The 288358-nt window shown below is 41.8% G+C and overlaps 2 protein-coding genes and 1 non-coding gene across 18 annotated transcripts; 2 read left to right on the forward strand and 1 right to left on the reverse strand.

The window, feature by feature from the left end:
* The first annotated feature begins 1857 nt into the window (after positions 1-1857).
* CCDC138 (coiled-coil domain containing 138) lies at positions 1858-149470 on the forward strand. Of its 11 annotated transcripts, none has more exons than XM_027622050.1 (15): positions 1858-2037; positions 3176-3233; positions 5084-5204; positions 7066-7193; positions 10512-10699; positions 17101-17259; positions 27742-27861; positions 40751-40828; positions 41142-41249; positions 50458-50622; positions 69902-70018; positions 94961-95153; positions 115573-115749; positions 146758-146896; positions 148980-149470. In XM_027622050.1, exons 1-15 carry the CDS (start codon positions 1945-1947, stop codon positions 149143-149145), a joined length of 2010 nt encoding a protein of 669 aa, XP_027477851.1. In that variant the 5' UTR covers positions 1858-1944; the 3' UTR covers positions 149146-149470. The 11 variants fall into 11 exon arrangements, with proteins under 11 accessions (XP_027477851.1, XP_027477852.1, XP_027477858.1 ...); XM_027622051.1 differs by having other exon boundaries at positions 10515-10699; XM_027622047.1 differs by having other exon boundaries at positions 1954-2037; positions 5084-5115.
* LOC113938756 lies at positions 105217-105320 on the forward strand. The gene has a single exon (XR_003524965.2). It is a non-coding gene; the product is annotated as a U6 spliceosomal RNA (small nuclear RNA).
* A 26052-nt stretch (positions 149471-175522) lies between the features above and the next one.
* Positions 175523-269537, reverse strand: EDAR (ectodysplasin A receptor). 6 transcript variants are annotated; one of them, XM_027622341.1, is made up of 12 exons: positions 247071-247120; positions 211330-211398; positions 210446-210568; positions 209506-209687; positions 201853-201938; positions 194414-194500; positions 192540-192665; positions 192345-192419; positions 191976-192048; positions 188695-188851; positions 187570-187630; positions 175523-178180 (listed from the first exon to the last, which is right to left on the reverse strand). In XM_027622341.1, exons 1-12 carry the CDS (start codon positions 247095-247097, stop codon positions 177858-177860), a joined length of 1389 nt encoding a protein of 462 aa, XP_027478142.1. In that variant the 5' UTR covers positions 247098-247120; the 3' UTR covers positions 175523-177857. The 6 variants fall into 6 exon arrangements, with proteins under 6 accessions (XP_027478142.1, XP_027478141.1, XP_027478140.1 ...); XM_027622340.1 differs by having other exon boundaries at positions 192540-192668; XM_027622339.1 differs by lacking the exon at positions 247071-247120 and adding an exon at positions 269312-269537 and having other exon boundaries at positions 192345-192668.
* Between the last annotated feature and the right edge of the window lie 18821 nt (positions 269538-288358).

Consider the following 288358-nt stretch of genomic DNA (forward strand, 5'->3'; position numbering starts at 1 on the left):
ATCATCTCATTTTGTTTAGTGAAAGGCAGTGGCGTTTATTCCGTTGTTTGGGGATTTGGAAATAGGTTATCATGTAGTACCTGTTCAACCACCAGATAGAGGGATGTCATGTGTGGGGTGTGTGAGTAATGAGTGGTGGAATACTATCACTAAATCCACTTGGCCACAAAGCCAGGTAACTGAAATAAGCCTATTGCAGTGTCTCATTTGAAATTACCTGAACCTTACAGAGAGAACCATGGACTACATATATGCACATTTAATATTAAGAATTGGCTTCTTTGGAGACCTATGTAATATAAGTTGATATAAAGTGTGCTGTAGTTTTTCAGCTGGGACAACTAACTGATGCCTTTGTCATAATTTTAGAATAAATTCCAAGTAAAGGCAAGTGTGCCTTAGATATTTTTTAGAGAAATCAGTTTACACTGTCTTCTATGCTGTCCTAAAGCATTAAGAAAAAAAAAAGCTAATGCTTGGACCAAAAATTTGATTAAATGACATGTAAACTTTTCCAGTATTAGTATTCCAAAGATGCTTAAGAGATGGCTTGGGGCGTTAGTGACGAAGACTTTGTGTCACATTTCAGGAAAGGACTTTGTGATTTTTCTTTGTTATTTGTTAATGTAGTATAAATCCACAATGACGTGTACTTTTCCCCCCCAACTGACTCCACTTTATATTGTCTAATTAGAAATCTGTTTAGAGTATAAAGAATTATTCGTACACTAATATTTGATGGCAAAGAATATTGCTATAATTTTCAGATAACTACTTTATTAAAATGATCTTCTAAAACTGGTATTTGAAGAATTTGAAAGATATTCCAGACAATCTAGGATTTATTCAGACATGCTGTTGAACATTCACAATTTAGAAAAGTAAAGGATTACACCAGTGTAATTGTCTAAATGGGAGAAACTAAGTGGTTATTAAGTTATTCCTTTCAATTAGTCTTGGTTTAATAGTGGATTTAGGTTGGTATACCATCCCAGTAAATATTGAGCAACTACAAATGCCTGGCCCTTTTCTAGGTATTGGGAAAAGCTATTAAAAAGTACATGCTTTTACATTCATTACATTCGTATAGGGAACTTACATTCTAATACTGCTTTTTAATATACATACGGAACCCAGGCTAATGGCAGGGGAAGTGGAGTAATCCTTTTCGAGAATACTGTGCTTTGCAGTACGATATATTCTTGATTTTTGCCTGTTTTTACAGTTAGCAAAGACCATTCCGATTAAAGAGCACTGTATTTTACGTGTATATAATACACGTAAGCTGTATTAGAGGCAAGGGGGGGTTGCCACCAGTTTGGACCATCCTCGTGACCATGTTTGTGGACGTAGCGTGTGCGCATTCCCACTTGCAGGTGAGGCACACAGGTTACGGTGAAGGTGGTGTTTTCCCGTGAAGCTGTGGGGGTGCCTGAGGCTACGGCTGAGCGTCCTCCCGTGAGGGGCCACGCCTGCCAAGGTGTAACTGCTGTGGACGATTGTACTTTTCGGCGCCTTGGACACGACTGAGGGAAACAAGTAGCAAAAAATTTTTAAGACAAAGATAAAACGCCATTTATCAGTCCAAATAACACAGTAGTAAAGGAATTAGTCATTAAATCGTTCGGCAGGAAAAACGCTTGTAACACGAAGTTTTTAACAGTAGAGAGAATGGGAAACTGAGGGACTCGCACCTTGGCGCGCTTCTCCCTTGCCTCTGCCTCTGGCTGCTCCCGGGCTCCACTTAAGCGGCCCCGCCCCCGCCCCCGCCTCCCGGTTAGGCTCGGCCTCCTTGCGCTTCGGTGTCGCTCTCGACCCCGAGGGGCGGGACGGGGCGTGCCGTGCGTCACGTCGCCGTTCCGTTGTGCGAGCTCCGCTCCTGCGTCCCCGTCGCCGTGTGTTTGAAAGCTGTTCACAGGGTGACAACGGTGGCCTCGGCGCGCTATGGAGCCGAGGCTAGTGAAGCCTCCCGGGCAGGATTTGGTAGTGGAACGTCTCAAAAGCCGCTACGGACTAGGGGGTAGCCGCTTCGCCGAGGTGAGGCCTCGCCCTTCACCTCGACCCGTCCCTGTGTCCGCGGGCGGGTTCCTGCAGGTGTGAAGCAGCCCGCCCGGCAGCTGCGCCCAAACCCTCGGAGCCGGGGTGCTCAGGGCACTCGGGCGGGGAGCCGCTCTCTGGGCCTCGAGCCGCTCGGCCGGCAACAGGGTTAGTGAAAGGTAGCCGGAGGAGAAGTCATTTGTGGCCGCAGATGCTCCCTATGTGGGAAAAACAAATTTTCTATCAGAAAAATTCCTTCACCATAAACTCTTTGAAGGTTTATGATATATCAGACATGGTGGTATGGTACTTTAATTTACAGTGACTCGTGTGGAGTTCAAAAAGCAATTTTAATTCCTTTAAAAACCTTCCTATTTGGAAACAATTCCAAACTTAAAGTTGCAAGAATAATACAAAACTCTTGAATAGTTCGTTTGGACTCACCAGTTGTTAACATTTTGCCACATTTGCTTTACTATTATCTTCCTAGTTTTGACTTTCCATACACACATTGTCCCCCTGAACTATTGAAGGGTAACTTGCAGGCACTGTGATACTACCCCCAAATATAAATACTTTAGTGTATTTTCTAGGAATAAGCATATTCTCTTATATACCCCCAGTAATAAATTAAGGAGACTTACCATTTATACAATAATATGTAATGTATAGTTCATTTTCAAATTTCACCAATTATCTCAATAATGTCCTTTGTAAAATTTTTTTTCCTGGTGCAGATACAATCTAAAAATGAGCATTGCATTTGGTTTTCGCTTCTGTTTTTTCTGGAACAGGTTCTTAAGTCTTTGCCTTCTATAATGTTGATATTTTTGAAGACTATAGGAACAGCTGAGTTTCTCTGGTGAATACACCTCATGATTAGATCGGTACTGGTTTTTTCCATTTTTGGCAGGAGTGATGTATGCGTTGCTCCTGTTCATTAGGAGACCTGTGATGTTGCTTTGTCCCATTATTGGTGCTTTTAACTTTTGACTACTTGGTTAAGGTAGTGTCTGTCAGATTTGTCCACTCTAAACTTTGTAATTATCCCTTGTACTTAATACATAATTTGTGGGGAACTCTTTTGAGACTAGGTTGATTATTAATATATAAATTAAATATGTCTTTTTTTTTTAAGTATGATTTTTCAAGTTTTGATCAGGCTAAATGGAAGAGAAGATTGCTAACCTCCCCAGGTAAGCTGATGGAGTATTTTCTATATTTGGGGGTTTTAACAAATTTAATTTGAGAAAAAACATTTTAAAAAAATGTTAGGCTTAAGACTAAGTGCATATATCTTGTGATACTAAGCTTTTTTCATTTGGGTAATGAACTAATAGTAATCAAGATTTTGGGGGCAGTAAATGTGTAAGATGTCTTTAAAATCAGATTGAATTTTTTGGTGTTTCAGTTAGAGCATTTTTGCCTTTAAAAATGTTAAAAATTAAACAGTATATGAGGTAAGGAAAACTGCTATTTTTTTAAGGCATAAACTTTTCCAAGTTACAGGGGTAATAAATTGTTGCACTGGAAGAATTTATCAAATGTACTTGGTAAAGATAATTATATTGTGAGATTGGGTGGGTAGGAACATTATGTGGTAATCTGGAACTAACATATATAGCTAATTAACCATTAGTCTTTTGATTTGTTGGTACTTCTTTAGTGATGTTTTTACTAGTAAGTATACTCATCGGATTTTGGGGTGACAGCAGAAACCGTATCTTTAAAAGTTTATCAGATGGTAGATTAGGGAATTTCATTTCTTTTCCAAGTTTATTTCATTTTGAAATTTTGTAAACACTCTTCCGAAACATTCCTTCAGTATGAAAAAAAACCCAGTTATTACTGAGTCTGGTATCTTAAAAATATCTTAAAATTATATTTTAGTTTTGAAATTTGCCCTAAAATTTCCAACTTTTTAAAATATAACTAAAAAGTATAGCTCATTTAATTTCTGATGGGGTAAAAATGCATGTTAGACAAGGGTGCGTACATTTCAATGACATGGATGGAACTATAGGGTATTATGCTAAGCGAAATAAGCCAGTCAAAGACAAATACCATATGATTTCACTCATATGTGGAATTTAAGAAACAAAACAAATGAACATAGGAGAAAGAAAGGAAAAATAAAATAAGATGAAATCAGAGAGGGAGACAAACCAGAGACTCTTAGTTCTGGGGAACAAACTGAGGGTTGCTGGAGGGGAGGTGAATGGGGGGAAGGTATAATTTGGTGATGGGCATTAAGGAGGGCACTTGATGTAATGAGCACTGAGTGTTATATGCAACTGACAAATCACTAAATTCTACCTCTGAAACTAATTTTTAAAAAATCAGATAATTCCAAAAAAGTTTTAAAAAATATTTCTAAATTTCTTATCAGAGAAGCTCTCTGCCTTTTATTCAATTTAGATATAGGCTAATAGTCTGTTAAATGTTTAGTGTTTAGGGTTGCCTGGGTGTTGCATTCAGTTAAGTGTCTGGGTTCAGGTCGGGATCTCAGGGTTGTGAGATCAAGCCCTGTGTTGGGCTCCCATGCTTAGTGCAGAGTCTGCTTGAGATTCTCTCTCTCCCTTTCTCTCTGCCCCTCCCATTTGTGCTCTCTCTCTCTATCTAATAAAAAAAAGTTTAGTGTTTAAAATTATAAAATAAATGTGGACTGATGAAATATAATGATTAGGTAGGAATAAGCCTGGATTCTGAATTTTAATCTTTCCATTTGCTGGTTCTGTTACTTGGATAACTTCATATAACTTCTCTGTCCTTAGACTTCACATCATTAGAATAGGGTTAAAGGCACCTATTCTACTTACTTCATAGTAAGCTAGTTGTTGCTAAGATTAAATAAGGAAATAAATGAAAGAGCATTTTGAAATCAGTAAAGTGGTATATAAATACAAGATTTGATGCCTGTTTTTGAAGTTTGCATTACAGAGACAGATAAGAAATCATTAGGTAACTTTGCTGCCTTACCTTTAGAAGCCTAGAATGAAATTAGTATCTGATTTTAGTAATCTGCTATTTTCTTTTTTGTTAACAGATGATTTGGATATCTTCTCATCTGGAGATAAAGTGGGTTCATCATTAAGATGTTATTCTGATGAAAGAAAGCATTGCACAACACCACTTTGTAGTTCATTCAAACACTTAAATGTGAATTGGTAAAGTACCTTGAATCCTTAGTATTGCTCTCCCTTGGGTATCTACAAAAACTGAGATTAAAGGGTGGATTGTTTATGTCTGCTTTTTTCTGAGACAAAGTACAAGCAGTCTGGAGCCTGCTGAATGGTTGAAGAGACTGATTTATTAATTTTTACTGAGACTCTCTGTGATAAAAGCATAAACCTAGCATTATGTTTGGTCGTATAATGGAAAGTTATTTTCACAGTATGAAAGATGAACAGTTATTTTTATGGTTATTCATCCAGGACCCAAATGAAGACCCTGCTCCCCCCCCCCTTTTTTTAAGGAGCTAGGATACAAATGAATGCAGGTTTGTTAGACAGTGATATTTAACTCAGTATCCATTGTGTGTCTCCGAGTGTGGTAAGCTATATTTTAGGCAGAGAGAGAGAGATTGAAGAAATCAGTCTAGGGAGATGCTAACTACAAATGTGCAGAGTGCTGGGCTGTGAGTGGGTGAAACCAATATAAAAACAGTGGAAGCTAAGGTGAAATAAAGTTCTGAATTAGATACAATTAAATGCCATAAATATGTGGCAGAAGGAGGTGCTATGGGTATCAAGAAGGGTAAACGTTTTGAAATAATGTTAAACGATAAAGATGTATACATATACAAAATGAAATGTTGAGATAATCATGGGGAGAAGAAAAGATAACTGTGCCAAAAATATATGTAAATTATTAATGTAATTGATATGTGGGAGCTTGAATTTTTTATATAATTGCTTCATTTTCTACTTAAATGATTTAATTCATGTAAGCACTTAGAACAGTGCTTAATACATAGAAAAGCATTCAAATGTGCTATTATCATTGTTATACTATTTCATTTGGCATTCACAAAGTAGCTTTGTTGATATGGATTTAAGATTTGGACATGAGGTAGTTTGAATATAGAGTAAGGAAAGTAAAAGTTGTTTTGAGATAATTATGAATTTCTGGAAATTATTTTCTTATATTTAACTAATAGTTTTATCATTTTTTGTTATAAATGATCGGGGTATAATTTCAAATTATAACTTGAAGCTTTTGAACTATGAAAGTTTTTGTAACATTAGGCAGTTTTTTTCATAATCTCTAGTTAATGATCTAGTCCGGCATAGTAGCCACAGGGCACAGGAGGCTATTGAGTACGTGAAATATAAGTAAGAAATAATATGCTGGATTTCAAAGATGGATAAAAGAATGCAAAATATCTTAATTTTTTAATGCTGATTATATATTAAAGTAATCTTTTAGATATACTGGGTTAAATATTGTTAAAATATTTAACGTTAAAATTTTGTGTCTTTATGTTTTTAATACAGCTACTAGAGAATTTTAAATTGCCTTATGTCTCTTGAATTATATTCCTTTGAGCAGCACTGCTCTAGAAATTTCAACTTTGAGATCATCTGTTTGGAGAGAACACCTGAGATTCTAGTTCTGCTTTACTTTTTACTAGTTAATGTCATGTGTCAGTTATTTAAATTCTTTAGGTTTCACTTTCTTCCTGTTAAATGTTAGTTCTTTTAACTAAAATTATAGCTAACAGGACCTGTTATATCTACCTCACAGAAGTATTAGGAATCAAAAGAAAGAGTTTGGCAGTTGTAGAGCATTATACAGGTATATGTCATTTTAAATTAAGACCATTGGATTATGTAGAAAGGTACCTGTGGTGACTTTTTATGATCAGTGACTTACTTTTCACATTTTGTTTTCCATTTTCAAAAATGTTTACTTGTTAAATTTTTTTCAATTGTTATGCTGTTAATATTTGAAAAGCAGTTTTATCTTTTTAAAATGCTGTAGAAAACTTCCAGAATGCTGTGATAGGTTTTTTTTTTTTTTTTAAAGCCTAGATGATGAACTGGATTCTTTTCAAGATTTGAAGCAACAAGAAAAACAAGAAGAGTTAATTGAGAATGATCATAGAATTAGTACCTCCAAAATAACCAAACAGTCTTTTAAAGACATAGAAAAAGGTAAAAGAGAATCATTTTAGAATAGTTACTTAAAAAGATGCTTTGTTTCAGGGCATCTGGCTGGCTCAGTAGGTAGAGCACATGACTCTTGATCTCAGGGTTATAAGTTTGAGCCCCACATTGGGTGTAGAGATTACTTAAAAATAAAATCTTTTTTTTTTTAAGTAGCTTTGTCAAGTAGAGCACATAAAGCTTATCCTATAGTAATAACACTGGCCCTCAGGTGTCTGTGTATTTCTGTGTTCTGCATTTTTGTGAGCCATGAGAGAGTAACTGTGCTTATTATTGACTAAAGGAGAAGAGAAAATAGACTTCATTATTTTCCAGTAGTATTCCTGTGCTCTCAAAATTATCAAAATAAGTTAGTAATCAATTGAATACTTTTTATAATTTCTGCATATTTTTTCATATCAGTATTTGTTTAGCAAGTCACTAAATACTGTGGTAGATTTGAGTAATCCTTTAATATTTTAAGACAGTACTCCAGATTACTTAAGGTGTAGCTTCTTCAGGCACTTCTTTAATTACTTTCTTTGCGTGTGGCTGCATGTCATAGTTTTGTCAGCATTTCAAGGAAAGAGGCAACCAGAAATGGCTTCCTCTTGGCTGCAAGACTTTGAGAACAGTGTTGCCCCTTGGATAGCCTTTGTGCATCTCTTCTGGGCATACATTGTCCACACACAACACACGCTCATTTCTCCCTTCCCACTCTCCTTCATCCTTTTCCTAGTCATCTCAGCATTTGAGGAAAGTGAAAAGAAATTCTTCCTGGACTTGTGTTTCTGGCTACATGGTGGATTTTCCCACTGAAAAACAATTGAAAATACAGGATAATGTAAAAAAAAAAAAAGTTGAATGTATTTAAGAGTTGACATAATTAAGGAATATTTAAGCTACGGATTGTGAGATGGGAACCTAGAGAGGCAAGCAAAGCAGTGAAAGTGTCTTTCACTTTAGGGGCACCTGGGTGGCTCAGTCCATTGGGCATCTGACTTTTAATTTTAGCTAGGGTTGTGATCTCAGGGTCCTGGGATTAAGCCCAGTATAGGGCTCTGTGCTCCACTGGAGTCACCTGGGATTCTTTCTCCCTCTCCCTCTCCCTCTGCCCCTCCTCCCCCTCCTGCACACAATAAATTAAATAAAGAAATAAAGAAATAAAATTTTCTAAAAAATGAAACTGTCTTTCACTTTAAGGGGATTTGCTGAACTGAGTGAAGTGAAATTTTTTTTTTTTTTAAGATTTATTCGTTTATTAGAGAGAGAGTGCGCCCGCTTGCATGCACATTTGGGGAAGGGGAAACAGAGGGAGAGGGAGAAAGAATCCGAAGTTGACTCCCTGTGGAGTGCAGAGCCGCACATGGGGCTTGATCTCACTACTCTGAGATCATGATCTATGCTGAAATCAAGAGTTGTTGCTTAACAGACTGAGCCACCCAGGCACCCTAAAACTTTCTTCTTTGTTAAAAATTCGTGTTATTTTTTATTTTGGCTCCCTAAGGTCTGTCCAAGATGGGGAATACAATAGGAGACCCTTTTCTTAAAGCTAGGGTTCCCAGGAAGGTTAATGCAAGTTAAAACCACTTTCAGTACCAAAAGAAAATAAATTCTGGTAATATAGTGAAGCAAGAGGAAATTGCTCATCCATTGCTTTTGGGAGAGTAAATTAATATGACCACTTGGGCAAGCAGTTTGATATCACTGGCACAGTTGAACCTGCACATGTCCCTTATGATCCAGCAATGTTGCTGTTAGTCATATACCCTGGAGAAACTCTTGAACATGTGTACCAGCAGCCACATGCAAGACTGTGGAGCACCTGTGTAGACAAAGAGCTCAAATACCCACCTGTAGTAGAATGTTGGCTTATAAAAATATAAAATAGGATAAAGTAGTGAAGATCTATGAACCTGATTCTGTCATTAATACAGGAACATATTTAAAGGAGGTTATAGAAATTACATAATTACATCATTATATAAATTACAGACATTATATAAGGTTTAAAACCAGGCAAAACAAGGTCTTAAATTTTTTTTTTTTACCCAGATACTAAAAACTTTAAAAAAATAAAGCAATGATTAATGCTATATTTGGGTTAGTGGTTAATTTGGTTTAGAGGAGAGAAGGGAATCTAATCGGGTTTCTGAGGTAACTTTACATTTATTTCTTGGTCTAGGCAGTTAATACATGAGTGTTTTCATGCACTTTTAAATCCATTTTGAGGAGCACCTGTGTGGCTCAGTTGTTAAGCGTCTGCCTTCGGCTCAGGTCGTGATCCCAGGGTCCTGGGATCGAGCCTCGCGTTGGGCTCCCTGCTCAGCGGGAAGCCTGCTTCTCCCTCTCCTTCTGCCCCTGCTTGTGTTCCCTCTCTCACTGTCTCTCTGTCAAATAAATAAAAATAAAAATCTTTAAAATCCATTTTGAAATAATTTCAGACTTACAGAAGAATTGCCGTAAGAGCATAGAGAATTTCTGTAAGGCCTTCACACAGATTTTCTAAATTTTAACATTTTACCACATTTGCTATGTAATTGTTTCTGCATATAATACTGATGACTTTTTAAAAAATTTTTTATTTAAATTCAGTTTAGTTAACATATAGTGTATTACTAGTTTCAGGGGTAGAATTTAGTGATTCATTGGTTGCCTGTAACACCCAATGCTCAATACATCAAGTGCCCTCCTTAATGCTCATCATTCAGTTATCCCTTTCCCTCACCCACATCCCCTCCAGCAACCCTCAGTTTGTTACCTAGAGTTAAGAGTCTCTTATGGTTTGCCTCCCTCTGTTTTTATCTTTATTTTTCCTTTCCTTCCCATATGTTCACCTGTTTTGTTTCTTAAATTCCACATAAGAGTGAAATCATATGGTATTTGTTTTTGACTGGCTTATTTCACTTAGCATAATACCCTATAGTTCCATCCATTTCATTGCAAATGGCAAGATTTCATTCTTTTTGTTGGCTGAGTAATATTCCACTATATTTATATACCACATCTTCTTTATCCACTCATCTGTAGATGGACATCTGGGCTCTTTCCACATTTTCGCTATTGTGGACATTGCGCCTGTAAACATTGAGGTATATGTGTCCCTTTGAATCACTATTTTTGTATCCTTTGGATAAATACCTAGTAGTGCAGTTGCTGGGTCATAGGGTAATTCTATTTTTAACTTTTTGAGGAACCTCCATACTGTTTTTAATACTGGATACTTTTAACAATACTTTTAATTCATATTTAAAGTAACTTCCTGAAGAGTACTCTGTCTGAGAATACTTAAAACTGTAATCATTTATAATTAAATTTCTTTTGTAGCAGTTGCCCAGCCAACTAATGTGACATCAAATTCAAGAAATTGGACTGAATGTTGTAGTAATGCAAGTGACTCCCCTCTGAGATGTGTCCGCTGTTCGACATCTAAAGCACCAAACAAGCAGAGAATACTTCCACATCAGATTAATCAGATCTATGATGAATTGTTTCAAATACATCAGAAACTGCGGGTAAGAACTAAAAACTGAATTGAGAATTCAGATATATTTATGTTCTCAGCACCAAACATATATAAAATTTGAATACAGAGTATTTCATTTTAATTATTTTAGCTAAGCATGTCGAGATAAAGTCAAAAGGGAACAAACACAAATTTATTACAGTTATTGAAGGGAAAAATTTATAGCTGATGGAAAAAATAAATGGTATTTTTAGGTACAGGCATATTTCTTAGATTTCAGACTGTTTTGTGTTTTGTGTTTATTTCTATCCCATCCTTGCTTAAGAACTAAAACAATCTGCTGGTAAAGTGTACTTTTTTTTTTTTTTAAGTTTGTTTTTTTTAGTAATCTCTACGCCCAACATGGGGCTCAAACTCACAACTCTGAGTCACATTCTCCTCCAACTGAGCCAGCCAAGTGCCCTTAAATTGTGCTTTTTGAAGTAGTGTTCCTGATTCATTGTTTTAAATACGTATACGTAAGATGTTCTCTTGTCAATTATCACCAAAGTTTGATTCAGAACATTGGTCTTTATCTTCTTTGGGATTTTTTTGTTTCTAAAGGATGTACTTCATGTATTTATCAAGTGTCCACTAAGTGGGAGTACAGAAGGGAGCAAAGGTATGTGTAATACCCAGTTCCAGACCAAAATTGTTCTAGTTGGAATTCTGCTATATTTGTACTAGGAAATAAACATTTTTTAAAAACCAATATCTTAAAAAAACCTCCAATATCTCATTTTGTCTGAATAATTCAGATTATAATTACCATAGCATTTCAGAAAAAGATTATTTTGGCCTAAAATCACTGGAGAACAGTTCAGGAAGAGACATAACTTGGTACTTGACTGGGGTAAAATTTAAAGAGAAGAGGAGTGGAAGGGCATTCCAGGTGGCAAGAGTTGGGGGTGGGAGGTCTTTGGAAAGGAGTGATTTGTCAGACTGAACTTAACCAGCCTGGGGAAAGAACACTCAGGCTGGCTACTACAGGTTTTTAAGCAAATGAGTGAAAAGTAATAGTGCATTGGGAAGATTTCTTTGCTAATACTTTATGAGATAAAAAAGAATAAGCAAAGTTGTAAAGATATATCATTTACTGCAAACACAATAAAGACAAATATTTTTTTGAAAATGAAGTGCAGTGGATTAATCTTGTTTAATCTGTAGTCAAATCTAACTTAAAAAATTTTTTTTCAGTCTTCTATTGTGTTGGTCATCATTAAGTATATACATTTTGTCAAATTTTGCAATTTCATTCAGCATATGTTTGAACACTTGTTAATATGCCTTTGCATGCTTAATGTTGAATATATAGAAGTAGATAAAATATATGTGGTTCTTGCCACACATGGCTTATTAGAATCAATTGTGAGTACCCATATAGTTACAATTTTATAAATTTAAGTGAATAATTCAGGTATAATATGAAACCTGATTAGGATAGATTGGTAAGGTTTTCTGAGAAAGTATCATTTAACTTATACCCTGGAGGAAGAGTAGGGGATTAGCCCTACTAGACTGTGATGGTCTAGTTAGAGAAGCCCCAGAAGCATGATGATATATTCATTCAAGGAAAATGTAGTAAGTAAATGAGGATTTTTAGAGCAGGGGAGTTGCTTAATCTAATGTATGCCTTTTTTTTTTTTTTTTAAGATTTTATTTATTTATTTATTTATTTATTTATTTGACAGACAGCAAGAGCAGGAACACAAGCAGAGGGGGAATGGGAGAGGGAAAAGCAGGCTTCCCGTGCAGCAGGGAGCCTGATGTGTGGGGCTCAATCCCAGGACCCTGGGATCATGACTGAGCCGAAGGCAGACTGAGCCATCCAGGTGCCCCAATCTAATGTATGTTTAAATCAGTGGGTTGGAGGGGCATAGGTGTGGAAGTTGGGAGACCGGGTAGGATATCCTACTGTAATAGTGCAGGTGAGAGGTGATGGTAACTTGGACTGGGTGGTGGCAGAGAAGTGGAATTGAATAGATTTGAGATTGCTTTTGGAGGTAAAATGGGCTAGGCTTGGTGTGATGAGTTCGATGTGGTATAAGGAGAATAGGTGTCTAGGATAATTTCCACATTTCTGGTTTGTACAACTTGGAAGAATGAATATAGGGGAGAAAGATCAAGATTTTAGTTTGGAATGGATTAGGTTTGAGAACTTTAATGGAGACCTAATGTAAGTAAATGTATCAGCTTGGCATTTAGAACATACGTCTTGGATGGGCATCTAAATTGGGAATCATTTACATATAGATATTTAAAGCTGTCACCAGTAGGTGAGATCTAGAGAGAGGGCAGAGTGTGAAGAGATGTGGTATCCTGATGGTGTCTTGGGTTAGGATAAGGGCCTTAGGGATAAAGAGAAGTGGATGGATTCTAAACATTTTTAAGAAATGGATCCAGTAGGTCTTGGAGATTGTTTTGATGTGGGAGGTGTACAGTAGGGTTTTACTCAAAGATGAAATGCAGGTTTATTCTTTTGGCTGTTGGATAAATGATTCTACTTTTTGCTGAGATAGGGAACAAAACTGGAGGGAGAGAAGATTGTTTTTTTGAAATTTATAACTTTAATTTTTGTGTAGGAAATAATTCCTTTATCATGAATATTATCTTTTCATTTGCAGTATTTTTCTAGGCAACACTGTTTTGGTTTTTAAAAGTTTATAAAATATTTATGACATACGGAAAAACATAGGTAATATTATAATATCAACTGTATACCCATTGCCAATATTTTGTAATGCTAACATTTTATTAGTAATTCTGTTTGATATTTTTAAAGGAAATGTTTCAGTTAGAGTTGAAACAGCCTTTCTCCATCCCATAACCTCTTCCTTTTTCCAAGGATTCAGCACTCCCTTGAAATTAGTGTGGATCCATTATGTCCTGTTTTAACACTTTTATATATTGATATATATGTATTGTTTTGAATGTTTTAAAATGTTACATAAGTAATGACATACTGTGAATTTCTTTTTGCAACTTCCTTGCTTCATTGTTATATTTTTGAGATTTATGTGTTTGGAAAATGTAGTTCTAGTTCATTCATTTTTACTTCCATGTAGCATTCTAACCTCTAAATAAACCACCATTTCTTTCTCTTTTTTTGGATTTTATTTATTTGAGAGAGAGAGAGTGCATGACAGGGGTGGGAGGGCAGAGGGGGAGGGCGAAGCATTCTCCCTCAGCAGGGAGCCTGATACAGGGCTTGATCCCAGGACCCTGGGATCATGACTTGAGCTGAAAGCAGACTCTTAACTGACTGAGCCACCCAGGCATCCTTATTTATTTATTTCTATATAAATATACAAGATGGAGTTTATATTTTACAAACAGCTCTGTTTAAGTGTCCTTAACCTATAAGAAGTAGTAGTAGCAGGTTGCTACCAAATTATTGTCCAGAGTTACTGTGTCTATTTACGTTCCCATCAGCAACATCCTGGAGTTGTCTTTCCCCCATAATATGATAGCTATCTCACTGATGTTGTAGTTTGCATTTTTTGCCTTTGAATGTTAAATCCATTAAGATGATTCTGAGTTTAGACAGTAATGATAAGACCATATTTTTAAGCAAACCAGGATAGTAATCTATAGGTGCATACCCAGGACTTTGAGCAAACAGACCAGTTTCTTTTATATCAAATCTGAATGTTGAAAGTATATGAGATGACAACCCTGTGTCCAGGAGTTAAGTTTCAATTCTCTAGAATTCTAGGGTTCTTTGTTAAACAATATAAGCATGATAGTAGAACTTTCTGGCTTTCATTATATATGCTGAGATAAGAGAATTCCAGCAAGTTTTTGTTAACAGTTGACCAGTGGTGGGGAATCTGTTAATGATTGCATTAGAATTCATTTCTTTCAAGGCTAGTATATCTGCCTCAGGAACTGCTGGCACTGAGACCAGTGAAGGCAGGTGTCTTGCTGCTTTTTCAGAGTAGAGGTTTGGTCTCATACAGAAAGCTTCCACATTCAGAAATGATGGTCAGAAGAAAGGTCTGCTGAATCTTTTCTTTTTTTTTTAGGTTTTTATTTTAATTCCAGTTAGTTAACATCGTGTTATATTAGTTTCAGGTGTACAATATAGTGATTCAACACTTTCATACATCTTGAACCATCTCCAAAAAAGGGAAGTGCAGGATCAAGGCTCTGGCAGATTCATTGTCTATTGGGTGCAGGATCAAGGCTCTGGCAGATTCATTGTCTATTGGGAAGAAGAGGTTCTTATAAGAAGAGGTTCTTTCTGGTTCATAGACAGAACTGTGTCCTCAATGTTGGAAGGGCCTCTTTTTAATTTTTTTAAAGTGTACAATTATTTTTAGAATATTTGAAGAGTGATGCTACCATCATCACAGCCAATTTTAGAGTATTTTCATTATCCCAATAAGAAACCCCTACTCATTAGATACCTCTCCTCATTAACCTCCCACCCCACCTATCTCCCCTCAGCCCTAGGCAACTATCAGTCTATTTTCTGGCTATAGATTAGCTTATTCTGGACTTTTCATATAAATAGAATCATATGTAGTGTGTGTGAAGTGTCTGGCTTCTCTCACTTAGCATGATATTTTCAAGGTTCATCCATGTTGCAGCATGTATCAGAATTTTATTCCTTTTTATAACTGAATACTCTATTATATAGATATACCACATTTTCCTTTTTTTCCATCAGTTGATGGACATGTGGTTTTCCACTTTTTGGCTATTATGACTAATGCTGCTATGAACACTCATGTTTAATTTTGTTTGGATATATACTTTCATTTCTTTTTGGTGTATATGAAGGAGTGGAATTGCTGGGTCATATGGTAGCTCTTTGTTTAACTTTGAGAAATTTTTAAGACCATTTTCCAATATGACTGCACCATTTTACATTCCCACCAATAGTGTACAAGGGTTCCAGTTCCTTCACATCACTGACAACATTTGTTGTCTGTCTTTTTGATTCTTGCCATCCTAGTGGGTGTGAAGTGACACCTCATTGTGGTTTTGACTTGCATGTCCCTGATGGCTAGTTGAATTGTTTGGACATGTTTATTTTGTGCTAGCTGAAAGCATACAGGTGAGGATATTCAGTAGTAAGTTTGGACTTGAGTTTGGAGCTTAGGAGAAAGAGCTGAGCAATTGTAGGTTGGGAGGAGTTAGCATATACATGGTAATTTAGCCGTTGAGTGGAGGGAAGTAAGCAGAGAGAATGAGAAGATGTGAAGGGACGTGACTTAAGCCCAAATCCTGAGGAACATTAGTAGTTAAATGACAGTAAAGGAAGCAGAGCCCGCAAAGGATGCTGAGAAGCTGTGGCCAGAGAGTGAGGTGGAAAACCAAAAGAATGTGGTGTCATGGAGTCCAATGAAAGATTATTTTAAGTTGGAAGAAAGGGCCTATCGTATAAAATGCTGTTGAGAGACTCAATAAAATTAGGACTGAAAGTGACTTTCAGATGTAGTAGGGGAATGTTGGCGGAGGCCAGATAGAAGTAAACTGAGGAGTGATTGGGAAATAAAGAGGGCTCAGCAGATGTAGACAAAGTGTTAAAAGAATTTTACGAAAGGGAGGCACTTAGTGGGTGTGGTCAAGAGCAACTCCATTTCAGATGCGATTGGAGATTTTAAAAATATTAGAGGGATTTCAGCACAGCAGTGTCCAAAGAATGTAGAAGGCAATGAGATCCTGAGTCTGCCTTTGTAATGGGAGGGAAGGAGAAACCTGTGTGTCTTGAGGGCAGGAGGTTGGTGTTTCCTTCTGCTGTCTTCTATTTTTCCTGTGAAGTTAGAGACAAGTCTGTCTGCACAGAATCATGTAGGAGGTGAGGTGTTCAAAATAAAGAATGGGGAAGGTTTGAAATATAGGCACTGTGGAGAGTAGGAGATAGAACCAACCATGAAAATAAAAAACACTTTCTGGACTGCACTGAGAATCTGGTAGAGGTTCCCTGAATTTACAATAGTACAACTTCTTCTGGTGTGTGTTTTCTCCATTGGTATCAAGCAGTGTGGCATTGGGGTTAGTGCTAATAATGCAGGGCTAGGGTCTTTTAGCCCAAGTGAAGGACAAGAAGGGTGGGGGGAGAGTATAGGGAAAAGAACAGACGGTGAAGTTGAAGTGGAGCATGGAATTGAAACTGGATAGGAGATTATTCCATATAGTACAGATGCATTTCGGACCCCAAATTCTCTAGAGTCCTCGTAGTGGAATCTCACTATGGTGTGACGTCATTTTGCAACAAGATAGAATTTCTGTGCAAGCATACTTGCTGTGGTAGTCTAGCTGTTACTGTAATCCAGGTTTTACTGATACACATGTAGTCCTAAACACCGTTTGATTAAGCTACAACCTCAGTAAATTAAATGTAATTTGTAGAATTTGTGAATGTACTTTCTAAAAACACTTGAATCTGACATTTTAATACAGTGTGAAACTGCAGCACAACAGGAGTTTGCTGAAGAACTTCAAAAGCGGGAACGTTTTTTAGTTGAAAGAGAACAACTACTTTTCAGACATGAAACTGCTTTGAGTAAAATTAAAGGTGTCGAAGAAGAGGTTCTTACAAGATTTCAGATTATAAAGGAGGTAACTATATAGCTTTTGATTTCAGAGTAATGTGATTTCTGTTTTTCTTAATTTAGATTAACTAGTTATTAGCATTTTGCCACACTTGCTTTTCTTCTTCTCTACTCCCCTTTCCCCCCACATAGTTTTACCTGGACCATTTGAAACTAACTTGGCAAAAATCATGACTCAGCACCCCTAAATACTTCTTTAGTATTATCAATGCTTAAGTTTAGGACTTTGTGTCTCCTAAGCATAAGGATATTTGCCACATCATTATCATATTAGGAAATTAATGCTAATTGAATAATTTAACTTAATATACTGTCTGCATTCACTTTCCCAATTGGGTCTTAAGATTTTAAGATTTTATTTATTTATTTGAGAGAGAGAAAGTGTGCGTGCAAGTGTGAGTGGGCAAGGGAGAGGCAGAGACTCTCAAGCTGACTCTCCGCTGAGCATGGAGCCCGCTGTAGCAATTGAGCTGAAACTGAGAGTCAGATTCTTAACCGACTGAGCCACCCAGGTGCCCCATTGTCCTGAAATCTTTTATTGCTTGTTTTATTTTCTGATCAAGTAACTAGATAGAATTCATGCATTGTACTTGATTTTTATATCTTTTTGGTTTCTTTGAATCTAGTGCAGTCAGCCATTTTTTGTGAGACTTTTCTTTGAAGATTCCAGGCCAGCAGTTTTATGGAGTATGTCATGTTCTGGATTTGCTTGATTGTTTCCTAAGGATTTTTTCAGGTTGAATATTTTTATCAAGGACATTATCTAGGTGGTAGGGTATACTTTGTTTCATATCAACAGATACATTACTATATGTGTAACTTACATAGAGTAAATTTCATTCTGTTTTGAAAAACGCATATAGTCTTATAATCATCACCATAATCCCAATAAAGAATAATTTTAGCACCCCAAAAGTTACCTTATACTCATTTGTAGTTATCCCTCCTTGCCCCTAGTACCCCCGCCCGCTGCTAGTAACCACTGACCTATTTTCTGTCCCTGTACTTCTGCCTTTTCCCAGAATGTCATGTAAATAGAATCATGATTTTTTTTTTTGTCTGTGATTTTCAGTAGCCATTTAATTATGAGGTATCTCCACATGCTTTTCTTTGAGTTTGTCCTGTTTGGGGTTCACTGAACATCTTGGCTTTGTAAAATAATGTCTTTCACCAAATTTGGGAAGTTTTCAACTAATATTTCTTCACTTATTTTTTATGTTTCAGTGCTTTCTCCTCCTACTGTGTCTCCAGTGATTCATATGTTAGGTCTTTTGCTGTTATACCACAGACTGCTGAGGCTTTGCTCCTTTTTCCTTATCTGTTTCTTCTGTGTTCTTCAGATCTGATAATGTCTATTATCTACCATTACGTTCATTGTTTCTTCTTTCATTTCCATGTTGCTACTGGGATCATCTAGTGAATTTTTTATTTCTCATATTTTAATGTTCTAAAATTGCTAATTATATTCTTTTAAAAATTATGTTTAATTTTCCTTATGAGAATTTTATCTTTCCATTTGCATTCATTTGTATTTACCTCAGGGAACATACATAAAAATTCAGCATCTGGATCATGTAAGGATTGGCATTTCTCTTGAGACTTAGTCACATTTTTCTGGTTCTTTGTATATTCAGTGACTTTTGGATTGTATTTGGGACCTTTTGGATATTGTACAGATTCTGGATCTGGTTATAATCCTCTGGAGACTATTTTTTTAAGTAGTCAGCCCAGTTGAGTTGTTTACTTATAAATTATAGTTGACATATATTATGTTAGTTTCAGATGTACAACATAGTGATTTGACATTTATATGCATTATGAAATGCTCACCATGTTAAACTAGTTACCATCTGTCACTGTATAATGCTATTACAATATTTTTTTTTTAAAGATTTTTTTATTTATTTGACAGAGAGAGACACAGCGAGAGAGGGAACACAAGCAGGGGGAGTGGGAGAGGGAGAAGCAGGCTTCCCGCCGAGCAGGGAGCCCGACATGAGGCTCGATCCCAGGACCCTGGGATCATGACCTGAGCCAAAGGCAGACGCTTAACCGACTGAGCCACCCAGGCACCCCGCTATTACAATATTATTGACTATGTTCTCTGTGCTATACTTTACATCCCTGACTTATTTTTTAACTGGAAATTTGTACCTTTTGACCACCTTCACCAGTTCTGCCCACCACCACCCACCTCCCTCCCATGGTGGCAGCTACACCAGTTCTTTCTTTTATGAGTCTGTTTCTGTTTTGTTTGTTCATTTGTTTTGTTTTTAGATTTCCCGTAAAAGTGAAGTCAGCAGTGATTGTCTTTCTCTGACTTATTTCACTTAGCATAATACCCTCAATATTCCTTCATGTTGTCACAAATGGCAAAATTTCATTCTCTTTTATGTCTGAGTAATATTTCACTGTGTGTTCGTACCACATCTTTATCCATTTATCTGTCAGTGGACACCTCGGTTTCCTCCATATCTTGGGTGTTGTGAATAATGCTACAGTGAACATAGGTGTGCATATATCTTTTGGAATTTGTGTTTTCATTTTCTTTAGGTAAATACCCAGAAGTGGAATTGCAGGATCATATGGTAGTTCTATTTTTAATTTTTTGAGAAACCTCCATGTGTTTTCCAGAGTGGCTGCACCAATTTATATTCCCACCAACAGTGCATGAGGTTTCCCTTTCTCCACATCCTTGCCAACACTTGTTATTTCTTGTGTTTTTGATACAAGCCATTCTGACTGTTGTAAAGTGATAGCTCGTGGTTTTGATTTGCATTTCCCTGATGATTAGTGAAGTTGAGCAATTTTTCATGTACCTTTTGGCCATCCGTATATCTTCCTTGGAAAAATATCTGTTCCGGTCCACTTCCCATTTTTTAATTGGATTGTTTATTTTGTTGTTGGTTGTATGAGTTCTTTATATATTTTGAATATTAACTGGTATCCAAATATATTTTGGATATATCATTTGCAAATATTTTCTCCTATTCAGTAGGCTGCTTTTTTGCTTTATTGATGGTTTCCTTCACTGTGCAAAAACTTTTTAGTTTGATGTAGATCGAATTGTGGTTTCTTTCTCCAATTGTTTATTTTTGGTTTTGTTGTCCTTCCTGAAGAGACAGTCCAAAAATCTATTTTTAAGACTGATGTCCAGGAGTTTTTTACCATTGTTTTATTTTAGGAGTTTTATGGTTTTAGGTCTTACATTTAGGTATTTAATTCATTCTGAGTTTATTTTTGTATATAGTATGAGAAAGTGGTCCAGTTTCTTTAGTATGTAGCTGTTCAGTTTTTTCAGCACCGTTTATTAAAGAGACTGTCTTTTCCCCATTGTATATTGTTTCCCCCTTTGTAGTAGATTACTTTACCGTATAAGCATGAGTTTATTTCTGGGCTCTCTGTTCTGTTCTGTTGATCTCCATGTCAGTTTTTGTGCCAGCACTATACTGTTTTGATAACTATAGCTTTGTGGTTAAGTTGGAAATCTGGGAGTATAATACCTCCAGGTTTGTTCTTCTTTCTCAAGGTTGCTTTGGCTATTTGGGGTCTTTTGTGGTTCAAACAAATTTTAGTATTATTTGTTCTAATTAAGTGAAAAATGCTGTTGGCATTTTTGGTAAGGATTGCATTGAATCTGTAGATTACTTCAGGTAGTATGGAAATTTTAACAGTATTATTTGTTCTAATCCATGAGCATGGTATATCTTCCCATTTATTTGTGACATCTTCAATTTCTTTATTAATTCTTTCTTCATTAATGCTTTATAGTTTTCAGAATACAGGTGTTTCACCTCCATGGTTAAATTACTTCCTAGGTATTTTTATTGGTTTTAATGCAATTGTAAATGAGATTGTTTTCTTAATTTCTCTTTCTGCTACTTTGGTGTTAGTATAGAAACAACTGATTTCTGTATATTAATTTTGTATCCTGTAACTTTATGAATTCATGTATTAGTTCTAATAGTTTTTGGTGAATTCTTTAGGGTTGACTATATATAATATGTTGTCATTTGCAAATAGTGACAAGTTTTACTTCTTCCTTCCCAACTTGGATGCCTTTTCTTTTTCCTCTCTAACCTGCTTTGGTTAGGTCTTCCAATGCTATGTTGAATAAAAGTGGTGAAAGTAGGCATTCTAGTCTTGTTTCTAATCTTAGAATAAAAGCTTTCAGCATTTCACCATTGAATATGATGTTAGCTGTAGCTTTCTCATATATGGCCTTTCTTATGTTGAAGTATGTTCCCTCTATACTCACTTTGTTAATAGTTTTAATCATGAATGGATGTTGCCTTTTGACAAACGTTTTTTCTGCATCTGTTGAGATGGTCATATGATTTTTATCCTTCATTTTGTTAATGTGCCGTATCACATTGATTTGCGAATATTGAACCATTCTTGCATCCCTGGAATATATCAGGGTCATGCTGGCCTCACCTCACAGAATGAATTTGTCCTTCCTCTTTTTTTTTTTTTTTAAAGATTTTATTTATTTGAGAGAGAAAGAATGAGACAGAGAGAGCATGAGAGGGGGGAGTGTCAGTGGGAGAAGCAGACTCCCGCTGAGCAGGGAGCCTGATGTGGGACTCGATCGTGGGACTCCAGGATCATGCCCTGAGCCAAAGGCAGTCGCTTAACCAACTGAGCCACCCAGGTGCCCCATTTGTCCTTCCTCTTAAATAATTTTGTAATAGTTGGGAGAAGGATAGGTATGAACTCTTCTTTGAATGTTTGGTAGAATTCACCTCTGAAGACATCTGTTTGTTGGGCATTTTTGATTACTAATTCAATTTCATTTCTAGTATTTGATCTGTTCAGATTTTCTGTTTCTTCCTGATTCAGTCTTGGAAGAGTGTATATTTCTAGGAATTTATCCATTTCTTCTAGGTCATACAAGTTTTTAGCATATAATTTTTACTAATAGTCTCTTATGAGTCTTTGTATTTCTGTTGTGTCAGTTGAAACTTCTCTTTAATTTTGGACTTTATTTTTTTGAGTCCTCACTTTTTTTCTTGGTGTACTTGGCTGTAGGTTTTTGTTCTTTTTAAATAACCTCATAATTTTGTTCATTTTTTCTATTCTAATTCTATTTTCTACCGGTTTTTAAAGTCTGTTTCATTTATTTCTGCTCTGATATTTATTTGTTCTTTCCTTCTGTGACCTTAGGCTTTGTTTGTTGTTCTTTTTCTAGTTCCTTTAGGAGTGAGGTTAGATTGTTTGAGATTTTTCTTGTTTCTTGAGGTCGGCCTGTAATACTGTAAATCTCCCTCTTAAAACTTCTTTTGCTGTGTCCCAAAGATTTTGGAATGATGTGTTTCCATATTCGTTTGTCTCAGGTATTTTTTGATTTCCTCTGTTTCTTTGTTGATCCACTGGTTATTTAGTAATATGTTGTTAAACCTCCATGTGTTTGTGTTTTTTCCATTTTTCTTGTAATTGATCTCTAGTTTCATGCCACTATGGTTGCAAAAGTATGTTTCCATGTGCACCTGAAAAGAATGTGTCTTCTGCTGTTTTTGGATAGAGTGCTCTGTATATATCTGTTAAGTCCATCTGATCTAATGTGTTGTTCAGAATCACTGTTTTCTTACTGACGTTCTGTCTCAATGATCTATCCATTGATGTAAGTGGGGTGACAAAGTCCCCAGCTGTTATTATATTTCTGTCAAATTCCCTTAATGTCTTTAGGTACTCCTATGTTGGGGGAATAGGTATTTACAATTGTTATTTCCTCGAGTTGGATTGATCCCTTTATCACTATGTAGTGCCCTTTTTTGTCTGTTACAGTCTTTGTTTTAAAGTCTGTTTTGTCTGATGTAGTATTACTACCCCAGCTTTTTTTTTTCATTTCCATTCATATGGAATATCTTCTTACATCTCTTCACTTTGTCTGTATGTGTCTTTAGTTTGAAGTTAGTCTCTTGACTGGGTTTTGTTTTTTAATCCATTCACTCACCTTGTCTTTTTATTGGAGCATTGAGTACATTTACAGGTATGTACTTATTGCAGTTTTGTTGTTTTCTGTTTGTTTTTATAGTGTTTCTCTCTACCTTTATTCTCTTGTTCTCTTCCTTTGTAGTTGGATAACTTTCCTTAGTGTTATATTTGGCTTCCTTTCTCTTTATTTTTTGTATATCTATTACAGGTTTTTTTTGGTAGTTATCATGAGGTTCAAATATAACACCCTATGTATATAGCACTCTATTTTAAATTGACAGTCACTTAGATTTGAACACATTCTAAAAGCAATACATTTTACTCCCTCCCATCCACATTGTATGTATTTGATGTTTTAATTTTGTGTATCCTTTAACTAAATACTGTAACTATAGTTGATTTTAATACTTTTGTTTTTTACCTTCATACTAGCTTTATAACTGATATACTACCTTTACTATATGTTTCCTTTTTCCAATGAAATGTTTTAATAATTTTTTTTACTTCTAGTTATGGCTCCTTTATTTCCATTTAAGGAAATTGCTTTAACATTTCTTGTGGGGTTTGTTTAGTGGTGATGAACTCCTTTAACTTTTGTTTGTTTTGGAAACCCTATCTCTTCTTCAGTTCTGAGTAATAGTCTTATAAAATTAACCTTAGTAATAACCTTGTGGGGTAGGGTATTCTTGTTTACAACCATGAAGGTTTTTTTAATTTAAGCACTTTGAATATATCATGTCCCTCCCTTCCAGCCTGTGAAAAATCAGCTGATAGTCTTATAAGTGTTCCCTTTCTTATTTATTTATTTATTTATTTATTTATTTATTTATTTATTTAAGAGAGAATGTGCACGCATATGTGTTGGGGGAGGAGTGGAGGGAGAGGAAGAGAGAATCTCAAGCAGACTCCCTGCTGAGTCCAGAGCCCAACATGGGGCTTGATCCCACGACCCTGAATTCATGACCTGGGCTGAAATCAAGAGTCGGACGCCCAACTCACTGAGCCACCCAGGTGCCCCTAAGTGTTCCCTTTCATATAACTAGTTGCTTTTTTCTTGCTTCTTTTAAGATTATCTTTTTAACTTTAATTTTTGATATTTTAATTATTATGATTCTTGCTATGGACCTCTTTGGGTTCATCTTGTTTTGGGCTCTCTCTACTTCCTGGACCTGGATGTCTGTTTCCTTCCCTAGGTTAGAGTAGTTTTTAACTGTTCTTCAAATAATTTTTCTACCTATTTCTTTCTCTCTTCTCCTTATGTACCCTTATAATGCAGTTGTTAGTATACTTGATGTTGTTCTAGAGGTCCCTTAACCTATTTTCATATTCTTTGCTGTTAAATTTGGATGATTTCCACTATCCTGTCTTCCAGATTGCTGATCTCTGTTCTTCTGCATCCTCTAATCTGCTGTTGATTATCTTTAGTGTATTTTTTAGTTCAGTTATTATATTCTTCATCCTTTATTGGTTCTTTTTTATATTTTCTGTCTCTGTTGAGGTTCTCACTGAGTTCATCCATTTTTCTCCCCAAAGTAGAATAACTTTATGACCATTACTTTGAATTCTTTATCAGGTTGATTGTTTATTTCTGTTTCATTTAGTTCTTTTCCTGAGATTTTTTTCTCGTTCTTTTGTTCATAACATACTCCTCTGTCTTCTCATTTTGTATGACTTTCTGTTTTTGTGTATTAGGTAAAACAGCTACGTCTCCTTGCATTGAAAGTATGGGCCTTCAGTAGAAGGTGATATGTGGGGCCCAGAAGTACAATCCCCTGGTCACCAAAGCCAAGTACTCCAGGGCTGTCCCCTGTGTGTGTGCCCTCCACTTGTGATTGGGGTACAATTCCTGCTGGTACAGTTGAGGACGGGGCTGTGCCCTGGGCCAGCATCTGGCTACAGTGCCTGGCCATGACTACTGCAGTTGCATTGGTGGTTGGGGGTGGTCAGCGTGCTGGCTGAGAGTCCCTCCTATGATTGCTGCCTGTGGGGGTGACTTGTGACCCTAGCTCCCCCTCCCTGGGACAAGAGTTTCTTTGAACGGTTGCCCATCCTGACTAAGGATGCCCACTGGGTGTGTCGGGGTGGGTGCTGCTGAGATTGCCTGCCAGGTGTAGTGGGTCAGGAGAGTTGCCTGCTTGGTTGGGTGGGAAGGGTGGGGTGGATCTAAAGGGGAATGCCAGCGTGAGGTGAGCAGTGCTGGCAAGGTAGACAGGGTGTTAAAACTGGCATCCACTGGCGTTGGAACAGCTAGGCTGAAGGAGGGCCCGAAAATGGCACCCCATGGCTTTTTCTCCTAGAGAAATTTCCTGTAGATCCCTGCTCCTCTGGCACATATGCTAAAATTAGTAGATATCCCTTATATATGGTGCAGGCACTTTTCACACTGCTGCCTGTATGGTGGGTCTTGAAGTGAGTGAGATTGTGTACAGACCCTTTCAGTGTGGAGTTTTGGTTTCTTACTAGCTTGCAGCTCTCCAGGAATTAAGTCATACTGATTTTTCAATGCTCCTGGATTTATGCCCTGCTGATTTTCAAAGCCAGATGTTATGGGGACTTGTCTTCCTAGTGCAGATCCCCAGGGCAAGGGTGGGAGTATGCCTCATATGGGGCTTGAACCCCAACACTCCTTAGGACCTCCATATCTGTGCTATCCCTCCTGCTTGTGGGTTGCTGTACCAGGGTTTGTTTCCTGACCAGATTGTATTTCTGCCTCTCCCATCCTTCTTGATGTCCCTGTTTCTTTGTATCTTTACCTGTGGAAGAGCTGTTCTGCTAGCCTTCAGGTTATTCTCAGAGGGGATTGTTCTCCATTAGTTGCAGCCTTGGTGTGTTCACAGGAAGAGGTGAGGTCAGGACCTTCCTACTCCATTTTCCCTACTCCATCCTAATTAGGTATAGGCTAAAATTCTTTCTCACCTTCTCAGTTCAGTTTTCAGAGCTTTTATGATGTTGCTTCATAGATGTCTTGTGCATGTGCCACTTAGGTTAGTCTGATACTCAGGCAGTGACATAAATCTTAGTTCAGTTCTCAAGACCTGTATTATGGTGCTCTCTGTCTTTCCCGTACTTACAGAATTGGGGGGTTAGTCTGAGACTTGGGTAGTATTTTTAAACTGAGCTCTGATCTCTCCATGTTTGCTCTGCTGCTTTTGTCTGCTGTGCTTAGGCGGTTTAGGATTTAGCCAGATTTCTATGAGTTTATGTACACCAGAATGAAAACATGTTCTTTCTGAGTCTATTCTCTCTTCTCTGAGATACTCCCCACATTCCTTGGCTCACAGGGGCGTTTTCCTGGCTTCCCTGGGTGGAAAGGTGGAGTTTCTCTCAGAGTTTTAGCAGCCTATACTTCAGCTGCACTTCAGTAGCCAGAGGCCTGTGTTGGGGCAAGACTACTAGAGAAAAGGAAAAACAAAAACCCTGGAAACTTCACCCTCTTGAGGGTTGCTTCTCCACATTTTCACTCTACAATTCCCTGCTTCTCTTTATTTTTTACAGTCCTTTAGGGTAGTCACTTTTTGTGTTTTGTCTAAGATTTTTAGTTGTAATCAGTAACAGAACTAGAGTGTAGTGGGCTAATTTTGCCATTCTGGAAATGGAACTCATATCCTATATTTTTAGGATTTGGAAAAATTTGGAGAATGAGAATATTAACCTAAGGTTTGAAATAACTATATTTGTGACTATATACTAAGTTATTTAAAGAATCATTTAATGTAATAATAAAATTACATAAAGCTAATGTTTTCACGATTGGATTTTTAAAAGGGCAGAAAAAGAAATGCTTGGATTCTCAAGAGGTTTCCCTCCTTGATTTATTCTTGAATTTTTTTCTCTTGAGATTTGTCTGTCTGTTATTCTTACTAACTGTAAAGATAACAGCCTTATTTTAATGGTACCTATATGATTACTTGGAAGAAAGAAATTAATTCAGTTTCTTGATTTCCTATAGAAACTTGCTTGTTTTAATACATTATAAATAAATTGAGAATAAAATGTGAAGTAAACTATACATATTTGCACTTTAAATCAAAATGTGTTATCTCATTTAAATGTAATCAGAGAGTTAAATGATTTGAATTATTTATAAAACTGATTAAGGAGAGTCAAATAGTTTGAGACTCAGAAATTTTGTTATGTTTTTAAATTTTTTGAGATGTAAACAATTTTAGCTACTTAATGAGAACAAGAAATTAGTTCTATCTATGGCTATTTCTTTTCAAGGGTAACTTAAATCTTAAATTTTAATTTATAAAGCTGTGAATAACTAACTAGTCTCTTGAAGAAGATCAGAAACCCTTCATTGTTTTATCATTCCATGATATGAAAGAAATTATTTCAGTGCATTCAGTGGATCTTTTTGAAGCAGAAAATAGTTGTTTTAATAGGAACTTAACAAATGCTTTTAATGCTTAGTTATTATGTTGGTTGATGATACAGTTTTTATAAACTATTTGCAGTATTAGTCATGTATGCTTAAATGCACTGGCTAAAGTCCTGATTCAAGGATGGAATCCTTACCTAATTTTTAGATCAGATCTTTTTTCCCTTCTAGCAACACAATGCAGAAATTGAACACTTAACTGAAGTTCTTAAGGAAAAAAATAAAGAAAGCAAGAGGCTAAGGTCCTCTTTCGATGCATTGAAAGAATTGAATGATAACTTAAAAAAGCAGGTAAGACCTATTTTAATAAATACTAGATTATAAGATTTTTAAAACATATCATCTATATTTAACAAATTATATATCGAAGTCTTAGAATATATTCTAGCTAGAGAAAATTTTGATTAACTTGATTTCCTATAATACTTCCAAATATAAATATGGTATTCTTAAGCTTTTGATCTCTCATCATCTGTTTTAGCATCCAGCTGAGAATATGTTTTTGCAGTTTAGAATTTTTAAAATATAAGAGCAATTACTAGATTTAAATGAGCAAAAAAAGAAACACCACATGATAATGTGGAGATTTTTACGCATTGATTTTAGCTAATACTTCTTTTAACTGCTGTTTTACACCACTGCTTATTTAACATTCATTTATTTTCTGGACATCTATTATATGCTAGGCACTGTACTAGCGTGAATATAGAGTGCTATCATACAGAGGGCTATCATATTGTACTGTGATTACATAAGTGATGTAATCTAGGTTACTGCTTAAGAATACTGAAGTTGTAAAGCAAATATTTTTGAGTTGTGTATCTTTTTTTTTTAACTTTTGCCAGTTTTTGACTGAAAGATGAGAAAGAATAGTTCAAGAGAGACAGGAGAATGATTATGTTTGTATTTGTGTAAGGAGAAGTAGATGAGCAGAAATTGGGGTAAACCCAGTCACTTCAAAAATGAAAGCTTTGGGCTGGAAGACTTCATGGATTCTAAAATGTAACTAAGCTCAGACTCTCAGAGATAATATGCATCCTGGAATTCTTTAGCTAGCTATATGTCTTCAGTTTCTGTTTTTGATGTTCTGTAGTCACTGCTTGTTACAACCTTTCTCATTGGCAGTGACAACTAGCTACAACATTTCTCATTTGATCTAAGTTCTTTGGCTTCCCTGAATTCATTTATGGCCTCCCACAGTAGGAGTATGGATGGCCTTCACTTACTGTTGTCTGGAAGCCTGCTTTATCCCTGGAGAGATTACTTTTTCCCATCACACTCTCAATCTAGTGTGCTCTCGCTCTCTCTTCTTTTTTAAGATTTTATTTATTTGAGAGAGAGAGTGATCAAGAGAGGAGAGAGCACAAGCCAGGGGAGGGACAGAGGGAGAAGGAGGAGCAGACTCCCCACTGAGCAGGGAGCCCGATGTGGAACTCGATCCCAGGACCCTGGGATCATGACCTGAGCTGAAGGCAGCCGCTTAACCCACTGAGCCACCAGACGCCCCCTCTCTCTTTTTAACTGAAGTATAGTTGGTTGACACAAAACATACTAGTTTCAGATGTACGATAATGATTTGACAATGTTATATGGTATACTGTGCTCAGCACAAGTGTAGGTACTATCTGTCACCATACAACTCTAGCACTCTTTTTTTTTTTTTAAAGATTTTATTTGACAGAGAGAGACACAGCGAGAGAAGGAACACAAACAGGGGGAATAGGAGAGGAAGAAGCAGGCCTCCTGCCAAGCGGGGAGCCTGATGCGGGGCTCAGTCCTAGGAACCCGGGATCACAACCTAAGCCAAAGACAGATGCTTAATGACTAAGCCACCCAGGTGCCCTGTAGCACTCTTTTTTTGAGAAGGGTTTCTTTAACTGCTAGCCAAAGAACACTGTTGCCCATACCTATCTCTTAAGGTTATGTATTTCTTAATTATTTTGTATGTGTTTGTATGGGTGTATGGTGAGTGGAGTGGATATGTGAATTATTAAGTGATTGACCTATTGATAATTGGATTTTTGATCTAGTGTGACCAAACTGAAAGAGCTTGGGAGAAATCCTTTGGTACCAGTTGGGAGAATGCTTTTTTATGGTTACTCTGTTTAGTGTAGATGAGGAGTCAGCAATTTTTTTCTTTAAGGATGAAATAGTAAATATTTTGGGCTCTGTGAGCCATGCAGTCTGTCATGACTCAACTCGGACATAATGCAAAAGTAGCTACAGGCAATAAGTAAGTGAATGAGCATGGCTGTATTCTAATAAGATGTTATTTATAGCAGTAAACAGTGTTCAGATTTGGTCCATGGGCTATAGTTGGCCAACTTTTGGCATGATGAATGATGTATATATACAGTTGACTCTTAAACACCATGGGTTTGAACTGTGTTCCACTTATATGAAGATTTTTTTTTTCGTTAGATGTGGTACCATGTTATAAAGGTATTCTCTCTTACGATTTTCTTTTTCATGTCAGAGTCTATCATCTTTTATATTTTTTTCTCATATATTCAGGAAAATTATTCTCCTATAGTAATCCTGGATATGACAAAGATCCAGCTGGGAATTAAATTTTCCCATCGCTTCTCAAGAGTATTTTCTGCTGATCTGGGTCACTTTGTACCCTTCCTCCTCCCCTCCTCGGCATCCACCCCTCTTCATTGTTTTTCTTTTCTGGAGTTCATTTTTTTTTTTCTTTCCTCTCTCTCTCTCTTTTTAGATTTAAATTCATTTAATTCACATTATTAGTTTCAGAGGTAGAGTTCAGTGATTAATCAGTCTCATATAATACCCAGTGCTCATTATATCATGTACCTTCTTTAATGTCTATCACCCAGTTACCTCATTGCCCCACCCCTCCCCTTCCAGCAACCCTCAGTTTCCTATGATTAAGAGTCTCATCGTTTGTCTCCCTCTCAGATTTCATCTTGGTTTATTTTTCCCTTCTTCTGCTATGATCCTCTGTTTTGTTTCTTAAATTACGTATGAGTGAGGGTGCCTGGGTGGCTCAGTTGGTTAAGCCACTGCCTTCGGCTCAGGTCATGATCCTGGAGTCCCGGGATCGAGTCCCACATCGGGCTTCCTGCTCAGCAGGGAGTCTGCTTCTCCCTCTGACCCTCTTCCCTCTCGTGCTTTCTATCTCTCATTCTCTCTCTCTCTGAAATAAATAAATAAAATCTTAAAAAAAAAAAGAACTCTCTACTTTAAAAAAAAAAATTACATATGAGTGAGATCATATGATAATTGTCTTTTTCTGATTAACTTATTCACTCAGCATAATACCCTCCAGTTCCATCCACGTCAATGTAAATGATAAGATTTCATCCTTTCCGATGGCTGCATAATATTCCATTATACCACATCTTCTTTATCCATTCATCTGTCAGTGGACATCTGGGCTATTTCCATAGTTTGCCTATTGTGGACACTGCTGCTATAAACATTGGGGTGCAGGTGCCCCTTCAGATCACTACATTTTGTATCTTTGGGGTAAATAGTTGGTGGTGCAATTGCTGGGTGGTAGGGTAGCTCTATTTTTAACTTTTTGAGGAACCTCCATACTGTTTTCCAGAGTGGCTGCACTAGCTTGCATTCCCACCAGCAGTGAAGAGGGGTCCCCTTTCTCTGCATCCTCACCAATATCCGTTGTTTCCTGACTTGTTCTTTTTAGCCATTCTGACTGGCATGGGTTGGTATCTCATTGTGGTTTTGATTTGTATTTCCCTGATGCCGAGTAATGTTGAGCCATTTTTTCATGTGTCTGATGGCCATTTATATGTCGTCTTTGGAGAAATGTCGGTTCATGTCTTCTGCCCATTTTTGACTGGATTATTTGTTTTTTGGGTGTTGAGTTTGGTAAGTTCTTTCTAGATCTTGGATACTAGCCCTTTATCTGATAATGCCATTTGCAAATGTCTTCTCCCATTCTGTCAGTTGTCTTTTGGTTTTGTTGACTATTTCCTTTGCTATGCAAAGGCTTTTTTATCTTTATGAAATTCCAGTAGTTCATTTTTCCTTTGTTTCCCTTGCCTTTGGAGATGTGTCTAGCAAGAAGTTGCTGTGGCCAAGGTCAAAAAGGTTATTGCCTGTGTTCTCCCCTAGGATTTTGATGGATTCCTGTCTTACATTTTTAGGTCTTTCATCCATTTTGAGTTTATTTTTGTGTATGCTGTAAGAAAGTGGTTCAGTTTCATTCTTCTGTATGTGGCTGTCCAATTTTCCCAACACACTGGTCCAGTGTGTCATTCATTTGTTGAAGGGGCTGTCTTCTCCATTGGATATTCCTTCCTGCTTTGTCAAAAATTAGTTGACTACGAGTTGAGGGTCCATTTCTGGGTTCTCTATTCTGTTCCATTGATTTGTGTGTCTGTTTTTATGCCAGTATCATACTGATGATAATTGCAACTTTGTAATGTAGCTTGAGGTCTGGAATTGGGATGCCACCAGCTTTGGTTTTCTTTTTCATTATTCCTTTGGCTGTTTGGGGTCTTTTCTGGTTCCATACAAATTGTAGGATTTTTTGTTTCACCTCTGTGAAAAAAGTTGATGGTATTTTGATAGGGATTGCATTGAATGTGTAGATTTCTATAGGTATCATAGACATTTTAACAATATTTGTTCTTCCAATCCATGAGCATGGAACATTTTTCCATTTCTTTATGTTGGCCTCAATTTCTTTCATAAGTGTTCTATAGTTTTCTGAGTACAGATCCTTTTCCTCTTTGGTTAGATTTATTCCTAGGTATCTTACGGTTTTTGGTGCAATTGTAAGTGGGATTGACTCCTTAATTTCTCTTTCTTCTGTCTCAATGTTAGTTTATAGAAATGCAACTGACTTCTGTACATTGATTTTATACCTGCCACATTTTTGAATTCTTGTATGAGTTCTAACAATCTTGGGTGGACTCTTTTGGCTTTTCCACGTAGAGTATAACATCATCTGTGAAGAGTGAGAGTTTGACTTCTTTGCCAATTTGGATGCCTTTTATTTCTTTTTGTTTGATTGCTGAGGCTAGGACTTCAAGTACTATGTTGAACAACAGTGGTGGACATCCCTACTGTGTTCCTGACCTGAGGGGAAAAGCTCTCTGTTTTTCCCCATTGAGAATGATATTGGCTGTGGGCTTTTTGTAGATGGCTTTTATGATATTGAGGTATGTTCCTTCTGTCAGTACACTGTGGAGAGTTTTAATCAAGAGAGGATGCTGTACTTTTTCAAATGCTTTTTCTCCATCTGTTGAGAGGATCATATGGTTGTTGTCCTTTGTTTTATTAATATCGTGTATCACATTGATTTGCAGACATTGAACAACCACCCTTGTAGCCCAGGAATAAATCCCACCTGGATGGTGAATAATCCTTTTAATGTACTGTTGGACCTTGTTGGCTGTTATCTTGGGGGAATTTTGGCATCCATGTTCATCAGGGATATTGGCCTGTAATTCTTTTTGGTGGGGTCTTTGTCTGGTTTTGAGATCAGGGTAATGCTGTCTCAGAACGAGCTTGGAAGTATTCCTTCCGTTTCTATTTTTTGAAACAGCTTCAGAAGCATAGATATAAATTCTTCTTTAAATGTTTGGTAGAATTCCCCTGGAAAGCCATCTGGCCCTGGATGCTTGTGTTTTGGGAGATTTTTGATTACTGCCTCAATTTCCTTGCTGGTTATGGGTCTGTTCAGGTTTTCTATTTCTTCCTGTTTCAGTTTTGGTAGTTTATACATTTCTAGGAATGCATCCATTTCTTCCAGATTGTCTAATTTGTTGGCATATAGTTGCTCATACTATGTTCTTATAATTTTTTGTGTTTCTTTGGTGTTGGTTGTGGTCTTTCCTTTCATTCATTATTTTACTTATTTGGGTCCTTTACTTTTCTTTTTGATGAATCTGACCAGGGGTTTATTGATCTTATTAATTCTTTTGAAGAACCAGCTCCTAGTTTCATTGCTCTGTTCTAGTGTTCTTTTGGTTTCTATTTCATTGATTTCCCCTCTAATCATTATTAATTCACTTCTCCTGCTGCATTTAGGCTTTCTTTGCTTTTCTTTCTTCTGTTCCTTAGGTGTAAGGTTAGGTTGTGTATTTGAGACTTTTCATTTCTTGAGAATGGCTTGTATTGCTATGTACTTCCCTCTTAGGACCACTTCTTAGGACTACCTTTGCTGCCTCCCAAACGTTTTGAACAGTTGTGTTTTCATTTCATTTGTTTCCATGAATTTTAATTCTTTAATTTCCTGGTTGACCCATTCATTCTTTAGTAGGATGCTCTTTAACCTCCATGTATTTGAATTTTTTCCAAATTTTCTCTCGTGATTGAGTTCAAGTTTCAAAGCATTGTGGTCTAAAAATATGCAGGGAATAATCCCAGTCTTTTCATACTGGTTGAGACCTGATTTGTGACTCCAAATGTGATCTCTTCTGGGGAATGTTCCATGTGCACTAGAGAGAAGAATATGTATTCTGTTGCTTTAGGATGGAATGATCTGAATATATCTGTTAAGTCCATCTGGTCCAGTGTGTCATTCAAAGCCCTTGTTTCCTTGTTGATCTTCTGCTTTTATGATCTGTCCATTGCAATGAGGGAAGTGCTAACGTCCCCAACTATTATTGTATTATTATCAATTTGTTTCTTTAATTTTGTTATTAACTGGTTTATATATTTGGCTGTTCCCAAGTTAGCAGCATAAGTATTTACAGTTGTTAGATCTTCTTGTTGGATAGACCCTTTAATTTTGATATAGTGTCCCTCTTAACCTTTTATTACAGTCTTTGTTTTAAACTCTAATTTGTCTGATATAAAGATTGCTACCCCAGCTTTCTTTTGATCCATTAGCATAATAAATGGTTCTTCACCCCCTCATTTTCAATCTGGAGGTGTCCTTGGATCTGAAATGAGTCTCTTGCAGATAGCATATCGATGGGTCTTGCTTTTTAAAGATTTTTTTTTAAGATTTTATATTTATTTGACAGGGTGCCTGGGTGGCTCAGTTGGTTAAGCGACTGTCTTCGACTCAGGTCATGATCCTGGAGTCCTGGGATCGAGTCCCGTGTCGGGCTCCCTGCTGAGCAGGGAGTCTGCTTCTCCCTCTGAACCTCCCCCTTCTCATGCTCTCTCTATCTCATTCTCTCTCTCAAATAAATAAATAAAAAAAATATTTTTAAAAAAAAGATTTTATATTTATGTGACAACACAAGCAGGGGGAGTGGCAGGCAGGAGAAAGAGAAGCAGGCTCCCCACTGAGCGGGGAGCCTGATGCAGGGCTTGATCTCAGGGTCCCAGGATGATGACCTGAGCTGAAGGCAGATGCTCACCCAACTGAGCCACCCAGGCTCCCTGGTCTTGCTTTTTTATCCAATCTGACACCTTATGTCTTTTGATTGGGACATTTAGCCCATTTACATTCAGAGTAACTACTGAAAGATTTGGATTTAGTTCTATTTTATTACCTATAAAGTCACCTGTTTCTGTATATTGTCTTGGTCCTTTCTGGTCTGTTACTTTTGGGCTCTCTCTTTGCTTCAAGGATCCCCTTTAATATTTCTTGCAGAGCTGGTTTAGTGATCACAAATTCTTTTAGTTTCTGTTTGTCCTGAAAGCTTTTTATCTCTTCTCTTTTGAATGACAGCCTTGCTAGTAAACTATTCTTGGCTGCATATTTTTCTCATTTAGCACCCTGAATATGTCTTGCCAGTCCTTTTTGGCTTGCCAGGTCTCTGTGGATAGGTCTGCTATCAATCTAATGTTTCTACCCTTGTAGGTTACTGACCTCTTGTCCTGAGCTGCTTTCAGGATTTTCTCTTTGTCTCTGAATTTGCAAGCTTCACTATTATTTTGAGGTGCTGACCTATTTTTCATGATTTTGAGGGGGGTTCTCTGTGCCTCCTGGACTTGATTGCCTGTTTCCTTTCCCAGATTAGGGTAGTTCTCAGGCATAATTTGCTCAAGTATATCTTCTTCCCCTTCCCCTTTCCTTTTTCTGTGATTTCAATTCTAATATTGTTTTGCGCTATGGTATCACTGATCTCTTGAATTCTCCCCTGGTGATCCAGTAGTTGTTTATCCCTCTTTTTCTCAGCTTCTTTATTCTCCATCATTTTGTCTTCTATATTACTAATTCTCTCTTCTGAGTCATTCATCCTAGCAGTTAGAGCCTCCATTTTTTTTTAAAGATTTTATTTATTTATTTGTCAGAGACAGAGAGATAGAACAACAGTGCAAGCAGGGGAACAGCAGTCAGAGGGAGAAGCAGTCTCCCCTCTGAGCAAGGAACCCAATTTGGGGCTCGATCCCAGGATCCTGGGATCATGACCTGAGCTGAAGGCAGATGCTAACAGACTGAGCCATCCAGGTATCCCTAAAGACTCCATTTTTGATTACATCTCATTAATAGCCTTTTTGATTTCAACTTGTTTAGATTTTAGTTCTTTTATTTCTCCTGACAGGGATTTTCTCGTCTTTTCTATGCTTTTTTCAAGGTCAGCTAGTATATTTATAATTGTTATTCTGAACTCTAGTTCCAGTATCATATATCCATACTGATTAGGTCGCTGGCAGTCAGAACTTCCTCTTGTTCTTTTGAGTTGAGTTTTTCCGTCTTGTTATTTTGTCCAGAGAAGAATAGATGAATGAGAGAACAAAATACTAAAATGTTAACAGTGACCCCAGATAAATATACACTAAGCAAATGAGAATAGCCCCAGAACCGAAAAAAACAAAAAAATTTAAGAAAAAATAAAAAATAAAAAAAATGAGAGAGAATATAATCAGACAGGTGAACAGAACAGGGCAATTCATTGGATCCTGTGTGTATTTTGGTCTGTTTGTTGGAAGACTAGATCCTGGAACACCTGGGTGTCTTAGTTGGTTAAGCATCTGCCTTTGGCTCAGGTCATGATCCCAGAGTCCTGGGATCAAGTCCCCCATCGGGCTCCTTGTTCAGCGAGGATCCTGCTTCTTCTCTGCTTGCTGCTCCCCCTGCTTGTCTTCTTTCTCTCCTTCTTTCCCTCTCTCTCCCTCTCTGACAAATAAATAAGTAAAGTCTTAAAAAAAAAACAAAAAACTAGGGCCCAAAATTGTAAAAAAAGGAAAACTTATGTATATACAAAAGTAAAATTAAATACAATGAAAGGATAGAATGTAACTGTAAAAATGAAAATTAAAAAAGACTTAAAGAGTTGATAAAATAAGAAATTGGTTGAAAAGGAAAGAGAAAAGAAATAGTAAATTTGGAAGACTAATCATGAGAAAAAAAACATGAATTCTATATACTGTTTTCCTCTAGTGCTGGAGTTTTGCAGTTCTTTGTGGTTGGTAAAGTTGGTCTTAGTTGGATGTTCTTGCTGATCTTCTTGGGGAGGGGACTGTTGCACTGATTCTCAGGTGTCTTTGCCCCAGGAGGAACTGCACCACCCCATGGCAGGGGTCAGGCTATGTAATTGGTCCCAGATTGCTCTATATGGCTTTTGTTCCCTGAAGGCTTTCCACGCGGCTTTAGAGATTGAGAATGGCAATGGCGGCCTCCCAATCTCCAGCCCTGGAACTAAAAGCCTGTGCCCCACCCCGCCCCCACTCCTCATTGTGCCCTTGGGGAAAAGCAGTCAGTCATTCCTGTGTCCGTGGTCTCCATCTGAATTCTGTGCTCACCTAGCCCATGACTGAGCATTTCTATTCAGTCATGTGACCCTGCTTGGAGTCTCCAAAGCCTGCAGACTCCTGTGGTGCGCACCCGCACCGTTCCTTCCCAGGAGGGAGGGTTGTTTGACTGCGTTTTTGCCATTTGCTGGTTCCCTGCTCAGAAAGTGGTTGCCCATCCCTTCTGCGGTTTGTGTTTTACGGCAACACTGTTCTGAAAGCCCACTCCTGGGCTTGCTGATGGCAGCCGGCTTTCCTGCTCCAATGCCTGGGAACTCTCATGCACTCAGGTACCCCTGTTCTTTCCGTGACCCCTGGGATCTTGAGAGCACACTGTCCCACCTAGGATTCTTCCCTGCTTGGCCACCTGAGTACCTTTCAGGCAGGGACATCCCATACCAGAGCAGACTTCTAGAAGTTCTGATTTTTCGCTCTACTACTATATTACTTTCTGGTAGCCGGCTTTCTGTGGCTCCCTACTCTCATGGCTTATCTTCCAATATGTTGCTTAGGATTCAGTTCACACCTCCTACCTTGCAGAGAGTGCTTGCTTTTCTATTTGTAGAATTGCAGCAATTCTTTCTTAGAGCTCTGGTTCAGTTCACAGAAGTTCAGAATGGTTTGATAGCTCTCTAGCTGAATTCCTGGGACCAGACAAAACTATGGTCTCCTATTCCTCTCCCATCTTGGAGTGTCTGTCCTTACAATTTTCCTAATAACATTTTGTTTTCTCTAGCCTACTTTATTATAAGAACGTTGTGTATGATACATACAACATTAAAAAATATGTATTAATTGGCTGTTTATATTATCATTGAGGCTCCTTGTCAACAGTAAGCTACTAGTAATGTGTTTTGGGGAATCAGAAGTTCTTTGTGGATTTTTTATTACCCAGGGGTTGGTGACTATCACCCCTGCATGGTTCAAAGCTCAACTGTGTTTCAAAATTGGTAAATAAAAAGGTAACTTATTTCTGTGACTGACTTGCATGGTAATTTATGGTAGCATTGGATATAAATAAGTCTGCAATATTATTATAATAATAAAACAATTCCCACTAAGTCTTGCCATCCTGAGGAGTCAAGGATTAATATTCAGGATTCATCAGGCTATAGAGTCCCTGTGAATACCGTAGGCTCTCATTTGAAAGGATCAGGGTTGCACCCTAGGAGGAGGCAAATTAGAGATATATGAAATCCTCCTCAAACTGAAATGTGGTCTTAACTGATATTAGTTCCTGTTTAGAATAAGGCGATCAGTCTCCATTTTGAGTATCTAGCAAAGGAAAGAATGAGCCCTCTCTGAAAGAAAATGTGTATAAAATTTATATATTTTCTTTGTCATTCTATAGAAAATTAATCATTATATTAAAAGACAGAATCACATGGATCACTGAATTCTACTCATGAAACCAATATTGCACTGTATGTTAATTAACTAGAATTTAAATAAAAATTATAAAAAGACAGAATCATATAACTTAATATAAAGAGAACAAAAATGCCCCAGGCAGTGTGAATATACCTGGCAGTGATCCAGATATTGGAGCTAGTAGGCAGTGATTTTAAAATAATGATTAATGTGTTCAAAAAAGTAGAAAAAAAGATTGAGAACTTCATTAGAGAAGCAAAATTTATAAAAAGGAATTAAAATGAAATTCTGAAACTAAAAAATACACGAATTGAATTTCAGAACTCCAGTGAATGGGTTTAATAGCAGATGAGATGCAGCAGAAGACAGGATTAATGAACTGGAAGATGATTTCCTAAAAGGTTTTGAGATAAAAACATTGAGTAGAGAAAGAATAAACAAATTTATGAAAGAGATACGTTTCGTTAAAATTTTTAACATGGGAGTTCAAAAAGAGATCATAGGGCAAAAACAAAATATTTGAAGAGAAATGGCCACGTATTATCCAAAACTTGTAAAAACAGTATGCCAACTTATAGATTCAAGAAACTATGTTAAGCCTAAACATGATAAATGTTAAGGAAAACCAAACATAGGAACATTGTTTTAAGACTGCTGAAAACATTAGATAAAGATAAAATTTTTAAAGTGATCAGAGAAAAATAAGACACTTTACTTTCAAAGAAGGAGCAGTAAGACTTATGACTATCTTTTAAGGAGGAAACATCATGTACCTTAAATATAAATAGAAAAAGTGAAAAAAACCCTCCTTCTTGTTGTATGTAGCCAGCATAACCTTGAAACTAAATGTGTCAAGATTTTTATAAGAAAAGAAAAATTCAAATCAGTTGCATGAATATAGGTGCAAAAAATTTAAATATTAATAAATTGAATCTAGCAATACATAAAAATAATATAGCTAAGTGGATTTAGTACAGGAATTACAAAGTTTATCATTTGGAAGTTATGGTTTATCATTTGAAAATTATGGTTTATCATTTGAAAACACATCTGATAAATGGAGAAAAATCATATTATTTCTATTGTTAATAAAATTCAGCACTAACTTATGATAGTAGTAATAAAAGAGAACTTAATTTTGATAAGGTATCTACAAAAATAACCCAACAACAAAATCATATTTAGGTTATTGTTTTCCCTCTGAAATCAGAAGAAAGAAGGGTGCTCACTCTTAACTGTTTCTCTTGAACTCTGTACTGAGAGTCCTAGTCAGTGCGATAGGGAAAAAAAATAGAAAATAAGGATTGGAAAGGAAGAAATAAGAATTATCTACTGATAACATGATTATGTAACTGTATATACAGGTATCCAAATGGATATACAGACAAGTTAGTAGAATAAAGCAAATGTAGGCAAATCCTTGGATGTAAGTTCAATATACAAAAATCAAGTGTATTTTTATATACCAGCTGTAATCAAATAGTGTTATTTATTGAAAGATCCCACAGATAATAGCATCAAAAAGCATTAGCTATCCAGGAATAAATTTAAAAGAAAGATGTATATAACACATACACTGAAAAGTACAAAACATTATTAAAAGAAAATAAATAAGACCTAAATAATTTGAAGGCTATGTTATGTTCATAGATATGAAGACTCAATATTTGTAAACATGTCAGTTCTTCCCAAATTTATATATTTAATCCAATTTCAATAATTCATTACACTGCATCCTTAATGATTTGTACACTTTCATGTACATACATAAAAAGTTCGATTAAAAGACATTTTCCATTAAAACATATATTTGTAAGATCTCAGGAGACTTGCAAATTTTTTATAGACTGAAGTAAACTTAGATACTATTAGTACTTTAGGGACAAATGATTTTAGCTATGATTTTTTTTTAATTAAATTTTTTATTTTTTTATTGAAGTATAATTGACGTACAATATCCTATTAGTTTCAGGTGTATATCATAGTGATTCACTATTTTTATACATTTCAAAATGATTTCCATGGTAAGTCTAATTACCATAAGCGATGATCTTCTTTAATTATGAATGCTACCTCTGTTTTGTTACATTGGTTATACAGACTAGATAAGGTCTTTACAAAATCTTTAGTATGAAATCAGCTTAAGTTTTATATTGAAATATTTAATGTTTTCTGATTTTAGTTAAATGAAGTAAGTGAAGAAAACAAGAAGATGGAGATTCAGGCTAAGAGAGTTCAAGCTCGTTTAGATAATTTACAGGTAAGTTGTCTGCTCTTTTGACACAAGGGATTTTTTTTTTTAAAGATTTTATTTATTTATTTGACAGAGAGAACACGAGAGAGGGAACACAAGCAGAGGGAGTGGGAGAGGGAGAAGCAAGCCTCCCGCTGAGCAGGGAGCCTGATGTAGGACTGGATCCCAGGACCCTGGGATCATGACCTGAGCTGAAGGCAGATGCCTAATGACTGAGCCACCCAGGCACCATGACACAAGTGAATTTTAAATGATTGCCTTTGGATTTTCCCACCTTTAATGCAATTGTATTTTAATTCATGGATATGTACTGTTGCAGAGGAAGTATGAGTTTATGACAATACAGAGATTGAAAGGAAATTCGCATGCTGCTAATGAAATGAAAAGTTTAAAACAGGATAAAGTACCAGTCTCAAAAACTCACAAGGTATGATATGATTGAAAATTTCTCCAATAGAAAATAAAGACATTTTTTCTTTGTTCTTGAATCTGTTTTTGGCAAATGTCATTTTGGTATGAAAGTATTCACTATAATAATTCCTTTACAGAGAAATATCTGTATAATATTTCTAATATGCTTTTATTTACAAAAGCAAAACAAAATATTTCAGCAGTGTTTCAGGCACAGACCTTAAGCTTAATAAGAGCTTTATTATTCATTGTGTTTTAAGATTCCACAAGCTTTCAGTGTTTTCTGTCAAGACTGCAATCCATGCCTGAAAGGGCTTTATTTATTTATTTTTTCCTAAGGAATTTTTTACTTTGAGGTGTAAATTACATACAGTAATGTAATGCAGAGATCGTTAAGTATATAGCTTAGTAGTTTTGACAAATGCCTATACTCATGTAACCTGCAACTAGATATAGAACATTTCCATCATCCTAGAAAGTTCCCTTATGTCCCTTCTCAGTTCGTCCCTGCAAGAAGTAGCTGTTAATCTGATTTCTATCACCATGAATTAATTTTGCCTATTTTAGAACTTCAGTCAGTGGGGTTGTATAGTATGCTCTCATCTGGGTAAGGCTTATTTTGCTTATCATAACATTGAGTGTATCAATAGTTTGTTCCTCTGTATTGTATTGCTCAGTAGTATTCTACTGTATGAATATATCACAATTTGTTTATCCATTCTTCTTTTAATAGACACTTGGGCGATTTCTACTTTTTGTCTATTATGAATAAAGCTGCTAAGAATGTTTGTGTACAAGGCTTTTAGTGGACAGATGTTTTCATTCCCCTTGGAAATACAAGCAAGACTGGAATTTCTGGGTCATAGATATTTGACTTTTTGTGAAACTGACAGTTTTCCGAAGCAGTTATACCATTTTATACTCCTACTAGCAAGGTTTGAATGTTGTGGTTACTCCAGACTATGCCAGCATTTGGGGTTTTCACACTTTTTCATTTTGACCTTTTCAGTGGGTGGCTAGTGATATTTCACTGTGGGCTGTTAATAATTTTGATAAATCCTCTCGTTCTTTTCATAAAGTGGGAATACAACATCATTTAAAGATAGCTGTGGAGGAATCTCAGTTACAAAATCAGAAGCCACCAATGGGCAGTGTGAATCTGAAGGTGTTAACTGTCTGGCTGGCCTGTGATGAAGATATCATGGATCAGCAGGACCAAATTCAACAAAAGATTGCTGTGCAGAGAATATGCAGGGAATAATCTCAGTCTTTTGGTATCGATTGAGACCTGATTCGTGATCAAGTATGTGGTCTATTCTGGAGAAAGTTCCGTGTGTGCTTGAGAAGAATGAGTATTCTGTTGTTTTAGGGTGGAATGTTCTGTATATATCTATGAGGTCCATTTGGTCCAGTGTGTCATTCAAAGCTCTTGTTTCTTTGTTGATTTTCTGCTTAGATGATCTGTCTGTTGCTGAGAGTGGAGTATTGAGGTCTCCTACAATTAACTTATTGTTATCAATATGACTCTTTATTTTGGTTAACAGGTGGCTTATGTAGATGGCTGCTCCCAGGTTGGGGGTGTAGATATTTACAATTGTTAGATCTTCTTGTTGGATAGACCCTTTAAGAATGATATAGTGTCCTTCTGTGTCTCTAACTACATCCTTTAGCTTAAAATCTAATTTGTCTGATAAAAGAATTGCTACCCCAGCTTTCTTTTGAGGTTCATTGGCATGGAAGATGGATTGCCATTCCTTCACTTTGAGTCTGGATGTATCTTTAGGTTCAGAATGAGTCTCTTGTAGACAGCATATGGATGGATCCTGTCTTTTAATCCAATCTGCAACCCTGTTCCATTTTATGGGAGCATTTAGGCCGTTCACGTTGAGAGTGATTATTGAAAGATATGAATTTATTGTCATCCTGTTGCCTGTGAAGTCCTTGTTTCTATAGATTGTCTCTGTAAATTTCTGTGCTATATCACTCTTGGGGTCTTTCTCCTTTTATAGAACCCCCCCCCCTTAATATTTCTTGCAGGGCCAGCTTAGTGATTCTTTCAGTTTCTGCCGGTCTTGGGACCTCTACATCTCTCCATCCATTCTAAATGACAGCTTTGCCTGATAAAGTATTCTTGGCTGCATGTTCTTCTCGTTTAGTACCCTGAATATGTCTTGCCAGGCCTTTCTGGCTTGCCAGGTCTCTGTGGATAGGTCTGACGTTATTCTGATGTTTCTCCCTCTGTACGTAAGGAATCTCTTCCCCCTAACTGCCCTTAAGATGATTTCCTTGGTTCTAAGATTTGCGAGTTTTACTCTTACATGCCAGGGTGTTGGCCTGTTTTCCTTGATCTTGGGAGGAGTCCTCTCTGCCTCTAGGACATGAATGTTTGTTTCATTCCCCAGATTAGGGAAGTTCTCTGCTATGATTTGCCCAAATATATCTTCTAGTCCTTTCTTTCTCCACCCCCTGAGGGATCCCAAAAATTCTGACATTGGAACATTTCATGATGTCACTTATTTCTCTGATTCTATTTTCATGGATTCTGAGTTATTTTTCCCTGGCCTCCTCTTTTTCCTTCTTGTCTGTTAATTGGTCTTCTAGATCACTAATCTGTTCTTCTGCCTCACTTACCATAGCGCTTAGATTGGATCTTGATAGCATTTTTAAATTCTGCCAATTCAGCTTTCATTTCTGCCCTTAGAGACTCTTATGTTGCCATTAATTGATTTCTCCATTCTAGCTATTGTCTTCACAATTGCTAGCCTGAATTCCATCTCCAACATCTTGGTTATATCTGTATCCATTTGTAAATCTGTGGCATAAATCATAATCTCTGAGTCTTTCCTATTTTGGGGTTCCTCCTCCTAGTCATTCTGTTGATGGGTGGTTGAGGGAATGTATAGAGTCCAAATTATTGACCATAACCCAAGCAAAATGCACCTGTTTTATAGGGACGTTAGGGTTGCTGGCCTCTTGTTCGCCCAGCCTGCCTTCTGAGGGAGGGGCCTGCCGCGCTGTTACTCAGGGATCCCTGTTTGGGCAGAGTTGCCCTGCCCCCTGTGGTGGGGGATGGGCTCAGTGAAAATCAGTTTTTTGGGGGCTTTTGTTCTCTGGTGGCTTCCTTGGTGGCTTTCCGCATCTCTTCTGAGAGTCAGACCAGAAGAGATCGTTTCCAACCCTCTGCCTCAGAACGGAGAGATCATAGTCTGTTCTTCAGTGAGCTCTCCAGGCCACACTATCTCTGTTTCTGTCTGTGCTGCTTTAAACTTCAGGTGCTGGGTTGTGTGCCCCTCAGCAGCGCTCCCAGTCCTCGCTTCAGATTGGGGCATGTCTCTGCCCTTTGTGCTTCTAAAACCGCTAGCTGCCCCCAGTTCGCATGTGGGACCCCACTGGTTTCAGTCCAGGGGGCTCCCTAAAGTCCTTTCCCCGCCGCTACCGATCTGTGAGTCTGTGCCCTGTCCCCAACGTGGGAGGCTATCGCTCACCAGCGGTGTAGGATCCCGACAGCTCGGCTCCCTCCCCCATCCGTTTATCCTCTGATATCTTCCCGCAGAATCACAACTCCCCGCTTCATACCTTGAAACCACACACCTGCGATATTCTGTTTATAGAGATCCAGATCTATCTTTGTTCATCTCAGGCTGATTTCGTGGGTGTTCAGGTGGTCCGGTAGATATCCAGCTCAATTCCAGGGACTGGTTGGAATAGGGTCCCCTACTCCTCAGACCATAAAAGACCATAATGCTTTTAAACTGGAACTCAATCACAAGAAAAAAATTGGCAGAAATTCAAACACTTGGAAGCTAAAGACCACTCTGCTCAAGAATGTTTGGGTCAACCAGGAAATCAAAGAAGAACTTAAACAATTCATGGAAACCAGTGAGAATGAAAGCACATCAGTCCAAAACCTATGGGATACTGCAAAGGCAGGTCCTAAGGGGGAAATACATAGCCATCCAAGCCTCACTCAAAAAAATAGAAAAATTCCAAATTCACCAACTAACTCTACACCTTAAAGAACTAGAGAAAAAGCAACAAACGATGCCTGAGCCATGCATTAGAAGAGAAATAATTAAGATTAGAGCAGAGATCAATGAATTAGAAACCAGAAACACAGTAGATCATATCAACGAAACTGGAAGCTGGTTCTTTGAAAGAATTAATAAGGTCAATAAACCACTGGCCAGACTTACCCAAAAGAAAAGAGAAAGGACCCAAATTAATAAAATTATGAATGAAAGGGGAGATACCATGACTAACACCAAGGAAATAGAAACAATAGAAATTATTATCAACAACTATATGCCAATAAATTAAGCAACCTGGGAGATATGGATGCCTTCCTGGAAATCTATAATAAACTCCCAAAACTGATACAATAAGAAATTAACAACCTGAATAGGCCGGTAACGAGTAACAAGATTGAAGCAGTGATCAAAAACCTCCCAAGAAACAAGAGTCCAGGGCCTGATGGATTCCCTGGGGAATTCTACCAAACATTCAAAGAAGAAATAATACCTATTCTACTGAAGCTGTTTCAAAAAATAGAAACAGAAGGAAAGCTTCCAGACTCATTCTGTGAGGCCAGCATTATCTTAATCCCCAAACCAGGCAAAGACCCCAACAAAAAGAATTTCAGACTGATATCCCTGATGAATATGGATTCCAAAATGCTCAACAAAATCCTAGCTAATAGGATCCAACAATACATTAAAAGGATCATCCACCACAACCAAATGGGTTTTTTCCCCGGGATGCAAGGGTGGTTCAACATTTGCAAATCAATCAGTGTGATAGAGTACATTAATAAGAGGAGAGAGAAGAACCATATGGTCCTCTCAATTGATGCAGACAAAGCATTTGACAAAATACAGCATCCTTTCCTGATTAAAACTCTTCAGAGTATAGGGATAGAGGGAACATTCCTCCAGTTCACAAAATCCATCTATGAAAAACCCACAGCAACTATCATCCTCAGTGGGGAAAAGCTTTTCCCTTAAGATCAGGAACATGACAAGGATCCCCACTCTTGCCATTGTTGTTCAACATAGTACTAATAGTCCTAGCAACAGCAATCAGAAAACAAAAAGAAATAAAAGGTATTCAAATTGGCAAAGAAGAAGTCAAACTCTCTCTCTTCACAGATGGCATGATACTTTATGTGGAAAATCCAAAAGACTCCACCCCCAAATTACTAGAACTCATACAGCAGTTCAGTTATGTGGCAGGATACAAAATCAATGCGCAGAAATCAGTTGCTTTCTTATACACTAACAATGCAACTGTAGAAAGAGAAATTAGAGAAACGATTCCATTTACTATAGCACCAAAAACCATAAGATAACCTCGGAATGAACGTAACCAAAGAGGTAAAGGATCTATACTCTAGGAACTACAGAACACTCATGAAAGAAATTGAAGAAGACACAAAGAGATGGAAAAACATTCCATGCTCATGGATTGGAAGAATAAACATTGTTAAAATGTCTGTGCTACCGAGAGCAATCTATACCTTCAACACCATCCCAATCCAAATTCCAATGACATTTTTCAAAGTGCTGGAACAAACGATTCTAAAATTTGTATGGAATCAGAAAACACCCCAAATCGCCAAGGAAATGTTGAAAAAGAAAAACAAAGCTGGGGGCATCACATTGCCCAATTTCAAGCTATATTACAAAGCAGTGATCACCAACACAGCATGGTACTGGCACATAAAGAGACATATAGACCAATGGAACAGAATAGAGAGCCCAGACATGGACCCTCAACTCTATGGTCAAATAATCTTTGACAAAGCAGGAAAAAACATGCAAGGGAAGAAAAACAGTCCCTTCAATAAATGGTGCTGGGAAAGTTGGACAGCTATATACAGAAGAAAGAAACTCGACCATTCTCTAACACCATGAACAAAATGGATGAAAGACCTCAATGTGAGACAGGAATCCATCAAAATCCTAGAAGAGAACATGGGCAGTAACCTCTTTGACATTGGTCACAGCAACTTCTTTTAAGATACATCTCCAAAAGCAAGTGAAACAAAAGCAAAAATGAATTTTTGGGACTTCATCAAGATAAAAAGCTTCTGCACAGCAAAGGAAACAGTCAATAAAACAAAGAGGCAACCCACAGAACGGGAGAAGATATTTGCAAATGACCCTACAGATAAAGGGCTGGTATCCAAGATCTATAAAGAAATTCTCAAACTCACCACCCAAAAAAACAAGTCAAAAAATGGGTTTTCTATTTAAAAGAATACATTAAAATTACTCCTGTGCAGAACAGTCCTAAAATTTGTATGGAACCAGAAAACCTGAATGGCCAAAGGAATGTGGAAAAAGAAAACCAAAGCTGGAGGCATCACAATTCCAGACTTCAAGCTGTATTACAAAGGTGTAATCATCAAGACAGTATGGTACTGGCATAAAAACAGAGACATAGATCAGTGGAACAGAATAGAGAACCCAGAAATGGACCCTCAACTCTATGGTCAGCAAATCATCACAAAGCAGGAAAGAATATCCAGTGGAGAAAAGACAGTCTCTTCAACAAATGGTCTTGGGAAAATTGGACAGCCACTTGCAGAAGAATGAAACTGCCCCACTTTCTTACACCATACACAAAAATAAACTCAAAATGGATGAAAGACCTAAATGTGAGATAGGAATCCATCAAAATCCTAGAGGAGAACACAGGCAGTAACCTCTTCGACCTTTGCTGCAGCAACTTCTTGCTACACACGTCTCCAAAGGCAAGAGAATGAAAATAAAAAATGAGCTATTGGGACTTTATCAAGATAAAAAGCTTCTCCACAGCAAAGGAAACAGTCAACAAAACTAAAAGTCAGTCTACGGAATGGGAGAAGATATTTGCAAATGGCATATCAGATAAAGGGCTGGTGTCTAAAATCTATAAAGAACTTATGAATTTCAACACCCAAAACACAAATAATCCAGTCAAGAAATGGGCAGAAGAGGGGCGCCTGGGTGGCTCAGTCATTAAGCGTCTGCTTTCGGCTCAGGTCATGATCCCAGGGTCCTGGGATTGAGCCCTGCATCAGGCTCCCTGCTCTGCGGGAAGCCTGCTTCTCTCTCTCCCACTCCCCCTGCTTGTGTTCCCTCTCTCGCTGTGTCTCTCTCTGTCAAATAAATAAAATCTTAAAAAAAAAAAAAATGGGCAGAAGACATGAACTGATATTTCTCCAAAGATGACATAGAAATGGCCATCGGACACATGAAAAATGGCTCAACATTACTCGGCATCAGGGAAATACAAATCAAAACCACAATGAAATTCAACCTCACGCCAATCACGATGGCTAAAATGAACAAGTCAGGAAACAACGGATGTTGGTGAGGATGCAGAGAAAGGGGAACCCTCTTGCACTATTGGTGGGAATGCAAGCTGGTGCAGCCACTCTGGAAAACAGTATGGAGGTTCCTCATAAAGTTAAAAATAGAGCTACCCTATGACCCAGCAGTTGCACTGTTAGGTATTTATCTAAAGGATGAAAAATTAGTGATATCATGCTCCCCAATGTTTATAGCAGCAATGTCCACAAAGCCAAACTAGGGAAAGAGTCTAGATGTCCATCAATAGATGAACGGATAAAGAAGATGTGGTATATATGGTGTGCGTGTATATATGTATATACACACAATGGAGTATTACTCAGACATCAAAAAGAATGAAATCTTGCCTTGTGCAATTACATGGATGGAACTAGAGGGTAGTATGCTAAGCAAAATAAGTCAAGTCGGAGGAAGACAAACACCGTACACTTTCACTCATAGGTGGAATTTAAGAGACAAAACAGATAAACATAGGCGAAGGGAAGGAAAGTAAAATAAGAAAACAGAGGGAGGCAAACCATAAAAGACTCGTAAGTATAGAGAACAAACTGAGGGTTGCTGGAGAGGAGGTGGGTGGTGGGTTGGGGTGACTGGGTGATAGGCATTAAAGGAGGGCACTTGAAGTAACTGGGTGTTTACAGCTAGGTCATGTAAACAACTGATGAATCCCTGAATTCTACCTCTGAAACTAATAATATAGTATATATTCATTAAATTGAAGTTAAATTATAAATTTAAAAAATTATCCTTTGTTCAGAATAATGCAACTGTGTTTTTAATCATTTGATTGTGATTTTGTGGATTGCTGTCTGCCTAATGTTACCTTTTGTTTATTTGCTTTTATAGTTCTGTCTTCAGATTTCTTAGAAACTAAGTCTAGCATAGTTCCCGGTTTAAGATAGATGTGTGATAAATGTAGAATGAAATTGACTAAAAGTTATTTGAAGGAATACTAAAATCAGTGTAATTGAATTTATACATTTTTATGGCATTTTTTCTTATTCTTCACCTCCCATTTTTTGATAGACTGTGAGAACAGGATTTCTGGGAAAAGTTTCATATTCTGTTTATAGAATGTTATAAAGAAAAAGAAAGAAAAACTTTTTTTGGGAAGAAGAAAATACGAAGTTCCATGGTAGAAATTGTTTAACTTTCTAAACCTTTAAACTTGTTAAAATCTTTTAGTTATGGTGGTTTATGCTCCTGAGTTAAGGCCAATTTTACTTTTCTATGTTATCAAACTTGGATAAAAAATTTTTATGAAAAAAAATTTTTTTTTTGGTAATAAGGCTCAGTTTTTTGAATTTCCTCTTTTTTTTTTAATTTTATTTTTTTGTTAGGTAGAGCACAAGCAGGGGGTGTGGCAGACAGAGGGAGAAGCAGGCTCTCCGCTGAGCAGGGAGCCCAGTGTGGGGCTTGATCCCAAGACCCTGGGGATCATGACCTGAGCTGAAGGCAGACGCTTAATGGACTCAGCCACCCAAGCATCCCTCAGTTTCCTTTTCTTTTTTTTTTTTTTAAGTAGCCTCCACGCTCTGGATGGAGTGCAGTGTGGGGCTTGAACTCACGAATCTGAGGATCAAGACCTGAGATGATACCAAGAGTCGGATGCCTAACCGACTGAGCCACCCAGTCATTCCTCAATTTCCTTCTTAAGATGGGTTTTCTCTCCTTCTCTTAGCCATCATTTAACATGTTTCTTATGTTAATTGGTGATGTTTGACTTAAAATTTCCTTTGGGGAAGCTTTTTCATTTGTACATATTTTAGTGACCTTTAGGTAAATTATTCTATAATCCCCCAATTTAAAGCTTGCTCTTGAAATTTTATGAGACTGTGAATGGAAATAAATGACTTAATTTTTTATCTATAGGTACCACTTAATACACAAGTATATGAACTTTTAACTGTCTTCATGGACTGGATTTCAGATCATCACCTTAGTAAAATAAAAAGTGAAGAATCTGGAATGCATGGTGAAAAGCCGCTACTCAAATTTGCTTCTCAGAGAAATGATATTCAGGGGAAGTGTATAAAGGTTTGTTTTTTGGTTTGATATATATGACTCATGAAGGTTAAAACTGGGAAGCCTGTGGTATGTGTTACAAGAGAAAAAAAGATTGAAACTATTTTTGATAGAAAATTGACCATACCAGTAGTTCTAAAAAGATTCATTCCCGACTTAATTAAAATTAATTCATACTTTTACTTTTCTTAACATATGGGAATTTCTTTTTAAAAATAGAGACTACAAATTAAGAACTTACTCTAAAAATGGCAAAATTTTATACTAGTTACGTAAATGATCAGTGATATGAATAAGTCCTGAAAACACATCATTTTGGATTCAAATTCCACTAAAATAATTTTTTTTGTCATGAAGGGATAAAAAGTCTATTTGTAAGGGGCTTCTCATTAACAAAAATAAGTGACCATTTTCTTAAGTTACAGACGTTAATTTGGATATTGGTATTCATGATTTCTAGTTAGTATATGTGGTCATTAGAGGTTGACAATTATATTCTATAAGAAATATATTTAAAACTTTGAAGAGTAGACATTTAAAGTTGTTTGGTTTAATGTTTTCAGAAGTAATTTCATAATTGTTGAATATTGGCCAGGGTTCCATTTTAGAAAATTATTTCCAGTTTTCATCCTTACCTAAAATATTTCTTCTAAATGCCTTTTCTGCTTGGCAGAATAATGGCCTTCCAGATTTTCATATCCTAATGCCCATATGTTATGTTCCATGGTAGAAGTGACCTTCCACTAGAGATTGACCGGGATTGTCTGGGTAGGCCCAGTAATCCTGTGAGCTTTTAACCAGACAGAGGAGCAGAAAAGCAGGTCAGAGACTCAGCCCATGCTTGCTGGCTTTGAAGATGGAGAAAAAGGTCCATAAGCCAAGTCATGCTTCTAGAAATTACTTTAGTTTTAGTTATATTTAAGTCTTTGCTTCATTTTAGTTTTCAGTTTTTTTGTCTCTGGTACAGGGTAAGGGTCTAACTTCATTTTTCACATGTGGATATGCCGGTTTTCCCAGCACCATTTTTTGAAGAGACCATCTTTTTCCCCATTGAGCTATAACTGGCACCCTTGACAAACATCATTTCACCATGTATGTGACATCTTATTTCTGGGCTTTCTATCCCATTGGTCTATATACCTCTCTTTATGCGAATACCATAATATTTTAAATATGGTAGCTTTGTAACAAGTTTGAAATCAGGAAGTGTGAGACTTTCAACTTTGTTCGTTTTCAAGATTTTTTTTTTTTTTGGTCCATTCACTGTGCCTGTAGAGTCCATAGTAGTATTCTATGTTATATAAAAGTTTTACATTTTTATGTAGTTAAACTCATATCCTTTTATTTCTACCACTGCATCAGTGTTAAAATAGACTTCTCTTGCCCCAACATTTGGAAATCTTTAACTTTGTATTTTTTGTTTCCAGGCTTTTTATTTTTTCATGGTTAACTTCAAAATATTTAATTCATCTATGATATATTTTGATGTAAATAATACAGTAGAGATACACTTTCATTTTTTAAATGGTAAACAAGTTGTCCTTGTGGAGTAACTCCTATTTTATCCATTGATTTGAAATGTATGTGAAATATATATTGTATATGAAATGTATTTATGAGGTGGGGTCTATTTTTATAGTCACTACTCTGTTCCATTGATCTGTATGTTCCTGTAATACTACTGCAGTGTTCTGATTAATTCAGACTTTAATATATGATTATACACAGCCAGGAATTTTCTGTTACTCTTACAAGAAGTTTTTAATTGTCTAAAATACTCATTTTAATATAATTTTTAAAGGCTTTTTATGTTTTATTGTTACTACACTTAATTTCTGGATTGATTAAGAATTGATATCTTTATAATAAGTTTTCCCATCCTTCCTTTTATATAATTAGTTTTTTATGTTCTTAAATGAAGTTTTTAATTTTATGCATGTGTATTTTGCATGTTTCCTTTTTCATTTATTTTATAGTTTTGGAAATTTTTTTGGTATTATGAATATGATTTTTTTCCATTCTCTAAAATTGGATATTTGATAGTATTTGGAAGATTTTTATATTTTTAGCAACTGGACAGAAATCATTAGTGTTCTGATAGTTAAAAAGAAATGTTTTTCTTGTGTTTTCTAGTTAAGTGATCACATTATTTAGAATTAATGAAAATATTGTCTGCTGAAATGTTAAATATTTTATTCCATTTCTCATCAATTTTGCAAGTTGATATATATAAAAGACAGGATTTTTCTGTTTGCTTTACATAGTCCTTCCAGAATAAGGTAAATAATAGAGGTGATAGTAGATAGCATCCCTGTCTTGACCTGCCTCTAATAGCTCCACTTTTGAAGGGTTTCACAATGAAATATGATTGGTTTTTTATAAATCAGGGTTTTTTCTTATACAAAATTAGACTCTAGGTAATAGTTCTCTATGTTCCTTTCTTTTTTTTTTTAAGATCTTATTTATTTATTTGACTGAGAGAGACACAGCGAGAGAGGGAACACAAGCAGGGGGAGTGAGAGAGGGAGAAGCAGGCTTCCCCCTGAGTAGGGAGCCCGATGTGGGGCTCGATCCCAGGACCCTGGGATCATGACCTGAGCTGAAGGCAGACGCTTAACGACTGAGCCACCCAGGCGCCCCTGTTCCTTTCGTTTTTTTCCTCTTTGTACTAAGCTGGAAGATTCTCAGAGACAGGGGATATTATCTTAACTCCCTCTCCATGACCTCAGTTTTCCTTTGTAGGTTTTAGGAGCTCAAATAACTTTTCTGTGAATTGAACATTTAGGGGGGGTTTTGAAAATTCTTTTTTGTGTATAGAAAATTCTTTTTTGTGTTAAAATAGATTATATAGATGCTCATATTTTTAAAGTATAACTAACATACAATGTTATTAGTTTTAGGTGTGCAGCATATTGACCAAACAGTTCTATACATTACTCAGGCTCACCATTTAGCGTAGTCACCCTCTGTCACCATATTTTATTACAATATTATTGACTATATTCCCTAAACTGTGTTTTCATCTCTGTGACTTACTTATTTTCTAACTGAAAGTTTATACTACTTAATCACTTTTATTTATTTCACCCATTCCCCAACCCGCCTCCTTTCTGGCAATCACCAGTTTGTTGTCTGTATATAAGTGTCTGTCCATTCGTTCATTCGTTTATTCCTTTATTAGTTTATTTTTTGGATTCCACATACAAATGAAATCATAAAAAAGAAATGGACACCTCAGGGTCCATCCATGTTGCTGCAAATAACAAGATCTCATTCTTTTTTTTGGCTGGGTAATATTCCATTGTATATTAACATAACCATATGTTGTTCTTTATTCATTCCTCTATCGATGGGCACTTGGGTTTCTTCCATATGTTGGCTATGATAGATAATGCTGCAGTAAACACAGGGTGCACCTATCTTTTGAGTGTATGCTTTATTTTCTTTGGGAAACACCTAGTAGTGGAATTATTGGATCATATGGTAATTCTATTTTTGAGTTTTTGAGGAACCTCCATACTGTTTTCCATAGTGACTGTACATCCCTGTCAACAGTATATGAAGTTTCCCTCTTCTTCACACCTTGCCAACACTTATTTCTTGTCTTTGATAATAGCCATCCTAACAGGTATGAGGTTATTACCTCATTGTGGTTTTAATTTGCATTTCCCTGATGATTAATGAAGTAGAGCATTTTTTCATCAGTTGGCCTGTTGTCTTCTGTTGGCCATCAGTATGTCTTCTTTGGAAAAATATCTCTTGAAGTTCACTTCCCATTTTAATCAGATTATTTGGGTTTTTTTGGTGTTGGGTTATGTAAGTTCTACATATATTGTGGATATTAACCCTTTATCAGACATATCATTTAAACATATCTTCTTCCTTTCATTAGGTTGCCTTTTGTTTTGTGGATGGTTTCCTTTGTTATACAAAAGCTTTTTATTTTGGTGTCGTCCCAATAGTTTATTTTTGCTTTTGCTGCCCTTGCCTGAGGAGACATATCTAGAAAAATGTTGCTAAGACTGATGTCCAAGGGAGTATTGCCATTGTTTTCTTCTAGGAATTTTATGATTTCAGGTCTTCAATTTCACATTTAGGTCTTCGATCCATTTTGAGTTAATTTTTGCGTATGGTGTAACGATGTGGTCCAGTTTCATTCTTTTGCATGTAGCTGTCCAGTTTTCCCAACACCATTAATTGAAAAGACTGTCTTTTCCCCATTGTATATTCTTTCCTCCATTTTTATAGATTATTTTGATCACATAAGCATGGGTTCTGGGCTCTCTAGTCTGTTGAATTGATCTTTATGTCTATTTTTGTGGCTCTATCATACGGTTTTGATTACTACAACTTCATAGTATATCTTAAAATCTGGGTTTGTGGTACCTTCAGTTTTGTTCTTTCTCAAGATTGTTTTTGCTATTTGGAGTCTTTTGTGGTTCCATACAAATTTTAGGATTATTTGTTCTAGTTCTGTGAAAAGTGCTGTTGGTATTTTGATAGGGATTGCATTAAATGTTTAGATTGCCTTGGATTGTATGGACATTTTAACAATATTTAATTCTAACAGTAAATGAGCACAGAATATCTTTCCATTTGTGTAGTCTTCAGTTTCTTTCATCTTGTTTTATAATTTTTAGAGTACAGGTCTTTAACCTCCTTGATTAAGTTTATTCCTAGGTATTTTTTCTTTTTGGTTCAATTTTAAATGGGATTATTTTCTTAATCTCTCTTTCCACTTCTTCATTATTAGTTTATAGAAATGCAGTTGATGTCTATATATTAATTTTGTATCCTGCCACTTTACTGAATTCATTTATCAGTTGTAATAGGTTTTGATGGAACCTTTAGTGGCAGTTTAATTTCTTCCTGACCAATTTGGATGCCCTCTGTTTCTTGTTTGATTATTGCAAGTAGCATTTCTAGTACTATGTTGAATAAAAGTGGTGAGAGTACATCCTATTTTTGTTCCTGATCTTAAAGGAAAGGCTTTCAGTTTTTCACATTGAGCATGTTAGCTTTGGATTTGTCATATATTGCCTTTATTATGTTGGGAGGCATGTTCCTATAAACTCACTGTGTTGAGAGGTTTTATCATGAATGTATGTTAGATTTTGTCAAATGTCTTTTCTGAGTCTGTGGAGACAGTCATATGTTTTTTATCCTTCCTCTTGTTAGTGTGGTGTATCACATTGATTGGTTTGCAAATATTGAACAACTTTTGCATTCCTGGAATAAATCCTACTTAATTGTGGTAAATGATCTATTGCATTGCTGAATTTGGTTTGCTCTAGTATTCTTTTTTTAAAGATTTTATTTATTAGAGAGAGAAAGAGAGTGTGTGCATAAGCAGGGAGAGCGGCAGGCAGAGGGAGAAGCGGGCTCCCTGCTTAGCAAGGAGCCCAATGCGGGCCTCAATCCCTAGGACCCTGGGATCATGACCTGAGCCGAAGGCAGATGCTTAACCGACTGAGCCACCTAGGCATCCCGGTTTGCTAGTATTTTATTGAGGATATTTGCATCTATATTTATCAAAGATATTGACCTGTACTTTTTTTGTGTAGTGTTTTTGTCCAGTTTTTGTATCAGGATAATGCTGGTCTTGTGGAATGAAGTTTTTCCTCTTTCTTTTTTTGGTAATCGTTTGAGAAGAATAGGTATTAACTTCTTTAAATGTTTGGTAGAATTTGCCTGTGAAATTATCTGGTTCTGGACTTTTGTTTGTTGGTAGTTTTTTGATTCCTGATTCAATTTTATTACTTGTAATCCATCTGTTCAAATTTTCTATTTCTTCCTGATTCAGATTTGGAAAGTTATATATTTCTGGGAATTTATCCATTTCTTGTAGATTGTCTAATTTGTTGGCATATAATTTTTCATAATATTCTCTTATAATCCTGTCATGTTTGTTTTATTTGTACTTTTTTGTTCTGTTATTTGAGTTCTCTGAACTTTTTCTTGATGAGTCTGGCTAAAGGTTTATCAATTCTGTTTATTTTTTCAAAAAACCAGCTCCTGGTTTCATTGATCTTTTTAATTTGTTTTAGTGTCTATTTTATTTATTTTTGCTCTGATTTTTATCATTTCCTCCCTCCTACTAGCTTTGGGTTTGTTACTTTTCTTTCTAGCTCTTTTAGGTCTAAAGTTAAGTTGTTTATTGGGGATTTTTTTTTTCTTTTCGAGGTAAGCCTGTATTGGTATTAACTTCCCTCTTAGAACCACTTTTGCTGCATTCTAAAGATTTTTGACTGTTGTGTTCTCATTTTTATTTGTCTCCATGTAGTTTTTATTTCCTCTTTGATTTCTTGGTTCACTCATTTATTGTTTATTAGCATGTTATTTTGCCTGCCTGTTTTTGTGTTCCTTCCAGATTTTTTCTTGTAATTGATTTCTAGTTTCCTACCATTGTGGTTAGAAAAGATGCTTGATATAATTTCAGTCTTCTTAAATTTATTGAGACTTGTTTTATGGCCCAACATGTGATCTGCCCTGGAGATTGTTATATATGTACTTGAAAAGAATGTATATTCTGCTGTTTTTGAATGGAATGTTATCTGTCTATATATATTAGGTCCATCTGTCTAACGTGTGATTCAAAGCCACTGTTTACTTGTTGATTTTCTGTGTGGTTGATCTGTCCATTTTCTAAGTTGGCTGTTAAATTTTCCTGCTATTATTTTATTACTGTCAATTTCTCCCTTTATGTCTGTTAATAATTGCTTCCTCTATTTGGTTGCTCCTATGTTGGGTATATTGATATATGCAATTTTATATCCTCCTTGTTGGATTGTTCCTTTTATCATTATGTAGTACCCTCCTTTGCCTTTTGTTACAGTCTTTGTTTTAATGCCTATTTTGTTTGATACAAATATTGCTACTCCAGCTTTTCTTTCTCTTCTATTTGCATGGTTTCTCTAGCCCTTCACTTTTACTCTATACGTATCTTTAGGTTTGAAGTGAGTCTCTTGTAGGCAGGCTGAGTCTTGTTTCTTTATCCATTCAGACACCCTATGTCTTTTTATTGGAGCATTGAGTTCATTTACATTTAAAGTAATTACTGATAGGTATGTACTTAATTTGGCATTTTTTAAATTGTTTTCTGGTTGTTTTGTAGTTCTTTTCTTTTCCTTTTTTTCTTCTCTTGATCTCTTCCTTTGTAACTTGATGGCTTTCTTTAGTATTATGCTGGGATTCCTTTCTCTTTATTTTTTTGTGTATCTATTACAGGCTTTTGATTTGTGGTTACTGTTAGGTTTATATATAACATCTTAAGTGTTTGTAGTCTATATTAAGTTGGTAGTTGGTTAAGTTCAAACACATCCTGAAAGCACTAAATTTTTACCTCCTCTCCACGTTTTATGTATATGATAATTATATTTTACAACTTTCTATTTTATGTATCCTTTCACTGATTTTTATAGATATAATTGATTTTACTAATTTGTGTTTTAACCTCCATATTGGCTTTACAAGTGATTAATTTACTATCTCTACTAAATGTTTGCTGTTATCTGTGAAATTTTTTACTTTCATAATTTTCTTCTGTGGCCTTTTCTTTACACTAAAGAATTCCTTTTAGTATTTCTTGTAAGGTTGATTTCATGGTGATGAGCTCCTTTTGCTTTTGTTTGCCTGGGAAACTCTTTATCTTTCCCTGAGTATTCTTGATTGCAGGTTTTTTCCTTTCAGTGCTTTGAATATAGCATGCCACTCTTCTCTGGCCTACAGAGTTTCTGCTGAAAAATCCACTGATAGACTTATGGGGCTTCCTGAGTATGTAACTCTTTTCTCTTGCTGCTTTTGAAAGATTTCTCTCTATCACCACATTTTGCCACTTTAATATGTGTCTTGGTGTAGATCTTTTTTTTTTTTTTTTAAGATTTTATTTATTTAACAGAGAGAGACAGAGTGAGAGAGGGAACACAAGCAGAGGGGAGTGGGAGAGGGAGAAACAGGCTTCCTTGCAGAGCAAGGAGCCCGATGCGGGGCTCAATCCCAGGACCCCGAGACCATGACCTGAGCCGAAGGCAGACGCCCAACGACTGAGCCACCCAGGTGCCCCTTGGTGTGGATCTTTTTGTCTTAATCTTGATAGGGGCTCTCCTTGCTTCCTGGATTTGGATGTCTGTTTTCTTCCCCACATTCGGGAAGTCTTCAGTTATTATTTCTTCAAAGAAGTTTTCTGCCCCCCCCTCTTCTCCTTCTGGGATCCCTGTAATGCAAATATTAATATGCTTGATATCACTGGTTTTCTAAATCTCTTCTCATTTATTATTATTATTTGCTGTTCAGTCTGGTTGCTTTTCATTACTCTTTTATTTTTTTTAAAGATTTTTTAGAATTTTTATTTATTTGACAGAGAGAGAGACAGCGAGAGAGGGAACACAAGCAGGGGGAGAGGGAGAAGCAAGCTTCCCCTGGAGCAGGGAGCCTGATGCGGGGCCCAATGCCAGGACCCCGGGAGCCGAAGGCAGACGCCCAACGACTGAGCCACCCAGGCGCCCCCATTACTCTTTTAGATTAGTGATCTTTTCTGCCTCCTGTAACCTACTACTGATTATCTCTCATGTATTTTTTATTTCAGTTATTGAATTCTTCATCTCTTAAACTGTTTTTTTTTTTTTTTAATATCTTCTATGTATGTTGAAGTTCTCACGGACTTATACACTCTTTTCTCAAGTGCAATGAGTATCTTTTTGGTCATTACTTTGAATTATTTATCTCAGTTCCCCTTTGCTCTTTTGCTGTGGTTTTGTCCTATTCTTTCTGTTGGGATGTATTTCTTTGTCTCCTCATTTCATCTAACTCCCTGTGTTTTTTCTATGTATTAGGTAGGTCAGCACTGTCACTTTATCTTGAAAATGGTGGCCTTGTATAGAAGAGGTCCTGTGGTGCCCTGTAGCACTGTGCCCCCGGTCGCCAGAACCAGGTGCTCCAGGTGTGTCTCCTATGTGGGCTGCTTGTGCCCTTCTGTTGTGTCTGAGCCTTCAGCCCATTTGGCTGCAGTGATCCTGCTTTGCCTGCTATTGGCATACTGGGCAGGATTTGGTTTTTATGCCATTCAGGCTATGGGCTTGTAGGTGGGTGGTGCCAGCAGTCAGGCTAGCTGTCTACAGTTAGCCACTCAGCTGCACTTGCAGGGCACTGAGCAGTATTACTTTGTCCCAGCAGGGCTAACTAAGAGGCTTTCCTTGGTGTGTGGAGCTGGCAGTTAGACTAGATTCTGCACTTAAGCCTCTCTACCATAGATGCCAGGGCACCCAATGGCAGGACTTTCTCCCCGTGCAACCAACTAAAAGACTCAGCTGCTGGAACTGTGGGCGAGCTGGTGTGTGGGGTTATCTCTCCTCCCCAGGGCAAGAGTCATTTTGGAATGGTGCCCATCCCTGCCAGGGCTGCTTGCCGGGTGTGGTAGGGCTGGAGCAGCTTTGGATAGATGCCTGGTGAGGAGGGTGTGTTGGATGGGGTAGGTTTGTAGGGGATCACTGGGCTGGCATGAGGCATGCAATGTTAGCAAGATAGATGGAGAGTTTTAGCCCTGGCTCCTGCAAGTGTATGGCTATCTAGTCTGGGGGAGGGAAAGAAGAATGGTGCCTGCTGGCACTTCTGTTCTTAGAGGAATCTGAAGATCCCTGCCTCTTCACTACACCTTGTGACATAAGTAAATAAATCTTTACATAAGCCCCAGGTGCTTTTCAAATTGCTGCTTCTGTGCTGTGTCTTGGAGCTGGAATTATTTATTATGCTGGCTCTTTAAGGGTGGGGACTCAGTTTTCTGTTGCCTGCTGGCTCTCCCAGAGTTAAGCCTGGCCTGCTGATTTTTTAAAATACCTGGAGTTAAGCCTGCTGATTTCAAAAGCTCCCAAAGTTAAGCCCCATTGGTTTTCAAAAGCCAGATGTTACAGGGACTCCTCTTCCCAGTCTTCCCAGTGTGAGTCCCCAGTGCCTGGGGTGCCTGCTCTGGAGTCTGATCATCTCGCTTCTCCGTGCTTGTGGTGTCCCTCCCATTTGTGGTTAGTCTTACTAGGGGTTTGGTTTCCAACCACATCCCTGCCTCTCCTACCAGTTTTGAAGTTACCTGTACAGTTAACTGTGGAAGGTCTATTCTTCCAGTTTTCAGGCTGTTTGCATAGTGAGTTGCATAGGTACAGCTGTTACTTTGGTATGGGTGGGACAAGGTAAGCTCAGGATGCTCCTACTCTACCATCTTCCAATGGATTACCTACTTATTCATAGTTTTAAAAATCCTTCCACATATATTTTTTCGTGTAAACCTCAAAGCAGTTGTTGTGAGATAATCAGTGCAGCTATAATGCCAGTTTCACAAGCAGTATTAAGAGAGTTTTGAGATTTTATTATTTTACATGGCTAGGAGGAAATGGCAGATTTAGAATTTAGTGCATATACTTTTTACTATCTTGTCTCTAATAATCCATGATGAAAAACAAAATTGAAATAAGTCTTTATAAAGGGTATAAGCATCAGTAGTTTTCCATGAGTAGTTAGCTACTCATCCTTTATTGCCTTTGTCAATCAGAATTTTCTTTAAAGTTGATAGAACTTATCTACTAAGATATTGAAGTGGGAGAGCTAGGTTCTTGTCTCACAGAGTCGAAGAATGAATCTCGTGGCCAATGGAGAGTGAGTAAAGCAATAGTTTATTAAGTGAGATACACAAAAAGCTCTCAAGAGTGAGAGGGGGTCCTGATAGGGTTGCCAACAAGGGCCTTTAGGGTTGCTCTTTTATAGAAAGCTAACCAGGGAACTTAAATCCTTTAAACATCTCTATTGATAACCATTGACAAGGACTAGTGATAACACCTTCAATGGCTTACTTCATTTTTAGGGTCTGGTTATTCTTTGTTGGTCACAGGTGATTATCATAAAAAAGAAAAAGACACCCATCCCCCATGCCTAGGGCAGGGTGATCCTAGGGTAGCGTGGTCCAGTTTGTTCCCTTATCTCTGGTTTTCCCACACCTCCACATTTTTCGGATTTCTGTGAGCCCGATCACATAGCCCCCTATCTATCTCTCCTTACCTAGCCCCACCTGTCCCTTACTCAATATTAAAATTCAAGTTTCAGTGATGTACAAAAGTCTATTCTAGACTTCACAGTTAAAATAGTAATAGAATATGAAATAATTGTTTAAAATAGCTTTGAAGGGGCATCCAGGTGGCTCAGTCAGTTAAGTGTCTGCCTTGGGCTCAGGTCATGATCCGGGGTCCCAGGATCTAGCCCCGTGTCAGGGCTTCCGGCTCAGTGGGGAGTCTGCTTCTCCCTCTCCTTCTGTTCCTCCCTCGCTTGTGCGTGTGTTCTCTCTCACTCTCTTTCTGTCTCTCTTTTGCTCTCTAATAAATAAATAAAATCTTTTAGAAATATGTAAACAAGATAAAATAGCTTTGAAACTTATATGGTAGCCAAGATTGTCATAAGTACAAGTCCCTGGGAAAGGCATATCTCTCCATCTGTATGCATTCATTCATCCATCCATTAGAGGGTCAACTATTTTATCACTTTCACTTTACCTCACAAATATCTATTAAATTCCTATTATTTTTAATATACAATAAATGTGGATATTTTCTCCATGTTGAAAGGCTGAAGGTTGTCATGCAAAAAAATTATTACAAGAATTACTGAGCTCTCTTTAGGAATGACACATTTGGTATCAATAGATTTCCTGTCAGGTCTTTCATTACCATGTATTTTCTGTGCACTAGCTATTATCTAATTTCTACATATTTCTTGAATGCTTAATTGACTTGTATATTTAAAAATAACTGCATCTTGATTCTATACTTTAATTTTTTAAAATTTTATTTATTCATGAGAGACAGAGAGAGAGGCAGAGGCAGAGGGAAAAGCAGGCTCCCCGCTCCACAGGGAGCCCGATGCGGGACTCAATCCCAGGAGACTCAATCCCATGGGTTCATGACCTGAGCCGAAAGCAGACGCCCAACTGACCGAGCCACCCAGGCGCCCCTTGATTCTATACTTTTAAAGTTCGTTGATGTTTTGGGAAGCTGTTAGAGACCCAAAATGAAGCTTTTACTACTGTTTCCCTTTATGTATTGATTCCAGAAGAAAAGTAACCTAGAATTTCTAGCCTATTAAAATACAAAATTTGAAGTAATAATTTCTGTTGTAAATATTTGGAATTCAATAATCAGCAAAAAATTGCAGTTTAGAGGTCTTACTAAAATATTTAATAACTGGTCCATATACAGATTTCCATAGGTGGCCCCCAAATATTTTTTTATATTTAGTTTCAAATTAGAATCTAACAAGGCAGATATCCATAGAACCCTCCATTCAGCAATTGCAGAATATATACATTCCTCTCAAGTGCACCTGGAACGTTTTCCAGCCTAGCACATTTGCCAGGCCATAAAACAAACCTTCATAAATTATAAAAAGTATGTTTTCTGACCACAGTGGGATGAAATTAGAAATCAGTAACAGAACAAAATTTGAGAAAATCACAAATGTATGGAAACTAAATATAATATATGCCTTAATAAACAACTGGCCAATGAAGTAATCACAAGGGAAATAGAAAGCAAGATGAAAAAATAAAAAAAAAAAACACATGTACCAGAATGCATGGGATACAGCTAGAACAATACTTTGAGGGAAATGTGTAGCTACAAATGCTTACCTTAGAAAAGATGAACATTCTCAGTAATGTAATCTCTACCAGTAGACACTGGAATAGTTGAACAAACTAATCCTAAAGCCAGCAGGAAAGAAGTACTAAAGAGTAGAGCAGAAGTTAGTGAAATATAGAGCAGAAAACCAGTAGAGAAAATCAACAGAACTGAAAGTTGGTTCCTTGCAAAGGTTTTGAAACTTGACAAACCTTTAGCTAGATTGGCCAAGTGAAGAGAGACCAAACCAAGATTACTAAAATTGGGAATAAAAGTGGAGACATTATCAGCCTATAAAAAGGTTTATAAGGAAATACTATGAATAATCATAGGCTGATAAAATATAGATAAGTAACAGATTCCTAGAGAGACAGAAACTATCAAAAATGACTCAAGAAGGGGCACCGGGGTGGCTCAGTCATTAAGTGTCTGCCTTCAGTTCAGGTCATGATCCCAGGGTCCTGGGATTGAGTCCCACATCAGGCTCCCTGCTCGGTGGGGAGTCTGCTTCTCCCTCTGCCTCTGCTTGTGTGCTCTCTCTCTCCTTCTCTGTCAAATAAATAAATAAAATCTTTAAAAAAAAAGACTCAAGAAGAAAAAGAAATGTTAAATTGATCTGTAACAAGTAAGGAGATTAAATTAATCAAAAGACTACCTACAAAGAAAAGGCCTTCTTTGGTGAAATGGCTTCACTGGTGAATTGTACCAGACATTTAAAAAATTAATAAAAATTCTTCACAAACTCTTCTCAAAAATAGAGAAGGGTTCCATGCTCACCAACTCATTTTATGAGGCCAGTATTACCATGATACCAAAACCAGGCAAATACATCACAAGAACACTAGAAACCAATCTCTTTTGATTTCTGACACAAAAATCCTCAATCCAATACAAGCAAATTGAATCCAGCCACATATAAAAAGAATTATATACCACAACCGAGTGTATTTTATCCCAGGAATGTAAGGTTGACTTAACCTCCAGAAATCAACTCATGTAATACATGATATCAGTAGAATAAAGACAAAAATCACATGATTTTCTCAGTTGATACAGAAAAAGCATTTGACAATCCAATATACTTTATGATAAAAGCAGTGAAATGCTAGAGATAAAAGGGAACTTCCTTAACCTGATAAAACATATCTATAAAACCTTCACAGCTAACATCTTACTTAATGCTGAAAAACTGTATGCTTTCTCTCTGAAATTAGGAACAAGAGAATGCTTACTCTCATCTCTTCTATTCAGCATTGTGCTGGAGGTTGTAACCAGGGCAGTTAGTCAAGAAAATGAAATAAAGGCATCCAGAGTAGAAAGAAAGTAAAACTATTTGCAGATGACATGATTTTGTTTATATAAAAACCTAAGAAATATACTAAAAAACTACTAAAACTAATACACAAATTAAGGTTAAAGGATACAAGTTCAGTATTCAAAAAAATCAGTTGTTTATATCAATATAAATAAATCAGTATATAAATAATCAGTATTATAAATAATCACCAGCAATGAACAATTTGAAAATGAATTTAAGAAAACAATTCCATTTTTGGTGACACCAAAAAGAATAAAATACTTAGGAATCAGGTTTTCAAAAGAAATGTAAAACTCATGCTCTGAAAACTGTAAAATACTGTTGAAAAGTTAAAAAGGTCTAATTAAAATCGAATGACATCCTTATTCACGGATTGGAAGACTTAGCATGCTAATACTTCCTAAACCAATCTACATATTCAGTGCAACCCTTATTATAAAATCCCAGCTGGCTTCTTGGCAGAAATTAATAACCTCATCCTGAAATTCATATGGAAATGCCAGGGATGGGGACTATCCAAAACAAGGTTGAAAAAGGACAGAGTTGGAGTCAGACACACACTTCTGATTTTAAGTTTTCCTGCAAAGATACAGTAATGAATAGAATGTGATGTTTGCATAAGGATAGATACACAGATCAAGGGAATAGAATTGAGAATCTAGAAATGAACCCTCACAGTGCATCCAAGGCCTACACATAAGAGGTAAAAAGTACAAAACTTTTTGAAAAAAACATACAAGTAAATTGTGCCATTGGATTTGGTAGTGTTTTCTTAAATATGACACAGAAAGCACAAGGAATCAAAGAAAAAAGATAAATTGAACTTTATCAAAATTTAAAACTTAACTGATTAAAAAATGGGTAAAAGACCTGAATAGACATTTTTTAAAAAGATTTATTTATTTTAGAGAGAGACAGCACATGCACATGGGGGAGGGGGAGAGGGAGAGAGAGAATCTCAAGCAGCCTCCCTGCTGAACATGGAGCCTGATGTAGGGCTTGATCCTATGACCCTGAGATCATTCCGTGAGCTGAAATCAGGAGTCAGGTGCTCAACCGACTGAGCCACCCAGTACCCCACGAATAGACATTTTTCCAAAGAAGACATATACATGGCCAATAGGTATATGAAAAAATCAGTATCACTGATAATCCAAGAAGTACAGATCAAAACAAAACTGTGAGATCTCACCTTACACCTAATAGATCTCAAGTATTCTTAACCCCACACAATGGAAAAAAGAAAGTGTGGATATGTTAATTAGCTTGGTTTTGGTAGTCATTTCACGATGCATGTGTATATTAAGAAATCACATTGTACACCTTAGATATATTCAATTTTGTCAGTCATTTTAGTAATGGGGGAATGTGGGAATAACATGTGAGAAACCATGGAATTGGGAAAAGAGCAGTGTATTTTAATTGTTTACAAAAGGTCTGGATGGCTAGAGTACCAGATGTGAACAGAGAAATGGGCAGAGAGGAAAAAGCAGGGTTGAAGCATGGTGATCTTTGGGGGCCTTGCCAACCAGTTTGACTTCTACACCTCTGCAGCCCTAGCCCCTTACAGTGCCTTGATAAAAACACATGTCCAATAAATGTTGATTGTCATTGAGACCAAACCAGAAGACAGACAAACCTCCATTGTTGAGAAAATTCTAACTAATAAAAAATGAAATCTGAGACACTTTTTTTTTTTTAACTTTTATGCTTCAGAGGTTACTATCATGAAAGTCAAAAGACAACTCTACTGAAAAGGAGAAAATATTTTTCAAATCATATATCTGATAAGGGACTTCCATCTGAAATATTTTTTTAAAAAGCCTTACAACTCAGTAATAAAAAGAAAGCCCAATTAAAAATGCACTATGGATCTGATCAGACATTTCTCTGAAAATCATATACAAATGGTTAATTAGCACATGAAATTATTTTCAACATTACTAATTTGGGAAATGCAAATCAAAATCATGTTGATACATCACATCCTACCCAACTAGGATGGCTAAGATAAAAAAACAAACAAACAGATAATCTTAATTGTGGTCAAAATGTGAATGAAGAAATTGAAACTCATACACTGCTGGTGAAAATGTAAAAAATGCAGAAAATGTAAAACCATGTAGCACCTTTAGAAAATAGTCTAGCACTTCCAATTTACTATGTGAGTCAGCAGTTCCACTCCTAGGTATGTGTAGGAGAAATGAAGGCATATGTGCACACAGAAATTTGTACATATGAATGTTCATAGCAGCAGATTCATAATAGCCAAATAGTGGAAACAACCCAAATGTCTATCAATGGACAAATGGATAAATAAAATGGTCTGTGTATATACAGTGGAATATTATTTGGTGGTAAAAAGGAATGATGTATTTGATGCATGCTACAGCATGAATGAACTTTGAAAATATTGAAAGTGAAAGAAACAAGTCACAAAAGACCACATATTGTATGATTCCATTTATAAGAAAAATCCAGAAAACCTGTATAGAGAAGAGAAGGCAGATCAGTGGTTGCCTTAGGCTGGAGTAGTTGGGGCAAAATATTGAGGCTACTGCTAATGTTAGGGGTTTTGGGGAGTAGGTGATGAAAATGTTCTGATTGTGATGATTTCACAACTGTGTGAATATACTAAAAATCATGTAATTGTACACTTTAAATAGGTGAATTTTATGATATGTGAATTATAAAATTATTAACAAAAAATTCACCACCACCACCACAACAGAAACAGAAAATATAACCAGCCCCTCGTAGTTCTCTTGGTCTTAGTGTCTCCTAAGTCTCTTTAAACTTAGGATACTTCACTTCTTCCACCATCCTCCTTGCCTCCCATTTTTTATGCTAATAACTTGTTGAAGAGTCAAGCTCAATTGAGTATCTCACATTCTTTTTTTTTTTTTAAGATTTTTTATGTGACAGAGAGTACAAGCAGGTGGAGTGGCAGGCAGAGGGAGAGGGAGAAGAAGGCTCCCCACTCAGCAGGGAGCCCGATAAGGGGGCCCGATCCCAGGATCCTGGGATCATGACCTGAGCTGAAGGCAGACACTTAACCGTCTGAGCCACCCAGGCGCCCCGAATATACTTTGTTAATTTTTCTGCATGTTTCCCTTTAGTGTTATGTAACTTGTATGACAGAATTCTCCTCCTCCTCCCTCTCCTCCTCCTCCTCCCCTTCTCCCAAGACCCTGGAATCATGACCTGAGCTGAAGGCAGATGCTTAACAGACTGAGCCACCCAGGCACCCTCTTCACCAGTTTTGAACCTCATATTAAAATACAGGGTGAGAGGGATTAAATATATAAGATTTTACTGGAATTACGGCCTTAAGAGAGAGTAGGTAGTTACTAAATTCCACTCACCCACAAAAGTACAGTTTAGACATTTTTCAACTTGAGGTGCCTGTAATTTTTCCATTTTGCTTGAAATTTCATTCCAGAAAATGATAACTAAGTAGCAGGAAACCAGTGAAGACCTTTAAGGAGAAAATAGCATCAGGTTTATGCTTTAAAAGGATCCTGTTGGCTGCAACATGGAAATAGGTTTGAAGGTGCCAGAGCAGATGCTGAACAGTTAAACTCTTAAGTAGTTCAGGTGAAATAAGATAGTAATTTGTGTTAGAATTGTGGTTATGGAATTAGAAGTAGACTGTTGAGGTAAAATAGATGAGACTTGGTAATGGATCTGGTATATAAGTTGTTGTGTCCAGTTTGGCTCCCAGATTTTTGGCTTTTGTAACTGGATGAATGTAAGTAGCATTCACTCAAAATAAGAAATACTGGAGTAGATCTGGGTTTGAGCCTCCTTAATCTGATAAATTCTAGACAAGCTGAGTTTGAGATACCAAAATGGATGTGTCTGTTAGGTTTTGATATAAGGGACCAGAGCTCAGCAGAGAGAGATTAAGTAAAGAGATATGTAGAGATATGCATAGAGATATATAAATATGAGAGTCATTATTAGTCTCTATGGGCTAATACTGAATTTGAGGAATCCCAACATTTAATGACCAGGTGAGTGACAGTGAACCAACCAAAGAGACTGATAGTGATTAGAGAAGTAGAAGGAAAACTAGGAGAAATTGTTGTCACAGAAGCCAATCAGTATTTCAAAAGGAGGAAGTGGTCAGTAGTCTGTAGATGGTTCTATGAAAGGTCAAATATGTCCTTCCAAACTCGTATGTTTATTTCCATACCTATCGTTTAATCTGTGGTCTAATTACATAGATTTTGTATCCTAACTTTTATTGTTTTTACTTAATTTATCATTAATATTTTTCTTGTTCATAATCTTTAGTTCCCTGAGTGGATATATACTTGACTTAATGATTTCCCTATTGCTAGGTAATTAAGTTACCTCTGCATTTTTGTTCTTGCAAACAGTGTAACAATAAATAGTTTTGTACATGTGCTTTTGGAGGGGTGTATTTTAGGTGTTTTTCTTAGGCTAATATACCAGAAGTAGTATTATTCCATCAAAGGCTTAGAATATCTTTATGGTCTTGAAACCTTCTAGCAAAATGATATACTTTTGAAGCAGTGTTCATAGACATCTTTTTTAAACAGTTGATTATTTTTACAAATTGACTTTAAGATATTTATGCAAGACAGACATATTAAGAGGAAAATATTACCTTAATTGCTAAAATTTTACTATTAATATTTTTATTTTTATTTTTTATTCATTTTAGACAGAGTGCAAGTGCACCTACCTTTGTGAGTGGGGGTGAGGGTGGGGGGGAGGGGCAGAGGGAGAGGAAGAGAGACTCTCAAGCAGACTTTGAGTTGAGGGCAGAGCCCCACATGGGGCTCAGTCTCACGACTCTGACATCATAACCTGAACCAAAACCAAGAATCAGATGCTTAACTGACTGAGCCACCTAGGTGCCCCTACTGTTAATATTTTTAATAAACATTCTTTCGTATATCTCTTTCAATATAAATTCATATAGATATTTTATATAAATGGGATCTGATTACACTTTGCTCTTTGGTAACCTGCTTTTATCATCTAAATACAGATTCTATTATTTTTAATGGTTATATATGTATTATAAATTTATTTAACCATTTGAAGTCCAGAGAATATGTTCATACAGGTTCATCTCCTTAAAATCTTAGATGTGCTACTGCTGGGTTAAAGGATGTATTTAAAATTTCAAATACCTATTTCTGTATTGTGTTGCATATGGTTTCAAAGTGAGGATTTTTGTTACAGAACTTTTTTCTTTTGAAAAAAGAAATTTTTGGGAAATTGTGGTAATTGAGTTTTGCCATCTAACACTACTGTGCATTTATAACTTCCATCATTTTATCTTTAGCTTTTGCCTGTGATGACAGAGCAGCTACAGTGGATGCCATTTGTGAATATGAAACTTCATGAGCCTTTTGTAAAATTTATATATTGGTCTCTAAGACAGCTAGATGCAGGAACACAGGTAATTGATTAATAGGAGTCTATCTTTAAGTGATACTCTGTTTAGTATTATTTCTCTTGATCTTGTTCTTTTACAGGTTTTTTTTCTTTGTTTATATTTCAGGACTTCCTGCCTTCTTTGCTTTATTTACTACTTTCTCCTTTTATAAATATTATTTCTCAGTACCCTAGGTTTGATTTAATATGTAACATTGTTTTTTGAGTTTCAAAATTATATAAGTATCACTCTGTTAGGTTATTGTTAAAACCACTGTCCCTCCCCTTATTTAACTTACAATTTTTCATATATTACTGAAGATAATAGAAATTAAAGATTTCTTGTGTTAATGCCAGTAAATGTACACTAAGGTAAATTGGACAGTGATTTTTACAATAGCCTAATCAAAGCAGAAAAATTATTCCAGCATCTTATAAAGTGAACCATACATGTTACCTATTCATATAAGGTTCATTCAATTTAAATTTAATGTCATGCATATGTAATCATTTGTGCTATGAGCTGTAGTAGTTTTGTAAAATTTTATTTCCCTAGTTAATATTGATAATTCTGGTATAGCTTTCATTTACTTAACTGAGAGAAACAAATTTGTGCTTGGGTAGTGTAATCTTGGTCCTGTGGAATTTGGGAAGCACACAGCTAAACCACTTAGTGAAGTACTGATGATTAAGTAGTATTAACTGAGTCATGTGATTAAGTAGTATTAATTGAGTCATGTGATTATTATGTAGTGTGATGGTTAAGGTTAAGGAAAAATTTATTTCCTTAGGTTGTATCTGAAGTATTTTGCTTCTGTGGTGCATAAGTAAGTACATGAGCATGTATGCACACATGTGCATGTACCCCCCCAAGTGTAACTTTTAATTTATTGGTCCTAACTATGTGTTTCACTAAACAAAGTTATATGGATTATTAGGTCCTGTAATGTTGCTATCTTCTTTTTACAATTTGATTTTGCTATTTGTATTATGGTTTCTGAAAATGGTCGGCTGAATGCTTGCTCTCAGCCACAAAAGCTAGGCTCAGAAATTGAGCGAAATTTTCTATCTTCCTTCCAACTATTCTTATCATTTTCCTTTAGATAATTTATCATTTATTTTTATCTATAAATATATACTCTGTACCCTACTCTGTGTGCTATTCTAGACAGTACTGCCAGCCTGCATCTGCATTTCTACTGAAAAGTAGCATTCTTGCCACTGTCCCATTTGTTTATGCAACATTTATAGATGGATTTTAGTATTTTAGTTTTAAAGATTTTTTTTTTTTTTTTTGAGAGAGAGAGAATGAGAAAGAGAGCACATGAGAGGGGGAGGGTCAGAGGGAGAAGCAGACTCCCTGCTGAGCAGGGAGCCCGATGCGGGACTCGATCCGGGAACTCCAGGATCATGACCTGAGCCGAAGGCAGTCACTTAACCAACTGAGCCACCCAGGCGCCCCAGTATTTTAGTTTTAATAATTGTCTGATTGCATGTACTTTTTAAAATTAAGCTTTTTATTTTGAGATAATTGGCTTGTAGTAATAAGAACTAATACAGAGAAATCACTTGTGTCCCTAACCCACTTTCCCCCAGTGGTAACATCTTACAAAACTAGTACAGTATCACAACCACAATATTGACATTGATATAATCAAAATAACAATTCAGTCACCCAGATGCCTCATGTTGCTTTTTTTATGTATACAGACTTTTATTTTTTAGAGCAAATTTAGGTTCACAACAAAATTGAACACAGAGATTTCCCATATACTCCCTGATCCCACATATATACTGCCTCCCACGCTATCAGCTTCTTGCACCAGAATTTGTTATAAATTGTTACAGTTTGTTACAATTGGTGAACCTACATTGATACGTCATTTCACTCCAAGTCCATAGTTTACATACATTAGGACTCACTCTTGGTGTTTTACATTCTCTGAGTTTTGACAAAAATATAATGGTGTGTAACGGCCAAATATAGTATCTTATGGAAAAATTTGTTATTAAAAATAGTTTGCCCTAAAAATCCTCTGTGCCTGCCTAGTCATGCTTCCCTCACCCCTAACTCCCACAAACCACTAATCCTTTTATTCTTTGCCTTTTACATAATATGATAGCTTTTCTTTTTACAGAGTATCATATAGCTTAGATTTAGCCTTTTCAGATTGGCTTCTTTCACTTAGCAATATGCATTTAAGATTCCTCCATGTCTTTTCATGACTTGATAGCTCATTTCTTTTCAGTGCTGAATAATTTTCCATCGTCTAGATGTACCACAGTTTATCTGTCCATTCACCTACTGAAGGACATTTTGATTGCTTCCAAGTTTTGGCAAGTATGAATAAAGATGATGTAAACATCCATCTGCAGGTTTTTATATGGACATTAGTTCTCAACTCCTTTGGGTAAATACCTAGGAGCACAGTTGTTGGATAGATATGGTAAGAGTACGTTTAGTTCTTTGAAAAACTATAAGCTGCCTTCCAAAGTGGCTACACCATTTTACATTTTCAGCAGCAGTAAATGAGAATTTCTGTTGCTCCACATCCTCATCAACATTTTTGTTGTCAGTGTTTTGTGTTTTGGCTATTCTATTGGTGTATAGTCAAATCTGGTTGTTTAAATTTGTAATTCTCTAATGACATACCGTTGAGCATCTTTTCATATGCCTATTTTCCATCTGTATATTTTCTTTGGTGAGGTTTCCAGGTTCTTTGCCCATTTTTTAATTGGGTTGTTTTTAGAATTCTTTCTCTATTTTGGATCACAGTTCTTTATTAAATGTGTCTTTGTAAATATTTTCTCCCAATCTGTGGCTTCTCATTCCTTTGACAGAGTAGTTTTTAATTTTAATGAAGTCCAGCTTCTCAGTTATTTTTTGTGGATCATGCCTTTGGTGTTATATCTAAAAATTATTTACTGTATCCAAGGTATTGTATATTCTTGGAGAATTGACTCTTTATCATTATGTAGTGCCCTCTTTCCCTGGTAACTTTCCTTGCTCTGAAGTCTGTTTTGTCTGAAATTAATAAAGTTATTCTGGCTTTCTTTTGATTAGTGTTAGCATAGTATATCTTTCTATCCATTTACTTTTAATCTGTATTTGTCTTTATATTTAAAGTGGGTTTCTGGGGCACCTGGGTGGCTCAGTCATTGGGCATCTGCCTTGGGCTCAGGTCATTATCCCAGAATCCCAGGATTGAGCCCCACATTAGGCTCTCCGCTCAGTGGGAAGCCTGCTTCTCCCTCTCCCACTCCCCCTGCTTGTGTTCCCTCTCTCACTGTCTCTCTCTGTCAGATAAATAAATAAAATCTTAAAAAAAAAAGTGGGTTTCTATCCATTTACTTTTAATCTGTGTTTATATTTAAAATGGGTTTCTTATAGACAGTGTATATTGGGTCTTTTCTTTTGATTCACTCTAATAGTCTCTTTTAATTGGTGTATTTTGACTATTGATGTTGAAAGTGATTATTGGTATTGTTTGATTAATATCTACCATAGTTTTTACTATTTTTTATTCATCGACAATTCTTTGCTCCTGTTTTGTTCTTTTTCTGCCTTTTGTGGTTTTTTTTTTAATTTTTTTATTGTTATGTTAATCACCATATATTACATCATTAGTTTTTGGTGCAGTGTTCCATGATTCATTGTTTGTTCATAACACCCAGTGCTCCATGCAGAACGTGCCCTCCTCAATACCCATCACCAGGCTAACCCATCCCCCTACCCCCCTCCCCTCTAGAACCCTCAGTTTGTTTTTCAGAGTCCATCATCTCTCATGGTTCGTCTCCCCCTCTGACATACTCCCCTTTTCTTCCTCTCCTGTTATCTTCTTCTTTTTCTTTTTTCTTAAAATATGTTGCGTTATTTGTTTCAGAAGTACAGAACTGTGATTCAACAGTCTTGCACAATTCACAGCGCTCACCGTAGCACATACCCTCCCCAATGTCTATCACCCAGCCACCCCATCCTTCCCACCCCCGACCACTCCAGTAACACTCAGTTTCTTTCCTGAGATTAAGAATTCCTCATATCAGTGAGGTCATGTGATACATGTCTTTCTCTGATTGACTTATTTCACTCAGCATAACACCCTCCAGTTCCATCCACGTCGTTGCAAATGGCAAGATCTCATTCCTTTTGATGGCTGCATAATATTCCATTGTGTATATATACCACCTCTTCTTTATCCATTCATCTGTCGATGGGCATCTTGGCTCTTTCCACAATTTGGCTATGGTGGACATTGCTGCTATAAACATTGGGGTAGACGTACCCCTTCGGGTCCCTACATTTGTATCTTTGGGGTAAATACCCAGTAGTGCAATTGCTGGATCGAACGGTAGCTCTAATTTCAACTGTCTGAGGAACCTCCATACTGTTTTCCAGAGGGGTTGCACCAGCTTGCATTCCCACCAACAGTGTAGGAGGGTTCCCCTTTCTCCACATCCCCGCCAACATCTGTCGTTCCCTGACTTGTTAATTTTAGCCATTCTGACGGGTGTGAGGTGGTATCTCATTGAGGTTTTGATTTGGATTTCCCTGATGCCGAGCGATGTTGAGCACTTTTTCATGTGCCTGTTGGCCATTTGGATGTCTTCTTTGGAGAAATGTCTGTTCATGTCTTCTGCCCATTTCTTGATTGGATTATTTGTTCTTTGGGTGTTGAGTTTGATAAGTTCTTTATAGATTTTGGATACTAGCCCTTTATCTGATATGTCATTTGCAAATATTTTCTCCCATTCTGTCGGTTGTCTTTTGGTTTTGTGGACTGTTTCTTTTGCTGTGCAAAAGCTTTTTATCTTGATGAAATCCCAATAGTTCATTTTTGCCCTGGCTTCCCGTGCCTTTGGCGATGTTTCTAGGAAGAAGTTGCTGCGGCTAAGGTCAAAAACGTTGCTACCTGTGTTCTCCTTTAGGATTTTGATGGACTCCTGTCTCACGTTTAGGTCTTTCAACCATTTGGAGTCTATTTTTGTGTGTGGTGTAAGGAAATGGTCCAGTTTCATTCTTCTGCATGTGGCTGTCCAATTTTCCCAACACCATTTGTTGAAGAGACTGTCTCTTTTCCATTGGACATTCTTTCCTGCTTTGTCAAAGATAAGTTGACCATAGAGTTGAGGGTCCATTTCTGGGCTCTCGATTCTGTTCCATTGATCGATGTGTCTGTTTTTGTGCCAGTACCATACTGTCTTGATGATGACAGCTTTGTAATAGAGCTGGAAGTCCGGAATTGTGATGCCGCCAGCTTTGCTTTTCTTTTTCAGTATTCCTCTGGCTATTCGGGGTCTCTTCTGGTTCCATACAAATTTTAGGATGATTTGTTCCATTTCTTTGAAAAAAGTGGATGGTATTTTGATGGGGATTGCATTGAATGTGTAGATTGCTCTAGGTAGCATTGACATCTTCACAATGTTGATTCTCCCAATCCATGAGCATGGAACGTTTTTCCATTTCTTTGTGTCTTCTTCAGTTTCTTTCCTGAGTATTTTATAGTTTTCTGAGTACAGATCCTTTGCCTCTTTGGTTAGATTTATTCCTAGGTATCTAATGGTTTTGGGTGCAATTGTAAATGGGATCGACTCCTTGATTTGTCTCTCTTCTGTCTTGTTGTTGGTATATAGGAATGCCACTGATTTCTGTGCATTGATTTTATATCCTGCTACTTGACTGAATTCCTGTATGAGTTCTAGCAGTTTTGGGGTGGAGTCTTTTGGGTTTTCCACATACAGTATCCTATCATCTGCAAAGAGTGAGAGTTTGACTTCCTCTTTGCCGATTTCGATGCCTTTGATTTCTTTTTGTTGTCTGATTGCTGTGGCTAGGACTTCTAATACTATGTTGAATAGCAGTGGTGAGAGTGGACATCCCTGCCACGTTCCTGACCTTAGGGGAAAAGCTCTCAGCTTTTCCCCATTGAGAATGATATTCGCTGTAGGTTTTTCATAGATGGCTTTTATGATATTGAGGTATGTACCCTCTATCCCTATACTCTGAAGAGTTTTGATCAAGAAAGGATGCTGTACTTTGTCAAATGCTTTTTCTGCATCTATTGAGAGGATCATATGATTCTTGTTCTTTCTTTTGTTAATGTATTGTATCACGTTGATTGATTTGCGGATGTTGAACCAGCCTTGCAGCCCAGGGATAAATCCCACTTGGTCGTGGTGAATAATCCTTTTAATGTACTGTTGGATCCTATTGGCTAGTATTTTGGTGAGAATTTTTGCATCCATGTTCATCAAGGATATTGGTCTGTAATTCTCTTTTTTGGTGGGGTCTTTGTCTGGTTTTGGGATCAAGGTAATGCTGGCCTCATAAAATGAGTTTGGAAGTTTCCCTTCCATTTCTATTTTTTGGAACAGTTTCAGGAGAATAGGTATTAATTCTTCTTTAAATGTGTGATAGAATTCCCCTGGGAAGCCATCTGGCCCTGGGCTTTTGTTTCTTGGGAGATTTTTGATGACTGTTTCAATTTCCTTAGTGGTTATAGGTCTGTTCAGGTTTTCTATTTCTTCCTGGTTCAATTTTGGTAGTTGATACATCTCTAGGAATGCACCCATTTCTTCCAGGTTATCTAATTTGCTGGCATAGAGTTGCTCATAATATGTTCTTATAATTGTTTGTATTTCTTTGGTGTTGGTTGTGATCTCTCCTCTTTCATTCATGATTTTGTTGATTTGGGTCATTTCTCTTTTCTTTTTGATCAGTCTGGCCAGGGGTTTATCAATCTTGTAAATTCTTTCAAAGAACCAGCTCCTAGTTTCGTTGATCTGTTCTACTGTTCTTTTGGTTTCTAGTTCATTGATTTCTGCTCTGATCTCTATGATTTCTCTTCTCCTGCTGGGTTTAGGCTTTATTTGCTGTTCTTTCTCCAGCTCCTTTAGGTGTAGGGTTAGGTTGTGTATGTGAGACCTTTCTTGTTTCTTGAGAAAGGCTTGTATTGCTATATACTTTCCTCTCAGGACTGCCTTTGCTGTATCCCAAAGATTTTGAACAGTTGTGTTTTCATTTTCATTGGTTTCCATGAATTTTTTTAATTCTTCTTTAATTTCTTGGTTGACCCATTCATTCTTTAGTAGGATGGTCTTTAGCCTCCATGTATTTGAGTTCTTTCTGACTTTCCTCTTGTGGTTGAGTTCTAGTTTCAAAGCATTGTGGTCTGAAAATATGCGGGGAATGATCCCAATCTTTTGGTACCGATCGAGACCTGATTTGTGACCTAGGATGTGATCAATTCTGGAGAATGTTCCATGGGCACTAGAGAAGAATGTGTATTCCTTTGCTTTGGGATGGAATGTTCTGAATATGTCTGTGAAGTCCATTTGGTCCAGTGTGTCATTTAAAGTCTTTATTTCCTTGTTGATCTTTTGCTTAGATGATCTGTCCATTTCAGTCAGGGGGGTGTTAAAGTCCCCCACTATTATTGTATTGTTGTCAATGTGTTTCTTCACTTTTGTTATTAATTGCCTTATATAATTGGCTGCTCCCATGTTCGGGGCATAGATATTTACAATTGTTAGATCTTCTTGTTGGATAGACCCTTTAAGTAGGATATAGTGGCCTTCCTCATCTCTTATTACAGTTTTTGTTTTAAAATCTAGTTTGTCTGATATAAGGATTGCCACCCCAGCTTTCTTTTGGTGTCCATTAGCATGGTAAATGGTTTTCCACCCCCTCACTTTAATTGTGGGGGTGTCTTTGGGTCTAAAATGAGTCTCTTGCAGACAGCATATTGATGGGTCTTGTTTTTTAATCCAATCTGATAGCCTGTGTCTTTTGATTGGGGCATTTAGCCCATTTACATTCAGGGTAACTATTGAAAGGTATGAATTTAGTGCCATTGTATTACCTGTAAGGTGACTGTTAACTGTCTGTTGTCTGTGTTCATTTCTGCTCTTTGCTACTTTTAGGTTCTCTCTTTGCTTAGAGGACCCCTCTCAATATTTCTTGGAGGGCTGGTTTCGTGTTTGCAAATTCCTTTAGTTTTTGTTTGTTCTGGAAGCTTTTTATCTCTCCTTCTATTTTCAATGATAGCCTAGCTGGATATAGTATTCTTGGCTGCATATTTTTCTCGTTTAGTGCTCTGAAGATATCTTGCCAGTCCTTTCTGGCCTGCCAGGCCTCTGTGGATAGGTCTGTTGCCAATCTAATGTTTCTACCATTGTAGGTTACATATCTCTTCTCCCGAGCTGCTTTCAGGATTTTCTCTTTGTCTCTGAGACTCGTAAGTTTTACTATTAGATGTCGGGGTGTTGACCTATTATTATTGATTTTGAGAGGGGTTCTCTGTGCCTCCTGGATTTTAATGCCTGTTTCCTTCCTCACATTAGGGAAGTTCTCTGCTATAATTTGCTCCAATATACCTTCTGCCCCTCTCTCTCTCTCTTCTTCTTCTGGGATCCCAATTATTCTAATGTTGTTTCGTCTTATCATATCACTTATCTCTCGAATTCTGCCCTCGTGATCCTGTAGTTGTTTCTCTCTCTTTTTCTCAGCCTCTTTATTTTCCATCATTTGGTCTTCTATATCGCTGATTCTCTCTTCTGCCTCATTTATCCTAGCATTTAGTGCCCCCATTTTTGATTGCACCTCATCAATAGCCTTTTTGATTTCGATTTGGTTAGATTTTAGTTCTTTTATTTCTCCAGAAAGGGTTTCTCTAATAACTTCCACGCTTTTTTCAAGCCCAGCTAGTATCTTTAAAGTCATGATTCTGAACTCTAGGTCCGACATCGTACTAATGTCCGTATTGAGTAGGTCCCTGGCTGACGGTACTACCTCTTGTTCTTTTTGCTGAGGTGATTTTTTTCGTCTTGTCATTTTGTCCAGAGGAGAATAGATGAATGAGAGAACAAAATGCTAACAGGTTTACAACGTCCCCAGCAAATATACTGTATGCAAATCAGAAAAGACCTGAAACCAGGGTAAAAGAAAGGGAAAGAAAGAAAAAAGAAAGAGAAAAAGAAAAAAAAAAAAGATAAAAACAAAAACAAAACAATACAAAAAAGGCAGAATATGATCAAATATGATCAGGCTAGTGCATAGATCAGTGCCACACACTAGATTTTGAGCGTATTTTGGTCTGTTAGAAAAAAGTGCCTCCTAAAATTTTAAAGGAAGAAAGACATATATGTACAAAATAAGGGTTGATACAATGAAGGGATGGAAGATGACTGTAAAGATGAAAATTATAAAAGATTTTATAAAAGGACTTGGTAAGATAAGTTGTTTGAAAAAAGAAAGAAGATTTAAGAAAAAAAAAAAGGAAAAAGGGAGAGAATGTGATCAGGCAGGAGACTAGAACAAAGCCATACACTAGTGATTTAGGGTATATTTTGATCTGTTAGAAGAAACTGTACCTCAAAATTTTAAAGAGAGAACAACTTATATATATATGCCAAAAATAAGGGTAACTACTATGAAGGGATAAAATATGACTCTAAAAATGAAAAATAAAAAATGTTTTTTTTTTTTTAAAAAGGGATTGATAAGATGTTGGTTGAAAAAGGGAAAAAGAAAAATAAAAAAAAAACAGTCAACAAAAATTAACTTTGATGAAATAATGAAGCATGGTAAAAAAAAAAAAAAAAAGCCATGAATCTATGTGCAGTATTCCCCTAGCGCTGGAGTTCTCCTATTCTCCTTGATCGATCAACTTGGTCTTGGCTTGGTGGCTGTTTGTGTTGATCTTCTGGGGGAGGGGCCTGTTGCTGTGGTTTCCAAATGTCTTTGCCGGAGGCGGAATTGCCCCGCCCTTGTCGGTCCGGGCTAAGCAAGCTGCTCGGGTTTGCTCTCAGGAGCTTTTGTTCCCTGAAAGCTCTCGGTACAGCTTTGGAGGACCAGGGCAGAAATGGTGGCCTCCCAATCTCCACTCGGAGGAGCTGAGAACTCGGGGCCCCGCTCCTCAGTGTGCCCCCAGAGAAAAGCAGTCACTCCCGTGTCCCCGGTCTCCGGCCGCACTCCGTGCTCATCCGGCCTGTGATCGAGCGTTGCTATCTCTGGCACCCGACCCCGCGCGGAGTCTCCAAACCCAGCAGATCCTTGCAGTGCGTTCCCGCACCGCTCCTCCCCGGGAAGGAAGGGGAGTCTCCCCGGATCTGCTGCTTGTTGGGTCCCTGCTGGGGGAGCCATGCCCCGACTGGGCCGCAGATCACAGTTTATGGCAACCCCGAGCTGAGAGCCCGCGACTCTGCTCCGTATCTGCAGCCGGCTTCCCCGCTCTGATACCTGGGAGCTCTGGCGCACTCAGGCACCCCCGGTCTCTCTGTGACCCCAAGGGTCTTGAGACCACACTGTCCCGGGAGGATTCCACCCCCCGCTTAGCCACTGCAGCGACGTCCCTCCGCCGAGCCAACTTCTAAAAGGTCCGATTTTGTGCTCCGTGGCTCTATCACTTGCCAGAAGCGGCCGACGGAGGCCCCCTCCCCCGCCGTCTATCCTCCCGAATATCGCCTCGGATTCACTTCTCCGCACGTCCTACCTTCCAGTAAGTGGTCGCTTCTCTGTTCAGAGAGTTGTTGCTACTCTCCTGTTCGATCTCCTGTTGAGTTCGTAGGTGTTCAGAATGGTTTGATCCCTATTCAGCTGAATTCCTGAGACCAGACGAAATCTAGGTCTCCTACTCCTCCGCCATCTTGCTCTGCCCCCCCCCGCCTTTTGTGGTTTTAATTGGACATTTTATATGCTTCTACTTTCCCTTCTTTCTTAGCATATCAGTTGTATTTCTTTTTTAACTTTTTTAGTGGTTGCCCTACAGTTTGCAATATGAATTTACAACTAAATCCATTTTCAAATTATACAGCTTTATGTGTAGTGTATCTTATAATACAGTACACCCACCTTATCTGTGGTTTCACTTTCTCTGGTTTCAGTTACCCACAGTTAACCACAGGCTGGAGGCAGATGACCCTCCTTCTGAAGTACTGTCAGAAGGTCCTTATTAGCCTAACGCTAAATAAGGTCACAATGCCTGTTTCATTCACTCCCTTCATCTCATCCTGTAGACATTTTACCATCTTACATCATCATCATAAGAAGGATGAGTACAGTGCAATAAGATATTTTGAGAGAGAGAGAGACCACATTCACATAACTTTTATTATATTGTTATAATCTATTTTATTGTTATTGTTGTTAATCTTTTACTGTGCCTAACTTATAAATTAAACTTTATCATAGGTATGTATGTATAGGAAAAGACATAGTATATAAAATTTGGTGCTGTCAATTGTTTCAGGTATCCCCCCTGGGGGTCTTGGAACACATGCCCCCCAGATAAGCGGAGACTACTGTAACAAAATGCTCCTGATTTCTTCCTCCTGTCCTGTATTCCCTGGTATCATTCCTGTCCTTCATTTCACTTACACATAAGCACACATAAGCATGCATATGTACACACATGCACATGCACACACACAGGCATTCATAATCAAACACACTGTTGCTATTGTTTTCAACAAACTTATCTGTTAGATCAGTTAATAAAAGATAAAAGTCTTTATGTACACTTATTCCTTCTCTAATGCTCTTTCTTTCTTTATGCACATCCAGGTTTCTAAGCTATATGATTTTCCTTCTCTCTAAAGAACTTTTATTAATATTACTTTCAGGGCTGGTCTACTGGTAACAGATTCCTTCAATTTTTGTTGATCTGAGAAAATATTTATCTTTGATGGATAATTTCACAGTATATAGAATTCTAGGTCGGTGGAGTTTTTTTCTCAACATTTTAAGTATTTCATTCTACTTTCTTTGTGCCTACATGGTTTTTGAGGAGAAATTGGATATAATTCTTATCTTTGCTTCTCTATTAATAAGCTGTTTATTCCTCTGGCTTCTATCAAGATTTTTTTAAAAAGTTTTTATTTTCTGCATATGCTTTGGTGTAGGTTTTTTGGGGGGTTGGTATTTATCCTTCTTGGTGTTCTCTGAGCTTCCTGGTTTTGTTTCCTATGTTAATTTGGAGGAAACTCTGTCATTACTGTTTCAAATATTTCTTTTATTCCTTTCTTTTCTTTTCCTTCTGGTATTTCTCTTACCTGTATTACACCTTTTGTAATTGTCCCATAATTTTTGGATATTCTGTTCCACTTTATCCAGTCTGTGTTTTTCTCTTTGTATTCCAGTTTTTGAAGTTTCTAATGATGTACCTTTAGATTTAGAGATTATTTCTTCATCCCTGTCTAGTCTACTAATGGGCCCAACAAAGACATTCTTCATTCACAGTGTTTCTGATCTCTAGTATTTCTTTTTGATTCTTTCTTAGAATTTCCATCTCTCTGCTTACATTACTCATCAGTTCTTGTGTGTTGTGTACTTTTTTCATGAGAATCTTAGAATATTAATCATAGTTTTAAATTCTGTCTGATTATTCCAACATTCCTACCATATTTGAGTCTGAATCTGATGCTTGCTCTGTCTTTTCAAACTGTGGATTTTTGCCTTTTATCATGCCTTGTGATTTTTTTCTTGTTTTCTGGACATGATGTACCATGTAAAAGTACCATATAAATGGACCTTTAATACATCCAAGATGTGCAGGAAGAAGTTCTGTAGTTGTATGATTCAATCTCAGTCTTTTGGTGAGCTTGTGTCCCTGGGCTGTGAACTTCATAAGTTTTTCTACCCCTGAAGTGGGGCAGGATTGCTAGAGCAGGCTGGGTTTTGCTGGTTCCTTTCCCCTAAGTCCCTAAATCTGTTAGACTCTGATAAAACGCCAGTAGATTAAGCTCTGGTAAAGTAGTTTTCTTGAGGACCAGTCTTGTTATAACAAGAACAAAATTGTGTCACTTTTTCACTCCCTCTAGCTGAAGCATGAGGGGTTTTTTCTCTAGCCTTCACTGTGAGAACTGTGAGAGCTCCTGGAGCTAAAACCAATAAAATTTGGGAACTCACTTGTGACTGGCCCCAGCTGGCATTTTTAACTCTCAAACTTGTTCACATTGGGCCCCCAGCAATTTTCAGTTACAGCTCCGATTTTCCTGTGCTGGTACCAGTTCCTGCAGAGGTTTCAGCTCATGGGTCTCTGCCATAGTAAGTTGTAATTCTCTGGATTCTCCTGTCTCTCCAAATTGTGGGTTTTGCCCTGTGATCTCACTTCTATTAGATCTAAGAAAGCTGTCAATTTTTCAGTTGTTCGGTTTTTTACTTGTTGTTAGGATGGAGTGACAAATTCCAAACCCCTTACCCACCTGACAGGAAATCAGAAGTCCTCATGTTACCTTTTATAACAATACCCACTTTCCTCCTGCCCTACCCCTTCTTTAACTCCTCTAACCACTAACTTCTTTTTTCCATTTCTATAATTTTGTCAAATCACAAATGTTATTTGAATGGACTATGCAGTGTGTAACCCCTTGAAATTGGCTTTTTTCCACTTAGCATAATTTGCTGGAGATCTATTTAAGTTGCTGCATTATTTTTTATTGATTCCATGATAGGAATGTACCACATTTTAACCATTCATTGGTTAAAGGAAACTAATTTTTGGCTATTATAAATGCTGTACATATTGATGTGCTGGTATTTGTGTATAAATAAGTGTTATTCTTCTGGGATAAATGTCCAAGAATATGGTTGTTATATGGTAGCTGCATGTTTAATTTTTTAGTAAACTGCCAAATTTTAAGGGTGATTTTATTAATTTACCCTCTCACTAGCAATATCTGAGTGATCTAGTTTCTCCATGGCCTCACCAGCATTTAGTGTTGTTACTCTTTTTTATTTTCACCATTCTTAATAGTATTGTTTTTTCATTGGAGTTTTAATTTGTGTCTCCCAGTGGCTAAACATATCTTTCCATGTGTTTGCTTTCCACAGGTGTATCTTCTTCAGTCTATTTGTGTCTTTTGCCCATTATTTAATTGGACTCTTTGTTTTCCATTGTTGAGTTTTAAGAGTTCTTTATATATTTTAGATACTAGTCCTTTGTTGGGTATGTCATTTGGAAATATTTTTTTTCTTTCTTGTATTTTCATCCTCTTAACAGGGTCTTTTTTTTTAAATTTTTTATTGTTATGTTAATCACCATACATTACATCATTAGTTTTTGATGTAGTGTTCCATGATTCATTGTTTGTGCATAACACCCAGTGCTCCACGCAGAATGTGCCCTCTTTAATACCCATCATCAGGCTAACCCATCCCCCCACCCTTAACAGGGTCTTTTGCAGAGCTTTTAAATTTTAATGATTTCCAGTCAGTTTTTCCTTTTGTGGATGTTGCTTTTGGGGTTAAGTGTAAGAATTTGTTGCCTAATCCTAGATTGTGAAGATTTTCTTTTTTTTTTTTCTTAAAGTTTTATACTTTTGCATTTTACATGTAAGTCCATGTACAGTTTGAGTTAGTTTTGTATAACGTATGAGATTTAGATCAAGGTTAATAAATGTCCAATTGTTCCAGCACCATTTATTGTAAAGCCTTTCCTTCCTCTGTACCTTTGTCAGTTGGGAATAATTCTGTGGGTCTCTTTCTGTGTTCTCTGTTATGTTCCATGTATCTGTGTCTGTTCCTTTGCCAGTTCCATACTGTTGATTCCTGTACCTCTATAATATGTTTTGAAGTTGGGTATATTGATCTCCCATTTTATTACTATTTTTCAAAAATATTTTAACTATAATAGTTCCTTTGACTTTCCTTATAAATTTTAGAATAATCTTCTCTATCCACAAAATATCTTACAGGGATTTTGATAGGAATTGCATTAACCTGTATATAAATTTGAGAAAAATTGACATCTTTACTGTGTTGAGTCTTCCAGTTCAGGAATATGATATGCTTCTCCATTTTATTTAGAAATTTGATTTCTTTCATCCATGATATGTGGTGTTAAGCATAAAATTCCTGTACATTACTTGTTAGATTTTCAGCTGCATATTTAATGTTTTTGAGTGATTGCAGTTGGTATTTTTCAAATTTTGGTGTCCATGTTGGTACTCTGTTCATTCTGTATCCTTTGACCATGCTCTTACTTGTTTTAGGATTTGTCTTCAAGATTCTTTGGAATTTTCTACATAGTCATGGATCTGCAAATAAGGAAAGTTTTTTGTTTTCCTTTTTTTTCTTTTGACATGTATGCCTTTAATTTTTCTTTTGCATTGGATACAATATTTAGGACTATGGTAAATATGAATGATAATGGACGTCATTGGCTTGTTCTTGATCTTAGGGGGGAACACAGTGAGTCCTTTGCTATTAATTATAGTATTAGCTATAGTTTTGTAGATGCTTTTTATCAAGTTTAGTTCCCCTTTATTCCTATTTTTCTGAGTATTTTTTTTATCATGAATGAACGTTGAAGCAAAAATAATTTTTTGCATTTATTGATATGACCGTGTGATTTTTTTTTCTTTAAACTGATAATGTGGTGCATTACTGATTGGCTTTCAAATACTGAATTAACCATGTTTTCCTGAAATAAACCCCACTTGGCCGTGTTGTATAGTTCTTTTTATATTTGCTGAATTCTGTTTGCTAATATTTTGTTAGAGAGTCTATATATTCATTAGGGATATTGATCTGCAGTTTTCTATTCTTTTATACTATCTTTGTCTGGTTTTGTATCAAGGTAGTACTGTGTTTGTCAAATTAATTGGTAAGTGTTCCATCCTTTTTTTCTGAAAGAAATTAGATTTAGTGTTAATTCTTCTTTAGACTTTTGGTAGAATTCTTCCATGAAACTGTCAGCCTAGAGATGTCTTTTGGGGAGATTTTTTTAAAATTGTTTAATTTTTTTAAAAAGATTGTATGTATTTATTTGACAGAGAGAGAGACAGCACAAACAGGAGGAGCAGCAGGCAGAGGGAGAAGCAGGCTCCCCACTGAGCAGGGAGCCTGATGTGGGGCTTGATCCCAGGACTCTGGGATCATGATTTGAGCCAAAGGCAGACACTTAATTGACTGAGCCACCCAGGCGCCCTGGGGAGATTTTAAATTATGAATTCAAGTTCTTTAATAGTTATAGGGATATTATTAATTCATATAAGTGATTTGTAGAAGTTTGTGCTTTTCAGGGAATGGAATGAACCGTTTTGTCTAAGCTGTTCAATATATACAATATATATGTGTAAACTTTTTCATAGTATTCTCTTAATATCCTTTTGATATCCTCAGTGTTTGTAGTAATACCTTCTGTTTCATTCCTAGTATTGATAAATTGTGTAATTTTTTTTTGTCTTTCTTGCCAGAAGTTTGTTTTGTTGATTTTTTAAAAAGAACTATCTTTTTGTTTCATTATTTTATAGTTTTCATTTTTATCTCTTTATTATTTCCTTCCTTTTGTTTGCTTTGGATTTATTTTGTTCTTTTTTTAGGTTACTAGGTAAAAACTTAGATTATTCATTTGAGACTTACTTTTTTTCTAACATAGTGCTATTTTTGGTGCTGTTTTTCTGTCAGCACTTCTTTAACTGTGTCCCACAAATTTTGATATGTTACATTTTCATTTCTTCCAATTTAATGTATTTTTTTTTAAAGATTTTATTTATTTATTTGAGACAGAATGAAAGAGAGCACATGAGAGGGGGGAGGGTCAGAGGGAGAAGCAGACTCCTCGCCGAGCAGGGAGCCCGATGCGGGACTCGATCCCGGGACTCCAGGATCATGACCTGAGCTGAAGGCAGTCGCTTAACCAACTGAGCCACCCAGGCGCCCCAATTTAATGTATTTTAAAAATTTCCCTTGAGACTTCCTCTTTGACCATGAATTATTTATAAGTTTGTTTTAGATCTTTCTTCTACCTTTCTGTTTTTCTGGTTTGGTTGTATTGTTGACATTATTTGGCTGAGGATGTGTATTCTGCTCTTGTGTGAGTGTTCTATAAATGTGGATTAGATCCAGCTCATTGATGGCATTTTTTAGTTAGTTTATATCCTTGTTACTATTCTGTCTAGTTGTATCTAGTGTTCAGAGAAGTCTTTAGCTATAATTGTGAATTTATATATTTCTCCTGTTTATCATTTTTGCCTATGTTTTGCAATTCTGTTGCTTTGTGCATATAAACTTAGGATTGTTATATGTTTTTAGTGGATTAACTGTTTATGATTATGTAATATCTCTCAGTATACTTGGTAATTTTCTTTGCTCTGAGATCTCTGATATTAATATAAGCACTCTGCTGTCCTTAGATTCATGATGTCCTTTTCCATTCTTTTAATTTTGGCCTGTTTGCATTGTTATATTTGAAATGAGTTTTTGTAGATAGCATGTAGCTAGATTTTGTTTTTTAATCAACTTTATCAAGTTCTGTGTTTTAATTCGTATATTTAGGCCATTTGTATTTAATGTAGTTATTGATATGTTAGGGCTTAAGTTTATTATTTTATTTTTTGTTTATTGTTTGTTTTTGTGTATCTTTTTCATTTCTCTGGGTTTTCTTTTCCCCTGCTTTGCTGTGGGTTACTTGAACATTTTTTAAAACTCCATTTTGGTTTATTTATAGCTTTGACTATTTCTCTTTTTATAGTTTTTATATTAGTCCTTCTAGGTATCAGATTATATATAGATAACTTACCACAGTCTACTGGTGTTTTTATTTTGCTAATTGAACTGAAGTATAGACACCTTGCCTTTTGGGACACCTGGGTGGCTCAGTCGGTTAAGTGGCTGCCTTCAGCTGAGGTTATGATCCCAGGGTCCTGGGATCAAAGTCCCACATCGGGCTCCTTGCTCAGTGGGGAGCCTGCTTCTCCCTCTGTCTGCTGCTCTCCCTGCTTGTGCTCTCTCTGTCTCTCTCTCTGACAAATAAATTAATTAAATTAAAAAAAATAAAATCTTAAAGAAACCTTGCCTTTTTATCCCTTCATTAATATTAATGAATATTAATATCTTAATATATATAATATTAATATCTTCTCTATATATTTAGAATCACATTAGACAGTGTTAAAATTTTTGCATAACTGTCAAACATAAAACTCAGAAGGAGAAGGAAAGTCTGTTGTATTTGCCCATATTTTGCTTACTGAGTTCTTCCTTCCTTCCAGATATTCCAAGGTTCCTTCTTTTATTATTTCATTTAAACATAGAGAACTTCTCTTAGGTAGCCTTTTGGAATAGGTCTGCTGATGACAAACTGTTTTAGTTTCACTTCATCTTCGAGTGTCCTAGTTTCCTCTATATTCCTGAAGGATAATTTCACTGAGTATAGGATTCTGAGATGATAGTTCTTTTCTTAAAATACTTGAAAAATGTTGTACTAATTTCTTCTAGACAACTTCCATGGCTTATGATAAGGAATCCACTGTTGCTTGAATTGCTTGCTTCATGTATGTTAATTTCTCTGTTACTGCTTTCAGTTGTTTTCTTTTTTCTTTAGGTTTCATAAGTTGGTTATGATATATATTGTTGATCACTTTGGATTTATCCTTTCTGGGGTTTGGTCAATTTCTTCAGTCTCTAGATTTATTTATTTAGCCAATCTGGGAAGCTTTCAGCCATTATTTCTTCAAGTATTTTTTCAGTGCTACCTCATGTTTCTTTTCCTTCCAGGATACTGATTGACAGGGTTACTAAATTTTTTGTTATAGTTCTTCAGTTCCTGGAATCTCTAATTTCCCCTCCGTGGTTTTTGTTTTGTTTTGTTTTTTTCCAGTTCAATGTTCAGATTGGGTAAATTCTGTTGTTTTAAATTCCAGTTAACCAGTTATTTCCTTGTGTCCTCCATTTTGCTGTTGAACCTATCCATTTTTTTGTTTGTGTAGTTTTTCTTTTTTAATTTAAATTCAGGTTAGTAAACATATAGTGTAGTATTGGTTTCAGGAGTAGAATTTAATGATTCATCACTTACGTATAACACCCAGTGCTCATCCCAACAAGTGTCCTCTTTAATACCTATCAGCCATTTAGCCCATCCCCCACTTACCTCCCCTCCAGCAACCCTCAATTCTCCTAACAGTCTCTTATGGTTTGCCTCCCTCTGTTTTTATCTTATTTTTCCTTCCTGTGCCCTATGTTCATCAGTTTTGTTTCTTAAATTACACAAATGAGTGAAATCATATGATATGTATCTCTCTGACTGACTTTTTTCACTTAGCATAATACATTCTAGCTCCATCCACCTTGTTACAAGATTTCATTCCTTTTGATGATCAAGTAATATTCCATTGTGTGTGTGTGTGTGTGTGTGTGTGTGTGTGTGTGTGTGTGTGTGTATACACATATATATACACCACATCTTCTTTATCTGTTCATCAGTCAGTCGACACTTGTGCTCTTTCCATAATTTGGCAATTGTCAATAGGGCTGTTATAAACATTGGGGTGTATGAGCCCCTTTCGTTTCAGCACTTTTGTATCCTTTGGATAAATGTCTAGTAGTGCAATTGCTGGGTCATAGGGTAGTTATATTTTTATTTTATTTATTTTATTTTTATTTTTTTAAAGATTTTACTTATTTATTTGACAGAGACACAGCGAGAGAGGGAACACAAGCAGGGGAGTGGGAGAGGGAGAAGTAGGCTTCCCGCGGAGCAGGGAGCCTGATGCAGGGCTCGATCCCAGGACCCTGGGATCATGACCTGAGCTGAAGGCAGACAGTTAACGACTGAGCCACCCAGGCGCCCCAGGCTAGTTATATTTTTAACTTTTTGAGGATGTCCATACCATTTTCCAGAGTGGCTGCACCAGCTTGCATTCCCACCAGCAGTGTAAAAGGATTCACCTTTCTCTGCATCCTCACCAACGTCGTTGTTTCCGATGTTGTTCAGTTTAGCCATTCTGACTGGTGTGAGGTGGTATCTCGTGGTTTTGATTTGTAGTTCCCTGATGATGAGTGATGTTGAGCATTTTTTCATGTGTCTGTTGGCCATTTGTATGTCTTCTTTGGAGAAATGTCTGTTCATATCTTCTGCCCATTTCTTAACTGGATTATTTATTTTTGGGGTGTTAATTTTATGAGTTCTTTATAGATTCTGGATACTGTCCTTTTATCAAGTATATCATTTGCAAATATCTTCTCCCAGTCTGTAGGCTGCCTTTTAGTTTTTTTTTTTTTTAAGATTTTATTTATTTATTTGAGAGAGAGAGAAACAGCATGAGAGGGGAGAAAGTCAGAGGGAGAAGCAGGCTCCCCGCTGAGCTGGGAGCCCGATGTGGGACTTGATCCCAGGACTCCGGGATCATGACCTGAGCCGAAGGCAGTCGCCCAACCAACTGAGCCACCAGGCACCCTGCCTTTTAGTTTTGTTAGCTGTTTCCTTTGCTGTGCAGAAGCTTTTTATTTTGATGAAGTCCTAGTTCATTTTTGCTTTTGTTTCCCTTGTCTCCAGCGATGTGTCTAGTAATAAGTTGTTGGGGCTGAGGTCACAAAGGTTGCTGCCTGTGTTCTCCTCTAGGATTTTGATGGCTTCCTGTCTCACATTTAGGTTTTTCATCCATTTTGAATTTATTTTTGTTTATGGTATAAGAAAGTAGTCCAGTTTTGGGGCACCTGGGTGGCTCAGTCGTTAAGTGTCTGCCTTCAGCTCGGGTCATGATCCCAGGTTCCTGGGATTGAGCCCTGCATCAGGCTCCCTGCTCTGTGGGAGGCCTGCTTCTCCCTCTCCCACTCCCCCTGCTTGTGTTCCCTCTCTCACTGTGTCTCTCTCTGTCAAATAAATAAATAAAATCTTTAAAAAAAAAAAAGTAGTCCCGTTTCATTCTTCTGCATGTGGCTGTCCAGTTTTCTCAACACCATTTGTTGAAGAGACTGTCTTTTTTCCGTTGGATATTCTTTCCTGTTTTGTTGAAGATTAGTTGACCATATAGTTGTGGGTCCAAATCTGGGTTCTTTATTCTGTTTCATTATTCGATGTGTCTGTTTCTGTGCCAGTACCATACTACCCTGATGATTATAGCTTTGTAATACAGCTTGAAGTCTGGGACTGTGATGCTTCCCACTTTGGTTTTCTTTTTCAGGATTGTTTTGGTTATTCGGGTCCTTTCTGGTTCCATACAAATTTTAGAATTCTTTTTCTAGGCCCATGAAAAATACTGGTGTTATTTTGATAGGGATTGCATTGTGAATGTGTAGATTGCTTTGAGTAGTATAGACATTTTAACAATATTCTTCTGATCCATGAGCATGGAATGTTTGTGTTGTCTTCAGTTTCTTTCACCAGTGTTCTATAGTCTTCAGAGTACAGATCCTGTTATCTCTTTGGTTAGGTTTATTCCTAGGTATCTTATGGTTTTGGGTGCAGTTGTAAATGGGATCGATTCCTTTATTTCTCTTTCTGCTGCTTCATTATCAGTGAATAGAAATGCAACAGATTTCTGTGCATTGATTTTATATTCTGCAACTTTGCTGAATTCATGTATGGTAGCAATTTTGGGGTGGAGTCTTCTGGGTTTTCTATATAAAGTATCAGGTCATCTGGGAAGAGTGAAAGTTAGACTTTTTCCTTGCTGACTTGGATGCCTTTTATTTCTTTTTGTTGTCTGATTGCTGAAGCTAGGACTTCAGTACTGTGTTGAACAATAATGGTAAGAGTGAGCATCCCTGTCATATTCCTGACATTAGGGGAAAAGCTCTCAGTTTTTCCCTATTGAGGGTATTTGCTGTGGGTCTTTTGTATATGGCCTTTATGATGTTGAGGTATGTTCCTTCTATCCCTTCTTTCTTGAGGCCTTTTATCAAGAAAGGATGCTGTATTTTGTCAAATGCTTTCTGCATCTATTGAGAGGATCATATGGTTCTTATCCTTTCTTTTATTAATGTGATATATCATGTTGATTGTTTTGCGGATATTGAATCACCCTGCAGCCCAGGAATAAATCCCATTTGATTGTGGTGAAAAATCCCTTTAATGTACCGTTGGATTCAGTTAGCTAGTGAACCTATCTGTTTTTAATTTTGGTTACTCTATTTTCAGTTATAAAATTTCCATTTGGTTCTTTATATTTTCTTTGGTAAGACTTTCTATTTCTTTGATTGAATTTTCTATTTTACATTTTTAAAAAATGCATAATTATAAATTTTATCATGGCTGCTTTAAAATCTTTGTCAGATAATTCTAACATCTTTGTGCCATTGGTGTTGGCAGTTACTGATTTTCGTTCAGTTTGAGATCTTCCAGGTTTTTGTGTGATTAGTGATTTTTTATTGAAAACTGGACATTTTGATATTATAAGGCTCTGGGTATCTTTTTTATCTGGCTTTCTTTTGACATTGCTCTTGCAGAGGAAATACAGGATGGCTCTCTTTATTGCCTTGTTATGTAGAAGTCCAGGTTCCCCACCAGGCTTCTATTGCTATCTGGGGGAGGTGGGGGAGTTCTGGTTTCCCACTAGGCCTCCACTGATATCTCCCTAACTGAGAGGGATGGGAGTGCCTCATTACCCCTCACATTGCATTCATGGACACCTTGTTACTGCCTGGTTGAGGGTAGAAGTGTAGGCTGTCCTTGGAATTTTGCTCATCTAGGTAGATGTTGGACCACAGATCTTTCTATGGTGTTTGGTTGGATTGTGGTTTTGTCTAAAAGTTTTTTGTCTTGGGGCACCTCAGTGGCTCAGTTGGTTAAGTACCTGACTCTTGACTTCAGATCAGGTCATGATTTCAGCATTGTGAGATCGAGCTCCACATCAGGCTCTGTGCTAGGCATGAAGCCAGCTTAAGATTCTCTTTTTCCCTCTGCCCCCCCAAAACTAAAATTAAAAAATGGAAGTTTTTTGTCTTGCAAGGCTGCTCTTTTCTTAGACTTTTGGCTAGAGAGAGCAGACTACTGTTGGGGCTTTTTTGTCTGTAGTTTCCAGGTTGCCAGCCTTTTCAGCTTCAAGCCTGAGAAATAGGCATCAGGAAACTTATAGAATTTCTAGTATTTTCTATTTTTATACCATGGTTTTAAAAAAACATACATATTATCTTTTCCTAATATTAAAAACTTATTTAAATTTTTATTTGAGTATAGTTGACACACAGTGTTAAATTAATTTCAAGTATACAACATACTGATTCAGCTTTTCTATACTTAGGCTTTGCTCATTACAAGTGTAGGTACCAAATGTCACAATATAGCACTATTATAATATCATTGACTATATTCCCTGTGCTGTGCCTTTATTCCTGTGACTTATTCCTTCCATGACGGGAAGCTTGTATCTCCCTCTCCCCTTCACCCATCTTGCCCTTCTTCTCACCCCCCCTTCCCTCTAGCAACCATCAGTTTGTTCTTTGTATTTAAAGGTTGATTCCACTTTTTGTTTGTTTATTCATTTTTTTTTAGATTCCATATATGAATGAAATCATATGGTGTTTATCTTTCTCAGTCTGATGTATTTCACTTAACATAATATCCTCTAGGTCCATCCATGTTGTCAAAAATGGCAAAATCTCATCTGTTTTTTTGGCTGCATAATAGTCCACTGTGTATGTATGTGTGTGTACACACACACACACACACACACACACACCCCCCACACACACACCTTATCCAGTCACCTGTTGATGAACATTTAGGTTGCTTCCATATCATGGTTATTGTAAATAATGCTGCAATAAACATAGGAGTCTATATATCTTTTTTTTAATAATTTTTTATTGTGTTAATCACCATATGAGTCTATATATCTTTTTAAATTAATGTTTTTGTTTTCTTTGAGTAAATAACTAATAGTGGAATTACTGGATTGTATTGTATTTCTTTTTTAATTTTTTGAGAAACCTCCATACTGTTTTCCACAATGGCTATACCAGTTTACATTCCTACCAATAATGTATGAGGCTTCCTTTTTCAGATTTAAGATTTATAGACTGTATATTTAAATTAGATTGCATTTGTTATGCCACTCACCACCCAATCATTGTGCCTTTTGATCCCCATAAAATCTCAATATATCTCTCTAATTTTATTTTTTTAATTATTTTTTTAGAGAGTGGGGGAGGGGCAGAGGGTGAGAGAGAATCTCAGGCAGGCTCAACACCCAGAGTGGAGCCTGACGCAGGGCTTGATCTCACAACCCTGAGATCATGACCTGAGCTGAGATCAAGAGTTGGACACTTAACTGACTGAGACACCCAAGCACCCATATCTCTCTAATTTTAATATGCTGAAATTCTAAGGCAAATACTTGTTACCTATATTTAAGTTACTTCTAAGTCTGGCTCATGCACTCTCATCTGTAGCAGTGTAAAATGGTTTTCCTTTATTTGGTTCTTAAAATATATGTGGAATATCATAAAAGCTTATATTATTTTAGAAATATTTACATGTCAGTATTTCTGTTTTGCCCATTGTCTTGTTTTAGTTTATTCACCATGAGAATTATCCATGATTCTAAAATTTTTTTTTAAGATTTTATTTATTTGAGAGAGAGAGAGCACAAGCAGGGAGAAGGGAAGAGGGAGAGGGAGGAGAAGGGAAGAGGGAGAGGGAGGAGCAGGGAGCCCAATGCGGGGCTCGATCCCAGGACTCCGGAATCATGACCTGAGCAGAAGGCAGATGCTTAACCAGCTGAGCCACCCAGGCGCTCCAGAATTATCCATGAATCTAACCCAATATTTTATTCTTCTGCAGTTGTTAAAAGTTATTAAAATCACTGTGATGGTTATGATCATAGTAAGCTGTAAAGCAGTGAGGCCCTAGATAATCACTTTGTAAGCTAACACTGTAAGATACACCCAAGAAACCATTTGTCAGTAATGGTGAAGGAGTGAAGAACCTATAGTGTCTACTTTTCTGTTCCTTTGATTTCTCTGTGCCAGAAACATATCATGATCTGATGTTCTTAGACATTTTCAAATTGAATCTTGTCTCGGTTCTCCTAATTTTTTCTTAGTAGACTGCTCATTTCTTTTAGAAAAAGTCATAAATAATTTTAAAAAGTTGATTATAAAATTACTTCTTTTTAATTTTACATATTTCTAACCCATTTTTTAATTAGAAAAAAATTGACTTATTTTTAGTTTCTGTATTTGATTGTAGTATTTCAAATATATCATGGACATAAATAAATATACTAAGATGGTACATATTTTTAACAGCATTCAACCATGACATCAACATTGAGGAGACTGGGTGAAGACATATTCAAAGGAGTAGTAACAAAGGGAATTCAAGATAATTCTTTAGAACATTCAGTGGACAGTAAACCAAAGACAGCTGCTTTCTTTAAGAGCTCCAATTTACCATTGAGATTTTTATCAACTTTAATTGTTCTCAAAACAGTCACTCAAGGTAAGCTTTTACTTGTGCTTATGGCATATTTTTTCATAAACAGAAGAGAATACTATAATGTGAAATAATTCTTGCATAGTCAAATATGTTTTCCATTTTAGAATGAGATCTTATAATGGTGACACATTACAATAAACTACTTTTATTTGCTGAATGTGAGAAAGTGGAGTAGTCTGTTGGATTGTTGTCTCCTCCCAGAAGGCTTTATTGATTCCTTAGATCATGTTCCCACAATAACCTGTGCTTCCCACTATCATTACATTTACCATATAGTGTTGAAATTCCTAATTCGTTAATTTTTACTGGAGCAGATGTTGGCAACCTGTAGCCCACTGACCAGATCTGGCCCACCACCTGTTTTGTAAATAAAGTTTTATTTAAACACTTGCATGCTCATATTTTACCTGTTGTCTAATAACTGTTTTTGCCTTACGACAGAGCTGAGTAGTTGGCAACAGAGACTATATGGCCTCCTAGAAGCCTATATTATGATGTGGCCCTTTACAGAAAAATTTTATCAGTTCCTACACTAGTTTGTAAGTTGACTGAAGAAAAATATTGCCTTCTTTACTGTTGTATCCCCCTGCAACTAGCAAAGTGTTTAACATTTACAATAGTGAATAAGGGAATGAATGAATTAAAAATGTTTCAATCAAAGTTGACCGTTTTTAATACAGTTTTGATATACAGCTACAACGAGTTATGTTTTTGGATCACTAAATAGAATTTTTGTTAAAGTCATACGAAAATAGTGAAATCTTTTTATCTTTCCTGTTTGTTAAATTATATAACTCAGTGTGGTTGAATTTTTTTTAGTGGGAGATGGCAATAATTTAATTTTACCACTTTCTCTGAAGTGTGTACTGTTTAGTTACACCTGATTATGGAATTTTACAACAACAATAACAAAAAACGATACTATAACTTGCCTTCTTAGTTTTTTCCTTCTGTTTATCGTTCTCATAGTTAAACAGATTGAGTGATAACTGTTTGAAACATCATTTATGAGAAGGGTATATTAGTCCAAAATAAGGTTCACCGCATATCAACATGCATTATAACATCATTTGATAAAATATAATATGCATTACTGATAAAACTAATGCAATAGAGAAATAAAACAAAAGATAGAATTAGGTGCTTTCTCTCACCATTCTGTGCAGTATAGTATTGGACATGCTGACCATTTTCAATGAGCCATTAAAAAAAAAGAAAGATGAATATTGGAAAGGAAACTGTTCATTCATGGATACTCTGTATAAATTGAGGACATTCAATGAAACTAGCTAAGAAATTTATTGAATATAATGTGCTGTGTTCTGAATATTTGTGACCCCACAAGATTCATGTGGTAAAATGCTAACCCCTAGAGATGATGGTATTAGTAGTTGGGGCCTTTAGGAGGTGCTTAGTGAGTGTGGAGCCCTCATAAATGGGATTAGTGCCCTTATAAAAGAATCTCCACTGAGATCTCTAGCCCTTACACCTTGTGAGGACACAGTGAGAATGAAGGTTCAGGTTGTGAACCTTCACCATACTGGCGACTATACTGGCAACTTTGTCTTCAACTTCTCCACCTCCAGAACTGTGAGCGGTAAAATTCCTGTTGTGTATAAACTATACAGTCTCTGGTGTTTGTTATAGCAGTCTGATAGAATTCGTGTTTTAGAAAATGAGCTTCAGAGGAAATTCACAAAGTCTGTTGACTTTCAGTACTATCATTACTATCTATGACTATCTATGGCTGTACAGTATGACTACTATGAATATCACTAACAAACAGCAATAACATATAAAAAAGAAATCTTGCGAATATAAAAAACCAAAAAGTATAAAATTTGGATATAAATCTAATTTGGTGTTTGTAAACTTCATCCTTTGTGAAATATAATAAAGATATGGTGGGGCACCTGGGTGGCTCAGTCCGTTGAGCGTCTGCCTCTTGGTTTTCGCTCAGGTTATGATCCCAGGGTTGTGGCATCAAGCCCTGAATCAGGCTCTGAGCTCAGGAGGGAGTCTGCTTGAGAGTCTCCCTCTCACTCTGCCCCTCCCCCCACTTGCATGCCCACTTGCATGCCTATGCGTACTCTCTCTAAAAATAAATCTTTAAAAAAGGATATGGGTAAGTAATAGATGAGTGGACAGGATAATAAAGATTATTGCTGGGTGCCTGGATGGCTCAGTTGGTTAAGCATCTGCCTTCGGCTCAGGTCACGATCCCAGGATCTTGGGATTGAGACCCACATTGGGCTGCCTGCCAGCGGTGAGTCTGCTTCTCGCTCTGCCCCTCCCCCCGCCCCTGCTCGTGTTCTCTGTCTCTTGATCTCTCTTTCTCAAATGAATAAATAAAAAAAATTTAAAAAAGATTATTGCTGACATTAAATGGCAGAAATAAAGGACTTTTTCTTTTAGAGTGGGGGAGGGGCAGAGGGAGAAAGAGAATCTCATGCAAGGCTTGATCTCACAACCTGAGATCATGACCTGAGCCGAAATCAAGAGTAAGATGCTTAACCAACTGAGTTACCCAGGTACCCCAGAAATAAAGGACTTTTATTCTTCCTAACAAATATATTAAAAATTATAAGATACTCCAAGTCACGTCATGTAAAAATACCAATGAAAATTCAAGTATAAGTGTATGTAAGTTGAGAAAGTGGTAGGAAAGTTTGAAATAATACTTGCAATGAATGTAATAACTTAAAACAAGTAAAACAGCAACATGGGTAGTGGCTTGCCTTAGCAGATTTTAAAACAACTGTATAGAGTCAAAGAAGAAGGCAAATTAGAAAGATCCTGAGCTCACCTCCTCCCATGGATACAGCAAATATATGCAACTACATATAGAGCAACTCTTTGTGCAGTTGACCTGAAGACTAGGAGAACAGCTGTTCCAGCCAAAGATACAAGGAAAAAGCCACATCAAGAAGGGTAGGAAGGGAAGAGACATGGTCTGGTTAGGAACCTGACACGTGGTGTGGTAATCGAGAATCAGGAAGGCCATCACAGGTGAAGAGACCTGCCTGAGGAGTGAGGAGTTCAAACCCTACATTTTTCACCCCCACCCAAAAATCTGCACTAGGAAGAGAAGCCCACATAATGTCTGGATTTGAAAAATAGCAGGCCATAACTCTGGGAGGTCTAGAGGGAAATGGAGACTCTCCTCTTAAAGGGCTCATGCACAGTCTCACTCAGACAGCACAGGGCAGCTCTTTGAAAAGCACCTGGGCCATAAGTGAAGGAGATTTATTGACTAATTTTAGGGCATGTGCTGGAGGGTAGGGATCTGTAGGAACTTTCTCTAGGAACAGAGTGCTGGCAGGTGCAATTTTTCTTGCCCTCCTTCAGCCTAGCTGGCATGATGCTGCCATGCCAGTTGACACTCTCCATCTATCTTGATGGCACCGCTTTCCCTGTATCAGCATTCCCCTGTGGACATTCCCTCCCAAAGTACTTGCCCTGGCAGGCACATTTCTAAAGCACCTCCCGCTGTCCACCATGCCTGCAACAGTCAAAGATAGGCATCAGCAGCCATTTCACACTGGTGTTTGACCCCCACCAACCAGCCCAGCTGCAGCAGTTGCAGCTGGGCCTCTCATCCAGTTGTGCCAGGGCCAGATCCTCCCACCAGTGCACCCATAGTACTCGTGGCTGGGCATTGGAGGCAGCTGGTCCAGCAGTCACCTCAGCCCACCAGTTGGCATAGCAGTTGCAGCCCAGTCACGATAGGAATGTGTATGTAGCCCACAAGGGGACACCTTGGGGGTTGGGTTCTGGTGACCAGGGTGCATTGTGATTCTGGACCCCACTGGATGTTTTCTACATAAAGCCACTACTTTCAAGACCAGGGCATGTACTAACTTATCTAATACATAGAAACAGAGAAAGTCAGACAAAATGAGGAGACAGAGGAGTCTGTTTCAAATGAAAGAGCAAGACAGAAATCTCAGAAAAAGATCTAAACCAAACAGAGATAGTCTACCTGATATGATTCAAAGTAATGATCGATGATTCCTTAACTTAGGAGGAGAAACACTAGAGGAGTCAACCATAGATGAGAGGATGCAGAACAGCTCAGCAATTAGGAAGACAGGGTAGTGGAAATCATCCAAGCTGAATGGCAAAAAGAAAAAAGACTATAAAAAGGTGAGATAGTGGACCTCTAGGACAACATGAAGCATACTAATAATTGCATTATAGGGGTTCAGAAGAAGAAGAGAGAAGGAGAAAGGGGTAGAGCACTTCAACTGTGCTGTCTTAGTTGAAGAAATAAGCTAAAAAATTCCCTAACCTGGGGCAGGAAACACATCCAGGAAATACAGAGAACCTCAAATAAGATGAACCCAAAGAGGTCCACACCAAGAAGCATAATAATTAAAATGTCAAAAATTAGAGAATTGACTAGGAAGATGGTGGTAGAGTAGGGGGAGTAAGCTTGCCTTGTTCCATGGATACAACTAGATATACTCATAGCAGCATAAATAACCCATGAAATGATCTGAAGACTGGCAGAACAGACTCCACGAACTAAAGGTAGTTAAGAGGCTACATCAAGGAAGTGAAACAGACCATGGCTGTCCATGTTGGGTAGAGAGCCAGTGGTGCAGAGAAGGGTGAAAACAGACTTTCACACTGGGGAGCCCATGAATGGGAAGGATGAATCCCCATAACATTTGCCTTTGAAAGCGAGAGGGGCCAAACTTCATGAGTTTTTATAACCAGTGAGAATGCCTGGAATTTTCAAAATTGGGAGGCTCGGCTCTGGGGGAGCTCCAAGGGTGTTTGGAAGTAGAGTCCCCACCCTTAAAGTGACAGCAGGATAAACAGCCCATACATATATAGCATAGAACCATCAGTTTGAAAAACTCTGGGGGTAGATGGGAGGGAGAGTGATTTGCTCATCTCAGAGCATGGCTTGGAAAGACAGGGATCATGGGGAGACCTCTCCAGGAGCAAAGGAGCTGGCAGGCACCATTTCCCTCTCCTGTCCCTGCATAAACAACAGCCAGCATGACACTGACACTCCATTACCCAATTTGCTTACACCAAGCCTCTCACCCTGTGCTTCGGCAGATTCACCCCTCCCAGTCACACTTGCCTTAGTTCCAGCATTGCAGGACCCATCCCCCAAAGGACTAGGGCAAACCCTGCCAGCACATCCAACCCATACATTTGGGGGACCTCAGTTCCAGTGGTGGCAGGGGCAAGTCTCATTTCTTGAGCAGACCACTGCACACCTTGTTAAAATGCTCCCCACCCCTGCTGGGACCAAACACTACCCACAATTGGCAGAGAACCTTTGCAGACAACTGGACTGAAGGGGAGGGCGGGAAAGAGCTTAACACTCAACAAGAGAGCACATGCAACACACATAGGAAACACTCCCTGAGTGCCAGGCCCTGGGGAACAGGGGACATGGCCCTGCAGGGCACTGTAGGACCTCTTCTTTATAAGGCTATTATCATTAAGAGCAAGAGAAGTAGCTGACTGTCCTAACACAAAGAAATAGGCACAGAGAGTTAGACAAAATGAGGAGTCAGATAATATGTCCTAAATGAGAGAACAGGACTAAACCGCAGCAAGAGACCGAAGTGAAATGGATGTAAGTTATACGCCTGATAGAGAATTTAAAGTACTGTTCATAAAGATACTCACTGAACTTGAGAAAAGAATGTAGGTAAAAACAAAAAGAAAGAAGAGTGGAGGACATCAGTGAGACTCAACACAAAGATAAAGATGAACCAGTCAGAGATCAAGAACACTGTTAAGCAGCAGAAAGTAAAATTAAGAAAACAGTCCTATTTGCAATTGCACCTTTTTGGTGCAAATAAACTAGGAATAAACTTAAAAAGGGGAAAGTCTTGTCCTCTGAAAAGATTTCAAACCTGACTACGAAGCTATTATCAAAACACAGTGGTATTGGCACAAAGATAGACACACAGATCAGTAGAACAGAATAGAGATCCCAGAAATAAACCCACACGTTACCTGGTCAATTAATCTATGACAAAGGAGGCAAGAATATACAATGGTGGAAAAGAGTCTCTTTAATGAATGGTGCTGGGAAAACTGGACCACTTTACTATACCGTATAAAAAATAAACTTAGAATGTATTAAAGACCTAAATGTAAGACCTGAAATCATAAAAGTAAAAGAGAACATAGGCAGTAAACTGGACATTGGTCTGAGCAATATGTTTTTGGGTCTGCCTCCTCAGGCAAGGGCAGCAAAAGCAAAAATGAACAATTGAGCCTACATCAAACTAAAAAGCCTTTGCACAGTGAAAGAAAACATCCACACAATGAAAAGACAACCTACTGAATTGGAGAAGATATTTGCAAATGATATACCTGATAAGGGATTAATTTCTAAAATATATATAGGACTTAATACAGTGAAACACTGAAAAGAAAATCTGATTAGAAAGTGGACAGAGAATGTGAACAGACATTTCTCTAAAGAAGACATATAGATGGTCAACATCACTAATCAGGGAAATGCAAATCAAAACCATAGTGAGGTAGAGGGTAAAAGATGGCGGAGGAGTAGGGGACCCTATTCCAACTGGTCCCCAGAATTGAGCTGGATATCTACCAGACCACTCTGAACACCCACGATATCAGCCTGAGATGTAAAAAGATAGATCTGGATATCTACAAACAGAATAGCGCAGGTGGTTGGTTTCAAGGTATGAAGTGGGGAGCCGTGATTCCGTGGGCAGATATCAGAGGATAAACAGAAGGGGGAGGGAGCCCGGCCATCGGGATCCTATACTGCCATGAGCGATAGCCTCCAGCGCTAGGACTGGGCACAGATTCGCAGACCCGTAGTGGCAGGAAAAGGACTTTAGGGCAGCCCCTGGGCCTGAAACTCTGAGCGGCAGGGCCATGTGTGCGAACTGGGGGCGGCTGGTGGTTTTAGAAGCACAAAGGGTAGAGATGTGCCCCCACCTGGACGCAAGGACTGGGAGCGCTGCTGAGGGGCACACAACCCAGGATGCTGCAGTATATAGCAGCACAGACAGAAACAGAGACAGTGTAGCCTGGAGGGCCACATTCAAAGAAGAAATAATACCTATTCTACTGAAGCTGTTTCAAAAAATAGAAACAGAAGGAAAGCTTCCAGACTCATTCTGTGAGGCCAGCATTATCTTAATCCCCAAACCAGGCAAAGACCCCATCAAAAAGGAGAATTTCAGACCGATATCCCTGATGAATATGGATTCCAAAATGCTCAACAAAATCCTAGCTAATAGGATCCAACAATACATTAAAAGGATCATCCACCACGACCAAGTGGGACTTATCCCCGGGATGCAAGTGTGGTTCAACATTCGCAAATCAATCAGTGTGATAGAGTACATTAATAAGAGGAGAGAGAAGAACCATATGGTCCTCTCAATTGATGCAGACAAAGCATTTGACAAAATACAGCATCCTTTCCTGATTAAAACTCTTCAGGGTGTAGGGATAGAGGGAACATTCCTCAAGTTCATAAAATTCATCTATGAAAAACACACAGGGAATATCATCCTCAATGGGGAAAAGCTGAGAGCCTTTCCCTTAAGATCAGGAACACATCAAGGATGCCCACTCTCGCCCTTATTGTTCACCATAGTACTAGAAGTCCTAGCAACAACAATCAGACAACAGAAAAAAATAAAAGGTATTCAGATTGGCAAAGAAGAAGTCAAACTCTCTTTTTTTGCAGATGACATGATACTTTATGTGGAAAACCCAAAAGACTCCACCCCAAAATTACTAGAACTCATACAACAATTCAGTAATGTGGCAGGATACAAAAATCAATGTACAGAAATAAATTGCCTTCTTATACACTAACAATGCAACTGTAGAAAGAGAAATTAAAAAATGATTCCATTTGCTATAGCACCAAAAACCATAAGATAACCTCGGAATAAACCTAACCAAAGAGGTAAAGGATCTATATTCTAGGAACTAGAGAACACTCATGAAAGAAATTGAATAAGACACAAAAAGATGGAAAAATATTCCATGCTCTTAGATCAGAAGAATAAACATTGTTAAAATGTCTGTGCTACCCAGAGCAATCTATACCTTCAACACCATCCCGATCCAAATTCCAATGACATTTTTCAAAGTGTTGGAACAAACGATCCTAAAATTTGTATGGAATCAGAAAACACCCCAAATCGCCAAGGAAATGTTGAAAAAGAAAAAGCTGGGGGCATCACATTGCCCGGTTTCAAGCTATATTACAAAGCAGTGATCACCAACACAGCATGGTACTGGCACATAAACAGACATATAGACCAGTGGAACAGAATAGAGAACCCAGATATGGACCCTCAACTCTATGATCAAATAATCTTCAACAAAGCAAGAAAAAATATGCAATGGAAAAAAGACAGTCTCTTCAATAAATGGTGCTGGGAAAATTGGACAGCCACGTGCAAATGGAACTAGACCATTCTCTAACACTATACACAGAGATAAACTCAAAATGGATGAAAGACCTCAATGTGAGACAGGAATCCATCAAAATCCTAGAAGAGAACATAGGCAGTAACCTCTTTGACATCGGCCACAGCAACTCCTTTCAAGATACATCTCCAAAAGCTAGTGAAACAAAAGCAAAAATGAACTTTTGGGACTTCATCAAGATAGAAAGCTTCTGCACAGCAAAGGAAACAGTCAACAAAAGAAAGAGGCAGCCCACAGAATGGGAGAAGATATTTGCAAATGACACTACAGATAAAGGGCTGGTATCCAAGATCTATAAAGAACTTCTCAAACTCAACACCCAAAAAAAACCAAATAATCAAATCAAAAAATGGACAGAAGATGTGAACAGACGCTTCTCTGAAGAAGACATACAAATGGCTAACAGACACATGAAAAAAATGTTCATCATCATTAGCCATCAGGGAAATTCAAATCAAAACCACATTGAGATATTTGAGAATGGCAAAAATTGGCAAGGCAAGAAACAACAAATGTTGGAGAGGTTGTGGAGAAGGGGAACCCTCTTACACTGTTGGTGGGAATGTAAAGTTGTTACAGCCACTTCGGAAAACAGTGTGGAGGTGCCTCAAAAAATTAAAAATAGAGCTACCCTATGACCCAACAATTGCACTTCTGGGTATTTACCCCAAAGACACAGATGTAGTGAACAGAAGGGCCATATGCACCGCAGTGTTCATAGCAGCAATGTCTGCAATAGCCAAACTGTGGAAAGAGCCGAGATGCCCTTCAACAGATGAATGGATAAAGAAGATGTGGTCCATGTATACAACAGAATATTACTCAGCCATCAGAAAGGACGAATACCCAACTTTTACATCAACATGGATGGGACTGAGGAGATTATGCTAAGTGAAATAAGTCAAGCAGAGAAAGTCAATTATCATATGGTTTCACTTATTTGTGGAACATAAGGGATAGCATGGAGGACACTAGGAGAAGGAATGGAAAAATGAAGCGGGGGGGGGAATCGGAGGGAGAGATGAACCATGAGAGACTGTGGACTCTGAGAAACAAACAGGGTTTTAGAGGGCAGTGGGGAGGGAGGATGAGTTAGCCCAGTGATGGATATTAAGGAGGGCACGTACTGCATGGAGCACTGGGTATTATAGAAAAACAATGAATTGTGGATCACTACCTCAAAAACTAATGATGTGTTGTATGGTGACTAACATTACATAATAAAATTAAATTAAAAAGAAAAAACCATAGTGAGGTAACACCTCACACCAATCAAAATGTCTGTTACCAAAAAAAAACAAGAAATAATAAGTGTTGGGAAGGATGTGGAGAAAAGGCAAGCCCAGTGTGCTGTTGGTGTGATGTGAATTGGTGCAGCCACTGTGGAAAACAGTATGGAGGTTCCTCAAAAAATTAAAAATAGAATTACCATATGATCCAGTAATTCCACTACTAGGTATTTACTTGAAAAAACAAAAACAGTAGTTTGAAAACATATATGCACCCCTGTTGTTTACTCACTGCAGCATTATTTACAGTAACCAAGATAAAGAATAAAGTGTCCATTGTTACCTGAGTGGATAGAGAAGATGTGGTGCGCATGCTCGCTTCGGCAGCACATATACAAAAATTGGAACGATACAGAGATTAGCATGGCCCCTGCGCAAAGATGACACGCAAATTCGTGAAGCGTTCCATATTTTTAGGGGAACCCTCCTACACTGTTGGTGGCAATGCAAGCTGGTGCAACCACTCTGGAAAACAGTATGGAGGTTCCTCAAACAGTTGAAAATAGAGCTACCATACGATCCAGCAATTGCACTACTGGGTATTTACCCCAAAGATACAAATGTAGGGATCCCAAGGGGTACATGCACCCCGATGTTTATAGCAGCAATGTCCACAATAGCCAAACTGTGGAAAGAGCCAAGATGTCCATCGACAGATGAATGGATAAAGAAGATGTGGTATATATACACAATGGAATATTATGCAGCCATGAAAAGGAATGAGATCTTGCCATTGGCAACGACGTGGATGGAACTGGAGGGTGTTATGCTGAGTGAAATAAGTCAATCAGAGAAAGACATGTATCATATGACCTCACTGATATGAGGAATTTTTAACCTCAGGAAACAAACAGGGTTGCTGGAGTGTTGGGGGGTGGGAGGGATTGGGTGGCTGGGTGATAGACATTGGGGAGGGTATGTGCTATGGTGAGCGCTGTGAATTGTGCAAGACTGTTGAATCACAGATCTGTACTTCTGAAACAATGCAATATATGTTAAGAGAAAAAAAAAAGAAGATAGCAGGAGGGGAAGAATGAAGGGGAGTAAGTCGGAGGGGGAGACGAACCTTGAGAGACGATGGACTCTGAAAAACAAACTGAGGGTTCTAGAGGGGAGGGGGGTGGGGGGATGGGTTAGCCTGGTGATGGGTATTAAAGAGGGCACGTTCTGCGTGGAGCACTGGGTGTTATGCACAAGCAATGAATCATGGAACACTACATCAAAAACTAATGATGTATAAAATCAATGCACAGAAATCAGTGGCATTCCTATACACCAACAACAAGACAGAAGAGAGACAAATCAAGGAGTCGATCCCATTTACAATTGCACCCAAAACCATTAGATACCTAGGAATAAATCTAACCAAAGAGGCAAAGGATCTGTACTCAGAAAACTATAGAATACTCATGAAAGAAATTGAAGAAGACACAAAGAAATGGAAAAACGTTCCATGCTCATGGATTGGGAGAATCAACATTGTGAAGATGTCAATGCTACCTAGAGCAATCTACACATTCAATGCAATCCCCATCAAAATACCATCCACTTTTTTCAAAGAAATGGAACAAATCATCCTAAAATTTGTATGGAACCAGAAGAGACCCCGAATAGCCAGAGGAATACTGAAAAAGAAAAGCAAAGCTGGCGGCATCACAATTCCGGACTTCCAGCTCTATTACAAAGCTGTCATCATCAAGACAGTATGGTACTGGCACAAAAACAGACACATCGATCAATGGAACAGAATCGAGAGCCCAGAAATGGACCCTCAACTCTATGGTCAACTTATCTTTGACAAAGCAGGAAAGAATGTCCAATGGAAAAGAGACAGTCTCTTCAACAAATGGTGTTGGGAAAATTGGACAGCCACATGCAGAAGAATGAAACTGGACCATTTCCTTACACCACACACAAAAATAGACTCCAAATGGTTGAAAGACCTAAACGTGAGACAGGAGTCCATCAAAATCCTAAAGGAGAACACAGGTAGCAACGTTTTTGACCTTAGCCGCAGCAACTTCTTCCTAGAAACATCGCCAAAGGCACGGGAAGCCAGGGCAAAAATGAACTATTGGGATTTCATCAAGATAAAAAGCTTTTGCACAGCAAAAGAAACAGTCCACAAAACCAAAAGACAACCGACAGAATGGGAGAAAATATTTGCAAATGACATATCAGATAAAGGGCTAGTATCCAAAATCTATAAAGAACTTATCAAACTCAACACCCAAAGAACAAATAATCCAATCAAGAAATGGGCAGAAGACATGAACAGACATTTCTCCAAAGAAGACATCCAAATGGCCAACAGGCACATGAAAAAGTGCTCAACATCGCTCGGCATCAGGGAAATCCAAATCAAAACCTCAATGAGATACCACCTCACACCCGTCAGAATGGCTAAAATTAACAAGTCAGGGAACGACAGATGTTGGCGGGGATGTGGAGAAAGGGGAACCCTCCTACACTGTTGGTGGGAATGCAAGCTGGTGCAACCCCTCTGGAAAACAGTATGGAGGTTCCTCAGACAGTTGAAATTAGAGCTACCGTTCGATCCAGCAATTGCACTACTGGGTATTTACCACAAAGATACAAATGTAGGGACCCGAAGGGGTACGTGTACCCCAATGTTTATAGCAGCAATGTCCACCATAGCCAAACTGTGGAAAGAGCCAAGATGCCCATCGACAGATGAATGGATAAAGAAGAGGTGGTATATATACACAATGGAATATTATGCAGCCATCAAAAGGAATGAGATCTTGCCATTTGCAATGACGTGGATGGAACTGGAGGGTGTTATGCTGAGTGAAATAAGTCAATCAGAGAAAGACATGTATCACATGACCTCACTGATATGAGGAATTCTTAATCAGGAAAGAAACTGAGTGTTACTGGAGTGGTTGGGGGTGGGAGGGATTGGGTGGCTGGGTGATAGACATTGGGGAGGGTATGTGCTACGGTGAGCGCTGTGAATTGTGCAAGACTGTTGAATCACAGTTCTGTACTTCTGAAACAAATAACGCAACATATTTTAAGAAAAAAGAAAAAGAAGATAACAGGAGAGGAAGAAAAGGGGAGTATGTCAGAGGGGGAGACGAACCATGAGAGATGATGGACTCTGAAAAACAAAGTGAGGGTTCTAGAGGGGAGGGGGGTAGGGGGATGGGTTAGCCTGGTGATGGGTATTGAGGAGGGCACGTTCTGCATGGAGCACTGGGTGTTATGAACAAACAATGAATCATGGAACACTACACCAAAAACTAATGATGTAATATATGGTGATTAACATAACAATAAAAAATAAAAAAAAGAACTAATGATGTAATGTATGGTGATTAACATAACAATAAAAATTTTTAAAAAAGATGTGGTGCACACACACACACAAAGGAATATCACTCAGCCATAAAAAAAGAAAACAATGAAATCTAGGGCACCTGGGTCACTCAGTCGGTTAAGTATCTTACTCTTGATCTCAGGTCAGGTCTTGATCTCAGGGTCATGAGTCAAGCCACACGCTAGGCCTGGGTGTGGAGCCTACTGGAATGAATGAATGAGTGAATGAGTGAGTGAGTGAATGAATGAATGAATGGAGTCAGTCAGTCATATGTAAAGTACAGCATAGGGAATACAGTCCGTAATATTGTAATGACTTTGTATGGTGACAGATGGTATCTAAATGTATTGTCTTGAGCATTTTGTAGTGTATTTAAATGTCAAATAACTGTTTTGTACACCTGAAACTATTGTAACATTATACATCAACTGTATTTTAGTTTAAAAAAATAAAAAATAAAATTTTAAAGTTAAAATGAAACAATCATGATATATAATAATAATAATGAGTAATTTTAAAACATCAAATAGGGCAATAGGACTAGTAAGTCCAGAAATGTCCAATTTGCACTTCATTTATACATAGTGAATTAGTAAATTTGGTTGCTTCCTTGTGCAAGTCACTTTTTTAAGAAAGTAGAAAGAATTATAAGACAGTACCTGCTTTTAAAGTCCTTAGAGTCTGGTGGGTAAGTAGACTGTAAATATTTCTTTCTGCTTCATCTTATAATTATCCACACAGAAGTTTAAATAATGTGCTTCTGTTTAAGAGAGATGATAAATTAGTTCTGGTGGTTATGATTTAGGGGATCAGGAGAGGATTTAGTATAAGGAGTTAGCATGTGAGCTGGACTGTCAGGAATGTGTAGGATTTCATAGGCAGAAAATAAAGAAGGCCATTCCTGAGGGAACAGTATGAGCCAAAGTTTGGAATTGTGGAAGAGCATGGCATGCAAGAAGACCAGTGAGTTATTCAACAGGAAAACATGTGGTGGGGTCACAGCTGCTCTTCAAATGGTGTTATATCAACTTCTCAAAAGACAGCATTACTTTTGATCTTTTTTTAAAAACATACAAATTATAACATTTTTTTGGTAAAGATTTATTTTATTTTAGAGAGAAAAAGAGAGCAAGCCAAGGGAGAGGGGCAGAGGGAGAGGAAGAATCTCAAGCATACTCCCTGCTGAGCTCGGAGCCTAACACAGGGCTCCATCCCATGACCCTGAGATCATGACCAGAGCCAAAATCAAGAGTCAGATGCTTAACCTTCTGAGCCACCCAGGTGCCCCCATCATACCATGTTTTTCTACAACTTAACTGTTGTCAGTTAATAGTGTGTTTGCAATTCATTCTATACTGACAATAATGAATTTTTAAGCTCTTTGTGATAATTGGTAATAAAATTTCTAACCAGAATTCACATTGTGGTATCTCTTGCCCATCCTAGTCACTTCATAACTGTCTTATTTGTTTTTGTTATGAATTTTGTCCAATTTCTAAGCAAATAACTTCTGAAGTAAATGACTTCTGAACAGTGTATATATTTTTAAGTAGAATCATAACTTTAGTACATAAAATGGAAGTTGAAAAATTAGACTATATTCCCCATTAATTTATTTTAAGAAACTCTAAGAAACCTTTAAGTTTATTATCTTTTGTCTAAATACGTGACTACATAATTGATGCTCTTCCTGTAATTTTAAAAAAATTATTTAGGTGCTTTTTCTGATTGTGAAATAATTTTAAAAGTTTTTAAAAGAAATAACTGAGAAACCACTCAGAATTCATTTAGAAATATATCTTAAAACTATTTTTAAAAATCCTATAGGAGATTCCAGAGGTATTTGTGCATAAATTGGTGATTGAAAATAATCTCTTAGGTCTCGGGGCACCTGGGTGGCTAATTCAGTTGAGTGTCTGACTCTTGGTTTTGGCTCAGGTCCTGATATCAGGGTCATGAGATGGAGCCCTGTTTCAGGCTCCAAGCTCAGCAGGGAGTCTGAGATTCTCCCTCTCTCTCTGCCCCTCACCCTGCTTTCTCTCTCTCTAAAAATAAATAAATAAATTTTTTAAAAAAAGAAAATGATCTTTTAGGTCTAATTTGACCTCAGACAAACTTTGAGAGCTGGAATCAAAATTTAAAAATTAGTTAAATCATTACCAAACAGGCAGAATGAGTATGATTAATGTTATGTTATTAAAAATCTAAACAATACATTTTTAAAATCCTAAAATGTGTTTAAAATAAGCTACATATTGTCTTAAGGTGTATAAAAATTACCACCCATGATCCTCTCCTAATTTTGATTAACAAAGCACATAAAGCAACAATATGGTTCTCTAAAGTTGTAAAACCATCCCTAGTTTTCCATTTATGACAAACACATCTGTGATTAGTTTTCATTCAATTCACTATTGTGGTCTTTAGTTAAAAATATTTGAGAAATTTGGGAGTAACTAAAGTTTAATAACATCAATACTTTAATTTCGTTACTAGTGGGCTTTATGAATCTATAAAACTAGAATACAGTATATGCAACATTTCCCAAACTTATTTAACTTGAGATCCTTTTCAGAAGAGTGATATATAGCACTAATTTTCTGAGAAGAACAATTTGGGAAATGCTATCTTACAGTTTATGAAGCGCCATTGTAATACCTTATGAAGGTTCATAATACCCTGAGGAACACTTTCAGGGAGAGAAAATTAATGTTAAAAAAGGTGAGTGGCTAAAAGGTGAAATTCACATTGGTATCAAATTCTAGAGCTGATGAACTGATTCCTTCCTGGCCTTGTGTTTTCTTCCTTCATTATCAGGTACCTAGAGGTTCAGTAGGCTGAGGGTTGAAAGGCAGGTGGTGGATCTCATTATATAATCTTGGGGTAGAGCGAAGTAAGCCAAGTAAAAGAACCAGAAAAGGAAAAAGACATCCATTAAGTACAGTTAGGAAAAATGATTATGAGTATAGAGAAAAATAAAAGATACACTGTCTTATGTGCTGTAGCAAATTTGGGAGAACTAAAAATTTACACGTAAGAAAAAATCTTAAATCAGAATAACAGACTTGCCTTAACTCTGGTAAGAAGATATTTCCTCTTTATAAAAGAAAGTTATCCATTATAAGATTGATAAATTTAGTATAAAAAGTAAAGAGAAAATAGATAAATGTGTTAGGTAATATACATAATACTAAATACTTAATAACCCAAATATATATAATACTTGGTTTCCATTGAATAGATAGTGCTCATCTCGACAACTGCATTCCTTAATCCCCATCACCTATTTCACTCTTATCCCCACCCACCTCCCCTCAGGTAACCGTCACTTTGTTCTCTATAGTTAAGAGTCAAAAAGGGTACAATTTTTATTGTAGCTTACCATTTTTGAAATACATTCTGCTTACAGGAGACACCAAAATGTATCATAACCTTTAACAAGATTTATTATGTTGGGGCGCCTGGGTGGTTCAGTCGTTAAGGGTCTGCCTTCAGCTCAGGTCATGATCCCAGGGTCCTGGGATTGAGCCCCACATCCGGCTCCCTGCTCAGGGGGAAAACTGCTTCTCCCTCTCCCACTCCCCCTGCTTATGTTCCCTCTCTCCTGTCTCACTCTCTGTCAAATAAATAAATAAAATCTTAAAAAAAAAGATTTGTGCTGTCTAATGATAAATGATAAATAATTGACAGACCTGCAATTGGAATAGAGAAGGAAATAAGTTCTTGCAGTGTTGGCATTTTTCTAATCATTCATTTGTTTTTTTCAAATTTATTCCCCACAGTAACTTTAGATGGTGTTGTCATTTTTACAGAAGAGCAAACTGAGGGTCAGGCATTTGTAAGGGACTCAGATCTTTTCTTGACCCTAAATAATCAGGCCTTTAACAGTATCATCATGAGGACAATGGAATGTTATATGTCATTAACAATTTTAAGTATGTAGATGTGGCCGTCAATGTGAAAACATTTTAATTAATAAAACCTTCAGTATGTACATACTAGTCTGATCTATGTAAAGATAGGAGAACTGAAAGGTAAGAATCTTACCCTGATAGTATTGTTTCAGGGACAAATTTCTTGTCTAATTACATATACTCTCTCTCCTTTTTAGTTGTGTACATCAGAGCTAGTTCTGTTGTCCTGCCCCTCTCAACACTTGGCCCCCAACTTATCCAGATATATATTTTTGTAAATTATGTACTTATACTTCAGTCCTAAAGAAATGTAGGAATTATTGCCATTCTCAAATAACAGGAACAATGTAGGATTAAGAACTTCAGTTTTGCAGTCAGATAACTAAGGATGAGTCTCAGTCCCATCACCAGCTATGTGACATTGGGCAGGTCCCTTTTCTGTGTTTCACCACAATTTTTTTTTGAAGATTAAGTGAGAATTAATGTGAAGGTTTAGCAAAGAGTGTGGCATTATAGTAAGCGGTAGCTGCTAACATTACCATAAACATTTAGTATTATTTAACTTCTAAGAGTTGGTTTTACTTGAGATCAGAATTGAGATCTGCTACCTTTCTGACATTTCCTTGGGAATCTACAAGAACCTCCTCTTTCCCCTCCCCCAATAAGACCATTTAAGTGTGTGTTAAGCAACTATGGAATACTAAATAAGAAGTTTGGCCAAAACCACCATGAAGCTGCAAAAAAAAGAATTGAGATCTGCTAGATCTCATAAAAATACATTAGATTTGTATTGCTTCATAATAAACCACCAAACACTTGTTGCTTAAAACAACAAGCAGTTTTGGTACAATTAATAACTAAAATTTCTTAAAATATTCTCTTAGAAGTTAAATTGGTATTGATTTTAGAAAATCTTCACTGTTAGGGAAATTAAAATAATGATATAATTTTTTTATTTCTCCCTAAAAGGTAAAGCAACTTAAAAATCACCAAATACCATCTCCCCTTCCCCAAATTAATAAAGAACAGTTTTTTAAGTTCACAGATTTGCTGTATCATGTAGCATTTAGCCTGTTTAATCTCAGATGATGTATTAATGAGAAGTGAAGTAATCTGTGCCAAATACAGTAGGTGGCACTACTGATAAAAACGTTTGTTTCTGTGGAGAATTGAATTTAGGATTCATCTATACTTTTCTACTGAGTGTTTGCTAAATAAACATGGGTTTCCAAATAAGGCAAACTTGAACAGAATCTAGCAACTTTGCTTAACCTAAATACACATTTATTTGCAGTGTTTTATTTAATTACAGATATTAAGTACAATAATGGCAGTGTTCTTTGAACTAAATTCTACCAAAAGTAAGAATAGAATGTACTATAAATTGATTGAGGCACAGATTTTAATTTCTCAAAATTCTTTCATAGATATTTTAATATATATTTATGTATTTCAGTTCTTTCATAGGTATTTCACACAGGTTATCCTCAGCTTCTTATTCTTAATAATTAAGTTTTTAAATTACTTCTTTAGTTTATGTAAGCTAAAACAACAAAGATGAAATGCAACACATCAGCCAGAAGATAGTAAATTTTAATGGAGGTGATTCTGTGTCATATTTTCAGTGTATTTCAAAGTACCTTCGAGCCTTCTTTAAACAGAAATCTCAGAAGAAAAATTAACTCACTAGTTTGAACAGCACAGTTTTTTTTTATTCCTTTCAATAGTATATTGAAAGAGTTTAGGAAACTGGAGTATTCTTGTACAATTAAAAGCACAATGTAAAATTATAAGAGTACTGATTTGGGTTGTTTGGTGTATTGAAGTGTAACGATATAAGTATCTTAATATTTCATTTGCATTGATTCTGGTTAAATTAGTGCTTCTCAATCCTGGTTTTACAGGCTCTCCAGTCGTCTGTGGAACATCTTTAAGAAAGTCCCAGGCAAAGATGTGGAGAAAAGGGAACCCTCATGCCCTATTGGTGGGAATGTAAATTGGTATAGCTGCTATGGAAAACAGGATGGGGTTCTTCCAAAAATTAAAAATAGAACTACCATATGAAAAAAAAAGAAAGTTCGAGGGATTCTTTTTTTTAAATATATATACCACATTTTATTTATCCATTCATCCATCAATATATACTTAGGTAACAGATACATGTTTCCATGTCTAGGCTAAGGTAAAACTATTGAAATGAAAATGGAGCCACTATGGAAAACAGTGTGGAGTTCAACAAAAATTAAAAATAAAACTATCAGGTGATACAACAATTCCACTTCTGGGTATTATACAAAGGAACCTAAAACACTAATTCAAAAAGCTCCAGGGATTCTGATCTAGTCAGTGCCATCATAACATTGGCCTTGGCAAAACCATGCTGTGTTAATGGCAGATATATCACAAAAGGTAACACTAGAGCACATCTAGTCCTCTGAAGTTGTCTTTGAATGGCTGTTTGATCTTTATTAAGAGACAAAAATCCTCCTTTAAAAGTTTGCATAAAGTTACATTTTGAAGTAGGTAAACACTTAGTAACAAAAAATATCTCAAAAGCTGGGTAAAGATAAAAACACTTTTGGAAGCATATGGTAGTTATCAAATATGAAAAATAAATATTACTATGGTCTTTATATTAAACATCAACTGTTTTCTTGTAATAAAAAAGAAATGGAATTTATTGTTATTTTGGTGTTAAAATATGAACGAAATTTACCCCATCATGGTGTAATTTCTCTTCTCTCCTCGTTTTCAAGCATTTGGGTTCTAACAGATTCTAAATTTAGCCAGTGATCTCCCTGGTCATTTAATTTTTGTTTCCCTTTTAAATTTAAGTGATGGTTTGTTCTTTCTTTCCTTTTCTTTCTTTCTTTCTTTCTTTCTCTCTCTCTCCCTCTCTTTCTTTTCTTTCTTTCTTTCTTTTCTTTCTTTCTTTCTTTCTTTCTTTCTTTCTTTCTTTCTTTCTTTCTTTCTTTCTTTTTCTTTTTCTTTCTTTCTTTTCTCTCTCTTTCTTTCTCTTTCTTTTTCTTTCTTTCTTTCTTTCTTTCTTTCTTTCTTTCTTTCTTTCTTTCTTTCTTTCTTTCTTTCTTTCTCTCTCTCTCTCTCTCTCTCTCTCTCTCTCTCCCTCCCTCTCCCTCTCCCTCTTTCTTTCTTTCTTTCTCTTTCTTTCTTTCTTTCTTTCTTTCTTTCTTTCTTTCTTTCTCTTTCTCTTTCTTTCTTTCTTTCTTTCTTTCTTTCTTTCTTTCTTTCTTTCTTTCTTCTTTCTCTTCCTTCCTTCCTTCCTTCCTTCCTTCCTTTCATTTCTTTTTCTTTTTCTTTCTTTCTTCCTTTCCTTTCTTTTTCCTTTCCTTTCCTTTTTTCTTTCCAGCTATTACTGATAATGGCAGTTGATTTAACGTACTGTTTTTCAGCTGACTACCTGGCTCAGGCATTTGATTCTCTCTGTTTGGACTTGAAGGCAGATGAAGGAAAAGTCTTGTTTTTGGAGTATCAAGCTCTTCCAGTAATACTAAATCATCTCCGAATATCCAGTAAAGGACTCCTCTCTAATGTCATTGATAGTTTGCTTCAGATGACAGTGGAATCTAGTAAGTTTTAAAGTCCTTAGATACACAAAGTAATGACAGTAGATGATTTTATTTTCTCAATGTATAACTACATGTCAGACATATTGTATTATATAATAGAAATGGTTAAAATGTATTTTTGACAGCAGTGTAATAGAGTCATTAATAACATCATTAAAAGTTGTATGTCTAAATGTCCATTAACGTAGCACAATTGCCAGTACTCACCTCATCTCAGTTATGTGCATATACTCTGCATTTTTAGTCATGTTTTCAAGCTTCTTTGTCTGTTCTTCCGTCTCATCATTTTGACAGATCTAATCCTGTATTCCCTGCTTGCTTAGAAGGAGATGTTCAAGTGTGTCTCCATCTAAAGGGAGAATATAACAAAGCCATATTCCTGTTGTTTCCTCCTCAACCTTACCGTTTTGTTGGAGGGTTCGGGGGTGGGAGGAGCACTCAGGTGTATATGTGGCTACTTTTTTTCATGCATATTTGTAACATTTTGTAGTCTCTGGCCTTATTTTTTCTTTTTGGTTTTTATATTGGTGTAGCAAGTTCTTTTTTTTTTTTTTTTTTTTTTAGCAAGTTCTTTTAAATTGCTATTGATGGTTCCTAATTTAGCCCAGATATGTATGGGGATGTTGCACATAAATATTTTCATTTGTTTTGGTTGGTATTGCTCTTTGAACCTCAAGTAACCCCTTGACTTGTAACAGGCAACCATTTTGCCTCAGTAATTTTTTTTCACTTGTGGCTTTTCCTCTTCCCTCTTCCCTCTTCCTTCTACGGCACTTCTAAAAATGAAATGTTTATGCCTTCCAGAAGATGGAAACTAAAATTGGAAAGTCATTTCTCAGTGTGGTAGTAAGCAATCTGTGGTACTTGGTGCTGCTTGTGGGTGAATCCCTAATAGCTGGGTGTAAAGCATAGTTATATTTCTAACCAGGTACCTTCAGTGTATGGCTTCACATTTCTAATTCATTTTATATGCTTTCTCGTTTTTCTTTTACAACATCCCTGTGAAGGGCCTGAATAGAAAAACTGAGGCCTAGAAAAATCCGGTAACTTGTCCATGGCAAGACAGACGCTTAACCAACTGAGCCACCCTCTTTCTTTCTTTCTTTCTTTCAGGCATCCCTCTTTCTTTTTAAAGATTTATCTATTTATTTGAGAGAGAGAGCTGGGGGGAGAGGCAGAGGGAGAGGGAGAAAGAGAATCTCAAGCAGACTCTCTGCTGAATACAGAGCCCCACATGGGCCTGATGCAAGGCTCAATCTCACAACCCCGAGAGTGGAAATCAAGAGTTGGACAATTAACTGACTGAACCACCCAGGATTTTTCTTAATGAGGAAAACGGAAATTTTACCAGATGCTAATGTCTATTCATTAGAAACAAATCTGTCTGAATATTTCTGACAGAGATGAAATCTTATAGCCAAAGGAAAACTAAATATAATTTTATGAAATAGTGGACCTACTTGGGTGAAATGACTTTGTAGCACCATAACATTCACATTTGGAGAAATAATAGTAGATAAAGTCAACAGGTGTTCAGTTCCTTCACACTTGTTTACCTTTGTTCAGATTATGCTCAAATCCAAGGTTATCCTTTCTTGTTCAAATTGAGTAAATAAAGCAATTTCTAATGTGGATTCCTAGAAAGCCATATCATTTTTAGTGATGGAAAACTTTTGGAAGATTAGAAATGGGTGAATCATTGATGATTTCTGACTGAAGCATATTTATTTGCTTGATATATTTTTCTACTTTTAATATAAATCCAGTACCTGATGTTAACCAAAGAAATATGTTGAAGGGGTTAAATGAATGCTAGATCAAAATGTAGCAAATACTTACCCAGCTGTTGGTTTTATGTTCTGTTTTTTCTAGATTTGAGATGAGAAACTCATTTCACCAAGTACATAATTTCCACATGCCATTTTTTTTAAGTTAATAGGAAAAAGTTAGTAGAAGAGAAATCTTGATAGAATGGATTTGCAGATGGCTTATCTCACACAACTAATGGGCCTTGGTGGTCAGCCATGCATGAGGTGACATGTTTCAAGCATTGTGTTTGCAGTGCTTCCCTGAGCCTTGGGGCTTCCTCTGAATGTCCATTTAGGGCTTTGGAGCAAGAGGCTAGAGGAAGGTGTCAGTGGGCCAGACTCTAGCCTGGGAGTACTCAAAATGCTTGCTTATTGGTTCTCTAACACAAGTCAGTATAGAAACAGTGTTTAAAACTTGTATAGTAGTCATCAAATTACTAATTTTATCAAGTTCAATAATAATTAAAAACATTTGGACTTGTATTTTGTATGTTTGTTTTATTTCATTTCCAGTGTTTTTTTTTTAATTTTTTTAAAAAGATTTTATTTTTTTGACACACAGAGAAGGAGAGAGCAAGCACAAGCAGGGGGAGTGGCAGGCAGGGGAGAAGCAGGCTCCCTGCTGAGCAAGGAGCCCGATGTGGGGCTTGATCCCAGGACCTTGGGATCATGACCTGAGCCGAAGGCAACCAACTGAGCCACCCAGGGGCCCCATTTTCTAGTGTTTTTTAATGGTATTGTAAAATGATAAATTTTGAGAAGTTTATTCGAACAAACAGCGATTCCAGTGGGATAGCACCAAATCTGAAAATGGTTAGGGGTGGCTCTGTAGGTGGGTCCTAGGGCAGAGGTTTTTATAGAAAAGACAGGGAAGCAGAGCAAAGAAATTATTTAATTGGCTATAACATAAATGTTTGCCTTGTTGGGGAAAATTTAGTTATTTGGTGGTTATAATAGTTTTACTTGAGGTTCATTTTCTCTAATTCAAGGAAATCTGCTTGGCTATTGATGATTAGTTTTTCTTGAGTTTTGTTTTCTTAGATTCAAGTGCACTGACTGCTTTAGAATTTGATTTGTTTAGTTAGGGTACCCTGCTGAAGGCATGAGAGCTCCCCAGTCTAATAGCCTCTTTGTTAAACTATTTTAAACAGTATTTTGTTAAAGTCTGTTGCATTCTCTATGCTGGATTGGAAATCTCAGACCAGTTCTTAACAGTAGTTTGAGGAGCAATAGGATACTCCATCTCCACTGTATACTTCATGTTAAGCTGTGTTGTAGTTCGTACTGCTACAGAGTGGTTTTTCTCTTGTCCCTCTTGTGCTCTTCCCCCAGATTCGTCTTTTCAGATGAGAAATGTTATTAGCTGCATAGGTATTTACTGTTTTTTGAAAGCTGCTAAAATGCATTTCTTTTTTTTTAAATGATCTAGATATATTTTACTTTAAAATGCATTTCTTTGAGTGTAAATTAAGATCTATACATTGATTTACCTCAACATATATATTATGAGCACATTTTTTTTTAGATTGAGGGCTTCTGATAATACCTCTTTTGGGTGTGAGTATATATCATATAATAACTTAGTAGTGTTGATTTTAGAAAATTATTTTGTGGTTTCTTTCTCTTTTTCCTGTCAGTGGTTAAAAGCTATTACTTACTTACCTGGGTTTAGCTGTGTAAGAACTTGAGTCTTATTTTATTTCAAATAGTACTTTCCTTTTCTTGTTAGACTTAGTTTAAATAGAGGGATTTAAGTTTGTATTTGTATTATTTAGTTCATTCTATTTTGCAGCCTAAAAACTGCCCGTCTAAGGTAACATGCTGCCATTTAACACTTGATGGCAATAATGTATTTGAGCACATTTTGCAGACACTTTTTATTTGTATTATAAAAATAATAGAAATTTGGAAAGCTACAAACTGTAAAAAAGTCTTACTATCCAAAGATAATGTATATTTACTTCATACGTACATTACTCTCTTTTTTCCATGAATAATTTTCATGATGTTGGGTGTTTCTTTTTTTGTTGTTGTTTAACATGGTTAGGTTTTAATGTACATGTAGTTGCATCAGTCTATGTTTATCTGTCTAAAATATCAAAATACAAGAAAATATTAGGATACTTTGCAAAGATATATACCTGAGTTCTTTTTAAATTATGAATATGGGTAAAATGTATTATACATTATAATACAATTAAAGCTAGCAAAGAATTATCAAATGCTTTATGCTACATGCATTAAATTTGTTATATGGATCTAGAAGTTATTTGTGAACATATTTGTATTTCTTAGTTTGGTGCTCTTTTTCATTGGCAGTTAATTTTTCTTGATTTGAGCAACATTATTTCTTCCCTTCTTGCTATTTAATTTTTTCTGTCATTCTATTATGTTTTTATTATTAAGGAGATCAAAGCAAGGGTAATTTTTTAAAATAATTTTTATTGTTATGTTAATCACCATACATTACATCATTAGTTTTTGATGTAGTGTTCCATGATTCATTGTTTGTGCATAACACCCAGTGCTCCACGCAGAATGTGCCCTCTTTAATACCCATCACCAGGCTAACCCATCTCCCCACCCCCCTCCCCTCTAGAACCCTCAGTTTGTTTTTCAGAGTCCATCGTCTCTAATGGTCCGTCTCCCCCTCCGACTTACTCCCCTTCATTCTTCCCCTCCTGCTATCTTCTTTTTTTTTTCTTAACATATATTGCATTATTTGTTTCAGAAGTACAGATCCGTGATTCATCAGTCTTGTACAATTCACAGCGCTCACCATAGCACATACCCTCCCCAATGTCTATCACCCAGCCACCCAATCCCTCCCACCCCCCACCACTCCAGCAACCCTCAGTTTGTTTCCTGAGATTAAGAATTCCTCATATCAGTGAGGTCATATGATACATGTCTTTCTCTGATTGACTTATTTCACTCAGCATAACACCCTCCAGTTCCATCCACGTCGTTGCAAATGGCAAGATCTCATTCCTTTTGATGACTGCATAATATTCCATCGGGTATATATACCACATCTTCTTTATCCATTCATCTGTCGATGGACATCTCGGCTCTTTCCACAGTTTGGCTATTGTGGACATTGCTGCTATAAACATTGGGGTGCATGTACCCCTTCAGATCCCTACATTTGTATCTTTGGGGTAAATACCCAGTAGTGCAATTGCTGGATTGGATGGTAGCTCTATTTTCAACTGTTTGAGGAACCTCCATACTGTTTTCCAGAGTGGTTGCACCAGCTTGCATTGCCACCAACAGTGTAGGAGGGTTCCCCTTTCTAAAGCAAGGATAATTTCAATGAAATGACAAATGCCATATTTCCAAAAATGTACCAACTTAGTATGTACACACCCATGTTTCTTTTCTAGTCATGAATCCTACATATGTATAACCTGTTTTCTCAGTTAAAAGCTTTCAAATGAAAGAATGTTCTCTAAGGAAACACCATGGGAAGATTTATTTTTAATAACTGAAGAATATATGATAATATTTTTTAAGTCTAAGAAGTTGACACCCCTCTTAATTCTACCACCTTAATAAGACATAGTTTGCGTATTGGCTGATATATTTATTTTTTTACATAGTTGCAATCATAATATGCATACTTTGTTGTATAAGAAATGCATATTCATTATTGAAAAACTAGAAAATACAACTTTATTTCATTCAACAAATATCTATCTATAGACTGTACATTTATCCCTGGCACTCAGTGAGACACTAGGGGTACAGCAGAGAGCAAGATGATTAGGTCCCCTGTCAACATGGAGCTTATGGTCTAATTGACTTTTGTCAAATTATTGTAATAGTGAGTATGATAATAAAAATATCATAGAATTATAAACGTGGTAAGGGAGTTAGCCATGCAGAGGTCTGGGAGACTATTGTAGGGAGCAGGAACCGCTAGAGCAAAGATGTTAGGGCAAGTATTAATTGTTAGGTGTGGTATTTTCAAGACATAGCAGGGAAGCCAGTGTAGCTGAGGCAGAGTGAGTGGGCAGAGTAGTAGAAGAATCAGAAGATGGGGCCTGCCACTCATTCAGAAGGGCCTTGTTGCCCAACAGTAAGACTTGGGGACTTTTATTCAATAAAATTCCTTGAGCTTTCCCTTTCTGTTCTCCTTTGTTGAATGTCATATTATGAACCTTTTTTTTGCATATTTCTGCATAGCCCTTATTTTTAATTGTTGCTTAATACTTAATATTTCATTGTATGCATATGTTTATGTAATATTATTACTATATGTTTATGTAATATTTATTATTACCATTTATTGAGACATTTCTTGTGGGAAGTGTGTATGAAATTTGATAAAATGAATTCATTGGCCTTCCATCCCAGCATAAAAGAGCTTTCAAATAGTTTGTGGTCAGTCCCTTGAGGGATATGGGGCACAGGGAACTAACCTAGCAATCCTTTGCATGATCTCTTGAAGTCTACTTAAGAGCCATTTGATGTGCACATGTAACTGTGCATTTGGTAGTGGTCTCTGAATGCTGTCAAATTTATAGCTATATTATAAGTTGCATAATTGCTTTAATGATGCCTGCATTCCCTTGTCTGACACTGTAATAGAGTTTTTTTTTTTGAGATATAAGCCTGGCTTTTCTAATTAACACAAGATGATATGAACCCATTTTTGGTCAAGCTTTAGGTTTGTGTTATATAGTCTATCTTGAGGAAACTTGTTTCAGTATTTTTTGACAACAAAACAAACCATGGTGTATGTTAGGGAGTAAAATCCCACCTGCCAATTAGTGTGATAGAGAAAGCTGAGGAATCAAATAATTAAGTGTATAGATAATGAATATACTATTTTTTTTAAAATAAGAGTTCTCTGAGTATTTAACTTGAATTTTTTAAATTGTGTTTATTGTTTAAAAGATAACATGTTCATATAGCTAATCATTTCAAAGATACAAAAGTGAAAATTCAAAAAAAAAAAAAAGTCTTCTTTCAGTCACTGTTTCCCCTTCCCCGGAGAAAGCAATTTCACTAGTTTTTTTTTTCCATGTTCTTTTGCTACGTGTACTGTGTTTGTGTACACGCACATATTCTTATTTTTTCATTTTTATCAAAAGAATGTTAGCATGCTATATGTGTTATGAAAAATAGATCTTAGAGATCTTGTATTAGTACATAGTTTCTTCAAAAATTTATTCATTTAAGATGACTATTGATGGATATGCTAACCTTAAACGGTAAAACTGCCAGGTATTCGAAACTGGGCTTATTCAATATAGCAGAGATTGCGATTCAGGACAAGCAAGCTACAACAAAATCACAGACAAGACCAGAGAACAAAGGAGAGGAATGCCTTTTTATACAAAAGTGGTAGTGGTGGTTGGGGTATTGGGAAGGTGGATGGGTGGGAGGGCTGTTATAAACAAAAAGCCCATTGGAGTAAACTGGGAGTTGGAAGTATAGTGGCTTTTCATTGGCTGAGTTTTGACCATTTCTCATTGGGTGGGGCTTTGCTGGAAGAAGAAAACCTTTCTTCCTCCTGCTGGCTTAGTAAAGTAGTATCCATGTGCAGGGTGCATCACTTCCTGTTGGGTTTGCAACTGACCACAAGTGGTAGGCCATGAACGTTCCCCATGCTGGCCTTCTGACTCCATTCTTTTTTTTCTTTTTCTTAAGATTTATTTATCCATTTATTTTATTTTTATTTTATTTTATTTATTTTTAAAATTTTTATTTTATTTTATTTAAATTCAATTTGTTAACATATAGTGTATTATTAGTTTCAGAGGTAGAGTTCAGTGATTCATTAGTTGTATATAACACCTAGTGCTCATTATATCACATGCCCTCCTTAATGCCTTAATTTTAGAGGGAGAGAGAGAGCGGGGAGAGAGAGAGAGAGAGAGAGCAGGGAGAGGGGGAGAGGGAGAAGGAGAGAAGCAGACTCCCTGCTGAGCTTGGAGCCCGACTTGGGGCCTGATCCCACCACCCTGAGATCACGACCCTAGCTAAAATCAAGAGTTGGACGCTCAACTGACTGAGCCACCCAGGCTCTCCTTCTTCTGACTCCATTCTTTTTTTTTTTTTTAAGATTTTATTTATTTGACAGAGCACAAGCAGAGGGAGAGAGAGGGAGAAGCAGGCTCCCCGCTGAGCAAGGAGCCCGTTGTGGGACTCGATCCCAGCATCCTGGGATCATGACCCGAGCCGAAGGCACCTGCTTAACCGACTGAGCCACCCAGGCGTCCTTTTCTGACTCCTTTCTAAATGAGATTTCCTTTTATTAATTTTCACAGATATTTGGGTTGTTTCTAGTCTTTTGCTAAGGCAAACAGTGCTTCTGTATACAAACTAACTTACACAAAAGCAAATTTGCACATGTAGGAGCTTATTTGGTAGAATAGATACCTAGAAGGAAGAATAGATACCTAGGAAGTAGAATTGTTGGATCAAAAGAAAAATTCTCAGATTATGAGAATGACATGGAGTAAAAATTAGGTAAAATAACAAAAGGAAAAGCACAGAGCAAAGAGACGGTTATAAAATTCATTGTTTACCTTGTTTATGTGTTACAAAATGCTTTTTTCTGATAGCTCATAGTTCAGAGACTCAGGAATTGAGTCTAGTATAGACAGGTATAGTGATGTGGATAATTCAGGCAGCTCTTAACATCCCATACCCTTTTCTGTATGTGACTACATCCTCCCTCCCACCCAGCTCTTTGCTCCTCTTTTCCCCACTCCTAAATCCATCTCCCTGGTACTCAGTATATGGTATATTGAACAGATGTGTTGCCCAGCTAAGACAGCAGCACTGCTGACATGGAAACTTTTGCTGCCTGAGCTTCTTGGTGGTTGTTGCACAGCAGGCTAAGTGCAAGAGGTGGTTCAGAGGCTTCTAGATGTAATGTTTGGAGGTGGAAGACTGCCTATGTAGACATCTTATTTGAAGTTTAATCATGGACAGGTAAGAAGCAGATTTTGTTTGTTTTTTAAAGCATTTTCAAAATGCCATTTACATGTCAGTTTTAGTTTTTATTCATTTTCTTTGAAATAGTTTTTTTCATTGTGGTAAAATACATACAACAAAATTTACCATCATAACCATTTTTTTAAAAAGATTTTATTTATTTGACAGAGAGAGAGACAGCGAGAGAGGGAACACAAGCAGGGGGAGTGGGAAAGAGAGAAGCAGGCTTCCCGCTGAAGAGGGAGCCTGATGTGGGGCTCGATCCCAGGACCCTGAGATCATGAACTGAGCTGAAGGCAGTTGCTTAACCAACTGAGCCACCCAGGCGCCCCCATCATAACCATTTTTAAGTGTACAGTTTATAGTGTTAAGTACATTCACATTGTTGTGCAGCCATCCGTCTCCATCCATCTTCAGAATTGTTTCATCTACCCCAACTGATAATCTTTACTGATTAACCCCTCCCCCTAGCCCTGGTCACCCACCATTTTACTTTCTGTCTGTATGAATTTGACTATTGTAGGTACCCCATGTAGGTAGAGTCATACAGTATTTTTCTTTTTGTGATTGACTTAATTTCACTTAAGCTTAATGTCCTCATGTGTCGGAATTTCCTTCCTTTTTAAAGACTGAATAATATTCCATTGTATGGATATACTACATTTTGTTTATCAGCTTATCCATTGATGGACATTTGGGTTGCTTCCACTTTTGGCTATTGTGAATAATGCTGTCATGAACATGGGTGTACAAATACCTGTTTGAGCCCGTTTTAAATTTTTTAGGGGAGTCTTTAAAATAGTATGTCTTTCATCAGCGTGAACAACAGTGTTTGAAATTGTACTGAGATTACAAGAATGAAGGGGGGGAAACTGGAGGGGGAGACGAACCATGAGAGACGATGGACTCTGAAAAACAAACTGAGGGTTCTAGAGGGGAGGGAGGTGGGGGGATGGGTTAGCCTGGTGATGGGTATTAAAGAGGGCACGTTCTGCATGGAGCACTGGGTGTTATGCACAAACAATGAATCATGGAACACTACATCAAAAACTAATGATGTAATGTATGGTGGTTAACATAACAAGAAAAAATTTAAAGAGAAAAAAAATTGTACTGAGATTAAGACAACACTAAGAAAAAAGCAATCAAAACTTGGTTTAGGTTATCCCCAAAGCAGTTTCAGCTACCAAAGCAATATGCAAGCTATTTTCAACATCTGAATTTGTTGTAGTTTAAAATAGTTGTTTATAAGCTTAACTTAAACCCAGAGAACATAATTTTATAGAAACCATAGTTTAGTTGCTTGAGGAGTCCAAAATGGTACTAGTAGCACCCCTTGTATCCTTGTCTATCACTTCTCAGAGACTTGATATTTGAGTCTGCCGATCATCGAGAAAAGGGTGATTAATTCCTGGATATGTGAAACAGAAATACCATTTCAGTGTTTGTCCCTGTTGTTAGGAAATCAAAGTTGGAGATTGCCTTTATATCTTTTAAGATAAATTATTAAGAAAGGAAAAAGGTTAGTCTTATTTTGAATCTTGATTAATCATGTCACGTTTTCGGTTCTTTTATAGATTTTGGCTAAGCTTTCTGTGTTCTGCAGTTAGAATGAACTCCTGTGTGTTTTTGCTTTTTTCTGGTACTTTTCTGATTCTTACTACTATATCCAAGGCCAGACTATCATATCTTATGTGTATTTTTGCAGTAGTTTTTTACTGGTTTCCTTGCTTCCCTCCTTGCCACTCTTACTACTATATTCTCAGTGCTTCCGCCAAAGTGTGCATCACTCCCTTGCTCAGAACTCCCAAAGTGGTTTTCTGTTGCAGAGTGGAAGGTGATATTCTTAAAATGGCCCACAAGGCCCTATAAGGTCTGGCCTCTGGCTGCCTTTTTCAGCTCACATCTTAGCGTTTTCACCAAATGTCAAACTTGGTCCTGCCTCATGGTCTTTGCACTGGATCCTTCCACCCGTAATACTTTTCTCCCAGATAGTGAGCAAGGCTTGCTCCCTCCATTCCTTTGGGTCCCTGCTCCAATATCACATCCTTAGAGAGTCCTTCTTTGTCCATCCTGTGTAATTGAGCCCCATCCACTCTCCTTATACCCCTTACTCTGCTCATTTTATCCTCCAATGCTTACATGATACATACATATGTATTGATCTCTGATTTATTTGCAGTTTATCTTGCTGAAAGGTGTGAGGTTATGGATTAAACTTTTCCTAGATGGCTACCTTCCTTTATTCAATAAACTATCTTTCCCCCTTTGTTTAGAAATTCTTTTTTGGTAGTATTTGAAGTTTTTCTCCATTCTCTTATTGATTGTAATGGTTTTTCATTTCATTTTCTTGGGTTTTCCAGATACACAATCATATTATCTGTAAATATTATTTCTTCCTTAACAATCTTTATAATTTTATTTTGCCTTATCTCATTAAACTTGGGTGTCGCCTTTAGTACAATGCTAAATAATAGCAATGATAGTAAACATTTTCATCTAGTCCTCATTTTAATGAGAATGCTTGTAATGTTTCATTAAGCAAAATGTTGCTGGCTTGGGTTGAGATACATATGTCTTACCATTTTAAGAAAATATTCATCTATTCCATACAGTTATGTTTAGAGGTGGATGTTGAATTTTGTCAGTGAACTTTTTGTATCTATGAAGTTTGATATACCAAAAAAGGATCATGTGATTAATATAGGGAATAAGAATAATAATCTTTAGATTACTAAAATAAACTACATTTGGTCATGGCATGCTTTTCTTTTTTTTAATTTAAATACAATTAGCCAACATATAGTACAACATTAGTTTCAGATGTAGTGTTTAATAATTCATCAGTTGCATATAACACCCAGTGCTCATCACATCATGGGCCCTTCTTAATGCCCATCACCCAGTTCCCACATCCCCCCACCCACCTCCCCTCCAGCAGCCCTCAGTTTGTTTCCTATAGTTAAGAGTCTCATGGTTTTTCTCCCTCTCTGATGACTTCCCATTCAGTTTTCCCTCCCTTCCCCTATGATTCTTTGTGCTGTTTCTTATATTCCACATATGAGTAAAACCATATGTCTTTCTCTGATTGACTTATTTCGCTCAGCATAATACCCTCCAGTTCCATTCACATCAGTGTAAATGGTAAGTATTCATCCTTTCTGATGGCTGAGTAATATTCCATTGTGTATATATGTCCATATCTTTATCCTTCCATCTGTTGATGATGTTGATCTATTTTTATTGATTTTGGGAGGGCATTCTCTCTACCTCTTTGATTTAAATGCCTGTTTCCTTCCCCAGGTTAGGCAAACTCTCAGCTATGATTTGTATACTTTCTATCCCTCTCTCTCTTTCTTCTTCCTCAGGGACCCCAGTAATTCTAATATTGTTTCGCTTTATGATACTGCTGATTTCTCGAAGCCTCCCCTCAAGGTCCATTAGTTGTTTTTCTGTCTTTTCCTCAGATTTTGTCCTTTCCATCAAGTTGTCATCTATGTCACTTACTCTCTCTTTTGCCTCATTTGTCCTAGCTGTTAGAGCATTCAATTTAGACTGCATCTCAGTTAAAGCATTTTTAACTTCAGCCTGGTTAGATTTTATTTCTGCACTGAGAGATTCTCTACTATCTTTTATGCTTTTTTTTAAGCCCAGCTAGTAACTTTTTAATCGTTATCCTGAATTCTAGCTCTGACATTTTACTTATATCCATATCAATTACATCTGTGGCAGAGAGTATTATCTCTGGTTCTTTCTTTTGGTGTGAATTCTTCCTTCTAGTAATTTTGCCCAGAGAAGAATAGATGAACGAGAGAAGAAAATCAAAAATAACTATGACCCAAGTGAAATACACAGTAGACAAATCCAAAGAGGTCAGAAAGTAAAAAAGAAAAGAAAAAGGAAAAAGAGAGGGGAGAGACTATAATCTCCCAAGTGGACAAAACAAACAGGGTGATGACTTGGTCCTGGGTGTATTTTGGTCTTTTTGTTAGAAGGCACTGAATCCCAATATTGTAAAGAAAATAAAGCTTACATATATACAAAAGATAAAATTGAATACAGTGAAAGGAAGCCAAAAATTAAGAATGTATCTAAAAATGTAAATGTAAAAGATGAAAGTTAAAAAAAGACTTAAAAACAAAGAGTTGATAAAATAAGAAACTAGTTGAAAAGGACAAAAGAAAAAGGAAAATTTTAAACAAAGATAAACGAATCATGAGAAAAAAAATCTCAACTTCTATATACAATTTTCCCCTAGTGCTCTGTAAACTTGGTGTTTACCTGTTGTTCCAGCTGGTCTTCTGGAACAGGGGTGGGGCCTGCTGCACTGATTCTCAGGTATCTTTGCTGGGGTGGAGTTGTACTGCCCCTTGCCAGGGGGCCGGGTTCAGTGTGAGCTGCTACTGGTTGCTCTATGTGTCCTTTGTTCCCTGAAGGCTTTCCGTGCCTCTATAGAGGATGAAAATAGAAATGGCCGAGCCTCATCTCCAGCCCCAGAGCTGAAAGATCGTGGTCCCCTCTCTTCAGTAAATCCTCAGGGATAAGCAGTCTTCACTTTTGTGTGTGCCAAACTCTGCAGATTTCTGTGGTGCGTGCCCACACTGATCCTCCCAGAGGAAGACGGAGGGTCACTGTGTTTTTGCCCTTTGCAGGGAGCCCTCACAGAGAGCTGTTGCCGGATTGTGCCATGGTTTGAGGTTTATGGTGAACCGAGCTGAGAGCCCACTTCCAGGCTCGCTGATCATAACCGGTTTCCCCCCTCCAGTGCTTGGGAACTCTGCCAGCTCAGGCATCCCCTTTCTTTCTATGACCCCGGGGATCCTGAGACCACACTGTCCCACCTAGGATTCTGCCCTGCTTCACCACCTGACCACCTTTCAGTCAGGGGCATCTCTCACTAGAGCAGACTTCTAAAGGTTCTGGTTTTGCCTTCTGGGCTTTTATCACTTTCTGGTAGCCAGCTTTTAGAGGCTTGCTCCCCACACCGTTTATCTTCCAGTATCTCCCCTCAGATTGACTTCTCCACAACTCCTACCTTGCAAAATGTGGTCGCTTTTCTATTTGTAGAATTCCAGCAATTCTTTTCTTACATCTCAGGTTGAATTCATAGGTGTTTAGAATGATTTGATAGTTATCTAGCTAAATTCAAGGGACCATATAAATGAGGTCCCTTGTTCTTCTGCCATCTTGCCTCCTCTCTGGGGATGTTTTTCTTATAATGTACTGCTGATTTTTTTTGTTTGCATCATGAAGGAAAATAATAAACCAGTCTCACTTATGATTACCCATTCAAAATCTTAGACTGAATATTAGCATTTACACTTACTGTAACAATTGAAATACTCAGTTTTATTCCTTTCCATTTGACTTTATGTGTGCCATTAACTTAACATATTTCCTGGGATGTGGACATGTTGCTATTTGTATCAGTTTTCTATAGCTGCTATAACAAATTACCAGAAACCTGGTGTTTGAAACAACAGAAATTTGTTCTCTTATAGTTCTGAAAGCCAGAAGTCTGACATCAGTTTCTCTGGGCCAGAATCAAGGCACTGACAGGGCCATGCTTCTTCCAGAACCTCTAGGGGACAGTTTGCTCCTTGCCTCTTCCATCTTCTGATAGCTGTTGGCATTCCTTGGCTTGTGGCTATATCACTCTAATCTCTGCCTTTTAGGTCACTTTGAAAATGTAGGTTTTATTATTCAAGTATGGTGAGGCCAACAAACAGATCGGGAGGTAACTACCATTAAAAATCCTTTATTCTTTTTTTAAAAAATATTTTATTTATTTATCTGACAGAGAGAGACACACAGAGAGAGGGAACACAAGCAGGGGGTGTGAGAGAAGGAGAAGCAGGCCTCCCACTGAGCAGGGAGCCCGATGCAGGGCTCGATCCCAGGACTCTGGGATCATGACCTGAGCCAAAGGCAGATGGCTAATGACTGAGCCACCCAGGGGCTCCAAAAAATCCTTTATTCTTACAGTTTGTAACTGCAAGGGGCATGCCATGCTGCAGGGCCACCCAGGGGGAAGCACCAGAGTCAGTCAGCAGGCAGAGAGAAATGGGGGAACTGAGAGCAGGAACCTTTATTGTGATTCCCTTGGGAAGGTATGGGAAAGGCAAGATAAACAGGCTTAGGTTTGGCTAATTTGAAACATTTCAGTGGGTATTGGGGCACAGGGGCTTATACCTGACCCAGGAGTGATTAGAGCAGTTGGATAGTAGCTTGGAGTGTGAGAGCACCACACAAGAGGTTGATTGGGGGGCGTAGGCTCTAGATTGGTTGGTTGGCACAGGCAGATCATTTACTATTTATAGGAATTGACTAACTTGGGGAGGGGCCATCCCTTCAGGGTCAGCAAGGCCCCAGATATCAAAGCATCAAAAACACATGGTTAACACAACACTGCCTTTTCTTCTGCTGTCTGAAATCTCCTTCTGTCTCCCTTTTATAAGGACACTTGTGATTGTGTTTAGGCCCACCTGGATGATCCAGGATAATCTCTCCATCTCAAGATCCTTAGTTTAGTCACATCTGCAAAGCCTTTGCCATGAGATAACATTTGCAAGTGCTAGTGGTTAGGATGTGGACATCTTTTGAAGGTCTGTTATTCAGCCTGCCATGTAGTTCTTTCCTTTTTTCTGTCATTAATTTGAGACTTTGGTTGGTACCAGTTTGCATGTATACTTGTTTCATTCATGGTGATTCATTGTACAGATACAACCATCTGACCACTTTATTATGTCTTCCAATACAGTTTCAAGCACTGACATATTGAAATAGTATACTTCATTATAAATTAATTTTCTTTTTTCTTTTTCTTTGTGTTTTAAGGAAATGTTGAAAATATTTTATAAAATATTTTCTTATAAAAAGATGGCATGAGTCATTGAGTTAGGAACTGCTCCTCTAGTTCAGCTACTTATTTTACATATATAGGCATACCTCAGAGAGATTGTAGGCTGGCTTCCAGACTACTGCAGTAAAGTGAATATCGCAATAGAGTCATAAGAATTTTTTGGTTTCCCAGTGCATATAAAAGTTATGTTTGCACTATACTGTAATCTATTAAGTGTGCAATAGCATTATATCTTTAAAAGCCCAATGTACATACCTTAATTAAAAATACTTTGTTGCTAAAAAATGCTAACCATCATCTAAGCTTTCAGTAGGTTATAATATTTTTGCTGGTGGAGGAGTCTTGCTCCATGTTGATGATGGCTGCTGACTGATCAGAGTGGTAGTTGCTGAAGGTTGAGGTGGCTGAGGCAGATGTCTTAAGACAAGTTTGCTACATCGATTGACTCTTCCCTTCATGAACAATTTCTTTTGTAGCATTTGATACTGTTTGATAGCATTTTAACCACAGTAGAACTTCTTTCAAAATTGGAGTCAATCCTCTCAAACCCTGCTGCTTTGTCAACTAAGTTTATGTGATACTCTAAATCTTTTGTTGTCATTTCAACAGTCTTTACAGCATCTTCACCAGGACTAGATTCCATCAAGAAACCACCTTCTATGCTCATCCATAAGAAGCAACTTCTCATCTGTTCAAGTTTTATCATGAGATCGCAGCAATTCAGTCACATCTTCAGATTCCACTTCTAATTCTAGTTCTCTTGCTATTTCCACCACATCTGCAGTTATATCATCCACTGAAATCCTGAACCCCTTCCCTGAAAGTCATCCAAGAGGATTGGAATCAACTTCCAAATTCCTGTTAATGTTGGTATCATGATCTCTTACCTTGAATCATGAATGGTCTTAATGGCATCTAGAATGCTGAATCCTTTCCAGAAGGTTTTCAGTTGACTTTGCTCAGATCCATCAGAGGAATCACCATCTGTGGCAGCTACAGCCTTACAAAATGTATTTCTTAAGTAATAAGACTTGAAAGTCAAAATTACTCCTTGATACATGGCTGCTGAATGGGTGTTGTGTTAGCAGGCACGAAAATAGCATTAATCTTGTTATATATTCCCATCAGAGCTGTTGGGTGACCGGGTGCATTGTCAATGACCAGTAATATTTTGAAGGGAATTTTCTGAGCAGTAGGTCTCAATAGTGGGCTTAAAATATTCAGTGAACCACGTTGTCAACAGATGTGCTGTCATCCAGGCTTTGTTCCACTGACAGAGCACAGGCAGAGTAGATTTAGCTTAATTCTTTTTTTTTTTTAAAGATTTTATTTATTTATTCATGAGAGACAGAGAGAGAGAGAGGCAGAGGGAGAAGCAGGCTCCCAAGAGCAGGGAGCCTGATGTGGGACTCGATCCCAGGACCCTGGGATCATGACCTGAGCCGAAGGCAGACGCTTAACCATCTGAGCCACCCAGGCGCCCAGATTTAGCTTAATTCTTAAAGGCCTTAGGATTTTCAGAATGTTAAATGAGCATTGGCTTCAACTTAAAGTCACCAGCTGTATCAGCCCCTAACAAGACAGTCAGCCTGTCCTTTGAAGCTTTGAAGCCATGCATTGACTTCTCTCTAGCTATAAAGTCCTGGATGGCATCTTCTTCCAATAGAAGACGTTTCATCTACATTGAAAATCTTTTATTTAGTGTAACCACCTTCATTATCTTAGTTAGACCTTCTGGATAATTTGTTGCAGCTTCTACATCAGCATCTGCTGCTTCATCTTGCACTTTTATGTTATGGAGATGGTTTCTTTCCTTAAATCTCATAAACCATCCTCTGCTAGCTTCAAACTTTTCTTCTACAGCTTCCTCACCTCTCTTAGCCTGCATATAATTGAAAAGAGGTAGGTCCTTGCTCTGATTTAGACTTTGACTTAAGGGAATGTTGTGGCTGGTTTGATCTTCTATCCAGACCAGTATTTCTCCATATCAACAATAAGGCTGTTTTGCTTTCTTATCATTCATGTACTCACTGGAGTAGCACTTTTAATTTCCTTCAAGAACTTTTCCTTTGTATTCACAGCTTAGCTGTTTGGTGCAAGATGCTTAGCTTTTGGCATATCTTGGCTTTCGACATGTCTTCTCAACGAGCTCTTCTTTTACTTGGGCCTGTAGAGGGCATTGTAGGGTTATTAATTGGCTTAATTTCAGTAGTGTTGTGTGTGAGGGATTAGGAAGGCCTGAGGAGAGGACACAGAGGGGGAATAGCTGGTTGGTGGAGCAGTCAGAGCACACACAACATTTATCAGTTAAGTTCACCATCTTTATATATGGGTGTGGTTTGTGGCACCCAAAACAATTAAAATAGTGACATCAAAGATCACTGATCACATAACAAATGTAATAATCGTCAAAAATCATAATGAAATACTGCAAGAATTATCAAAATGGGACACAGACACATGAAGTGAACAAATGCTGTTGGAAAGATGCACCGATAGACTTGCTTGACACAGGGTTGCCACAAACCTTAAATTACTAAAAAACAACAACAAAACCCAAAACCCCCACAATATCAGTGAAATAAATGAAGTGAATAAAACATGGTATGCCTGTAGATAAATGGCTACCTGGCACTCTGAGAAATTAAGTGACTTGTTTAATGTCACATGGCTATGGCCAGGGTGGTGATGAGGAATAAATTAGTCTTTCAGAAAAAGAGAAGGTAGAGACAAGGGAGAAGATTCCCTTGGACTTAGGACCCCAGAATTGAGGGATTCCAGAGTAGAAAGTAGTGGCAGCACTTACTGTGTCCCAGGGATTAATAAAGGAAGGTGGGGATGGTGGGGGGAAGCTTTAGAATTCTCTCAGGAATGAAGAAGTAGAGGGAAGAACAGGGATTTGAGCAGACTAGGAACTTTTTGGGTTTGTCCTGCTCCAAAGAGAGCCTTTGTCCCTGGACTAGCACTTCTCCCACCTCAGGCCCGTGACAAACTCCCACTCATCTTTCAAGAAATGGGAAATCTTCAGTGTGTTTTACAACCTGCCTTGTTCCCTAAAGGAATGAAGGTAGACTTGGAAAAAACTAAAGAGGGGAATTTACGTAAAGTTGGGTGTTTTCAAAAGATTACCTGTGGATATCCTTCTTACTGTTGCTTTTGTTTCCTTTTTAAGAATTAATTGACCTTTATTCAGTGCTAGGATGGGCAGCTGATGTTTTTTGGTTGACATTGAATGTTGTCATGTTATAACTTTTTAAGATTGATTTATTTACTTTAGAGAGAGAGTATGCAAGTAGGGGGAGGAGTAGAGTGGGAGGGAGAGGAAGAAGGAAAGAATCCCAAGCAGACTCCACACTGAGCATGGAGCCTCATGCAGGGCTCGATCTCAGGACCCTGAGATCATGACCTGAGCCAAAATCAAGAGCTGGATGCTTAACCAGCTGACCCACCCAGGCGCCCCAGCCATGTTATAACTTTTGAACTCTCAGAACTAGAAATAAGAAAGCCTTACTAACCAAAAATTATATATTTTGTCCCATGTAATAGCATGTTAATATGTATATCTGAGAGTTGGGAATTCGCTTTTAAAATAATTTTATTATGATTACTGCTTTGCCTTAGAATTCTGGAAAGATTAAGATAGCTGCTATTTGGAAAATAGGGACTTAGATTCTTAGCATAAAACCTACATAAAGTACTCTAGTCGGTTTCCAAAAGGTTGATGTCTAACATAGACAACATAATCATTACCAAAGAATGTACTGAATTGCTGACAGCACATACTCTTTAGAAACAAACCACCACTTTTGAAATGGCAGATCTTAGATAAATAATTCTCTTGTGAGATTTCAGTGATTGACTTTTAAATTAGTAAGAATGTTTATTTTCTTAAGTTGCCCACTAATACAGTATTTTGTCAGATATTAGTATAATGTTGATACAGGGAGTTCTTATGCCACTTTCCCCTTACTACTGAAAGTAACCTGAGATTGATTGTGTCTTCAGGTAATCCTTTCTCAATCTGAAGATTTAAATACCTTCCACCAAGCTTATGAACTACAAATTTACATAAAATATTGTGAGTCAAGAAAGCATTGAAAAAATTTGTTTTCAAGAGGTAATTTAGCCCTTTGCAGCAAACATTATGGGCTGGCTGCCCCATCACCATTCTCATCCCTTTCTCTTTCACCTATTCTCAGCCCTCTCATTGGCAGGAATGGCCACTTGCATGACACACGTGTGGCCAGTGAGGGGGAAGTTAGAAGTCCACTGAGAGTTTCTAGGAAACTATGTTTTGATTTGCTGGTAAGAGGGAGCAGATGATTGGCACTGTTCTACTCTACACCTTTTTTTTTTGCCTGTTGTCTAGAGCCTTTTGACCATGAATTACACATGAAGAAAGAGAGTCTGAAATGAAGAATTTGGGTTTCTGATGGCATTGTCCTGCACCTAAACCAGTTCCAGAAAGTGCCTACCTCTTAAGAGAGAAACAATAATCTGTTTGATTAAGCTACTATATGTTGGACTTTTTATTACATACCCAACTGAACCACCATGTACTTTGTTTCAGTTTTATTTTACCCTCTAAAGCTTCTGGGTTTTTTTTTTTTTAAGTCTTTTTTTGGAAGGTAAAATTGTATAGGTTTATCATTTTAAAATTCAAGTAGAGACAGACATCAGCAAGATGGTAGAGTAGGAAGCTCCAGGCCCTCCTTCCTTTACAAAAACATCAAATTAACAACTACAGACTGACTAAATTAACTTTATAGGAGCTCTGAAAACTAGTCAAAGATCTGTAGCAGTCAACCTAATGCAAATTCAAGAAAAGCCATATTCAAAACATTAGGAAATTTTGTTACCTTTTTATTGCCTTTACACCACCCCACCCCGGGTGTGGTACCGGGCAGATGGGAGGAAGTGGCTCAATTTGTTGCTCTTTCCCTCAGACAGAAAAGACAGAGTGAACTAGTTTGCAATATTTTGGCCTATCTGGGTGGTCCAAAGGATTGGGTTCTCTCTTTCCTGACTCAGAGCATGGACAAGGACATTTGCAAATAGCTTGGATCTCAGACTGAAGGCTAAGAAAGGCAGTGGTAAGCACCATGGCACTTGAAAGCTACAGGGGACTGTAGACATGTAAATGCCGGGAAAAGAAATTATGGACAGAGGAGTACAGTATAACATCTAAGGTTTTGAGAATAAGCTGGGATGAGACACTGGGAAATTAAGACATTTAAAAGCAGCCAGGGGAAATTGGAAAAAGAAAAAGCTCACTCAGGGTGCCTGGGTGGCTCAGTCAGTTAAATGTCAGACTCTTGATTTGGGCTCAGGTCATGATCTCATGGTCCTGGGATTGAACCCCACATTGGGCTCTATGCTCAGCGTGGCATCTACTTCTCCCTTTTCCCTCTGCTTCACCCCCCCACTCATGCTCATTCACTCTCTCTCTTGTTCTCAAATAAATAAAAGTCTTTTAAAAAAAGAAAAAGCACACTCATAGGCCCAGATGCCTAAAAAAGACCCGAGAAGACCTTAGGCCTATACTCTGCACTGTTCCCAAGGGCCCAGGGGACTGCTAATTAATGAAGAACATCTTCCATACTAGTCTTCAAAGACTAGGAAAGGTGACTGTTTTTCAAATGGTGAGTTTTCAGCAAAAAAATCACAAGGCATACAAAGAAACAGGGAACACAGCCTACTCAAAAAAAAATAAATCTTGAGAAAACATCCCCAAAGAAACATGCAAAGAAACTCACTCAGGAAAGACTTTAAAGCAACTGTCTTAAATATACTCAAAGAGCTAAAAGAAAACAACAAAGAACCAAATGAAATCAGGAAAACTGTGTATGAAAAAGTGAGAATTTCAACAAAGAGCCAGAGTTTATAAAAAGGAACCAAATAGAAATTCTGGAGCTGAAAAATACAGTGACTGAACTGAAAAAACACTAGAGAGTTTCAACAACGAATTTAAACAAGCCCAAGAAAGAATCAATGAACTTAAAGACAGGGCATTTGAAGTTATAGAGACTGAGGAGCAAAAAGAAGAGAGAATGAAGAAAAGGGAAACAGAGCAGAGCCTAAAGGACTTATGGGACATCATCAAACCGATCAATATACATATCATGGTAGTCCCAGAAGAAGAGAGGGAAAAGCGCAGAATAATCTGCCCCTTCAGTAATCTGTTGGAAGAAATAATAGCTGAAAACTTATCAAATGTGAGGAAACATGTAGTTTTACAAATCTAAGAAACTCACTGAATTCCAAAACTCAGTGAACTTGAACTTCAGGAAAAATCCAAAGAGCCCACAGTGAAGACACATGATAATTAAACTGTCAGAAATCAAAGAGAGAATCTTGAAAGCAGCAAGGGAAAATGTGGTATATACATAAAATGGAATATTATTCAGCCATAAAAAGGAAGAAAATTTTGATACCTGCTACAACTCGGATGAACCTGGAGGACATTATGCTAAGTGAAATAAGCCAGACACAAAAAGACAAATTTTATATGATTCCACTTACATGAGATACCTAGAATAGTCAAATCTATAAAGAGAGAAAGTAGAATGTTGGTTTCCTGGAGCTGGGGGGACAGATGGAAGTGGGTGTTAGTGTTTAATGGGTACAGTTTTTTTTAGGGAAGATGGAAAATTTCTGGAGTTGGATGGTTGCACAATAATGTGAATGTACTTAATACTAAGAAACTGTGTACTTAAAAATGGCTAAAATGTAAGTTTTTTGCATATTTAACCACAACTTAGAAATTAAATAACATGAGGCTAAGGAGAAATGTAGAAAACGTGTTTTTTTTTAAAACATCACCATAAACTTTATCATTTAGAAATGACCATCATTAAATGTTATTTCAGATACCTTTCTGTAGTTGTGTACATATGAGAATATTGATGAATGGATAAACAGATGAAAATACTTTTATAGAAATGGGTTTTGTTATACATGTACTTAATGAAATCTATTTTTTCAAGTTTATTTAAATTTCAGTTAGCATACTGAAATCTATTTAACAGGAAAAATGAAGTGGATTTGAGTTACAAGTATTTTATATCACAAATTCCTTCTGTTAAGAAAAGGTAAAACACATTGAGTCTCTCTTTTAAAAACATTTTTATTTATTTATTTGACAGAGAAAGAGAAGGAGCACAGGCAGAGGGAGAGGGAGAAACAGGCTCCCCACCGAGTAAGGAGCCTGATGCAGGGCTTGATCCCAGGACCCTGGGATCATGACCTGAGCCAAAGGCAGACACTTAACCAACTGAGCCGCCCAGGCGCCCCTCTTTTTCTTTTTTTTAATTGTAAAATAATATAACAAAATTTACCTTAGTCATTTTTGAAAATTAATTAACTAGTAAATTAGTTAATTTAGAGAGTGAGCAAGCAGGGGGGAGGGGCAGAGGGAGAGAGAGGCAGAGAATCCCAAGCAGACGCCATGCAGAGCATGGAGCCTGATGCGAGGCTTGATCCCATGACCCAAGAGATCATGACCTGAGCCAAAGCACAAGTCAGACGTTCAACCATCTGGGCCACCCAGGCATCCCTACTATATTAGTCATTTTAGTGTATCCTATCTTTTAAATACTGTTTTCAGTTTTAGAAATGTATTTGCTCCCAGCTAGGAAAGATGAAGATAGCAGCACTAGTGCACTTTCAACTCCCCTTCCTTCACTTCCTGACTTTTTTAGTTATTTTTTTTTACATTATTGCAGTTTATATTTTTCATTCTGTTTTGCGACCATAATTTGCACATGTGCTTCATGTTGGTTTTCTTACTACTTTGCTTTATATTAGTTTTACATTCAGTTATATTCAGTGCTCAAGAATAGTTCTTATACTGTAACTTCTACATTTCTGTGTTCTTATTTTTGAATAATCTCTTGATTGCTCCCTTCCCTTTTGTTCAGAACTTTGTAAACTGTGCTTTTACTGTGGCAGAGAAGTGAAAGGACAATCTGATTTTTTCCCTGTTAGTGTTAACGTATTCTTTTGCTTAGGGAGCTAATGACTATTTTATCTTTGAAGTTTAGGGTAGGTCTTGTTGTTGAATGTTCTGAAGCAAGTTTTCCTGGGTCACTGTTGTGCTTTTTCAATCTGCAGACCCACTTCTTTGTTCATTTAGCATTTCACATATACAATTGACCCCTTGAACAACAGAGGTTTGAACAGTGCCTGTCTACTTCTATGTGGATTTCTGTTCGATAAATATAATATAGTACTGTAGATGTATTTTCTCTTCTTATGATTTTCTTTTTTTTTCCAGATTTTTATTTAAATTCTAGTTAGTTAACATGTTGGTTTCAGGAGTAGAATTTAGTGATTCGTCACTTACATACAACACCCAGTACTCATCACAACAAGTGCCCTCCTTAATATCCATCACTGTTTAGCCTATTCTCCACCTACCTCCCCTCCATCAACCCTCAGTTTGTTATTTTTCATTAAGAGTCTCTTATGGTTTGTTTCCCTCCCTCTTCCCCCCCCATATGTTCATCTGTTTTGTTCTTAAATTCCACATATGAGTGAAATCATATGGTATTTGTCTTTCTCTGACTGACTGATTTCACTTAGCATAATACATGCTAGCTCCATCCACATCATTGGAAATGGCAAGAATTCATTCTTGTTGATGGCTGAGTAATATTCCATTGTGATAGATATATATCTATATATAGATATAGATATATGCACATATAGCCTATATGTATATATAGGCTGTTATTGATAATGCTGCTATAAACATTGGGGTGCATGTACCCCTCGAATCTGTATTTTTGTATCCTTTGGGTAAATACCTAGTAGTGCAATTGCTGGGTTGTAGGGTAGCTCTATTTTTAACTTTTTGAGGAACCTCCATACTGTTTTCCAGAGTGGCTGTACCAGTTTGCATTCCACCAACAGTGTAGGAGGGTTCCCCTTTCTCCATATCCTCACCAATATCTGTTGTTTCCTGTGTTGCTGATTTTAGCCATTCTGACAGGTGTGAGGTATCTCATTGTGGTTTTGATTTTTATTTCTCTGATGATGAGTGATGTTGAGCATCTTTTCATGTGTCTGTTAGCCCATCTGTATGTCTTCTTTGGGAAAATGTCTATTCATGTCTTCTGCTCATTTCTTAACTGGATTATTTGTGTTTGGGGTATTGAGTTTGATAAGTTCTTTATAGATCTTGGATACTAACCCTTTACCTGATATATCATCTGCAAATATCTTCTCCCATTCGTAGGCTGCCTTTTAGTTTTGTTGATTGTTTCCTTCACTGTGCAAAAGGTTTTTATCTTGATAAAGTCCCAATAGTTCATTTTTGCTTTTGTTTCCCTTGCCTACAGTGACGTGTCTAGTAAGAAGTTCCTGGGGCCAAGGTCAAAGAGGTTGCTGCCTGTGTTCTCCTCTAGGATTTTGATGGTTTCCTATCTCACATTTAGGTTTTTCATCCATTTTGTATTTATTTTTGTTTATGGTATAAGAAAGTGGTCCAGTTTCATTCTTCTGCATGTGGCTGTCCAGTTTTCTCAACATCATTTGTTGAAGAGACTGTCTTTTTTCCATTGGATATTCTTTCCTGTTTTGCTGAACATTAGTTGGCCATATAGTTGTGGGCCCATTTCTGGGTTCTGTATTCTGTTTCATTAATCTATGTGCCTGTTTTTGTGCCAGTACCATACCGTCTTGATGACAACAGCTTTTCAATACAGCTTGAAGTCAGGAATCGTGATGCCTCCAGCTTTGGTTTTCTTTTTCAAGATTGCTTTGGTTATTCAGGGTCTTTTGTGGTTCCATACAAATTTTAGGATTGTTTGTTCTAGCTCTGTGAAAAAATGCTGGTGGTATTTGGTAGGGATTGCATTAAATGTCTGGATTGCTTTGGGTTGTATAGACATTTTAACAATGTTCTTCCAATCCAGGAGCATGAAATTTTTTCCCACTTCTTTGTGTCCTCTTCAGCTTCTTTCATAAGTGTTCTATAGTTTTCAAAGTACAGATCTTTTATCTCTTTGGTTAGGTTTATTCCTAGGTATCGTATGGTTTTTGGTGCAACTGTAAATGGGATTGATTTCTTGATTTCATTTTCTCCTGCTTCGTTATTGTATAGAAATGGCAACAGATTTCTGTACATTGATTTTATATCCTGTGACTTTGGTGAATTCGTGTATTAGTTGTAGCAATATTTTGGTGGAGTCTTTTGGGTTTTCTACATAGAGTATCATGTTGTCTGCAAATAGTGAAAGACTTCCTTCTTGCCAATTTGGTTGCCTTTTGTTTCTTTTTGTTGTCTGATTGCTGAGGCTAAAACTTCCAATACCAAGTTAAATGGTAATGGTGAGAGTGGACATCCCTGTCTTGTTCCTGACTGTAGTGGAAAAGCTCTGTTTTTCCCCATTGAGGATGATATTAGGTGTGGGTCTTTCATAGGTGGCCTTTATGATGTTGAAGTATGTTCCATCTGTAACTACTTTGTTGAGGATTTTTATTAAGAATGGATGCTGTATTTTATCAAATGCTTTTTCTGCATCTATTGAGAGGATCATATGGTCCTTATCCCTTTTTTTTATTAATGTAGTGTATCACATTGATTTGTGAATATTGGACCACCCCTGCAACCCAGGAATAAATCCCACTTGATTGTGGTGAATAATTCTTTTAATTCCTTATGATTTTCTTAAACTTTTTTTCTCTAGCTTACTTTATTGTAAGAATACAGTATATGATACATATAGCATACAAAGTATATGGTAATCAGCTATTTGTTTTTAGTAAGACTTCAGCTCAGTAGTAGGCCATTAGTAGTTAAGTTCTGGAGAGTCAGAAGCTATACACAGATTTTTGATTGTATGGGGTTCGGGGGGTCAGCACCTGTAAACCCTATGTTGTTCAAGTGTAAACTATAATATATATTATTTTATTAACCTGATATGAAGAATACAAATTATCTTTATTTTGGATCTTTTTTTGGTAGTCTTCCATATCTTGATTTCTTTCTAATTATTTCTTTTTTTTCTAATTATTTCTTTGCATCATTTTCATTTGTATTGTTTATGATTATCTCAAATTTTTATGATAGTAATCTAATTTTCAGCTATATCATTTCAGTTTTGTGACTTATCAGGGTTTTTTTGTTTGTTTTTTTAAGTAGGCTCCATACCCAGTGTGGAGCCAATGTGGGGCTTGAACTCATGACCCTGAGATCAAATTGGACACTTAATCAACTGAGCCACCTAGGCCCCCCTAAATATGTTTTTTAATAGTGGTTTTTAAATTCTCTCTTCTTAAAATCCTATTGTTTATCATCTTTTCTTATTTTATTGACTAGCCATGTTTTTGCTAGGTTAATATATACTTCAAAACTCTTATGGAAATCTGTTTTGTTTTTTGAATTGTGTTTTCTTTTACATTTGACTGTCTTGTACATTGCTATAATCCTGATTGATTGATTGATTGATTGATGTAATACGTATGCCAGGTTGCCATGCTGTTTCTAATCTTGTTCTTAGTTGGACCTCCTTGTCCACACTTTGTGTGTCCTCATAGAAGGCATGGGGCACCCTCTTCTTACCACTATAGCCAAGTCCGGTTTTCTCTTCTCCCTTCTGAGCTACAGTTTAAAAGCCATTGTCCTTAATATATGTTTTTTCTGTGCCCCATGGGTGTAGTGATAACATTCTGTTAGATTCTCAGGACTGTTCTTACTTCTGAGATTTGACTGAATATCTTGTTTGGGTTCATTTCACCTAATTAGGGAAGTGGGGGATGAGTATCCTGTTCCCATAGAGAAATTCTTTTGGCTTTAGACTGGCTTCCCAGTGCAGTGTGTATTCAGGAACGTTATTTTCAGATCGCTCCCCCTTGCAATCCATTTCTCTGTTTTCCAGTCAGAAGATTGAAAAGGTAACAACAGCTGTTTTGTTTGTTCTTCCTCAGGTCTGGGGGTTATTAGTAAGAATTCCCAAGGTTTTGTCAACCCCAGTATATGATATGGAAGAAGGGTGGTTAAGGTGGGCTAGGACCCTGGCCACACTTCTAACTCTTCTCCACTCCAGAATTTTACGTTTATATCCTAGAACATTTTTTAAGTTTTGTGACTTTGACTTCTGCCCATTTTTTGGTTGTTGTAGGTAAAGGTTTTGGGGGGGGTTGTCTTAAAATTTTTGATCCTTATGACTAGGTATTAGGGGAGAGAAATTCTCTCAAACATTTTTATCTTTCCATTTTAATGTAGATAAATCAGTGAAGACATGCTAAGTAATTTATCCAGTGTTACATGAATTTTAGAAGACAAGTCACCTAGCTTATTGGGCCTTCAATTTTTTTTTCCCACTTTTGTACTAGCCACTTTTATTCAAATTGAAGTTCTTCTAAGCTTAAAAAATGTAATGAATTTGAACACTGGAGTAATGAAAAAACGTTAAAACTGCAGTGTTTCAGTCTTAGAGTTAAACCTAATGCAATGCATATAAGAATATCAGAATTTCCTTTCTTTTTATGTCTTTCTCATAGATTTAAAAGAATGGTTGGAAATCAAACCAGTGAACTTCTTTTACTTCTAAAAGACCTTTACAAGCTTCACATTTTAAATATGCTGATATATTAAAGTTTTTGGATGGTCTTGGCTTTTTTCCATTATAGAGGTCATACAAGGAAGTTCACTTTTATTTGGCAATGCTTACTTGGGGCTTTTGGTAATAACCCTTAAATGTGTGTGCTTTGTTCATTCCAAGACTTGATTTACATATAAACTATAGTAAAATAAAGGAAGATACACTCTTTCATGCCACTTTATACAGGCACCCATCCCCCATGCAGTGGATAATCTGCATATAACCTTTGACTCCCCAAAAACAACTACTGACAGCCTGCTGTTGAAGCCTTTCTGATAACATGAACTGTTGATTAACACATTTGGGGTTTTCTGTTTTTTTTTTTTAAGATTTTATTTTATTTATTTGACAGAGAGAGACACAGTGAAAGATGGAACACAAGCTGGGGGAGTGGGAGAGAGAGAAGCAGGCTTCCCGCGGAGCAGGGAGCCCGATGCGGGGCTCTATCCCAGGACCCTGGGATCATGACCTGAGCCGAAGGCAGATGCTTAACGACTGAGCCACCCAGGCGCCCCAGATTAACACATATTTTGTATGTTATATGTATTATATGTTGTATTCTTACAACAGAGTAAGCTAAAGAACATCATAAGGAAGAGAAAATACATTTCCGGTACTGTACTGTATTTATTGAAGAAAATTTGTGTATATGTGGCCCTGTGTAGTTCAAACTCGAGCTGTTCAAGGGTCAACTGTACAAAAAACCATTATAACTTTTTTATGTGGTTTTTAGGCTTTAAATTGAGAACATGTCGTAGATGGGTATTGTAGACTGTAGGGGGGTTAAGAAACCTCAGTGGACTTTCTGGTAGTGACTTACATGATTGTTCTTTATCCATTGATTTAAAATTTGTTAGCCATGTAATATAGTTACCTTTCTTGTTCAGAGTTGACATAAATCATATGTCTCAGGATCTGAAATAAGAAAACTGTGCAGTTTTTTAGTGAAGCTGCTTGAAATTTCAGTCAGTGCATTTTTAATGATTTGTAGATTGGGGCACCTGGGTGGCTCTGTCGGTTAAGCCTCTGAATCTTGATTTCAGTTTAGGTCTTGATCTCGGGGTCGTGAGTTCAAGCCCTGTGTTGGGCTCCATGCAGGGTATGGAGCCTACCCTACTTAAAAAAATAATAATAAAAATGTTTTTTGTAGATTATGTGTGCTATATTTGTAACCTACATTTTCATTCTTTAAGAAGATCCTGTAACTGAGATACATACATGTGCACGCACACACACACACATGTACACGCACATAGACACCCGAACATGCACATGACTTTTGGTGAACTAAGTGTAGTCTGTACTTGGGTTAGACTGCTCTGGGGAAAGTATTACGTTTTTTCCTCCTACTTTTTACTACGTGGTAACGTGCAGAGGACAAGTGACCACTGTCCTTGTGGTCCACTGCTAGCATGTAGCACCTTTCACTTTCTGTTATCACAACATTGCTCTGACTTTTCTAGTGTGGATTTTGTTGGTTTCGTTATTGAATAGTTTATTTTACCCAGTAAAGACAATCTTTTAAGCTGTGCTTATGGATTCAGAAAGAGTGATGAATACAAAGCTATCATATTTCTGTGTCCTTTGTAGTTACTGACTTACTTATCTGTGTGAAATAAAGTCCTGTATTCACTGTGGGAGCCTCCGAATTTTACAGAGACTTTTTACATAGGAATTTAACTACTTTAAAAGCCATAATTTATTATTTTTCTATGACTTTTGTTTCTTTTCAGGCTTTCCTAATGACCTATACTAGTGATTTACACCTTATAAAACATTTTTATGCATTATTGTGTTCAACTCATAACCACTTTAACAGATCTTTTAGTTTTCACTATTGCAAACTTTACTGTGGCCCTTATTCTCAAACCTTTGCATACATTTGATTGAGACACATTTTTTAGAGGCAGAATTGCTGAATCGAAGGATATACCCACTTATAAGGTTTTTTGATACAAATTTGCCAAATTCCAATTATTTTATTCCTACTGAGGTTGAATATTTTTAATGAATATTTATTTATTATTCATGAATATTTTTAATTTATTTTTATTTTATTATATTTATTCCATCGTGATTTCCTTTGCCCTTTGTTCATTACTAAAAATATTAGGTCCATCTTTTTCTTACTGAATTATAAGAGCTTTTATTTTTAACAGTATCAGTCTTCTAGCAAATATATTACAAGGGGATTTCCTCCCAATGCCTCTGCTTCAAGTTTGACATTTCCCTTTTGTTTTGCTTTTGTCTTTCAGAGCTTTTGCCTTTTAAGTTTTGTAATTGTTTTTTACATAGACATTAAAATTTTGTATTTTGTAAAATTTTTCACTTTTATGAATCTTTTCACCCTTCGACTTTTGTGCTTAAAAAGTTATTCCCTAGCCATTGATTATGTTAATTGTCATAACACTCAAACGAAATTCTTAAATGTAGGTTTTTTAAAAATTTGCTATCCCCAAAATATTTCTTATTGCTAATTATTTAAACTCAGCCTACTGCTATGAACTTTTTGAAGAACTGATCTTCCCCCATTCTTCCAAACATGGGATTTCTGCTAAATACTGCCTAGTGGAAGTTGGATATTAGGGAAAATAGTCTTATCTTTGGTTTGCGTTGTTCAACAAGAGCCAGTGGAGATTTTAATTTTTCAAATGATGGTATTTTTGCTCCAAAGTTTAAGTATGAAAAGAATGAAAATCCAAATTAATATTTATGAATTGTTATTAATTTCCTTTTTAGCTATACCCTAACAGTAAAGCACTGGTGATTTGTTTTGCAGAATCCTTGCAGCCTTTCCTGGAAGCCTGTAGCAACACTTTATTTTTTCGTACTTGCTCTGTGCTGCTTCGAACCCCTAAGCTTGATCTTCAAATACTAGAAAAGCTCAGTATTATTCTGCAGAAACTTTCCAAAATCAAGTAAGAATTTTTTTTATTTCTAAGATATTTTTATTGAAAGATCTCTTATTGTGATCATTTAGGCCTTTCTGAATCCTGTACTCGTTCAACTTTGTTAAATCACAGATTCCAATAAATGTAGAATCTTGAGATTCATGAAGTATTAATGCATGTCTAAGATACATACTCAGTGACAGATGAGAATTGGAGCGTTCATCTAGGAATGTCTTGTTTCCGTAGTTCATTTCTGCTAAATGAACCTTAGGTACCACAGAGTATGCAAAACTAAAAGCAGTTTTTAGCAACCAAGTGGTAGTATTAGAGTGAATTACTGCACACTGATACTCTGTAATACCACAAGTGAAAATAATAAAAGATATTAAAAGTTTATCTGCAGATCCTGTTGATGTATTGAAATGAATTTAGGAACTGAGAATGAAGCAGGCAGAAGAGATTTAAAATGATAACTGTTAACTGGTTTATTTTAGGAAATAATTATGGGCTTGTTATGCCACTAATTTGGATTTTATTGTAAGAACTAAGGGCTTTCCTTTTGCATTTCTTCTTCATTCCGGCTGATGCAAACATTGATATAACCAGTTATTAAATTATAAAGGACATAGATTTTTAAGCTTTATTTTCCTGATTCTGGTAGTGTCTAGTGTTTTCTTTTGAGACAAATTAAACACCTGTCTCATCTCATGTTTATAAAAGTAAAATTTTGGTTTTGGTTTAGCTCCTCTGCCCCTTCCCTTTCCCCTCACCTGTGATTTGCATGGTAGTGAACTTAGGTATTTTACCAGACCTCGGTGTACTTGAATAGTAAATATAATCAGTACCTCTTAAAATTGTTTGTAGGTGTGTGACAGTGGGTCCATATGTTCTCCTTGCTGCCTAGCACACAATACCACACCACAGTAAATTATTGTCAAATTGTAACCTTATACTCATCTCAGCGAGTTTTGGACTGGCATCAGTTAAGCTTATCAATTCATTGTCTTCCTTCACTTGCAGACTGTACCATGGTTGTCTTGATTTGTATCCGGTAAATTCTCGGGAAGACCTATTCCAGTTTACCTGTGGTACCACAAAGCTGCAGTAACATTATTTAGGTTTAATTGGGTCTTAGCCCTTAATTTGTGGGATTTTTTTTATGTACTCCCTTGAGCCAAAGCATTTTACTATTCTTGATGTGTGTTATAGCTTACGTTCATTTCAGATGGAGAGCTAGAACAAAGCTCCAGCAGGGGGGCTGGGAATAGCTGATGTGCAAGAAGGTCTTAAAGTAAAGCTTTAAAACCACAGAGATGTGAATGAATCGTTTTGTATTAAGTGGGTGGTTACATAGGTTATTCGATAATCTCTTTCAAGAGGTAAATACATGGAGACAAGGAAATAAGAAACATATTTCAGATATTATTCTAAATGATTGAAAATGAAATTACTGACTGATTATTAGAAGGAGGATGGCTGAAAAGGTATTTTGGAGCTAAGTCAAAGGTAACCTCTGCTACTTAAGATGAGCAAGTATTTTTTTTTCTAGCTGTGAGGAAAAAAAATATTCTTAAGCATTTTAATGGTGACTAGGGTGCAGTTTTCATATTATAAAGCATATTCTGCATATTCTCGTCTTCCTTGAATACTTTTCCACTTTATTTTAATTTTAATTTTTTTATTATGTTATGTTAATCACCATAAATCACATCATTAGTTTTTGATGTAGTGTTCCATGGTTCATTGTTTGCGTATAACACCCAGTGCTCCATGTAGAACGTGCCCTCTTTATTACCCATCACCAGGCTAACCCATCCGCCTACCCCCCTCCCCTCTAGAACCCTCAGTTTGTTTTTCAGAGTCCATCGTCTCTTACGGTTCATCTCCCCCTCCAATTTCCCCCCCTTCATTCTTCCCCTCCTGCTAAGCTTATCTCCTAAAGCCTGTTTTGTTTGTCTTGGCATATTAATCCTTTAGTTAACCTATGTTCTGCGCTATGTTGAAACCAGGTGCCATTTGCCCACATTTACAAGTAAATGATCTCTCCTTGTCATTTCAGATAAACTCCCTGAGAGTGTGCAACTAAGTTAATGTACTTGTTCTCTTACAGGAGTAATAAGAAGCTCTTTGAACTTTTTACTATTCATCTGATGCTTCAAGAATTACAAAGGACAACACATCCAGAGCATGCCTTTCTCTGTATTAATCTAAATTCAACTCTGTTCAATTTGGGTTTGACAAAATGCAACTCCTTGACCTCCAATGCAAGCCATTAGACTGGCTTATTTTTATTTTATAATAATAATGTGTGTTGCTTATTTGTAAGATGTAAAAATTACCAAAGTAACTAAAAATCCACCAAGTAAAGTTATCAGTAGCATCATTTATCATGAAAAGTAGATTTTTTTTTAACTTTTAAGATGAAATCTATAGAAGCTGTGGAATTTTTGGACTGTTTCAGTTCAACTAAGGTAGTACTTACTAATGTACAAAATGAAATTTCCAGAATTAATGACAGTGGGGTTACTTTTTGTAAGAGTGTTTTAGGGAAATTTTTTAAATTATGTGATTATTTGGAATAAAATTGGTGTTTGTGTGGGAGAGAGGATTAGTTCATGTTGTCATTCTTTCTTAATATATTAGCAATTTCCCCTTTCAGAAGCAAAAGTACATAACTTTTAACTTGCCATCTTCATATCATAACTTTTGTATCGATTCTAGATTCACAAAAACTGATTTTTTTATTGTGCTGTTCACAGAGTACTTTAAAGAAAGAATTTTTTTCTATTTTTATTTTTTTCCAAAATAATTACCACCAAAGTATATATGTACAACAAAAGTTTAAAAAAAACTGAAAAATAGGCAAAAATATCTTAGTCCCAACACCCAGGGATATCTCTTGCTACAGCCAAAGATGAGTGAAGTAGCCACAAGTCTGGGTGAGGTAGAGGTGGTGGGACTTTGGGCAGAATACTGCAAAACAAAGAGAAGGAGCATTGTCCTAAACACTTATAAAATTATGCTCTGTCAGTATATAATCTCATTTCCAGAAACTGGGAGAAATTTTCAGGAAACTTTTGGTCTCTTCAAAAGAATATAAGAAAATATGCTATTTGTGAAGCGGAAACAGAAAACTGTAAAGAGAGAACAGACTAAGGTGAGTATGGTCACGCTTATAGGAACTAAAGAATGCAGAAGCAAAAGTGCACATCAGACACTTCAGAAAACAGAATCAGTGTCACACACACACACAAAGCAGCTCTCAGAATGCAGAGCGCCTAGAGATGGTACCAGCAAGCAAGTGGACAGTCAATGGTAGGACAAAGGTTGGCACTTTAACATGGGGTGTTTGATGTTTGTGAAAGGGAACAGAACAGGTAGAGCAGAAGCATTGTTCAAAGATAGAGTTGAATAAAGATTTGGGGGGACCAAAGAAAGATCTGCATGTAGAGATTCAAAGAACTCATCATGTTCCAGAAAAATCACTGAGAAAAGCATTCTTATAATTAGACTCATCCTGTAATTTAGACACAAATTATAATTTAAAGTATTAAATTATGAGGATAAAGGCAAGAACAAACAAAAGCCAGTAACCTGCAAGAGAAGAAAAAACAAGCCAGCCTCATGCCGTGCCAAGAGTTGATAGGAAACCATCCCTTCGCATTTTGGAGAGGGAAATTTTTAATCCAAGATTTATACCTAGTGAAGATGCCTTCACAGGTGAAGACAATGGAAGAAAGACATTTTCAGATATGTAAGTGTTCCGAAATTATACCACTTCTTGAGAAAAGAATCTACTTAGATTATTCTGACCAATTTAGACATGAAAGGAAATTGGGTTTATTAAATCCACCTCATACCGAAAGACTGTAGTGAAACTGAAACCACTTAAACATAAATAAATTTAAATAATTGTTGTAAATCTCTCTCTAAAATGGAGTGAAATGTTAAATTCTTCAAAAGGATAAATAATGGGAACAGCAATAATTTAGTGGTATTTGGGTAAACTGTATTAACTGATGTTAAAAACTGAGAATGGGGCCCTGAGATTGAGGTACAGATGGAGGAGCAAGTAGGTAAAATTTTGTATATTTTCATCAGAAATAGAGTCAAAATGTTCCATTTCAAAATTAACTTTGACGATTAGAGAAATGAAGGATAAAGGAATGCTTTTGGAAAATGTCAAGGTCACTATTAAAATTAAAGGCAGGATAAATATTCTCAGAACACTGAAGAAGAAAAAATATATAGTCATAGCAAAAAATAAAAGCCAGAAACTTGTAAAGAACAAAAATATTTATTAGAATAAATAAATGTATGTTTTTAAATTATAAATTCTGTATTACCCTCTGCTGATAAATTTGAAAATCTGGATGAAATGAACTATTTTCTAGAAAACAACTTACCAAGAAATCTGCAATAGAAAATCATTGAAGTCTTTGATGAATTATGGATGAATTCTTTTTAAAAATGACATCAAGTCCAGGTGTTTTTCAGGCAAATTGTAATTTCCATTTCAAGGAGGAAATATTTAAAGCCATGTAAATTGTCTCGGAATGTAGAAAAATCATCCTAACTCATTTTATACAATTAGCGTGAACCCAGGACCAAAAATTGTCAAAGGAAGTCAGAAAGAATTAAATAGATTGAAAAGTCTAAAGAATTCTGGGCAAATCAATGCCAACCATTCATCATCAGAACAATCCATGACCACATAGGCTAGCATGCATTCTAGAAATACAAGTTTAGCTTTCTGGTAGAAAAAATATATTTAATCACTAAATTCTACCTCTGAAACTAATAATACAGTATATGTTAAATAAAAAATTTTTAAAAAGAAAAATATATTTTACTGTATTTTTAGAGTTAAAGGAGGAAAGCCATGCAGTCATCTTAATAAATGCCTAAAAATGGTATAATTCAATTTACATCTCTGATAAAACTTATTACAGTATGCTTAAAGGAATATGAAATCAATAACAAATTTACTATGAAGCACTATATACATGCTTAAGGTGAGGAATAAAGGAGTCCACTGAGGAAGTGTAACTTTGGGAAAGGAGAAAAAAAAGATCATGTGCAGATGATGTGTTTACCTAGAAACTGTAGGATTTTTACAAAACTTAAGCAAGATATCCAATTGTAAAATAAACATATAAAAAGCAAAAGCTTTTACATATTCCAGCAATAACTAATTAGAAATTATTTTTACTTAACATATTTAATAGTATATATAATAAACTTAAACTTATATAAAATAAGAAACAAACATAACAGAAATGTTCAGAACCTAAACGAGGGACTGTCAAACTTTGCTGAGGGTCTCAAAGAAGACTTAATGGAGACACACATCATGTTGCTGGCTGAAAAAACTTGATTTTGTTGGGATGTCAGATCTCCCCAAATTATTCATTATTTCAACCAAAATTATGTTCAGTCAGAATTCCAAAAGAATTCTCTTTAGAAATTGAAAAAATCATTCTAAAGCTAATTTGGACAATTAACCAGGCAAGATCAGAGAGAGAAGCTTTTGAAAATAGCCATAGCTGGTATTTGTTAAGTGTTTTAAGTACTGGACACTGAGCTGAGTTTTTACATGTATGATTTAATCCTTTTAAGAACTTTTTTTTTAATCCTTCTAAGAACTTTGAGAGGGGTTAAAATCATTGCCATTTTACAGATTGGAAAAGAAACAGGCTCAGGGAGACCTGAGTAGCTGAATCAAGCCACTATCACTGCTGTGACTGGAGCTTAATCTGCTACATGAAGGGGGATAAGAATGAATTTGCAGTACTAGATTTTTACCCATATTATACTTGTGGCTCAAGTCCATGCATTTTCCTTCTCTCTCAATACCCAAATCTATTGGATTAAGAGAAGTAATTACTTCTAGTAAGTAAAGTTAAATAAAAAATTTTTGTTTTCAGTGGTGTAGTGTACTACACTTATCCTCCAGGTGCAGTACAGCTAAGAACATTGAGTGTATTACCCACACGCACACCCTGAGCAGAAGGCAAAATTAAAAACTTTGGAGGCCAGAAATGATAAACATAAACTCAGAAGGGTAATTGAGGACTGGAGCCCAGTAGTTTTCCCTCAGTTACCTGCTGATCCCTAGTAGCCAGGGTAGGCATACGGGGCAGAAGGCAAAGCCTTGCAACAATCAAGATGGTAGATTGAACACTAATCCTTGCACAAAGTTAGGACTCCTGCAGGATGCTTGTGTGATAGAATTAGGGAAAACCCTACTCTGCAGAGGGAGAAAGTGGGAATGCCTGTTTCAGCTTTGATTCTGGGGGAGAAATCTCTCCTGGATTTCCTAACTACTGGTCCACATGTGCATGGACATGGGGCTTGAATTCACACTATGTTGACAGTCAAAACAGTTAAGTAGAGAATCTGGTTGAAATGAGTTCCAGACTGGTTACCTTCAGGTGCCTGATAGAAGCATCCCAGACCTTAGAAGTTTCCTCAGATAAGGTGCCAAGGAACATGAGTTCACAATGAACACACACACACACACACACACACAAAGTGAGAGCAAAAATTGTAAACAACAAAAATTATGGTATCTCACAATTGAGATACTATAATACAACATAAATTATGTTCAGTGGTTTTAAAAAAATGAGGTAATTAGAAATATAATGAAACAAGACTAATAATTGACAAGTTTTGAAGAGTAATTTCTAGAAGTGAAAATATCGAAATTAGAAAAGATATGGTTTAAAAGAAAATTGGCTGCAAAAACTAATGATGTAATATATGGTGATTAACATAACAATAAAAAATTTAAAAAATGTAAAAGAAAATTGGCTGTAGAAATTACACAGAATGCCCATAGAGAAAAAAGAAAAAATCTAAAAGATTATATTACATGAAGGATAAAGCATAAGGAGATCTAATATACACATTAAATGTGTTCCAGGAGGGAATGGGGGAGAGATAGCATGTGAAAAAATAATGACTGAGAATAAATTATTGAGAACTGATGAAAAATATGTGCCCTGGTTCAAGAATCCAAATGAATTAAAAGCAAGGTAAATAAAAAGATACCCATATTGGGGTGCCTGGGTGGCTCAGTCTGTTAAGCATCTGACTTCAGCTCAGGTCATGATCCCGGGGTCCTGAGATCAAGCCCTACATCGGGCTCCCTGCTCAGTGGGGAGACTGCTTCTCCTCCCTCTGCTGCTCCCCGTGCTTGTACTCACTCTCTGTCAAATGAATAAATAAGATCTTAAAAAAAAAGACATCCATATCTAAAAACATCATATTGATAGAAGATGAAAGAACACCAAGAACACCAAAAACAGTAGAAATTTGAAAGCAACCAGAGATAAGACATTAATTTCAAAGGAGCAATATAGGTTGAAAATGACTTTCAACAACTGGTCCATTAAATGGAATATTTTCAATGTACTGAAAAACAAGGCTGTCAAATTAGAGTTTTCCTAGTCATCAAAATATCTTTCAAGAACAGGGGCAAGATAAAAATATTTCAGAGAAAGCAAATTAAATATTTACTACCAATAAACTACATTTAAGGGAATTTCTAAAGGATGTACTTTAGGAAGAAGCAAAAATGGTCTTAGGAAATTGAAGAGGTGAGATGACATAGCAAAGAGAATGGTAAATATGTGAATAAAACAACTCTATGAAATAGCCATATTTAATTTGGTTATAAAAGAACTAAAATCCAGGACAAGAACTCAGGAATGAGGTGGTTAGAATTAGAGCTAAAATATTTTAAGGTACTATGTTGCTTAGTGGGGTAATTCAGACTTTTAAATTAAACATGATGTTAAAATTTCTAGAAAAACCACCAAAAGATTAAATACAGAATAATTTCTAAACTAATAAAAGAGGTAGAGGACTCTGCCAATGAAGGCAAGAAAAAAATTAGCAGGGAAAAAAGGGAAATATATACCAAATAAGATAGAAGTTAATCCATTATATCAGTAGTCACAATCAATATAAATGGATTAAACTCACCATGATTACTGGAGTGGATTAAAAAAATCCAGCTATAAATTGTTTTCAAGAGCCATTCTAAAAATATAAGGACACAGAAAGAGTGAAAACAGTGGGAGAAAAAAGATATATGGACAAGACCTATCCAAAAAAACGTGGTACAACTCTAAAATACAAAGTGTAAATAATTTTTAAAAATCAGAAATAGGTCATTATCTAGTGATAAAAATTTTAGTTCACCAGGAGAATATCACAGTTGTATACATACATGCTTAAAACATAAACATAGTAAAAATTTTTAAAGACAGATAAGACAAGTCCATTATCGTAAGTGGAGACTTTCATACATCTCTTTCAGTAATCAATAAATCATGTCATGAAAAGTACTAAGCATATGAAAAATTTGAACAAGGCAATAAGCTTAATATATATAGAATGTTGACTGAACAATACACATTCTTTACATGCACACAGAACATTTCCAACAATTAACCATGTATTAAGGCATAAATCAAGTCAAGTTTCAATGAGATCAGTATTAAAAAAGCACATTTTCTGACCACCGTACAATCATTAGAGGCCAGTTACAAAAAGATAATGTAAAAACTCATACATTTACAGCATTCTTTTAAATAACAGGATCAAAGACAAAACCATACCACAAATTAGAAAATACTTTAAACAATTAATATATATGACACTTAACCAAACCTTATGCAGCTAACTAAAGTAATTTTTACACAGAAATGTGGGATTGAATTATCAGAAAGAAAGAAAGGCTGAAAATATGTGAACCAAACATCAAGAGATGATAGAACAAGAACAAAAAGTGAATATAAATAAAGTGGAAGGAAGGAATATTGAAAAGATAAAAAAGCAACATAACAAAATAAGGATATAAAACAGGATCAGAGTTGCGCAGCGGAAGCGTGCTGGGCCCATAAAACAGGATCAACACTGAAAGCTGGTGTTTTGAAAGACTAAAATAAATCTCTGACAAGATTGGTCATCAACAAGAAAGAGACAACACAAAGTCTCATATTAGTAGTGAAAAGTAGTAGGAAGTTATGGCCAGCTTGAATTTTGCTCCTTTAGGTAGTGGAAAAATGTAGTACACGTGCATTTAAGCCTAGAAATTTACTCATGGTGTATCCAGGGCCCCTTTATTTTGTTTGAAACATGGTAATTACTTAAATTTGTATCTTTCTTTACCACTTTATCTCAGAATACTTAATCATGTTGGATTATTTTATTCTGTTCCAGTTTTTCTTTCCTTTTTTTTTTTAAGATTTTATTTATTTATTTGACAGAGGAGAGTACAGGCTGGGGGAGCAGCAGGAAGAGAGAGAAGCAGGCTCCCGCTGCACAGAGAGCCTGAGGTGGGGCTCCATCCCAGGACCCCGGGATCATGACCTGAGTTGAAGGCAGATGCTTAACCAACTGAGCCATGCAGGCGCCCTTGTTCCAGTTTTTCTAGTTTGTTTTTGTTTTGAAATATTTATATATTTTAGGTCTGATCTCTATTTTTTCATAACTTTTTTTTCCCTCTCATCTTTGTCCTCTCTTTATCCTTTTCTTCTCTGTTCTTGGAGAGCTTTACAAGTTTTCTCTTCAGGGCTCATTCAGTGTTCCAGTGCATCATTTCTTTTTTTAAAAGATTTTATTCATTTATTTGACAGAGAGAAGGCAAGTGTGAGCAAGGGGAGGGGCAGAGAGGGAGGAGAGGGAGAGAGAGAATCTCAAGAGGACTGAGCACAGAGCCCAACTCTGGGATTGATCTCATGACCCCGAGATCATGACCTGAGCCGAAACCAAGAGTTGGATGCTCAGCCACCCAGGTGCCACCCAAGCAATCATTTCTGAGTCACAGTTTATTTGTCTAGAAAATAGAGGGTGGGTTGCTCAGCTGGGGAGAGGTTTGTGATTGGAGGCCTTCTGGGGGTGGGCAGTGTTCAATCTCATGACGGGAGGCAGTTATGCAGATATTCACTTGATAATAATGTATGAACCTGTGCATTTACATGGTGGGCACTTTTGTGCATATGTTATATTCACACAAAAGGTTTTGTTTAAATAAAGAAAATGAGAGAAATGATGGTATTTCACAAGATTGTTGTGAAAATTAAAAGCAAGGAAAGCCCCGGGTGGGCAGGAAGCAGTGCCGTGCAGGTGGCACAGTGCATGAGAGTGAGCCCGTCACTTTCACCACTGTAACTGGTGCCCAGAGACATCACAGGCCCACGGGATAGCAGCAGAATGTGTGCAAGATGCAGAGTTGGCATCCCTCTGATGGATGTACACTGATTTCAGATCCTTTCCTGTGCCAGTGAAGTGTTGTCAGGGTTGGGAATTCTTCAGAAGCGAAGCTCCTGGAAAGGTGTTGCTGGTCAAAGCCATGTGCTTTATTTCTCTCTCTCTTATCTTTACCTATTCAAACCTTCCCCCCATTGTGGACCCATCTGCTGTGTCAGCAGAGATGAAACCCCGAACCTCTTCCTCCAACCTCCTCTGTCCCCTCGCATCCTCCATCTCATGCCATCCTCCTTACCCCTCTGATGCCACATGCCACATGACGTTCCTCTCTTCTCGGGCCTCCTTTCCCCTCTCGCCATCTCTTTCTAACCTCCTTATTCCCTCAGTTCTTGAATGCCTAAGCTGACCTGGCCAGGCACCGTGATGTGAGCCTCTAAAGGAATGTCAGTCCCCTGCAGTCAAGTCATGTGCAGACCTGGAGAGCTGAAAGATGTGAGGTTGGGGTTCAAGGGTGGTGCAGTTGGAACTTGGCTAAGAAAGAGCCTTTATCAAGCTAGAACTCGTTACTGAATTCAGTTGTGCTCAGTTCCATTCTTTATTTTTACCTGTATTTTTTTAAGATTTATTAATTATTTTCAGAGAGGGAGGGGGCAGAGGGAGAGAATCTCGTGACCCTGAGATCACGACCTGAGCCGAAACCGAGTTGGATGCTCAACCAACTGAGCCACACAGGCACCCCTAACCTGTATTTAATTTCAGTGTGGATTCAACCCATCCCTTCCATTTCACAAATCTGAAGGCTTTAGATGTATGTAGAGGAAGTTAGGAGATAGCTTTAAATCCATGAAATTTGCCCAAATAATAGTTCATATCACAAGGTCTACATGTATTTTTTCAAAGCTCTAGAAGCATCTCATAGCAAATCTGTAGCCCCTAGCTGAGAGGAGACCAAACTGGAAGAAGTGCCAGTGACTGCATTATGGGTCCGTGAGGTGAGGTGGACATCAGCCACCAGAACATCCACTGTTTACTGAGCCCTTACCTGGAACTGGGCCAAGTCCTTTTCAGATACGACCTTTCCAATCTTGAGCACAGTGTCCAAGTTCAGTCCTTGTACCATCCCTACCACATAGATGAAGAGATGAAGATACAGAGAGGTTAAATCTAACCTCTCCCTAAGGTCACACAGCCAGTAGTGGCAGGGCTTGGATGGGCCCTGGCCCCTGCTAACCCCTCCTCCCCTGGGCCTGGGAGGCTGGGCAGTGTGGGCTTCCTGCTGAGTTTGGTCAGCAGGGAGCATCCTCAGGAGGTGGGAGGGCCTTTATCGCTGCCCTCCTTCCTGCAGAGTCCCTGAGGCCGGGGGAATCCCTGTCTGGCTGCTCCTGTGCCAGTGCACTCTGGCTCCAGGATCTGGTAATGGCTGCCTCCCCTGCCCCTTCTGGTTTCCTTAGATCCCATTCCTCTCTTTGTAAGCGAGTCCTTCATCAATCACCCACCTTGAGCGTGGCATCTGCTTCCTGCCGTCAATTCACCAGCTTCACTCTGAAATCATGTGAAGTTGCAAGCCACTTAAGTTGCCTGGGCCTAACAGGGATGATGATGCCTGGCCTCCCTTGCTGTGAATGTTGAAGAAAATAACAGGTGGAAAGGCACTTTGGAAAGCATAAATGATGTGTGCTAGCAATGAAATTCTGCAAGGCACATAATGGGCATTTAATACATAACCTGACTTGAATTAGAACATCTTTTGTGAGAAAAAAATGAGCCTCTGAGATGCTGAGTACGTTTCTATTCTGAAGAGCCCGATAAAAGCAAAATAGAGGAAAGACTATTGCGGAAGAGAACAAGAGTAAAGGAGATCTTTGTTTTGTTTTTTGTTTTCTTTGGTGGCAGTGCTGTTGTATTTAAAAAGCTTCTTTCTAAAGTGGCTGCACCAACTTGCATTCCCACCAACAGTGTAAGAGGGTTCCCCTTTCTCCACAACCTCTCCAACATTTGTTGTTTCTTTCCCTGTCCATTTTTGCCATTCTAAGTGGTGTAAGGTGGTATCTCAATGTGGTTTTGATTTGAATTTCCCTGATGGCTAATGATGATGAACATTTTTTCATGTGTCTGTTAGCCATTTGTATGTCTTCTTCAGAAAAGTGTCTTTTCATATCTTCTGCCCACTTTTTGACTTGATTATTTGTTTCTTGGGTGTTGAGTTTGAGAACTTCTTTATAGATCTTGGATACCAGCCCTTTATCTGTAGTGTCATTTGCAAATATCTTCTCCCATTCTGTGGGTTGCCTCTTCGTTTTGTTAACTGTTTCCTTTGCTGTGCAGAAGCTTTTTATCTTGATGAAGTCCCAAAAGTTCATTTTTGCTTTTGTTTCACTAGCTTTTGGAGATGTATCTTGAAAGAAGTTGCTGTGGGCGATGTCAAAGAGGTTACTGCCTATGTTCTCTAGGATTTTGATGGATTCCTGTCTCACATTGAGGTCTTTCATCCACTTTGGTGTTAGAGAATGGTCGAGTTTCATTCTTCTGCATGTGGCTGTCCAATTTTCCCAGCACCATTTATTGAAGAGACTGTCTTTTTTCCATTGCATATTTTTTCCTGCTTTGTCAAAGATTATTTGACCATAGAGTTGAGGGTCCATATCTGGGTTCTCTATTCTGTTCCATTGGTCTAACACTGTGGAGGTTCCTCAAAAAGTTAAAAATAGAGCTACCCTATGACCCAGCAATTGCACTCCTGGGTATTTACCCCAAAGACACAGATATAGTGAAAAGAAGGGCCATATGCACCCCAATGTTCATAGCAGCAATGTCTGCAATAGTTGAACTGTGGAAAGAGCCAAGATGCCCTTCAACAGATGAATGGATAAAGAAGATGTGGTCCATATATACAATGGAATATTAGCCATCAGAAAGGATGAATACCCACCATTTGCATCAACATGGATGGGACTGGAGGAGATTATGCTAAGTGAAATAAGTCAAGCAGAGAAAGTCAATTATCATATGGTTTCACTTATTTGTGGAACATAAGGGATAGCATGGAGGACATTAGGTGAAGAAAGGGAAAAATGAAGGGGGGGAATCGGAGGGAGAGATGAACCATGAGAGACTATGGACTCTGAGAAACAAACTGAGGGTTTTAGAGGGGAGCGGGGAGGGGGGATTGGTTAGCCCGGTGATGGGTATTAAGGAGGGCACGTACTGCATGGAGCACTGGGTGTTATACGAAAACAATGGATCGTGGATCACCACATCAAAAACTAATGATGTATTGTATGGTGACTAACATAACATAATAAAATTAAAAAAAAATAAAAATAAAATAAATAAAAAGCTTCTTTCCTTAGGACCCTATGGTAAAGCTACACAAAATGGAAACGTCGGAAAGTTGAGGCCTGTTGCATCCAAGGTGATGGTCTTGGCTGAGAAGCAAGGTAAACACGCCACAGCTGTCCTAGCGGGTCCCCTCAGGGCGAGTGTGTGCCAGAAGGCATCTCCCGGCCCTGGCCAGCTAGAACTCGCCTCAGCTGCTGCGGAGGTCTTCAAGCTGGGGAGGGCCACTTGGCCTTTTTCTTTCTTTCAAAAGCCAGGCAGCCGTGAGTCCAGGCATGCCACCCCTGGGTGCAGGCACAGAAATGGAAGGTGTGCCTGCCAAGCCAAACTCCCTCATTTGAAAAACCTTTGCTCCATGGCCAGGTGTTTCAGCACCTCCCCACTCCCTGTCAGCAGACGCTTCTGGAATTTCCCTGTCTGTAGAATGAGAACAGCTACACCAACATTCCTTCCCAAGCAGCTAATCGGAATACTGCCAACAAAAACCTCTGCAGAGGACTGGTGGCGAGAGAAGCAGGATTATGATTTTGCGGGTGTAGTTTACTCATCAGTGTCTACTTCCTGTGGAATCTGATGGCAGCTCAGGCCTCCAGGCTTTCTCCCTGTTCACTCCACCGGTGCTTGACTCCTGAAGATGAAGTTGTGCTCCGACATTTTATTGTTTGGGAACCAAATGCATTTTTCAAAATTACTGCTAAGAAATTGCTGTTAAAGTGTTACATATGTTTTCAACAAGTAGGCTTTAAATCTCATATAAAGAACAAAACTTTATGGCTCCTCAAGCAGTTTTTCTTTATTTAGATGTCTTGTTTTCCAACTGAATAATGAGAGGTGACGTGTACACATCAGAAATTTTGAACAGTTGTCTAACTGCATTTTGTATGGACAACTGTCCTGTTTTCTTGGGGAAAATGTTCTGAGTGAGGATTATGACTTTGTGTCCTATGTAGGCTGTTCCCCATCGGGTTTTCTAAATTGAAAGGTTAAGTGGAGATGGATTTCTGATGAATAGCCAGCTCGGGGTAGAGGAATTCAGTGAACACAGCTACCATTAGCCCATACCCACTCTCCTGTTCTGCCTTCCCAAGAAAATTCTGAGTTGATTGAGGGTGATGGTTTACTTAAAAGACTCAGCTTCCCAAATTGCCTTGCTGTTAGGATGGCTGGTGACTCACCCTGGTGATGAAATGAAGTCGCTAGCAGGCTTCCAGGACAGCTACTGGGACTGCTGCCCACCCCCCAGTCCCCAGGGCATAAACACAGGGGGAACCTAAGTTGCTGCCATTCTAACAGGTGTGAGGTGATGTCTCATGGTGGCTTTGATCTGAATTTCCCTGATGATTAGTGATGTTGGGCACCTTTTCATGTACCTGTTGGCTATCTGTGTGTCTTCTTTGGAAAAATATCTGTTCAGATCCTCTATTTTTTTTAATTTTAATTTTTTTACTGAGGATGTTGTTCTTTGGGGGTTTTAGATTTTTTCTGAAAGTAATCTCTACATCCAACTCATGAACCCAAGATCAAGAGTTGCATACTCTACCGACTGAGCCAGCCAGGTGCCCCCCTCTGCCTATTTTTTTAATTAGATTGGGGTTTTTGTTTGGTTTTTTGGTGTTTTTTGTTTTTGTTTTTGTTTTTGCTATCAGGTTTGTGAGATTATCTCTTTAATGTATATAGATTTTGTAAAAAGTGTATCACACTTGACTTTCCAACTTGGAATTTTGGAATTAATGGTTCTAATACTTTCTAAGTACAACTTTTACCTTATCAGTCTGGTAATATAAATATATCTATAATCATTTTCCTTACAACAATGTCCCATCTGCTCCATTTTATCCTTGAAATATATTAATGAAATATATTAGACTGAGACAGTCCTCTAGACTGGAGATTTAGCCCAAGTAAATAACTTCAAAGAAGGAATATATGTTAAAATTGTTTCTGGCAACATAATTTGTAATAGAAAAAAAATCCCTAGAAACATGTTATATATCTAAGTGTAATAGAGCATAAAGCTTGATGGTTTACTTGAGGAAGTATTATGCAAACAATCACATAGTAAATTCAACAACTGCCTACATGCATGGGAAAAGTTAAATGAGGTAGCATTAAGTGAAAAAAAAACAACAACCCTACAGTATTGTATATTTACTGTGGATCCAGCTCCATACAAATTGCTGCGTTAAGAGAGGAGGCATGGCATCGACAGACGAATGGATAAAGAAGATGTGGTATATATACACAATGGAATATTATGCAGCCATCAAAAGGAATGAGCTCTTGCCATTTGCAACGACGTGGATGGAACTGGAGGGTGTTATGCTGAGTGAAATAAGTCAATCAGAGAAAGACATGTATCACATGACCTCACTGATATGAGGAATTCTTAATCTCAGGAAAGAAACTGAGTGTTACTGGAGTGGTTGGGGGTGGGAGGGATGGGGTGGTTGGGTGATAGATATTGGGGAGGGTATGTGCTACGGTGAGCGCTGTGAATTGTGCAAGACTGTTGAATCACAGATCTGTACTTCTGAAACAAATAATGCAACATATTTTGAGAAAAAAGAAAAAGAAGAAGATAACAGGAGAGGAAGAAAAGGGGAGTATGTCAGAGGGGGAGACGAACCATGAGAGATGATGGACTCTGAAAAACAAACTGAGGGTTCTAGAGGGGAGGGGGGTAGGGGGATGGGTTAGCCTGGTGATGGGCATTGAGGAGGGCACGTTCTGCATGGAGCACTGGGTGTTATGAACAAACAATGAATCATGGAACACTGCACCAAAAACTAATGATGTAATATATGGTGATTAACATAACAATAAAAAAAATTAAAAAAAAAAAAGAGAGAGGAGGCATGGGTCTCCATTTTTTGGTATAGTAAGTGCCTGCCAACAACAGCGGCACAGGCCCTCAGCCGTGTTTCGGGGAGCCTGGCACTTGGAAGATCCAACCCTGGTGGAGAAGGTTCAGAGCTGAGCCACAAATCTAATTACATACGTGGGAGCTGGCATTTATAAAGAAAGACTTAGTGAGAATTAAGTACGTTTAGTTTGGCTCAGTTACACATCTGCATGTCTCTAAACCCATGTACTCTGAAAGAGAGGGTCAGAGCTTTGGAATAATGCAGAAAAACAAAGATGTTCAGGGAAGATGAGAGCTCCCTAGAACTTCAGAATTCTGACTGCAGAGGGAGCTCTGGGGCAGCGGTGCTCGGAACAGGACGGACGGACTATGTTGAGCCATGCGCACGGAGCAGCAGTTCGGCCTCCGGTCCTCAGAGCCCCCGGTGGTGCTGCCAAGATGAGGACGGCACCGCACGGTAATGGCTGCGGCGTGCAGCCCCGCGGAAGCGGCATTTCTGGTCTTTGATAGAACTTTCCCACTTCATTAAAGAGAGGGAGCAGTGGCCACTGGCTAATGTCCTAAGTAAGACCCAAATAACCTTTGGGGATGTACTTTAATATGGTGAGTGTGGAGAAGGCAAGCCAGCTTTGCCCGTCCCCTCAGGGTGTGCTCTCCCCTTTGGGCACCCTGAGGTTCGAATGTGGATCATCCTTCATGTCACAAATAAAGAACAGGGTTTTTTTTACTAGTGTGTGTGTGTGTGTGTACATGTAAATGGCTGTGTAATTGTTCTTCTTCCTGCTTTATTTGACATTAATAAGGACCACACGAGCTGTTAATGACATTAAAGAAATTCTTAACGCATAGTCAATTCTCCTGGAGATCAGTTCTTCATAATTGGGTCGGAGGCCACACAGAACTTGTGAGGGGTTACATTTTAAACGCTCCTACTAACATCAAGAGGGAGTTTGGGTAATTTTCTTAAATCAGTCCTGAAGGGTTCACAGCATAAAAGGCCTACGGGCACCTTTCATTTGAACTCTAGATGTAATGCAATCTTTGTGGGTTTTGATGTACTGCAGTTTTTAAGTACTGTCTTTTATCTGTATTATACACCAAACTTCGAATTGCAGATGAATTGTAAGACATTTGCTTTGTTCTGAGATATCACCATCACTTCGCATTAGTTATCTCTGCTGCTCAGGTCGATTGCTTTCAAAACCAATCCAAGAACCAGCTTAGTTTCACTGATCTTTTTTGGTCTTTTAGTCTCTATTTCACTTATTTCCCTTCTGGTCTTGTTATTTCCTTCCTTCCACCAACTGTCAACTTGGCTCTTCTTTTTCTAGTTTCTTGAGCTGTAAAGGTAGGTTGTTTATTTGAGACTTTTCTTGTCTCTTGAGGTAGACATTTACTGCTATGAATTTCCCTTTTAGATCTGATTTTGCTGCATCCCATTGATTTGGGTATGTTCCATTTCTGTTTTCATTTGTCTTGAGGTATTTTTTGATTTCCCTTTGGATTTATTCTTTGATTCACTGGTTATTCAGTAGCATGTTGTTTAATCTCCACATATTTGTGAATTTTCCAGTTTTCTTTGTGTACGTTTTATACCATGGTGGTCAGAAAAGATGCTTGATATGATTTCAGTGCTCTTAAATTTATTAAAACTCATTTTGTGGCCTAACATGATCAAAAAATGTTCCATATGCACTTGAGGAAAATATGTGTTCTGTTGCTTTTGGGTGGAATATTCTATATGTATCTGTTAAGTCCATATGGTCTGTGTCATTTAAGGCTATTGTGTCCTTATTGATTTTCTGCCTGGATGATCCATTCATTGATATAGGTGGACTGTTAAGGTCTCCTATTATTATACTACTGTCTGTTTCTTCCTTTACATCTGTTAATATTTGCTTTATGTACTTGGGTGCTCCTTTGGGGCATAGATATTTACAAATGTTATATCCTCTTGTTAGATTGATCACTTCTTTGTCTCTTAATTGTCTTTTTTTTAAGATTTTATTTATTTATTAGAGAGAGAGAGAACACGAGTGAGGGAAGGGACAGAGGGAGAGAGAGAATCTCAAGCAGACTCCCCACTGAGCATGGAGCCCAAGGGGCTCAATCCCAGGACCTTGGGATCAAGACCTGAGCTGAAGTCAGACACTTAACCACTGAGCCACGCAGGAGCCCCCAATACAGTCTTTGTTTTAACATCCATTTTTGTCTGATAGAAATATAGCTACCCCAGCTTTCTTTTGGTTTCCATTTGCATGGAGTATCTTTCTTTAACCCTTCACTTTCAGTCCATGTGTGTGTGTCCAAAGTGTGTCTCCTGTAGGCAGCATATAGATGGGTTTGTTTTTTTAATCAACTCAGCCATCTGTGTCTTTTGATTGGAGAATTGGTCCATTTACATTTATATTTAAAGTAATTATCAATAGGTATGTGCTTATTGCCATTTTGTTAATTGTTTTTCTAGCTGTTTTGTAGTTCCTCTCTGTTCCTTTCTTCTCTTGCTCTCTTCATTTGTGATTTCATGACTCTCTTTAGTGGTATCTTTTGTGTATTTAGATTTTTGCTTCATGGTTACTATGAGGCTTACATATAACAACTTATATCTGTAACAGTCTATTTTAGGTTGATAACAACTTAAGTTTGATTCCATTCTAAAGCTAAACATTTTTAGTCTCCCCTCCCTCATTTTGTGTATTTGATGTGACATTGTACATCTTTTTATCTTGTGTATCTCTTAACTAATTATTGTAATCATAGTTATTTTTACTACTTTGTCTTTAAATCTTCATCCTAGCTTTATTTTTAAAATTATTTATTTATTATTTATTTTTGAGAGAGAGAGAGAGAGAGTGCGAGGGGGTAAGGAGGGCCAGAGGGAGAGAGTATCTCAAGCCTGATGTGGGGCTCGATCTCACGATCCTGAGACCATAACCTGAGCTGAAATCAAGAGTCTGAGCTCTCAACAAACTGAGCCACACAGGAGCCCCCATCCTAGCTTCATAAGTAATTAAGTCACTACCTTTACTATATATTTACTTTTCCTGAGAGACTTATTCATTCATAAGTGTTCTTGCTAATAATTAGCACCCTTTCTCCTTTCAGCTTGAAGAAGTCCCTTTAACATTTCTTAAAAGATCAATTTAGTGGTGATGAACTTCTTTAGCTTTTGCGTGTCTGGAAAACTCTTTATCTCTCCTTCAATTCTGAATGATAACTTGGCTGGGTAGAGTATTCTTGGTTGGAAGTTTTCTCTTTCAGCAGTTTGAATATATCATGCCAGTCTCTCTGGCCTGCAAAGTTTCTGCTAAAAAATCTGCCATGGTCTTATGGGGTCCTCCTGTCTGTAACAAGTTGTTTTACTCTTGTTTACTCTTTTGATATTCTCTCTTTGTCCTTAACTCTGACATTTTAATTATAATGTGTCTTGACGTGAGTCTTTTTGAGTTCCTCTTACTAGAAACTCTCTGGAATTCTTGTATCTGTATGTGTGTTTCTTTCCCCAGGTTAGGGAGATTTTAAGCCATTATTTCTTCAAATAAGATTTCTGCCCCCCTTTTCTCTGTCTTCTCCTGCTAGAACCCCTATAATATGAATGTTCATCTGTTTGATGTTATCCTATAAATCCCTTAAGCTATTTTCACATTTTTTTCATATTTTTTCTTTTTACTACTCTGATTGGTTGAGTTCCACTGCCTTGCTTATAGTTGACTGATCCTTTCTTCTGCTTCATCTAAGCTGTTGTTGAACCCCTCCAGTGTACTTTTCAGTTTAATTATTATATTCTTCATTTCTGTGACTTCTATTTCATATTTCTTATAGTTTCCATCCCTTTGTTGAATCCTCACTATATTCATCTATTCTTCTTCCCAGTCTGGTGAACATATTTATGACCATTATTTTGAACTCATTATCAGGCAAGATATCTTCATTTCATTAAGTTATTTTCTGAAGTTTTATCTAGTTCTTTCAGTTAGAACATATCCCTCTGTTTTTTCATTTTGTTTGATTCTCTGTGTTGGTTTCTATACAGTAGACGAAACCACCACTTCTCCCAATCTTGAAGGAGTGGCCTCCTGTAAGAGATGAAATTTGTAATTCAACACTACTCCAGGTCTTAGTCATCTCTCAAAACTTTGTGCTTGTCAAGCAACCTATTATATATTTTTTAAAGATTTTATTTATTCATTTGAGACACAGAGATACAGAGAGAGAAAGCAGGAGCAAGGGGAGAGGCAGAGGGAGAAGGAGAAGTAGGCTCCCTGCTGAGCCAGGAGCCTGATGTGGGGCTCGATCCCAGGACCCTCGGATCATGACCTGAGCTGAAGGCAGATGCTTAACCATCTGAGCCATGCAGGCACCCCAACCTATTATATTTTTAATAGTTCCCAGTAGATGAGGATGTACCAAGACCTGTCAGTATCCCGAAGGGGAGAATCTCAGCACCTAGATTCAGGCCGGCTGGAAACCAGATATCCAGGTAGAAGCTTTTAAAAGTATGAAAATATATACAGTCCTGAGGGGCCACAAGCATAAGCCCCCCTGGCCTCCAGAGCCAGGCATCGAGAGGCATCTTTTAGGTGAAGCTGCAAAAATCGGAGCAGCAGACATACATAAAGGCTCCCTTCTGGAAGATACTGGTGCTTTGGAGTATGGCAAGGGGAAAGTGTGAAGATGATGCCTGCCAATTCTGTGCCTGGAGTGTGTTCTAGCAGGCTCCTGTGTGTGTGTGTGTGTTAAATCAGATGTCTGCCCCTCCAGCGAGGTTTTAGTGTAAGCAATGAGCCCCCTTCACTTTAAGTCTGGACACAATTGTGTGCCTCAGCAAGGCCCTGGAGTGGGTGAGTCTGAGTGCATGGGCCCTATAAGAGCTATTTCTCAGATCACTACCTTCTTGTGGGTCTCAGGATGTGAGCTCTATTGGCCTTCAGAATTAGATGTTTTGTGGGCTTGTCTCTCAAGTGTATGTCTTAAAAGTTGGAGTGACTGATGTGAGGTTTGAACCCTTCATGCCTCAGGGAGAAGCTCTGGGTTTTGAGTACACGCCCAGTTGTGGGTTGTTGTGCCAGGGTCTGGTTTATGGTGAAATTTTATCCCAGGCTCCCTTACCTGCTTTGATGTGGTTTTCTTCTCATTTGCCCAATGTGTAGTCACCACTAAGCCACTTTAGATATTTTGAGAGGAAATTGTTCCATATGTAGCTTTAGACCCAGTGTGTCTGTGGGAGGACATGAATTCAGGATTTTCTATGTCACCATCTTGAATCCTTCAGATGAACCTAAGAGCTGATTCTTTGAAAAGATAAACAAAGGTAACAAACCTTTAGCTACATTCACCAAGAAAAAAAGAGAGAGCACTCAAATAAATATAATCAGAAATGAAAGAGATGCTACAACTGATACCATAGAAATACAAAGACTCCTAAGAGACTTCTATGAACAATTATATGCCAACAAGGTGGACAACCTAGAAGTGGAAAAATTCCTAGAAACATATAGCCTACCAAAAATGAATCATAATGAAATAGAAAATCTGAACTAGAAAGGAGATTGATCAGTAGTCAAAAACTGCTCAATAGGGTGCCTGGGTGGCTCAGTCATTAAGCGTCTGCCTTCGGCTCAGGTCATGATCCCAGGGTCCTGGGATTGAGCCCCACATCAGGCTCCCTCCTCAGCGGGAAGCCTGCTTCTCTCTCTCCCACTCCCCTGCTTGTGTTCCCTCTCTCTGTTTCTCTCTCGGTCAAATAAATAAATAAAATCTTTAAAAAACCCAAAACTGTGCAACAAGTAAAATTCAGGACCAGATAGCATCACTGGTAAATTCTAGAATGCATTCAAAAAAGAATTAATACCACTCATTTTCAAACTCTTCAAAAAAAATGCAAGAGGGGGAAACTCTTCCAAACACATTTTATGAGGCCAGCATTAGGCCAACCCTAATACCAAGACCAGACAAGGATACTACAAACAAAATTATAGGTCAATATCCCTAATGAACATAGATGAAAAAATCTTCAACAAAATATCAGCAAACTGAATTTTAGCAATACATTAAAAGGATCTTACACCATGATCAAGTGAGATTTATTCCAGGGATGTAAGGATGGTTCAACATCAGCATATCAGTCAATGTAATACACCACATTGACACAATTAAGGATAAAAATCATATGATCATCTCAACAGATATAGAAAAACTAGTTGACAAAATTCAGCATCCATTTGTGATAAAAGGAAAGTGGGTATAGGCAGGAACATACCTTAACATAATAAAGGCCATATATGACAGGCCACAACTAACCTCATACTCAATAGTGAAAAGCTGAAAGTTTTTCCTCTAAAATCAGAAACAAGACAAAGATGTCCATTCTCACTACTTTTATTCAGCATAGTATTGGAAGTCCTAGCCAGAGAAATTTGATAAAAAATAAATAAAGGTCATCCAAACTGGAAAAGAAACAAAACTGTCACTATTTGCAGATGACATGATACTATATATAGAAAACCCTTAAGACTCCATTAAAAAACTGTTAGAACTAATAAATTCAGTGAAGTTGTAGGATACAAAAATCAATACACAAAAATCTATTGCATTCCTTTATACTAATAATGAAGTAGCAGAAAGAGAAATTAAGAAAACAATCTCTTTTATGATTATACCAAAAAGAATAAAATACCTAGGAATAAACTTTTTTAAAGTTTTTATTTAAATTCCTGTTAGTTAACATATAGTGTAACATTAGTTTCAGGTATACAATATAGTAATTCAACACTTCCATACAACACCCAGTGTTCATCACAAGTGCACTCCTTAATTCTCATCTATTTAACCCATCTCCCCAACCCCCTCCCCTATGGTAACCATCAGTTTGTTCTCTATAGTCAAGAATCTGTTTCTTGGTGTGCTTCTCTCTCTCTTCTTTTCCCCATTTGCTCTTTTGTTTCTTTAAGTCCTCATATGAGTAAAATAAATCATATGGTATTTGTCTTTCTCTGACTGACTCATTTTGCTTAGCATAATACTCTCTAGTTCCATCCACATCATTGCAAATGGAAAAGTTTCATTTTTTTGATGGTTGAGTAGTATTCCATTGAATATATATACCACATCTTCCTTACCTATTCATCAGTTGATGGACATTTGGATTCTTTCCATTATTTGGCTATTGTAGATAACGCTGCTATAGACATCAAGGTGCATGTATCCCTTCAAATTAGTATTTGTATTTTTTGGGTGAATACCTAGTAGTGCAATTGCTGGGTTGTATGGTATTTCTATTTTTAACTTTTTGAGGAACCTCCATACTGTTTTCCAGAGTGGGTGCACCAGTTTGCATTCCCACTAACAATGTAAGAGGGTTCCTCTTTCTCCACATCCTTGCCAACACATGTTGTTTCTTGTGTTGTTGATTTTAGCCATTCTGACAGGTGTGAGATATCTCATCGTGGTTTTGATTTTTATTTCCCTGATGATGAGTGATGTTGAGCATCTTTTCATGTGTCTGTTAGCCATCTGTATATCTTCTTTGGGAAAATGTCTATTCATGTCTTCTGCCCATTTTTAATTGGATTATATTTTTCTGGGTGTTGAGTTTGATAAGTTCTTTATAGATTTTGGATACTAGCCCTTTATCTGATATGTCATTTGCAAATATATTCTTCCATTCTGAAGGTTGCCTTTTAGTTTTGTTGATTGTTTCCTTCACTGTGCAGAAGCTTTTTATTTTGATGTAATCCAATAGTTTATGTTTACTTTTGTTTCCCTTGCCTCAGGAGACATCTAGAAAGAAGTTGCTACAGCCAATGTCAAATAAGTTACTGCCTGTGTTCTCTAGGACTTTAATGACTTCCTATCTCACATTTAGATCTTTCATCCATTTTGATTTTATTTTTGTGTATAATGTAAGAAAGTGCTCCAGTTTCATTCTTCTGCATGTTGCTGTCCAGTTTTCCCAACACCATTTGTTGAAGAGACTATCTTTTTCCCATTGGAAATTCTTTCCAGCTTTGTTGAAGATCAATTGACCATATAGTTGTGGGTTCATTTCTGGGTTTTCTGTTCTGTTCTACTGATACGTGTCCATTTTTGTGCCAGTACCATACTGTTTTGGTTACTATAGCTTTGTAATATAACTTGAAGTCCAGAATTGTGATGCTTCAGCCTTTTTTCCTTTCTTTCTTTCTTTAGATTTATTTTTTTATTTTAGGGAGAGGGAGAGAAAAGGGTGGGGGGAGGGGAAGAGGGAGATGGAAAGAGAATCCCAAGCAGATTCTGTACTGAGCAAGTAGCCCAACATGGGGCTTGATCTAACAACCCCAAGATCACGACCTAAGCCAAAACTAAGAGTCAGACACTCAACTGACTATGCCACCCAGGTGCCTCCCAGCTTTGCTTTGCTTTTTCAAGATTGCTTTGGCTGTTTGGGGTCTTTTGTGGTTCCATACAAATTTTAGGATTATTTGTTCTAGTTCTGTGAAAAATGCTCGTGGTATTTTGATAGAGATTGCATTAAATGTATAGATTGCTTTGGGTGGTATAGATATTTTAACAATATTTATTCTTCCAAAGCATGAGCATAGAATGTTTTTCCATTTTTTTGTCATCTTCAATTTCTTTCATAAGCATTCTATAGTTTTCAGAGTACAGATCTTTTACCCCTTTTGTTATTCCTAGGTATCTTATGGTTTTTGGTGCAATTGTAAATGGGATTGATTCCTTGATTTCTCTTTCTGTTGCTTCATTATTGGTGTATAGAAATGCAACAGATTTCTGTATGTTGATCTTGTATCCAGCAACTTTTTAAAAGATTGTTATTTATTTAAGTAATCTCTACACCCAGTGTGGGGCTCAAACTCATGACCCTGAGATCAAGAGTCCAACTGAGCCAGCCAGGCACCCCTGTATCCTGGGACTTTACTGATTTTGTGTATCAGTTCTAGCAGCTTTTTGGTGGAGTCCTTCATGTTTTCTATATGCAGTATCATGTCATCTGCAAATAGTGAAAGTTTGACTTCTTCCTTGCAGATTTGGATGCCTTTTATTTCTTTTTGTAGTCCAATTGCTGTGGCTAGGACTTCCAGTACTATGTAAAATAACAGTGGTGAGAGTGGATGTCCCTGTCTTGTTCCTGACTGTAGTGGAAAAGCTCTCAGTTTTTCCCCATTAGGATGATATTAGCTGTGGGTTTTTCATATAGTTAACATAGGTTGAATACCTAGGAAAAAATTTAACAAAGGAAGTGAAAGACTTGCATATTGAAAAATGCAAGACATTAATGAAAGAGATTGAAGAAGACACAAGTAAATGTAAAGATATTCTGTACTCAGAGATTAGAAGAATTAATATTATTAAAATGCCCATTCTACCTTAAGCAATCTACAGATTCAATGCAATCCCTATCAGTATTACAATGGTATGTTTCAGAGAAATAGAACAAAAAGTCTAAACTTTGTATGAAACCACAAAAGACCTTGAATAGCCAAAGCATTGTACAAGTGTACTGTATGATCTCATTTTTTATGTGTAATCTAAAAAAATCCCAACCCAACTCCAAGAGTTGAGGGTGGGAGTGGGGGTGGGAGGAATGGGTGAATCAACTGTTTTTGTCTCTTTGTTTTTTTAGTTAAGAGAAATTAAAAAAAAATCCAATCTCTGAATTAGAAGAGGCCCCTTCCACCCCTCTTCCTGTCACATGCTATTAATCCAGGTGGAGAGGCTCCAGGGCCTGTAGGCATAGTTCTCCTCCAGGTGTGGGGTCACTGATGTTTGCTCTTGGGGGTCCCTTCAGGTCACCACCACAGATAGCAGAAATCTGTGTGCCAGTATTTTTTCTGGTTACACTGACTGCCTCTTCTCTCCTGCACTGACATTTTCCCTTGTACTAATCATTTTGTAATCATGATCATCTTTCCTACCTGAATTCCATTTGGAAAGTTCTTTGCAGTGAGTTTACTAGTTTCTATGCCCTTCAAGATTAAATAATAATGTAACGATAGCTGACACTTACTGAACATTTTCATGTGCCAGATGGAGTACTTTATTATGTGATTCTCACAATTCTAAAAACAACATAATATTGTAAATCCCTATTTACAGATGAGAAAACTGAAGCATAGAGAAAGGACTCAAAACTGCCTTTAAAAGAGTCCCACACAGGTGATTATGAGCGAACAGGAACATTTTACCCTCAGTGAAGTTTTTACCCTGTATGATGAGTGATGCTGATCAGCATTAAGAAAACAAGAACAGAACATGAATAATCTGTTTCATTGGAATTACTATGTAGTTTTTAGTTTGAGTAACAAGCCAGGCTCAGGTTATTCTCAGAAAAATGATTTTAAGCCTTCTCTCAATTTTTACCCTCTGGTTATATCTCTACAAGTTTTTAAAAAATGAAATACCTACGAAACTTGAACTTCTCATGAGGTATCTTTGCACCAGAATGTGTAGCTGACCCTCAAAAATGTTTTTTTAATGCAAACAGTATTTGTGCTGTTTCCAGATTTTCCTGGTCCAAAAGCATTCCAACACATGAGAAGGAGTACCAGGATTTTAGCTTTTTACTAAAAAATGCAAGATGTCTGTGAAGGGCCCCAAATGAACTGAGTGGAGCAGCAAATGTTCCACACAAAGCCAACAACTCACTTAAGCTTCTAAAAGTCATCCTTGTTGCCAAAGTGAATGATTCACTAGCAATGTTTGGGAAGAAAAGTGTATGTAAGCAGAGCCCTGAATAAAGAGATACCCTCTAATCCAAACTGGGTTCTCATGAGACTCTGCCACATCCCCCTGGACCATTGAGGCTGGAGGTGGAGGAGAGCAAAGCTCATGTGCCCCAGTTAGGGTTGGGGGGCAGGTGGTCCACCGAAGTTCTGGCTGGTGAGCACCTGCAGCCCAGCTGTCCATCCTTTCTTCATAGTTCCCAGCAGGAAGGTGGTCGCTGCTTAGTTTACATGTATTCACACCACCAAACAGCCCCCTCTGAAAGTATGCTTTGACAGAACACTTCCTCTGAGGATGTTACATTGTCATCTTGCACAGTCACTTACATACTTATTGTGGTGGGCAGACCAATGGCTCCTCAAAAACATTTACCCTCTAACCCCTACAATTTGTGACTATGTGACCTTACATGGCAAAAGGACTTTGCGGAGGTGATTAAGCATCTTGAGATGGAGAGATGATTCTGGATTACCTGGGTGGGCCCCATGTGATCACAAGGGAAAAGAGAGGGAAGCAGGAAGGTGTCAGGGAAGGACATGTGACAAGGGAAGCAGAGATTGGAGATACAGAATTGCTGGCCTGGAAGATGGAAGGGATCCATGAGCCAAGGAATACGGACAGACGCTAGAAGTTAGAACAGGCAAGAAAATAGATTTTCTTCTATAATCTCCATAAGGAACACAACTCTGTTCAAACTTTGACTTTAGGACTTCTGACCTCCAGAACTGTTAAAACCATAAATTCTGTTACTTTAAACCACTAGGTTTGTGGTGATTTGTTACTGCAGCCATAGGAAACAAACATACCTGTGGACATTTGCATTGTCTGCCCTAATATTTTACCTTTTGTGATTTGACTTTGTTCTTCATAGAGTTAGGGTGGGGTCTATTTCCCTCCCTTTGACTCTGGGTTGACCATATGATTTGCTTTGGCCGAAAGAATGAGCTAGAAGTGATGATGTGCCAGTTCTGGGTGTAGGCCTGACGAAATTTTGTGTGTCTCCTCGTTATTGCTCCTCTGTCATTGCCATGTTGGAGGCATGCCTAGCCTAGATAATGGTCTGAGGCCAAGGATGGGGGACAATGGAACAGAGCAACCCCAGTGAGAGTATCCTAACAGAGGCCCCAGCTGAGCCATATCCAACTGAGCCCAACTCAGGTCAGCTGAGATCCTTACTGACCTCTGAACTGTAATAATATATTGTCACTATAAGCCACTGAATTTTGGGTATTTTGGGATTACACAGCAGTAGCTAAGTGATATAGTGACGGCAACTTGGAAAGCAAGGCTCCAGGTGTTTTTTTATACAATCTCAGTGTAATGTTTGCTTCTGTCAAGCACACGGCCCAGGCCATAAAAATGTAGGCAATTCATTTAGGCTGCAGTCTCACGGCAGTCTACATGGGTCGGAGTAATCAGAGGCTTCTCCACTCACCCACCTCCTCCCTCTCTCCACCCCCAGAAAGAACTCACATTGTAGCAGTCTGTAGGTCTTTTTATTAGTTTATTGAAATTGTAAAATATAATAAGTTATATATACAAAATTAGACAAAACTATTGACAATTAAGACTTCACTGGCTAGGGCCCATAGCTCTTAGCTTCGGATGCTCCCTAAATGTTTTTAAGTATAGCAAAATAATGACTGTCTCCGTACAAAATGGCAGGGTAGAAATCCCAGAGGGTCAGTGATAATCGTTATGGTCTCATCGATTTGAATTCCATAATGTAGGCTAAAGTCCATCAAAATAAACTGTTCTTGGATTTGTTTCCAAATAAGTAAATGGCAAAAGAATGTTTAGCTCCATAAGGACTAGCTCCCTAAAAGTTGCGAGTTGAGGGTCACTGAAACATGGTGTGATGCTGGCTGGACCTCCGGCCCCAGGAAGTGAGGCAAAGCTCTGGGCCTGGGAACAGCCACCCCTGCTCCTTCACTGAAAATGTTGTTCTTGAGAAACTGCAGGCTGTCTCCCTGGAATGGCATGCTCATCACATGTGACATTTGCATCCTAATTCAGGGGGAGACTCTCATTATCATTATCACAAAGCAGGAGAAAGGGGTGCCGTAGGATTTCAAAGAGGAATTAAAAGGAGAATTAAATTTTGCCATGGAGGATATACCAAATAGGTTCTAAAAAACAGCAGCAAACAGACACAGCAAATGATGATATTAAATATTCAGGACCTAATTATGATCCTATCACAGTATGTTCTACATTCATTGGTGGGAAATTGTTTGTTGGCTTGTTGGCTCTAAACATATGACTGATTTCCTCCCCCCAAAGCATTTGTTTAGTCATGTGACTTGTAATTTTAAAAACATAGCTTTGGAAGTCAGAGACTGGTTTTAATTTAGTAATAACCCATAGTCAGATCTGTCATTAGGAAGCTCAGCAGTGAACTCTAAATTAACCCCCTGGTATGATCACTACCCTGGCTCCCATACTCTTGGCAACTGCAGGTGTAGTAAGAGAATTTGCCAAGAACAATGCCAGTTTATTACTTTATCTCTAAACGTGTATCAAACAACTAGTTACTCTGAGTTTTTCTGCTTAGAAGCATGTCTCATTTAACTTGATGACTCACAGTGTTCACCTGGATGTGTACCTCAAAGGCCTGGCATTTCCTGCAGCCCTACTTTCCTATTTCCCACCTGAACTGTACTTACCCTGATTACAGAGCCACAGGCTAACTTCTTTGCAGAGAAGAAAATGGCCCACGTTGGCACAACTAGAACCAGGTCCCTGGATTCTAAGCCCAGGCCCTTCCTGTGCTGTGGGGCCCCACGTTCCTTAACTGGTTCAGAAGCTCTCATGCCACAAGGCTCATCGACAAGTCTCAGATGCTCAAAATCTACAATTATGCATGGCTGAACTCTTAGGAAGTCACCATTTCTCTTTATACATAGAGCGGACCACTCATTTCTGTTTGAAGCAAAAACAGGCTGACCCATCATTTAAATAGATTGTGTTCTTGAGCATTGCTGCCCACAAAAGGGTCAAACCTGACTAAGGATGAGAGTGGAAAGCAATTCATGTGTAATACAAAACCACCAGGTGGCAGGCCTGGGATTCATGCAGTAGGTGAAACCGGCCACTGACTAGACACAGGTCTATTTAACCGGACAAACACACACCTTCTATGTCAGGACAGAAGGCAGGCCACAGAGTGAACTCTTCCATTAGTGACTGGAAGGGCTGTAGGAATACGGATGGCTTCAAGAACAGGCAAAGGTATCCCAATGAAGCCACTCAGGATATCCATAGACAAGTACCGGCCCTGACACTCTACATGGAGCGGGACATCTGCCTTTTGTAGCCATGTCACCAGGCTTTCAAGTTGCTTTCTTCATGGGGCTGCCCTCCTTCATCACCCATGGGGAGCCATCTCCTCCCTCAGAACTTCTATTACGTTGTCTTACCATCCCCTCACCCAGACTCTTTGATGTCCTCTAGCAAGGTAGTTTGTAAACACGTCTTCTCTCTCTCCCTAGGTTGTAAACTCCTTAAAGACAGGGACCAGATTCTTCACCCCTGTCATCCTCACATTGTTTGGTTCATCTGAGCACCCAACAACATCCCTTGAATGAGTTCATGAATAAATATTCATCCTGCCTGATGAGGTACAGGTGGGGAGCTGGGATACTCCCAGCTTTAATCTTTTATCTTTGATTAGATTGGAAGACGGGCCTCATTTCCTCTTGTTCCTAGGAACAACCTAAGGCAAAGCCTGGTGACAGGAGAAAAAGCCTCGATTCTTGGCAGTCTGTTGGCAGCACTCACAGCTCCAGAGCCCTTGTTAGATCGTTGGTGCCTCCCAGGGAGGACAGCCCACAGGCAGGCTCCTCAGGCTGTCGTGGGTGGCTGGGAGGCAGGGGGCACAAGCCCGGCCCACTCCAGTATGTCCGCACACAAGGACTCCACGGCATCTAGCCGCTCGATCTGCACCAGTTTTGTGAGCAGCTCTGGGATGCTATAGCCTGCCGTGCTGATGCGGTCAAAGAGCTGCATGCCATCTGTCATGCCCCCAATCTCATCCCTCTTCAGTCCAAAGCTCTCGGCGAGGTGGCGCCATGTTTTCACAACGGCCTTCTCAGAGTTGTACGTGGAGCTGAGCATTCGGCTCGTCTTCTCGAGACAGTCAAATGGCAGCTCTGTGGGGCTGAGACCTGCAGAGATGAAGGGCCTCGTCAGACACTGTGAATGGCAGGTAACAGAAGCTCAACACCATTAAAAATTATTTTTAAAACCTTTTTTTAAATTGTAAAATGAAACACAGATGCAGAAAACCACACAAGATAAATGCATAGCTTGAGGTGAACTACACCCAGGAGTTTGCCAGCCACATGAGAAGCATAATACCCTAACCCTAATAATAGCCCCTCTCCTCCTGGGAAAATAGCTGCCACACTGGCTGTTAGAGTAATCCCCTCAAGACCACTGTCAGCAGATGAATGGATAAAGAAGATGTGGTATATATACACAATGGAATATTATGCAGCCATCAAAAGGAATGAGATCTTGCCATTTGCAACGACGTGGATGGAACTGGAGGGTGTTATGCTGAGTGAAATAAGTCAATCAGAGAAAGACATGTATCACATGACCTCACTGATATGAGGAATTCTTAATCTCAGGAAACAAACTGAGGGTTGCTGGAGTGGTGGGGGGTGGGAGGGATGGGGTGGCTGGGTGATAGACGCTGGGGAGGGTATGTGCTATGGTGAGTGCTGTGACTTGTGTAAGACTGTTGAATCACAGATCTGTACCTCTGAAGCAAATAATACATTAATATGTTTAAAAAAAAAGAAGAAGAAGATAGCAGGAAGGGAAGAATGAAGGCGGGAATCGGAGGGGGAGACGAACCATGAGAGACGATGGACTCTGAAAAACAAACTGAGGGTTCTAGAGGCGAGGGGGGTGGGGGGTGGGTTAGCCTGGTGATGGGTATTAAAGAGGGCACATTCTGCGTGGAGCACTGGGTGTTATGCACAAACAATGAAACATGGAACACTACATCCAAAACTAATGATGTCATGTATGGTGATTAACATAACAATTAAAAATTTAAAAAAAGACCATTGTCAGCAGTCACTGAAGTCTTGAGTATGGGCTACCCTTAGTTGGGTGACCCTGCTTCCCCTGGAGTCGGGCTGAGGAGGGAGTCAAAGGAACAGTATCACATCCCTTTATGGGGCTAGCAATCACCTTTATGAAAGGTGCTTTCAGAGACAGCCTGAAGTTGGTGCTACCTGAGCCAAGTCACTGCCACCTGATGGTTCTCAGCCTTCCCTGCACATTAGACTCACCTGGGAGCATTTGAAAAAAAAAAAAATTGATGCATTTTCCCTTTTGGATGATGGAGTAAATATGTTTTTCCCTATTCTTTCTGGTAAGTACAGCTAAAAACCCTGGATGCTATGTACAAAGCAAACATAAGGAGACCTGTGGACAGAAAAGACAGACTGGTAGGGATCTTGGAAGTAGAGCAATGACACAGTGCTGAGTTCCTTGGTTTCCTTCTGCCTCATTATCCCAGACATGGAGCTGAAGAGTCCAGCAACCCAGAAACACCAATAACAAACAAAAATAGCCCCAACAGAGACCTGCTCTCTCTAGCTAAAGCACTAGGAAAAGAGAAGCTCAGCAAGAAGAAAACATTTAGACAACTGCTTTGTTACAGCCAAACACCACAGAGAAAACTCTGGCCCCACCCCCACTAAGGCCCGCAAAGGCTGAATGGGAGCTTGACATCCACCCTCAGTAGGTTGTAACACTGCACCAGTTGTCAGGGAAGGTCAAATTGAGAGCCTGTCCACTCCAGTGGTATCGGTGGAGACCACATAGAGAAACAGATTACCACCCCACGCCCCTGCCAGCAACAAAAAGAAGCCCCTACTTGGGTGTCAATGAAGGGTAAATGGGAAGCTAGACATCTACCTCCAGAGAGGTATCAGAGGAAACCAGCTACAACAGAAGGTTTAAATAAGATCCAGAGTCTCATAACATGACATAAACCTTCCAGTTTCAATAGAAACCCACTCAGCACACCAAGAACTAGGCAGATCTCAAATGTTCTTAATTTTATTTTTGAAAATATTTCCAAAAAGGGGAAAGAATGTGAGGCAAGTCAGCCAAATCCTCTGTTTATGGCTAGGAAGATCTCAAATGAATGAAAAAAGACAAGACCAAAGATAACAGATCTGATAAGTATTTTTAAAAAGCCATGATAAAAATGCTTCAACAAATAATTACAACACATGCTTGAAACAAATAAAAAAATAGAAAGCCTTCACAAAAGATAGAAAATATAAAAAAGAACCAAGTGACAATGTTAGAACTGCAGAAAGACAATAATTGAAATAAAAAGCTGAGTAGATATGCTCAATGCAGAATATAGAGGAAAGAATTAGTTAACTGGATAATAGAATTGAAATTATTTATCTGAACAACAGATATAAAATAAACTGAAAAACACAGAGTCACAAGGACCCATAAGGCTAAAACAAAAGAGCTCACATTTGTGTCATGGAGGCCAGGAAAGGAGAGAGAGGGTATGGATGGAAAAGGAAATAATGGCTGAAAATTTCCCAAACTTGAAAGAGACATAAGCCTACAGATTTAAGAAGCTGAGAAAACTCCAAACAGGATACACCCAAAGAAATTCACATCAAAACACATCATAAATTCTTGAAAACTAAAGACAAGTCTTGAAAGCAGCAAGAAAAAATCAACACCCTACCTACTGAAGAAAAGCAATTAGAACAGCAGTGGATTTTTCATCAGAAACCTGGAGACCAAAGGGACATGGTGCAGTATTTTCAACTACAGAAAGGAAATAACTGTCAACACAGTGTCCCACACTCAGTGAAAATACCCTTCAGGAATGAAGGGGAAATCAAGACATTCTCAGGATGAAGGAAAAATAAGAATCTGTCACTAACAGAACTACCTTAAAAGAATGACTAAAAGAAGTCTCTAAACAGAAAGGAAAGGCTAAAGAAGGAATCTTGGAACATCAGAAAAGAGCATAGTAAGCAAAAATATTGGTAAACGTCACAGCTTTACTTCTCCTTTTAGGTTTTCTGAATTATGTTTGCTAGGTGAAGCAACTGATGTGGTTCTAAATATATGTAGAGGAAATATTTAAGACAATTATAAACAGGAAGGACATAAAGGGAAGTTTTTTATACTTCATTCAAACTAGTAAAAGGATGACCTCAGTGGACCATGATGAACTGTATATATATATACTGAGAGAGAAGTTGAGAGATGAAGAAACTACTAAAATAGCTATGGAAAAAGCTATGTACTCAGAACACATAAAATACATCACTCAAAAAAAAAATCAAAATGGATTTCTAAAATATGTTCAAGTGACCCAAAGGAAAGCAGGAAAAAGAAAACAGAGAAAATGAAAAACAGAGACAAAAAAGAATAAACAAAAAATAAAATAGCAATCTTAAATGCTAACATTTCAATAGCTACATTAAATGTAAATGATTTAAATATCAATTAAAAAACAGAGCTTGGCGGAATGGTCTCAAAAATGGCCCAGTTATATGCTATCTACAAGAAGCTAATGTCCAATATAATGATATAAGCAGGTTGAAAGTACAAGAATGGAAAAAGATATACCATGTAAACACTAATAAAAGGAAAGCAGAAGTGGCTATTACATTAGACAGAGTAGACTCAGAATAAAGGAAATTGCCAGAGACCGAGGAACATTATATAATGATAAAAGGGTCAATCCACTGTGAAGACATAGCAATCCTAAATCTATATGCATCAAACAAGAGAGCTCTAAAATATGTGAAGCAAAAACTGAAGAAATGAAAGGAGAAATAGACAAAATGACAATTACAGTTGGTGACTTAACAACTTTCCCTCAGTAACTGATAGAACAACTGGTAGGAAATCAGCAAGAATATAGAACTCAACATCACCATCAACCAACAAAATCCAATCAACATTTATAGAATACTCCATTCAACAATAACAGAATACATATTTTCTTCAAATGTAGGCCTTAAATCTCAACAAAAGAATGAGAAGAATTGAAACTGTATACAGAGTGTATTTGCCTACCACAATGGAATTAAACTGTAAATCAAAAACAATGATAATAGGAAAATCTTCACACACTTGGAAACTAAACAACACACTCTTGGGGGGGGCAGGGATTAAATTTGATTTATTACATTTGTTTCTCCATGGAGTTAATGCATTTAAAGACATAGTTTACTTTTCAAATGGAGAGACATTGTTTTCAGAGACCTTTATTAGATTCCTGCTTGATCCCTTGACATTCCTTTAGAAGAAAATTGTATATGGGGGTGGAGGGAGAAAATATGTGTGGGTCCTCTTCTTTCTGGAAGGTTCCAGAACCAATGGCTGTTGGTACTTCCCACACAGGGAAGAGTGACCAGCAGTCACTTTCTGCTCTGTGTCCTGCTCCTGCAATGAGGAAAGACACTGGCACTGGGAATAACTCCATAGTGCTGGCCTTTCACTGCATTCTGGGGGCCCCACTATTCAGCAGGCCTCTGTCTTGCACCACTGTTAATGCATTTGGTATGATATGAGGATTAAACAACACACTTCCAAATAATCCATGGGTCAAAGAAGAAATCTAAAAGGAAATTTTAAAAATGAAGGAAAATAAAAATACAACATATCAAAGTTTGTAGGACACAGCTAAAGCAATACTGAGAGATATTTATATCACAAATACATACATTATAAAAGAAGGAAAATCTAAGCTCTCATCTCAAGCATTCAGGAAAAGATAGCAAAATAAAATCAAAGTAAACAGGAGGAATGATATAGTAAAGAGCAGTCATCAATAAAAGTGAAAAAGGAAAAACAATAGAGAGAAACATGAAAAGAGTGGTTCTTTGAAAAGATCAATAAAATGGACAAATGTATGATTGATAAAGAAAAAATGAAGAAGACACAAAACACCAATATTAAGCAATGAAGAAGGGAATATCATTATATACCCTGCAGACATTAAAAAAAGGGGGGGCACCTGGGTGGCTCAGTTAAGCACCTACCTTCAGCTCAGGTCATGATCCCAGGGTCCTGGGATCGAGCCCCATGTCAGGCTCCCTGCTCAGCGGGGAGCCTGCTTCTCCCTCTGCCCCTGCTCATGTACTCTCTCTCTCTTGCTCACTCTCCCAAATAAATAAATAAAGTCTTTAAAAAAAATTTAAAAAAAAAGGAATCTACAAGCAACTCTACACACTTAAATTTGACAACTTAGATGAAATGGGACTATTCCTCAAAAAGCATGAATACAACTCACTCAGTATGAAATAGATCTTTTGAATAGCCTTACATGATTAAAGAAATGTAATTTGTAATTTAAAAAGCCCTCCCAAAAGAAATCTCCAGCCTACACAGTTTCATTGTAGCCAAACATACAAAGAAGAATTAACACCAATTCTACATATCTCTTCTGGAAAATAGAAAAGGAAGAAATACTCCCCAATTTATTCTGTGAAGCCAGTATTAGCCTGATACCAAAACCAGACCAAGACAGTACAAAAAAGAGAAACTACACACCAATATCCCTCATTAATACAGATAAAAAAATCCTTAACAAAATATTAATAAATGGAATTCAACAATATATAAAATGAATTATATACCATGACAAATGGACTTCATTCCATGGTTGTGAGACTGGTTCAATATTCAAAAATCAATGTAATCTATCTACAAAACTAATGTAAATCATTTACAAAACCCCTAGAACCAACATTACACTGAATGGTGAAAAACATACTTTCCTTTTAAGATCAGGAACAAGGCAAGGAAGTCTGTTCTTACTACTCTTATTCAATATAATGCTGGAAGTTATAGCCAGTGCAATAAGGCAAGAAAAGGCATAAAGATTGGGAAGGAAGAAATAAAAGTGTCCCCATCTGTAGATGTGATTATCCATGTAGAAAATTTCAAGGAATCTATAAGAAAACTCTTGAGACTTTGTGAGTTCAGCAAAGTCACAGGATATGAGATAAACATACAAAAATCAATTGTATTTCCATATACTAGCAATTAATATGTAGACACTGAAATTAAGATAAAATGTCACAATCATTCAAAAATAAATGAAGTTCTTAGATATAAATCTAGCAAAATATGTATAGGACTTATATTCTAAAACCTACATAATGCTGATGAGAAAAGTTGAAGAAAATCTAAATGAATGAAGAGACATGCCATTTTCATGGATTAGAAAACTCAACATAGTAAAGATGTCAAATCTCCCCAAACTTTGGTACACAGATTTGATGTAATTCCTATCAAAATCCCCAGCAAGATATTTTGTAGATATAGGGACAATTATTCTAAGATTTATATGGAAAGGCAAAGGAACTAACATTGGCTAGAACAATTTAGAACAGAAAGAAGAAAGTGGGAGCAAACAGTCTATCTGATTTCAGGACTTGTTGTATGCTATGTGGTACTGGCAGAAAAGCTGACACAAAGATCAGTGCAACAGAGCAGAGAACCCAAAAAACAGACCCACACAAATATGCCCAAGCTGAGTTTTGACAAAGGTGCAAAAGCAATTCAATGGACAAAAGATAGCTTTTCCCAACAAATGGTGCTGGGGCTACTGGACATCTACAGGCAAAAAAAACCCCAAAAAACAAACAAAAAAACCCCAAAAAACCAACAACAACAAAGAACCCCTTTTATAAAAATTAACTCCAACTGATCATGGACTCAAATGCAAAACAAAATGATAAGTCAGAGGAGAAAATCTTTGTGTTCTAGGGCTAGGCAAAGAGATCTTAGCCTTGACACCAAAAACAAAATCTGTAAAAGTAAAATGATAAATTTGACTCATCAAAATTTCACCTCTCTGTGAAAGACACTATTAAGAGAATGGAAAGACAACCTACACAGTGGAGAAAATATTTACAAATCACATACCCATCAAAGGACTAGTATTCAAAACTCAACAGCAAAAACCCCCACAATCCAGTTGGAAAATGGGCAAAAGATAGAGAAACATTTTACTGAAGAGGACATACAGATGGCAATGAGCTCATGAAAAGAGGGCACATACTGAATGGAGCACTGGGTGTTATAGGCAAACAATGAATCATGGAACACTACATCAAAAAGTAATGATGTAATAATGTATGGTGATTAACATAACATAAAAAAAGATGCTACATTAGGGAAATGCAAATTAAAACCACCATGAGGTATGAAAACATAACTATCAGAGTAACTAAAATAAAAAACAGCAACACTAGCAAATGCTGGCAAGGAAGTAGAGAAACAAGACCACTCACACATTGCCGGTGGGGATGGACATGGTACAGGCACTTTGGGAAAGAGTTTGGCAGGTTTTTGTTCTTTTTTTAAAGACTTATTTATTTCTTTTAGAGAGAGAGAGCGAGAGCACGAGTGGGAGAGGCAGAGGGAGAGGGAGAGAGAATCCCAAGCAGACTCTGTGCTGTGCCGAGCTCGGTCCAATGCAGGGCTCGACCCCATGACCCTGAGATCACGACCTGAGCCAAAAACAAGAGTCGGATGCTCAACCAACTGGGCCACCCAGGTGCCCCGGCAGTTTTTTAAAACACTAAACATGCAACTATCATACAACCCAACAACTGTACTCCTGGGCATTTATCCCAGAGAAATGATGACTTATGTTCACATAAAACCTTTTCATGGCTCTTTATAGTGGCTTTATTCATAAATAGCCCCTGGAAACAACCAAGATGTTCTTAAATGGATGAACACTTGGACGAGTTGTGATTCGTCCACAATGTGGGCAGGTACTCAGGGGTATGAGGAAAAATCTACAACACACACAACAACCTGCATGAATCTGTGGGGAATTATGTGGAGGAAAAGGGCCTTTGGCAAAAGGTTACATGGTGCATGAGTCCACTTAATGTTCATGAAATGACAACTGTAGAAATGAAGAACTATTAATGGTTGCCAGATGCTAAGGAGAGGTTGGGGTGGGGAAGTGGGTGAGGCTGTAAAAGGGTATAGAGAGGGATCCTTGTGGTAAAGGAAATGGGCTCTGTCTTCAGGTATCAATGTCCTGATTGTGACTTTCAGATTGATTGAGCAAGATGGTCTCATTGGTGGACACTGAGTAAAGGGTCCACAGGAACTCTCTGTATAGTGTCCTACCACTGCATGTGAATCTGCAGTGATCTCAGAATTACAAGGTTAATTGAAAACAAACAAAAGAAATTGATGCTGGAGACTCATCCTAGCCAAATTACATCAGGATCTTGGGGCCTTTGGGGGGGGTGGCTGGGCAGAGGGGAGACAGTGGAAAACTCTGGGTGAGTATATACTATTCCCCCAGGGCTGGGCACTGCTGGTCTGAGGTTCTCTGCCTTGGAGATGTGAGTGTCCCCAAGGGTTGATAAGCACACTGAGCACCCCAGGCTGTGAGAGGGTGGCCAAGCACATGGAGCTCACACTCTTCACCCTCCCAGTCTCACTGGAGAAGCTCCTCTTTCCTCTGGGGTTCCTGAAATTAATTTGAAAACCACTGTCCCAGGAGTATGGGCTCTAAAAGCCAAGACATATTTTGGGACAGAGAAGAGCTTTCCAGGGTGATGGAATGCAAATCTCAGATCATCCTCCACAGGGCAGCCATGCCAGGCTTATCAGACATGGGGCATGTGTAGTTATGGAGAGATGCTGCATTTCAACAGGCAGCCAAGTCGAGTTCTTGGCCCCCGGAAGTTATTTCTGTCCAAAGGAGCACTCAGCCAGCAAGCCTGCCCTGGGCTTGGTGTGCTGGGCTCCACCTCTGCGGAGAAATGAGAGGCCCCCAGGTTCCACAACTCCTGCTTGGGGCAGACCCAGAAGTCCAAGGAGGGACGCCAGTGAGACCAGGACCGAGACCGAGTGGCCTGATTAGCTGGGGAACATTCTCTAACCTCAGTGATGAGGGGTTTTGTCCCCTGGGTGGATACAAAGGTAATTTAGAGCCTAGATTTGGAAGAAATGGGGACTGTGGATTCTGGTTTCAGGCTGAAATGCTTTTATTCCTAATCTTGCTTCCCATACCCAGAGTGTAGTTGTGAGACAGCCTGACTCTGCTTGCTTGGGAAGCATCTTTGAGGAGGGGGACCAGGACCTAAGGAAAGGGCAAGGCCACCTAATAACCGGGTAAGTGACTGAAAACACCAGTGCGGAGACAGCATCTGGGGGACACTGGGGGACACTGGCTCCTTCCACTACTGTTCTCTACTGACTCCACGGTCCTCCAGGGAGGCCCTGACCCAGGGCTGGCTGGGTGTTATCTCCTTGTCCTGTGAGGGAAAGGACCTTGCGGAGTGCCAGGGAAAAGGCCTTAAATAGTTTGGCGCCAAATTCCACGTCCCTCCACACCTGAGGTGGGTTCGCCAGCCGCTGGGATGAGGAACATGACAAACTGGGGTGGGTGGCCTTTCTCGGCCCCCGCGGGGCCTCAGGACTCCTGCCAGAGCCACCTCCTCCATGTTGACAGTTGGGGAAATCTGGGGTATGTGTCCCCAAACAGCATGTCCATGCTTACCTTCAACAACTCCACACACATTGGCATAGACATCCAATATCTTTTTCCTTCGGCTTTGAATCTATGGGAAAAGGGAAGAGAATGTTAATTTTCAGAACAAGAGGAAGTGGTAGCCCACAAAAACGCAAGTTCTCCATCCCAGTGTCGGCAGCTACTGTCTCCTGACTGGCGCCCTCACATGACCATCTCATCAGGAAATTCGACCCCTTCAGTGTGCACAGAGGTGGGGCTGCTCTTCGGCTCCATTGGACGTTCAGGCTCACAAGACACCTGGCATCAGTCCGTGTGGGAGGGTGAGTGGCGGGGACCCCAGCTGGCCAGCGGGCGCCTGAGATGCTGTGGCTGTGTCTGCAGCCATCCACAGACTCTTCTCCCAGAGCACACATGAGGCCCATGCTGGATCCTGGCTGAAAGGTACCACTCCCCAAGGGAGCCAATACCCCTCAGAACAACTCCCTGGGCCTCCAGGGTCCCTGCAAGTGATGGGTACCATCACAGATGTCCCTGAACTCAGGGCAGCCTAGAGCGTGTCATCCCTGTCCAGACCTAAGCCAGATCCGGCTTCCCAAGCGGGGATGTTTTCCCCATTAGCAATGTTACCTAGCAACACGCTGACCTATGCTTGGGTCAGGCGGCCAGTGAACCACGCGCTATGTGCTCAGGCAGCCTGGGCAGTGCTGTGCTCTTTTGCCTGAGCGCCCTGCCCCACTGCGGCACGTTCCCAGGTGGCCTGCTTTGGGTGACAAGCCCTCTGGGCAATTTTACATGCAAAAATGGGGCATATTGTGTATATGTGTGTACACTATGGGTGTGTGTATGTATGTGTGAGTGTGTACACTGCGTGTGTGTGTATATATATATATTTTTTGGTCTGCTTGGACACATGCCAGTATATTTACAAAGGTTTTTTTCTGTCTTACGGTATTCCAAGCAATTTTAACTTTTCTTTTGGCTTACTTTCATTTTCTTCTATAAAGCTAGATAATACAGAGATAAGTTTCCTATTTTTTTGCTATCTTGTGTTAAGCCTGCCACTCTATCTAGGGTCCCGCATGGTGGGCCAGCCTCCTGTCTCCGCCTCCCGGGGCTCCAACAAGCGTGTGAAGAGCAGTGCCAGGGCCTCACCCCGGCTGACTTGGTGGCTGCCGACTTCTCCCGGGCCAGGTGAACCAGGGACAAGAGGCACAGCTCTGGGGAGCCCTGCTTGTCAGTGGCAGGCTCCTCGTCACTGTCCATGCTCCGGCTCAGCAGCTGCTCGTTCTCCGATGATGCGTCATTCTCACTGTGGGAACAGGAGGGTGTTTGTTAGCAGCGGCCCCGACACATTTTCCCAGTGGGAAGACGATTGATGGATCGATTGATGGGAATGCAGGGACTTGTTCCCCAAGCTTTTACTGAGCAGCTCCTGGGCACGAGGTGAGAGAGACATGCCGCACTCGCTACGCCTCCCAATGAATGACCTGCATGCAGCGGGGCCTGCAGGTGTCCTGTGAGAGGACTCACAAGGTGTCTCTCGAGCCCCACGCGGTTGGGGTTCATCAGGGAGGAGGACAGCATCTGTTCGTCTGTTCCCCCAACCCAGCTCAGTTAAGCTTTCTTGAATATGTCCCAGCTTTCTATTTTTTTTTTTTAAGATTTTATTTATTTATTTGACAGAGACACAGCGAGACAGGGAACACAAGCAGGGGGAGTGGGAGAGGGAGAAGCAGGCTTCCTGCTGAGCAGGGAGCCCGATGGATGCGGGGCTCAATCCCAGGACCCTGGGATCATGACCTGAGCCGAAGGCAGATGCTTAACAACCGAGCCACCCAGGCGCCCCAGAACAATGCTTTCTTAATTCTAAACAATCACACGCATACATACACACACCCACACATGCATGCACACAAACTTTTGGAAAATGATTTACTCATAAGTTGGAGACCTGGAAACCATCACTGGTAATATAAATGTATTATGTCCCCTCTTAGGACTAATTATCAAGTGAAAAAAATCAGTATATCAAATTTTTTAAAGATTTATTTATTTATTTGACAGAGAGAGACACAGAGAGAGAGGGAACACAAGCAGGGGGAGTGGGAGAGGGAGAAGCAGGCTTCCCGCTGAGCCACGAGCCCGATGTGGGGCTCGATCCCAGGACCCTGGAACCATGACCTGATCCGAAGGTGGACACTTAATGACTGAGCCACCTAGGCTCCCCTCAGCTTCCTATTTTTAATGCAGGCCAGCTCCAAGTTCAGCATTGTTCTAAATGCAAACAGGTTTATGTGGCCGGCACTGAATCTGTGCAAGTTCTCTGCAACGACCCCAAACAGAGCTGAATGAGCCTGCCTGGGGAGCCCCCATCTTGACTAGGGGGTGACCTGGCTGAAATGTGTGCATTGTAGGTGGGGTCACAGCAAGCTGCAAGAGGGGCTTCGGGAGCTCCCCCCAGAAGCCAGGTGGGCCCACATTCCACCACAGCTCACAGTCCACAGCCCTAGGCACATGTGGGTTGGAGCTTAAACTCTCAAAATCATTCCAAATAGCTGAAAAACAACATTCTTTTTTTAGGCATCCTGTTCGCTTCCTGTGGTCTGGCTGACGACTTACAAAGAATTATTCTTTTCTAGTCGCTGGGTTACAGTAATGAAGCCCACACTCAAAAGCAACCCTAGAGGCCGTATGAAGGTGAGGCCCAGTAGGTTCAGGGCCTTGCTCGGAGTTGGCTGCCCTGCCGCTGTCTCCCCCCCACCCCCCACCCCGACAGCAGGCTAGGAACAAAAGCACGGTTGTCCCCAGAGAACACTGATGGCCCCAGGTCCTTTCCCTAAGGCCTAGGAGCAGACAGAGGGGAGAGGAGCTCTGTGCCTTGCCTTTTATAGCACGATTGCCCGGTTTTCATTTGACATTTGCATATGAAACAAGTATTATTTTTCCAAATATTCTTCCAAATTCCCCCTTTCCCTCAGTCTTTAGATGAAACTTAAGTCACAGGACACATCCCTGCCCTTTGAGTACTCTTGTCTCCTACTTTTGAGAAAGAGCAAAGCCTGGAGGACCAGAAGGCTGCCACAAGACAGGGCTGCACAGTTGGGAGGGTGGAGGAGAAACTCGTCCGCAGGGAGGCACACTGCAGAGCCAGCCCCCGCAGCCCGGCCCGGTCCGGGGCTCTGACACGGGGAACAGAGGCACTCCCAGGAAATGACCGCCATCTAAGGGACTGCCCAGGGGGACCCCCACTTTTTCTTTTCTTTCCCAGCATGCACAGATTTCATGATTTAAGTCTGCTTCCTGCCCTTGCAATAGGGGTCTTGAGAGATGCTGGAGTTTTCTAAATGAGGTAACACCTTTGGAAGTGCTTGATTAATGCCAAAGCTCTACACAAACATCTGGATTCATGATCATTCCTACAAATGAAAGGCTTTGCAAGAGTTCACCCACCTTGGGAAGGTTGCAGGCCAGGAGACAGTGCTCCTCTGCCCTTCCTATAATTAGTTTGGGGCCCCCCATGGCCTCTGTGTCCCACCCACAATGTAGGCACAATGGGGTCCTGGAATGGCCAACGGGGTAGAGGCCAGACAGGGGACTGACACCATGGGGTGGATTTGTGTAACCTAAGCAGGACCAAGTCCAAATGACCATGTAAGGGGGCAAAGGAAAAGTTCACTTCCCTCTGCCCTAGTTATTAAAGCCAGGGCTGATTCTACATCCTAATGTGCGCTAAATATGGTAAAAATCTCATATGTCAAAATTCTTCTTTAAGAAGTCTTACTTCACAAGTGTTAGTGGTTGGTCTGGAGCCTGTACAATATGGGCTGTGGGGCCAGACGGCCTGGTCTGGTGCCCCGGCCCTGCTACTCCTGGATGTGTCACCTCAGGCACATGACAGCTTCCAAACCTCGGCTTTCCACCATCAGGGGTAATACTAGCACCTTGTGCGTGGGCACTCACAGACCTAGCACCGAATGTTCCCTAGCCATCATCATTACCAACGCGGCCCAGCATTTAGGGAAACTAGTTCTGGTTTTAGCCTAGTGACACCAGTGTTGCTGTTGGCCATGGGGAGCTGCTGAAGAAGAAGGGGACACTCACAAGCTTCGGGTCTGCGCACAGAGGGTGGATGTTGAAGAGGAAGGTGGGACGGGGGGGGCAGCTGGCCTTGGAGCAAGGTGTTAACCACTTGCCCCTCACACTGCCTGGCCCCTGCATCAGGTCAGAGGTGAGGCTGAGGCCTGGTACTCTCCTGCCTTGCTCGTCCCGGGGTCCTGCTCCCTCTGGAGCCTCCAGGCCAGTGGCCAGGCTTCTTGGGATGCTCCCCATCTGGCACTCCCCTTTCTGCTCAGGACCCCAAGAGGACCCCTGACCTCACCTAGCGCTGGGGGCTGCTCCACCCCACGACGAGTGGCTGCTTTGGCTTGACTTACCTTTTGACAGTCTTGGCTGGAGCTGTGGTCAGCTTCTCGAATTCGTCCTTCTCAGAGAAAATCACCACACTGTCTGCAGGTAAATGGGAAGAATGAGGGTGAGGGGAAGGGAGCTGGAGTCAGTCCCTGGCTCTGAACTCATCCTTTCTTGCTTCCCTTCACTTCCTCTTTAGCAGGCCTGCCCGGTGACTAAGCCACACCACGCCCAGGGCGCGATGTGGGGGCCCCGACGCCTCTTCCTGCAGCCCTGTTCTGGGTGGCATGAGAGCACCAGCAGTCGGGAGGCCAGGCTTCCAGGTGTTGGCGAACGGGGCACACAATCTCCACCCTGGGATGGACACCCGTGCTGTGGGGGTTCGGTCTGCAGACCTTGGGCCTCTTTCTTCTCCTCTTCCTTGCTCACTTGGGCTTCCACGCTCTTCACTGGGTGGCTGGTACAGCAGGCTGGTTGGAGAAACGCAAGGGTGTGAGGAGCCTGACTCATGCACTGGGTAAGCTGACAGAACGGAACCGTCAGCGAGCAAGCGTTTGTGGGAGGGAGTGGGGGCACTGGGGAGCAGTCACCTGGAGCAGAAGGCTTTGTCTTCATGATGTAGAACATGATGATGAGGACAATGGCTATGGCCATGATGAAGATGGTGGACATGGCAATGATCAGGGCTGTGGCCAGGTGCCCTTGGCCTGAGAGCTCTGCTGGAGACAGGGAGAGAGGGCAACATGGGGCTCAGGACTCCCTACAGGTGCCCCTGAGCCCCACAGAATCCACCCTCTGAGAAGACCCCGGTGCCTGTGGCAGGGGACACTTCCAGGGGACCCTCAGAATCCCAAACCCTACAGGTTTGCCTTGACCATCATGGCTGGCCTTAACTGAGGCTGATCCAGACTTATCTGGAACACCATGCTTCGGGTTTGCTCAGTTGTTCCTGAGGTGCTCGCTCTTGGTGTTACTACTTTGGGAACCCTGGGTGAGTTGGGATGCAGAGAGGAAGAAGCCCACGAGCAAGTGTCCTGAAGACAGTTCCATCCAAGCAGAAGTTACCTCGGAGGGCCAGAGATTCTGTTCTTGGTTTGGCGCCATCCTGTGTCTCATGCAATTTCAACCTAAGCGTCATAATCAGACTCCCAGGGCAAAGGTGGTGAAGGGGCTGCCGCACCTCTTCCTCTGTTCTGTCACCTCACCACGGGGGTCCCTTCCTCAGGGGGCTCTCGCTGTTTTCCCCAATAATGCCTGTCGTCAACATGTGCAATGCCCTGCTGCTTGTTCTCATTCTCTGAACTAACAAACAGGATTCTGGCCCTCACGAGGCAGGATCCAGGTGACCTACCATTCCCACAGGAAAGGGACAAGATCTAAAACACTGGGGACCCGCTGAAGGAGGCTGAGGCCATTTTGGAAAGAGGCACCAGAGCTCGTAGCCCCAGCGCTGCCAGTTTCCACGCCTGTCCTCCCGGGTGGGGTGTGTCTGAAGAAATCATCATTTGGATGCCAGGTATGGATGATATAAGTGCTTTAATATTCACTGAGTTGTGCGCTATTCCCCGCCCCCCACTCGGGGCCTGGTGGAAATGAGACTCTTATGTCCTAGCAAAGTCTTCCAGCTTTGATGCTCTGTGAATGTGCAGGGTCAGGTTTGGGGGTGACGCTGAGGCTAGCGTGCTTGAGTGCACTGTGGGACTCCAAAGGGCCCCCGAACCTCACTGAGACCTGGGCCTTAAAAATGCTTAAATAATGGATGGCACTGAAACAGCCTGATGGTAGCAGGGACCAGCGTGAGGCCTTGATCTGAAAGAGACGGGGGCCTCAGGGGCCTCCACCCTCCTCAAAGCCTTTCCATCCCTAAGGGATCAGGGAGCAAAATATAGTTCTTAGAAACGAATATTAAAGTGTTGGGCTCTGCAGGTTGATCTGAAAGCCAGCAACAGAATGGCTGTGGCCCAGCCATGGCCGGGAAACTTGTTCTCTGCCACGCAACCACCTGTGCCCTGAGCACCACCCTGAGGCTCCAGGATGTGCCTTTCTTGCCAGTGTGTTCTTTTTTTTTTTTTAAGATTTTATTTATTTATTTGACAGAGAGACACACAGCAAGAGAGGGAACACAAGCAGGGGGAGTGGGAGAGGGAGAAGCAGGCTTCCCGCGGAGCAGGGAGCCCGATGCGGGGCTCGATCCCAGGACCGTGGGATCATGACCTGAGCTGAAGGCAGATGCTTAACGACTGAGCCACCCAGGCGCCCTCTTGCCAGTGTGTTCTAAGGGACCCCAGGCGCCCATGGAGAGATCGCTTCCACTCCTTGCAGACATCACGACCAACTTCCCGCTACTGGGGGCACTGAGGAGCCCCCGCTGCCATTCCTCATAGCTGCTCCCAGCCTCCCTCTTCGCTTTCACCCAAGCGCGTTACTTGTAACAGCTGGCTAGCTGCAGAAGCACGGTCCTTACCTTTGTGGGCGTGCTGGAAGGGAGAGAGGGTGCTGCTGCCAGAGGTGCTGGGGAAGTTGGCAGAGACTCCAGAGCTGGCTCCTGTACCTGCAAGGGGAACCCAGTCACCTCGTGTTCCCTGGGATGACCTGGACAAGCCCCACCTTCAAGGACGGAAAGCAAGTTGCAGCCGCAGAGCCAGGGGATCTAGAATTCTAGATTACACAGGCCCTGCAGCAGGGGGTGGCGGGACAGGGGACACTTTCATTCCTTAGCATGTTTCATAATCCCTAAAGAGCACTCTGACCTCCCAAGTGTTATTCTTCAGGGAGAAGACACATAGGTAAATCTGCTGAGACTAAACAGTGGTGCCTCACCAACTCAATTTTTCTATGAATAGAGGTAAAATATAGGCCATCTATAGAGATGAGAAAAGCCCGTGTATATATACAGAAGGACTGGGGGGAAATAATGCTTGAGAAATTTCTTCAGTTACATAAAATAAGAATGTAGTTTTAATACTTTTTCTAGTTATAAAAATAATATGTGCCATTATTAAAAATCAGGAGAAAAAGGGAATACAAGAAAGAAGTAAAAGGGAATCACTGATAGCCTCACTACCTGAGGTTGACAATTTGGTGTGTTTTCCTTTAGGATTTTCCTGTGATTCATTTTTTTAAATACTTGTGACCAAACAGTTTAAGAGCAGACATGAACTTTGCTTTCCCTCAAAACTGTGACTCATAAAACTTCCCTTCTCTATTTAAAAAGTATCACTTTAGCAAGGGTGAAATGGAAGCTGGTTTTGTGACCAATTCTGTCACTAAGGAATTGTTCGGTTAAAACAAAGCAAAAATGTTCTGTCACAGAAAACACGGCATCCTGATGGTCAACCTTCCTTTAGGTGGGACTTGAGTTTTGCTGTTGATAAAAATGATCCTATTTCAAATACGTGTCCTTCTGTCTGGCTTTTGTCCGTACTCGTGCTGGAGTAATCCGTGAAGTGGGCCTGCACACTCCCAAGCAAGGGTGGGTGAGCTGGCCTCCCCAAAGTCACACACGTGGTCCCCACAGCCCTCCCAGCAAGGAGGAGTGGTGCTGACTCCGGGACCTTTGTCAGCCGGCCTCCAGGCTTCCATGAGAACCATCTCTAACAGGGACGTTTTCTTTAAGAGACACTTCTCAGGAGAAACCACACTCTGTGGCTGGTATTTCTAAAGCCACCTGTGCACACAGCATGGGGCAACTCAGAGACGGGGACCATAGCCAACCGGGTGAGGCAAGTCCTGCTGAATTAGCCACACATCTGCGTCCAGTAAGGAGACAAGGTCACGGGACAGCAGGGCCAGAAACATCTGCTCCTTACACCCTTTCACAAATAGAAATCTGCAACTAAAATAAAGGGAAGCTTGGGAGGGCCCGGGGACAGGCTAAGGACTGGCTCCTGGGGTAACTGCACTTCTGTGAGGTGCCATAGGTCTCAGAGCCTCCCCATTGGTCACTTGGGTTGTCTGGGAATTTAACTGTTGGCTGCTGGGTGAGAAATGTCATCTGCAGTCTCTTCAAACAACGCATGTACCGTGGGGGAAGCACTGAAGGCTGTGAGGCACACACCCTCCCCAGCAACTCCAGGATCGGGGCTGGCCCGGGAGCCCAGGAAGGCTTGTTGGCCAGCATGGGAGCTGCTGGTGCCGCCCTGCCATGCTTCCAGCCCATGCTGGGAGCCGTCTTGCCAAGTCTGAGCTCTCAGCACCAGAGGCAAGTCTCCTCTCTGGGGACTTGCTGCTTCTGGAGCCCAGGGACCTAGCTTATCTGGAGCTCCTGGCCTTGGCCCCTTCACCTGTCTCTGTTCCTGAGGGGCTGCCTCAGATGTGGATGCTGGTGGGCCCAGAGCACTGCACGATGGACGGGGAGGTCTCTACCCTCCGCAGGGCACCATGAGTTCTGTGGTTCCTGCTTCTTTCCTTCTTTCTCAACTGCTGGTCGCCGGGACCACTTCTTAGCTCTCCCACTATAAGAGAGAGGTGTGCTGAGGGGTGCAAGCAGGCCTGCCCGTGGGGCCCGAGTGCTCACCAGCACGGGCTGCCCTTGAATGAATGCAGACTGCAGAGTTGACTTGCTCAGAACAGAGGCTGCCCACCCTACTCCCAGCCCCCCACCCCGCCCCAGCTCTCGGGCCCCATGGTCACACCACTTTCTCCTGGAGTGGCTGCCCCCTGAGGCCATGGGAAGCAGGAAAGTGGGACCTGGGAGTGGGAGGGTGTCTGAAGCAGGAACGCTGCCGATGACAGTTGGAAGGGGCAGTTCTTCTGCTTCCTCTGCTGGGTCTTCTGGCGCCTGCGGTTCTAGGGAGTGGCCCTGCTGGTGACCAGAGCTTAGAGAGGTTTCTTTGCCTTTCTGGAGCACAAACAGAAGCTTTCTTGGGCCCTTTACCCCTAAACTCACGTCAACTCTCTGCTTTTCCATTTAGCCTTCTCCCCTGGCCTCAGAACCAGTGGCCCCTTGGGAGGTGCTGGTGGGAAGGTGCGCCCCCCTCCCCCCATCCCTGTGAGGGCTTGTGCGCCTGGCACCCTGGGGCTGGAGGCTCTGCTGTGTGCAGACCACGCGGTTCCCCTCCAGTGTGGCAAAGGAGGCTTCAAGGCATCCAGTCAAGTGGGGAAATTGACATGGGTCAGGGCTTCAAGCAGAACCTGCTTTCCTTTTTAAAAGCAAACACGACACTGAAAACAAAGCTAATCTATCTGTTTGGTAAGGAACTCAGGGGAGCTTAAGCTATTCCTCAGGGAAAAAAAATACTGTGGGCTCTGTTTGCGGATTTGTCATCTTTGTCTCTTCTTGTCCCTTTCTGCCGGGGCTTGCTGGCCAAGGCTGGGGGACAGGGGCTGGGGGCACACATGCGCCCAGGACTGTGGTCCAGAGAGGAACAATGAGAACAGCCTGGCTGCACACTGACTTCACGAGATGCCTTTGCGTCCGGCTGGCAGGGCTGCTCCCCAGGTGCCAGCAGCAAACACTGCGTGCGGGCCAGGGCACGTCGGTAACGCACACCCCACCACCCCCAGTGGGCGGCTCCTGTCCTCGCTCAGGTGGCAAGCAGGGCCTCCACCCTGGTGTACGACATTCTCCCTGAACTGAGCTCCAGCCAGTGTCAACTGAAGGGCCCTGAGCTGCAGGCGCTGGGCGGGGTGTGCTCGGCTGTTCCGTGATCCCTGAGCCGACCAGGGGAACGTTCTGTTCTGAGCACATCCCACAGTGAGAGGGAGGGTGGGCGGGAAGACCGCATGATTGGAGGTCTATCTCCGCGCACAGGTGCCCTAGGACAGCATGCCACGGCCACCAGCTCCCTGCATGGGAAGTTCCCTGTTCCAGGCCCCGCTCTGCTCTCATGAATATTTGGTGTCTGGACAGTTTCCTTCTGCTCCAGTATGTGCCCTGTGTTTTGGGTTCATTTGGCCTCCTTGGAACAGATCATTAGATGAGAATGTTCTTCAGTTGTTGTTTCTGTTGGGTGGTCAACTACTGATCCATCTTACCCTGCATGATGCTCCCACTGGAGCCTAGCTTTGAATAAGCAGAGAGGAGATCCTGCAGGATAGGAGTAAGGCAGGGTTAATGAAAACTGTAGTCCCAGAAAATCGCCATAAATTGCCACACCTCTGCTTAGCTCACTGGTGTGTTCGGAGCAGCACTGACTTGGGACAGTAGGTATGGGAGGTGGCGGGCTCTGCACGGTGTTCGTCCACTTTCCTCAAAAGTATTTTGAGAACTGTAAGCACGTGGCTTAATGCAGTAATACTTTTGTTCAGTGTGATGACAGGATTTACGGGGCCTTTGAGGTTTGTTAATCCACACAATTTATAAATATGCCATATGTATTAAAGACTGCTTGGATTCTCTCTGCATGGGGCAAGTAGGTTGGATTTTCAGGAGTGGTTTGTTTCTTGATTCTTAAGAGTTGTTGGCGAGGGTGCCCCCAGGCTGCTGCGTCGGCCCAGCGCCCCCCAGTGGCGGATCCTGGAACAACGGGCAGAGCCGTTTGAACCCCGCTGCTGAAAGTGAGGTTCCCCGGGAGCTTGCTGGAAATGCGGTCTGGGCATCCACCCCAGACGTGCTGCGCCAGGATCTCTTTTTTAACAGGACCCTGGTGACAGGTGTACGCATTCCAGCTTGAGAAACACTGTGTTAGAAACAGCTGGCCTTTGGGGATGCCAAAGCTTCACACTTGAGTGGCATCACTGTTGGGCATTGCACGATGGCATCTGAATGAAACTTGCCACAGCTTTCCTGAGCAGGCTTTTCCAAAAGGTGAGTCCGTCCTGGGCCTGACACAGGGCTCGGTGTCAAAATAAAAACGAAGAGGAGTGATGATAAACATGATGCTGATGGGACAAGTGAGTCCCCAGGCCCAGAGCTGCCTCACTGGTCCCTCCAGAGCTCTGTGAGGGAGGGCTCCTGCTAGGTGGGCCCAGGGGAGCTGACGGAGGACAGGAGGTCGGCAAGTGAGGTGCAGGCCACGTGGGCCTGGGAGACCCGGGGTGGAGCCATGCTCACAAAGCCACAACACGGATTCCGTTATGAGACAGCTCTCAGGCGTGAGTTCTCAGGACTTTATTTCTCAGGAAAGAAAAAAACAGTGCTGGTTCACCAAGTGGATCTTGTTCTTTGCCTTCACTGAAAAATAACTGAAGGGCTTCTTCTTTCTCTTCCATCTGGTGCTGATTTCCAGGACAGACAGCAATGGGATGGAAGTGGCTTCTCTCACCACAGCATCCAGAAGGAAGCCCTACGCTTTCCTGAGGGGCATGTCACAAGAGGTGGGGGGAGGGGAGGCCCCTCTCTCAAGGCTCTTCAGCACTCTAGGGGTGCCCGGAGCGTCTGGGGGCCTCCCTGTTGCACTCTAGTGGTTTAGAGAAGAGTCCTCATTTACACTGGCTTTGTGTCTTCAGTACTCAAGGTATTTGGGGCGTGGATGTGGCAGCCCTATTGACACACTGAGAGGATATAATTTTCTCAATTGTCCAGGAGAGGAAACAGACACGGAGGGAGGTTTCGAGGCTTGTAGGGTATTTTAGGGCCCCTGAGTACCAGGCTCCGTAGTAACTTCCACTAACTTCTGTTTTCATCAGGTATGACAACTGGCCCAAAGGCAAGATGGTTGTAACCAATGGCCCCATTGCCCAACACGTCACAGAGCCGCGTAGAGAAGCAGCTCTTCTTCTAAGATGGAAGCAGCCGCCGCAGAGAGAGACAGGGAGTGCCCCTGAGGGTAGGGGAGAGCTGAAGCAGCTCCCGACCGGCCCTCTCTACTGAGGAGCTCCCAACCCGGGCACCCGGGGCTCACTCCCACACGGGCATCTTCCCGGGAGCTGCCCGTCACCCCTGGCTGTCCCAGACCAAATACACACACTGCATGCTTTCCCCAGGGTCTGTGCCAAGTTCTCTGACCATGGCTTTGCAGTCCGCTACTCATTGACTCAGGGTAGCTTCGTGCAGCAAGGACCTAGGGAAATCACATCAAAACCAGAGGAAGTGTCTCAGGTTGGAGGCAAAGGCGCTCTTGACCACCGACTGCAGCCTCAGGAAGGTGCCTGGTGGGGCTCGGGCAGCAAGCTGACATCAGGGTCATGATGCATGAGGTTTCTCTCAGTTCCTGGCTTTCCTGGGGTGACGCTGTCAGGGGCAGCCCCGGGGGTTTGAGTCCCAGGGTCTTCATGGAAGCTGTGGTCATAACCAGCTTTTCTGGTTCTATCTGCTGCTCCCGAGCAGGAGTTTGGGGTCAAAAGATCTCTGGCCTGAGGATGCCTGCAGGGGGAGGTGCAGAGCCCATAGCTGGAGAGAGTAACACTCATGTCCACACTCGAGGCCCTGACCCAGGCTCCATGCACCATGTCACTCGACAAGGCCTAGCCAGTCGCCTCTCCCCATACCCCATACAGATACACAGAGCTCTGGTGGTTTGCACCCTGACTCTAAGTTTCAATGGTTTTGCTGTCCTCTTCTAGATCTGGCTGCTAAGAACCTGCTATGAGGCCTTACTGGGAGCTGGTTTTCAGTTAAGCAATTCAGGGCTGGGGATTAGGGCAGGGATGCACTCATTCTCAAAGTGTCCAGGGCTCAGGGGCTTTGCTTTCTCTCCTCAGGCGATGGACCCCACTATCAAATGGCGAGAGGAGGGAGGTGTCCCTCCAGCCAGCCAGGTTATGGAAGTCCCGCACAGGGACAAACCTCACATGTGAGCTGTTTTCCGGGTTCCACAGGCAGAGCCTTTTCAACACGGTGGGGAGTGTCTGACATCTCAGTGAGGGCTCCAGCCCAGAACTGTCTGGTATTGAATCGGCTGGGATCCCCCAGCAGGAGGCAGTGGTACGGCGGCTGACGTCACCACAGGACCTGCTGGCAGCCCAGAGCCCTTGGGCCTCCTCTAATTTGTGAATTAATGAGCATGTGGCTGGGTACAAAGCTCCGCTTTAAAGACACGTGGACCCGTTACTGCGGGCACGTCTACTGAAGCAATCTAGGAAAGAGGGGGTGCCCCCCTCCCTGCCGGCAGCCCTGACACATGCTTACCTGGGTACCTCCTTCCCCTGAACCCGAAGGCGAAGGAGAGGGAGAGGCAGTCCACCTCTCTTCCTGCTCTCCTTCCCCACTTCCCACCGCTCTTAAGGGGCAGGCCCTTGGTCTATTCTCCTGGGCAGGATTATTGGGAGCACATGGGGTGGGGGCCTTTGAGAGAGCCCGGAGAGGCAGGGTCCCCACACAGCCCCTCTTCTGCCCTGCAGTGGAAGTGGGGCTGGGGGAGAGCAAGGAAGGTCTCCTGTGGCCCAGGGACCAGCTGTCCGCCCACCCACCTCCATGGCATCTCTCCAGACCACAGCTCCAAGTGACCACACACTACATTCTCTGGAGCAGAGTTCCCTTCCTCACAGATACATGCAGTGAGAATCAACGAGAATGAAAACACGAAAGAAACAGCCCATGGTGGGACTCTGAACTTGTGAGCCTCGCTGCTCACATGGGCTTCGTGGAATCCGGTTCACTCACTGTGACTGCTCCTCACCTTTCCCTCGGCCTTACCTGGTTTGAAAACATGTGTATGAGAACTTAAAATCGTCTAGCGCTTTGCAGGACTTTGTACAACACCTTGGCAACTGTGATCTCATTGGTTTTTCCATGAATTGCATGAGCGGGGGGGTTCAGATTTTTGTGACCCCATGTTACAGATGAGAAAACTCACGCCAGGTGGCAGGTGACTGACCTAAGTCTCTCACTAAGCTTGGCTATAGCAAACCTCCCTGCAGGGACCTGTGCCAGGCTGGCCAGCCCACGGGAGCATTTTTGGTTTTGCCCTCACTGTAGTTCATCTGTCCAGGTGCGGGCACTGGCTTCCTTCTACAACCCCGGGTAAGGAGAGATATGGTGGGGAAGCAGTACTGCTCGGACGGAAGGACAAGAGCACTCACATTCCTTGGTGTTGGGGGGTGCCAGGAGGCAGGAGTAGCAGACCATGCCGTAGATGTTCCTGGGTCTGTTTTCCAACATGTAGTAGCTGCAGGGAAGGAGAGACAAGACAGAGCAGGCGGCTGAGCCAGGTGTCACACAAGCACATACTGACCACTTGGCATGCCCATGATTCAGGCATGATCCAAGCATGATCCAAGCATCACCAAAGGCAGGAATGAGACATATGCTGTGGGAATCAGGAGCTCTCAGAGCCAGCCGCCCATTTTGACCACTGAGTTTCTTTGGGAGTTTTCAGCATGACTTGAAATGGAACATTCTTTTTCCAATATTGGGCCATTTTGGGCCTTTAATCTCCTCTCTTGTTTGGTTCTTTTCACTGATGGATTTGCTCAGTGTGTGTGAGCGATCATTTTCATTCACATCAGTCACTGGAGTATCTGCCAGTAGAACCTGATTAGCTCTCTGGGTGTCCCAGCCAGTGAACCAGAACCCCCCGGAGGAGGTGCACCCCCTGACCCAGTGAGTGCCTGTCTCAGAGCCTCTAGCCTGGTGGGATTACTGGCAAATGCATCTATGAGCCCCTTGGACTCTGGCACCTCTCAGACCTCCTGCACACCTGCTGAGACTGGACAGAGCTGGCTGCAGCGGACAGAAAGATAGCATCAGCATTAGGAGAGGTCAGCGTAGAAGGCCTTCAGCATTACCTGACACACAACCAGGTGGTAACTGATTGCTTTGCTTCCCCTCCAGTAAGCACCTGGCCCAGACACTGCCTAAGGGCAAGTGCTCACACTGGGGTTGTACACACTGAAGGAAAAGGACAAATCATTCACAGTAAGATGGTGAAGTCCTTTCCCCCTATTGATGCCACATCTTTCGAGCTTCCCAATGTCAATGAGGCAGCCCCGGTGACCATGCTAGCTCTCAGAACGCCCTCCCCGCAGAGCTCTGCACCCTGGGTCAGAGCTCTCCACAGGACCTGTCACCCCACCCACCCAGGAGTCCTCGCTTCCGGCACTCACAGCTCAGGCTCCTTTCCACCTGCAGGTTTTGGCACTTCCCTTGGCGCGTGCCTGCTTTCCATAAACACACATTCGGCAGTGGTCATGGAGCCATTTATCACATCATGAGAGGTCGATTAAGTAACGTGAGCTGGTGCCAAAGTTTTTCCTCATTACAAGTCAAGAGATGAAAAATCCCTCTCCACTATTGGATTTTTCCATGGTTGGTTTTTAATCTCTGTTTTATTAGCCATGCACACTCAGGCCCCCACTGATGGCAGGGTAGGTGGCAGCGTGGCAGGAGTGCTGGGGGGGGGGGGGTCTTTGGACTCCAGCCGCCACGAGCTAGACCATTACCAATAACAGTATGATCGTAATTCCCTGCCCTTCCTCAGGGCCTTTTATCCTCAGACCCCTGTGTATCTCGTAAACATTAATTAACCAATCTCAAAACACCCCTCAGAGAAGCCACAACAGCCAGTTTTCCAGTTAAGCCTTCTGGAAAAAAGCCTCTCTCAAACACACATTCTGCCACCCTCCAGAAGCCATCTGTGCCTGGGACGCAGGAAGCGACAGTGCGGTGGCCTATGGTGCGTCTGCTCCCACGAGGCGGCCTGTGTCTGTGTGTGGCCTCACGGGGGTGACAAGCTCCAGGTCAGCTGGCAGATGCCTAACATCCAGACCCAGTGCTGGCACTTGGGGCTCTGAGTTACTCCTCACCTCCACCTCCAGCACAGTCCCCTGCCAGGGCAGGACTGTCTCTGTGGCTGGCCTGGGAGTCCCTCAGGCCAGCCCCGTTCATATCTGCATTCCTGGAACTTGTGCTGGGTACTGAGGAGGGACAGTTTCAGGTCAACATTGGCTGGAAAAATGAATGAGATGAAGTTCTTCTCCGTGGAAGTTCAAAGTTCACAGACTGACAAAAGCCCTGAGGGAGTTCTGTGCCTCTTTCCTCCCTTTTTAAAAAGCAGAACCACAGCTAGGCCCACCCCGTTTAACCCCGGGTGCTGAGCTCTGTCTTAGATGAAGAGTGCAGCCACCCAGCGGGCGGAGAACCCCCGGCTCAGGACAGCTCCTCGCTGGCTCTGCAGGGCGCCCACACTCTGTGCCACACTCCATGCATGCCAGGGGGCCAGTCTGCTGCCCCTCCTCAGCACACTGCTCCTTCTCGCTCTCATCCCGAGTGGCTCTGGCTGACTCCCACGGGGCTCGCAACAGCGTCAGCTGGGCCTCCTGTCCTCACCGCGCATCTGGACCAAGATGTGTGACGTATTAAATAACTTAGCCAAGAAACAAAATACCGAAAGGCAATCCATCTAAAAAAATGAGTCAGTCCAGACGGCCATTGCGGGAACTCACTGCCGGAGTCGGTGTGTTGACTACCTCACCCATTTCCCGGCACGCACTGCTGCGCAGAACATTCTCAAGGTGAGAGTTTCCTCCTCAGGACTAACCTCAGCAACTCTTGCTGTAGCTTACACCCAGATCTCTCTCTTCACCCTGGCTGTGCAGGAGTGCAGAGTAATTGTTTGGGTGCCTATCTGAGAGATTCCCATCAGCTTGAAGCCAGGTGTTCATTCAGGGGCCCGAGTCCCGCCAAAGATTGTCGTCGGGTCCCTCCCTCTTTCTGTAGAGGCCTAATTTCCTACACTTGCATCTATGTTTAGACTTTTCTTAGTTCTTCTTTGTTTTTCTCCTCAAAGGTTGATTAAGGTAAGTAGACCAAGATAAAACAGGTTAAATGGGGCCTCTGGGGGCGCCGGGGTGGCTCAGTCGTTAAGTGTCTGCCTTCGGCTCAGGTCATGATCCCAGGGTCCTGGGATCGAGCCCCACATTGGGCTCCCTGCTCAGTGGGAAGCCTGCTTCGTTCTCTCCCTCCGACCCTCCCCCTGCTCATGGGCGCACGCGCTTGCGCTCTCTCTCAAATAAATAAGTAAATAAAATCTTAAAAATAAATGGGGCCTCTAGAATTTTCTATGAAGGGACTGACTTTCTCCATGTCAATAGATATATAGATTTCCCCCAAAGATTTCCTTTCCTAAGCTTGTAATGGATGCCACTGAGCCATCAGATGCTCCATCTTCCCACACAATGTGTCATGCAGAACCGTGTCCTTCACCTGGTCCTCCAACCACCCCAGAATGCCTTATTTGAAGGGAGGAGACACGAAGTAGAAGCCAGCCAGCAGAAGGTGAGATGGGCCACAGCCAGCCGTAGGTAAGATGATGCCCTGGCAGGGCGGAGGCAGGCTATGAAATCCAACCTGAGCTGCCTTCCTATTCTCCTGTTTTTGTTCCTGGTCCTCCCACGCAGCCTTGCTCAACAGGAAAGCGGTGTATGCTCATTGTTTTGCCAGCATCTCGGCCACATACTGATGCACAGCAGAGAGGGCAAAGAAGGAGCGTGTGCCTGCCAAACCACAAGGGGGCCAGGGCCAAGGCAACCTGTGGCGTTAGGAAGACAACTCTGAGGTGGCCTGCATTGCGGCCTGGCAGCCACCCGGACTCAGGAATGAAAGCAGCCCTTCACCGAGCAAACAGGGCCGGCTTACCAAAACCCCTTGTAATCCTCCCCCGTGACACAGCATGAGAGCTTTATTTGTTCCCTAGACCGAGGGCGGGTAACAGGAGGTAGGAGGCCCTGGCGCCCTCCGCTGACATGCACCAAGCTCCACAGAGCCCGTAGGAGGAGGCTGGGGGACCAGAGATAAAGTAGGGCCTTTCGTGGCAGTGCCCTCGGGGGTTGGGAATGACAAGGCCAAACTGGAAAGCAACTACATCTTCATATCCGTGGAGCAATGTGAGGACGCACTGAGATGCAAGTGGAGATGTGTCTACAGCACAGCGGCCTTCACCCACTCAGCAAGTGTCCTGGGGGCTGGAGATAAGGCGTGGAAGAATCGGGTTGCTATTCTCACGGAGCAGGGAGGGAGTTACTCAAGACTTCAGAGCTGGGAAGACCCTTTTAAGAGTATAGATGTCAGCCTCCCCACTAATTCTACAGATAGTTACCCTTATCTTTTGAAGACTTTGAGAGACAGGGCATGCACAACAACTCCACTGGCAATCCTCTTTCTGGGAAATATGTGAGGGCCAAGGAAATTGTCTTCACTGCCACAGAACAGCCTTTCTCGTGACCACGCTGGCCCCTGCCTACAGGGCAGGGTTAGGTAATGCACTGGTCCCAGGGCTGTGCTTTCTGGCTAGAAAGTCTCTGTGGATCTAGGTAAGAATGAAACAGGCTGCTCAAAGTTCATAATCACTGCCCCTTTTAGACCATCTGGAATAATATCACGGTTGAATCTCCCAGACCGCCGTGGGCTGCATGCATGGTCTGAGCCACGGCTGCATGGCTGGGTCAGAGCCAGCAATGCTGTGGGCAAGGCTCCGTTCTGCACCTACCCTTGCTTCCCCTCTATGAAGCTGCCTCACTGGAGGAGCCTGTCTGGACCATCGACGCCCACACCATTCATGCAGAGATGCCTTCCAGATCCGACCTGAGCTTCTGTCAGATACCTTGGTCTTGATGTTACAACCACCCCAAATGCACACAGGGGTCCTCCACCTTCCCTCCACCTTCCCTCCACCTTCCCTCCACTAATCCTAATCCTCCTGTATCCCACCTCTTAGCAAATGGCATCACTGTCCACACAGCTGGCCGAGGGTGACATCTGAGATTCCTCTTCAAGATCTCCTTTCCCACACCCCACATGCCCTCGGTCTACAACTCCAGTCCATGGTATCTATCTTCCAATGAACTCAAATTTCCCCTCTCCTTCCAACACCCGAGGCTCCCATCTTGCCCCAGTTCTCACAATGCCCCTGGGCTCCCATGTCTTCCCTAGCAGCACATTTTCCTCACTGCTGCCTCTTTCCAAGGTACTGCCCAGTTGTGTTCTCTACCAGCTTAAAGTCTGCATGGTGGCCCGCTTCAGCATTGAGCTAAAAGACCAGTGTCTTCAGCATCATCTTCCAGAGCCATTTCCCCTCTGGCCCCTGCGCGCCTTGCTGGTTTCTCCACACCCCCGTGGGTGCGCCTTCCGTGCTGCCACTGGGACCCTCAGCTCCACATCCCATCAGGTGGCTTGCCCCTCTGAGCTTTGCTCTGAACATCTTGGAGAGCTCTGTCCTAATTCTTAGCCTGACTAACTCCCACCATCCCAACGTCACCCTGAGAAGTCTTCTGAGACCCCTCCCAACCCACCTCCCTAACCATGAAGGGAGGGGTCCTTCCTGGACTTCTAGAACACCGTGGGCACCTATCACACTACACTGTGGTCACTGATTTCCTTGTCTCCCTACCTCACAGAAAAGAGGAACCATGTCTTTCCTCTTTGCCTCACTAGTTCCTACTTGGTAGGCTCTTAATTCATGTGTTTACTAAAATGCAGGAGCAGTTAGGCTAGGTTGCGAATGTCAGGTCAGCTTCTCACACCGAGAGGCTCTCAGAATGAGTTGAGATTTTGAAAAGAGGATTATTTGCTTTCCAAGGTGAACATGGCAAGGGGTGCATGCTTTTCCTTGGCACACCCATAGTTAGTCCATGAAACTCTGTCATGTCATGCCTGCACCAATAAAAACTAGTGAAGATGAAGTTCCAGGAAGCAGACACTTTCTCAGAGCCTAATTCTACCCACCTAATAGGAAGATCATACTGAATTTCTCTCATTCAAGCACAGCATCTGTGCAGAACAGTCTCTCAATGGACACTTGTACCCATTCATGGGGGTGGGGGGATGACTCGATTCTGCTTCTTCTAACATGTTCCTTTTGGTTGATCCCCCACAATGCAATAACCTCAACAAATAAATTGAAGACTGTCAGCTACAAAACTTTTATTTTTATCCTATTATTCAAGAGACAGTTTAATATCTTCCCTAGGTATAGCTATCTGCTTTTTTGCATATTGAAAAATAAGCCTCTGCAGTAAGGTTCCCCTGCTTTCTTTATTCATTTAACCATTGTGTTTGAATCACACACTGTCTCAGGGACACTGACATGGAGTTGTCAAGCAGATATTTGGAAATGCAGGTCTGTGGCTCTGGAGGTAGGTCTGAACTGAAGACAGAAAACTGGAGAGAGTAGGGGTGGGGGATGGTTACCAGCAGAAAGATGGAAGGTGAAAGCCATGGGAATCAATGCTTCTCTGTAACAAATTTGAACTAAGGTTAATTTCTGCAAGTTTGTAAGATCTCCTCATTTTAAACTATTATTCAATTCCAATCTGTTCTTAGGTTGGTGGGTCTTTCTGCCTTCTTTGTATTTCCTTCTTCTTACAGACTAATGCCTCATGTTCTTATTTGAATATATCCTTCTTACTTTTTTTCTTCTCTTAATTCAGTACAATGATCCAGAGAAGATAATGTGCACAAGTGGGTTGCAAAGTATAGTGTGCCATTCAAAATGCCACTGCTACCACGACCACCACCAGCACCTCCATCATCAACACCACCCATCATCACCACCACTGCTTCCATCATCACCACTGTCTCCGTCACCACCACCACCACTTCCGTCATCACCATCACCTCCTCCACCATCACCTCCATCATCACCACCACTGCCTCAACCATCACCACTGTCTCCATCATCACCACCACCATCATCACCACCATTACCTCCATCATCACCACCATCTCCTCCAGCATCACCTCCATCATCACCACTGTCTCCATCATCACCACCACTGCCTCCATCACCAGCACCTCCATCATCACCATCATCACCTCCATCATCACCACCCCTGCCTCCATCACCAGCACCTCCATCATCACCATCATCACCTCCATCATCACCATCACCACCACGGCTTCTATCATCACCACTGTCTCCATCATCACCACCACTGCCTCCATCACCACCATCATCACCACCTCTATCATCACTACCACCACCACCACCTGTACTACCTATATCACCTCTACCACCCTGTAGCCTTTGTCACTGTTTTGTTTTTATCTGTAGCCCTTGCAAGCACTGTGCTGTGTAGCCACTAGAGGGAGGCAGCAGCAAGAGCCGTGGCTTGGTAGATCCTGGGTGTCAAGGCTACCCTTCCCTCTCCGAGGCAGAACTTGCTAATGTGTCCTGCCGGTCAGAAGGAAGATTTTATCTTTCTTCCATGCTAACAACATTTTCACTTTGCTTTTTTGGGAAAACTTTTGATACATAACCAAATTGTAGTGGAATTATAGGTACCACATGATTCACATATTCCTATTAATAGCTTTTACTCTCAGATTTTTCCAGAATACCAAAAACACTAGATTTAGACAGTGTATTATACAGTATATATGTTTCCTTTTCTTCAAAGCATTCCACATGTGTTATCTTAAAGTATTCAACAAATTTGTTTGATTTGGGTTGTCAGAAGATATTATTATGATTATGACTAACATCCACTTAAGAGACATGGAAACTGAGCCTGGGTGGGCCGCCCATCCTCTAGGTGGCAGGACTGGTCAACCTAGACCCCATGCTTCCTGACTCCAGACAGGTGCCCCCCTCCCTGTGGAGCTGCCCCTCGTAGAGCCAGCAGGAGTGACGCTCCTTTGTAGTCTGAGGTGCTCACGTTCCCTGGGGCCTCGCCATTGAGACATTCAGGGCTTTCTGCAGAAAGCGTCCTGGGGTGAGGCCTGGCAGCGGCCATGCTTACCCAGGGAGACACGGCCCACACTCAGCATCATTCTCCATGTCCCCCGGCGTCAGCACGGTGGCCCGGAAGAAACCCTCGCAGTCTTTGTGGCGCCTGCATATCTGGTAGCCTCCTTTGGAAAACTTCTCCGCCGGGCAGGGGACACAGCCATAGTCCTCATCTTTGGTGCCGTAGCCACAGGACTGGCCAAGGAACAGGACAGAGGAACACAGGTGAGTACGCCAGCTGTACCTGCCATGACTGGACCTGTAGTCCTTGGGGCACACTGGATACATTGTACACGCCGGGCACACTGGCTGTTTCCAGAAGCTTCTCTTGTTGGGCTTTGGCTCCCTGACCTGTCCTAACTGCAAACCCCCTGTGCCTCCAACTCTGAGCTCCTTTCCCCAGTGCTCCTGGGCTTCAGACGCTGCCCTGCTCCCGAGGGTCCCTGAATAAATTCAGCCAGTTAAGGGGATGACCTGCCAGTGACACAGCCAGGGGCTTCTGACGTTCTTGGCTCTCTACAAGAGCCCTGAATGCTGATGCTGGGGGCGTCTCTCTTAGCCCTTAACAACATGCTGAGCCTTTCCCGCAGGAGAGGGAGAAGCCACACTCAGGAGTCAGCATGCCGTTACTGCAGGACGTTAGTCATGCCTCCGATTCAGATGCCCTGAAACCCATCTGATCAAGGTCGAGTAGGAAAATGGTTGTCCTCTAAAAAAAATGGAAACAACTCCTGAGATATCTGTTACAAATGTCCAGCCATCTCTCACGCCAGGGAAGCACTGTTCTGTGCTCACTGCTGCTTAAACCCTTTAACACGGCACCTGAGGCCCACGGGCGACCGGCCTGATTTAGCTTGGGGACCACACGTAGAGCCATATACACGCGACGGTGACACCACCCGTGTGATGGAGGAGAGCTCCCTGGGCCCAGGGGCGGCTGGCAGGGGCCTTACCAGGTAGGGCTCCTCCCCCGGGCCACACTGCGGACACTCGTGGCACAGCCCCGTGGTCTGGTTGTAGTACTCATTCTCACCGCAGTTGGAGTACTCTGCTCTGGCCGAGCACAGCAGCGACACCTGCCACGAGAAAGGGTGTCCTTTTGGCCTCTGTGCCTCCCTGGAGACACGCACGCATACTTGGGTGGGCACCCTGAGCAGCCGCTGCAGGGGAAGGAGCCTGGGTGGGGGACCGGCTAGTCACTCGGCGTTCATGTGGTGCCAGGTCCCAGCAACTGCAGCTAGTGAACTGGGCAGGCCATCCTGCTTCCTGCTAGCTGGCCTCACTGCTGGTCCCCCAGACCCTTCCCTCAAAACTCCATCTCATCTTCTAGGCCTGTTCCAAATGCCCTTCACTCACGAAGTCTTGCTTCCACCCTCCCCAAAGTCACGGAGGAGGTGGCCCTCTTCCCAGAGCCTCCAGAACAGTGGATTTCTGTCACATGCGGCCTCTTCTCCGCCAGAAGCCTGGGTCTTTCTCAGCGGCGGGACCCACAGGCATGGTGGTCACCAACAGGCGCTGGGTTGTGTATATTGCAACACAAAGAAGCATTCCATCTATCCATGGAACCCCAGAAAGGGAGCCACCAAGAAGTCTTATCTGACCTGGGTGCTGCTCAGCGCTCTGCACCCTTGGAAGAGCCCGGTGAGGGGCTGCTGCACCCTTGGAAGAGCCCGGTGAGGGGCTGCTGGCAGCATCAATCCCATTGCACGGCTGTGTAAACCTAACGCGGAAGAGGCCAAGGGACTGGCCGCCTCCGGCAGCATGGGAAGTAGAGGAGCTCCCACCGGAGCCTCCTCCGGGGCCACTGCAGGTGCTCACAGGGGGAGGCTGCACTTACCACCAGCACGGGGAGCCAGGGCATCCGCTTGCCGTCTCCCGCGTGGGCCATCTGCTCCCGCCGCTTTGCCTGAAAGACACACTTCATAGCACCCTGGCGCCTGCACGGCCGGAGCCGCTCCAAGACGGACTGGCCACCACCAGCCCCCACCCTCAGTCCAGCTGCCTCCACCATGTCCCACCGGGGGTGAGGGGCCTCCCTGAAAGCAGGGCAGGAAGCGAATACACCCTAAAAGGAAAGGCAGGTTTTAAGCTGAGGCCCAGGCCCCTTGGGCTGACTCTGTCCATGGCCCTGCCAGTATCACATCCCTCCAGGGAGAAAGGACTAGAGTGCATGGAGGGCCTACTGTGGAAGACGGGGCGATGACAAAATGTTCACCTGCTCACGGCATCTGAAGAAGCCTGGCTTTACACAGAGTGTAAAGGGGTGCTCCAGGCGGGTCCCGATCCTCAGGCTCTGGGGCACCCCTGGAGATAGTACCAGGACCCACAGCCTGGCCCAGCCCCTCCCCACCCCACTGCCCATCCTCCCAGCCCCGCTGGTAGGTTCTTCCTCCCCCTGTTGAGAACAGGCTGTGATCAAAGTGGTTAAGAGAGTACACTTAATTTTATAGCCAAGACAACTGAAGCCCAGAGGGTGTAGTGACTTGTCCAGGGCCACACAGCCACTTAATGGACAGAGGGTGGCTGTGGCCCAGGCGTTCAGGTGCTTTCTCCAGCTGCTAAATCAATGTACTACTTTGAAGGAGGAGGTATTGTGTGTCACCTTTCCATCGTCAGGATGCGAGGCCTGTGTTTCTAACCGAAAGCAGTTTTACCTGGGAGCCTGACTGTACAAAGACAAGTGGCGGGCCCGCGGGAGCGCCCACATCCCTCACTTGCCACTGCTAGGTCACTGCTGTCTTGCTTTGACACTGGGGGTGAATTCCAGACAAAACAGCACGTGCCCTCTTCTGATGGCTGGGTTGTGTGAGGAAATTTCCAGAATAAACCATGGACTCAGGAGTCAGACTGGGCCTTGGGAAGCACCCCCAAGAACATTAACCCTCGGAACCCTCTTGATCTTGTTGAGCCGTCTCTGCTCACGGAAACCCATAACTCCTAATACCACACAAAAAAGACTGTGCGGGCTAGCTGGAAGCAGGAGACCCGACGAATGGGAAATCCATTCTTGTTTCTGGAGAAAAGCCCTGAACTTTGTTCTTTAATACAGTATCTTTTTTTTTTTAAGCATTTTATTTTCTGTTTTTATTTACTTATGAGAGAGAGAGGGAGAGAATATCCAAGTAGATTCCCGTGGAATGTGGAGACTCAGGGCTCGATCCCACAAGCCATGAGACCATGACCTGAGCCGAACCCTAGAGTCAGATGCTTAACCGACTGAGCCACCCAGGCACCCCCATTCAATACAATATCTTAAAGGCATTACGGAGCAAAGCAGTCGGAAGATCATTTATTGGAAATGAAGTGGAGTTGGAGGAAGAGAGAGGGCCAAGAAGTCAGGAGTTGGGGAAGGACCCAGAAAGGGGAAAGCAGGCCCAGTGAGTGGGAGGCCCGGGGGCCTGCGGGGAAGGAAGCTCTGTGGATGTACAGACAAGTCTTCTTTTCCAAATCCCCCAGGATTCAGCGTCCTGCTCAGTGAGATTTGGAGGGAGAATGCAGGTTTAGGAGAAGCATCCTATACCTAAATATGTAGGAGAGGCCAGTGAAGGACAGACCCAAAGAGCTTTGTCCACCTTCCAGCTTCCGGTGTCCTCCTGAGAATGGCGGCTGTGGCTTCCTCTGGGAGGACACCGGTGACCCCCATCCCATCCCCTGATGTGGAGCAGCCAGGCCCACCCTTCCCAAAAGGAGAGGCTGGATAAAATCCAGGCAGAGCCCTAGATATTGTGCTTGTTTATCATCACAAGTAGCAAAAATTCCAATGGAACATCAGTTCTGTGTAACACCGTGAGGGGCTCTACAAGAAATTACATGGCACAGCTCTGGGTTTGTATTTGTAAAGGCTTCCGTATATACAGAAGCAGGTCTGGAGTGATATCCACTAACTTTTCAACAAAGATTTTTTTGGCAGGGGTGAAATAGGTTTGGGGTGACTACGGACCAAGGGGGTTATGGGGAAGGCTCCCTTTCCATACAGTTCTTAGTGTCAGAATGATGTACAAGTGTAGGTGTGAACTTTGTGGTCAGTAACAAAGGCAGTAAAGACATATCGCTTTGGGAAGAAGCATCTGATTGCTCTGAGAACAGGCTGAGAAGGATGTCCCGAGGGTGATTCCAGAGACAGAGGCCCCATTGGAGACACCTGGGAATGGGGTAGGGTCCCGGGGGCCTAGATCTTTCTGGGATCTTTTCCCTGCTTACCTTGGAGGTGTTCTCACCTGTGAGTACCATCGGGGGCCTGTGGGGAAGGGTTAGTTTTCCAGAAACTCTTGAAGAGATACAAAAGCTACTTTTTCTCGCTTTCTAGCATGATTGCTGTCTATAATTCAGTGCCACATTTACGTTTGAAACACACTAAATGGACTGAGGCAAGATTAAAGCACCCAGCCACCCCAGCAGTGAACTTCTGGGTGTTTTCCTTCTAGCAACGGAGCAAGCTGGGGCAGGCAGGGAAGGAGGCAGAGGGAGGCCTGACCCGCAGTCCCGCCAGGTGGGGAGGGTACGATACAAAGGAACCGGCTCCCTGCCCGACTGACAGCCCTGCCCTGGCTTTGGGATGGTGGGTAGCAGGGATGAGTGCAGCGCAGCCAGGCCAGAGGCTCTCCCCAGGAGAGCTGCAGCCCTGGAGGCCTTCCAAGAACAATACTAAGGGTTTCTAATTTAATTGACTTCTAATTATAGCTGAGTCTGGGAGGGCTTCCCTATAAACACAGAGAAGGGTTGGGCAGGGTGCACCTTAGTGTCAACCTAGAGCTTTTATTTAGAGACTCATTAAAGATGTTTCCAGGCGAACCCAAGAAGACAGAAAAGCAAAACAAATACACAAGGGAAACAAAGTCTGTGGGGTCGGGTGCATGTCCATCAGGACTACCAGTTCTCAAAGAAGGGAACTGGGGTGGCAGAGGGTGGTGAGGGCGGCCTCTGGTTAGGGTTCTGTTGCCAAGGCCTGACTTCCCTGGAGACGCAGCTCTGCACTCGGGAGCTAGCCTGGCCTGGGAGCAGGGGGGCCCAAGCTGCTCCTAGAAGTGACCTCCTGCTTGTCTTTACTTGGGGGATCCCCAGTGCCCCAAGCAGGGCAGCGCCCTGGCCCGCAGCTGTCAGAGGTACGAGTGGAAAGAGCTGAGCCCCTACAACTCGGACAGTGATGGAGACATGAAGGCGGCAGCAAGATGTCTCTTCCCGTGCCCTGTCCACCGATAGGCAAGGCTCTGCTTCACCGCGTACCGGACTGGCTGCCGGGTGTTCTGTTCAGAGGGCTGCAGGGCGCGGCCGCAGGTGAATCCACCACCGCCCGCCCAGTATGGGAAGCATACTTTCCTCGTCTCACGGCCACGTCTTGGTGGCTTAGTGCCTGTGGCCACTTTCACGACAGCACAGAGACCTGGGACCAGGTAAGCCCTTTGCAGGAAAGTGCTGCCCACTTGGCCCTCGCTCACTGCTTCCCCTGCCTCCCACAGACTCTACCATTCCTTCCTCAGCACTATTTCTTCCTAGAACAACACCACCACCATGAAAATGACAGCTGACGACTGTGGACCTCCGACCCCTGCCCAGGTACCCCTCTGGCTTAACCCTCACTACCCCTGCGTGAGCTCGCAATCAAGGGTCAGGGGAGAACAGGTGGGAGAACAGGCTGGAACCGTGGGCGCACGTGGAGAGATGAGTGCCTCTGGGATTACTGGCATGTTTCCTTTCCTTTCCCTCTGTGACCTCAGCCTGTAGTCCCAGATGGGCCATTAACCAAACAGGGGGAAAAAAAAGGGCGGTGATTAAGAGCAAGGGCTGAATCACATCTTGGCAAGTTGTGTAGCCACCCAGTTCCTCAGTTATATATAAGCCTCAGTGCCTTATCCATGAAATGGACGTAAGAGGAATGCCTACCTCATGTGGGGGAGGAAGGGAGGCCTGACTATTCCTGAAGTTGAACTTGGCCTCTACTGCTGTGACCACCACCTCAGCTCCAGTCTGTGCATTTCCAGCACAGAGCTTCCCTATAACATCCTCACTCTGTGGCAAGACTTTGGCTGACACCAAGCAGGCTGACCTCTGGAGACTGGGGCTGGGAGACGCTCAGGGAATAGTGTGGTTGGGCCCCTGGTTCAAAGAGCTCCAGGGAGAGGTTGGGGCTCGGCATAAAACCAGAAGGTTCAGGGTAGCTGGCAGAGGTGTGGGCCTCAGGAAGCTTGTGGTTTGTTAACTTGGAGGGTTGGATGGAACTGAGATACATCACCACTGAGGCATCATTCTCACATCCGTTCAAAACTACGAAGCCTCTCCAATCGGGACCAATTCTGGGCTAGAGTTGGAGGGCTCACAGAATGAGGCCCATCTCCAGGTGACTGGAGAGTGAGGGGGCCAGAGGGCCACCCACAGTTTGGGGGCTAGAGGTCCAAGATGCTCGGGGGGCACCCCATGGTGTGCGGGGCAGGAAGGGCCTGATTTGTCATGTTTGGCAATTTCAGCAATATACTCTCACCAAGGCCACTTCAGCCACTGAATGAAGCTTCCCATGGAGACCACAGACTAGGAGGAAGCTATGGGGGCCGGGTGGCCTGCACCTTTGGAGGCACCTGACCCATTCTTGGGGAGATCAGGGCAGGCAAAGCCTCACCCAGGTCCTGAAGGGCAGGTAAGAGCTTGCATGGAAAGAGGTGGGAAAAATTCTCCCAGGAAGTAGGAACAGAGGCCCCAAAGCCTGGAGGCAAAGCCACGGCTTTGCACGTGGCTAAGCACGAGGTCAGACAGAGTCTGGAGGTTGCCATGGGCCTCGAGCAAAGGCTGGGCAATGCAGCAACAGAGTGGCAGGACCAGCTTCCCACTGCGGTGACAGAAGGAGCCACTCTGGCAAGAAGTGTATGTTACAATGCCACCCGACACACACACATATCACTAAGTCACGTGAAACAACATTTATACTTACTGCACACAACAGACTGCGATCTACTCCATCCCATTTTCTTTATTCCATTGGAACAGTGACATAGTTGCAGCCCACAAAAATGACCCAGGTACACCACCACATGGATGTGATCAGTAATCGGAAAGCCACTGGCTTAGATGAAGACAAGGCAGGAGGGAGGAAGCCTGCGAGTAGATGATGATGGCCTGATCTCGGGGGGGCCAGGGGGTGGAGAGGGGTCCTGGAGGGTCCAGGACTAAGGAGACAGGTGGTCAGAGGTGACAGAGCACCGAGGCTGGCCCACATGTCCGCTTGACTGCTGGGTGCGCAGGGGGCGTGTGGCGCTCCTAGTGAAAAGGAAGTCGCAAATGTGAACACATTGAAAAGCCTGGAGGGCCTCCAAGAGGAGGCAGCCTCCGGCAGCTGCACACACATGAGTTGAGTGGGAGAAAGATCTGAGCAAGGGAGAGTTTACGTGGCCCTCACAGTATTGGCAGCCTGGGTTCTAATAGGCTGTCCCTGGTTGTCAGGCGGACGAGGACCTGCTCATGAGAAAAGACCCTGGTCTGGGCCTTGGGGTGGGGGGAGGGCGAAACAGAGGGGCCCCTGTCCTCAGGCACCTTCCTTTCTCTGCATAGAAAAACTCTAGGTTGGAGACAACTGGATCACTTCGTCTGCTCCAGGAGCCCTTCTGGAACTCCGGAGAAAGCCAGGGTTCCCACAGATGAGGAGGCACCACCCTCTGTGCCTATAGGGTGGGAACCAGGGGGCCAACAGACACCACATCTGGCAAAACGATAATGAATGCTTGCAACTTTTCTGTAAGCTGGAAATGATTTCAAGACAAAAAGTAAAGAAAGGACACCACATTCCAACACCTCTACTGCAGTTAATGGAGAGGTGAAGAAAAGTCTTGTTTGGAGATAAAATGCTCCATGACAGGTCTTCCAGAGAATTCAAGAAATCAGGCTGTGCTTTTAGTTGCACGTGAAGCAGGATGGTGTGAAGAGAGAGGCCGTGGGGAATCACGGAGCTGCAGGCTCCCTGGGAGGTCCTCACCGGCCTGTACAGCCCAAGACCCCCGGCACCGGGTCCCCATCTGGGCAGAGGGTGCAGGGACTATACATGCCGGGTGGTGCCGACCTGCTGCCTAGGGCCTCTCCAGCGGCACACCCTGTACTCACTCGCTCCCTGAAGCCAGGGGCACCCGGCTCCTCAACCGCATTTGCTGGTGGTGTCAGCACACAGTATCCACCATCCTCTTCACTAGCACTTCCTGAGTGCTGAGTACCTCCCAGACACTAGGCCAGGCACTTTAGCCTGTATTAAGCACCTAATCCCCACTACTACTGAGCCAGTGGGGACTTCTATAACTCCATTTACTCAGGCAGAAGCCAAGGCGCAGAGAGGCTGCGTAACTTGCCCAAGGTCGCCCAGCAGTGGGGCAGAGACAGGATTTGAACCCACACAGTCTGTCCCCACAGCCTGCCTCTGTTGCTCACTACTGCCGCCTTGTATGTAAGTAAACACAGTCCAGTCTACCCGCGATGTAGACAGGTATCTTTTTATTCTAAGGGAACGCCAAGGTGTGTAGGACTGTGGGCTCTTGTGGGGGCTGGTCTCAGGAGGTTTTGCTTTCTTGCCCTCTTGGTAGTCCTATGACCCCGAGGGGCAGCACACATTCTCCTCTATGAAAATGGAGTAATTTGGCTCTCTTTCCAACTGAGTGATTGCTATGAGGAATGCCGGAGCCCCCAAGTGTGGCAGGGCTTAGTGGCTTGGAAATGCCACAAAGGGAAAAAACAATGTTCCTAGCAAATAGGGGTGGTGGTGACCGCTGTGTGGCTGCATCTCATCCTGCGGGAGAGGGGGTTTGACCTTCTTAGCTCTGAGTTACTGCGGGCAAGGCTGGGAGTTACTGCCACCAGCATGAGTGGCTTAGAGAGAACAGTAATGCCTCCTTCTTTCACAGCATTTGACAGTTTTACATCTCTACTCTACACTGGCTCCTAGAAGGGTCCTGAGATAGTCGGGCCCCTGCTCTTGGGCCCCCCAAGAGCAGCAGCTCAGGAAGGTCAGGTGGCTTGCTTGGCAGCTCCAGGTGGGGACCCAGCTGGAGAACCCAGTCTGCTGCTCCTTTGGCAGCAGGGGCAGTCTTCCCAGGAGATGACATCTTGCCTCACTTTCTCAGAAGCCCCGTGTGGCATTCCCGCCCGTTGATAAGACCGCATGGATAGCAGAAGGATTCTGTGTGCTTGTGTGGAAGGATTACGGGCACCTGTCTTGCCTTGGGGGCTGGATACATGTGAGGTATGGGGAAACACGGTCTTCGAAAGCCCTCAGCATCAGGGGTGAAAGAGGCTGCCCATGGCCCTCAGGCCGTGGCCATCTCGCCCGTGGACATGAGCAGGGTGGGAGCGGCTTTCCCTTCATACAGCCATGTGCAGACTGGACCTTTCCTCCGAGTCTCAAGCTGGTCTGGATATTCAGGTAAGGCTGAAGTAAGGTAAAACCAGAGGACAGTAAGCCATGAAGGGTCGTATCCATCCAGCCTTGCTGCCCTGGTGGGGGGCGGTGGGGGGGGTCCTCCGGAGCCGCAGGAGAAACACCACCTGGGAGCTGAGTGGAAAGGCCAAGTCTCAGGCCCTGGGCAGACCTGCTGCTTCAGAATCTGCTTTGCCAGCCAGATCCCCGGAGCCGGGGCGGGGTGTCTGGTGCACCTGAAAGCTTGAGAAGCGCTGTCTAACGACCTCCACTAACTTCTTACTCAGGCCTTGTTTGATTCCTCCTTGCAGACCCAGGTAAGGGCTTCTTGGTCTCTCCTTCAATTCTGACCCTCTCCCAAGGAACAAATGCTGTCTTTGGCCGCATCCCACCCAGTACTGTGCACTAGACATGGGGATTTGTGTGCTTTGTTAGTCATCATTCATTCATCGTTTATTCAACAGTGACTATGAGCTGCTCCTGTGTTAGACACCCCAGGGACAGTGACAGACAGACAAGGTCCCTGCCCCATGGCATCTTTATCTGCCCGGGAGAAAGACACAGAACACACAATTACACAGAACTGCAGGCCACTTACACTTCTAAGGGCCACTCCCCCAGGTCTAGTTTCATGCTGGGCTATAATGGGGTTCAGGGCGGGCCACCCCCAAATATGCCACTTTGGCATATTATTTTGAATTTAAGTTAAGAAACAGCTGGTGCATGAAGGACACTTTGACTCTCCTTTGTGCCCCTGAAAGCAGGAGATAAAGCTCCCTGGTGAAAGGTGCCCTCCCTGCACCAGGAGGTAGAGACATCCTTATTCCCAGAGGTGGGAATTCAGGGCTGAGAAGGCTGAATAAACAAACCTTTGTTTACTACACCAAGTCCAGACTTCCTTGTCTTGTCCATGCCTCCCTAATTTAGTGTTTCTCTGTCTAAAAGGTACAAAGCTGCCTGCTTTGGTAACTTGAATCTCCTATTTTTATTGGCTCCTACAGGTACAAAATTAAATTAGTTTTTCCCCTGTTCATCTGTCATCTGTCAATTTAATGATCAGACCAGCCAAAGAACCAAGAAAGGAAGAAAGTAAAAGCTCTCCTCCTCTACGCAGTTTGCCCTTGGGATGACCTTCACCCTCAGAGGGCTGGCTCTGCCTCAGTGGAGACGTCATCATAGCTGCCTCCAGGTCACCGGCATGCACACGGCAGGAAGGAGGCCATGCTCTGTATTAGCTACCACCTTTGGAATACAGAGTCACCGCCGGGGCCAGCAGACAGTTGAGTCTCCGTGGCTTCACCTTCTTGATCCAGTGGGGCCAGCCCTGGAACGTGACCACCCTGGAATGTGAAGACACTGCCTCTTCCCAACAGGCTGCTTCTCACTGGGAAGGTGGTGTGAACCACAGAGCCACACCTTAGGCACTGCCCGCCCTGAATCTGTGGGAAGGGGCTGAGACCATGGGGCCAGGGAAGTCTTTGCAGGAACGAGGGCTTCCAAGTTACCTTTTTAAGCATGTGGGTTGTGAGTCTCTCTGTTTTTGGCCCCTTCCACCTTTCCAGTGGGCTCACCTGCCAGAGAATTCTCAGAAGGTGGTGCTGGCCAATTATGCCCCCTCATCCTCATCCACTGCAGTGACAGAGGTCCCACCGGGCTCCTGGGACACCGTGCTGTCCTGGCCCACATCACGGGCTGGGGACAGGAGACAGACAGCGAGGTCTGCAGCCGGCTCACCCTGGTCCTCAGCACAAGTGCTTTGTGGAGAGGCGAGGTGCTGGCAGCCGCCTCTGTTCTGGGGAGGTGGTTCCCTGCTCCCTGCCCACCCAACACTACCCTCTCCTCCCTGGCCTCCCACACTCTCCCCTCCTGCAGAAGGCTGCCCCGGGGGGAAGGCTGCTGGTGGCCTCCTCCCCACACATCCACAGGATTCCTTTGCTCCCCAGACTCCCCAGAAGGCCTCCACTTCCCACCAACAGAGACAGACCTTCACTCACCCTCCAGGAGCCTGTGGAGGTCATTATCAGAGCGTCTGAAAACATTTCCATTTGATGTGATTTATGGCTCTCAGGAAGCTCCCCACTCCCATCCCAGTTGGATAGTGCTAATTAGTGCTGGAGTGTGAAGAGCTTAACTCATTGTCTTTCACTTCTGCTTGAGTCAAGTCTGTCTCACTGGAAGGGCCTGGAAGATGTCCTGGGACAGGCCAACCCATTGCAGCAGGGGACTGGGACCTCGCAGTCACACCGGCCCATAGAAAGGACCCTGGGCTTGCCGTCTTGAACATCTTAGTGATTTTTAAAGGAGGGGCACCCCATTTCCATTTTGCATGGCCCTGCAAATTCAATGGCCTGTCCTGTTCTTAGCCTCTCTGGCGGGGCAGGCAAAGCTGCCACACAGGGCCTGCTGCTGGACCGCCCTGCCTGGGAAAGTGCAGCCAGGGGTCAGGAAGAACACAAGGAAAGGGGCAGAGGCACTAAAGCCTTGCCAAGGCTGATAGTCCTGCCTCCCAAGATTCAGGAGTGCAATCTCAGAGGGGCAGAGAAGGAAGGCTGAGAGAAATTCCTGCAACGCAGTGCATCAGGGTATCTTAGAGCTTTAAATCACACCACATGAGGATTTTAAAGGGCAGTCTCCATCCTTTTTTTTTTTTTTTTTTAAAGATTTTATTTACTTGAATGACAGAGAGAGCATGAGCAGGGGGAGGGTCGGAGGGAGAGGGAGAAGCAGGCTCCCCTGTTGAGCAAGGAGCCCGACACAGGGCTCGATCCCAGGACCCTGGGATCATGACCTGAGCTGAAGGCAGACGCTCAACCAACTGAGCCACCCAGGCGCCCCAAGGCCAGTCTCCATTCTTGACCACTGCCCTGAGAAACTTCTATTCAGAGCTCCTTGGTGAAATTTTCAGGGCCATGGCAGGTTAACTGACCTTCACCAACATCTCTGGAGTGGGGACAGTGTCCATACATTCTCTCAAGGATATAATTCTGATTGTAAACATATACACATGTGTATATGATGTGTTCTCAAGGAGAAGCAGGAGGAGTTACCTTGGTTTTCCCAGAGTTTTAAGGCAGGTGGGGTGATGCACAAGGAGGGTGGGAGGAAATGAGAGAGGGGCAGGGTGCAGGCTGAGGAGCCGCTGGGTAGGAAGACCTGAGGAATTCCACCTGCTCTGCTGACAAGCCACAGACAGGGCCCCCCACAGAAGACCCGGCCTGCAGAGGTGCTGACGGGCGAACCCGCTGGGCAAACCTCTGGGCAAACCTGCTGGGCTGAACCCTTGGCTGGCGCTTTCCCACAAGGTGTTGGCAAAGTCTATGGTGATTTGAGTTGAAGGTTGAAGATGAGAGTCCCCAAGTTTTATTTGTAAGTTTTAATTGAAATAATATTCAGAAAATAGACATTCTTGCACAAATGGGATAAATGTAATACACAAAACATTTATTTTTAACTACTTTTAGCTCTTCCCTTTGAAGGATCACTACTACTACAAATAAGCATGTCAAACTATTTCAGATTCTATGGGGATCATTAGCTCTTCAGCAGCAGAACCCGGAAAGGAAGCAAAGAGCAAGGACAACCAGCATTTTGGACATTTCTGTTCACATCACATCTTTCTATTTGACTCAGCCATTCCTGTCAGTTTTCATTTTCCTACAGAAAAACCAGCGCTGATGGTAATTGTTTATGAAGTGCTGTAGACAGCCATGGCCTGAGAACGCTCCCTAAACACCAAAATTATTATTGTTTGTCAGACTAGGCCCCGGCTTCTCTGAATACTAATTACATTATTAAGCAGGTGCTTCTGCATTTGTGCAGCGAGAGCTGGGGCTGTAGCCCGAAGAGGAGGGAAGCGCTCTCCTGCATTTGGAACAGGATGTGGTGCTTGGATGCTACCGCAATCTTGATGGCTCGCTCATGAAAATAATGTGGCCAGCAAATATCCATCTGGAAAGTTCAGAGGGAGAGCAATCATCCTTATCCAGAGCTCCTGCTGTAAAGTTATGTGCTCACAGTTTCATTTCTCTTTCATTTAGTGCCTCAGAGCTGAATGGATCTTATAGAAGTGATAAAGCCAGGTGAAGCTTTAAAAAGAGTTCCTATTTTATTGCCTTATCAAAATCAACAGAAGGCATTTTTAGAGTGAAATCAGGAAAGTTATTGTAACTCCAATCCATTGCTTAAATTACGTAACCAACTTTTTCTAGGGCTCTTATATAAACACATAAACATAAAATTTTGTTGAGACGTAATAGCTGCCACTCTCCAGCACTTCAATAGGCATGCCATCCATGCTTCCATCTGCCCACCTGTCCTTCCATCGATCCATCCATCCATCTGTCTGCCCGTCCTTCCATCTTCCATCCATCTGTCCGTCTGTCCGCCCATCCTTCCATCTTTCCAGCCATCCATCCATGCATGTAATAGTTATTGGACACCCACTCCAGACCAGGCTGAGCAAACAAATGGGCACAATCTCTGCACCGGTGGTGCCTCACAATGTGGTGGGCCACATGAAAGTGGCACAGTGGGATGGACGCAGGTGGGGGTGAGGGATGGGGGCAGTGGGAGCAGGGGACCAGCTGGGGAGTCGGGAAACCTGCACAGACCCAGGGAAGGGCCGACAGCCAGGGGTAGCCTGGAATCACAATGGCCGGGGAAAGGGAGGGGAGGAAGGACAGGTGTGGGCTGAGGCCTGGGCTGGCTGTGTCCCACTGGAGCCACTGAGAGTTGCAGGGTGCTCCCTCCAGGTCACTGCTCTGTCCTCTTCTCTAAGCAACAGACCCGTGAGTTACTTCCTGAACTGCATTCCGGTGCTATCAAGAACTTCCTGTGCTGGGTTCTCTCTCAGCTCCCTGGCCTTGTTTCTTTGCTCTCAGCAGCTCAGCGATATTTGGAAAGCAATACTTTCAGGCCACCCTGTCACTCCTGAATCCAGCCATTCTTCTTGGGTCTGGGTCCACTGGAGAACAGGGCACTGGCACCTTAAAATAGTTGCTGTGTTAGGGAGATGATGCTTGATGCGTGGATGTATCTGAAGCACACTGATTTCACCCAACAGCACAAGCAAAACAAGAACATAAAAAACAATTACCGGAAGACACACTACGAGGATCCCAAGCCATGTCAGCCAAGTAAGAGACATTAATTTGACGGTGAAGATATCCTTTAAGTAAAGGAAGTTGAAGGAGATAAACCACTTATTGGCACTGGGATCAATAGATCCTAAATTAGCTACAAAGCTGTGGCAAGCAATGAGGCAAGAAGGATCCAAAAACTGTTGCTATTATTATTTACCCCCGAGGGGCCCTTAGACAGCCTGCTGCTCTCTGAGGATGGTTATTGTGGGTAATTGAGACGGCTCCCACCTGGGTGGCGGAGGCCAGGGCAGGGGGGCCTCCCAGACACTGTCTGAGAGGAAAGGTGAGCTGAGGGTGTGCAGAAGGCAGGCAAAGGGCACGCAGCTCCTCAGTGCCTACACCCCCGCCGCACCCCCAATCTGCTCCACCCTTCACGCCTCTCTTTGAAGTCTGAGCCCAGAGAGACAAGACGGCCCCTTGGCGCAGAGGCCTTTGCGCACTGGGCTCTCGGGAGGCCCTGAGCCTCAGACAGACCCTGGAAATCAAGGTGGTCAGGCCTTCTATTCATCTTCTGTAGCCAAAACCCAACAGCACCGTCACAGGCTCAGAGCAAGAGAAGAGCTGCTTCTGAGGCAGTGAGCTCCATCACTGCACACGTGTAGTGTGCTCCACACTCATGGGCCACGTGTGGATGGGCACATCCAAGGGGGATAGTTCAACGTGACTGAAGTCATGTCTCAGGGTCCGCATGTCTCCTAAGAGCCGATGGCTTACTGTTCTGGCTAATGGCACACATTTCTATGTTCTTATTGCTAAGACTATACTTTTAAAAAACAATCAGCTTTTGGGGCGCCTGGGTGGCTCAGTCAGTTGAGCGTCTGCCTTCGGCTCAGGTCATGATCTCAGGGTCCTGGGATCGAGCCCTATGTCGGGCTCCCTGCTCAGTGGGGAGTCTGCCTCTCCCTCCTTCCCTCCTCCTGCTTGTGTTCCCTCTGTCTCAAATAAATAGGTAAAATCTTAAAAAACAAAACCCCCAAAAACAAACAAACCAAAAAAACCCAAAACAATCAGCTTTCTTGAGGTATGATTAACTCACAATAAAATCCACACACTTGCAGTGTGCAGGTCTGTGACCCTGATGCTGTACGCGCTGTTAACCCCCACCCAGTCGTGATAACTGACTGTCGCTTCCAGAAGGTCTTTGTCATCCACCTGCCCCGCTGGGCCAGTTGTGAAAGTGCGGATTAGCTCTGCTTGTTCTAGCTCTCACAGGAGTGGAACCATGCCACACGTGTTCTTTGTATCTGGCTTCTCTCACTGAACATAATTACTGAGCTTCCTCAGGGTTGTGAGACTTAACTAGTTTGTTCCTTTGTAATGCTGAGTAATAGTCCAAGTACTGACACACCACCATGTTCATTCATTCACCCTTTTGATTTCTTTTTGCTAAGATTACATTTTAAAAGTGGTTTCCAGTTGTTTCCTGGACCTGGGCAGTCCTGACCGCACATCTGCTGTAGGCAGGTTCCCAGCAGGGCTGCTGCTGGGCTTGGTTTAAGTCTGGTCTAGACGCTCCCAGAAGAGAACTTATGGTTGCTTCTAGTCACTGAGCGGTCTGGAAGGAACCACCTGGCAGCTTCCAAACTGCTCCTACTGACCTGCTCACATCCCCTCTGCCCTGGCCACCCCCCAGCCCCGCTGATGGCTGCCACAGAGATGCTGCTCGCCACAGATAAGACCTGCAGCCCCCTCCCGCACCAGCTTGAGCACAGCCAAAAGGGAAAGCTCAAAGGAGAAGAAAAACGATAGCATTTGCCCAGAGCTAATCCAGCGAAGCTTTTCAGTCACTTCAGAAAGATTGCTAGTGTACTGAAGACAATGGCCTGTTCGCCACTATAAATACTCGTCCTTAACAACATTCTTCTGTCCTAAGACGCTTTTATGCTCGCATACGGAACTGGTTCAGAGAAGCCCACACAGTGCGTGCGTGTGGCCCTCACTTCTGAGGATGCTGTGCTCCTGGGGACCTGAAAGGCTGGGAACGTGGGTGTCCAGGGAGATGGAAGCAAGGCTAGATGGTGGGTGCAGGGTTACAGCGGGCAAAACAAACTCTTACGCAAGGCAAGGTCCTCCCACTCAAAGGTTCCTTTCCAGTCAGAGAAAGCAGTGCCTTTTCTGTGACCCTTATCTAATGGAAACCCGGGGAGTGCCTAAGGGAAAGGTTTCTTCAGGCATCGTGTTTTGGGAGTGGAACCCTCATGGTGTGTTTGCTGCGGGCAGATGTCCTCACAGCCTACTGGGAGTACTTATGGAGAGTGTACCCAGCGCAGGCTAGGTCTATGTGTTCATACACACATTCTTGTTGAATCCTCTGAACATTGCAAGGTAGGCCCTCACTATTCCCCATTTAACTCGTGAGCCAATGGAGGCTCAGAGAGGTTGAGTGACTTGCCTGAGTCCCCACAGACAGAGGCTGGAGAGCTGGGCCCAAACCCAGACTTGTTCCACTTTCCACCATTCTGCTCAGCCTGGGAACAGGGGAGCTGCAGAGAGAGCCACAGAGAGAGCAGGGAGGGGACAGGCTGAGAGGGGCACGTCAAGACAGGAGCCTAGGGTCAGTGCAATGTGGACTGGGCTTCGTCAAAATGCTGTGGACCCGTGAGAGCTGGACAGTTCTTCGGGGGGCACTGCCACTGGCAGCCTCGCTGAGTGGGTCTGTCGTTGGGAGTGGGGCTCTGTCCCCCTGCACACAGGGGGCCCTGTGCAGACTCCTGGAGCCGCTGGCTTCCAGCGGATGGCGTCCTGTTATCTCCTCTCCCCTTTCGACATCGTGCCAGTCCACGGCTGCTTCACTCCTGCGCACGCACACGGCAGTTCGGACTCCCGGGGAGAGTCCGCGCCCCGAGAACCTGGGGAGGCAGCAACACACACATCTCACGTGCCCAGGCTTTGAAGCTGGGGATTGTTTGTTCCTAGCCGGTGGATCATCTCCCTGCTCTTTATCCTGGGATCAGCCACACCTCCCGCCTTCGTCCCCTGATGTGGTAATGGCCCAGCACAGGTGGCATTTCTGTGGGCTGCTGACCTGGGTGCAAGGCCAGGAAGGCGCATTTGGTGCCCCTTGGAGAGGCCCTTTCCCCTGTACTGGAGTCCCAGCACAAAGCAAGCAACTTGGATCCTTGGATCCTTCACATTCAAGGTCTTGTTCTACTGGTTTGAAAGAGGATTCGTTTTTTATGTTCTCTCTTCAAGCACAGTAACTGGCAAGCCTTGGGGAGCGCGAGCTAAGGAAGGTGCATGTAGGTTCGTCAAAGGCCTCCCCCGGGGACAGACCTGCTCTGACGGCTCTTCGGGGAGACGGAGGGGTCCTGGGGTGGAAACTGAAACCTCTTCTCGACAGCTTCACTCACTCTTCATGTGGTTAAGTTACATATGAGCGTGATACTGATTGTATTGTCATCATCCCACATTCGTGCTCCTACCCTGTGCCTCTCTTGAGAGAGGGGGAGCTGGATCACCGAGGAAGTGCTGAGTATCCTTTTTAAAAAGCAACTGAAAAGAGTGCATTGCCCTAGCCGAGGCAGGTAGCGACTAGTCTGGGTGATCCAGAATCAACGTGAAGAGAGCCACCACCAGCTTGGGAGTGCTTGCTTTCTGAACAAGATTTCCCGAGCCAAGTTTATGGTGTATTTTCCTTGGCTGGTGTGTGGAAGAAGAGCGGCGGGAGTCTGCCCTTGCTCTGAGCGTCCGGGGTGCTGCTGTCTGCTCTCCAGGACTAGAAGATGGGCTGGCAGGCTCCCTTCTGAGCGGGACTACAGAGTGTGCCCTGCAGTGTGCCACAGGCCCGGCGGGACAGGGCTGGCTGCCACCCAGCCAGGGCCATCACAGCCCTGGGCTGAGCGGGGGTTGGGGGGGTGGGGGTGGGGGTGGGGTAGCCTGGCTGGTTCCGCCACAGGGGGCGCTATTTTCCATGAGCGACAGCCCTGAGGAGGTCTCGACAGATGACCTTGTGTAAGCTCACCGTGCCTCAGTCAACTTACATCTAAAATGGGGACACAGGGTTCCCTGCCTGCCCGCCTCTCTGACGATAGGATGAGATGCTTTTATGCAGAAGCGTTTTGAGTGTGAAGGCGCCATGCAGGTAGTTACTCAGGAGTGTGCACAAGCAAGTACCACCCAGCCATATAGGAGAAAACACTCTGTTCGGCGGGAATGGTATTCTCTTCGAGAAAAGTAAAACAGACTGACCAAGACTGCAAGATGTTGGCCATGGAGCCCACACTGTTGCCTCTAACCTAAAACAGCTGTTACTCTCACAGTGGGTGAAGCAGGGTCTCCTGGGTTGACGACAGGCTGGGAAGGATCTGAGCATTCATGCACTCAACAGACCTCAATAAAGACATGCCGAGCTCAGTGCTGGGTTAGGATGGGCACAGATGCCCACACCCCTGCCAGGAGCAGGCACTGGTCCAGTTGCCACATCAGCCCACGAGGCGGTCCTGCCAGGGTTCCCACTGTGTAGATGAGGCAATTGTGGCACCCTGCAGGGATCGGACCCTCCTGAGGTTCACAGGGTCAGGCTGAGTGGCTGAGCCCGGACACCTGGCTGCAGAGGCCACACTCTTAACCCACAGGCCAGAGACATGGTCCCCACCCTTGAGGAACTGACATCGGGGGAAGCCCAGGGCCCATGCTATCTCTGCTTATTGGCAGTTCTGACACTTCCCCTGGTAGAAGGAAGACAGTGTTTCCTGGATCACCATGGTATACCAGTTTGGTGATTTCAGGAAATTGTACCTTGCCTTGTAAACCAGAAAGCGCACAAGTACAGTCTGTAGCTTTCTAGCCCTGGGAAAGGCCTAGGGAGCTGCGACTGTATCCACCGTGCTGCCTCAGTCTGTGCCCAGGGGACGGGAGCTGCACGGAGGATGAGCGAGTGTGCGGCCATTAGCCCAAAGAAAGGCAGTGTGTGTGGCTGAGCCCCTCCTGAGCCCACTCCCTGTTCTCGCTCTAGTGGAGCTCTCTGTTTATTCCAGGGGCCAATACGGAATGCTATGCCAATGAATCCAAGTACACAACATTTAAAGACACCTTTTATTAGGTGTTTCATTACATATTTCACTACTTTGGCAGTCTGACTGCCATTTATTCCCATGCCAACAGCCCTAAGATGATGCCAAAGGATTTGGAACTAGAGTATGCTGGTATTAAAATTTGAAAAAATACGTTTAAAGCCTGGAAACCTGGTAATTAGAAAGAATATTAAATTCTTAAATAGAGAAAATATCTCTTGAGTTTTTAGGGGGGCTAATTGGAGATCAGGGTAGAAAGAATACAACTTGGTTTATTTGGACCATCAGTGTTTTAAATTCCAACCACTAAGAATGCCAGGAAAAAGAATCTGAAGTGATTTAACAATAAAAATACAGCTAATAAAAATGAACTATATTTATTTTAAAATGCCATGGATCCCAAAGGGAGAAACAAAATATGGTTATACGCATGCAATGGGATACTAGTTTGCATTACAAAGGGAGGAAATTCTGATGCGTGCTACAACAGGGGTGACCCTTAAAGATATGCTGAGCGAGCCTCCAAAGAACAAACACCATGTGACTCCACTGACATGAGGTCCCTCAAATCGTCAGTTGGAGACAGACAGTAGGATGGTGGGTGCCAGGTGCTGGACGAGCAGGGATGGGGAGCTGGTGTGTCATGGGGACAGAGTTTCAGGTGGGGAAGATGGAAGAGTTTTGGAGATGGGTGATGGTGATGGCTGCATAATGGTCTTTGTCAAGCTTTTGCAATCCTTGGGAGCTTCCCAAAACAGAGTTCTGGAGATGTTGGCTTGGTCCAGTGTGTGGGCCTGTGAGTCTGTCTACTTGTGAAGGTTTGTGAGGGGCAGCAGGCCATGACGACATGTAAGTACAGCTGTATGGATAAGCCCCCTGGGAAGGGTGAGCAGGGGGAAAGGGAAGAGAAGTGCCGTCTGGAAGGTCTTGCCTGACCAGCTTCATGGGGCAGCTAGGATGTGTATGATGTGAGGTTTTGAAATGGAGAGGGGTGGGAACTGTGAAGAAAAGCTTAAAAGGCCAGGGCAAGGAAGACTTTCCAGTACGAGCAGAGACCATGAGTTTGAATATAGGCTCCTATCAGACTGTTTCTGGGCTTACTGAGTCTCAGGTCCAGGGGGAGGAAGTGAGGAGCCGGAAGCTCAGCAGGAGCTGAAGTGTATCAAAGTGGGGGCATAGGAGGGGACAGTCAAATTGCAAGGGCTACCAGCTTAACAGAACTTTCTCATAACAGGGGTGTTGACCCCCCACCCTGTGCTCCCATCTGACCTCTCCTCTATGTAATACACAATTAACCAGACTGATGATTACCAGCCTGTGTGTGCATTTCCTCCATTTCTCTGCATTGTTATCGGAAACATCCACCCTTTAGGCATGAATGAGTCAGCCATTTGGGATGACCTCCAAATGTTATGTCTTTGAGGACATGCCAGCCTCCTCCTCCAGGCAGTCCTCCTAAGGACTTGGAAAATGTTCCTGGAGAGCATTCCAGATGTGACAGGCAGTCAGGGTACAAGATTAACCTGGGTGCAGGTTCGTTATTCTGATATTCTGAGGCCTTGGAATCCCCCCGCCCCACTGTTTCTCTCTGTACTTTATGGAGGCTCTTCAGATAACCATTTCAGTACCTACGGGGCAGGGCAACTCCATGTGGTGTGATGGGAGGCAGATCCTGGGACCCACACTCAGCATCCACCTGAGGGGGGGCGGCTTGGGGAAACTTGTTGAACTGGATTGTGTATAAAGGTAACCCCCTGGGGACTGATGGCAGGATTATCCTGAGCACTAAGCAGTTCTTACAAAGTTCATTCTCTGTCCAGAGCCTGTAAACTAAAAACTCTTTTAGACACTTAAAAAAGTTTTTATGTATTAAAGAGTAAAACTGGTGGGAATGTATATTGATGCAGCTGCCATGGAAAACAGTATGGAGATTCCTCAAAATATTAAAGATAGAATTACTGTATGATACCATATGATGCAACAATTCTACTTCTGGGTATTTACCCAAAGCAAACAGAAACACTAAGTCAAAAAGATAGCTGCACCCCACGGTTACTGCAGCATTCTTTACAATAGCCAAGATAGGGAAAAACCTAAATGTCCATCAACAGATGAATGGATAAAGAAAATGTGATACACACACACGCACGCACACACACAACAAAATACTATTCAGCCACAGAAAAGAACAAAGTCTTGCCATTTGTGACAACATGGATGGACCTCGAGGGCATTATGCTAAGTGAACTAAGTCAGAGAAGAGAGAGAAAGATAGATACTGTATCATTTCACTTCTAAGCAGAGTCTAAAAACAAACAAAACCCCACCTCAAACTCATAGATACAGAAAAGGACTGGGTAGTTGCCAGAGACCGAGGTGGGGGGCTCTGAGGGAGATGCGTGAAGGGGGTTATAACTCTGTCAAATAAATAAATAAAATCCTAAAAAAAAGGGTACAAACTTCCAGTTATAAAATAAGTCATTCCTGGGGATATAATTATAGCATGGTGACTACAGTAATAATACTGTTACTGTATATTTGAAAGTTGTTAAGACAGTAGATCTTAAAACTTCTTATCACAAGAAAATAATTGAACTGTGTGACGACGGATGTTAACTAAATGTACCATGGAGATAGATCACTTTGCAGTGCACACATACATGTACTGAAACATTGTGCTGTGTACTTGAAACTAATATAAGGATATGTGTCAATTACATGTCAATTAAAAAAACTTTAAAAAAAGTAAAATGGTCTTGGAGTGAATTATTCTCAAGAGAGACTATTTTTAAAACAGAAGTCTTCACATTTCTTTCATGTACTATGGATTACTTTATTTTCACCAGTGTAAGAAGTAAAAGTATTAAAGATACTCCAAGGACTTCACAGCCACACACACACCCACACACCCACACACCCACCCACACACACACACCCACACACCCACACACCCACCCACACACACACACACACCCCACACACACACCCCACACACCACACACACACACACACACACACACCTACAAATACACACACACATGCATACACTTGGAATGTCCACTTAATGTTAGTAATGGTTATTTCTGGATGGGAGAATTAGGAATATTTTTCTTGCTTTCTTCTTTACACTCTTCTATATTGCTTGAATTTTTTTCTATCAGCATACACTATTTTGAATAAAAACAATAAATAATTATTCTAAGGGAAAAAGCAAAAGCACAAGAAATATCTGGCAATTTTGCTTTCTAGTTACTGGGAAAACATGGCTGCCCTGAGCCTGGCCGTCCTGTCCTTACAAATAGTTGTATGTGGCTGGGGCCTAGGACCCATCACTTCGGAATGACACTGCCTGGTGCATCCACTTACTCTAAGTGAATATCATCTTCCTGCTGCCATAGCTCCTCGGAAACCAGGGCACAATTTGTGTTTAACTTTATCATAAAAACATATTTTTCCTAACAATTGTGATGAGATTCCTACTCTTTCCCTGTCATAAACAAGAATCATCTGAGGGTCAAGGACTGATTTGGGGCTGCAGGACATGATCACCCCAGCCAGAGAGCCCACTTGGGTGATGGCCTCCCCGCCCCCTCCAGCCCTGTATGCCATATGGAAAACGGATGTTCTCATTTCTTCCCAAACACCAAAGAGTGACTCATTTGAAATAATGACGTATGCAGCTTATGATTTATCATGGGCTAGGTCTTCATGCCGCCTTAGAAGCAGATGTGACTGGAAAATGACCTCAGAATAATATGTCCCTTCCAAATTAAAGATTCTATGAGCTCACTGAGGCTAATGCCCTCATTTCCTTTAGTTTTTGAAGAAGCTAGTGTGTCTGGGAGTAAGTGGAATGCATCCCTCTAGAGCTAAGGAGATTGGCTGCAGCAAAATGGACAAGTCAATGACCAGATGGCCGTATTCACTGAGCTCTGCCTGGGCCATGGTGCTGTGGGGAGGCAGCCCCGAGGGCGTGATTTCTGATCACAGGAAGGAGCTTCCCAGCTGGGGAACTGAATGTTACAGGCATAGTGAAATACTCAAACCTACAAGGCAAAGCAGACAATACCCTCCGAGATGTGTATTTCTTTCATGAGGGCTGAAGCCATTAAGACATGAGCCCAGCCAGGGCCAGATTAATCAGGGAGGAGCAAGTGACTGCTTATTCCTTCATGTTGCAGCGTAAAGTGACTCCCTATGGCATGTCATCAGGGCTCTGAGTGGTGCTTCTGAAGTGCCACGTGGCCTTTAGGCCTCACCTCTGCTCTTCTGGAACTTTCCCTTGCCTTCGCTCCCTTCTCAGGTCATGTTCCCCAAGAAGTTCCCCAAACTGGAGACTGAAATACATAACATTTATGTCAGCCATTTGGGATGACCTCCAAATGCTTTGGGGGGAGCTTTGGGGATCAACACATGTGAAGGTGAGAAGTTGGGCTGCAAAAGCAGTCCTAAGAAAGACCTCAAAGAAACTAGGCAGGGGGCGCCTGGGTGGTTCAGTCGTTAAGCGTCTGCCTTTGGCTCAGGTCATGGTCCCAGGATCCTGGGATCGAGCCCCTCATCGGCCTCCCTGCTCTGCGGGAAGCCTGCTTCTCCCTCTCCCACTCCCTCTGTTGTGTTCCCTCTCTCGCTGTGTCTCTCTCTGTCAAATAAATAAATAAAATCTTATAAAAAAGAAGAAGAAGACAGGCAGGACCTACAGAGTTGTTTTAAATTGGAGCAACGGGACCAGGCCTTTACACTCCCACATCAGTCAAGCACTGGATATGGGATGCCCCCAGGAGCAGGGGGTAATCTTGGTGAGACAGCCTTCTTTCCCCAAGGATAGCTGCCCCCTTAGGGGACTCAACTGTGAGCCATCTGCCATGCATCGTTCCAGCCTCAGGGGAGCACCCATTTCTTGTGCTTGCTTATCAGACTGATAACCACCTACCTGGGGGTTTCTCAGGATCCTGAAGGGAGTCTATGTACTTGGTGCTCTTCCTCAGTGGACTCTTATCATGTGGGAGGCCCCTCTTTCCCATTCTCCAGTAACCCCACAGGACCTGTGTGTTCAGAATCATCTCAACATCCATCTTGCAAATATGTCCTGGCTAGTGGACCCTAATTCCAGTGCCCATGCTACAGTACCATACTAGAGAAACCCTAAACTTAGCAGGTGATCACAAAGAGCTGAGCTGTCAGTTATTTCTGTTATCTGGGCAGCACTGTGTCTGGGGTCAGACAAAAACTCAACCAGAGAGGCTATTATGATTACTTTGCTAACAGGTAGTGAATGTTAGAATCAAAAGGAATTCCCACATAAAGTGCATCTTGATGGGAGTGGTTAGTCTTATAAGAATTTAAATGTGGGCTTGAAATTCTTTGTTTCAAATCCTACCTATAATCCTGTTTATAGATACTGGCATGCAGATAGAGGTAACATGGTTTAGAGGAAAGAGCACTGGACTAGGGTGGTGCTTCCTTTCCAGAGGCTTCAATTTTTTTAACTATAAAGTGAGCATATTATATTAGATTAAGAGTCTCATGCTCTACCCACTGAGCTAGCCGGGCAGTTGAGCATATTATATTAGATCACTTCTAAATGTTTGTCCAACGCTACTAGTCCATGAGGTTCTCTTAGATCTATGATATGCAGTGAAAGCTTTTGGCAACACTATTACCAGAACAAATATCCATGTTATGGACTGTCTTATTATATCCTGATTAATTCAACAAACATTATCATCCCTCCAGGGGCTGCTAGGGTACCAAAAGGAACATAAGGCTGAGTAAGACACAGACTAGCTCTTGAGGTTCTTCTAGTCTAATAAGAGGGTTTAGACAACAGGCAAATGACCTTGAAAGTAGGACCAAGAATATTTCCATAAGGAAGCACACACACCGTTTTTTTTTCCTTGTTGTTGTTTGCTTTGCTTTTTTGTTTGTTTTTTGGGAGGAGATCAAAAGAGAGAAATTACACTGCTGGTTGGGCACACTGAAGAAAATTTCATGGATGAAGTGGCATTTGATATTGTCTTAAGAACCTGAGGCAGGGAAAAGAATTTTAGATGTGGGCATGTTGCATGGAAGGGGCTAGGGTGGGGAGGTAGAAGGTGGTGCTGGGGCAGTTTGTTTACTGCTTTGGTTGAAATGGTGTGTTCACAGGAAGGGTACTAGCAGATCAGGTTGGAAGGTAGTTTGGAGATTGATTGCAAAGGGCCTTAAATAATAGGATTTGGTTTTCGTTAACTAGACAAAGGTTTTCTGACCAACAGGAAAACATGATGTGTTTTTTTTTTTTAATCTCTCTTCTTCAGATTCCATTATTTCAGTTGATCTGAATTCAATTCACTGCCTCTTTCTTCTACGGTCTCCAACATGTTGTTAAGCCCTCTTTGAGTATTTCATTTCAGATATTGTACTTTCCAGTTCTAGAGTTCCATTTTTAAAAAATAATTTCACTTTCTCTGCTGAGAATTGTCATCTGTTCATTCATTATGTCCAACTTTTCCCTTAAATCACTGAACATGTTGATATTAAATGTCCTAAAGTCTTTGTTAATTCCCACACTTTTGTTGTCTTGGGGTCTGTTTCTATTGACTACTTTTTCCTGAATTATGAGTCACATTTTCCTTCTTCTTATGTCTGGTAGTGGTTTTGCTGAATGCTGGACATTATAATGCTATGTTTTAGAGAATCTACTTCAGCAGAGTGCTGGGTTTCTCGACAACATGTGTAAATTACTGGCATATTCTCTTGAAACTGTCAGGCTTGACTTCGTTCTTAATTAGGGCAGGTCTATTTAGCTTTTTCTCTTTAGTCCTAACGCATGATCCTTATACCTAAGCATGGACTTTTGGGGGTGTCATTTGATGGCCTAAAGTTCTCAGTGAGCCTTCTCCACCCCGGTTGTGCCAGCACTCCAAAATTTCCCAGCTCTGTGAGATTTCTGAACTCTGTTCAGCCCATAACTCTGTGGGAGCTGCTCTCTGCTGGGTTGTGCTGAGTCTTGGCCAAGGACCCCTGGGGACCCCTTATGCCAGTTTATAGGGCTCCCTTCGGTGTAGCTCTTTCCTATATGGTGTCTTGTCTTACAAATTCTAGATACATTATCAGCCCCAACTTCCAGTATCTGCCTTTTCATCTCAGTGAGATGGCCTCTCTGCTTGGCCTCACTGTGGTCTAGAAAGTGCCTCCCAGCACAAAGTTGGGTGATGAATGTGTCTCTCTTTTCTTAAAGATCACAGCCCTGTGTTGCTTTTTGCCCAATGCCTGAAAACAGTTGAAGTTGCATCCTATATTTGTCCAGTTCTGAAGTTGTTTTTGGTAGGCCAGGACACAGTAAAAGGATTCTTTAGGAAAATTAGTTTGATGGTGTCCTTGCAGGACAGCTGTGAGTGATGAGACACTGGAGGCGGGTATATGAAAATAAGGTCCCAAAGTAGGGTGGTGGCAATGGAAACAAAGGAAGCATCTAGAAAACTGGACAGAGGGGGCAAGCTGGACAGAAGAAAATGGTTCAGAGGTTCCGAGTCTTTTCTCTGCTCTTTTACCATCATCTGTTTGTCCAAGAATCAACTGAAGTTGAACCAGACTCGTTCATACAAGGGACCGAGAACATGGATAGTCTTTAAAATAATGTTTTTCTATAAACTACGAATGGGACACAGAAGATTGCCAAGATCCTTGCACTTCTCAGCTCTCTCCTGAAAAGCATGATAAAAATTCTAGGGCCAGAAAAACAGAATTCAAGGAGCCTCTCTATGTAAGAGACTGTCCCATCCAAGACTTCTTACTATTGTCACTCAGGAAAGTTGAAGAAGAGAACTAACACTTGTGACCCACCAATTCCTTCATCACCTCCTTCTAAGATCCTTCAGTTACAGCAGCCCAGAGAGCACAGGAAACATTCTTATGGCATGAATTCTGTGTCTCAGACCATTTTCTCTTCAGAACAAGAATCCCAATCCAGAACCAGCAGGACGATGGTAGTGTGCTGGGCAGATGGTTATGAATCGAGACATAGGTTATATGGCTTGAAATTTCTGTTTATCATTTGAATGGTTCATGATTTAATGGAATTTCACAGATGTTCTGAAACCAACCTGCCCTCTCTCTTCCAAGTTTGGAGACCCTGCTAACTTTGGGTAAGTGTGGCCTCTACCCCATCCATGTGGCCATCTGCCCAGAAACTATACTTGGAAAAAGATTCCCTACCAACTCCTCTTGGCAAACTTGTGAAGCATATGCTTTGTCTTTCCATTCCAGGCAGTGCTTTTCTCACTTAGACCTGTGCCTTGTATGGTGTTTTGCCAGGTCCCCGAATTCTTTGTTTTTACCTGCTTTCCTTTACCCATTCCCTCCGTGATTCTGATTCAGCCAGCTGTCACTAAGAAAATAATTTTATACAGAAATTCATACAGGGTTGCAAGTGACTGGTGCATCTTTCCTAGGGAGGCACTCACAAACTGATTTGAACAATAGCATTAGAGGGTGATGATTATACATATAGGACCCTTAAGTCAGAGTTCTTGGGTTCAAAATCTGGCTTGATCATTTACTAGCTATGTGACTGTGGGCGAATAATTTAATTATCTCTGTATCTAAGTTGTCTCATTAGTAAAATTATGCTACTAATAGAATGACGTGAGATGATATGTATAAAGTGCTAACAGTGGTTGGTGCATAGTAAGTGTTAATGAATACAAGCTGTTTTCCAATTTTAGAAATTTTTTGCAATGGAAAAATTGGAAAATAAAAGAAAAATAGAAGAAATAAAAATCATAAACAATCCATTTTGATGCATTTTCTTTCAGTCTTCTATTTGCACATAGATATCTTTAAGAATGAAACTAGGATAGCAGTATACGTGCTACTCAGCGTTTGCTTTTTTTTCTTACAGCTTTAATTATTCATAAAATACGGTCTTTTTAATGGGTCCAAGCTATTCCACTATATGCATGGACCATAATTCAATCAACAAATCCCCTAATATCTGATCTTCAGGTCATTTCCCAAGGTTTACTATCACAAATACCGAGCAATAAGCATCTTTAAGGCTGTCTGATGATATTCAATGACGATACTGATGCATAAAAGTGCAATTATGAAGTTAAGGGCATGATGTGTGAGAACGGCCCCTGTACAGGCATCCTTTGTGACCCAGACATGGCTTCTGGTTTAGTTCAGGGTAAGAACACAGTTTGCTTTTGAATACTGGGTGTTCCTGATGCCACTGAAATCACTTCATTCCTCCACCTACTGCCCACCAGCTGTGCACCAAGTCCTTCAGATAGAAAGCTTCTGACATTTGTCAGTCCCTCCAGGTAGACGCTGCACATGGCGTTGTGCAAAAGGGTCCCACGGGGGGCTTTTCTGGTTAGATGGTTATGACCTGGCTGATGGACTGAAGTTTCCTTTGTAGATACCCGATTATGGGCAACTCCTTCCACCTGCTCAGCCACCATCCTGCATCACCAGAGTTTGCTGAAAATCTTTGGTTTATGATTTGTTTGGCATTTTTTTCCTTGTTCTGGACTTCTGCAATTAGGATCCCAGGTTCGTAAAGCCCAGCAGAGAAGGTGATGACTCCAACTGGCTGACTTTGCACTACTTTCTACAATTCCCCCACTCCTGTTTCCTGAGCTGTGAGTGAGGGAACCGGCATGGCTGCCACTGACAGCCAGTTCCAGCCACTCCAGGTCTCCATGAAGTATCCCAGTGGGCTCCCAGGCGGCTGTTTGCCACTGGCATCTTGAGGCAGACGAAAGCCCACGTTGTTTGGTTTAGAGGCAGAGGCGATCCCTCTTAAACTCTCACTTGGAGACCACAGGTCTTAGTCACCAGGTCAGGAAGTCATGGGCGGGGCTGCTGATGTTGCCGTTGGGAGTACACCTCATCGGTTCTGTTTGGGTTTTCCTAATAACGGTCCCTCAAACAGAGGCTCTAAGTGAAGTGGCCTGGCTGTGTTTAGTGTCTCCAGTGGGCTAGATGGTTCTGCCAGGTTCTACCTGCCGTCCCAGTTTCCTCACGGACTTCTCTGTGAGGAGGTTCTCAGACCAGAGCCACACACACCTGGATGCATTTCAGCTAAGTGAGGAGAGACATGTGGTGCCCCCAACTGCATGTAAAGCATAATTGATGGGGCATTACACACCATTTGATGTCCAAACCCCATCTTTCACCAGGCCTCCCGGAGAAGGCTGGTGGAGGGAGGACACCTCGGGATCCTTGCTTTTTAATGTATCTGAGGTATTCCAAAGGAAAGGATATTTGTTTTCCCTTTTGCTCCTCTAATTGATGCAGCTGTTGCCCAGCCTCATCTGCAGTAAGCTAAATATTATGTCTTTGTAACGTTTTTGATCTTCATTAATTATAGCTCAGGAAAGCTGACAAAGGCAACCTGTCTCTTTAATATAAACAAGATTAATTGCACGGTTCCTGCAGAAAATGAACTACCAGCAGTTTAACAAAAAATGTTTGTCTTTAAGCAGCCTTTGGATAAAAAAAAAAAAATTAAAACTGTTACAGGAAGTGCCAAAGCTGCCAAATTACCATGCCCGTGAGCCTCGCCCTCATTATCAGACTAAACGAACGAACGTACACACCCCTGCACTTTCATCCTCCTCCAGGCCCAAGGAAAAGAAAGGCGGGGGGGGGGGGGGGGGGAAGAAAGCACCTTTATACAAAGAAGTGTCTCTGAAGTCTGGAATGCACCCTGACTGTTTGAAGACAAGATTTATACCTGACACCTTTCCTTAAGCTCATTGTTGAGACTCGTCTGTTTTCAAATCAACCGCAGACTGACTGCTTGAGGTACTTCATCTTATAACGACCACATAATCTAAGATAAATACACAAGGGATTGCTATCACTTTCATTAATAACCATGAAATATTCCTTCCTTCAGCAGGTAAAAAAAGAAAATAAAAACAGGCAAATGCACTCAGTGGGCTGAAGTTGAAGGCTTGTGGGGAAGGGCTTACTGAGGGCAGGGGCCAGAGGGCAGAGGGTGAGGACAGGGGCCAGAGGGCAGAGGGTGAGGGTAGAGGGTCGGGGCAGAGGTCAGAGGGTGAGGGCAGGGGGGCAGAGGGTGGGGGCAGGGGTCAGAGGGTAAGGGCAGAGGATGGGGGCAGGGGTCAGAAGGTGGGGGCAGGGGTCAGAGGGTGAGGGCAGAGGTCAGAGGGTAAGGGCAAGGGGGGGGCAGAGGGTGGGGGCAGGGGTCAGAGGGTAAGGGCAGAGGATGGGGGCAGGGGTCAGAAGGTGGGGGCAGGGGTCAGAGGGTGGGGGGGCAGAGGGTGAGGGCAGGGGTCAGGGGATGACAGAGGTCAGAGGGCAAGGGCAGAGGTCAGAGGATGAGGGCAGGGGTCAGAGGGTGAGGGCAGGGGCGGGCAGAGGGTGAGGGCAGGGGTCAGGGGGTGAAGACACAGGTCAGAGGGTGAGGGCAGAGGTCAGAGGGTGAGGGCAGGGGGCAGAGGGTGAGGGCAGGACAGAGGAGAAGAGGCAAGGAGCAGAGGACAGAGCAAAGTGTTTAAAAAAACTGGGACACAGAGTGCACAGCACACAGGGGGCAGGAAGGGCAGCTGGGGGGCACTTTACACCCACTCGAATGCTTCAGGACCCTTCCTTAGAAATGGCAAAACCAGGAGTCGGGCACTCGTTTCTCTTGCCGCTCACCCCTGGAGTCAGAGGCTGAAGTGTGGTTCTTGAGCCTCTGCAGCAGGCCTCTGCTCAAATGGCCTGAGACATCAGGTGCTTCAGGAAACCTAAAAGCCCAAGAGGGAGGCTTATTTGGGATGCTGTGACCTTAAGGTCAATTCGAAAGACCAAGGCAGGGTATGGGTTCTCCAGGCTCACAGCTGGCTGAAAAAAGGCACCAGGCTTGGAGCGGGATGACAACAGAATCGTGGAAGAATCTGGGAGCGACAGCCCCCTAATGACATACCACCCTCCTCTGGCCACTCCGCATGAAGCGACCTCCAGATGGGGGCTGAGGCAATCAGAATTGGCACCCACGGAGAATGGACGTGGTGCTCTCCAGGTCATGCTTGGAAAATGGGCGAGAGCCAGAGAATCATTTGTGTCAACATCTAGCTCTCTGTGGCTTCCCTGGAATTCCTGATTCTGAGAACATGTTGGAATCATGCCTAATATAGTGTGCGTATATGGGGGTGGGGGTGACTCAGTGAAGCCAAGATTTCTGTGAAACCAAAGGAAGTCATTGCAAGGCCAAGTGTGGGCAGCAGGCCGATGAAGCTCCATGGATGCCTGTGGCTGGGGACCTGGGGACTCACATAGCCTAGTGGGTAGAGGAGAAAGGGACTTAAGCTGGCAATCAGCTTCCTCAGCAAGCAAGCGGATGGAAAGGAAGCATGAGTTTCCTGGTGTCTGTGATACAGAGGATTTAGTGAGCCAGATGCCCAGAGGTGAGTCTAAAAAATGGAAACAAACTGCCATTTAGCTGGTGTTGAGAAAGTCCCAGGAAGGTGGGGCGTGGAGGGAAGAAGCGAGCCAAACTTGGTGTGCAGAAGCTCAAGTGTCATGTTCCCAGGCAAGAGGAGCCTGTCTCATGGAGTTCCCCCTGCTCTGGTCCAATCTGGTGTCCTCCTGGTTTTTCATGACCAGAATACTGCATCTTTGAATGCTTGCTTTCCTGTGACATTCAAACCTGTGGTGAAATGACTCAAGTGTCAGGTTTCCCAGGAGCCCAGCTGCTGCTGTTGTCACTGGCCGAAGGGGAGCTGGGGCCTCACACTCTGGGGTGTCCAGCCAGGCCAACACCTAGGCGTGGGGTGCATCCGGAGCACTCAGGTCTGGGTGCCCGGTGAATGGTTGGGGTCCTCTGGGGCAGTCACGGTGGGCCACTGGCCTCACAGAAGTGACCAAGGCTGGGGCTTTCCTCAGAGTATGTCTGCATGTTATTCCACAGCCTGGCATAAAACACTGTATGAAAATGAGGAAGGTGTGTCTTCTGAGACACTGACTTTTCCAAGGGTCTGTGCCCATGAACCCAAGTCTTTTGAACACGTGTACACGTAGGCACATACACATATAACTGGAGTAAAAGATTTACAAACCATCCTTTCTACCTAATATTTCCCACTATGTGATTCAATGTTATACTATGTATTCCATTCCATTAAAAAGAATAAACACTAGTCTTGACCCACAGTATCAACCTCATGATGCACTAAGGGGAGGCAACTGGCAGTTTGACAAAATGCTGCCTTCCAGGGAGCAGGTTGCTAGCTCTCGACTAGCAACCAGGATTGAAGGCAGCTCATAGGAGGGACTTACTGATGTGACACAGTGCTAAGTAGAGGGGAGTTGGGAGGGTGGGCCCTAGTCCTGGTTCAGCCTGGCTACCTTAGGCAACCACCAGTCTCTCTGGGCTCATTTCTCCATTGGTGGAGATCATTGCAGTGGATTCCCCAAAGTTCTAACCCTGTGTTGGGACCTGACTTGGTGCTTTCCCAGGAGACTGAACAAAGAACAGGTGATCGGTACCTTAGAATTTTTAGTGGAGGATGGGTTGAGCTCACAAGGTGATGTTGGTGGTGAGTGCCTTTACAGGTCACCGTTATGCTCCTCCAAAATACTTGATATCTGACTTTCTTAAAGCCAGATCATCAAGTGTATCTCCTAGAACTTTTTTAAGGAGCTTGAGGAAGCAGGTGGGCTACACACTTCTGTCTCCACTGCCCTCCAAACAAAACAAACAAAACAATGGACCATGACCTCTTTCATGACAGCCTCACTGACATTTTTTCCATAATTCTCTGACTATAATAACAATACATACTAATCGTAGGAAATTTTCAAATATGTAAAGTTATAAAGAAGAAACCTAGAAAGCACTTGTAGTCCTACCATCCAGAAATATTGAGATTTTGATGTTTCCTTTTATCTTATCTATCCATCTATATATCTAATCGAGAATCATTTTGTACAAAGAGTTTTGTATCCTTTTTGCTTAATGATTTAATGAACATCTCCCTTTGTCATGAAATATTCTCCAGGAGCATAGCTGCGTAGTATTCCACCACATGGATATCCTATGAGTAGTTAACCCATCCCCCAAGCTCTTTCACTGTTATAATCAATGTCACACTATACATAACTCACACAGTGCAAGGAAATCTAATCCTTTCCTTAGGATAAATTCCTAGGGACAGAATTGTTGGGTCGAAGATCCACAGATGTAGGAGAGCTCAGCCACCTTATGGTACCTCCCTCAATGCCTCTCCCAGCAGGTGGGGAGCAGATTCTGCAGAATGGCCACCACCAAGGACTTCTGGTGGTCCCTGACTAGATTTTGCAGTTGTAGAGGGAAGAAGAAAAACGAGAATGATTTGTAATGACAGAAACAAAGAATCAGAATGAAGCAAGGGAGCACCATCCAGCTCTCTCCCTTCTAGACAAGCAGAAGGGAAGTCCTCATGGAAGGAGGCTAGAGCTTAAGGTCACACCCCCGCCCGCAGGAGCCACCAGCCCTGGGCTTTCCTGGCTGTGGTCACTCAGATGGGGGCTCCAGCATCCCTGGAGGCCAGCCACCCCATCACAGCCTGGCCTCTCCCAGTGGATCTGCTGTAGCTGCTTCTCTTCCCATGGGCTCAGCTGCTCTGAGACTCACCCAGGAGAGCTGGTGCCAGGCCCTCATCAGGAATCCTCCCAAGAACCCTTTCTGTGGTGGACTTGTGCAATGGGGACGCCTGGAGCAGAGGGGACCCAAGAGGGACAAGCCAAGTTCTTGAGGAACAAACATTAGATTTATATGTCATAGGTGGGGCTGCCTTTTTTGTTATGGAGATTCTAAAAAGAACAGGTATTTATATTAAATGAGCAGTGGCCGGTGTTAACAACTGTTTTCTTTTCTGAAGCTCTGGGGGTCAAAATGAACTTATTCTCATGCAAGGGGTCCTGGGCCCAGCTCTGCAGCCTGAGTGTGCTGGGCTCACTGTCTCATGAGTGGTCACCAGGCTGGGAAAGATCAGAGGCAGTGTGTCCATGTTACATGTGGCCAGGCCAACTCTCATTTTTCCAAGCTTATATTTTGTACGAAAACCCCAGGTGTGTTCAGGGAAACCAAGGAAAGGAAATGCAGTTGTAGGATGAGTCATGAGCTATTTCTCCCAACACCCTTTCTCAGAATATAACAGTTTGGATGAAATCCCGGAGAGATTTTCTCCCCGTTGGACTTTGCCTGTAAAGCACAGAAAGGAAATCTACAAAGATATCCAAGTGGGAATATGAACTCCGTCCAGGGCCAGCACATGGGACACTTTCAAGGCACCCCCACCCTGGCCTTTCCTTGTGGTTCTGTGAATCCACAAAAGCACACTGCCCACTGCAGAGAGTCGTGTTCATTCCTTCAAGTGCTTCACACGGATGAACCCAAGTTACATCTCATGACAATCCTATGAAACAGGTGGGTTTTGTTGTGCCTGTCTCACAGATAAAGAAACTGAGGATTAAAGAGGTTAGGTGAATTGTTTATGTTCACACAACCAATACTAAGTGATGAAAAAGGAAGTCCAACCAAGACTTCCCACCCAAGGCCCATGTTCTCACCAGCCGCCAGGACGCCGCTTTTCTGCTTTGCTGCTTTTCTGCTTTTCCGCTTCCCAGCATGACGACAGTGCACACACCTCTCAAGGCCACAAATTCTGTCTAAGACCCTGAGCACAAATTCAAAGATCCTCACTTTTCTATTGTTGCATTAAAGGTCCACAAACAATCCCAGTATTTTCTAGGAGAACTGAAGGCAGCAAAGATGCCAAGGAAAGGAGTTTGCCGACTATGGTTGCCATCTCCTACTTCCTGCCAGTCCTTTCGGCAGCAGCAGTCAATTGAACTGAACAAAATCCCGTGGCTCTGCATGCCAGTCAAGATCAGTCCCTGCCACGTGCAGTTCCCACGTCCTTGTGCCTTCCCTAACTTCCATCACTGGTGCTGTGTGCCTGAGCCCCACAAGAGAGATGCTTTAGCTTTAAAAAACTGCATTGTGAAGCTTTATGCTATGTATTCTTATTTGAAATTCCGTGGCAATGCAAAATGGCTGCTGTAAGTAAAATACTATCATGAACTCTAAATTTAGTAAAACCGGGGTTCTTAGGAGCTGGGAGGAGAAAATTCACTTTGCATTGAAAGGCTGTCCACAATCCGTTTCTAGGGTGTTAAAGAATGCAGATATTCTTGAATTGAAAAAGTTGTGAGTTGTAAGAGCTGCAAAAGGACGTTTTAAGAAATTAACCTTTGTTTTGAGATAACTATAGCTTCACATGCAGTCATGAGAAATAATGCAGAGACCTGGTGTCTTCTTTACCCCAATGGTTTGATCTTGCAAAATTATAGTGTAATATTGCCCTCACATCGGCTGTTGACATTCATGCAGTCAGGATGCAGATCAGTTACGAGAGGCCTTTTTAGAGACTACTTTGTAAAACTCTATCATCTGCAACAGCAGGTTGTGGTTTCAGCAGAAGAATGAACCTGGGGGCTCTTCAGGACATTGTGATGAATTTAGGGCAATGCCCAGGCTGAGGGTCTCGTAGAAGTGTCCATCCCTGACCTGCAAACTACAAATGAGGGGCCCCTTCTTTCTGTAAGTTCCCCCCTTTTCCTGAAAAGATGTGGGCAGAGGGAAGACAGCGGGAGCTGGTTGGAGGGATGTCCACACCCTCTGTACTGACAGTGAACTCCAGCGCTGACCAGTCCCGCACTCACTTCTCAGATCCTCTTCCTTGGCCATAAGATGGGGCAGCTGAGCCTGGAGCTGCCCAGTATGGTGGCCATTAGCCACATGTGGCTGCTGAGTGCTCGAAACATGGCTAGTGTAACTGGACCTGGATTTTTAATGCCTATTAGCTTTAATCAAAGCCACGTGTGGCTAGTGGCTACGCCACTGGGCAGGACAGGAGAGGGTCTTTCAGATTCCTCCCTCCTCTCAAATGTTTTCTAGTTACAATATCTAGGCTTATCCAGATGAACCCCCCCCCCCCCCCGCCCCGCTGTGGTCTTCCTGTGAGACGGGGTGAGCCTTACCCCTGAGGAGGTTGAGGTTCAGAGAGTTCCAGGATTTTTCTGAGGTCCCACTGGTGAATCGTGCTAGAGCCCGCTGCACACCCCAGGTCATGTGACTTCTAAACCAAATCACCCCCCTCTCTGTGTTACATGGTGGCTCCAAAGCAACCCCACCAACATATTACTGTGATCAAAAAAATGGACTCAGGCAACTGTTCATCCTTCCCCTACACCGAATATGAAACCCAAAATATGGGAAATAAAAGTTCATATTCTAATTAAGAGAAAGGCACTTTTGTGGGGGAAAAAAAAAGCAAAACATGGTAACCAGTGACTAAGGATGAGATTTTGACAACTCAGACACTCCTATTTAAAGAACCAGGTTCCTGTGAGCAAAATAGAACAGTAAACAGCAAATCACTCTAGAAAGAAAAACACTGAAGATAAATCCATATGAAAGCTCACAAAATAAAAGACTCACGCTGTTTCCCTTAGGCTGAGCTCTCAGCTCATTCAGTGGTGGCACCAGCCCATGGGTGGGCTTCCCCTGGGAGACCCATCCTTCATCATGAGCCTCAAGAGAGCAGCAGATACAGCACGTATGGTAGAAATTCTTCAAACCATGTAGCACAACAGAAACATACTTCACAGCATTTTGAGAATAAGGAATAATTTATTCACTCTAATTAAATCCTATAATGTTCAGCTTAATACTCTCTCTGTATTTTGAATACCATAAGGTTCTTTACCTTCAGTAACACAACCTGCTTGTTTTACACTAATTCCCTAAAAACTTACTCCTTATTTCACATTGCCCCACTTAAATTGTCCCACAAATCAGAAAATATATGCGTTTGTGTATATGGGTAGGTGTTACATCTTTTAATGACCATAAATGCCCCAGTTGTCCCCAGATACAGGTCTCCTAGTGAGAGAAAGAAATGGCAAACACAGGAGGATCTTCAGAAGGCTTCCACCCCGTAAGGATTTTCTCCTCCTGAGCTCCACAGACTTTAGAGGGATTTGGGTATTTTCCTCTTACCTTTGGGTGTCTGTGTACTTCTTTCATTTCCCTTCCAGTGACTGCCACAGTTGAAAGTCTCCTTCGCTCTACCTTGGGGTTTATCGTAACTGAATGTTTGATGTAGGAGAGGTGTGGCTTTCTGTACATATTGGCAGGTGAAGAGAGGGAGGCCTGAGGTTTTATCACATCACAGATGAAATTCAATATTGAGGCCTTTCAAGTCTCACAGCCCACCCCCCAAACCCCTCCCTGAACTCGCCCTCCCTCAGTACTCCATCACCCCCAGGCCAAGATATATTTCCTGAAAACCGGAAAAACCAGGTACCAGCAACCTCAGATCAGTGCTAATTAAATTAGGTTATAAAATTTGGGCCCAGTTCCCTTATCTGTGAGTGACGCCTTCCCCTTTCCAACTGGGCTCCAAGTGTGCACAAGTAAAGCATCTGACATCACCGTATCCTTGGGTCTAAAGCACTTGGTGCCATTAGCACATCAAGGTGTTTAGATCAGACTAACTTTGATGTAATCCCCTCCTCCTGGTCTTTTCTGTCCCTGCTTTCTTCTCATGAATTAAACTCCAAGTATTCAACAATGTATTCAACAATTTTACTAGCTGCTCAAGTTCCATCTTGGTCATGTCTATTATTAACATTTTTAATTGGATCATCTTTACAATGAATGTACGGGCTGTGGTGAAGGATCTAGGAGTGACATTAAGTCACCCCGAAACTTTGAGATTGTACAACAGCACTGGAGGCCCACCGAGGGTTGAGTCGCCTGGGACAGTGTTCCTCATGGGGCACAGGAATTCCCACTATGTGACGTCTCACTGGTCCTGTGGGGCCAGAGCATGGAGCCTGTGACCTCAGCCATATATCATACCCCTTCCTTGAGACAATGCCAAGAGCCTCTGAGGAAGAGACTGTCTTTCCTCTAGATAGCAGTGATAATAGAGTTCTACTTCTCTAGTTCATCCCAGTAGTAAGAGAACCCATCTGGTTTCAGGAGCACCGAGCTACGGCATTTTGTTACAGCGCTGAGAAAATGAGCCTCTGCAGTGCTTGCCCTACAGGGGGCCTTCCTCCCAGCTCCCTGTGAGGGTCCACGCTCCAAGTCCAGGAGCTGGCCCTAAAGGGCAGCAGTGGGAGGACCGGCCTCCTTGGGACGGGGTGCACTGGTGGCCACGTAGGACAAACAACTCCACAAACATGGTACTCGAAGCCAAAGTGGGTAGAGAAGCAGGGAGCAGAGAGTGGGACCCCCTTCACCAAGATCTCCCCCACCGGCACCAGCCCATCTTGTATTTTTGAGATCAAGTCCCTGGGATAATCAGCGGTGGGTTCATATTTCAGAGAAAATCAGAAAAAAAAAATTAAGAATATCAAAGGCTAGAATTTTCTTTTACTTCAGTATTTCATGTTCTCCCTGAGGCTGCAGTGACTGCTGGTAGAAAATATGGTTAGGGGTTTGCAGGTAAGAAAGGGAGCAGAGGAAAGGCGAGGCCCACTGCTCTCAGGTCTTTAAAGTTAGTGTTTACGGGTTTCTTACTTGCTTTTCATCCTCTTTTTATTATTATTATCAAAGAGGCTTATAACAGTCTTGTGTGCAGCAAGTGACTTCCTGATTTCTCTGCCCAAACGAGGTGGCTATAAAACCTGAAAAGAACTGGGTGTTGTCCGTGCATGGAAAAGTGGGTCTTTGTAGAAAAAGTTAAGGGGAGCCTGATCTTTTAATTGGTTCGCTTTTACTTCATAAACCATTTTCTTTCCCCCTATCCCTCAGAGCTCCAGATAACACCATCTATTGGATAAAACTAGACCATGGATTTCTGTTTGTTTGGGGACTTCATGTGTGGATTTTTAAAAAAGGAAAATAGAGCCCACTAAGATAAATTTCTCCTCGTGTCACAATGTTACTGAGAGGAGCAACCGCAGGGACAGAAGGTGGAAGCCCTTAGGGATCAGCAAGCCTAAGGCGTGTCGGAGAGAGCTCTGGGTGATGGAGCCCCCGCCCCAGCAGCCGCAGCTCAGAGAACGGCCAGTGCTCTGGCAGGGGCAGTGCCGGCGCTCACGCCCACAGCTGGACAGACACCTAAGAATGGAGCCACGGAGCCTGGGCCATAGAGACAGTATGCAGATGTGTTGCTGAGCACTGACCATGAGACCAACCATTCCACGGTCCTGGGTTTAGAACAGAATCCTGCATCCCGGAAGCCCCCATCCTGCACACCCCGGGCACTGTGCCCAGGGCGGCACACACACCATCTCATTTGACTTTCACAGAACAACCTGAGGGACGTGCTGTTATTGATCTCACTTTACAGGGACTGTGGCTTACTCACTTTACAAACTGGGGCTCAGAGAGGCTAAATAACTTCTTTAAGGTTATAATACCAGCAAGCGATGGATGGGGAATGTTAACCCACGCTGGGTAACCCTAGTGCAGGCACTGCTCCCATCTCTGGAATGCAGGTGGGCTGGTGAGCACTTCACTCAACTCTGGCATTTGGATGCACACCACCTCCAGGTGGGCCGCTGGGTCAGCAACTTTCTACAGATTAGGAGCCAGAACCTGCTGTCTCCTCAAAGTGTGCTGTGTAGACCAGCTACATCAGTATCACCTGGGAGCTTGTGAGAAATGTGGAATCTCTGTCCTCCTGGACCTATAATAATTAAAATCTGCATTTCAATGAGATTCCATGTGATTCAGACACACTGGATTACCTGAGGAGGAATGGATGTGAATACAGGTCTCCAAGCTCTTTTGGGTTGCACATCCTTAATAGCAAAAAGACTGAGTTAGCATCATCTACATGTGACATCCTATTATACTAAGATACTATGTACATCGTAAATATAGATACAGAAAGTAAAAGCACAAGCTTAAGACGAAAAAAGCAGTATTTATTTGCTAATGGTGCAAAACTCCTTATGGGTGTTAAACTTTGAAAACCAGGGTTGTAGCTTTCCATGTCAGCAAGGGGCAGTTTTTCTGAGCCACGGTGGCTCCTTGGGGCTGAAGCGGAGGATGCGGGAAGAGCCTTCCTGTCACCAGCCCTCTGGGTCCTGCCCAGGCCCCCAGGCAGACTTGGGCGGAGGGGCTTTTGGAGAGCAGCACCATGGGCTGCAGCGTTCTGGCCTGAGTGAGGCCTCACTGTCCATACTCCCCTGGTAATAGCCAAGGGGATTTCTTTTCTTCCTAGGGCTTATTCCCTTTAGCCCTCTGGGTCACCCTGGCCTAAAACTTGACCCTGATCAAAGAACCAACACTTGCAAATAACACAACTTGGAAGGGCAGTGTGGCCCACCATGACCTAGGACTGCCCAAGATGACTTAACTCTCCGGGTAAGGGTGCCTGGTGGGGCTTTGCTATCCACTGTTTGGAGGCCACACCACTGTGAGGTTACATGTCAGCTTGCAGATTTTAGCTTTGTAGAAAAGGTAACCCCAAAGATTACAATTTCATTGCTCTGTAGGACTTTAAGCAGTTTTGTGATCCTAACATTCTTTTTTAAAAAAAATGCCTCTAAGCATCCAGTTCCTCAGATGCTTCTGGAAGCAGCTTTGCCACCTCATGGGCCCCGTCACTAATGAGCAGAATAAATCCCTGACACACACTCAGTTTCTGCTGTGTAAGAGTCACGGTTTTAACTCCTTGACAAGTAGATTCCACAAGGCCCAGTGAAGAACACACATCTGCCCCCTCCAGCTCCTCTTCATCTCAGTTATCCAGCACTGGCTTTGAGAAACGAGCCCTCTGGTCTGATGTGCCGAAGAGAATGCTCGAGATCCAACTTAGTCTGCCATATGCCCTTCTTTACTTCTGTCCTTCTCCCTGCCCGGGTCCCAATGCCCAGCCCCCCCTCCCCCAACCTTTTTAAAAGATACACAGTTAGATTCTGTCTTTCCAAGACCTCTTTTGAAATTACCCATTTTCTCCTTGGTCTTGTTTTTGCTGCTATTGATTTGTACGACTCAGAAATGTGGCGGTGGAAGACAGATTGGCTTACGCCTCCAGTGAGGAGAGAAGAGTCAGCAAACTCATGAACCGTGTATCTGTCAAATGTTTGCAAGGCCAGGAGCCTTGCTAGGCCTCCGACAACAGGCGGGTCACACCTTTGGGGATCCAGTGGGGATATCCACAGACAATTACAAATTCAGTGAGGGCTATAAAGTGGGGTGATTCTGTTTCAATTTAGCTGTTTATTCCATTTCTCAGACTAATTTTTTACTAAGTACAGGAATTTTACCTTGAGTCATTTAAAGAAATTTACTAAGTGCCTAATAAATGCACAGCACCATTTCAGTGCTGAAAGAAAGACAAAAGAAGTGAAAGATGAGTAAGCCACAGTCCCTGGGGCCTCACCATCCAGTTGGAAAGACAGAAACACAAAAAAAACTGAAATAACAATGCCCAGCACAGTGTGATTAAGAGCAAAAGAACAGCCAAGAACAGGCCGTGAGGGATCCACAGAGGATAACAGAAACGCCAGCCTGGGGAGCGTCAGGGGAAGTTAGCATCTGATGCGGGTCACAGAGACAACGCAGACTTTAAACACAGGAGGAGTGAAGCAGGACAGCTGCTCCTGGAGGGCACAGCGGCGCTAAGGCTCGCGTCAAAGTGGATCTGGGCTTTGAGGCGATGCGCAGAGCCCCGCGCTTCCCTGCGGGATGCGCAGGGTGCGGGCGGGTTGCTGTGAACCCTGGACGGTGAGCCGCTGGGAGCGCACCCGGCAGCGCCGTGCTGCCCGGCCTAGCACCAGCATGCTGAGCAACACGGGAGCGGCCAGAGCGGCAAACTCGTCCCCACCTCCACCGAGTCCGAGTCTCATTTTCACAGGGCCCCAGGTGGTGCACCGCAGGGTCTGAGAAGTACTGGTAGAAACCTCCAGTTCTAAAACCAGTGAGTCATGGAGGTGAAAACTCCAGCACAGGGAGTGTAGTCGATAATACTGTAATAATATAAGGTGACAGATGGTAGCCACTCTTACCATGGTGAGCACCGCATAATGTATAGAACTGTTGAATCACCACGTTGCACACCCGAAACTAACATAACATTGTATGTCAACTATACTTCAATTAAAAAAAATTTGTGAAAAGTACTTCATTAGGATGTGAGGAGCCAGGAGTGTGTGTAATCAGTGACGGGGCAAAGGAACTATTTCAGGACTATTAATCTGTTAATGGAAGAGAACCTGGAAGCCAGAGTTCAACTAGGAGTCTGTTTCAGGGGCTGAGGAGGGGCCCGGGGTCATCCCAGATCTACTGGGTTCTGAGAGACGGCATGGCACATGTGGATGTGGCTGGACCAGCCCTCAGAAGCCAGACCGGGGCCGGGAGGCTGAGTGAGTGTGGTCAGCCCACACACAGCAGTGAGCCCCAGAGTCAGGCCTAGTTCTGACGGAAGAGAGTAACCAAGGAGGAGCAGGGCTTCTGCTAAGAACTGAGGTTCTGAGAATCTTTCCGTTTCTTCCTATTCAAAGGACCGGGAGAGGACCCAGCAGAGCAAACAGAAAAACCATGAGAGAGAAAGAAGAAAAACTAGGACAATGGTTACTTGCAGCTTTCATGAAAAGAAATTTTTTTTTAAAGATTTTATTTATTTATTTGACAGAGAGAGACACAGCGAGAGAGGGAACACAAGCAGGGGGAGTGGGAGAGGGAGAAGCAGGCTTCCCGCTGAGCAGGGAGCCCGATGTGGGGCTTGATCCCAGGACCCTGGGACCATGACCTGAGCCGAAGGCAGACGCTTAACAACTGAGCCACCCAGGCGTCCCTCATGAAAAGAAATTTTACTAGAATTTCCATAAGCCTAGAATTTCACGCCATTAACATAAGCTCAGAAAGCACATTCTAATTTGTTAGTGGCGCCAATAAAAGCAGGCTCACTAAACAATAAAAGCATCTTGGGAATACACTATAAGACAAATAGACTTCCACAGATCACAGAAGGACCTGGGCTTTCTGCTCGCCTTCCGTGTTGCTGCTGGAGGAACGGGAGGGAACGATGTCATGGCTGTGACAGTCCAGGCAGAGAGAACTCAGTGGGTCACCTGGGACACTCTTCACCGCCTCAAACTCAATTCCTGGTATGTTCCGTCTGGGCCACATATTGGGCACTGAGGTCTTGGGGTGCTGGTTACATTGCCATGCTATGTCTTCCTCTCCAGCTAGATTCTTTGCTCCTTGGAATGGGAACTGTCCTTGTACTTCTGCACCTTTCTCCCAGCAACTGAAATTTGCTATTCAAATGCATTGTATTACCTGGGAGTTTGTTAGAAATGCGGAATCTGAGGCCTCACTCCAGACCCACAATATCAAAATCTGCATTTTACCCAGATCCCCAGGTGATTCAGGATGTTCAAGGTTATGACTCTAGAACACCAGTTCTCAATCTTGCCTGCACAATGGCATCACTGGGGGAGATTTTAAGACTGTGGAACTCCTGGGCTCCAACCCAGACCAATTAAAGCTCGTTTTCTTGGATGGGTTCCAGGCACCAGCATTTTTTAGATATTCCCCAGGTATTCCAGTATGAGGAAAAGGAACTGAGAAAAGAGCTAGACACAGAGTAAGAACTGAGTAAATGTTTAGTTAACAAATACATAGAATGAATGAATGATAGGGCATGAGGGCCGAGGGGAGGCTCTGAGGCGTTTGGTCAGCACTCTGATTTTACAGAAGAAACCAAAGCCTCCAGATTTGAAGTGATTTGCCAAGGTCACGTAGTAGTCAGGGACAAGCTAGCGTCAGAAATCAGGTGTGCTGGTTTCAAATGCGTACACAAACTCTGATGTCGACTTCAGAAGGTGGAACCTAATTCCCCATCCTGTGAGTATGGGCTGATCTTAGTGGCTCGCTTCCAACCACCAGAAAAAGCAAAAGTTACCGTGCGCTGCCTCAGAGCCTGGGTCATAAAAGGCGCTGTGGCTTCCTGCTTGCTGTCCTGGATGGCGTGGCTGCTGTATCGTGGGGACACTCAAGCAGCTCGTGGAGAGGTTCACACAGCCAGGACGTGAGGCCATCTGCCAGCAGCCATGCAGACGTGGCTCCCCGGCCTCCATCGAGTCTTCAGATGGTGTGGCCCCAGCGACTGCAACTTCATGAGACCCTGAGCCGCTCCCCGAGCCTGACCCTCCAAAATGCTGTGAGATGGCAAAGTTCTGTTGTCTGAAGTTGCTAAGTGTTGGGGTTGTTTGATCTGCTTCACCTGTGAGTCCTCTGCTCTGTCGGCCACGCCCTGGTGAGACATCCATGTGGCATCAGGTTCTGTTCCACAGAACTTAAATAGACAGGCTGACCTCGGTTCTTTAGTAGAAGCTTCAGGTTTAAAGCAGACAATGACAATGAAATCTACACACAGAGGGAGGCAAGGCCCAACACAGTGGGATCACCCAGCCCCAGCCCACACAATCATGCTGTGGTTTCCACTTCTTTCTGGAATCCCCTCAGGCATCCGTCCTGCCCTTCTGGCTGGCTTCGGTGACAATATCCGGGCCACAGCCCCTTCCAGCCCTGCCAGGCTGCGGGAGTGCTGGCTGGGGGCAGGGCTGGGTCAGGCTCGGGCGGCTTCGGAGAACAGAGACACAACCTTGGTTCAGAACAGGATGTCTGCCCTGCATGCCAAGTGCTGGCAGAATCAGCGTCTGAACGGGGTGGATGGATTTGCCCCTACTCGGCCTGTCTTGAAGCCATGGCTATGATTGCACTGGGCTGGGAACTTGTCCGGCTAATTTGGTGAAAAGCAAACAAACACCACCCAGCTGATCGGTTAATGACCAGACAACAGCCGATGGCCCAGAAACTAGACGCTGAGACTCAGAAAGGGTGTGAGAAAAGGTGGTGACCACGAGGCTGCCTGCTGCCACTGCTGGGTCTATGCCTCTTCCTGTGCCCATACTCCACCACCTCCGCTGGCTAGCAAGGTTCTGCCTTTGTGAACTTTCTAAGCTGGGCATTAGTATTTCCTAAGAGGGTGCTTCACCAGGTGTTCATAATGCCACCTCCCTGCCCTCTGTGAAAATAGGCCCCTGGAAGTGGAAAGGTTCCTCCCAGCGGTGGGCAGAGGAAAGGTGGGACAGTGGGGTGCGAACAGCATCTGGCAACCCTGTCCCCACAGCAGCACAGACAGGGATGCCCAGAGGCTTCTAGTGCCCAAGGGTGTCTTGGACCCAAACCCTGGCAGTGAGCAGAGCCCCTGACTCTCTGCTTTGTGCTAGAACAGTCCCAGCCTGCCAGCCGTGGCACCTAGAACCACGTGCCCTTCTCTCTCTACCTGCCAAGGCACTGGCTGTCTCTGGGGGGAAAAGAAATGAGGAATGCTTTTTCCAGACAGCCAGTTGGGGAGTCCAGGCTGCACTCAGAACATGGCTTGTTCGCCACAGACTCCAAACACTGCAAACTGCCTGGCTTACAGCCACAAGCTTGGCTTTCCATCTCCTGGTAAGAAAAAAATCAGAATTCTCAAAGGCCCCCAAAGGTGCCAGGGGTGCCTGGGTGGCGCAGTCAGTTACGCGTCTGCCTTTGGCTTAGGTCATGATCCCAGGGTTCTGGGATCAAGCCCTGCATCAGGCTCCCTGCTCAGTGGTGAGTCTGCTTCTCCCTCTCCCTTTGCCCCTCCCCAGGCTCATGCTCACTCTCTCATTCTCTCTCTTTCAAATAAATAAATAAAATCTTTAAAAAACAAACAAACAAAAAATGAAAGATGCCACATATTGATGGTGGATTATGGGTTAGATACCCATAATGCTCTTTATAAGCATTATTACAATCCTTAAGGCATGAAAAGTAGACATTATTCCCATTTCACTGACAGATTCATAGGGGAGAAGGAATTTAACCTAAGTGGCAAAGGTGGAATTCTAGTTCTTTTCACCACCTGCATTGCCCCCCCACCCACCCCGCCCCAGGCATGCACAGAACACGTGCAGCTTGCAGGATTCTGGTGGAGATTCAGAAGCCCTTGGAGGCAGGAACTCAGTTGTCCCCTAGACCAGGCAGACAGCCTCCTGCCCAAGGCCCACCTTTACACCTGGCTTGAAGAACCAGAACCCATCACTGAATTTGCTTTTCCTCAGAGTCCACCCTTAAGTGCAAGGACACTGCCTACAGGGATCAGGCAGTGTTCAGGGGGCAAGAGATGGGCCAGCACCCTGGGCCAGCACCCCAGGAACTGTAACCTTCCCAAAGCCTGAGGGGCAAGGTGGGGACTGGGTCTGAACCCAGGGATGGGCCTTACTAGTACATGATAAGTAGCTAACATCCATACTTTATTCAGCTGTCCCTAGTTTTTCCCTAATGTCCTTTTCCTGTCCCAGGATGCCATCCCGGACACCACATTATAGCACGTTTAATCTCCACGTCGCCCTCAGGCTCTGATAGTTTCTCAGACTCTCACTGGTTTTGATGACCTTGACAGTTTTGAGGAGTGTTGGTCAGGTGTTTTGCAGAAAGTCCCTCAACTGAGGGGTTTGGACAATGCTTTTCTTATGGTCAGACTGGGTTTATGGGTCTTGGGGAGGGAGATCACTGGGGTAAAGCAGCCTTTTCATCATATCCTGTCAGGTGCGCATACTGTCAACATCATGTGTCACCACTGAGACTGACCTGGAGCACATACCAGGCCCTTCCACTCTAAAGGTAAGTTTCTCTATTCCATACTGACCTCTTTGCCCTCTTAGTGATGACTATGAGCTGCCACTCTTAAGGGGTGGGGAGTTATACTCCACCTCCTTGAGAGGGGCGTGTCCCCATAATCTATTTCAATTCTTCTGTACGAGAGAGTTGTCTCTTATCTTCTATTCATGCAATCATTTATTTCGATGGATATGTATTTTAGATGCAGGAATATTTATTTTAAATTTTGGATTATAATCCAATTATACCTTATTGCTCAAATTATTCCAGCTCCGGTGATTGGGAGCTCTTTCAGTTGATTCCTGTGTCCCTCTGACATACCCCCATGTTGTTGTTTTTTTTTAGCCCTTCCTTGCTTTCTGGCCCTAGAGGATGCTCCAGGCTTGTTCTGTATTTCCCTTCCCCAACCTTGTGATGAGCCCTCTCTCTAAGGAATGCTGATACCATTTGTGAATGGCATTAGAAATGTGGATCTGGGTGTGGGGCAAGGTGAGGAGATGTCTGAGGGTGCCTGTTACCTCCCAGTGCAAGAAAGAACCAGCTTACCCCTATGCAGGTGACCGTGTTGTGACAGCAAGTCAGCGGCAGTGCCCTGACAATGTTGGTAGCCCACCAAGGGCCGGCCCCTGCATGTTTCCAGAAAGGATAACTGAAATGTCCTGGACTCCTTGCCAAGAGCTCTGCCTTCGAGGCTCATTAGTGCTGCCCTCAGAGGTCGATGGCCTCTTGCCGTTGGCTCTTTGAGGATCTTGGCCTCTCTGAATAGTCTTTAAGTAAAAAATGATTCCAGGTATTATGAAGGACCTGGCACATCTGAAAGTCCCCTATCCTAATACCTGCTTCCTTGACTTCAAGACACCATCTCACTGAAAGAGTCGTTGTTGGTTCCATTGCTGAAAAAGTCTGCAAGACTTTAATTAACACAAGACTACAGAGTGGACCGTGGCAATGGGCTTCAGGGTCTGTGAAAGGCCAGTAGGATTTTCTGGGCCCTAGCACAACTCCTGCTGAGAGGGAAAAACCATAATTTGTGTTTTCTTTTCTTGCTCAATCTGTCATTAATACAAACTAATCACTTCCTAAGCCCTCACTAAACGCAAGACATGATACTGTAGGACGGATTAGAGTCCTATAGCACATGCGTATTCTTATTTATAGACAGGACTCGTGGCATCTATGGATATAGATGAGATACCTCAAGGAACCTATTTCTAATAGAAGACCTCCAACCAACCTCCTCCAACAGAACTGGGCTGCAGGCATTTTTCCTGCTGAGAAAGGGTGTCCGCACAGGGAAGTGCCAGGGCTCGAAGACATCCAGCACTGGGCCTGCATGGGGCGGGCCTGCGGGGGTGCTGCCTTCACTGAGAATCTCTTTTAGAGACCCATCTTTGGTCTAATTAAATACAAGAAGCTCATTAAAAAAATTTCACCAAAACTATTGAAATTGGCAGGTTCTGGGTATCTTTACCAATTTGCATGTTTAAAATATTTTTTAAAGACTCAGACTTTCACAATGTATTTCTAAAAAGTAGGCCCCCAGGGGATCTTCATATTTATGGAACACACAGATTCTCCTAAGAGTTGCTGAGGCTGATGGCACTAAGAGAAACATTTTTTGGTGTTGTTGCCTTGTGTTTAGCAGTGATTTTTATAAATCATAAATTTTAACCATTAAAATATTAAAACTAACTTGTTAGCCTCTGAGATGCAGTGAAGTATGGTGAGAGGAAATGGGTTTTGAAGCAATACGAACACCAAACAGTGCCCGACACTGCGTATTGCAGTATGGACACAGTCTATCAGTAAAGCCAGAGAAAAGACTTAGAAAAATCCATTCTGAAAGCAGAAGGACATCAGGGAATTTGTTAGCACAGCTGCAAATCTGGTAAAATTAAACCCAACAGGAGAATAATCCACACACAGAACAGAAGGAAGCAGCTAATGTAAACTCAAATGAATACAATTTGAAAGTTTTCCAAAAGGAAACCATTAACCCTCCAGAGTTTTCAGCGGCGGGGTGGGGGCGGTGCATAAGGAGCAGATGGTGCATTTTCCCGTGAGGGCTCAGGTGTCTACTTAGTAAGCAGAGAAGCGCCAGCTTGAAAGATGCTCAGTGTTGTAGAAAAGGAGATTCACCTAAAACTCATAGATGCCAAACCACCCGATAAAGCCGAGGCCCTCCCTCCCGCCCACCCTCTGCCTTTCTTCATCATGCCTCCCAAGTATTTAACTCCTACTTAAGGAACAGAGCTTTCTTGCTGTTAGTTAAGGGAGGATCTGTAGCTTAGACCCCAGATGTGCAGGAAGTAAAGGTATCATCATCCAGTTGGAGAAACTGAGAGCCAGGTTTCCTGCCTCCATCTGGTGAACCTCGGCTCCTCCAACAAGCTCCTTTGCCGGTGCCCACACCAGGCTGCTTCTGCCCTTCATTCTTCCACACCTCCTGCCCAGTCCAGGCCTCATCCTGAGCTCTTCTGTTGTTGCATTACACACACACACACACACACACACACACACACCCCACAGGGTGCTCCAGAGCAGCTGAGGACAGTGCCAGGCACCGGGGAGCAGTGATTGTAAAGCCTTGCCCACCAGGTAATTCTGATGCAGGCACTGTGAGAAAGGGTGTGCGCACAGGGAAGTGCCAGGGTCCGAAGACAACCAGCACTGGGCCTGCATGGGGCGGGCCTGCTGGGGTGCTGCTAGAGAAGCTCCACACTTCAGTGGAGCTGTTTATCCAAAACGGGATGATTGAGGAACAACAGAAGGAAAGGATGGGAAGGAAGCCCCAGGAAATGGGGAGATTTCAGATGGCAAAGCTGCTGAGCCACGGACGTTGCTGCCCCACCCAGGGTTAGATGCATTATGGCCAGAACTGAAGACCCAGTGGAGGACTCGGGCAGATTTCAGACACCAGCAGCCAACAGGTGAAAGGACAGTTCAGAGTGTCTGAGGAGGCAAAGCTGTGGTCCCCTCTGTGCGGCTCTCAGAGGATGACTGGCCCCTTGAACCAAGTGTTTTCATCTTGACCCTCTGTGTTTCCTGATGGGCCCCTGACTGGGCTCTGATGGTGGCACTTGGGGAGGCGGGTGGGGGTGGGTGGGGAGTATTGCAGCCCCCCCACCTGTGACACAGTGTGGTGACTCGCCCCCCACGCCTGCTGTGTGCGTGCGTGACAGTGCGCACCCCTGTGCAGAGTGGCTCTGGCCGCTGTGGGTTGCACGGGGGGCGTGGGTGGGGCAGGGGGCACTTGAAGCTTTCGGAATTCCTCACCAGAAGGAAACTCATCTTTGGTCTCCTAGTTGATCTTCAACCTCCGCTTAGTCCGTCCTCTCCTCTAGTTGCTTCACTGATTCCATACAGAGCTGCAATGAGAGACTCCCAAGAAGTCTCCTGAGAGTCACATCCTGACACTGCAGCAGGGAAGGGCAGAGTGAAACCTGCCTTGTGAGGCTGTCAAGAGCAGGGGAGGAAATTCCCATCCCCAGGTTGGCAGGCACGACTGCCTCTGGTCTCAGCAGTGACCCATGTTTCTAAATGAGATTCTAAACTTGATCGCCCACCAAGTTCTAGGCTCACACAGATATGATAATCCCTAGGTTACATTGTATGTATAATGAGTCATCTAGTGATCAATGCTAAAAAACAGGAGTTTGGAGGTGGGAGCCACTCTTTTATTCCAAGCGGGGCCAGGGAGGGTTTCTGTGATCAGGTGACTTGTTAGCAGAAACCTGAAGGGGATGAATAAGACACAGAGATCCTGGGTAAGAACATTCTGGGCGGAAGCGATAGCAGATGCAGCACCTTGTGGCTTGTGTGAGGGGCAGCAGGGAGGCTGGCGTGGCCCATGTGCAGCCAAAGGGTCACTGGTAGGTGCGGCCAACCAGACACCATGCTCCACAGGGTTCATTGACCCTGGCCTGTCCTCCACTGTGTAGCTGCACCTTAACTTCAGGGTCCCAGGGGGATTCTGGATCCTGGCCAAATTGATAGGTTGTTCCAGGGAAAGATGGATACCTCAGATGGCCTTGACCTTCACGAAACCACTGTGAATGACTGATAAGCCGAGGTCTAGCTGACGTCTTAAATTTAGCCCATGAGCGCATGCAGAGCATTGACAGGGCTTACAGGTGCCCTGTTCTGTTCTCAGAGCTTTGCCTGCCTCACCTCACCTAAATCTGCACAATGATCCCATGAGCTGAGTATTGTTATCCTTTTCAGGGTAACCGATAGACATTCCCCAATGACCACAGTCCCATCACTAGCCCATGGAGGAGCCAGGACTTGGGCCTATGTCTCTCTCTCACTCCGACCCACACTTGCACACAGCCCCTGGCCTCAGCATCCTTTCTCAAGTCATGCTACCTCTTGTGGTTGTGCCCACCTCCCATGGTGTGCCCACTTTAGTCCTACCCCAATAGGACACATCCAGCCCAACATCAGGGAAGAAAGGCCTCTGACGTTGAAGTGGATCTGGCTTGTCTTGGGTCTCATGCAGTTCTGATGTTGCCGTTGTGAGGACAGCGGCTGCTGGGTTTGCTCTTGGCCTTGGGGGATGGAAAGAGAAGTTCTGTTTTCTGCTCTGGCTCCCAGCATCCTGCTGCCCCAAATAACATATCCACAGGCTCTGGGCCCAGCCGGCAGGGCTACTGCAAAGGGATTTGGGGAGGGGCGCCTGGGTAGCTCAGTCTGTTGAGCGACTGACTCTTGATTTCGGCTCAGGTCATGATCTCAGGTCATGAGATCGAGCCCCATGTCAGGCTCTGTGCTGGGCGTGGAGCCTGCTTGGGATTCTCTCTCTCCCTCTTTCTCTGTCCCTCCTCGCCCCACCCCCCCCCAAAAAAAAGAAAAAAAAGGGATCTGGGGAACTCAGATTGTCTAGGGTTCTAGACATCTCTCTAGGCAGAAATCATTCCCCACCCCTAAAATGGGTTACGATATAAAGTTAAATTTCAATCTAATATACAACAGCCCGCCCCAGATCTGATCTCTGAAGGACTCCATGGAAAGACACCAAATTGAGGTCTGTGAACCTCAGCTGAAAGGCTGCCACTTACCAGTCGCCTCACCTCTCCAAGCCTTAACTGCACATTTGTGACACCCTGATGTGACACCCTTTCAACTTGACAGGATTATTACACAGATTAAATAAAATGCAAATGTGAAGGTAGTAAATGTTCCATCAAGGTTGGTTTATATAAACATTTACTGAGTACTATGTATGAGGCACATACATCCCAGGTGCTAGAGGCTGAAGGGGTGCTCCCCATGGAGATGTGCTCCCGGCCTCAGACAGCACCATGCAGCGCAACACCAGAGACTCACACTGAACAGTGCAATGCAACGTGGTAAGTGCTGTTTATTTCCATTTCTTACATGAATCTGTCTTTCTGTTTGTGTGTGACTATGTGGCTATTTGTCCTACTTCTTCCTTTCGATACTATGCGCCCTAAGAACAGGGGCCAGGCCTTCCATTTCTTTTAGCTCTTCTTACAAAACCTCGAGCAAAATTTGTAGCCCAGTATTCTATGGCAAATATAGTGGCCTCTCTAATTTAAAAAGAAAAATCTGCAGGGAGGCCCTGGAGAAGTGTTGTTCAGGCCACTGTGGTAAACAGGACAGATGCCCCCCAGACCCGCCAGCCAGTGCCCACGCAGGGAGCCCACATCCTCCTGACTAGAACCCAGCAGGGTGGGCAGAAGGATGCTCAGCTGGACGGAGACCTGCACCTCCAGAGGCCCCTGCTTTTATTTAATTGATGTAGGAGGCAAACAGTTGGCTCCTCCGAGAACAAGGGACCTTGGATTTGTCAGTGTCTCAATTCTGTTTATTCTGTAAACATAATGAGGAGCTCCACATTCTACTATTCTTAGTTTTGCAATCCTCACAAAATAAATATTTGCCTTCAAAAGCAACAACTGCGATAATCATCAGGGTAATATTCTCAAGCGCCGCTTCCCTCACACACACCAATTGCAGAAGTCAAGTTAGAGAGCTGTGTGTGGTCTGTTTGGATAATGAAGTTCATGTGCAGACCTCACGGTGGAAACCGATGGGCAGCAATAGTGGCGCAAGTTTGGTCTCTTGGTTTTCAGACTTGACTCAAAATCAAGTGTCCCAAGTCACTGGAATGTCCCTGCCTTGGTTTCTTCTGTTCATAAAATGAGGAGCAAAATTGCTTAAATGAGTGCTGGAGGGGGCCAAGACACGTGCTCACATCACAGGGGTCGTAGGAACAGAGCTGGTCCCTGCCAGAGGCCACCGGGATAGATCAGTCGTCTGCTGCATGTTCACATATCTTCAGGATGGGTCTCGCTCCCCCAATCTCTGCAAGAATGAGCTAAACCCTGAAAGGGGTTCTGCCGAAGTTGTTTTAAACTCTTCTAACTTAAATGATACTTACTGAAGATTGTATCACCCAGGAAGGAATCCATCAAGCAGAAAACCACTCTGCAAATCTACTGATGCACAGTCGCCTTGTGCCATTTACCAACGCCACCCAGCCCAGCTGCCCGGCCCCTCCTCTGCTGAGAGTGGAGTGTTGAACAGCCACATCCCCAAAGTGTCCATTCTGATGGATTTTCTTCATTACGGACAGGAAGGTTTAGGAACAGCCATTTCTAGTCATTATTAAGGACTAAATCTTAAAGAAAATGAACCTTGAAAGTCCTCTGAGGTGCTTTTAAGCAAGTGCAGTGCATTCTAGTATTTTTAAGGATTACGGTTTTTCTGGGCCAGAGGTAATATTTGTTATGCAAGAACAAAAAGCCTCAATCAAAATATTAAGCCATAAACCCATATTTGCCAGGTAAACAAAATCAGCCAAAGCAACAGACGTGTGCATCCCATCTGACCATCCTCTGTGGTCTAGGGCCTCCCTGTATAGTATCAGGAGCTCGGCCAGATGCCAAGCCCCTGAGTCCTCCCCCACCTCCTCCCTCATTACCCATCCATGTGCTTTCAATGCTGTGGGTTTCACTGCAATGGGGTCTCTTCCTCTAGGCTGACCTCTCCACAGTCCTATTACTTGGAAGGAAATCCAGTTTGCCAGGTGCTGGCGAGCCACCTGCTGCATGGGGCTGAGCAGCCAGGGTTCTCCCTAGCTCCTAGGGCTGTGCGCAATGGACAAGAATAGCTCTGGCATGCAAAACTGGGTGTGAAATTGATCTCTCAATTAGTTCCCCAACTAATCCTGGAAGAGGAGGCTTGCTAACTGAATGTCAGGGCGCTGGGCTGCGCTATCAGAGCCGTTCTGCCCGCCCAATTCCCAATGCTGGGAAGTGCCTCTCCATCTCTCCAAGTGAGAAGTGGGATGAGTGGGGGCTGGCTCATCCCCCACTCATCCCCCAATGGCTTGGGGCTGGCTGCAGGAGGATCAGGTAGGGTGCAAAAGGGTAGGAGGTATGTGGGACTCTGTAGGAATGTTCAGTGTTTTCTTTCGAGTTTGAGACTTTACAAAATGTAAGCATGTGTTTCAAGTTGGAATCTTTAAAATTTTTCTCAGGAAGGGCCCCTCTGTCCTTTGTTAATTGCAGAGGGAACAGCTGTTGGGTTGAAAGGGATCATCCCACCGTCCTGCCATCTTCTCCTGCTGCCTGCCCCTGCTGCCCACACATGAGCCAGACCAGCTCTCTCAGGAAGAGCACAGCTGGAGACCTGACTCACGGCAGGTGGGGGTGCGTTTCACAATATACCAACTAGGGTGCTGTGGGCACTGATGGTCCCTGAATGGCACAGGGGGTGAATACTTCAGCCCGAGTTAATACATGGTTTTCTTTGCCTTCCCACGTCCTGCAGTGAAAGCCCAGACTTCTTACCATGGCCTCTAGTCTGGCATGCTCTGGCTTTCCGCTCTCTTCTCTCCTCTCCTGCTCCTTCCCACCTTTCCCTCTGCTGTTGCCACAGCAGGAAGGCACTCCTGCTGGTGTTGGCATGTCTTGAGTTCATCCCCAGCCCGGGGCCTCCCCTTGGTTCTCTCCCTCACTTCACTTAGGGTTTCACTCAGATAACTTCTCAAGGGGCCCGCTCCCCCAGGGCCTTCTCTCTGCTTCCCCTGCTTACTTGTTTCTTCATGGCATTGGATTTACCTGAAACTACATCCATATCAATGTATTCTGGCTTCTTTTTCCACACTAGAATGGAAGCTCCACGAGACAGGGACATCGTTTGTCCTCACCCATGCATGGTACCATTGTATCGCTATGTCCCTTTAAAGTGCCTGCCATGAAGCAGGTGCTCAGAAAAGGTTCGCTGAATGAATGTACATTAAAACCAACATGAAATCCTACCTTCATCTCTCTTCTGTGCCTGACGTTTAAGAAATATGGAACTGGAAATATGGCAGGATGGAGACTTCAAGAGAAAATATTTGGTAATGGACTGACAGTTGTCAAAACTATGACCTCCCCCCAACCCCCGCCATTTTTCATCTGTAGTCTAGATCTACGTGTCTTTCTTCATCTCCAAAGTAAGCACCTTTTGTCAGGATTAGAGTGTTGTTGGCAGAATTATCTCCCTATTATTTTCAAGAGACTAATATCTTATTTCAGTATTTGGGCTCACCTCTTAGTTGCTTGTATACAGCCACTGGATGGTATCGTTTAACAACATCAGTCTTACGGGATCTAGAAATACCACAGCTAAGCTTGGCTTCCATGCACCCTTGGGCCCCACCACTACTAGTAATGGCAACACCACTGGGGCTGTTACTGCTCGGTCTGCTGATTCCGTTGGGCCTCACAAGCCAAGGCACCTTCCGGCCACGTGCAGAGCACAGTCTGATTTACTGTCTTGGGAAGTGACTGGGGATGATAGAAGCTTGGTGGGTGGCACAGCTGTGGCTATTAACACGAGTGCCTTTCCCTGTACAAGGCTCATTACCAACCATCTGCTTTGCACAGTGATCTGATTTGTCAGAAGTGGAACACAAAGGCCTCCTGGCTAGTTACGTGGGAAACTGTGCATACAGACCTCTGGGTGTTTCTGGGGGAGGCCTGGGCAGAGGAGGAAGGGTCTCCAGCTTCGCCAGCTCCTGTCTGTTCCACTTTGTAGACAAACAGTGTGTTTGACACCCGTGGGCACCCACCCTTTGAGAAATAACATGTATCTCTGCATGCAGAGAGGGTAGCTTTCCTAACTGGAATTTGTTTCCTTGTTGATTTAGGGTACACTTTGATGTTAGACAGCCCCTTGCTCCCCACTGTGTGATTAGAACAACTGGTGGCCTTTCTTAGAAGGATCTCATTCATTCATTCATTTACTGGACATACAGCTGATCCTTGAACAATGTGGGGGTTAGGATGGCCAACCCCTGAGCAGTCAAAAATCCACGGAAAACTTTCAACTCACCAAAAACTTAACTACTAGTTGACTGGAAGATTTACCAATAACATAAACAGTTGATTAACACATATTTTGTATGCTATATGCATTATATACTGTGTTCTTACAATAAAGTAAGCTAGAGAAAAGAAAATGTTATTAAGAAAATCCTAAGGAAGAAAAAACACATTTATAGTACTGTACTATATTTATTTAAAAAAATCTGCATATAAGTGGACCCACACAGTTCAAACCTGCATTGTTCAAGGGTCAACTGCACTTTTGCTGAGTGCCCACTATGTCCTATGGGAGAACTGAAGACACCTTGGATTGTAGGATCTCTTTTTTACCAGCAAATGAATGGCCTACCTTGATGCTAAGACCCAAGGCAAAGTTTTGTCCTTGGCTTTGATTGTAGAGGTTACCCACTTTGGGCACTGCTCTGTGACAATCTCAGGACAGACAATGGTGAAAAACTAGAGTCCAGTCTCATTTGTACTAACAGAGGCCAAGAAATCATTGGGGTGCCTGAACCCCAAAAGTCATTTGCAAATTTCTCTTAGTTCCTGGATTGAATCACCTATATTTGACTCTGTTTGCACTATATACAAACAGCAACTTGGTATTTCCCACACCAATATCTCCTCTACTACCAAGCCTTCATAGGGACAGCTCACAAGAACAGAGACTAGATTGCTTCCTCTTTAGCCCTGATGAAGATGGGTGGCCAGCAAACAGTGTGGTGTGAGGGTTGAGCTCTATGAAGGTAGAAGTTTGCTCCCCACTACCCTCAGTTTTACCAGGTGGTTGTCTCAGAACCTTCACCACATGTCCTTACAGAGGCAAGCGTGTCCACCACAGATGCAGGGCACAGAGGTTCTAGTCCAACCCCTCCAAATTACAAGTTACAAAGCATGATGCCTTAGGCTACTGTTGGCATCATGGTCATTATTGGCCATATGGGGTTGGGCAGGCCACTTAACTTTTCTAAGGCTCCATTTCCTTGTTCAGAAAATAAGGAAGAATTTGCAAAGTGGTCTAGAAATGTAGGGCAGAAGTTAAGCAATGGGACATCAGTTTATCTTCCCTTCTTCACTCTTTAGGCAAATAATAATTGGAGATTGAATCAAAGTCCTGCCCCAATACGTGAATTCAGGGTGGACTGCATGACCTGCTGTGATGGGCGGCACTCTCTGAGGCAGGGCTGGGGCCTCAGTTTCCTAATTTGACCTAATGTGCTAAGTGAGCCTAATGTAAGTTAATTAATGATGCTATTGGAGGGTGGAATCACCTAGGCAGAGCCTCAAACAGCATCAAAGAGGTGGGCAGGCAGGTGTCCTCTGGGATAATTGAGCAAACTGGGGCCTGAAGGAAAGCTGCTGGGAGGCGTGCAGGCAGGACACTGAGCCGGCCCGGGGAGGGAAGGTGACGGGACAGGTTGAGCCACCGAAGCACCAGGCCGGCTTCCCACATGCCATCCTGTTTATAGCTCCTGTGTTTGAATTTCAGATCTGCTTGAGTCTTTGCAGCTGAGTTCCTGGGCATTTCCTTGAGAATGAATTTCATTTTTTAGAGAACACAAAACTCACTCACCCGGAAATGGAAAGGAGACTCGGGTGACCTGGCTTCTATCTGTGGTCTTCTGGGACCTACAGAACTTTGATGAGAAGATGCTCCCCAGTGAAAAGAGTCAATCCGGTTTGTACTGTGTGAAATAGGGGGTAAGACCAGGTCTGTCCTCACTTCCCCAAGCAAACACGGGGCTGCCTGTGGCAGGTGCTGTGCTGGTACGGGGACACGCTGATGCTTAAGGAAGAAGGGTGAGCCCCTGACACTTCTGAGCTTTGCAAATATGTGTCTTCAACAAAATGAAAATCCTGTTTACTGTTAGAAATCAGATAGTGGCCAGAGAGTGAAAAGCAAACATTTCAGGGAAATTTTATTTACTTTTTCCTCCCAAAGCCATGTGCTTCCAGGATTACTCTTTTGCTGTGCCGTCACAAATTAATATTCCCATGTACAGCCTGGCTCACTGAAGGATGGGGAGAAATCACAGCAGAGGCCTGGCTGACCCAGCCCAGAGCAGGGCCCCCAGGCTTCTCCTCTGCTGGGGAAAGGGACATGTGGGCAATTGCCAGGACAAATGAGAACGTCCCAACTTGGATGAGTAACTCTCTTTTTGGTGGACTTTGTCAAAAAGTAACTTTAAATGGCTATACCTTCGAAATCTCAGAACATCGAGTCGGGCAAGAAATACTCTCTATATTAGCTATTTAAATTGATCCCTTTCTCCTTAGTCCATTATGGCTTTTTACCTTGTTAATATTTTGTTTTTTTTTTTTTTTTTTTAATATTTTGAATTAGCTGCCATTTCATTCCTAGAGAGGGTCTCAGACATGCAACCTCAGAGCTATAGAGCAGTGGCTAGCTGGACAGCAGAGAAGGCGGGCTCGGCCTCTGCTTTCTGTCCTTCTCTCCAGCCTTCTGGTACCCTGCGTCCCACCAACTCTTGAATGTCCCTACTGACGGGCTTCTGCTCTGCTACCCTGTCACTTGTTGTTTTAACTGTTCCTCTTGGACCCCCATCGGTCGCCCTCCCGCTCAGCCGTCTCCCTTTGCTCTGCCCCAAGTCCTCACGCCCCCGAAGCGCAGGAGGAGTTACTAGAGGATGCCGGGGAATCAGAGCTGGCTCTTGCGCGGGAACCCAAACTACCTTGCTATGTGTCAGAGCACTGAGAAGAGCCTCTTGGCTGGAAGTAAATGCTTCAATCATCAGAAATACATACTCCCCGCCCCGTGCACCCCAAAACAGAGACATCTGAGGCATCGGGTCTCAGACGTGATTCAAAATTGCACTGGGAAGGTCTCTTAGAGCACCGCAGGTAACTCAGGGGAGACGCAGATACATAGCTAAATCCCAGCTGCTGCCTGTGTTCCCCGTGAGCCAGGCTCAGGGGCAAACCTCAGAAACATACTTTTCATGCTCTCGGGAGACACCCGTGGTCTTGGTAGCCAAAATCTTAAAGTCAGCCAAACACACACAGAATTTGGCTCACTAACCAAATGTGCAACCAGGAGCAAAGCGGGGTTTCTAATGTTTTCCTGAAAACAAAGGAACAATCTCAGGTCTTAGAACTGGTAGTGCAGACACACGGTAATTGGTAAAGCTTGTTCAAACGCAACCCAAAAATGACACGCATTTCAAAAATGCACTCAGGCCGTTTCTCAGCCCATGACACCTCAGTCTCAAACAGCCAAAGAGTTTAGAAAACCCAAAGAGAAGGACCAAGGCTTACCTGGACCTGCTGGCAGGTCAGTTTCTAGTCCCAGCAGAAGTCGGTCTGTGGAGAAAGGCAGGCACGGTCCCGTGTGGGGCCACCAGGTTTCACAGGTGGCCGTCTAGCAGTGCTCTGAGAAGCAGGTGGCCAGCGTCGCTGGAGGCCCGCAGAGCTGCCCGGGGCGAGGCACCTCTCTGCGGCCAGCCCCACTTTCTTTCTATTCCAAAGGGCTGTCCGGGAACTCTTCCTTGACTGCTCTGTCCTGTCTGCGAGTGTGTGAACTCAGTCCTTGCAGAGGGGCTTTCCCTCACTGCAGACTCACCTGCACCATCTAGAGGCCTCTCCCTGCACTGAGATGCTGGCGCCTCGCTCTGCAGGTTAGCCCCCTCTGCAGCCAGCCCGACACACACACCTGGCTCTTCACTTCCTGCCCTGAAAAACACACCAGTTGGAATTTGTAAAATCATCAATTTCTTTTTTTTAGAAAGGGAGCCTTGCTTCCATCAGAACAACCAAAGCCTTTGGGGACTGGAGTACCAAAAAAACTAAATTAGCATTAAAATTCCATTAATCAAGACTTGTTCACCCAAGGACCCCCTACTGAGATGGCCACAGGCATGGGTGCTACTGCATCATTCTGAGACATGTTCATATGTCTGTGCACATTCCTGTCCTCCTCCCCCTCTCCCCCCACACCTATAGCAGGCTTTGAGTCCCCAGATCTGTTTCCTCTACTCTCTCAACACCCCACCACCATATATCCCACAAAACTCCAGGCAGCCACATATACCCCACAAAGCCCTAGTCACATATACCCCATTAAACTCCAGACAGCCATATATAAGCCATTAAACTCCAGATAGCCATGTATACCCCATTAAACTCCAGATAGCTACATATACCTCATTAAACTCCAAACAGCCATAAATACCCCATTAAATGCCAGAGAGCCATATATACCCCATGTAACTCCATATATCTCTCCTAGATATGAGTATAAAAGAGGACTTCAACCACCTCCATTTTGGCCTTAGTTTGTATTTTCTAATTGATTAAGGTCTTCTTTCTTTTTTTTTTAAAGATTTTATTTATTTACTTGAGAGAGAAAGAATGAGAGAGAGAGAGCACGAGAGGATAGAGGGTCAGAGGGAAAAGCAGACTCCCTGCCGAGCAGGGAACCCGATGTGGGACTGGATCCCGGGACTCCAGGATCATGACCTGAGCCGAAGGCAGTCACTCAACCAACTGAGCCACCCAGGTGCCGTTAAGTTCTTCTTTCCAGCTTATCTCTTAACTCAGGCAAAAGATCCTGTGAGCAAAGCCCCCCCCCCCCCCCCAAGCCCCTGGCCGACGGGAACTGAAACTCCCCCCTCAAGCAATAAGGACTGCCCTGAGCCAGCAAGATCCTCATGACTAACCCCATGACAGTGATCGAACTGGCCTTTACTTCCCACCTGCATGTACCCACCAACTTTGTCCCACATTTTCCTTACATATACCTGGATGTATTTTTAGCACTTTGGAGACAGTCTTTAAGACATTAGTCAGCTGTCTTCCTGGTGTTGGCCTCACTGAAATAAATTCCTTTCTTGTTTCACCACCATTCCTCTCTCTGCAGCGGTGAATGACTGAGCCTGGTCTGTTTGGGACCCCCCCCCCTCCACTAGGTGTTCTTCCATCCCTCTGTCCTGGTTATAGTAGATAATCAGGAAGACACCTGAAACACAAACATTTTGAAAGGACATCACTTTCAGTGTTTGTCCATTATTTCTCACAAGTTAAATGATTAGGAACCCCGCCCTTCCCCCAAGCCCACCAACATGCAGGAGAACAGAGCAGCAACCTGGGGCTGGATTTCTATGTTCTCCCTTTCCATCTTGTCTTCTCTGTCCTGGATACATGCAAATTAATTCGCAAATGACAAAGTAAAAAGCTTAAGAGGGACACAGAGACTGAAACGATTGGAACTGGGGCAGGGAGGTTGAGCGGAACCGTATTTACTCGATTTACTTAACTAATGTCAATGGTTAATCCAGATAATGTAGGTTCCCAAGTAAGAATTTTAACCTCAACGTTCAGGTTCAGTCGTTTATATGCCCACACGGAGCTCAAGCTGAGAGTTTGTGATAAATTGAAATCACTAAAAATTATTAAGTTAGGAACCTACAAAATGAAAAGGAAGTAAGTATTCTGGGCTAATCTTTTCTATTGTGTATAATTTTTACTTTTTAGCATGTTCATTTTGATAAGTGTGTTTGAGGATAGAGATTATCTTAGATGCAAATTTTTTTCTAATGGAAATTAAATGGTGACTTTAAATTTACTAAAGAGAGAGGACACTGATATTGTCAAAAGATAGGAAGAAAGGAGAAAAAATCAGAACAGGGGCCTAATATGAATGACGTAGGAAAAGCCCAGAAAAGTTCTTTTTTTCCTCTTTTGAAAAACCCAAAACATTATGCTATTAAGAAAGGTTGTAGATGGTTACACTTGAAATGCTCACAGTCATCATACCCAAATGAAAAGGAGTATACAAATTAATTCAGCTGATTAAGAATGAAACAAGAGGGATTATTGCTTAGCCCCAGAGCTTTGAAGATACGTGATTTTCTGTTTTGCACATTTTCTAAAAGACTGAGGCAGAAATAGCAAAAGCTTATCAATAGCATTTCTTTAAATAAGAACAGGAATCAAGAGTGCAGACCACAGTTGGGTGACTGGGGTCTCTTGGGGCTGTGGAGAATGGAGTGTAATTTAGAACACGTGCTTGATATACACAGTGGAACCCTGCCCGGCCTGCTGTGCCCTTTCCCCCAGCGAGCACAGATGCAGCCGGGAGCCCAGCGTACCGCCAAGGCTCGTTGGTGGGGTCAGGTACCCGCTCTCAGCATGGCGGAACCTCTGCTCTGCAAAGGCTCGCAGAGATTCAGTAGGACTTCCCTGCCTGTAGAAAACATTCATGCATTGGTGGGAATGATCTAGTAGATCAGATAATTAACCAGTGAGCGACACTGAGCCATATTCTGGTCATCACTGGGTCATGATCGTTGGGTGAGCTGGAAAGAAGACTCCTGATACCCACTCCTTCTGTCAGAACAGCATTCTTCCGTGTCAGGCATCATTCAACAAGTGCATGGTGCACCTCTAGGAGCCAGGCCCTATTCGAGGTGCTGGGATACCACAATGAGAGAGACAGTCAAAATCAAACTCTGGCCTCAAGAAAGCACCACAGAGGCGGAGAATAACCATAAAATATCATTTCTGGAGGTGATAAGTGGCAAGGGGGTGCAGGATGCTTGGGCTGTGTGGGTGGTGGTATTACTGTTGGCTAGTGACAGTTTCCTGCCCTGTGACTACTGTCTGGGAAAGCAATCCACCAGACGGGGGTGCTGTTTTCCGGCAGCCCACCCCTAACCCTGAACTGCCTTTACTTATAACAAGTGGCCCCAGCAAGTAAACTTCTGGTTACCTACAAAGTTTATCTCGGAGTTCCTTCCGGAAAATTATTTTTCTCAAATCACAGGAAGTGTACGAGTGTTTCAAGAAATTTTGTATGCCCATGGTGGGTGCTCAGTAACGCTCACGAAGCTTTTCAGAGTAAGATGACCACAGCTCTGTCTATGGCATGGAATTTGCAGCTTCAAATCTGTCTTAGAACTAGAGCAGAACTGGAATCCTTTTCCTGGAGAACCCTGCCCCTGCCCTTGTGATGATGAGGATGGCAGAGTCCTCAGGCACGTCCTGGCCTCACCTTTTTCTAGAGAAGGCAAGATCCCAGCTCTGCTAGGAGTCAACGCATCTGTTCTGCCCTCCAGAGAGCATGGGCTAGCTAGTTTTTAAAGCTCCTTGCTGCCTGTGCTTATTATAGCTCTATAAGCAGAAGAAACAGGAATATAAATACTTGTGACTTAAACTGTTCCAATGTCTTCCCCAAAGTGTAAACCCTGTGGAGGATCTTGGTTCGCAAACAGATGTTCAAAATATCAGAATGGAGTTCAGTGGTACAAAGGAGGCAAGCCAGCAGGAGAGTGAGCACGTGTGAGGGTGCTGCTTTGGCTGTAAAGGGGTCAGGACTGGTTGTTCTGAGAGGAGGGAGTCTTGCTGAATAAGGGAGGAAAGGTCTTTTGGGTAGAAAGAAGAGCTTGTGCAAAGACTCTGGAAAAGAGCCAAGCACACCGAGGAACCCAAGAGAGGAGCCATGTGGCCAAAAGCAGGGAGCTGGTCTGAGTAGGCTGAGCTGGACTCGGGAAGGGCAGTAGAGACCATAGCCCAGTAAAGGGGTTTGGATTTTATTCCAAGTATATCATGATTTGAATATACTGCAATCTTATTTCAGAGCAGGCTTCTATCCCTAGTGTCAAAAAGAAATTCACAGTCCCAAATGGAGTCACTTATGCTAGGCCTTGTTACCCAACTGAGGCTCAATACCTAACCTAATTGCAATTTCAGCCTCCCCCAGAGAAACAGTCTTATCTGATTAGTCAGGAATTTTCTGGTAAGGACCAATGAGATAATCTGTCACATGGGCTTTATCCATCCCCCCAAAGGAAGATGAAGTCATCTGTGTGATAAGACCCCCTGCTCTTCCCCGTCAGGGAAAGTGACCTTGCCTGGAACAGTCCTTTCTTTTCTTTTGTTGATATCATCTTGCCCCACCCTCCTTCCTATAAAAACCCGCTATTTTGTACAACTCCTAGGGTTATCTCTCTACTGCTGGATGGGATGCTGCCCTTCATGAATCGCTTAATAAAGCCAATTAGATCTTCAAATTTACTCCACTGAATTTTGTCATTGTTGTTTTAACCCCAGCAAAGTGAGGAAGGAAACAGACAGAGTCTGGGGGTGCAGGGGGTGGGCATGTGCACATGCTGGGCCCTGGGTCTTCTATAAACCAGTCCTGGGGGATGAAGGGCTGAGTGAGTGGTTAGCGAAAGCACGGGTGCTCTGTCTTCCCCCGGCACAAAATAAGAGGGGACAACTCCAGGTCAGAGGCAGAATAAACAAGCCGGACTTCCACTGATTTTATCTCTTCAGAGAATGATAGTCTGCATTCAGTTCCTTAACTAACTTTGCTGTACTCAACATCCTGCTGCTAATTAAAGAAATAAAAGTCTGGCTTTCCTTTACTATGTGTTTGCTCAAGATTCCTACCCTGGACACTGTTTAAGATAAAGGTCACCTAGGTTTGGAACACTCAGCTGTCAGTAATGAGTCTGGTCACACAGAGAGAGTACCATCATGAACCCTCTGCTGAACCCTCAACACTCCCTGTTTCTGCTCCTGGTGGCCCCTCCCTGCCTCGGTTACATAAGCAGTAAAAGTATAATTGAAATTGATCCTCATCAAGAATGACTTTGGGAGCTTGAACAGTGCAAAGGTTCAAAATACTAAATCTTTTTTATGACCCGTAATATTGTCATTTAGCTCAACAGTACAGATCAGTACATTTTTCTAATAAAAGAAAACCACAAGAGTATTATAAAACCTATTTGCACCATACCAGAAAAATTAAAGGGGGTTGGAACTGAGTTTGGGAATATGGAATATTGATGTCTTCACTTAAAAAATCAACACGTTCATTCTTCCAATAGACAAGTTCATATTTCTACCGTAATTCATGGCTTTGGGGTTAGTGAGTGGTTCATGAGATTATCACTTTATTATCAGTGGATGCTCACAGCAGGGGAATAGGAGTCCATAATATAAACATGAAAAATTATCTGTTCATTGGGTTATATTTAATAAAATTTATTAATGGAACTTTATTACATTTATGGGAATGTTTTGCAGGTGATCTGTGAGGCAGATTAGTTTATGAGGGCTAATGTGTTCCTGGGCGACATGTGATTCTAGGGAGTATTTAGTATGTCTGTATTTGTCACCTACCACTGATAGGAGCTCACTGTCCTCAAAAGCTGTGGTTGGTGAAAGAAAACCAGAATGGGGACAAAAAAGTATTTTAATCGGAATTCAGCCTGGCTGGCAAATCTGCTCCCTGCCACCCGCTACCTGTTTCCCATCTCACTAGTTCCTTCCTAGACTGCTCAGGGCTACATGTCTGGCTCAGCGGCTGCAGTCCCCAGCTTCCCTGGCAGCTAAGTGTAGCCCCAAGCTTCAAGACTGCCCACGGGGCCATCGCTGAGGTGCGTGACTGCCAAAAAGGCTGCGTAAGGGGTTTTATCCTCTGGGAGGAGAGCTGTTGTGCCCTCTTCCGCTTAACTCCTGGCTGCCACTCGGTGAATGTGACAACTGGTATAACAGGGCAGAGCAAGAGCACAGGAGGAGCCCTGGGCCCTCGGCAAAGTGGTCATGTCAGCCTTGAATTACCGATCTCACTGATGGGAAGGAGTAGCCCTTGAGTCTTTTAGCCACCGTGCTCAGGCCTCTGTCAATAGAAGCCTAAATAATGTGCATGGTGTCTTTCTCTCTCATTATGACAGGATACTAAGTCATTTTTTTCTAGATAACCAAGGTCTAAGAAAGTCTGTTCTTTGACAATCTTAGATTTCCTATGGGTTGTACTAGGGTATCACGCAGAGTACAAAATGACTCTCCAAGGAACCGAATGCTGGTTAACTGATCTAAAGAGCAAGAGCCCCCCCTCCCCTGCCTGAATGTGGTCCTCAATGGGGACAGAGACTTGTGCCCAGCTGCAGCTTCTGACCCAGTCTGAACCCAGCAGACTGTGGGCCAGGTCTGGTCCCACTCTAAGCCACACACACTGGGGATCTTTATACCCCAGATGCAGGGATATGGGTGTAAGTTCAACATGGTTTCTTACCATCCCAAATGGGACTAGACAACAAGCTTCTCCACTTCTTCAAGGGGCCCAACAATTTCCAACCATGCTCATTGGAGCCGCTTGAAGTATAAGAAAGATTCCAGATGGGTGAGCAGCTTTTAGGACACTGGCCTCATTAACTTTATGCGCAGGTTCTTGGAAGTGGGCATAGACACCCCAGAGGTGATCAAGGCAATTCACTGGGTGGGGCCAGAACATTAAAACTTCCACTTACATTGATATTCAGTGTCTAAATTACAAGAAACAGTATGTTATTCATATCAAATCTAGGGATGTGCTTCTCCTGCTAGGAATTCTTTTACATGGTAAAAACAGGGTTAATCAAACCACACCAGAAGGCTGCCAAAATATTTTTAGATTTTCAAGAAGAGTTTCTGAAGCATAAGTTAACTTTCAGTATTGTTAACCATCTTCATTTGCTCTCTTCCTTTTCTGCCCACAAGCATGGTCTGATCTTAGTCATCTTCCCTGCCGGGAACAGTCTGTGGAGGCCAAACGATGCTGACCAGAAATCTTGGTGGTATAATGCAATGATAGCTTATTTCTTGCTCACGTCCCATTCTGATGTGGGTCCGGTGGCTCTTCTAGCTGGTTCTCCTATAAGAAGTGACTCAGAAATCCAAGCTCCTTCCATCCTGTGGCCCCACCATCCTGGAGTCCTTCACCCCAGGACAGACAGAGGAAGGAAAGCATGGATGAGCATGCTAGAATGTTTCGGGAGCGAGGCCTGGCAGTGGAGCATGTCACTTCAACAGGCTAAAACCCCACCACACGTGCCCAGGCTGACGGTAACTGAGGCTGGGAAATGTAGTGTCCTTGCGAGTCCAGGGAGAAAAAATGGGATCTGGGCATGTACAACCAGTCTCCGTTGCAAGACAGCTTCTCACACTGTTTCACCAAAATGTATCCAACTTCTGTCTGTTCCTCCAGATCTGCTTCTAATTAGCTGGTCTGAAAAAAGGTGGCTTAATATGAATATAAAGAATTATGGTTGCTAATGGTTTAGAAACAACCAGAGAACAGATTGCACGTTCAACAAGGCTGTCTAACACTGGTGTAAAGAGGCAAAGCGGCTGGCTGGAGGCCCTGGCCCAGAGTCTGAAGATCTTGTTTTGAGAGCCTGCTCTCCCTCACTGGCCACTCACCCTCAGCAGGTCTCAGTGTGCACACCTGAGAACGACTGTTGCATCTCGCAAGGTTGTACTGAATTTCACAACGAAGGGGTTGTGTATGTTTTTTTGCCAGAACTTGGTGCTCTCCTTACATTCTGAAATTATTCTTGCCTAGGTCACCAGGGACCTCCTAATTGCCAAAGCCAACAGATGCCTTTTAGTCTTTATTCTCCTGGAGCTTCTTATCACGTTGCAGCTGAGACCATCAATCACTTCTTTCTGATGAAACCCAACTCCTTTGCATTCTGTGACCCCTTGGGGTCTCTCTGTCTGTCTCTGATGGCTGATTCTTGGTCTTCTGCAGACAATTCATCCTCCCCTGCCCCTCAGATGGCGGTGTTTCAGGACCCCAGTCCCAGCCTGGGTCTCTCCCATAGTCACTGTGTCGGCATCTACATGCAGGCTGATGACTCTGCCATCTGTGTTTCTAGTCCAGACCTCATCCCTTCATCTTCAATTCTTGTAGCCAACTGAGTGTAAAATATCATGCTGTGAAGTCTTGCTGATGCTGGAACTTCACAGAGCCAACACAAACCCCTCATCCTTCCCCAAACCTGCTCCTCTGCCTTATTCCCTAGCTCAGCTGGGACCAACACTAAGCCTTCTAAGGGGAGCCTGTGGGATCATTCTTAGCATCTTCTTTCTTAGTCCCCAAATCTTGCCAGTTTCACCTCCTAGATATTTTTCAAATCTACTCCCTCTATTCCATTCCAACTGTTCTTGCCCTAGTTCAGGTTCTCATGATGTCCTATCAGGATTATAACATCCTTCTGTTTTTCCTGCCTCTGACTTTTTCTTCTCAATCTGGCCTCCGTAGGAGTCTAAAACTCAAATCCTGAGCCCCAGGCTACTGTCCTTAGTAAACGAGTGGGGAGGGTACCTGCTCATCAACCTCTGCCAACTGTTGCTGAAATGCAGGCCCCCAGAGTTCCACCAGAAGCTCGAAAAACAAAACACAAACAGAAACAGACTCATAACTGTTGGCTACCAGAGCCGGGGGGTTGGGGGAGGGTTGGGGGGGAGGTGAAATTGGTGAATGGAATTAAGAGGTACAAACTTCCAGTTATAAAATAAATAAGTCATAGGGATGAAATGTGCAACACCATCAATAATATTGTAATAACTTTGTATGGGGACATATGATAACTAGAATTATGGGGATAATTTCATAATGCATAAAAATATCAAATCACTATGATACACACCTGAAAAAATAAGATATTGAATATTTCAATTAAAAAAAGATACTAAAAATCTGAACTTTAAAAAACATGAAATCTTCTCATTTTTAAATATTGGCTATTAATATGGGTTGCCCAAATAAACATACACAAAAATCCCTGGCCTGGATTAGGCCCCCAGGCAGCCAGGTGGTACCCTCTGTACTGAAGGCTGAGGGCCGAGTCTGTGCGCTCTGCAACCAGACCCTGGTTCCGCATTAGTCTCATGGTTCCCCAGGACTGCTTTGAACTTCAGACTCTCCTAGCAACCAAAGGTTTACTGTTTCAAGCCATTCTGTTTTTCTGAAATGATTTTTGCAAATAAGTTCACCCATTTCATATTCTTGTTGTCCAAATGACCAAAGAATTTAAAATTTTTACTGGAATAAAAATGTAATTGTCTGGAGAGGGCTTGGTGCTAGACAGAGCTGTCCTTTTCCCAGCACAGATTCTAAGTTGCTTAACCTCTGTAAACCTTGGTTTCCTCATCTGTAATTAGTGATAATAATAGCGTCTACTCCATAGGGTTTTTGTGAGTGTTCTGATATATGCACAGACTGAGCTTGGAACTTGATATAACTGTCATGTGACGTTACCTACTATTCCCATTAACTAGAAATTAACCATCTCTTTCAAACTACCCAATTCATTCTATAAAATTACCTTTGGCTATAACTAAGGTGACTTATGGATTCAGCAGCCACCTGCAGCTCAGGACTAAAGGAACCACTCTATTTTAGGTGGATTACCAAGACAACTTTCCACATTGTTAACTGAGCAGGGAAACCTTATTCTTGATCAAATATTAAGTACTTGCTTTATTTTGAGATGAAGGCCACTAACTGTGACTTTTAATCTTTTAGTACAAAGCTTACCAGTCTTTTTTTTTTTAAGATTTTATTTATTTATTTGAGACAGAATGAGAGAGAGAGAGAGAGCACATGAGAGGCGGGAGGGTCAGAGGGAGAAGCCGACTCCCCACCGAGCAGGGAGCCTGATGCAGGACTCGATCCCAGGACTCCAGGATCATGACCTGAGCCGAAGGCAGTCGCTTAACCAACTGAGCCACCCAGGCGCCCCAAAGCTTACCAGTCTTTGATATGGTGGTGACACATGGAGATTCTTGGTCAGGCTAGTGGCAAAAAGCATCAACTGTGTAATGTGCACTTTTCAGTTCTTATGTTTTGTAAAAGTTTGTGAAATCTCCTTCCAGAAGGTAAAGATTGAGTAATTAAAAAAAAAATTCCCATTTTACTTTTACAAAAATGTGGTAGGGGTCCCAGAGATGAATGAAGACACTCTGGATGTGTGACCTTCCATCAGCGGCAGAGGTCAAGGGCTTGCTTGAGTTTGGGATTGTAAGAGGTGCAGGTTTCATCAGAGCAATGTTTCTAACTTGCCCACGTGGATTTCAGTCCCATCCTATGCTCATTTGTCTGGGCCGCTGCCTTACACTTGTCCTGGTTAAGTAACTGCCTGCACCCAAAGGCAACCTATAGGTTTTAGACAAACCTATGTGCGTCCTATACCAAAACCGGCAACAGGAACAACTTCCAGGAGCATGAAGCTATCATGCACAAGTTTAGCAAAGTATTGGCAAGGCCAGAATGCCTGTCCTGCAAAAAATTCTGGTCTATCAGGAATTGTCAGGGTCAGGGCAGAAAATGGTGTGTGAGATGAGGAGGCGAGCAAGCAAACCACACATTTGTTGTAGAAAGCTCACGAGCCAAAGGAGAGATGCAAATCGAGTCCTATGAAAGCACTAGCAGAACACATTTCTCCCACTTGGAAACTGGGTATGGTTTCACGGAGAAGGGGCACAGGAGTCAGCTTTCAAGGAGACGGTACCATGATGATGATGGTGGTGGTGCTAACAATGTGTCCAGCATTACTGAGTGCTTCCCACATCCAGGCACTAAATGCTTTGCATGGCTAAGTAATCCTCATAACAACGCCGGTCACCCCATTTCACAGGTGAGAAAACTGAGGCCCAGAGACAGGGCATAACCCACCCCCGGCAACCAGAACTGTGGGTTGGAGCTCCGAACACCTTCAGTGTGCTGCCACAAGGCCCAGCAGAAGGGGCTGTGCTCTACTCGCTGTGGGTCTCTGAGGACAGGGACCTTTTGCCAATGGAGGAGGAATGTGTAGTCAGGAGAACACTCAGCGTTGTTGGTTTTCTGTCTGATTCTGATGAATTTCTCATTACCAGCAAACATGCTCAGCAGTCCCACTGCTTCGTGAGCTGTCTGTGTGAGAACGCACAGAGGAGCTGGTCGTGCCCTGAGCATGCAAGTGCAAGCGCTCACAGCCAGCCCAGGAACCAGTCTCAGCAACGCTGAGCCCCCATGGCACAGTCTCTGGCACCAGGGGACAATCGCAGAAAGAACCAGTCCTTGGGCTCCAGCCCCCCGAGTGCTCAGTGCTGGGGAAACGGCTTGTTTGAGACGGAGCTGGGGTCAGAGGAGGGGCAGGGAAGCTCGACACAAGAGGAAGCAAGCCCAGACCTGCCTCTCAGGAGGCTGGAAGCAGCCTGCCATGGGGGCCAGTCCAGCCTCCTGCCTGCCCTGGACAGGCCTCTCTTCCACCAGGCTGCTGGTGAAGGGATGCACAGGACGGATGGGCTGGAAAGGCAGGGACAGGGGACCCTCCCACAGAACCTGTGAAGGCAGATGTGCCAGGCCCTGCAGCAGCTATACTGACATGCTGCTTGTGGCCCCCGTTTCAAGGAGCCTGCATGTCCCCTGGGCTCCCTTTCAGAAAGCAGAAACACTGAATCAGCCCTAAATTCTTTACCCTATCACTTCCACGAGAGCCTCTTTTTATGATTTTCTGATGAAGCTTTTAACACAGCCAGGAAAGTAGCTCTCTCCATCTAGAGCACGTCGGTGGCTGTTGCCGTCATACAGCCCCCTGGCCCCACCTTCTTCTGTTCCTGTCCCCAGGGGATGCTCCCAAGAGGCCAACTCCCCTAGGAGGCTGCCAGATGAGAACCTGGCCTCCTAGCCCATGACTGCTTTCTTCTGGAATGGTGCCTTCAGCCAGCTGCCCGTCACTGGGCACCTCACGCCTCAAGAGCTGGGATTCCAGTTCCCAGACTGTTGGACTCTTAAGGGTTAAACTGAAGGGCCCCACGATGCTTCTCTCTGTCTGACTCACGTCCCCTGTCCCTTGGACCTCCACATTTAAGAACTTCAGTGGCTCCTGACTGCCCATGGGATCATATCCCAAGCCACTGCTTTAGTTATGAAGCCTTAGTACATGAAGCCCTCCACAGCCTGACCCAGCTGTTCTCTCTAACCTCATTCAGAGCCACGTTGCTCCTTGTCACCCTTCACTGGGCAGAGACCCCCAAGGCTCAAGAACAGGCACTGGTCATGTTCTAAATACAAGGCCCGACACGGGCTTTTTGGCGGAATAAATAAAAATCCTTCATCCCAGTCATACTAATATACTCACAGTTTGCAGAAATCTGTATCATGCTGTGTCCCAACACTGCCACCTCTGCTCTGAATGCCCTCACTCATTTTCACCCATGAAGCCCATATTCCACGATGCCCCCCTTTTTTTTAATTCTTTTTTTAAAGATTTTATTTATTTATCTGACAGAGAGATAGTGAGAGAAGGAACACAGCAGGGGGAGTGGGAGAGGGAGAAGCAGGCTTCCCACTGAGTAGGGAGCCCGATGTGGGGCTCGATCCCAGGACCCTGGGATCATGAACTGAGCCCGAGGCCAGACACTTAACGACTGAGCCACCAAGGTGCCCCTCCATGGTGCCCCTTTACCAGAGGCTTTCCAGATGCCGGGAAATGTATTCACTTGCCTGTCTTCCTCACCAGCTGTTGGCTCCTTAAGGACAAAGAACAAGTCTTTTTGAGCTTAGCATAGCACCTGGTACATGGTAGCAATTTTTCAATAAATTGCCAAAAGTATGAATGAGTAACTGACAGGTGCTGTGGTCATCTCCTTTAAAGCTCTCATTTTGAGCAAGAGTAAACTCAACTAGCTCTATTCTGCATGTGGGAATAAAACTGCGCTTGCAAGGGATATTGGAAGATAGCTCTCTGGGCATTGTCACAGTGGTGCAAAAAAAAAAAAAAACAAAACAAAAAACCCAAAAACAAAACAGCAGAGCTGTTTGGTTGGCTCTTGGTCTGCCTGAACTGGAATGGTTGGTCATTCCTTACTGCCTCACAGAGCTGCGAGGTCTCCTGGGTTCTTTGAGCGGCATACATTCTAGTTTCGGTTAGTTGACATCAAAGATGGCTGGCAGTCATGAAGGAAGTGAGACAGCTGATGAAAAAACCAACAGGAGATAAGTTTTCCCTATCTTGTTTGTTCTGAAAAGAATGTGGATGTCTGCCCATTTTTGTAAAGGAATATCAAATCATTTTGGTAAAAAGGCTGCAAGCCCAGGGGACTTGGTCTTTTATGGGAACAGCCTGCGGGAATCTCTTTGTAAACCAAGTTCCCCAAGGGGTGGGAATGACATTGGGACCCCCATAGCCCACGATCATCTGCCCTGAGGGTAACGGTGAGGGTGGGATCTGGGCTCAAGGAGGCTGTTGCTTCTTTCCCATAGTTCAGAGGTTCTCAAAAGAATGGTCCTGGATGAACAGCATGAGCATCATCAAGAGTTAGAAATGCACATTGTCAAGCTCTCCTCTACGTCCAGAAGCAGAGACTCTGAGGTGTGCCCAGTAAGCTGAGTGTTAATGAGTGTTCCAGATGATTTCCATGCTTGCTCAGGCTTGGGAAGAACTGTCATAGTCCAATCCTCTCTGGGAATGGCTCTGGGGGCTAGGAGTGGCTTCCACTCCTGAGGAACGCACAGTGGGGAGTGAGGAGACAGTGGAATGAAGGGTCCTTCCTGGGCCTCTTCTCTCTCTCGTCTCTCCTTTGGGTTAATCCACAACCTGGTTCCAGCTCTCACCTCCTTAGAGAAAACCTCTCCTCTCCAATTTCTTTCCTTACTTCTTCCTTGAGTTTTTTTTTCTCCCTACTAGTCATTTCAGTCTGCAGAGTCTACTATAGCTTCAAATCTGGAATATCTACAAAACTCACCATTTTCTCCCACTTTAAGTAATCTCATTTCCTTTGGTCATTATTCCCTCCCTCCCTCTCACAATTATTTACCAAGGGCCTCCTATGGCCAAGCCTTGTGTTGGGAGAGCCTCTGGTTTACAAGCAATCATGGATTCTCACCTTCTTCCACAGACCCCCATGTGACAGGTTTAATATAATTTCTTGCCCCTTGTTTTCCTGGCTTCAACTACACTCAAGACCCTCTTATTCCCAACCCAATTCGGGAAATATTTATTAGATACCTAGAACCTGAAATGCACTGTGCCAGCCCCCACCGGGACAAAGAACAGAATTAATAAAGGCCTTGCCCTTGAATAATTGGTCTCCTGAATCATTAGAGGATTAATAATCAATTCTTTCTCCTCCTGGTCTTCTCCTCAGTAATCCAGTTTGTATACTATTATTGGGCTAATTGCCCTAAACTGATAATTTCAACTCCCTACTCATAAGTTTTCCCTGATGTGCTTCCTGTGTTGCACAGAAGATCAAGTCCAAATTACTTAGCTTCAGTGCAGACCTTCTACAGCTTGGACCGCTATAAGTCAGTTTTCCAGTACTCCCCAAACTCTCCCTCCAAACTCTCAGGGGCATTGCCATAGACTGTCCTTTGATTGCCCCATCCCTCTGCCTGGTATGCCATCTTTCCCCACCCAGCCTGCAGAAGCACTTTCTTTTTTGTCACCTCTCTGAAACTGCTTGGACAGTCACAGCCTGAAATGCTTTCTTCCCCTTTTTTTGGCCCTGAACACATACTGACCTTTGGCATAAATTACCTTTTTATATGTACTCATATCCCTGAAATTAAACCACAGGGTTCACAAGCACTTCTTATACCAGCGTTCGTTGTACCTCCCAGAACCCAGGTTCCATACGGCAATGGTCAGCCTGAGCACCGGGTCAACCGCTGCATGCCTCTGCTTACTCCGTGCTCTCTCGCAGCCATTACCCCCGTGTTTTCCACCCAAGACAGCTGTACTGACCCCAAGCGTCAGCAGCTGACTCTTTCTCGTCACTATCCAACAAATCGGCTCCCGGCTGCTCCTGGTCATCCTGGGCGCAGGCTCATTCCCACGTGTCCCACTTCAAGGGCTTTAGAGCAGTGGGATGCCCACGCACCTAACTCAGCACAGAAGAGAGCATGCAGAGGTCATGTGAGCAGGTCCCGGGCGGGAGCGGGGGCGGGGGCGGGTCCCACACCACCCGCAGGCCAGAAGTGTCGGGTTGCTTCCACTGATGCCATTGGCCAGCCGTCAGTCACGTGGTCCCACTGAAGACTCACGTGCAGAAGGTGCACCTAGGCAGAGGGGCGTGTGCTGGGAGTATGGTAGGCCATGGAGCGCTGGGAAGTGTTTTCTTTTTTTCTTTTTTTATATTAAAAGGCCAAGCAAACACAAGGTAATTTTGCTGGTTTAAAATGCATGCATGGGTGTCTTGGAAGCCGGAGGGCTGACCTTAGTTGGGTGCAGGTTCTTGCTTTTTGTCCTAGCCGTCTGCTCTCAGAACAAAGTCCAGAAGACAAAGCTTGGTGGCCTTTGGTAATAAGCAAAAGCAGAAGCTCCTTGGCCAACCTCCAGTACCCTGGCTGGAACAGTGTGTCCCACTTTTCTGTAAAGCTAACCGAGGGTCGGGCACCTGCGCCATGGGTGCTGTCAGATACAGCAGGTCAGGTACAGGTACGAATGCTTCTCCGGGGAGCTTGTGAACTTACCAAGCGTTAGTTGGATTTGTTCTTAAACCTTTTTAGGGTAGTTATGCGTGCAACGTCAATTACTTAAACTTTTCAATTTAGTTGATGTCACATAAACTGTTGAGTAAAATGGAAGTATGAGTGAAAAAAATTTTTAAGTTAATTTTAAAATTCCAGTATAATTAACACACAGTGATATGTTAGTTTCAGGTGTGCAATATAGTGATTTAAAATTCTATATATTAGTGCTCATCACCCTAAGTATACTCTTAATCCTTGAAAATACATTTTTTAAAATAAAAATTAATTTAAGTACTTTGGAAAACTTGAATTGAGTGAAAAATGATTGTCAAATACGGTGTTTGTGAGACACCTTTGGGGAAAAGGGGTGGAGGATTGTAAAAATACAGAGGCCTCAACTCTGATTGCTTCAGGGTGTCTTTCAGCTCTAACTGTGATGCATTACATATGTGGCTTTTGTAGAAAGGACCACTGAGACTCAGGAAAAGGCCTTGGCCCGAATTCAAAAGATTAACGAATAAATGTATTCTTTTTGTATTTTAAATTAAAATGGTTATGTTTATATATTTCTAATGGATTCCCCACTTTAATTGGCTTTTTTGGTCAACCACCCCCTAGTGGTGGTATCATATAAGATACATTCATGGGTATTGTTTTGGGAACACAGCTCCATAGGGAGTACAGTGACACGGTAGAAGGATGATTGATTTAGCCCTCTGATTTTCAGGAAGCATCTCCTGGCTAAACAACATGTGCCTATAACTTTTAGTTCCCCAGAGTGAGACTGCAACTACTCCCGGACTAACTCACCCTGTGTTTGTTGCCGCCTCTGCTCAGCAAAGGCACCTTACTCTCTATGGGGTCTCAGGGCAGGGGTGTGGGGGCTCCCCTCTGACTCCCACTTCCTCCCACACAGCACAGCCTAGGTGTGGGGATCAGGACAAGTCAGGGAAGGAGATAAATCAGTGCGGACCTTTTGCCTGCTGCTTGTGGGTGGAAAGGGAAAACTCCCTGAGTAACACGTTTTATTGGGATGGGTATGGGTAGAAATGGATATCTCTTCTGTGTTGTCTTAGAAAACAGAGATCAATTCTCTTATGGAATGGAAATGGTAAAAAGCAGCCTTCTTGCACGCTTACATAATCAAGAAACTAGGAGAAGAAATCTGAACCTGTCAGCAGCTTGAATGAGAGAACAGCCGCCGGGCAAGAGGTGACATTGCCAGGTGAGCTGACCACGTCAGGGTGACTCGGTCTTTGTTTAAAAGTGTGCTTTTAAAGAATGTCTTTTTGTGAAATGATAAGTCATGCAGGGAATGAGCAACACAAACTTATTCTACAGACATGGTGCTCCACTAAATCACAAAGAGTTGAGAGTAATATTTCTCACACTCCATTCCTTCAGAAACCCTTTGTATCATTCTCATGCCCCTTACCAAATTTGATCCTGTATTATAGTCATTTATGTGCACGTGTATTTCTATTGCTGGAGAGCAGGCTTTTGAGGTCAGGATCCATCTCTGAGTCCCCATGTGGAGCGTAGCTGAGTACATAAGCGCAAGGTAGATACACAATTCATGTTTGTGGAATGAATGAATGAATGAATGAATGAGGTGGAGTAACATAGACTAAGCAGACTGGACTATAATTAACTTCCCAATTGCACCCATTAAACACTTAATTGCAAAAACAAATTCAGTATTTTAACCAAGCAGTATTTTAATGGAAGCAGTACTTTGGCACCTTCCAGTAACCCATGCCAGTCACTAGAAGCTGGGACCAGGGCCTGGGGACTTGGTACTCATCCTGTCTCCCATGTCAGAATGTGGTGCCATAGAGTGGTTGGCAACTGCTAAGAAGTGAATAAGAGAAAAATTCCACATACAGTGACCTCTCTTTTGTATTTGATACTATTTACATTTTATATACCGAGGTAAAAAGATAGCCTGATTAATTTCTGTGGGGAATTTTTGTTATATGAGAGCTTAAAAAATAATTTCCTTATTTTTTCCTTTCATTTGTAAGAGCAGTCTGGGCTTGTTGAAGATAATTTGGACGATATGGCATAACCTAGGGAGTTTATAATCTCACCACCCAAGATCACTGTAGTTAACATCTTGATATTAATTATTTCAGCCTTTTTTTTCCTGCATTGTTTGATTTCATAATTGGGATCACACGGTACCTGCAACTTTATACATTGCCCTCTTTATCTAAACTGTATTTTGAGCATTTCCCTTGCCATTATATATATTTCTTGAAAACATAGTTTCAGTGGCTGCTGAATGTTCGTCTCCTGGATACACTGTAATATATTTAACAATTCTAAGCCAGGACATTGTGAATGGATAATTCCATTCAAAACATTTTTTTAAAATGTGTACATTTACATAGTTTACAGAGTTCTTTAAATCTTCTCATGAAAGCAGCAATTCCTTGTTCTCTGCCTTTTGATCCTTTGAGGCAATCACTTTCTTTTAGCTGATTTTTTAGGAATTTACCTCCAAATTTTCCAATAACATACTTATACGAATACATTTTGTGTCCTCAGTTTTAGACACTGACTGCTTTCTCCACAGAAGATGAACATTTAGCTGTGTTTCACCACCATAGCCCCCAGCTGGGCCCTACCACACACATACATACTGCCCATCCCTTACCCCTTGACTCGTCTTTCCTATAACTCCTGTGAGATTCGCATTCAGCATTTATATTACATTATTATGTGCATGCTATTTACTACTAAGCCACCGAGGAATAGTGTGATTATTTTTCCCTTCTGGCACATCTCTTTATTTCCCTGGAGTTAAAATTTGTTCAGGATTCAGAGAAGCCAAAAGAGGTGACCCAGCAACAGCTGGGGTTACTGTGGACCTGGCTGCCACAGGTGAGCCAGCAGATGAGTGACCATGTGTGTGAGCAGTGACAGTTCCTGGGGCCCAGTACCCACTCTCCTAACATGCAAGAACAGGGCTGCTGCCCACATTTTCATCTTCCAAATCTCATGCAAAATGTCACTTTGTCCAAGGTAATCCAGAATCATTCAGGAAGGGAATTCTGGGGGGAGGAATTCCAACT

The sequence above is a fragment of the Zalophus californianus genome, chromosome 8 (genome assembly GCF_009762305.2).
Source record: "Zalophus californianus isolate mZalCal1 chromosome 8, mZalCal1.pri.v2, whole genome shotgun sequence".
Classification (NCBI taxonomy): domain Eukaryota; kingdom Metazoa; phylum Chordata; class Mammalia; order Carnivora; family Otariidae; genus Zalophus; species Zalophus californianus.

Bases quoted from the DNA above. Each gene is read 5' to 3' on its own strand.
- EDAR (XM_027622336.1), bottom strand. From the start codon at position 247,097: ATGAAAGAAGTACACAGACACCCAAAG. The intron at 192,049-192,344 runs GTCTGCAGACCG...ATTTACCTGCAG, and splicing joins GGAGAAGAAAGAGGCCCAAG to ACAGTGTGGTGATTTTCTCT. The intron at 188,852-191,975 runs GTAAGTCAAGCC...CTGTTCCCACAG, and splicing joins CCAGCCAAGACTGTCAAAAG to TGAGAATGACGCATCATCGG.
- CCDC138 (XM_027622050.1), top strand. From the start codon at position 1,945: ATGGAGCCGAGGCTAGTGAAGCCTCCCGGGCAGGATTTGGTAGTGGAA. The intron at 17,260-27,741 runs GTAACTATATAG...TTTCCCTTCTAG, and splicing joins GATTTCAGATTATAAAGGAG to CAACACAATGCAGAAATTGA. The intron at 115,750-146,757 runs GTAAGTTTTAAA...TTTGTTTTGCAG, and splicing joins TCAGATGACAGTGGAATCTA to AATCCTTGCAGCCTTTCCTG.